This window comes from Salvia hispanica, chromosome 3, assembly GCF_029641045.1.
Source record: "Salvia hispanica isolate PSC_SH4W2 chromosome 3, Shi_PSC_v1, whole genome shotgun sequence".
Lineage (NCBI taxonomy): Eukaryota > Viridiplantae > Streptophyta > Magnoliopsida > Lamiales > Lamiaceae > Salvia > Salvia hispanica.
The window spans coordinates 41,920,247-42,178,348 of record NC_142694.1 but is presented as its reverse complement, the minus strand read 5'-3'; the positions used below and the strand labels follow the sequence as shown (position 1 = coordinate 42,178,348).

Here is a 258,102-nt window from a genome sequence, read left to right as displayed (position 1 = left end):
AGCAGAGCAAAAGAACTAGAGGGGGCAATCTAAAGAGGAGAGAAGCATTACTTACAAATCAGATAAATATGGTAAAAGTGGAGGTACTTAATTATACCCAATAGGGGTATTTACAGCTACATATGCCAATATATTTTTAACCATGACAGTTTAGGGATGTCAATCGGGCCGGCCCATCCGGTTTCGGGCCAACCCTACTCGGGTTGCGGGTTAATCGGGTGCGGGCTTGCCGGGTTGTGATTTCTTTCGGGTTGTAAAAGTTCGGCCCTAACCCTAAAAGCTCGGGTTTCGGGCTAGCCCGGCGGGTTAATCGGGTTGCTACCGATAAGGTTAAGGCTCGAACAATCCAATAAATCATGATGAAAATTAGTTATATTTATAAAATATAAAATATTTAATTATGATAAATTTAATATATATGCTTAAACTCGATCATAAAATACTAATATTTGTGATATTCCGTGAAATTTTAATGCATGTTAAAAATTTTAATATTCTTTTAGTGAGATTAATTTATATAACAATTATTATATTAATAAAAATTCAATATATAATTTATATATTTACCATAAAATTGAAAGTTATCTTTTTTTAGTTATCTATGTCATAAAATTAGTCAACGAAGTGTCGAATTAGGAGTACAAAAATAAAAAATATAAATTTTACTGGGTTATCGGGCTAGCCCATTGGGTTTTTGGGTCTGGCCCTAACGGGTTGCGGGTTAATCGGGTGCGGACTTATCGGGTTTTATTTTTATCGGGCTAGAAATTTCCGACCCTAACCCTATAAATTTAGCGGGCTATTCAGGCCAGCCCACGAGTTGCGGGCTACATTGACATCCCTGCATGACACATAAATGGAGAAAATAGAGGCATTTTTAACCATGCTCCGTTGGTGCAGACAAAATCCAAGAAGCTTCACAATATGGCGATGGCGAATTTGAGAGAGAACCTCTGCTTCATTCCTAAAAGAGGAGTCAAAGGTAGGATTATCTCCTTCAAATCTGTGGAGCTTTTTCACAGCAACAACTTTTCCAGTGGGCAGTAGAGCTCTGTAGACACTTCCATATGCTCCAGTTCCAATGCAGTATCTCAAGTCAAAGTCTTGTGTTGCTTCAATGATGTCTTGATATGCAATGTTGCCATCGAAGTTCCAAATCTTGAATATGTCTCCATGTTTGGGATCAGGTGTCACTGAGGAGGAGGCACCTTTCCTACCCCTTGTGAAGAAGATGAAATAGATCCCACATAGTATAAAAAACACAAAGATTAGATAATAAATCATTTCCACAGTAATCCTGGATTTTTCCGGAGGATGTAGATTGGTGTTTTCGTGGAACGATTCGATCCCAAACTTACGCCATACGTTGGCTGGAATCTCACCTTCTAAATTATTCTAGGACAAATCTATTCCCTCCAAACTTGAAATAGATGTAGGGACTTCACCAAAAAGATGGTTCCAAGAAAGATCGATATTGAGAAACTGTGCATTAGCAACATTTCCCAACAGAGAAGGTATCCTTCCTTCGATTGAACAGTATCTGAGGCCTATGGTTTTGATACAAGGAAGGCTGTGTATTCCTGCTTCAAAAACACATTCCAAGCTATTGCCATCCAAATTCAAGATTTCCAATCTTGTTAATTGGCTCATAGTTGCAGGCAGAGAGCCATTGATGTCATTGAAGTTCAAATCAAGAGCTATCAAATGGAGGAGGTACCCTATTCCAGAAGGAATGGAACCGGAAATGCTATTAGAAGAAATGAGAAGCACCTCTAAGTTAGTGAGATTTGATAGTGAAAGAGGCAGCTCACTTTTGAGAGAATTGTATGACAAGTCGAGATGAGTTAGCTTGGATAAATTTCCTATGTTATGTGGAATGACACCATGAATGTTGTTATAAGATATGTCAAGAACCTCTAAGTTAGTGAGATTTGGCAGTGAAAGAGGCAGATCACTCTGGAGTCGATTGTATGACAAGTCGAGATGAGTAAGTTTGGATAAGCTTCCTATGTTAGGTGGAATGACACCACTAATATCATAGTTATAAGAAATGTCAAGCACATGTAACTCACTCAGATTTGCTAATGAAAGAGGTAGCTCACTCTGAAGGTAGTTGTGTGGCAAATAGAGATGAGTAAGTTTGGATAAGCTACCTATTTCAGGTGGAATGACACCATTGATGTTATAGTTATCAGAAATGTCTAGAACGCGTAACTCACTCAGATTTGCTAATGAAAGAGGTAGCTCACTCATAAGGTAGTTGTGTGACAAATCGAGATGAGTAAGTTTGGATAAGCTACCTATTTCAGGTGGAATGACACCAATAATGAAACGGTTATGAGAAATGTCTAGAACGCGTAACTCACTCAGATTTACCACTGAAGGAGGCAGTTGGGAATTGAGTTGATTATTGGAGAAATTGAGATAAGATAGGTTGGAGAGGTATATCTCCATAGAGACCACACGAGCTCAGATGAATGCTAATGAGAGATGTGAAAACAAGGGGATCAAGATGGCGAAGATCGTGACACCAATTTTGATTATCACATCCTACTATAGATTGCAGGCTTATCTGTGCAACGCGGCCATGATCGTCACAGGTAATGCCTTCCCAGTGGCAGTGATGAGCTGAGGAGTTGATATAAGGCCATCCGAAATCCTTCAACGCCTTCAATTCTCTGCTCGAATTAGAAATATTCATTGCTACAATTTTACTCAACATAGTGTGGTGAGGAAGAGCATCCACAAAACACACATCTTTATATATAGTATGGTCTAGGAGTTGTAGCTCCAATATCATCACTCTATATATAATACTATAATTGTTGCCTGATTAACTTAACAAGTTTCAACATCATTATTCAGTCCCACGCGTTAATATATTTCTACGCTTTTATTCTATTCCTCATTTTACGCTAGAATGTGGAAAATATCCATGCAATCAAATTGTCACGATGTGATGGAAATATGATAATAAAAATATGTATAATTCTGAAGTACTTTTGTATACTACCTTCGTCCATAAAATTTATTCTTAGAGCATCTTCGAGGGCGCCCTTCCTACTAGGACTTCCAGTAGGACTTCCCGCAATAAAATTAAATTCACAATTATTCAATTTACGGAATTAAAATTTACGGAATTAAAATTTCGACACGAATACGAATGGGGAAATGCGAATATTTCATTAAAAAAACATACATTATTCGGAAAAAAAATTACATAGTCAATAAAAAAAATTAACCACATCAACGTCCATCCCTCCCTCCGCGTCCAAATCTCTTCGATGATATCCTCCTAAAGTCGAATATGGGCATCTCTTTGCCGCATGTCGGCAAAATGCGCGCAACCGCTCAACCTCTCCATGAGGTACCCCATGTTCACATTCGCGCTGACCACGCCGTGACTTGGACCGACACCCGTATCATCTTCGTTGGTCCACTGAGTCATTTCGTCACCTTCACTTTCGACAATCATGTTATGCAAAATGATACATGCGTACATGATGTCGCCGATGTTGGGAATATACCACATCCGTGAAGGACCCTTCACCATTGCCCATCGACTTTGGAGCACACCAAATGCCCGCTCAACATCCTTGCGCGCTACCTCCTAACGGCTCGCAAAGTAGGACTTCTTTTGTCCGACCGCATGCTTGATCGTCTTCACAAAGACGGGCCGGTTTGGGTATATCCCATCCGCCAAATAGTATCTCATATTGTGCTGGTTGCCGTTGGCGACGAAACTGATGGTGGGACCAACGCCATTGCACTGATCGTTGAACATGGGCGACGACTGGAGGACGTTGATGTCGTTGTTCGACCCGGCGACTCCAAAATAAGCATGCCATATCCACAGCCGGTAGTCAGCTACAACTTCAAGGATCATCGTGGGATGCTTGGCTTTGAAGCCGGAAGTGTGTATCCCCTTCCAGGCGGCGGGGCAGTTCTTCCACTCCCAATGCATACAATCTATGCTGCCCGACATCCCAGGGAACCCGTGCACCGACCCGTGCATATTTATCAGCTGCTGGCAGTCTTCGGGGCTCGGACTTCGAAGATAGCGATCCCCGAATATCTCTCTAACGCCCGCGCAAAAATTCTGCAGACACTCGACGGCTGACGACTCGCCAATGTGGAGGTATTCGTCGAACATGTCGGCCGGGCCTCCGTACGCCAGTTGCCTGATTGCGGCAGTGCACTTCTGTAAGGGCGTGTATTCGGGTTTGCCAGCCGCATCCTCCCTGATCCTGAAAAACTCGTATCTTCTCTCTAAAGCACCCACGATATGCATAAACAACGGACGATGCATCCTAAAACGTCGTCGGAATAAGGCATCCCCAAAACGCGGCTGCGGAGCGAAGTAGTCCTAATACAACCGAATATGTGCAGCAATGTGGTCTCGGGGTACATGACGTCACCGATGGATTGGCCGAGGTACCGCCGCCTGCTGCCGCCGCTGCTGCCTCTGCCGTAGCAATCGATCAATCGCCCCTTCCACAACGACATCCAATTCATTCTCACTATCATTATCACTAGCGCCCCCATCACTACCACCCGCACGACTACTAACCATTCTAGATATACTTGAAAATAGAGTTTAGAGAGAGAAACTTGTCAACACAAGTGATGTGAATGAAATGAAGTTCAACGAGCAGTATTTATAGAGTTTTTAAAAAAAAATCAATTTTAACTCGGACGTCTGACTGTGACATCCGACCCACGCCACAATGGCGGACGTCCGGTCGGACGTCGATCGGATATCCGAGCCCATCCGACGTCCTCACGGGACGGGCGTGTCCGAGTTTTTCCTTCACTACGGTGGACGTCCGGTCGGACTTCCGCGACGTCCGCCGTTGGAGATGCTCTTAGTAGTTGACATTATGAGTTTTAAAACAAAATTAATAATGTAAAAAAGATATAGAGAAAAAGTGATTGAAATACTTTTAGAAAAGTGTGGCTCATATGATAAAAAATTACTATAAATAAATAGAAAATAATTTTTGTGGACATACCAAAAGAGAAAATAAGGCTATAAAATTATACTCCCTTCGTTCGATAGTAATAGGGGCGTTTTTCCATTTCCGTCTGTTCCATAGTAATAGAGTCATTTTCTTTTTAGTAAAAGTCAACACATTTTTCCACACCTACTTTACTCTCTCTTACTTTTTTCTATCTTCATCTCTCTACCTTTTTTTATTTTTCACTTTATTCTCTCTTTACTTAACTCACCTAACACAATTTTTCTTAATCTCCGTACCGAAAAGTTTTGCTTCCATTACTATGAAACGGAGGGAGTATAAAATTTTGTGTTAAATAAAAAATGATACAAACAGATAGAGAGTGATACGGAGGTCAACCCAACTCCGATCAAAGAGACACCGGAGGGTGAAGCAGAAACAGAGGAAGGAGCTGGAGAGTTCATTACCTCGGAGGAAGAGGTGCGGGCGGTCGATATCCAGAAGTTCAACGACCGACCGAGGAGGCAACCGAAGCCGGTGGTCAGATACGGCGACTTCGTGTCACGCTGAGAAGACCATGCTGATTTAATTTTGTTTACTTTAATATTAGTGTTTTTGGATATTTGTTTTTGGCCTTTTGGACTGTTTTAATTAATTATTTGAGTCGAGCCCAATAAGCTCCTTTCCGGGTTTTCTTGGTGATTCTTTCCCGGATCGCAAAAGAGAGTCGAATCATCTAGGGTCCTTAGAATATAAAAGGGAGCTATGTTATGAATTGTCTATCAAGAAATAACATATTTTTCCAATTTTCTCGTCTTCTTTACTTTTATCGCAACCCTAATATTGGAGCTGATCTCGGGGAAAGCCCGGGACGTCCACCGTATCTTCTCGCCGTCGATCTCTCATCGACGTCGAAACGTTGTTAAGGGGGAAATCCCTTAACAATTGGTGCTTCCATTGTTGAATTCATGACAGGTACTCACTTAGGCATGGGCCGAACAGACCCCATGTGTTCCTTACCGGTGGTTACAGATCCGGTAATCTCACTGGCCACCGATCCACCACCCCTGGATCCCGTCAAGACTTTGCTCGAACATTTGGTGGCTAGCATGGCTAGGTTTGAAGCCAGGATGGATGACTACGATCGCAGACCACCCTCGACACGCCACCCGCTCGTCCTATGCAGCGGTCTCTCGAGGTCACCATGCCCAGTATTCCCCCTTTGTCGGCAGTAAGTGTCACTGTGCCATCTCTGCCGCTACCAGCGAGCGCGCCGTTCCTTGGGTTTCATGATGGTGTTCGTCACAACCCTAATGGGCCCTCCCTTTCGCATCGTCCTAATACTAGGCTGCGTCCTTTTCCGCTGGAACAACACACATCGTGGGATTTCCCTTCCTCGACGCGTCCATCACCAGCAGGTGACTCATGGGGGATCCGACCCCAGGAGCAGCAGTTTCGGAGCAGTGGATCAACCTGGGAATTGCCGGGTCAACGACAGTCGGTGAATACTCCGTTTCCCGACAGGTCGAAGGGGTTGGAGATGAAACCACCACGTTTTGACGGCTCAAATATGGTAAGTTGGATTTCACGAGTTCAATTTTATTTCGATCACCACGGACTACCTGATGATTATCGTTTGCATTATGCGGTAATGCTTTTTGAACCCGCGGTGGCGGAATGGGTTTTTAATTATCGCGACGGCAACCCGATGGCGAGGTGGAGTGATTTTTTGGAGGATGTTCGCCGCCGTTTTGATCCCAAATGCTTTGTGGATTATTTCGGGGTGTTGGCCAAGTTATGTCAGACCGGGGCGTTGGAGGATTATAACAACGAATTCGAGGGGATGTTGAATAGATTTCGAGGAGTTCCGGACAGCAGATTGGTGACCCTATATGTTGAAGGGCTACAACAGCCGGTCAGAAACCAGGTCAAATTCCAATATCCTCCATCAGTAGCGGCTGCGATTGCTCTAGCCTTGGAATTCGATGCGGCTATTGACAAGCAGCCAGCCCAACCAGTCGGGCAGCGCCGACCTTGGCAGCCTCGCGAGAGCAAAAATCAGGCGGGCCCCCAACCGACACAGCTGGCACTACCCGATCCTCATATAAACCGCACCGGACCAGCACCGTCGAAAGGGTCTGATTTCGCCGGCCTGCCAGTGCTGCGATTGACCGGGGCTCAGAAGGCGGAACGCACACGGCTGGGGCTGTGCTGGTATTGCCCGGACAAATGGGTGCCCGGCCACGTGTGTAAGAAAACATTTCTGGTCTATATGAGTATGGACGACGACGACTCGATAGTAGAGGAAGAAGCGCCGCGTACTGAAGATATAATCACAGCTGACTTATCACATATTTACGCTATGAAAGGGAGGCCACGTTCAAACTCTATGCTGCTCCAGGGACAGATCGGCTCCGAGACCGTGCAGATATTAATCGACAGATATTAATCGACACAGGTAGCTCTCATGATTTTCTTCACCCCAGGATAGCGGAGAAGTTGAAGCTGCCGCTGACTGTAGTGCGGCCGTTCCGCGTTTATGTGGGGAATGGTGAATCACTGGTATGTGCATTTGCAAGTGTGGCGACGGAAGTGAGGATTCAGGAGGAAACCTTTACAATCACACTGCACATTTTGCCAATACATGGCCCAGACGTGGTGTTAGGTTTGGCGTGGTTACGGTCCTTGCGAAGGGTCACGAATGATTTCGTCGCTGGCACTATTGAATTTGTCCGAGATGAAGTGCCTGTTTGCTTGAAGGTTATTCCTACAGAATTGCGTGAGGTCTCGCTTCGTTCAGCATCTCTGTTGCTACTACATTCGACCGACGCGCACGCCTTTGAGTTGGTGGAACTACCTCCTGACGCGGGTAATACCAACGTGGGTGCTGTTTTTCCCGCTGATCTACCGGCGGAGGTACTGGCGGTATTGGAAGAGAATAAATCAGTTTTCCAGGTGCCATCCGGGATGCCACCTATGCGCCCTTTTGATCACAAGATACACTTGTTGCCGAACTCGAAGCCGGTGAATGTCCGCCCATACAGATACCCTTATTTCCAGAAGACTGAGATCGAGCGTCAGGTTTAGGAGATGCTTGACACGGGCATTATTAGAAGAAGCCAAAGCCCCTTCTCATCACCGGTCCTCTTAATCCGAAAGAAAGATGGCTCGTTCCGATTTTGTATTGATTATAGAGCTTTGAACTCTGCTACAGTGCCGGACCACTTTCCCATCCCGACGACAGATGAGCTGTTTGATGAGCTGGGTGATGCACGCATCTTCACTAAATTGGACTTACGCGCCGGTTATCATCAGATTCGTATGCACTCTGCAGATGTGTTCAAGACTGCTTTCCGGACACACGATGGCCATTTCGAGTTTCTGGTGATGCCGTTTGGGCTGACAAACGCTCCTTCAACGTTCCAAGCTGCAATGAATGAGATATTCCGGCCCCTTCTCCGCCAATCAGTTATTGTATTCTTTGATGATATTCTGATCTACAAACTGCTTAATCGTGGAAGGAATGGGCCAAGCGACCATAGCCTCAATTTTTTTGTTATCTATCCTTGCTTCGCATAGTTTTTTTGTTAAATTGTCCAAATGTACTTTCTGTCATTCTACTGTGGATTATCTAGGGCATTTAATCGAAGACGGGCAGTTGAGGGCGGATCCAAAAAAAATTGAGGCTATGGTCGCTTGGCCCATTCCTTCCACGATTAAGCAGTTGCGAGGGTTTTTGGGCCTGGCGGGTTATTACAGGCGATTTGTCGCGGGTTATGCTTCTATTGCAGCCTCCTTGACAGAATTGCTCAAGAAGGACGCGTTTCAGTGGACGCCAGCGGCAGAGGAGAGTTTTAATGCTCTTAAGACAGCGATGACTTCAGCCCCGGTGTTACGATTACCAGATTTCTCTAAGACATTTTATTTGGAGACAGATGCCTCCGATTTCGGTGTGGGGGCTGTGTTGTTGCAGGAGGGTCATCCCTTAGCCTTTTTCAGTAAGAAGCTTGGCCCGAGGCGGCGTGTCACTTCGACGTATCACAAGGAGTTGTATGCTATCGTCGAGGCAGTGCAAAAGTGGAGACAATACTTATTGGGAAGGGAATTCGTGATTCGCAGTGACCAGAAGAGTTTAAAGGAGTTGCTGCAGCAGGTCATTCAGACACCGGATCAACAGTTGTATGTCCGGAAGTTAATGGGGTTTAAATTCCGGATTGAGTACAAGACGGACGCGTCGAACAAGGTGGCTGACGCTTTATCGCGCCGTGACATGGAGGTAGAGGAAGCTGGTGCAGATGCAAAGCTGCTGTCCGCAGTGAGCCACCCTATTCCAGATATCATGGAAATTTTGAAGGAGGAGAATAGGACATTGGGGGAGTTGTTGGCGCTGCACATTGCGATTAAAGTGGGTACTGCCAAACCCCAATTCTAGGCGGTGGATGGTTTGGTGTATTTTGGCCGGCGCATTATGGTGGCTAAAGCTTCATCGGCAAAGGAGGCCCTACTTTATGAACATCACAGTACCCCACTGGCGGGCCACCCGGAGATTGAACGTACATTCCGTCGTTTGGCCGCTTCGTTCTTTTGGGATCATATGCGCAGGGATGTTAAGCGATTTGTCGCGGCATGTTTCGAGTGTCAGACGACGAAATATTCAACCCAGAAGCCGGCAGGTCTTCTGCAGCCATTGCCGATTCCGTCTCAAGTCTGGGAGGACGTTTCTATGGATTTCATCACTAGCCTACCGCAGTCCCGGGGGTATACGACCATTTTAGTGGCGGTCGATCGGTTGTCGAAGTACGCGCACTTTGCGCCCCTTCCGGCGAGGTTTGATGCGTGGCGGGTGGCTAACCTTTTTATTGACACAGTGGTTAAGCACCACGGGTTTCCAAAGAGGCTGGTGTCGGACATAGACCCCTTATTTTTGAATGAGGTGTGGGAGCACATGTTGCAATTGAGTGGAACTAAGCAGCATTTTACTACCGCCTACCACCCCCAATCGGATGGCCAAACGGAGGTGAGGAACCGGGGTCTAGAGCAGTATTTGCGTACATTTGTGGCTGATCGTCCGTCGAAGTGGGCGAACTTTTTACCTTGGGCAGAGCTCGCCCTAAATTGTTTCTACCATGAGGGGTTGGGCACTTCTCCCTACCACGCTCTTTACGGTCGAGAACCGCCGGCATTGATTGCGGCACCTCCCTCGGCAGCGACACCGCCCGACGTAGCTCGGGACATTCGGCAGCGGGGTGAATTAATTGTGACATTAAGGAGAAACTTAGAGAAGGCCCAGAACCGTATGCGAACCACGGCTAATCGCCATAGGCGACACTTGGAGTTTAAGGTGGGGGATCACGTTCTCTTGAAGCTGCAACAATACCGTCAGCATTCAGTTGCTCGCCCTATCTCGGCTAAGTTAGCTCGCCGATTTTATGGTCCATTCGAGGTTCTTGAACGCATAGGCCCGGTTGCTTACCGGTTGAGATTACCAGAGGGTAGCAGGATCCACGACGTGTTTCATGTCAGCCTATTGCGACCGTTTGTGGAAGGGTCGCAGCATGCGACGCAGGATTTTCCAGTTGTGTTCGCAAGGGGACAGCCCATTTCTCGCCCAGTTAGACTGCTGCAGCGTCGCGTGGTGTGGAGCGACGGCTCACCGACAGAGGAAGGTCAGTTACAGTGGAGTGATGACGGGGGCGCAACTCTGACTTGGGAGCCGATGGAGTTGATTGAGAAGCAATTTCCAGACCTCCTTGTGGACAAGGATCTTCTTAACGAGGGGGGAGTTGATACGGAGGTCAACCCAACTCCGATCAAAGAGACACCGGAGGGTGAAGCAGAAACAGAGGAAGGAGCAGAAACAGAGGAAGGAGCTGGAGAGTTCATTACCTCGGAGGAAGAGGTGCGGGCAGTCGATATCCAGAAGTTCAACGACCGACCGAGGAGGCAACCGAAGCCGGTGGTCAGATACGGCGACTTCGTGTCACGCTGAGAAGACCATGCTGATTTAATTTTGTTTACTTTAATATTAGTGTTTTTGGATATTTGTTTTTGGCCTTTTGGACTGTTTTAATTAATTATTTGAGTTGAGCCCAATAAGCTCCTTTCCGGGTTTTCTTGGTGATTCTTTCCCGGATCGCAAAAGAGAGTCGAATCATCTAGGGTCCTTAGAATATAAAAGGGAGCTATGTTATGAATTGTCTATCAAGAAATAACATATTTTTCCAATTTTCTCGTCTTCTTTACTTTTATCGCAACCCTAATATTGGAGCTGATCTCGGGGAAAGCCCGGGACGTCCACCGTATCTTCTCGCCGTCGATCTCTCATCGACGTCGAAACGTTGTTAAGGGGGAAATCCCTTAACGGAGAGAGTATTAGAATTGAAGTAAACGGTCAATTGCCATTGACTAGGACTTAGAAGTCTATACTCGAGTCACTATTAACCATTATTAATCAACCTAACTTACAAGGGGCAAGTCTACAAGATATTCCACAAAATTATGTTTTAATCTGAAAACCTATTAGTATTTGATATTTTAAGATAGTACTATACTACACTTACTCTCAACAATGGAATAGTTAAGGAAAGACATATCATAGAAATGAAGTTATCAGAAATATCCAACGACTGCCTATAGTTTAGAGCATCTCCAACCATTCCACTAAACTCAAACTCATTTTAGTGTAAATCACACACTAAATATTGATTTTACTCCAACCATTTACACTAAACTCAAACTTAAAAGAATATTCTCTATATTATGCCTTTTTTACTCACAAAATTTGAAAAACTTTTAGGTATTGATTTAGTGTAAATCTAAAGATAGGTATTTTTTTCTCAAAAACCAAAAATAGGATAGGTTTTTTAGTACTATTGGAGCAAAATACATATCCCATTTTAGATTTTAGTGTACCCTTGGAGATGGTCTTAGTGAGATTTGAAAGGGAATGAGGCAACTATCCTAATACTCCTATTTCTTATTTTTATGGTAAAAATGAATTGTACTACCTCCGTCCCTGAAAGTTTGATACAGTTTACCATTTCAATCCGTCCCTGAAAGTTTGACACACTTCACTTTTTACCATTTTTGTAGTGGACCTCATATTCCACTAACTCATTCATATTCACATTCTATTATAAAACTAATACTTTAAAAGTATGACTCACATCCCACCAACTTTTTCAACTCAGTTTCTATTACATTTTTTAAAATTCGTGCCGGATCAAAGTGTGCCAATATTTAGGGGGCGGAGGTAGTAATTTTTTAGAAATATTAATCATCAAAGCGACAATGTTTTGATGTGTCATCTTGTCACTTGAACACTAATTTTGTAATGTCATCTCAATGTCAATTTAAATTTTCATGGCGGATACACTACATAGAACTTAGTTTTGCTAGAATATTTGATTTGTGGAAAATTGACTACACACTAAAATTTATGTATTTTTTACCATACTTAAAATTCATAGGAAATATTTGAATTAACTATATTTAGCGACAATTGATCATTTTTTTTAACGTTCAATCATATACTTCCTTTGTCTCATTAAAAATGAAATATTGTCCTTTTGAGGTTGTCCCATTAATGAAATATTTTCAGAAATGAAAACAACAATCATTTCTACTTTTTCATCTCTCTTATATTATTCTCTTCTCATTATCACAAAACAACGCTATATAAAAGCATATGCCTAAAAATAAATATTTCATTTATAATAGAATAGTTGGAGTATTTTATTCATATATTACTATCACTCAAAAAGTTGTCAAAAGTGATGATCCAATTTCGACGTGAGACTATTAGTCCATGTAAGTAAGTATATTTTGGGCCGGATCGATAGTGGAATTGCGGCCCAAAAGAATTAAGGACCAGCCCAACTCTTTTGAACTGAGATTGAGTGAGAATTTCAATAGCATATGGAGTAGATAGGTATACCGTATATGTGATTTACTGATTTACATCTTTAAACTTTCATATTTTAAACAAAGAATGCATATGAGAAAGCATAAAGAAATCTAGACATTACAAAATTTATTCTTTACAAAATTTTAATAACTCAGAACCCAACTCTAAATTAACAATTTTAAATAAATAAAAAAAACTCAGAACATTGATTCAGTTAGCTCACTCACTGATTAAACTAGCATAAACTTTGCACTTAAAAATGCTATCTCAACATGATAACTAGCATTCACCTTGTAAAAAGGAAAAGTTTTGTTCATATCGGCTGCAAATTGCAGGTGCCTTCCTTCCTTAGCAAACGTAGGACTTTTCGCAAGCGCCTTCACTGCTTAAATGAAACAATTAATTATACAATAAATCAACATAATTTAGTGATCAAGAACGGCATAGATGTTGGTATTGAGTCTAAATCAACCAAAATAAGTGATTATTTTTGGCAATTATGTTGGGACATCAGCTCAATGGGATGCTAATGCGAAGAAATTTCATCAACTACAGCAATGCCGATTTACAGTAATGGACATGGATGATCGTATAGAAACAGGAGTATATGAAATTACCTCTTCAAACATCCGAAATGAAATGCCATTACTGCAGATTTGTTGCAGAAATTTGTAGAAATTTCAGCGAATTTTGATGTTTGGGAATTTGGGAGTTATTAGTCAAAATTAGGGCATAGTCAACGACAATATAATACTAACATTCAATAACATTTTATAATCCTAATAAAATGACAAATCCTTTTATTAAATTAATTTGTTGTTTCTTTTGGACTTGTTCACTTTTTCTACTTTGCAAATTGCAACTAGAACATTTTAATATTTTATATAGTGTTTTATTGCAACGTTGCAACTAAATCATTTTAATATATATATTTCCTTTTATGTCGACGAATATATAACACGTTTGACAAATTCTGATTTTAAGAAATTAATTGATCAATATTGGTGGATATAAACTAGATAAAATATAATAGTACTATTACTGAGACCTCATGATTAAAAAAGTGTTTTTGTATAAATATGGAAAATGTATTTGTAATATATTGATATACTAGTATAAAATAATTCATGTTCTAAAAATAAAAAATAATATTGAGCACTTTTTATCATTCTATATTTTAGAAGTTTGAAATCTAAATAAAAATACGGGATTTTTTATTGCAAAAGTAGTGTGAATAATTGTACTAGTCTATAAAAGTATTTAACATCTTACTAAATCAAAAATGTACTAAATGCAATATAAATCCTCTTAGATTATTTTCTTTGATTATTTTTCCCAGATTCCAAACTTTTAATCTCTTTATAATTTCACCTCTTTACAATTTAACATATATAAAGAAAACATCACAGTGGCAAAATTAGAAAAATTCAATATAGCATGTGACAATATAAATCCGTGGACGGCCGCCTATCCACCTTCATTAATATAATTGCTCAATAGTAGTATATGATTATACTCTATATTCCAAGAAAATACTTGTTTATTACATCAAACTTTCCTCTTCAATCCCATCACAATCACACACGTTTTGTCCTATCCTCTTCCTTCATATTCAAGATTGCTTCTACTATATAAACAAGCTCCACCACACTAAATTTCATCGACAATTATACTTATACTATCACATTTTATTTCATATATACATCTAGCTACCTTGAAAAAAAAAATCAAGAATGTCTAATCAGATAACTTTAGTTGTATCAACTTTCTTTCGGGTTCAAATCTCTCCACTCCCACGTTCTATTTCGGCCTTTCCAAAAGGGCTTGGAAATGGACGGGGGAGAGCTTCAACTTCGATTCGTGCAATGGGAAACGATGGTAAGAGGCCGAATCGACGAGACTATAGACCCGTGGATGAAAATATGATTGTTTTGAAGATGAGAATTCAAGAAATGGAGACAAAGGAGAGAGAGAATCATTTGGAGAGAGGAAATGAATGGTATGAGAATTATGAAACCAATGTGTATGATTTTGTAGGGATTGTGCAAATGTTAATGATGAATAATAGGCCTAGTTTAGTTTTGGGAGTGATTGTTCTATTATTGATTACTTCATCAACATCTCTGGCTACTGTATTGTCCTATTTACATAGCATTTTAATGTAAATATTAGTATGATCTATTCAAACATTCAATTTAATATAGTGAAATGTTCAATTAAAGTTTTGAGACTATTTCGTACAAAATGGTTGATTAAAAATGGACATTTATTAGCTATTCCATTATTTTAATTTGAATAAATATTATTTTTATCAAGTACTAGTGATGGGTAGATTCTCCTTTCGCTCTCATGTTCCTACAATCTATCAACACATACCCTACCTTAAATCAATACTAGTAATATATTGGGATTTTTTAGTTATATTGAATGTCAACACAAAGAAACATTGCATGAAACAATTAATTGATAGCGTTCATTTAATTTGGTCCATTTACTGAATAATTGTCAACTTATTTTATTATGCATCTAGTAGGGTTGACATTACAAACAATTTTGTATAGCAAAAAGATGCAACTTGTCACCTAAAAATAGATTAGTATAATTATCTACTCACTAGTATTATTTTTAAGAGGATATTTTTTGTCAGCTTATATCTGAATATTATTACAAAAAGGAATAAAAAGAGGTGAGAAATTTTCAAAGATTCAGATAACGAGTCACCATCTCTTTTGTGACATGTGTAATAAAGCACATATTCCATTTTAATTTAATTGCACCTTCTAATTATTTACTAAAATACTTCATCCTATTTTTTATAAATTTATTGGATATATTCACAAAATATAATATAATCAATTATAGTATTAAATAATGTATGATTTGGTAGCAGTTGGAAGCTAGAATCTAGATGCAGGCAAGGTCCAAACAATTAAACAATTTGCCGACCAAAAAAACTAAGTCAAGTATTAAAATCCAATATCCAAACCGTCTCGAACTTCCACAAAACCGATTACATGCAAAAAACAAATTAATTAACAAATTAATATAGACTAGGTGGAAGCATCATGCATAATAAGCTGGCATCATGTATTAATAAATTAATATTGATTCTCTATTCATTATAAATTTGACGTGCACACAACACACTTACTAGTTTTAAAAAATATGATAGCAATTAGTAATATTAACATGAATATATAACAATATATTTTCGAAAGTCAATGGAAAAGTAAGAGTGTTAATGTGGATCTTACGCCTTACGGTATCATCATCCTCTTTATTTTTTTTCTATTGATGAGTTTATCGCAATTTTGTTTGGAACTGATATTCAGAATTTACTAAATTAATGTTTTTATAGAATAAATTGCTGGAGGTTAAAAAATTAATTAAGAAAGACAGAAGTTCCATGAAGAATGAGAAAATTAAATTAATAACTTTACCTTTAAGAGTGGGTATGAATAGAAGAAAGAAGAAAACATTAACAAATACTCCTACGTCCCACTTCCACTTTAGGAAGTCTTCTTCATATTATTTTCTTTTTAATTTTACTATTTCTTCACTTTAACTATTTATTAATAGAGGGAATATCTTTTTTGGTCCACGAACTTTGCCAAAGTATCATTTTAGGTCCGTAAACTTTAAAAATATCATTTCAGGTCCATCAACTATGGGTTAATATCATTTGAAGTACTTTTTAACTATTTCCAAGTTTTTTTGGATAAAAATACCCTTGATACCTTAAAGGGTATATATTTTTAATAAACTTATCCTATACTCATATTTTTTATAAATATTTTTACTATATATTTTTGATGAATTTTTAAAATATAATTTGACATTCAATATTATCACTTAATTTTGTAATTAAGTGACATGCAAGAAAAGATCCTTATTAAATTTTTTATTATTAAAGAAAAGTTCTTTATTCAATTTTAAAATTCTTTAATATAAAAATTGAAGATGCAATTTTACTTGTCAAATAATTAAGTGATAATATTGAAGGTCAAATTATATTTAGAAAATTCGTCAAAAATATATTGTAAAGATATTTATAAAAAATATGAGTATATGATAAGTTTATTAAAAATATATATCCTTTAAGGTATCGAGGGTATTTTCGTCCAGAAAAACTTAGAAATAGTAAAAAAGTACTTCAAATGATATTAACCCATAGTTGATGGACATGAAATGATATTTTCAAAGTTCACGGACCTAAAATGATACTTTGGCAAAGTTCGTGGACTAAAAAAGATGTTCCCTCTTATTAATATTATTTTTAGAGTGTCTCCGGCGGCGCCCCTCCCACTCGCCCCTCCCACTCGCCCTTCCCATGCCACGTCAGCACTAGCCCCTCCCATTCCACTGCCACATCACTAGCCCTTCCCACTGCACTAGCCCTTCCCACTCGCCCCTCCCACTCGCCCTTCCCACAATTAAATTAATTCACAATTAAAATTCACGGAATTAAAATTCGACACAAATACGAACGGAAAATACGAATATTTCAATAAAAAAAAAACATACATCATTCGAAAAAAAAAATTACATAGTAGATAGAAAAAAAAACAACCACATCAGTGTCCACCCCTCCGCGTCCAAACCTCTTCGATGATATCCTCCTGAAGTCGAATATGGGCATTTTTTTGCCGCATGTCGGCAAATGCGCGCAACCGCTCAACCTCTCCATGAGGTACCCCCATGTTCACATTCGCGGTGGCCACGCCGTGGCTTGGACCGGCACCCGTGTCATCTTCGCTGGTCCATTGAGTCAGTTCGTCCCCTTCACTCTCGACAATCATGTTGTGCAAAATGATACCCGCGTACATGATGTCGCCGATGTTGGGAATATACCACTGCCGTGCCGGACCCCTCACCATCGCCCATCGACTCTGGAGCGCACCAAATGCGCTCTCAACATCCTTGCGCGCTGCCTCCTGCCGGGTCGCAAAGTAGGACTTCTTCGGCCCGACCGCATGCTTGATCGTCTTCACAAAGACGGGCCAGTTTGGGTATATCCCATCCGCCAAATAGTACCCCATGTTGTGCTGGTTGCCGTTGGCGACGAAACTGATGGCGGGACCAACGCCATTGCACTGATCGTTGAACAGGGGCGACGACTGGAGGACGTTGATGTCGTTGTTCGACCCGGCCACTCCAAAATAAGCATGCCATATCCATAGCCGGTAGTCAGCTACAGCTTCAAGGATCAACGTGGGATGCTTGGCTTTGAAGCCGGAAGTGTGTATCCCCTTCCAGGCGGCGGGACAGTTCCTCCACTCCCAATGCATACAATCGATGCTGCCCAACATCCCAGGGAACCCGTGCACCGACCCGTGCATATTAATCAGCCGCTGGCAGTCTTCGGGGCTCGGACGCCGAAGATACTGATCCCCGAATATCGCTCTAACGCCCGCGCAAAACTCCAACAGACACTGGACGGCTGAAGACTCCCCAATGTGGAGGTACTCGTCGAACATGTCGGCCGGGCCTCCGTACGCCAGTTGCCTGATTGCGGCCGTACACTTCTGTATTGGTGTGTGTCCGGGTTTGCCAGCCGCATCCTCCCTGATTCTGAAAAACTCATACCTTCTCTCTAACGCACCAACGATATGCATAAACAGAGGACGGTGCATCCTAAAACGCGGGGGGAATAAGGCATCCCCAAAACGCGGCTCTGGAGCAAAGTAGTCCTCATACAACCGCTGATGTGCAGCAATGTGGTCCCGGGGTACATGCTGTCGGCGATGGATTGGCCGAGGCACGGCCGCCGCCGCCTGCTGCCGCCGCTGCTGCCTCTGCCGGATCCGTCGATCAATCGCCGCTTGCACAGCGAGATCCAATTCATCATCGCTAAAGCCATCACTATCACTAGCGCCTCCGCCACTACCACCCGCACGACTACTCGCCATTACAGATAATTGAAAAAAGAGGTTTAGAGAGAGAAACTTGTCAACACAAGTGGTGTGAATGAAATGACGTTGGAGGAGCCCTATTTATAGAGTTTAAAATATATATATATATATATATATATATATATATATATAAAATGTCGGACGTCCGAGTGGGACGGGCGACCTTCGCCACAGTGGCGCCCGTCCCACTCGCCCGTCGACGGGAGGGGCGAGCCCATCGCAGGGGCACTCGGGACGGGCGTGGGCGCCCTTCCCGCCCACTATGGCGCCCGTCGGGTCGCCCGTCCCCGACGGGCGCCGTAGGAGACACCCTTATAAAATGAGTGTAAAAAGGTTAAAGTAACTCCTAATATGAGACGGATAGAGTAATATTAATGTTAATTTAATGGATATATATGAATTGAAGTAAATAGGTTCATAAATAAACATTAGGAACTTCTATCAATATTTTTTCTGCATCTGAGTTAGCATTATATATGAACCATCGATCTAATTAGGAAATTAGATGGATTATGGTGCAGATTCATTGTACCAATTCGGTAAAATAATTTTAATATTGTTAATTATAATAATTATTTTCTCTATGTTTTTTTAAGTGGAAAATAATGACTATTTCAAGCAGCAATTTGACTTTTATTCCTCAAAATCAATAAATCTAACTAACAAAGGATAAATTATTGGATTTGTAGATTCTTTCCTGCATTTCACGAAAAAGCGCAGAATCACTCTTTGCAAAAACGCGTTTCGTTTCTGCCAGAGTCGGTTCGTTGTCAGAAACAGCAACACACGTTTTCACTTGAGATATTTATATTACTATTATAATTCTTGTCACATGCCCATCAAACGACTATTTCCTATTTTCCTTAATCATTATTCAAACTCAAACTATAAATACACTCACATTTTGTACAAATCATTCAATCAATCAATAAATTCCACCAAAATCAAATTCCACGCTACCAATTTAAACATGTCCTCCACTTCATTCCTCCAAACTTTCGATCCATTCTCCAAGGCTAGATCGAGCTCGAGATCGATTAAAAGACCTAGGGGGCTAATGGTCCGTGTAATGAGGAGGGAAGCCCGGGGCCGCGGGAGACGGGTGGACGAGGACATGATCGTGTTGCGAAAGAGGATCCACGAGATGAAGATGAACGAGGAGGATTGCGAGCTGCCGAGGGAATGGATGGAGTGGGAGAGGCGGGTGTACGTGAGCTATGATGCAATCGTCTGCGACGCGGTGGGCCGGCTGCAGGCTTGGTTGATGGACACGAGGCCCGGTGTTGCGCTTGGGGTGCTTGTACTTCTCGCTTTGAGTGTGCCAACTTCCACGGCTGTGGTGATGTACAATTTGGTGGCTGTTTTGTCTGGGATTCGTTTGGGTTAAATTTAGTCAGAATTTTGTGACAATTCGTTTTTTTTTTATGACTAATTATGGTATAGATGTGCAAAACAATGTTCTTAATTCTAAAAATAAATAAACAAAGATATTCTTATTAGAAATAGGCCACTCACCCCTTAAAAGACCTCATAAGGGGGAGGGTTATCCACACTTATATAGAGAAACTAGGATCATCACCAAGCCGATGTGGGACAAGATATTAGAATTTTAACACGCCCCCTCACGTGTGGGCCGGAATGACACATCGGACTTCCATCACGTGGGTAGGCAAGAGAAGAGATAAAGAGATAAACCATCATCGACTTGGGCCCTGCTCTGATACCATATTAGAAATGGGCCACTCACCCCTTAAAAGGCCTCATAAGGGGGAGGGTTATCCACACTTATATAGAGAAGCTAGGATCATCACCAAGCCGATGTGGGACAAGATATTAGAATTTTAACAATTCTTTAATTGATATTCTATATATTTCGTCTACATCGAACTATGGTAAGGATGCATGGAGAGTGTGTGAAAGGAGCTCTTGAGAAATGTTGAGAATAAGAGAAATGGAGAGTGTATTTGATGTTGAGATGCTTAGTTATAAAGGAAGGATTATTATTTTTAAAATTTAATTATTTGAGATTTTGATAGCAAGGGAAAGCTTGAAAGCAAGGTTATGACTAAGAACATTGCAAGTCATTTAAGTTACAAAGAGTACCACGTGGACAAGCAACATATGAAATAATTTTATTAATACTCAAAATTGAAAAGATCGGTCACTATTGAAAAGAATTTAAACTTGAAAATAGTGTTTTAGTATCTCAAAAAAAACTTTAGTACTCCCTCCGTCTCGAGGAAGATGACCTTTTTTTTGGGCGACATGAGAATTTATACAACTTTATTTTGTATGTGAAATTGAGAGAGTAAAGTAAGAGAGAATAGAGTAGAGAGAAAGGTGTTTTCGTTTTAAGTAATAGACCATCTTGATTGAAATAAACCAAAAAAGAAAATAAGTCATCTTTAATGGGACGAATGAAGTACTCCGCATAAAAATAGTTGTCAAATAGATTGGGTCGGCTTAGATTGCCAAGTCCACCTTGAGCCGGACAATTTTATACCCAAGCGGCCAAGCCCATGGCTAAAGCAGGTGGGCTTAGGATGAATTTCGTTCTACAAATTTGTAATTATTGGAACCCACACTCATTCGGTAAGTAGACTAGGTGGGCTTTAAAAGCGACCCAATTAATATCTACTTCAACTAAAAGATTGGAGTATTATAAAGCACCTATTTTACAACTTCTAAAGAATGAAAATGTTTACTCTCTTTCACACACATGGCTTTAATCTCTGTAGCCACAGCCATTACTTAATGATTAAAAGAATATATAAATTTCTATTTTACACTATAATTAGCCACAACCCTTATTCAAAAATCCTCTTTGAACGCTTTCTGAAACAAACAAAAAATATAAAAATATAAAATATATGGAAACAATAAATCAACTGATCTAATGGGCTGATTGGGTTGGATAGCATTTCAGGCCTTCAAACAATAAATCAGTATAATGTGCTTGAACTGAGCCCAAAGCATATGGCCTCTTTCATCTTTATTTAATTTTATATGTTGTGTTATAATTACGCTTAATCACATGAATTTGCTCTACTAACAACAAAACATGCAAAAATCGAGTCAATTATAAGGGAAGAGGACTCATTTCAACATCATAAGACTTAATCTTGCTACAAAAGATTCTCTGCGTAGCTTATCTTTTGTTAAACAAAATCTACACAAAAACTCCACCTTTTGCAATTATCAATTCTTTTTAGGGTTATCGAGTTCCTAATCAAGATTTAATCATCAAAATAAGTACCCTAAATTCAACCCAAATTTTTTTCACGATCCATTTTTCCACTGCCATGTCAATATTTTTTATTTCAACCAGAACACCTACAATAAGGTCAGCCCCATTTTTTTTTTTTACAACTTAAAAAACCAATTTTTTTCATATTGATTTTTGAATTCTAAATAAATAACATATAAATACAAATACGATTTTAAAAAACACAACAAAGAAAATAGCATTACTTAATCGAAGTTCATATGACAAACTTCAATTGTGACACATTCAAAATTCTACGATCAAATTCATCAATGATTGGGGGTTTCTATAGATAAAATACTCAATAATGTAGTATCAAAATTAAATTTAAAAAAATGGATATGGCTGAAAAATGTGGCGAACACATATGTTGCGACTGGAATTAGGGTGAGCTTGCAATAAGTTCGCAAAATGTGGTTGCTCCAGTGACCATAAAATGTGACTTTATTGCACATTCTTTCGAGAAAATTGCGTCTCAATCATTTTACAGCTTCAATGCCTCATGGCATGTTCTAAATAAATTTGCGACCTAACCAACAAATTATATTCTACGGCCAACATATGAATGTACTATGTTGAAAAATGAATTGTTTGGACTTCAAATTTGACATAATTATTTTATTTTGACGATTGATATTGAAAGTCCTTGTTATTAAAGATTAGGACCAAAGCAATTGGAATTAGATTTGGCACACGTGGGTTTAGCCTCGTTAGCATCTTGGTCAAAATCAGTAGTCAAATTGGCCATCTTTTTCATGTTCATGCATTAGGCTGAGGGAAAACGATCTTACACTAATAAAAATTCATAAAAGAATAAATAATTAAATATTTTATTCATCCACAGTTAAATGTTTTATCTATTCAGTTATTCACTTTCGTCTTTACTATTTTTAGTAAATAGACTTAACATTCCATGAGGAGTGAGCATTCGAATAAACATTTGCCAAATTCAATCCAAATTTCCTAAACTTTATGGGAGAAAATTGGATTCGAATTATTCGAAAATCCAAAATTTGTGGTACAATAAAAAACAAAATAAAATTAAAACAATGATCCCCATATTTTTCTTGGTCAATAAAGTAAATCACACGCGTACGCGTTTGTCGGTGAGACGAGGCGACATCCTTTGTCGATCAATTAATTAAAAATACGTGAAATTTTGTAATTAAATAATAGGTGTAACACATTTTTACTGACGAAAAATGTGTAGTGATTGGTTTTTTTGGGACCCCTTTTAACAAACACCCCACAAATTGCTGTCTTGACTAAGCATACGTTAGTATTAATACGAGGCATAAAACTAAGTTAGAACAAAGAAACACATGTGGCCCATCGAAGTATCAAATCTTGTTTTATGATGCTTATTGGATGGTTCTCATTCACCTACAAAATTCGGATGTCAATCCACTAATTAGTACTAGTATGTAAAATATAATTTAGTTTTGTAATATCATAAAACATTTTGCTAATTATTGGAATGCTCCACCTTCTTCACTACTTTCCCCATGAATGAAGTTTCAACCATTTGAAAAGTAGCATTTGTATCATCGTATGTGGAAGTGAAATTACATGATTTATCACATTTCAAACATGTTTTTAGATTATATCCTTAACTAGTCCTAACACGTACTCACTGCTATTTTAATTAAATGTCTCACATTTGACCGGATGAGTTTTAAGAAATTGTTTGGTTTTGTGAATGGAAATGTGTGGAAAAAGTTAGTGAATTAGTTTCATAATAATTGTAAGTAAAACGATTTAGTAGAATGTGAAGTCCATTTATTAAAATTAGTAAAAGTGAACTAAGACATTTATTGGGGCATGTCCAAATAATTAAATAGTTAACGCAATCATTTTATTTGCAATAACAATAATTTCTTTATATACAATAAATTACTCATATAACAATCTTGTTTAATATACCAAATGGGTTTGAATCGAGCTTAAATCAGGTTCGAGTCAGACTACGACCAATGTGCGTAGTGAGCGGGCGCATAAGATAATTTGTCTTTGCATATTATACACTTCAATATAAGCTTATCTTTTTCTTCAGCCATAAAAATATATATAATTTTCTTTTTGAAACTAGAGACATCATAATAAAATCTTATTCTTTATACTAGTAAAATATTTTAGGGATAATATAATTTAGTTTTTTGAAAGTAGAGATATCATAATAGTAATATTTAAAAAAGTAATAAAAAATAAATAGATTGTGCCAATAATTGTGATATCTAATAGATTCGAGATGTCCCCACCCCTATCCAAAATCACACCTCCACTTGTTTTCCCTCTCCTCCGCATTCCCCCAATCGCCGCCGCCCCTTACCCTCTATAAAATCCCACCCCCAACCCTAATCCCTCTCCTCACACAAACATTTCTACAAACACCATATCTTCTCCCTCCACCACACAAATCCAAAATTCCCCTCTCCTCAAAACCAATCCAAACTTCAATTTCTCAATCCCAATTTGCCGCCATGGCCATTGCTCAACGGATCGCCCGCGCCGCGGTGGAGCAGCCGAAGCTAGTCGCGCCCCAGGCCGTCGCCCTCACGCAGGACGATTTGAAGAAGATCGCCGCTTACAAGGCCGTGGAGCACGTGAAATCCGGCATGGTGGTGGGGCTCGGCACCGGCTCCACGGCCAAGCACGCCGTCGACCGAATCGCGCAGCTCCTCCGCCAGGGGAAGCTGAAGAACATCGTCGGCGTGCCGACGTCGACGCAGACGCACGAGCAGGCGGTCTCGCTCGGGATCCCGCTCTCGGATCTCGGCTCCCACCCCGTCGTCGATTTGGCGATCGACGGCGCGGATGAGGTCGATCCGTCGCTCAATTTGGTGAAGGGGCGCGGAGGGAGCCTGTTGAGAGAAAAAATGGTGGAATCGGTCGCGAAGAAATTCATCGTGATTGTTGACGAATCGAAATTGGTGAAACACATCGGCGGAAGCAGGCTCGCAATGCCGGTTGAGGTCGTGCAATTTTGCTGGAGCCATTCGCTGAAGCGGCTGGAATCGCTATTCGCGCACACCGGCTGTGTCGCGCAGCTGCGGAAGGCGGCGGCGGAGGGCGGCGGGAAAAAGCCCTATGTGACTGACAACAACAATTACATCATCGATTTGTATTTCGAGAAGGAAATTGGGGATTTGAATAGGGCGAGCGATGCGGTGTTGAGGCTTCCTGGAATCGTCGATCACGGGATGTTTATCGGATTAGCAACGTCTGTGATTATCGCCGGAGTCGACGGCGTCACGATCAAGACGAAGAAAGGGAATGAGATTGAGCGGGATTACTTCTGCTACAGTGATTTGAGGAAAGGGTTATAAAATTAGGGTTATTGATTTGGGGATTTTTGATTTACGCTCCTATTTCTATGGATGAAATTTTGGTAGGAAGATTAGGAAGCTTATTTATTTAACTTTTGTTGTTAAACTCTGAAAAAGGTGGGATTTTTCTGGTATTTATAACAAGGATTGATGCCAATTTACATGATCCAGATTATTTTATTTTATATTGATAAAGTTCTTGAATTTTTGTTGGAAAGTTTCGAATTTATTGAGGATTCTTGATTTACTCAGGTGCTCCTTTTTCGATCAATTTGTTGTTGGTTTCATTGTTTTACATGTAGACGAAAGATTCTAGCCAAATCTTTTGTCTTAAATATATTTACTTCCTCGGTCCATATTATTGTTTATTTTTTTATAATAAAAATATTGAAGTCACGCGTACCAAAAAGAAGTTTTACAGAAAACTGATGTTAAAGATATGGAAAAATTGTCATTTTAATTATAAAAGATAGCTAATTAAATCACAAAATTTCATATTTCTCAATTGTCTTAAACAATTACTTTCTCTGTCCCACTTTAGGAGTCCCGGTTGAGTTCGGCACGAGTATTAAGAAATGTAAACGAAAGTTGGTGGAAAAAAAAAATAGTGGAATGTGAGTCCTACTTTTTTATATTAGTTTTACGATAGAATGTGAGTGGAAAAAAAATTAGTGGAATGTGGGGTCTAATACCATTTATAGAATATTTCAACCGGATTCCTAAAGTGGGACACCCAAAAATGGTAAACCGGGACTCCTAAAGTGGGACGAAGGGAGTAAAATTTAATTAAATTTGTTTTTTAAATAATAATTTTGGTTTAACTTTTAACTGAATTTAGCATTGCTCTATATTATTTAATTAATAAAAGATATAATGACAAAAAAAATATAAAAATCACAATAAATATAATTAAAATTCGTACGGACTACACAGTTGATAAAATATTATTGGACTACACAGACACAAGCCCACTGCAATATCACCCATTTATTTTTTTCCAAGAAAATTTTCGGGTTGGTATTGGGCTTTAACAACCCTCCACCGCCAAACCCAAATAAAATCAAAGATTTGGGATTTTAATAGGAGTATGTTGTAAAAAAAAAATAAAAAAATCAAAGATAGTACTAAAAAAGGATTGACTTATTATGTGTGTTGACCTACGTTTAGATTACTTCATATTTGAGGTCAATAGTTTCGGATTCAATTCAATGTGACATGATCTTAAAAATTTAATGCCACTATACAATGACAAAAAAAAAATGGCTTGGTATGCTATCCACAACGTAAAGAAAATTTTGTAGGTAGACTATTATTTTGTATTCATGTTACTAATCAGTATCTTATATAGGAGACATAGGAGCGGAGTCAAAATTCTACTTGAAAAAGTAATTTTATTTCAATTATTACACTAAATTTAAATTTTACATTATTTTTAGTATGTCATACAAAATTCTTGCAGTAGATACAATATACATCCATATTAAGTATTGTTCCATAGAAAACAAAAAAAATGGGTTTGGATTTAGCAGTATAATTAGACTAGTTTTCTATACCAAAAATAAAATTAAGTGTATGATTAAAGATGATTTTACAACATAAACACCAACGCAACAATAAATATTCAACCACACGTTGGTCACATCATCTACCTATTTAATTCATAAGTACTCTTAGTCTACACTTTTATAGTATATTATTAAAATTGTGAAATTTATAAAATTAGTAACAAATTATTATAATTCAAAAATACACACTTCAAATAAAAATACAAAAGGTAAAGTTTAAATTAAAAATAACACTTTTATTATAATTATAAAAATACACAATTAAAAATAAAAATAATGTAACCATGTTATTGAACATTGTAAATTACTCAATATTGCAAAATTCATCCGTCAATTCTCTTCCAACCCTAAAGTTGACGCCTTTCACGAGCCCAAAATTTCCCTCAAACGTTCGCCAAATGAGTTAGACATATCTTCTTCACGGTTGAAGGAAAAAAGGAAAAGAATAAAGAAAAAAGGAAGATTAAAAGAAAGATAGCAAAAGAAATGGGAAAAGGATGCGGTTTTGTCATGCAACACCACTTTGTGCTACAATAAAACATAACTTGTTGATAAGATATTTTCTCTTCAAATTAATATTTCGGATATTTGAGTTACCACAAAATAAATAAGAAACTATTATTATTCTCATAAAAGAATAGTATATTAAAAAAATTCAATTAGTGAAGATACAAAAAAAAAAGCTCTTCTAAATGACTAAATCCGTGTAAGTTGAATAAAATGTAGCCGACCTAACTTTAATGCTAACAACTTAATTTGACAAAATTGAAGACGTAGAAGCAATCCAACTTATTAGGCATGTTCAATAAATGCTTGCGTAATCTATAGGGATCAATAATTATGAGTCAATATTTGTTTTCATCATCTAATCTAATGCCTTCATTTCCAACTTTAAAAAAAACTAAAACACTTATAAAAATGATGAAAATCTATCCAAACATTGGATTTTATCAAGAAAAAGGTGTGTGTTACTCAATCATATAAACATCTAATTTATGCCTTAGGTGATATAGAAGAAACGAATATTTTGTACTATATGCTTTTGATTTAATTATGTTTTGTTTTGCATGTTCGTCCAATTTGATCGTGTGATTGTGCAAGTGACTTATACTTTGCTTAATCATTAATAAACATGCATTTTCATTGGAAGCAAATATAAAAAGTGGAAAAATAAAGGCCGATATTAAAGGAAAAGTAAAGTGAAAAAAGTGTCCTAAATGAATGAATAAAGCATGTAATTGCGCTACATGACGCAACACAAGGCATTGAAAGCGGCTTCAATCCATATTTTTAATATATATATTTATTTATTATTTATTTTTATTATAGTCATTAGGGTATCTAAAATAGATCCCAAAACCAGCCAGCCGCGTGCGGCAATTTTTGGGCTCGATTGCAAGTGTAAAAGGGTGGAGCGCCGAGCAGAACGTCTGGCGGGCGATGGGATTTCCGGCGCTATTACGCACTGTTTCAGTCGGCCAAATTCTACATATTTCCATTCTTCTTCTATAGTTGTAGTAGTATTTTTTTTAAATCAGATTGGTATTTTAATCTATTTTATTTATTTTCTAAATTGAAAATTAAAATAGTAAGTAATTGTAAATTAAGTTGCGGCTAAATTTGAGACTGTCTTATTACTATATGTTGTAACTAATTTTGAGGCTGATTTTTTAGTCCTATTATAGATGTCTTTAGTCACTTGTACAGTTGTACATACTAATAATTTATAGGTTTAATTAATAAGAATTTTAAGAATTGTACAATTAACATGTACAACTACAATGATTTATAAATTTAATTAATAGAAATTTTAAGAATTGTGAAATTTAAGATACAGTACTAGAGTACCTTATTTCGTGAAAGTCATGAATCTTGATGGGAACTGTTGTACATACTACAATAAGATTTAATTAATAGAAATTTGAAAATTGTGAAATTTAAGATATAGTACTAATAACTTATTTTGTGGAAGTCATGAATCTTGATGGGAAATATAATGACTTTATTCAAGATTAATTGAGCAATTCAAGAAGGGATATTTTGGGAACAATAATATAGTATGATTTCATCATAAAATAGGACCCCCCCATAGATTTTGGCTTTTACTGTAATGTGATAAAGTCCTATTTATTTTTTTATTTTATATAATGATAAAGTCCAAATTAAGTGAATATAATGACACCATAAGATACGGTGATGATGACACCATAAACTAATATGACATCGACCATAACTTTTTCTTTTTTGTATTTTCTTTATTCGTCATTTCATTATCAACACTGATCTAAATTTCGTTTGATTGGTACATCTACACGAAAGTTGATTGAAAGTAAGAATATATATTCAATTAATTTACATTATTTTGTTTGATGAAAAAAAGGTCGACATTTACGGCTCTTATTTTGACAGCCCAAGAAAACAGTAGTCTTTAATTTAAATAATAACTAATTTAAAGTAGTATGGGTGATGATATTTGATTGGAAAAACTGATAAATTATGTGATAAAATATCTCAAAAGTACTGTAAATTAGTGAAAATTATGAATTTTAGTTCGTCATATAATTTAGTCGGAAAAATTACAAAATTTGGACTTATTTTCAATTATCATATGTAGATTTTTTTGGTAAAATTGGGTTTTTGATATGGAAGTCAAGAAATTAAGTAGCCGGCGACTTACACAATATGTCTATATTCATGAATTCGATTGAAAAATATCAACATATTTTATTATGGGATAATATCTATGTATAGAAATAGATTTTTTTTATTTAAAAATGGACTAATTTTTAAAGAGTAATGGAATAAAAAAATACTCTTTTTTTATATGTTTTTGTTTCTTCCTTTTTTTTCTTTTTGGTGATTAACAAGGTATCTATCGGCAGATCAAGTGACTATTCCCCGTGCTGATTTGTAGGCATCTCAATGGGTGGGATAGCTGGTCCAAGGCAAGGATCGATCCCTTAATCATTTGGTTAAATGGTTAAAGATGAACGAGTCTCCTGCCACTCCTCCAAACCCCTTAAGTTTTCCCTTTTTTTTTTTTTCTTTAGTAGTACTATACTTAAAATTGCAAATTCAACTAATAGTAAGAGGGCTTAACCTAACTTAGACTTATTAATCCAGCACGTTTTAGTTATACTTGCAGTTTCTTTGTGAAAAAAGTGCTTTCTTCGACATAATTATGCTATTTTAATAGTCATTCATTTCAGGAGTGGAGATCCTGTAGTACGCGGCGTACAGCATAGCCCTGTGTACCCCACCACGGTCGACACCCAACGCGATAAGTCAAGATTTGTCTGATTTTAGCTGATCAATAAACTCAATCCTCAAAACATTGAAACGCACTATGATTATCACTTGCGATTATTAAATTAAATATAGAAAAATATAGTACTAGAGAAAAAAAAATGGTATAATTTTTTAAAATAGTATACTTTTTTAATGCATAATTAGTAAAAAAATGAATCTCAATTTATTAAAGAAAAAAATAATAATAGAAATAGTTTATATTTTTAAAGAATATAAGTAACTGTATTCAATTGCTAGCTAATTACCAATCCTAAATTGAGACCAATTTTCAACCGTTAGATTAGAAGATCTTGTGGTTAATATGATGCCAAGTGTAATATATTTTAAATTTAAATAATTATTAATTAAATTAAAAGGGTATTAATGTCAAATCCTATATGTAGTAATTATAACTAACTACTTTCTCTCTCCTCAAAATCATCTCAAATCTTTAAATTTACGTAACTCTCTCAATTTATATTATTTTTTCGCAAAAAATATATCAAATTAAAGATAATTTAATAAGGATTACAACGAGATCTCAATTGCATATGTTCCGACGATGTTCAGGTGATGAAATTTGATAAATTATATTTCAATTTTCATACATGTTGATAAGCAGCTATTTTCAACAAATGCAACAAAAAATCTCAATATATTGTAGGCAAAATCTCAATATTATGCATGTCCAATCTCAATAAAAATGTGTTGATATTTTCTTGTTCTTGTGTTGATATTCTAATGTCATATTGTTGATATTTGTAATACACAATGTTGATATAAAAAAACACTCACGAAAATTATCATATGATAACATAATGACGATATTACCCTTTTGTTGATATTTTGTCTACTATTTATTGAGATTTTGTGAGCTTTAATCTCATCCACTCATTTTAAAATCCAAGTGTGAAGATTTAGTCTTGATTTTGAATTAGGGTGCTAAAAGCATTAGAATAGGATCCATAAGTAACTTATTAATTTAATATTATTCTTAAAATTAATTTGCTAGTTGCATCATGGGAAAGTATTAAGCTACTAATATTTTGGCTACTAACAGATACTAGTATAACAAATGGATTATGTCATACCATATAAAATTATGAATATTTTACTCCTCCATTCCATTATAGATAATGCGTTTTTTTTAGCATATTTAAATAAATAAATAAATTATTGGTAAAATAAATAAAGTGAAAAATTAAGTAAGAGAGATATAAATGAATAATGTAAAATAGATGAAAAAATTACAACTAGATTGTAATGAGACATACAGATTATACTACTATATCAAAATGCTGTCAATTATATATGATCCAGACTTTAACTTATTTCATTGTTACATCTCAATATTATTATATTCAAGAATCTTATACCACCTAAATACACTATATGTAGATTAAAAAAAAAAAACAAGATTGTTACCTAATCACATGTGGCAATGCATATGACACGATATGGTATATAACTATAGATGATAAATTGATGATTGGCATTATAATATTATATAATCCATGTTAGCTAAAATAGATGTGGCTCAATGAGAGGCGGCCACTACTCATAATTTCATATAATTGCCTTTCGATTGATGATCAAACAAATTTTTTTCTTCTACAAACATGGCACATGAATAACATGACAGCAACATATGGGTTAGGATTGTAACTATTTAGAAATTTAACATATTGATTCCTAGCAAATAAATGTAGAATAAAATTATTGAGCGTTGTATCTCACCATTTCATATTTTTTATATGTAGAGTTTAATTTTAATACACCATTAACAACTGTAATTAAGACTCATTAATTACGATCAGATCCCATCAAAACCGTTAAAAAATACTAACAAATCATCTTTGACCGTTATTGTGCACCTAATCTCACTCGATTCATTACTCTTGCTAATTAAATTAATGAAAACTTAAATAATGGAGTAATTATATAATTTAGCAAGTATGATACTCCTTTATAAGAACCACTAAAACATGCTTATCTTTCCCCCCAAAATTAATGTGATTAAAGAAAACTTCTTATCTCTTAGTGGGGGACCTTGAAAAAGTGTGAAATCGTAAAAGCAACCAATGGAATTTATTTATTATGCTATAAAGGTAACAACTATTTAATCATCAAAACTAGTTTATACTTGCTAGCATGGCTAGATAAGACCAAATAAATTCGATGTGCGAGTAAATAGGGCAGACAATTTTTGACACGATAAGATAACATGATATAAATCGGTACGAAATTAATGGATTTGGATCAGAGCTTATCGTGTTCGTGTCCTTATCGGGTCGATCCATTAAGGACACGAAAATTTCGTATCGTTCGTGTCGTATTCGTGTCGGGTTCGTGTTATTCGTTAACAATGCGTGTTCGTGTCGTGTTCGTGTTATCCGTTAACACATAATATTTTAATATTATTATTCTTATTAACACATAATATTTTAATATTATTATTCTTATTATTTTCATTTTTCAATACTTATTTTCGTGTCATTAATAGGTTCGTGTCGTGTTGACCCGAAATGGTTCGTGTCGTGTTCGTGTCTGAGGGTAGCGAGTCGTGTTCGTTTTCGTGTTTGAGGTTTTCTTAACGGGTCGTGTTCGTGTTTGTTGTTATCGTGTTCGTGTCGTTATCGTGTCAACACGATAACGACCCGACACGCACGATTTGCCACCCCTACTAGTAAAGAGTGAGATTTTAATATTCCCTCCGTTTCTTCATAGTTGAGGTGGAACTTTTCGGCACGGAGTTTTAGAAATGAATGTTGGATGTGTTAAATAAATAACTCAACTATGAAAAAACGGAGAGAGAATAAAGTATAAAGTGAAAAAAGTAGAGAGAGTAAAGTAAGAGAGAGGAAAAAGTTATCTATAAGAAAACGACTCAACTATGAAGAAACTTTTCGAAATAGTAAAATGACTCAACTATGAAAAAACGGAGGGAGTCCTAATATTGTGACATCGCAAAAAATATTCAAGAGTAGGTATTTATTCTTTTTACTAGGGGGATTGGGGCAATTGCACTATCATATACTTTCATTTAATTTATATCTACTCATATCATAAGGAAAATTAAATTAATACAACCGAATAATATTATCGAGATTAGCTGAACTGAAAAACTACTCGGTATTCTAGCAAAAGCAGCTATTCGAGATCGAATCGATTCATTGAATATTTGAATATATACATCCAGGGTTGTGTTAGTGTGCTAACTAATTTACAGTAATAACTAATAACTTTCAATATTGTGTGTTAAAATTATCAACACAAAAATATAATTATATCAATATAACATGTAAATTTAAAATGTCAACATAAAGACATAAGTTTATCAATATAAGAAGATTGATAAATTTATGTCTTTGTATTGATGTTTTTAACATACAAAATTGATATTAGTGATTAGTTATTCCTGTAACTTAGTTACTATTTGATCACACACCTATACATCCAACTCATATGCTCTCATTACCTCGTAAATATACAAATACTTATGTTTTATTACATCAATTATTTAATCTACACAGACATTTCAAGCTCTTACTTATCATTAATTTAGAGACAATTTATAATCATAAGAAATAAAAAAATTGAAAAAATCTACATATTTAAAATAAAAATTTAGTCCATGGAGTAGTAAAAGTTTGTATATTTAAATATAAAATTAAAACCTTTATTTTATACGTAACGTGTAATGAATGGTTTTGAGTGACCTAAAACAGTAATCACCACAGAATACCGATAGTTTCCTATTTCAATGGGAAAGTAAATAAAGATACCAAATTTTCGAGGAAATAACGCTTTAATAATTAATAAAAAAACTGAAGATGACATGAATCCAAAAGCAACTGTAGTGTGCAGTCTTTCATTTCATTTGTATATATATATATATATATATGAAGCTCTCTCAGAGAGAGAGTGGAAGAGAGATCTCAGATAATCAGACTAAGATTTCCTCATTTGCCATTAATCAAGAAACAGCTAAACAAGAGATAAAAAAAGAGAGAGAAGAAGAAAATCAGAGAAATTGGGCTCTTCATTTGTTTGTTATGAGAGAGAATAAGTGACTACACGAATGATATGATCTGCAGTGGCTTTATCTGCATTTCTTGCAGTGAGATTTGCTATGGGGAAGAGGGCTTCTCTCTGCTTTGCTGTTTCTCTCCTTGCTCTCTTGAACTCAAGCTTCGTGCTTTGCCACCCCAGAGATCCTTTCAAGTCCATCTTAGGTTGGTTTTTTATTCACCCCTTTGAGAATTTCACTGGGATTCTTGATTCTTTGCTTCATTTCTTGTTCTTGGTGATTTGATTAAATTGCCCGTTTTAGTTGAAAAAGATTGGATTTTGATAGGATTGTTTCTGTTATTCTTGCTGATTGTTCCCTTTTTGGGTAATCAGGTTTCTTGAAAAGGGGATGATGTAACAGATTTCTACTACTTGATTATGTAATTTAACTGTTGATTGTGATGCTACTGAATGAGCTTGTTGGTTTCTGGTTTTAGCCCTATTTAAAGATTTGATCTTTGTTTAGTATGAATCCAAGTTTTGGTTATGTGTGTAGGGGAAGAAAATATGGGGTCATGGAAGGATCAGATGTTGAGCTCTAATGGCGAAGCTCCGGGGCCGGCCAGTGATGTGAGCACGCTTGTGTTGGCAGCCAACAGGACGAAGAGGCCCGACATTCTTGCTAGGTTTCATAGATATAGAGGTGGATGGGATATTGCCAACAAACATTACTGGACTGTGAGTTCTTTCTCTGACTATTTGCTGAGTTTGTGTTGCTTGGATTTTATGTTGATGTTGATGTTGATGTCGATGATATGGTGAGATTCGTGTTATGACAATCTTTGCTTGAACTTGGTGTATGTTAATGAATTCCACATGATCTTGAAGTATGGTTAGATGTGATCTTGATAAACTTGAGACGATCATTGCTGCAAATGTCGAACCTAAAGTAACTGTCACTCTAAATAGTGTCGAACTGATATGCGTTTTGTGTCGAAATGTGAAGGTTTTTTGTTTGGTTTAACTTGTTTCTTGTCATCTAAATCTTTTATACGTTTTACGTTCGTTTGATGAGTATATTTGAGGATTTGAGTTTTAGTGTACCGTGTTTTTGATCATTGCTTCTTTAGTCCGTTGGATTTACAGGTGCTGCGGCCTTTAGTCTTGCTATTTTATGGTTCTTTTCTTTCGGTGTGGCTCTTCTGGTGCACTACTCGTGCGGATGGAAGATAAAAATCACAGGAAATGAAGCAAGCTGGTCACTCAGGATATGCCTTTTGCTTCTCATTCTCTTCACTTCTGCTGCAGCGTAATAGTCTCAACTCGCTCCTTCATTTGTTGATCAGCTTTCGATTTCCATTAGCTATCAATGTTTTTCTCTAACAACTTGGATAAAATGGTTGGTTCCTTGGCTCACTCGATCTACATTCTCTCTCACCAGCATTGGGTGCATTCTGCTTTCAGTGGGGCAAGTCGACTTTCATGGGGAAGCAATGGATACTCTGAATTACGTCGTGAATCAATCAGAGTTCACAGTAGACACGCTTAGAAACGTCACAGAATACTTATCACTAGCGAAAACCGTCAACGTGGCCCAGATTTTCCTTCCATCAGACATCGGGAATGACATTGATCAGTTAAATGTACAACTGAACTCTGCAGCAGACACATTGGAGCTGAAGACTAACGAAAACTCAAGCAAAATACGCATAGTCTTCAGCAAAGTGTATGTTTTCTCCTACAATAGTAACAAATTTTGCTGCATTTGCATACTTGAGTACTGATTCGCCTTTTGATTTCGTAGGAAGTCTGCACTGATCACCATTGCTGCAGTGATGCTCGTCGTATCACTTTTAGGCCTCGGTATGTATTGGTGGAACCGAACATTTTTGTGCGACTTCTTGCCTTCATAATCTTGCTAACCTCAAAATTCGTGTGTTGCAGCGTTGTCTATCTTCGGCCATCAGCATGTGATACATATGTGAGCCTCGTATCTTCTTCTTGTTCTTCGTCTTCTTCTTCATTCTGCAGTTGATGATCATTTTGTTACAACTATAATTGTGCAGATTCATTATCAGTGGATGGCTACTTGTTGCTGTTACATTCATCCTTTGCGGGGTTTTCATTATTCTCGATAAGTAAGAACGAACACTTATCTCGTTTTCCTCTCTTCGTTGCATAGCTACCATCGCCCTAAATCTGCTTCTATGCTCTTCAGCGCGATTGCTGACACGTGTTTGGCAATGGGAGAGTGGGTCGAGAATCCTCACGCAGAAACAGCCCTCAGCAACATCTTGCCTTGCGTCGACCAGAGGACTACGAATCAAACCCTTTACAAGAGCAAGCAAGTTATCAATGATATCTCAAATATGGTTAATGGCTTCGTGGGCTCGGTTGCCAACTCGAACCCTCCTCCCCAGGCTGGTTCGAGTTACTACAACCAATCCGGCCCGGTCATACCGCCTCTCTGCTACCCCTACGACGCCCAGCTGCAGGAACGGATATGTTCGGACGGGGAACTCTCCATGGAAAATGCTTCCACGGTAATTATTATCCCGAGTCACGATTTTCGGGAAATCTAAGATTTTTCGTCGGTTTTCAAAAGAGGATCAGTAATGGTTCCCCTACTACAGGTCATTTAATTACACTGCTTTTCTATGTTTGTAGGTGTGGCAGACTTATACGTGCAACGTATCCTCGTTCGGCCTCTGCACCAGCGTCGGGAGGCTGACTCCGGCCATGTACACGGAGCTATTGACCGCATTGAACGTGAGCTACGCCCTCGAGCATTATGCTCCGGTGCTGCTGAATCTCCAAAATTGCAACTTCGTGCGGGACACCTTCCGCAACATTACCTCGAGCTACTGCCCCCCTCTCGACCGCTACCTCCGCGTCGTGAACGCCGGGCTAGGGCTGATCTCGGTCGGCGTGATGCTCAGCCTCGCCCTGTGGATACTCTATGCGAACCGCCCCCAAAGGGTGGAGGTGTTTGCAAAGCTCTCTTCGCGGATACGCCGCGGCTGTGGAAGCGGGGATGGCGTACTTTCCGCCGGAGCGACGCCGCGGCATGGAGCTTAGGGTTGGGATCTGTAGAAACTAGTCTTGTTTTAGGCCGAATTTGGAATGGGGCGAAGCACCATTTCAGGTTACGTGCTGATAGATGTTGTATCACTCTCACTATCATATCATATCTTATTAGTTCAAGCAAATCATTATTCTCCATCCATTTCATAAAAATAAATTAATATACTCTATTCATTTCATAAAAATAGACACTTTTATAATAATATGAGTTTTAATAGTACTTCACAATTGGGAAAGGAGGAATGATACGAGAATGAGATCCAATTGAAAAAAATGTTTAAGTGGCATATTTCGTTTACAAATAATTGAATTATACCAAAGTTCGTGGTTTCAAGAATCATAAAACACATTTCATAAAAATAGACACTTTTATAATAATATGAGTTTTAATAGTACTTCACAATTGGGAAAGGAGGAATGATACGAGAATGAGATCCAATTGAAAAAAATGTTTAAGTGGCATATTTCGTTTACAAATAATTGAATTATACCAAAGTTCGTGGTTTCAAGAATCATAAAACACATTTCATAAAAATAGACACTTTTATAATAATATGAGTTTTAATAGTACTTCACAATTGGGAAAGGAGGAATGATACGAGAATGAGATCCAATTGAAAAAAATGTTTAAGTGGCATATTTCGTTTACAAATAATTGAATTATACCAAAGTTCGTGGTTTCAAGAATCATAAAACACATTTCATAAAAATAGACACTTTTATAATAATATGAGTTTTAATAGTACTTCACAATTGGGAAAGGAGTAATGATACGAGAATGAGATCCAATTGAAAAAAATGTTTAAGTGGCATATTTCGTTTACAAATAATTGAATTATACCAAAGTTCGTGGTTTCAAGAATCAAACGTGTTTTAAGACAAATATCAAAATTATGATATGATTAACTAATTTTAAAAGAGTAAAGGTCAATTTAGGTCCTAGACATATGAAAAAAATATGAATTTAGTCCAAAACATCAACTTTTTGAAAAATAGGTCCATAACATACGAAAATGTGATAAAATAGTCACTTTTTTCACGGTTCCGTTAAAAAACTAACAGTCAACTCTAATTGCACAGTGACATGACCGTTAGTTTTTTTACGGAACCGTAAAAAAATGATCACTTCGACAAAGATTTCATTTGTTATGGACCTATTTTCAAAAAGTAAATGTTTTGGATCAAATTCGTATTTTGATCATATATTTAGATCCAAAATTGACCTTTTCTCATTTTAAAAAGTAATCAAATTAACGAATTTGATTAAGCTTTATATATTCTTTTTTCAAAAATATTGGTCGCACGCGTACAGATCTTTAATTAAGACTATTAAATAAAAAAAGTTTGCTAAGTACTATCCCATTATTAATAACGTGAAATAATGATTTCAATTACATTAATTGGACGTACAACGATTAAAGCGCAGGGTGCCACAAAAAGCTTGATAAGGTGTACCAATGGACTGATGAAATGCCTCTCTGAAGTTTGAAGTCTCAAATTTTCAACTTTTCGCCGTCGCCGTGCCATCGCCAAAGCGGCGATCGAAACGGCACCGTAGCGCCTCCAATCGCGCGAATCTCTGCGAAATATCTAAACACATAGTGTTATTTTTTTGTATCTATAGACATCGGCGTTAATTCCATGTCTTCAGTAGCCATCATCACTCTGTTAATCCAAACGCTGTTTTTATATACCGACGGAGCTTTGCCGGCGGCGGTGGCGGTATCGGATTCAGCGCCGTTTGCAGCTGGATCTCGTTCCCTGCTGCGATCTATCAAAAGCGGTAAATCTGAAAAACCTGATTACGCTGTGGAATTGAATGCCACGAACTTCGATTCCGTGCTCAGTGAAACCCCCGCTACTCATGCTATTGTGGAATTTTTCGCTCACTGGTTCGTTTGCTCAATTCGTTTTATTTTCTACAAGTTTCGGTCTTCCTTTTCATCTATTTAAATTTCGCCGAAATATGATTTTTGAAGTGTGTCGATTTTCTGTTGGTTTATATTGGAGTTGACTGTTAAAGCGGATGATTGCGAGATGTGATTTGTGGAGGGAAATAAATTTATTTTTGAAGTGGCACTACACTGAACTGAAAGAGTTTTGAAGGTTTATGTGGAGATAAAAATGTTAGTTTTCCAGCTAAATAGTTCATGACAAGGTTGGATCACATGAATTAATGATTATAAATACAACTAAGAAACCAGGGAATGCCGGATTCATGGATATAGCTAGAAATTCTGCCATCATATGCTTAACATACCTGAAAAGATTCAATTTGCTTTCCTTGGATTTACATTATACTCCCTCCGTCCTCAACAATAGACAAACTTGTTAATGACAAGGGTTTTAATGTGCAATTAGTAAAGTAAGAAAAAGGAGAAAAGGTAGTGGAAATAGTGTTAGTCGATTGTGGGGTCCACATTATTAGTGGTGTGTAGTTGGTTAAAAACTTTCCATATTTAGACTTGGTCTAATTTTGGGGGACGGTCCAAAATGGTAAAGCTAGTCTATTGTTTGAGGACGAAGGTAGTAATAACTATGCATACGAAACTGTTTTAGGAATTTGGGTTTTGCTCAGTTATCAGTAGGAAGTAAGCTTAGTTCGCAGTTGATAGAATGCTATTTTTGTATGGATTACGGGGTCGTCTCATTTATAGTGCTTCCAGGTGATCTAATGCTTCCTGTGATAATTAAGTTCCAGTTATTCTGAAAACTCTATTTCCAAGCTGCTACTAAATTAAGAAAACAGTACTGGCAGTTTTTCAGAAAGTATTTTAGTATGGAAAGTGGAGTTTATGCCTCATTTAATGTAATATATTCTCCTAGTTTCTTGAAAAGCCTGTTTACAAGTTGCGAAAGAGGCATTTAAAAGTTTAGTATGGAAGTCTAGTTTTTGCTGTATTTGTCTGATGGAGCTTGTAATATTCATCAATGTGTTAAGTTTGTAAGAAAGAAAAACACATATGGCTGCCGTCCTTGTTCTTCTATTTGTGAAGCTCTGCTTTACAGAGAATAATGGTTGCCAAAATTTGAATTCATGAAATCAGAAATTCCTACGGTGAATAATAAAGAAGGATGGTGTGTTTATTTTGTTGCTTTGAACACATGTATCTGCTGATGGTGTGTACGATACAAGTTTATGTAGATGTTCATTTAAATCACAGACATTGGGAATAAGAGTTGCATAAGTTTACACTCATAATGTACTTACTACCTATCTATTTTGCAGGTGCCCAGCTTGTAGAAATTACAAGGTATGTTGGGTTTTGAATTTATTGTTCTTTCGAATGCCAATAGTGGTTGGTGACATTTAGAATTTGTGCAGCCCCAGTATGAGAAGGTTGCAAAGATTTTTAATGGAGCAGATGCTGCCCATCCAGGAATCATATTGATGACCAGAGTAGATTGTGCCCTAAAGGTTCTAATGCGATGCTTCTCTATGTTTTTGTGAAATTAAGGGCGCTAATGTTTTTGAAACAGATGAGGGATAAAGATAGGTTTAACTTGTGATTTTGTTTGGTTGATAACATTCATGTTGAGCAGATATTTGTCATTATATGTTCTTGATTGTTCTCCAACTTACTTGCTTGGCAGTACAGATAAACACTAATCTTTGTGATAAGTTCTCTGTTGGGCACTACCCTACACTTCTGTGGGGGCCACCTTCTAAGTTTGTGCATGGAAGTTTTGACCCAAACCAAGGAAAAGGTGAAATTCTCTCTATTGATGACGGGCGAACAGCTGAGCGCCTGCTAAATTGGATTAATAAGCAATTGAGCAGGTACAAAACCTATCTTCATGTTGGCAAGTAACTTCGTTGAATCAAGTTGTACCCATGAATTTTTTAATGCGAGTACTGGTGTCTGAACCTTTGGAGCCTAAATTGGTGGGGTAGTTAAACAATCCAGAATCTGATTCCTTTTCACTGCTATAAGACTTGTATGAACTTTCCTGTACTTGACAATAAGTGATTTTATTTGAGCCTAATATATGTTTGGATCTTTATTTTTACATTTACAGCTCATATCTCTTGGATGACCAGAAATTTGAGAATGATCAACTTCAGAAAAATTCTTCCGATATTGGACAGGTGCTTTTACAACCCCTCCTAAATGCTTAACTAAATTGATAAAAATTATTCTCCAACTTTTTGTTTGTTTTTGACTTACTCTTATGTTTCTTTGGAGAGATTGCACAAGCTATTTATGATATTGAGGAGGCAACATCCACTGCTTTTGACATCATATTAGACCATAAAGTGAGCGCATATGGCGTGCATTTATTATTTTATCATATTATTTTTGCTTTTTACTGCTAGTATTTAACAAAAATGATCTATTAGATGATCAAATCAGAGACTCAATTTGCGCTTGTGAAGTTCCTCCAACTTTTGGTGGTCCATCACCCATCTAGAAGGTCAGCATCTATTCGTTTGTTTTCGTATGCTTTTGTTGATGACGTGCTTCTGTTTTTAACATGGTTTTGGATATTCTTGTTAGATGTCGGAAGGGAACTGCAGAAATACTTGTTGATTTTGATAACATTTCAGTCGACAAGAAAGAAACAGAAAGTATTTTTGGGGTGGGAGAACCCAGGCATTATGACATTTGTGGAAAAGGTGTACCTCGTGGGTACTGGGTAGGTTTTGTTTAAACTTAATAATTTGTTTTTCATTAGCTATTATGGTAATTATCTGGCCTTAAAGCTGACCATAGATTTTCAACATTTTCACCCCTGCTTTAAAGTGATGATGGCATAATTTTTTTAAAGCTGACCATAGATTTTTAATATGCATATGAAGGATGGCATATTATGAGATATTAGTACAGAACTCTGTTTAGTTCTCTGTAAAACATAAAATTCCTTGTCATCTTTTCATGTGATATCCACATTTAGTAATTTTCTGAATATGGCAATTTTTTCTCTGTAGATGTTTTGTCGGGGAAGCACGAATGAGACCAGAGGTTTTAGGTATGCACATTTGTCATCTATTTCTATTGTGTATACAGCAAATTGTATATCCATGTATTTAAGATCCCAATAGTGGTACCGGTATTTCTACATTATTTGATGACTGGAGATGGTGACAAATCTATCGTTTCAACTGCTAAATATGACCGGAAGAGAGATTAATAAGCTGCAACACATCGAGCAACTGGATGTTAACTACATTCTTTAATTTATTGGGCCATATTTGGTCAAAAAAGTTAAAATCTTTAATCCACTTTTTATACAGCATCATACGTATGATAATATACAAATTCTTTGTTTTTTGTTGCAGTTGTGGTTTGTGGGTTCAGCATCGAACGTATGATAATATACAAATTCTTTGTTTTTTGTTGCAGTTGTGGTTTGTGGGTTCTGTTGCATTCACTCTCTGTAAGAGTTGATGATGGAGAAAGCGAGTTGGCATTCTCTACCATTTGTGATTTCATACATAATTTCTTCGTCTGTGAGGAGTGTAGGCAACATTTTTACAGCATGTGTTCAAGGTAATCTAATGTGCTTACCTTACAATCAATTTTCTTCTTTTAAAATGTCAGCTAAACGAAAGTATCAAATCTGTAGTGTTTCTAGCCCTTTCAAGAAGTCCCGTGATTTCGCCCTCTGGCTATGGAGCGCACACAACAAAGTTAACGAGCGACTCATGAAGGAAGAACCCTCTCTTGGAACCAATGATCCTGAATTTCCAAAAATCGTATGGCCTCCAAGACAGCTCTGCCCGTCTTGCTATGCGATTACAACTGGAAAAGACAGCAATGAAATCGAGTGGGATCACGACAAGGTGTACACGTTTTTGAAGGACTATTATGGGAAGGAACTTGTAACTTTGTACAAGAAAAAGGAACTTCTTGCACAGAGGCGGTCAGCTTGGTTGACAGCCGAGGATTTGACAGCTTTGACCTCAGCGAACGCCCTTGTTGTTCCTCTCGGAGCTGCACTGGCCATCGCTGTCGCCAGCTGTGCATTCGGAGCACTCGCCTGTTACTGGCGCCAACATCAGAAGAGCCGGAAGTATAAACACCCACGCTCTTTAAAGAATAGTACTACTACATAACTATGGGGAGTTTGTTGTTCTCACCTATTCTTTTACACAACTGTTTCAGGCCGCCAAGAAAAAGCTGGAACTGATACACCTAACTGAGTCTATACATCGATGAGAAAAAGCTGGAACTGATACACCGATGGGAAACAGATACAGTTTATACATGATTATCGAGGCGCCCCGATGAAGAGAGAGAGCTTGCCTTTCTTCCCAGGCTGTGGAGTGTACAGATTTTGCTTTTATGGATAAAGAGATTTGTAGGGAAAGATTACATACTGCCTTTATGTTTAAGCGTTATTGCAAAGAATGTTTCATTGTTTATGTAATAGTGTATACTATTGTGGTAGTTATTGATGTTTCAGACAATTTTTGTAACAATTTTCATTTGCGTGACATATATGTTTCGAAAATAGAAATCAATACTCCATTCGTGCTACTCAAATTTATTTAATTTTAAACATCAATTTATTAAATCTATGCCAAAAAATGCATCAACTAACATTATTCTTTTTTCATTTAATTTTAATCATCAATTTTATTAAATCTATGCCAAAAAATTGTATCAAATAGTATGGACAAATAACGTGTAAAATATTACTAATAAAATACTCCATCCGTTTGGTAGTAGATAATAACAAAGACAAAATAATATTTTTGTATGATAAGAAATGTGTAAATTCGATTGGAAAAGAGAAATTATATTTGATGACAATATTTTTTTAATAGCTATTAATATTAATTTATGTAATTTGACAAGCAAGATGACATAATAATATTTTTATACCAGCAACAATATTAATCCAACTACCAAAATAAACCAACCTCATCCAAAACCGAAACAACCTCATCCAAAACACTCAAAATTACAGACACATTTTTTTTCAAACACATTTCCATCGAATCAAATCGGGAATTCCGCATATTCCATCTTTGGATTCCTCCGCCAAGAGATATCGGTTGCATCTGCAAATTCACACCAGTTTCTCTTAAAGCAGCTAGTATATCTTCAATTTCTGGCGTTTTCGTCGAATCAGGTGTGCTTCTGCTTCCTTCTGTTTAATTTGTTGGATTCAGCTTAGCTGATATTTGATCTGTATATATTTGTAGATCTGCTTGAATTACAACTTATTTTAGGCGATTTTCCTTCAATCTCATTTGAGTCCGTTGAATTTGTCCGGTTAGGAGCTGTTTCATTTGCCTGTGTTACTTTTGGCTGAGAATTTGACTCGAGTTCTACATTTCCGCGCCGTAATATAGTTTAGGGGAAAATGAATTTGCTTCCTAACACGAGAAATGATAAGATTTGAGCTATTGGATAATCAATCAGACACATTGGTTGCTAAATTAGTTTGGTATTTGATGTTAATGAGAAGTTTAAATTGATACTGTAGCGATTCAAATGTCACTTTGCTTATATTTTAGGATAATCAACTGGTTTTTATGCTATATTATCTCTGTGCAGACATTGAGATTGTGATTGAAGCCTGGATTTTGATCGAAATACATCATGAAGTACATGGAATACACTCCTCTTGACAAGTATGCTTTTAATTTTGTATTGAAATATTTTTCCCATGTCTGTTTGTGACACACAAAGTTGGTTCCATCAGTGAATTTGTCAGCTAATCAGTTTGAATTTTTTGCTTCCAGAATTAATGATTTCTTGAGTCATGTAACTCTTGGACAACGAACAATTGAAGGATGCTTGGAAGCTTACTCATGTAAGTGTGATAAGTGATAACCAATATGAGAGTAAACACTAAGTTCTGTTGGTGGTAAAGATAATGTGAGATTTCTTGGATGTTTTATTTCTAGGCAAACATACCGGAACAGATAAGAAGCTCTCTCTCAGCTTGGAGAATGAGGCGAGTGCAATTTATGTAGTTGAATATAGTTTTAGTTGTTAAATTTTTCCTTCACGGATCTTTTCCTATTTTCTTCTCGGTAATGTCTGATTTATACTAGTTCTGACAAATTATCTTTTACTATCTGATACGTTTGTTCTCTGCAATGATGGCTTTGTGTCTCTATTTCATATCTTGCAAACTTTAGTCTTTACTCATTATTCAGTAGCCTATTCAACCTGAATCGTATGTCTTATCTCACAACATTCTGAAATCGACTGGTCTTAATAATAACACCTCGTTATTTTTCAAATCCAGATTCTTGATCATCTTGGAAAGTCTTTGGACACCGACTCTTCTTCACCTGATGAATATCTTCTTAGTAGATCTAGGTTGGCAAATCAATCTCAAAAGCCTGTTGGTTTTTATTTATTTTATGTAGTTGACTCACACCTTGTGAACCTGGCAGCCGGAAGACATTGATTTATCTTCTTCTTATTCTTCATCATATGTATCCTGACTTCGCTTTCAGGTAACTCTGTATCTTACGCTTGATAATATTTTTGTTATTGCTGTGTGATCAACAAGGAGGATTATGGGTAATGCCACTGTCAGCTTTCTTTGCGACGTGGCATCCCGCTATATAATCCTTCTTAACGGCTTTGGGAGTGTTGTCAGAAGGTTTGACAGACAGTTTAAATTACTGTTGCTCATAAGGAGCTGAGAGTTCAAGTCTCTCCATTTCCCAACACTAATTGTCAGTTATATGTTACCCGATCGCCTCTTAGTTTGCATCATCCAAATCTGATCTGTTCCGCTTCAAAATATGTGTTTTGGTATTTATTTTTTATGCTACAATCTGCAAAAATTTTGGTTCAACAGTGCAGCCAGAGTTCACGAATTTTTCACTGAAGAAAGCTGGGACAGTTTTAAGCAGATATTTGATGTTTACATGCTCGAAGCTTCAAAGGTATCTCCACAAAATCTGTGAATAATCACACATTGTAGTGATGTGTTCACAACCTCCAAAAAATGATTATCTCAAAACATACATGCATTTATAATGTTGTATGGTGTGCCTATAATTCTGTGCATCCAATATCACCCATCAAAAACTGAATTTTGGTCAAATCTACTGAGAGTATTATTTCGTCTGTGATAGCTAGCTCTTGGTTGTTACTTTATACATCTGGCACGAGAACCACCCCATTGTAACCTATAATAATATCGTGAGACTGAGAAGCACGTTCCTGAGATTGTTAGATAGTTTAAAACACCATCCAAAGTATATCAACTGCTGGATAAATCTTAGACTTGCTATGTTGAAATTGTAGTTTGATACTCTCAAGACCATCTCTCCGTCTTGATGATTTAGCTGGGCAATTTATGTGTTAGCAAATTCAGTTTGTCAATTTCGTTTGAAGGATTGTATTTCCACATGGAACTCTCGATTAAATGGTTAATTGATCGGTTTAACTGTGGACTCCTCCCTAGCAAGTCATGGATTCAAAGCTCCTCAATTTTTTGGGTTTTCTTTGCTTCTCTTGTAATACCACGTGTATGCTCAGTTTCGAGTCCACGATCTATGTAGGAGTGGTCTGAGGAGAACGAAGGAGATTCATTGCTTGCGACCTTACACAAGGCTTTAGATGAGGTATCCTCAACCGTACCAACGAAAAACCCAAATAATACAACTTGCCAAGGATAAGAGCTTCAAAATCGAGCAACTCATCTACGTTATTGTTGTTTCAGGTCGTAAAAGTGTCAGAATGTGAAATCTACAGCTACAACCCCGATTCTGATGCAGATCCATTCCTGGAGAAAGGAGCCATGTAAGCCTTACTACATCTAAAATAACAGCTCCTTTTTCTTCAGTCGATGTGTAACTTTTTTCCATCTTTCAACCTTGTACCTTCCAGATGGTCATACCATTTCTTCTTCTACAATAGAAAGCTCAAGCGTGTTGTAAGCTTTCGTTTCAGCTGTTTAAGGTAATTTATTCATCCATCCATCACTCAGCAGAACTATTATGTTATACAGCCCACCCAGCCTAATCAACCGGTATCCTTGGCAGCTCCTTGGTTAGTGAAGGCTTTCATCTTGATGAGCCGATTCTAGAGGAAGACGGAGAAATATTTGATGACATGGACATATGATGAAGCAATCTCTATAATCATGTTGACTGTATAAATCTTGGAAAAAATCTTGTATCAAAATCAAAACTGTTGATGTGTATGTAGGCTGGGCAGTATGTAGGGTGTGTATTCTTTTGTTTCTAGTAGTGCTTTACGCCGTTTCTCATATGTGAATACCGGTTGCACTGTAAGAGGATGCAGATGCCCCACTGCTTCCTGTATCTTGTTTGTAACTTGCAGATTGTTGCTTGTTGTCATATAAATCCCAATATATGCCCTTTTGTTGTTGCTTAATGTGCATTTTGCTAAATTTTGATACAATGTAGTACTTGTTAATTACCCATGATCAGAAACAAACAATTAAAGTATTTGGCAAATGCATACTGATTACAAAACATAACTACACACTCTTAAATGTTTAAAACAGGATATGTTGTTATGGAAACTTATTCAAAGCAAAGCTGTTGAAGAAAGGGTCCTTCAGCTATACTTTTGCATATTGTTCACTCACCAAGCAATGGATACTCGGGCGAAAACGGGGTGATGGAAGAGAAGCTGATAGACTCAGCAACCTCTAGAGAAAGAGAATGAAACTCTCTGCTGACACCATCTCTATCTTTAACATGTGAGCATTCTTCCACCTTTTTTAATCCTTCCAATTCCATTGAAACTTCCTTCATTGTTGGCCTTCTCTTCCCATTCAAATGCAGGCATCTTCTAGCAAGCTGAGCTACAGCCATGATTTCATCCTTCTTGCCTTCTCTGAGGACCCTTGCGTCAAGAATTTCGAACAATGTGTTTCCCTCCATTGAAAGCAAGAAATGTGTGGCTAAACTCCTTCCTGCTTCAGCTCTGATGGATGATATTGCTTTCTCACCAGTCAAAAGCTCAACCATAACCACGCCAAAACTGTAGACGTCACTCTTTTCTGTGAACTGATTTGTCTGGAAATACTCTGGATCCAAGTAGCCGAAGGTGCCTACAACCCGGGTGGTGAAGTGAGTCTGATCAGGAGCTACTGACCTTGATGTACCAAAATCCGCCACCTTAGCGCGGTATTTGTCGTCCAATAGTATGTTTGTTGACTTGATATCACGGTGATAGATAGGTGAATACGCTGAAGAGTGCAAGTAAGCAAGTGCACCCGCTACTTCTCTTGCGATTGTCGTTCTCATTTCCCATGTCAAAGGGAATTCCTCACTTGGCTCATGAATGTGTTGGAAAAGGGTCCCATTTGGGATGAACTCGTAGACGAGAAGAGGAACTTCTGTCTCCAGACAACATCCTAGTAGCTTAACCACATTCCTGTGGTTAATTTGTGACAGTATAACCATTTCATTAATGAAGACTTGAAGGTCTCCTTCCTCTACCTCCTGCGATTTCTTGACTGCCACAATCTTACCATCCTTCAACATTCCTTTGTAGACCGTGCCTTGTCCACCACGACCAAGTATGCGGTTCTCGTTGAAGTGATCAGTAGCCAGTGTCAACTCTTTGGAGCTATACAGCTTAACGTTGTTAAGGCCGTTATCAGTTGCAGAAAGCTGTTGTTCCAGCAGAAGCCCCCCATTTCGCTTGAAAAACTTGTGTCTCCGGTTGGCCTTGATTCTTTTCCTGATGGCTTTTGTCGACCTCCAGGCTACGAGGAGTAGAATCAGAGCGCCGAGACTACTGCCAATGCTGATGAACACTGTTCTCAGATGTGCTCTATATTTTGCCTTTTCATCAACACATTCAAAATACCCTCTTACATTGTTGCAAGACAATGTTTCACAGGGATTCTGTGTTGCATTATCGCATTCGTTTATATCAATGCATTGCTCTGGTAGATACGGGTTACCTTCATACCCGCGAGGGCAAGAGCAGTATTTGGTCGACGATGCATAATCATATCCATTAAAATATCCGTCATAATAAACGGAATGCAGTTCCTCGTAATAGTATGAAAAAAGATAATTATCAGACGATGATTTGCAGTATGAACGAGAAGGATACACGCGGCATTCATCATCAAGATGTCTGCGCCAACAAGCCTGAGTACCTGATTCCGCGTACCTACGGCCAACATCATCAGGAACTGTGAGGCAATAATCATCAGAATATGTGCAAATTCTGTCAGTATAGCCTTTGAGTTCACCAAATTCCCATTCAAGTACTAAAGGAGTAAATCCGAATCCTCGTTCCAACGCTTTGAACCTTTCGTAATCATTTGTTAACCATGTCTTCTCAACTGGCTGGACATATCCACAAGAGCTACCATTGTTGCTAGATTGACTTGTACTGTAATTGTACTTGAGCTCCTTGAGTCGAGGTGGAAGTGTTGTTTGGCAGCAGTTAATGCCATCGCAGCTAGTTTCTTCCGAATTGGCAGCACACAAGGATGTACATCCTCCTCTAACAGTCGTCCCGTTAACTTGCAACAAGATTGAATTATTGCAGCCTGACACCGCCAACGTGTTGTAGCTTGCTGAGATTGTGAAAGGACTTCCCTTGAGGGATACAAGGAGATGCCCGGTGCTCATATCAGTAGAGCAATTCATAGGTGGCGACAGCGGCTGCTTCACTACTACCGTACCTCTGATGGAAATGTTAAGAACTTCCATGTTGATGCTGCTCAAGAATGGTGTTGTGGAATTCCGGCAAATAACAGCGAAGGAGGAATTTGCACTGCAGTTGGAACCGATCCCGAATGGAAAGGGAACGATGACATTTCCACACTTTTCTTGACAATTAGGCATCGACAAAGATGTTGTCGATGACATTGTTAAAGTTATGCCACAACTTAGCAAAGATAGCACATGGACTATTATGAATGACTTCATTCTTCCTTCCTATTTCTTGTACAACAAAAATGTCAGTCGAGAATAGTTCATAAAAATGCAATCTTATGGAGTATGATTGGAGATGATCTACAAAAGGGACTAGAAATATATGAATATTGATCAATCTCTATTTAGATCAAATGCTTAGCAAGATGAAAATATATGGAAAATCAACCTCATATCCTCAAAAGGAAACAAACAAATTTAGTTCAGCAGTCCAAGTTGAAGTCAACTGTTGACATGTTAACAGTATCAAGTTTTTAAGAACATTAGATATCTTATTTTTCACCCCAAAAATGACATAAAAAATAGATCTGCACAAGCAGAGAGAGAGAGAGAGAGAGAGAGAGAGATTGAAGTAAATTATGGAATATGATCATATAATTGAAAACATCAAGTGCAAAGTCTTAATTATAAAAAAGAATGTTTTCACAAACCTGGTTAATTCTTGTGCAGTTGTGCCAATCTGGGTAAGCTCTAATTTGAAAATGATTGAGATATGTACATCCATCTACTAAGAGGGAATCAATTTTGTTTAGTAGCCAAGAATGCTAGTGCAGAACTACTAGTAATTTGTCTTGATATAATATTAGTACTATTCATTTTAGTTGTTTTTTGTTCTTTCCTAGTAATTGGTGATGGGGAGTTGTCGGCTGTCCTACTTTGACAAAAAAAGTATTCTCGATTTTTCTAGAAAAAGAAAATTCATAGACGCCGAAGACGATTTTTCATGCACCATATAACACCATACAAAAAAAAAAAAAAAAACTTTTATAACAATCTAAGATTACTTGATTAAATATGTATGGTTTTGAACAAGTAGATTTGTTTCCCTATAAATTTGTCATAATTGAATATTTTGTTTCTTGCTCATAAGCTTGGCTTTTAACTTTTAGAGTAATTAAGTAAAGTATGCTTGTAGGATAAACTCATCAAATACTTATTCTCTAAACATTTCACCAACAAACAATCAAAGCATGTAAAACATCCACACTGAATACATAACATAATATTTGGAACAATCTAAGGTTAATAGTACAAACTATTGAATAACAAAACAGAAAATGTTGTTAGAAAAAACTTATTCCAAGCAAAGTCCTATTCCTTATGGTTCACTCACCAAGCAATGGATACTCGGGTGAAAACGGAGTGATGGAAGAGAAGCTGATACACTCAGGAAGCTCAATAGAAAGACAATGGAACTCTCTGCTGCCACCCTCTCTTTCTTCAACATAAGAGCATTCTTCCACCTTTCTGATTGCTTCCAACTCTGCTGCAACTTCCTTCATTGTTGGCCTTCTCTTCCCATTCAAATTTAGACATCTTCTAGCAAGCTGAGCTACAGCCATGATTTCATCCCTCTTGCCTTCTTTGAGGACCCTTGCATCGAGTATCTCAAACAACACGTTTTCCTCCATCGAGTGCAAGAAATGTGAGGCTAAACCCCATCCTTCCACAGCTCTAGTTGCTGTCACGGCTTTCTCTCCAGTTAAAAGCTCAACCATAACCACGCCAAAGCTATAGACGTCGCTCTTTTCAGTGAACTGACTAGACTGAAAATATTCCGGATCTAAGTAGCCAAAGGTGCCTAGAACTCGGGTGGTGCAGTGAGTCTGATCAAGAGATACCGACCTTGATGTACCAAAATCTGAGACTTTGGCGCGATATTTCTCATCCAAGAGTATGTTTTTCGACTTGATATCACGGTGATAAATAGGCGCAGATGCAGCAGAGTGCAAGTAATCAAGTGAACCTGCTACTTCTCTTGCAATTCTCATTCTCATTTCCCATGTCAACGGGAATTCCTCACTCGGCTCATGAATGTGTTGGTACAGGGTTCCGTTCGGGATGAACTCATACACGAGAAGAGGAACTTCAGTCTCCAGACAACACCCTAGTAACTTAACCACATTCCTATGGTTCACTTGTGACAGTATAACCACTTCATTTATGAAGACTTCAAGGTCACCTTCCTCTAACTTCTGTGATTTCTTGACTGCCACAATCTTACCATCCTTCAACATTCCTTTGTAGACAGTGCCTTGCCCACCACGGCCAAGTATGCGGTTTGGATTATAGTGATCAGTAGCCAGTGTCAACTCTTTGGAACTATACAACCTTGTCTTGTCAAGGCCATTATCAGTTGCAGAAAGTTGCTGTTCCAGCAACAGCCCCCCGTTTCGTTTGAAAATCTTGCGTCTTCGGTTTGCCTTGATTCTTCTTTTGATGGATTTTGCTGTTCTCAATGCCACGAGGAGGAGAACCAGAGCTCCAAGACCACTACCAACGCTGATGAACGCTTTTTTCAGACGAGCTTTATACTTGGCATTTTGATCAATGCATTCATAATCCCCCCTTACATTGTTACATGAATATGGTTCTTCACAGTGATTGAGTGTTGCATTACTGCATTCGTCTATATCACTGCACTCCTCTGGTAGATACGGGTTACCTTCAAACCCGTGAGGACAAGAGCAATATTTGGTTGAAGATTCATAACCATCTTCATGATAATAGACTGAATAGAATTCCCCATAATCTCTGTTAAATGAATATAGATAAGAAATATCTGTTGATTTGCAGTCATAATCAGAAGGATAAAAGCTGCATTCATCGCGAAGATGTGTGAGCCAACAATCACGAGTATCACCTATTGCATATCTGCGGCCAAATTCATCAGGATGCGAGAGGCAATGATCATCAGAATATGTGCAAATTCTGTTAGTATAACCTTTGAGTTCACCAAATTCCCACTCAAGTACCAAAGGAGCAAATCCGATTCCTCGAGCTAATGCTTTGAAGCTTTTGTAATGATTTGTTATCCATGTTTTCTCAACTGGGAGAACAAATCCACAAGAGCTATTATCATTGCTAGCTTCATTTGTTTTGTACTTGTACTCGAGCTCCTTGAGTCGTGGTGGAAGTGTTGTTTGGCAGCAGTTAACGCCGTTGCAGCTAGTTTCTGTGGTGTTGGCATCACACATGGATGTGCATCCTCCTATAGTAGTCGTCTCGTTAGCTTGCAACCAGACCGAATTATTGCAGCCTGACACAGCCAACGTGTTGAAGCGTGCAGAGATTGTAAACGGACTTCCTTTGAGAGAAATTGGAAGACGAGCTGTTGTCAGTCTAGTAGAGCAATCCATAGGTGGTGGCATTGGCTGCTTTACTATGATTGTACCTCTGATGGAAATATTAAGAACTTCCATGTTGATGCTACTCAAGAATGGTGTTGTGGAATTCCGGCAGACGATAGTGAAGGAGGAATTCTCACTACACTTGGAACCAATCCCAAATGGAAAGGGAATGGGGACATCTCCACACGTAGGATCACAATTAATCCTCGACATAGATACTGGCGACGACATAGTTAAACTTAAGGCAAAGCTTAACAAGGATAACACAAGGACTGTTATGGATGACTTCATTCTTCCTTCCTTTTTCTGGTAGAACAAAAAATTCATTCAAAATAAATGCTATAAAAGTTCATAGAATATTAATGCTCAACATGCTAATGATTGGAGATAATCTACCAAACGGGGACTAAATATATGAAGTATATTGATCAAACTATAAAGAGAATACATCCAATGGCAAGCAAGATGAACACTTAAAAATCATGAAGGAAAAATGAAGCACCATGTAACAAGAATCTTGAAGTCAGGCTAATATTGACATATCTATCTATATCAAAAATATCCCCATATTCTCAAAAGGAAGCATGCAAATAAATATGTTTCAATAAACTCACATTTTGAGCTAATTTTGCTTGGGATTTAAGAACCCTAGAAATATAAAACTAGTTGATCTTCCATCATATCTATTTATCCTAAAAAGTAACAGAAAAAAATTGTACAGTTTATCCTGGAATGTATGCATATTCTTAATTACTAAGTAATTAACAAGAGGAATTGAAGGTTTTTAGTTACCTGGCTTATTCTTGTGCTGTAAGGATACTCTGGATAAGCTCTAAGTGAGAATGATTAGATACAAACATCCATTAACTAAGTTAATTCTGCTTGTGCAGGAACTACTTTCATTATATCTTGAGATAAGATTATTTATTTCTCTCAGTACTTTTTTTTGTGTTCTTTCCTGGTAATTGGTGATGGGCTGTCCTACTTTGACACAAAAATATTTATTTAGGGACATGCATTTCACAAGACCACCTTTTATCATTTTTTATGGACGGTGAGGACAATTTTTAATAATGAAAAACATGCAAAACTATTTTTTACTCAAAAAGAACTTTGATATTGATCTACATTGAAATGCGAAAACGCAATCATAACCGCGTTGAAGCCAAAGCTATAGACATTGCTCTTTTATGTGAACTAACACATCGAACGTGTGGTCAGGAGGTAGGTGAGTCTGGTTTTAACTAGCAGAATTGCTTAATTTTTTCTCCTAATGTGAATTTGTTAAATTTGTTTGAATTTGAAGCCATATATATTTGCAATGAACATGTAACACATACAAACCGAATACATAACACAATTTTTCAATAATCTAAGATCAATACAAACTCTTTCTTGAATGATAAAAAGAAAATTATGTTAGAAAAACAATTTTCCAAGCAAAGCTGATGAAGAAAGTAGTCCTTCATCTATACAGGGTTCACTAACCAAGCAATGGATACTCAGCTTCTGGCGAAAACGGGGTAATGGAAGAGAAGCTGATAGACTCAGCAACCTCTATAGAAAGAGGTTGAAACTCTCTGCTGCCACCCTCTCTTTCTTCAGCATACGAACATTCTTCCACCTTTTTGATTCCTTCCAACTCTGCTGCAACTTCCTTCATTGTTGGCCTTCTCTTCCCATTCAAATGCAAACATCTTCTAGCAAGTTGAGCTACAGCCATGATTTCATTCCTCTTGCCTTCTCTGAGGACCCTTGCATCAAGTATTTCGAACAACATGTTCTCCTCCATTGAGTGCAAGAAATGTGTGGCTAAACCCCTTCCTTCCCTAGCTCTAATTGCTGTCACGGCTTTCTCTCCGGTTAAAAGCTCAACCATAACCACACCAAAGCTATAGACGTCGCTCTTTTCTGTGAACTGGCTCGACTGGAAATACTCCGGATCCAAGTAGCCAAAGGTGCCTAGAACTTGGGTGGTGCAGTGAGTCTGATCAAGAGATACTGACCTTGACGTCCCAAAATCTGAGACCTTAGCGCGGTATTTGTCATCCAAGAGTATGTTTGTTGACTTGATATCGCGGTGATAGATAGGCGAAGATGCTGAAGAGTGCAAGTAAGCGAGTGCACCCGCTACTTCTCTTGCAATTCTCATTCTCATTTCCCATGTCAAGGGGAACTCTTCACTCGGCTCATGAATGTGTTGGTAAAGGGTTCCATTGGGGATGAACTCATAGACGAGAAGAGGAACTTCAGTCTCGAGACAACATCCTAGTAGCTTAACCACATTCCTGTGGTTCACTTGTGACAGTATAACCACTTCATTAATGAAAACTTGAAGGTCGCCTTCCTCTACCTTCTGCGATTTCTTGACAGCCACAATCTTGCCATCCTTCAACATTCCTTTGTAGACAGTTCCTTGGCCTCCACGGCCAAGTACGCGGTTCTGATTATAGTGATCAGTAGCCAGTGTCAATTCTTTGGAGCTATACAGCTTGGTGTTGTCAAGGCCATTATCAGTTGCCGAAAGCTGTTGTTCCAGCAACAACCCCCCATTTCTCTTGAAAAGCTTGTGTCTCCGGTTGGCCTCGATTCTTTTTCTGATTGCTTTGGTCGACCTCCAGACTACGAGGAGTAGAATCACAGCACCGAGACAACTGCCAAGAATGATGAACGCTTTTCTCAGCCGAGCTCTATATTTGGCCTTTTCATCAATACATTCATAATCCCCTCTTACATTGTTACAATAATATTTTCCACAGAGATTCTCTGTTGAATTCCTCATGCATTCGTCTATATCAATGCATTGATCCGGGAGATACGGGTTACCATCATACCCGCTAGGGCAAGAGCAGTATTTTGTTGAAGATGCATAACCATCAGAAGGATAATATATGGAAAATAATTCCACATAATATCTATTATATGAAAGTTGATGAATTTCAGATGATGATGATTGGCAGTAATATCGAAAACCATTAGGATACATCCTGCATTCATCATCAAGATGTCTGCGATAACAAGACCAAGAACTATCATTTTCATATCTGCGGCCAAAATCATCAGGACGTGAGAGACAGTGATCATTAGCATATGTGCAAACACTGTTAGTATAACCTTGCAGTTCACCAAATTCCCACTCGAGTACCACAGGAGCGAATCCCAATTCTCGTCCTAATGTTTTGAAGCTTTTGTAATGATTTGTTAACCATTCCTTCTCGACTAGGACAACATATCCACAAGAGCTACTATCATCATTGCTAGCTTGAGTAGTTTTGTACTTGTACTCGAGCTCCTTGAGTCGTGGTGGAACTGTTGTTTGGCAGCAGTTAACACCGTTGCAGCTAGTTTCAATGGCGTTGGCAGCACACAAGGATGTACATTCTCCTACAGTCGTCGTCTCATTAGCTTGCAACCAGATCGAATTCTTGCAGCCTGATACAGCCAATGTGTTATACCGTGCTGAGATTGTAAACGGACTTCCATTGAGCGATATTGGGAGACGACCTGTATTCAGATCAGTAGAGCAGTTCATAGGTGACGACACCGGATGGTTTACTATGAGTGTACCTTTGATGGAAATATTGAGTACTTCCATGTTGATGCTACTCAAGATTGGTGTTGTGGAATTCTGGCAGACAATAGTGAAGGAGGAATTCTCACTACACTTGTAACCAATCCCAAATGGAAAGGTAATGTTGACATTTCCACACTTCGGATCACAATTAGGCCTCGACATAGATACTGACGACATAGTCAAAGTCACGCCACAGCAAAGCAAGGACAACACATGGACTATTATGGATGACTTCATTCTTCCCTCCTATTTTTGGTAGAACAAATATTTTAATCAAAATAATTGCTATAAAGCTTTAATCTTTTATGAGTGAAGATGATCTAAAGTAAGTATATCAAGATGAACATATGAAAAATAAGGAAGGAAAAATGAAGCAACATGTAACGATATTCAAGAATCTTGACTCTATATAGGATAGGATAATAGTTACATATCTATCCATATCAAAATCCAAGTACATATATCAACTAAATAAGCAAAAATGCATCAAGTGTAGATTCTTGATTATCCACAGGAAGGTTTTTAGTTACCTGGCTTATTCTTGTGCTGTTAAGACAATCTGGATAAGTTCTAAGTGAGAATGATTGAGATACCTACACCCTTTAACTAAGTGGGAAATAATCTTGTTTAGTAGCTAATAATGCTTGTGTAGGAAATACTAAAAATATATCTTGAGATAAGATTATATATTTCTCTCTTTTTACTTTTTAGTGTGCTTTCCTGGTAATTGGTGATATTGGGCTGTCCTACTTTCACACAAATATATTTGTTTTGGGGACATGTGTATCATATGGCCAAGACAACTTTTCATGCTGTAAAACTGTATTTTACTCAGAAAGTACTTTAATTTAGATCTACATAGAAATGTGAAAATGCAACCATAACCACATGGAAACCAAAGCTATAGACGTCGCTCTTTTATTTGAACTAACATGCGTGTGGTCAGGAGGTAGGTGAGTCTGGTTTCTAAATAGCAGAATGGCTTAAATTTTTTTCTCATAATGTGAATATTTTGTTGGAATTTGAAGCAATATATTTTCTGCATTAGGCCATCCTAAGATATTACTTACTGATGCAATTAACTCAAATAATAGTTATTCTGTACTCATGTCACCAACGAACAATGGAAGCATGTAGCATATCCACACCTAATATATAACAATTTTTTTTCAACGAACATGTATCACATACAAACCGAATACATGACATAATTTTTGCAACGATCTAAGATCAATACAAACTCTTGAATGGCAAAACAAAAAAGGATGTTAGAAAAACAGTAGTCCAAGCAAAGCCGATGAAGAAAGTAGTCCTTCATCTATACAGGGTTCACTGACCAAGAAATGGATACTCAGCTTCTGGCGAAAACGGAGTGATGGAAGAGAAGCTGATAGACTCAGGAAGCTCAATAGAAAGAGAATGAAACTCTCTGCTCCCACCATCTCTATCTTCAACATAAGAGCATTCTTCCACCTTTCTGGTTGCTTCCAACTCTGCTGCAACTTCCTTCATTGTTGGCCTTTTCTTCCCATTCAAATTCAGACATCTTCTAGCAAGCGGAGCTACAGCCATGATTTCATCCCTCTTGCCTTCTTTGAGGACCCTTGCATCGAGTATCTGAAACAACACGTTTTCCTCCATCGAGTGCAAGAAATGTGAGGCTAAACCCCATCCTTCCACAGCTCTAGTTGCTGTCACGGCTTTCTCTCCCGTTAAAAGCTCAACCATAACCACGCCAAAGCTATAGACGTCGCTCTATTCTGTGAACTGACTCGACTGGAAATACTCCAGATCCAAGTAGTCAAAGGTGCCTAGAATTCGGGTGGTGCAGTGAGTCTGATCAAGAGCTACTGACCTTGAAGTCCCAAAATCTGAGACTTTGGCGCGATATTTGTCATCCAAGAGTATGGTTTTTGACTTGATATCGCGGTGATAAATAGGTGCAGATGCAGCAGAGTGCAAGTAAGCAAGTGAACAACGTGTTTCCCTCCATTGAAAGCAAGAAATGTGTGGCTAAACTCCTTCCCGCTTCAGCTCTGATGGATGATATTGCTTTCTCGCCGGTCAAAAGCTCAACCATAACAACACCCAAACTGTAGACATCGCTCTTGTCTGTGAATTTGATTTGTCTGGAAATACTCTGGATCCAAGTAGCCGAAGGTGCCTACAACGCAGGTGGTGAAGTGCGTCTGATCAGGAGCTACTGACCTTGATGTCCCAAAATCCACCACCTTAGCACGGTATTTGTCATCCAATAGTATGTTTGTTGACTTGATATCGCGGTGATAGATAGGCGAATATGCTGAAGAGTACAAGTAAGCAAGTGCACCCGCTACTTCTCTTGCAATTGTCATTCTCATTTCCCATGTCAACGGGAATTCCTCACTCGGCTCATGAATGTGTTGGAAAAGGGTTCCATTTGGGATGTACTCGTAGACAAGAAGAGGGACTTCAGTCTCGAGACAACATCCTAGTAGCTTAACCGCATTCCTGTGGTTCACTTGCGATAGTATAACCATTTCATTAATGAAGACTTGAAGGTCTCCTTCCTCTACCTCCTGCGATTTCTTGACTGCCACAATCTTACCATCCTTCAACATTCCTTTGTAGACCGTGCCTTGTCCACCACGGCCAAGTATGCGGTTCTCGTTAAAATGATCAGTAGCCAATGTCAACTCTTTTGAGCTATACAGCCGAACGTTGTTTAGGCCATTATCAGTTGCAGAAAGCTGTTGTGCAGTTGTGCCAATCTGGGTAAGCTCTAACAGAAAATGATTGAGATATGTACAATTGTACATCCATCTACTAAGAGGGAATCAATTTTAATTTGTTTAGTAGCCAAGAATGCTAGTGCAGAACAGAACAACTTGTAATTTGTTTTAGTTGTTTTTTGTTCTTTCCTGTTGTCGGCTGTCCTACTTTGACAGAAACGTTTTTTCTAGAAAAAGAAAATTCTCTCATAGGCGCCAAAGACGATTTTTCATGCACCATATAACACATCCATGCTGAATACCAAAAAAAAAAAAAAAAAGAAAAGAAAGAAGAACACTTTTAGAACAATCAAAGATTACTAGATTATATATGTCTGGTTTTGAACAAGTAGATTTGATTCCCTACAAAATATGTCATAATTGAATATTGTGTCGGAATTTTAAGGCTATGATGTTACTTGCTGATGCACTTGTCTTTTAACTCTTTTGAGTAATTAAGTAAAGTATGCTTGTAGGATAAACTCACCAAATACTTATTCTCACAAAATTTCACCAACAAATAACCAAAGCAAGTAACACATCCACACTGAATACATAACATAATGTCTGGAACAATCTAAGATCAATACAAACTATTGAATAACAAAACAGAAAATGATGTTAGAAAAACAACAGTCCAAGCAAAGCTGATGAAGAAAGAAGTAGTCCTTCATGTATACAGGGTTCACTAACCAAGAAATGGATACTCAGCTTCTGGCGATAACGGAGTGATGGAAGAGAAGCTGATAGACTCAGGAAGCTCTATAGAAAGAGGATGAAACTCTCTGCTGCCACCATCATCTCTATCTTCAGCATACGAGCATTCTTCCACCCCTTTGATTGCATACAACTCTGTGGCAACTTCCTTCATTGTTGGCCTACTCTTCCCATTCAAATTTAGACATCTTCTAGCAAGCTGAGCTACAGCCATGATTTCATCCCTCTTGCCTTCTTTGAGGACCCTTGCATCGAGTATCTCAAACAACACGTTTTCCTCCATCGAGTGCAAGAAATGTGAGGCTAAACCCCATCCTTCCACAGCTCTAGTTGCTGTCACGGCTTTCTCTCCAGTTAAAAGCTCAACCATAACCACGCCAAAGCTATAGACGTCGCTCTTTTCAGTGAACTGACTAGACTGAAAATATTCCGGATCTAAGTAGCCAAAGGTGCCTAGAACTCGGGTGGTGCAGTGAGTCTGATCAAGAGATACCGACCTTGATGTACCAAAATCTGAGACTTTGGCGCGATATTTCTCATCCAAGAGTATGTTTTTCGACTTGATATCACGGTGATAAATAGGCGCAGATGCAGCAGAGTGCAAGTAATCAAGTGAACCTGCTACTTCTCTTGCAATTCTCATTCTCATTTCCCATGTCAACGGGAATTCCTCACTTGGCTCATGAATGTGTTGGTAAAGGGTTCCGTTCGGGATGAACTCATACACGAGAAGAGGAACTTCAGTCTCCAGACAACACCCTAGTAACTTAACCACATTCCTATGGTTCACTTGTGACAGTATAACCACTTCATTTATGAAGACTTCAAGGTCACCTTCCTCTAACTTCTGCGATTTCTTGACTGCCACAATCTTACCATCCTTCAACATTCCTTTGTAGACAGTGCCTTGCCCACCACGGCCAAGTATGCGGTTCTCATTAAAGTTATCAGTAGCCAATGTCAACTCTTTGGAGCTATACAACCTTGTCTTGTCAAGGCCATTATCAGTTGCAGAAAGTTGTTGTTCCAGCAACAGCCCCCCGTTCCGTTTGAAAAACTTGCGTCTCCGGTTTGCCTTGATTCTTTTTTTGATGGCTTTTGCTGACCTCCATGCCACGAGGAGTAGAATCAGAGCTCCGAGACTACTTCCAACGCTGATGAACGCTTTTTTTACACGAGCTTTATACTTGGCATTTTGATCAATGCATTCATAACCCCCCATTATATTGTTACATACATATGGTTCACAGCGATCGTATGTTGCATCACTGCATTCGTTTATATCCCTGCACTCCTCTGGTAGATACGGGTTACCTTCAAACCCTCTCGGACAAGAGCAATATTTGGTTGAAGATGCATAACCATCATCATCATAATAAACTGAATAGTATTCCTTATTATCTCTTTCAAGTATATATAGATAAGAAACATCTGTTGAATTGCAGTAATAATTAGAAGGATAAAATCTGCATTCATCGTGAAGATGTCTGAGCCAACAAGAAGGATTATCACCTATTTCATGTCTGCGGCCAAACTCATCAGGACGTGAGAGGCAATAATCATCAGCATATGTGCACATACTGTTAGTATAACCTTTGAGTTCACCAAATTCCCACTCAAGTACCAAAGGAGCAAATCCGATTCCTCGAGCTAATGCTTTGAAGCTTTTGTAATGACTTGTTAACCATGTTTTCTCAACAGGGAGAACAAATCCACAAGAGCTATTACCATTGGTAGCTTCATTTGTTTTGTACGTGTACTCAAGCCCCTTGAGTCGTGGTGGAAGTGTTATTTGGCAGCAGTTAACGCCGTTGCAGCTAGTTTCTGTGGAATTGGCAGGACACATGGATGTACATCCTCCTATAGTAGTTGTCTCATTAGCTTGCAACCAGACCGAATTCTTGCAGCCTGACACAGCCAACGTGTTGAAGCGTGCAGAGATTGTAAACAGACTTTCATTGAGAGATATTGGGAGATGACCTGTAGCCAGAGTAGCAGAGCAATCCATAGGTGATGGCACTGGCTGCTTTACTATGACTGTACCTTTGATGGAAATATTAAGAACTTCCATGTTGATGCTGCTCAAGAATGGTGTTGTGGAATTCCGGCAGATAACAGTGAAGGAAGAATTTGCACTACACTTGGAACCAATCCCAAATGGAAAGGGAATGGGGACCTTTCCACACTTTGGATCACAATTAGTCCTCGACATAGATACCGACGACATAGTCAAAGTTACGCCACAGCAAAGCAAGGACAACACATGGACTATTATGGATGACTTCATTCTTCCTTCCTATTTCTTGTACAACAAAAATGTCAGTCAAAACAATTGCTATAAAGTTCAATACTTCCTTAGAATATACTCCCTCCGTCCCACAAAAGATGTCACACTTTCCTTTTTAGTTTGTCCCACAAAAGATGTCACATTTCCCTTTTTAGAAAAAGTTTTCTCTCACATGAATATAAAAAATATATTTTCTCTCTCCATTTAATACACAAAACAAAACCTCCTAAAATCTCGTGTCATCCCACAAGTGTGACATCTTTTGTGGGACGGAGGGAGTAAATAACTTAACATGCTACTATGATTGGAGATGAACTACAAAAGGCACTAAAGATATGAATATAAATCACATTATATGAAAAATGAAGAAGAGAGTAACAATATTCAAGAATCTTTAATTTACAGAGAAATAGGATAATAGCCATATATCTGTCTATATCAACATCATATTCTCAAAAGGAAGCATACAAAGTTAGTTCAACAAAGTGCAGTTTTGATGTACTATGATGAATTATCAGAGTGTATTTAATCAATTGCTTTGGTTTTCATCAATGGTTTGAACTCTGAGTGCCTTATTTTTCACCATAAAAATAACAGAAGAACGAATATTGTTTGATATATAGCTTGAGATATACACTACTAATGACAAATGAAGCATATATACATGTAGCAATAACTGTAAATGAGAAAAAATGTAGTTATTTCTAGTGTTTCTAAAAACATCAAGTGCATAATCTTAAACATACCTGGCTTATTAAATCTGGGTATGATTTAGATAGCTACATCCATCAACTAAGTGGGAAATAATTTTGTTTAGTAGGTAAGAATGCTTTGAGCAGGAACTACATATTGAGATAAGATAGTTTATTTGTGTATTCTTTCATGGTAATTGGTGATGGGCTGTCCTACTTTGACAAAAACCTGAGTATTTTTAATGGGACATGTCTGTCATATGACCACCTTTTTTAGTTAAAAAATTGGAAAAAGAATATTCTGACGTGGACGGTGAAGACACTTTTTCATGCTGAAAAACGTGTGAAACTATTTTTTTTATATTAAAAAACAATAATTTTTTATTTTTGATAAATCTAGTTTAGATCTAGTTATGAATAACAATGGTCAATGTTGGATATTGAACTGGATCTAGATCTGCAGTTGAGAGCATTTTGTAAGTAAAAAATTGTTTAGTGATTGAATATTGTTGAGTGTGGTATTTTGAGATGGAGGAGAAGTCATCAACCTCAACAACTTTGTGCTCTTTGCCTTCATCTTCTAGAATGTTCTGCTTCGGCAAGAATCTCTTCCCTTTGATCACCATTGAATCAACAATAAAGAACAAATGATCTTAAACAAACAATCAAGCATGTCCACACACACTGAATGCATAACACAACTTTTAACAACCTAAGATCAATACAAACACTTGAATGACAAAAAAAGAAAATGATGTTATACAAAACTTATTGCAAGCAAAGCATGTGAAAGAAAGTAGTCCTTCATCTATCTGGTTCACTAACCAAGCAATGGATACTCGGCTTCTGGAGAAAACAGCGTGGTAGAAGTGAAGCTGGTAGAATCATGAACCTCTATACAAAGATAATGAAACTCTCTGCTTCCACCATCTCTATCTTCGACATACGAGCATTCTTCCGCCTTTTTGATAGTGTCCAACTCCGCTGAAACTTCCTTCATTGTTGGCCTTCTTTTTCCGTTCAAATGTAGAAGTCTTCTAGCAAGGTGAGCTACAACAATGATCTCATCCCTCCTGCCTTCTCTGAGGACCCTTGCATCAAGAATTTCGAACAACGAGTGTTCCTCCATTGAGTGCAAGAAATGTGTGACTAAACCCCTTCCTTCGCTAGCTCTAGTTGCTGTCAAGGATTTCTGTCCAGTTATAAGCTCAACCATAACAACACCAACACTATATACATCGCTCTTCTCTGTGAATTGAGTCGTCTGTAATTATTCTGGATCCAAGTAGCCGATGGTGCCTACGACCAAGGTGGTGCAGTGAGTCTGATCAGGAGCTACTGACTTTGATGTCCCAAAATCCGCCACCTTAGCGCGTTATTTGTCATCCAATAGTAAGTTTGTTGACTTGATATCGCGGTGATAGATAGGTGAATATGCTGAAGAGTGTAAGTAAGCAAGTGCACCCGCTACTTCTCTTGCGATTCTCAATCTGATTTCCCATGTCAATGGGAATTCCTCACTCGGCTCATGAATGTGATGAAAGAGGGTTTCATTTGGGATGAACTCATAGACGAGAAGAGGAACTTCAGTCTCCAGAAAAAATCCTAGAAGCTTAACCACATTCCTGTGGTTGATTTGTGACAGTATAACCACTTCATTGATGAAGACGTCAACTTCCTCTACCTTTTGCGATTTCTTGACTGCCACAATCTTGCCATCCTTGAACATTCCTTTGTAGACCGTGCCTTGGCCACCACGTCCAAGTACGCGGTTTTCGTTAAAGTGATCAGTAGCCAGTGTCAACTCTTTGGAAGTATACAACCTATTGGTGTGGCTATTACCAGTTGCAGATAGCTGTTGTTCCATCAGAAGCCCCCCATTTCGCTTGTAAAACTTGTCTCTCCGGTTGGCCTTGATTCTTTTTCTGATGGCCTTTGTCGACCACCAGGCTACGAGGAGTAGAATCAGAGCGCCAAGACTACTGCCAATGATGATGAACGTTGTTCTCAGATGAGCGTTATATATTGCCTTTTCATCAATACATTCAGAATACCCTCTTACATTGTTGCAAGATAATGTTGCACAGGGATTGTGTGTTGCATTATCGCATTCGTTTATATCAATGCATTGCTCTGGTAGATACGGGTTACCTTCATACCCGCGAGGGCAAGAGCAGTATTTGGTTGACGATGCATAATCATACTCATCAAAATATCCGTCATAATAAACTGAATGCAGTTCCTCGTAATAATATGTAAACAGATAATTATCGAATGATGATTTGCAGTACGAATGAGAAGGATATACGGTGCATTCATCATCAAGATGTCTGCGCCAACACGCGTGAATACCAGATGCCACATATCTACGGCCAACATCATCAGGAACTGTGAGGCAATAATCATCAGAATATGTGCAAATTCTGTCTGTATAGCCTTTCAGCTCACCAATTTCCCACTCAAGTACCAGAGGAGTGAATCCCGATTCTCGATCCAATGCTTTGAACCTTTCGTAATCATTTGTTAACCATGTCTTCTCAACTGGCTGGACATATCAACAAGAGCTACCATTATTGCTAGCTTGAGTTGTTCTGTACTTGTACTCGAGCTCCTTGAACCGTGGTGGGAGTGTTGTTTGGCAGCTGTTAACTGTTGGATATTTGACACACAAAATATAGGAACACACAAAGATGAAATATGGAGGATAAATATTTATAGGCTTCTCACAAAAGGATTACAAAATACACACAAACAAAAGTAGCACTACAAAACTCTCTCCTCTTTTCTTAACTTAGAGCTACGGCTCTTTCCCTCAATTCACTTTTAACTCTCTCAATTCTCTTTTCTTATGATTGATTATACAATGACAACAAGCACTCCCTATTTATAGGTAAACAAAGCTAACAGGTTTACTACACATCTATACTACGTGGCCTAATTAAGACCACCACTAATCTTCAAATTGTAACCATATACTTCACCGCCATCTATGTAATGTAGTTGTGACTTCTTTTTAGCCATGGAGAATTCACAAGCTTACACTACTATGATAAGGTGGTGATGCAGCACCTTCATCACCACTCCTTAATTGTTAAGTAATTGAGCTTAACAATTTCAACATCCTCCCTTAAGCTCAATTCTTCACGGTTTTCATGTCGAGCATAAATTCCAATCTTCTGATTGTATCCTTTCGCCACCAACCTTGCCTTGTACCTTTGCACTTCACTATTGACATTTTTCTTTGTTTTGTATATACATTTCACACCAATTTCTTTTCGGCCTTCTGGTAGCGTTGTCAACGACCAGGTATCATTTTTCTCGATCGCATTGATTTCTTCATCCATTGCAGTCTTCCATTTCCTGTCTTGTGCAGCATCTGCATAAGTAATAGGATCGGCATTGATATGAAAACAAACAAGATTAACATTTTCTTCTCCAGTTCCATCAACTTCTTCAGTAGCTTCATATATATCATTCAGATTGCGAATTCTTCTTGGCCTTCCGACTGGACCTTGAGATGATGTTGGTGAATCTGGCTCTTCTACTTCACGTGCTTCTTCTTGCTGATCAGGTACAATATCCGACTAGCTTGCAACTTTCTTATCCTCCCAGCTCCATGTTTGATCTTCTTCAAACACCACATCGCGACTTATGATCACCTTCTTCGTGAGTGGGTTATACAATTTGTAACCCATTACTCGATCTCCATATCCCACGAAGATACACTTTTCACCTTTGTCATCAAGCTTGATTCTTCGAGCTTCAGGAATTTTGGCATAAGCAATGCAGCCAAAAACTCTCAAGTGCGCAATACTGGGCTTGAACGAACTCCATGCTTCTTCAGGCGTCATGTTGCGAACACTTTTGGTTGGACATCGATTCAAGAGATACACTGCTGTTGCGACAGCTTCAGCCCAGAATTCTCGAGGTAAGTCTTTCCCTTTCATCATACTTCTTGCAATATCAAGAATTGTTCGGTTCTTCCTTTCAGCAACACCATTCAGTTGAGGAGTATATGGAGGAGTAAGGTGGTGAATGATTCCATGCTCCTTGCAAAACTTTTCGAACAGATCGGATGTGAACTCGCCACCTTGGTCGGATCTGAGAACTTTAATATAGTGCCCACTCTGTCTTTCAACAAGAATTTTGAACTCTTTGAAAATATCAAACACCTCAGATTTTCTTTTCTAGAAATATACCCAAGTCTTTCTGGAATAATCATCAATGAAAGTCAAAAAATACTGATTACCTCCGGTAGAAATAGGCTTCAGAGGACCGCAGACGTCCGTATGAACGATCTCCAACGGGTGTGATGCTCTCCATCTCATTTCTTTAGAGAAGCTTGACCTATGATGTTTGCCAAGTATGCAACCTTCGCAAACTTCTTCAGGATGATCAATATGTGGCAAACCTTTCACCATATTCTTTGTAGACAGCAGCTTCAAACCACCAAAATTCAGATGTCCAAGACGCAGATGCCATAACCATGACTCATCTTTAACAATGGCATTCATGCACTTCAACGTATCATGTTTTATATTCAATGGAAATAATCTGTTTTTGGACATCTTCACACCGGCAACCAAATTACCAGTAGCATCATTGATAGCAAGATAAGAATTCTTGATACTAACATCAAATCCTTTCTCCAGCAATTGACCAAGACTCAAAATATTGTTTTTCATGGCAGGCACATAATAGACGTCATATATAAAACCATGATTTCCATTCTTCAGCTTAATCAAGATATTACCTTTTCCTTGCACCGCAACTTTTGAGGAATCTCCAAAGGTCACGTCCCCATAGGATGTCTCCTTTAGCTCCACGAAGAGTTCCTTGTTCCCGCACATGTGGTTACTCGCTCCAGTATCCAAGTACCACGTGCTACTCTGATCACCTTCAAGCCCTTTATGAGTAAAAAGAGAGGTTGAAATTACCTGCTCATCATCGTCCCTACCTTCGGCATAATTGACTTGTTGATTGGTATTTCCGGCTATTGGACACTCATACCTGTAATGCCCGAATTCGTGACAAGTATAACACTCGACATTTGCTTATCAAACCCTTGTTGATTGTAGGTTTGAGAATAATCGCCTCTATACAGACCTCTTTCTCGTCCTCGTGGTCCATAAGAATTTCGACCTCTGCCTCGATAGGTGAAATTCCGTCGTCCTCCCTCGTTTTGATAATTCTGGCCTCGTCCTCCTTGGTTATGGTAATTCTGTCCACGTCCTCCATCATACTGGTAATTCAGGCCGCGTCCTCCTCGACCACGATAGCCTCGACCTCGGCCTCGGTTGTATCCACCATGCGATGCCCCAGGCTCAGACTTCTTATCTTCTTCAATTGACATCTTCGCTTGTAGCATATGCTCAAGTGACGGAGTGGTCTTTTTCTTCATGCGTTGCTCGTGGACTTCCAAGCTGCTCTGCAGTTGGTCGATTGACATGGTGTTGAGATCTTTTGATTCTTCGATAGCCGCAACGACGTGCTCAAATTTCGATGTCAAGGATCGAAGAATTTTCTCAATGACACGAACATCTTCAATGTTCTCCCCTTGCCTTTTCATTTGATTCACAATAACTAATGTTCTAGTGAAATAGTCTGAAATGCTCTCCGTTTCAGACATGGCCAAACTTTCGAACTCGCCACGTAGAATCTGCAGTCGAACTCGTATCGCCTTATCAACGCCGGTGAAAGCATTCTTCAGAATCTCTCAGGCTTGTTTCGACGTGGTGGCTGCACTTACTTTCTCAAACGTGGTTTCATCAATACCTTGATAGATATTGAATAATGCCTTCTTGTCTCGTTTCCTTGCATCTCTGAGGGCGTTCTTCTGGTTGTTCGTCAGTGCATCTTCGGCTTCTTGGGAAGCAGGTTCGGTGTAGCCGTCTTGAACAATATCCCACAACTCTTGTGATTGCAACAAGACTCGCATCTGAATACTCCAATTTCCATAATTGTGTTTCTCCAATTTAGGAATCTGAGGTTGAACCATGTTCAACGTTGCCGCCATAGGTAGGATCGAGTGGCTCTAGATACCAGATTTGTTGGATATTTGACACACAAAATATAGGAACACTCAACAAAGATGAAATATGGAGGATAAATATTTATAGGCTTCTCACAAAAGGATTACAAAATACACACAAACAAAAGTGCTTCGGCACTACAAAACTCTCTCCTCTTTTCTTAACTTAGAGCTACGGCTCTTTCCCTCAATTCACTTTTAACTCTCTCAATTCTCTTTTCTTATGATTGATTATACAATGACAACAAGCACTCCCTATTTATAGGTAAACAAAGCTAACTGGTTTACTACACATCTATACTACGTGGCCTAATTAAGACCACCACTAATCTTCAAATTGTAACCATATACTTAACCGCCATCTATGTAATGTAGTTGTGGCTTCTTTTTAGCCATGGAGAATTCACAAGCTTACACTACTATGATAAGGTGGTGATGCAGCACCTTCATCACCACTCCTTAATTGTTAAGTAATTGAGCTTAACAATTTCAACATTAACCCCATCACAGCTAGTTTCCGCGGAGTTGGCAGCACAAAAGGATGTACATCCTCCTCTAATAATCGTCTCATTAATTTGCAACAAGAATGAATTATTGCAGCTTGACACCGCCAATGTAGCTTGCTGAGATTGTAAAAGGACTTCCTTTGAGGGATACGAGGAGATGAATGGGACTCAGATCAGTAGAGCAATTCATAGGTGACGACACCGGCTGCTTTACTACTACTGTACCTCTGATAGAGATATTTAGTAGTTCCATGTTGATGCTGCTCAAGAATGGTGTAGTGGAATTCCGACAAATAACAGGGAACGAGGAATTCACACTACAGTGCGAACCAATCCCAAATGGAAAGGGAATGGTGACATTTCCACACTTTTCTTGACAATTAGGCATCGACAGAGTTATCTCCAGACTCAAAGTTATGATATAGCTCAACAATATGATGACATGGCCTAATATGAATGATTTCATTCTTCCTTCAACAACAAAATCTCAGTCTTAACAATTGCTATAAACTTCAAGAGTTCATAAACACAAATATTTAACATGCTACTTTATAGAATTGGGCATGAAAATCAGTAAGAAAAAATATGAAGCAAAATATTACTATATTCAAGAATCTAGCTTAAACTAAAATCCATGCATGAACCTAATATTCTCAAGAAGGAAACGAATAAATTTAGTTCCCATCAATTATATGCGACGTACCTTTACTGAATAGTGTTGCATATATGATTTGATAAGCTTAGTTTTCTAAATGGGATGATGGAGTGATGAATGAAGTTGTTCTTTAACTGGCTTATCTTTATAAGTCTTACAAGTCTACTATCAACATGTTTAAGTCATCTTTAAGGCTGTCTAATTTTTCACCACAGAAAATAAGAAAGAAAAGTATCTATAAATCCAGTTAGGACAAAACGCTAGAAGAAAAATATCTATACATCTTAGGAAGTAAAATGTCAGTTTCACTTGCTATAAACAGTGGATATTGATCTAAAGTATGATAAGTGATCAAACTGTATTAAATATAGGACACTAACACAATAATTTGAATCAGAAATTTTGTTTGAATTCAAGAAAACATCTGCAACACTGTTTTCATTCTGACATGTTACAGGAATGGTAGTAAAGAAGCAGTCATGTATATAGTTATATTCATACAGATGAGTTTTCTTCACCTGCTTATAACTGCTGAGTGATTGTATCACCACCTCTGCTTCCTGAGGTGAAGGATAATTCATCAGACTCGTCAACTTTAACAATATTGCGTTCGTTGCCTTAGTCTTGTTGAAAGTTTCATTCTTTGAGCAAATGTATGCCTTCCATCAATCTCTCCGATAGAATCATCAATCTCAATAGAGTTTGTTTTCTTTTCTTGCTTACATTCAATTGTTCTTGTTTTTCTGATTCGAGTTCCGGTTGGCAACGGGAAGCATACAAATTTAGTGCAGCATAAAGGAATTTTGATGTATTATGATGAATTAACCGAACGAAATAAGAGAAAAAGAGACAAATTATCCTGTACAGACATGCACTAGAAGAAAGAATATATACACATATAGCTACAGAAATACACTAATAATTGCAAATGAAGCATATATACATGTTTTAGTTAACTGTAAATGAGCAAAAAGCGTGTTTCTAAAAAATCAAGTGCATATTATTTAACATACCTGGCTTATTCAATCTGGATAGCTACATCCATCAACTAAGTGGGAAATAATTTTGTTTAGTAGCTAAGAATGCATTGTGCAGAACAACTAAGTAAAAAATTGTTTAGTGATTAAAAATTATTGAGTGTGGTATGTTGAGATGGAGGAGAAGTCATCAACCTCAACAACTTGGTGCTCTGTCTTCATCTTCACAGTTTCATTCTTCGTTAATTGTTTGCCTTTGCCTTCATCTTCTAGCGATAGACGCTTGCATTGATAATATCAAACACATGTTTTTCCTCCATGGAATGCAACAACACTCTCTCTAGTTCAGATCTCAACCATAACCACACAGAAGCTATAACGATGAGATGTCGCTCTTTTCTGTGAACTAACTTGACTGAAAATAGCACTCTATTGCTTACTTCATAACATGTACAGATTTTATCATATGAATCCCAAAAGTTGTTATAATTATTTCTCACTTAATGTGAATATTTTGTGGAATATGAAGCAATGCACTTGTGGGATAAACATATCAAAAACTTATTATCTACACATGTCATCAACAAACAATCAAAGCATGTAGCATACATACTGAATACATAACATAGTGTTTAGCAGCAATCTAAGATCAATACAAAATCTTGAATGACAACAGAAAATGATGTTATAAGAAACTTATTGCAAGCAAATCAGATTAAGAAAGTAGTCCATCTATTCACTCACCAAGCAATGGATACCCAGGTTCTGGTGGAAACGGGGCGATGGAAGTGAAGCTGATAGAATCAGAAACCTCTATAGAAAGAGAATGAAACTCTCTGCTGCCACCATCTCTATCTTCGGCATACGAGCATTCTTCCACCTTTTTGATAGCTTCCAACTCCGCTGAAACTTCCTTCATTGTTGGCCTTCTCTTCCCTTTAAAATGCAGACATCTTCTAGCAAGTTGAGCTACAACCATGATTTCATCCCTCTTGCCTTCTCTGAGGACCCTTGCATCAAGTATTTCAAGCAACACGTTTTCCTCCATCGAGTGCAAGAAATGTGTGGCTAAACTCCTCCCTGCTTCAGCTCTGACGGATGAGATTGCTTTCTCACCAGTTAGAAGTTCAACCATAACCACACCAAAGCTGTAGACGTCGCTCTTCTCTGTGAATTGGTTTGACTGGAGGTACTCTGGATCCAAGTAGCCGAAGGTGCCTAGAACTCGGGTGGTGCAGTGGGTCTGATCAAGAGCTACTGACCTTGACGTCCCAAAATCTGAGACCTTAGCGCGGTATTTATCATCCAACAATATGTTTGTTGACTTGATATCACGGTGATAGATAGGCACAGACGCTGAAGAGTGCAAGTAAGCAAGTGAACCTGCTATTTCTCTTGCAATTCTCAACCTCATGTCCCATGTCAATGGGAATTCCTCACTTGGCTCATGAATATGTTGGAAAAGGGTTCCATTTGGGATGAACTCATAGATGAGAAGAGGAACTTCAGTCTCGAGACAACATCCTAGTAACTTAACCACATTCCTATGGTTCACTTGTGACAGTATAACCACTTCATTTATGAAGACTTCAAGGTCACCTTCCTCTAACTTCTGCGATTTCTTGACTGCCACAATGTTACCATCCTTCAACATTCCTTTATAGACAGTGCCTTGCCCACCACGGCCAAGTATGCGGTTCTCATTGTAATGATCAGTGGCCAGTGTCAACTCTGTAGATCTATACAATTTGGTCTTGTCAAGGCCATTATCAGTTGCTGAAAGCTGTTGTTCCAGTAACAGCCCCCCGTTTCGCTTGAAAAACTTGTGTCTCCGGTTCGCCTTGATTCTTTTTCTGATGGCTTTGGTCGACCTCCACGCTACAAGGAGTAGAATCAGAGCACCGAGACTACTGCCAACGCTGATTAATATTGTTTTCTGAGGGGCTTTATATTTAAAATTTTCATCATCAATACATTTATAATCCCCTATTACATTGGTACAAGACCTTGGTCCACAGTGATTATCTGTTGCATTCGCACATTCGTCTACATCAATGCATTTCTCTGGTAGATACGGGTTACCTTTATACCCGAGAGGGCAAGAGCAGTATTTGGTTGAAGATGCATAAGTAGTTCTATAATAGTAGTAATAATATGAATTTGATCTCTCATAATATGACTCAAATGAATATCGAGAACTAACTGATGATGAGTGGCAGTAATAATCGAAAGGATATATGCTACAATAATCGTCAAAATGGTTTTTTAAACAATCGGGAGAATTATTTTTTGCATATCTGCGGCCAAAATCATCAGGATATGAGAGGCAATAATCATTAGCATATGTGCAAGTACTGTTAGTATAACCTTTCAGTTCACCAAATTCCCACTCAAGTACCAGACGAGCGAATCCCAATCCTCGGTTTAATGCTTTGAAACTTTTGTAATGATTTGTTAACCATATCTTCTCAACAGGAAGAACAAATCCACAAGAGCTATTATCACTTATAGCTTCAGTTGTTCTGTACTTGTACTCGAGCTCCTTGAGTCGTGGTGGAAGTGTTGTTTGGCAGCAGTTAACGCCGTTGCAGCTAGTTTCTGTGGAGTTAGCAGCAATAATGATTTTATTAATTGATAACTATGAGAGACTCCACACATATTTATAATATCATGGATACAATATGGAAAGATATGCTAAATCCCTATAATATCTAAACAAGGAAGAGACTTAAAAGCAAAAGCTTTAGCGAGACGTCTCCTCCTGGATCGAACGCATGCCGAACAACTGAAATTCTCCCTTCCTCACCTCCATCAAAAATTAACAAAGGCGGACTTCTCCATTTGCACTCTTCTGCATCCAGAACGTGTAAATATAGTTGGAGAAGTCCCAAGTTTTTCTCGTAATCAAATTACCGATCCTTCACTCTACCGCTTGTGATATTCTTCGGTCTAAAGAAAGAATAGGCTCCCAACGTCCTCTTCGGTCTAAAGGAAGAATAGGTTCCCAACGTGCCACACACTTCTACCACATACACCAAATTTTTCCCTATATATTCTGTCACCAAAGGATTGCAAATTCTCAAGCAGACACCGCCGTCATCATATGCATTTTCTTGAAGCAAAAACCTGAAATCCCCTTCGATATGCAAGAACGCAACAGTAGGCAGTGGGTTGGTGATATGATGTTCGTCTCTTCAGAGCTGCACGAAAAATATATATCCTCCAAAGATGAAACTCGGGGGCCTTCGGGGCTCGCATCTCTATCCTCCTCTACTCCGTGATTATCACAAAGCAAGGAAATCGATGGATTCGATACACCAGCTACATCTAAATTAGATGCACCATGATCATCCACTTCTTCCACCTCTATTTCTAATCTAGAGTCCATTAAAAATGAACTTCCCAGATTGTCACTATGCTCCTCCACCATCCCATTCTCATAAGAATAATTGAAATCTTTAGCATTATGAAATGAATATTCCATATGAGCATCCGAACTCGGTAAATCAAACATTTCTTCTTCTTGTTCCCTCATTCCATTCGTACTCGAAGCGTACTTCGACAAATGTGTATGTGAGAACTCGTTAGCACTAACTAGTGAATTTGTCCCACTCCGGCTCCGAAGCGAACAAAGACCAAACAACCTCTTTTTTCTAAAATGGGCCTCGAGAATAACTTTCATCTCAGGAGCCGAACCCGTGATCGAGCACCTGTCGACCTTCCGCAGAGAACTATTATGAGAGAAAGATGACATCATCTCCCAATATAGATCTTCACTTTCATCCCTACCATATGATATCGATCCCGAAAGAAAAGCTTCATCTTTTCTCATTGAGCTTGGGACGGCTGTAGCAGAAGGCGGTGCTGCTGAATAGACATGATACGGCGGACACCGACGCGGTGGTGGTGGTGGCCAGCCGGTTGAGGGCTGCTGGTCGAGCCATGAGTAGTGTTCCATGGTGGAACATCGCCGCTGCACATAAGAATTCCGACTAAAATAGGACCGTGGAATTCTCGGGCGATCTGGCGGTAGCTCCACGCACAGTCTTGGCGCTTCGACTGATTATACCCATATGGGCTGTGTAACTGCAGGTAGGGTTCGGGACCATAAATTGGCGATGGTGCATAGCCATAAGGCGACCGTTCAAAGGGCTGGAAACCCCACGAATTGCGGCTACCAATAGGGTGCAACTGCTGTGGCGGTGGCTCCGGCAGCAGAGGAGGGCGAACTCTCCAGAATCGAAGTGCGCAGCTGTCCATACGCTGCTTTTGACGCCTGCAATCTTGTCACACGTCGATCAAGTTCCTCCCAACGTGATTCCAACCTTGAGGTGACGGCATCCAATTGATCGATCCATTGTTCGTAGCGCCCCATTCCGATGTTGTTCCGTGACATGATGAAGGAAGTTGGCTATGATGAGAAGACAGTGGAGCTGATAATGGAAAAAAAATGATGTTAATATCCTTCCACGTTGCAGATGAAAAAAGGCTAGCTATGGTGATGGGGTCGAAGAATGGACTGAATATTGTGGATTTTGGTTTGGTAGATGGAGTTGGTGGTGATGCGGAGGAAGAGTACGGGATGAAAGCACCAGTTGTTAAGAGCCTCCTACTCCTAACGTGAGATTTCAGTCCAAATTCACAATTGTAACACCACAATTCCGGTGCCCTCGTTTAAGGGTCGGCGGACAAACAATAGGGCTGGCGCGGAGGAGTCTCCGTTGGCAGCGTTAGGAGTTCAGATCTGTTGATTAATCCGGTGCCCAAGTCTTGGGTTGGCGGTGATCTTCGGAGATAGAGCTGGGCGCGGGAATGAATCTCGTCGACAACGGTAGATAATTAGGGAATCTTGATACTCCACAAGTGGGCAAACGATAATGATTTTATTAATAGATAACTATGAGAGACTCCACACATATTTATAATATATGTGGATACAATATGGAAAGATAGGGGTGCGTTAAAATGACAACACCTCTTAAAGTAACACCATACCACCATTCCTAGCCAATCATTTATACACGTAGACGAATAATCAGCTGCCATGTGGCAATCATAAAAAATGCTCAAGGGTAAATTTTTTCGGGCAGCAATATCCAATACACTATACAACAATTTTTCTTGGCCAGCAATATCCAATACGCTAGACAACAATCTAGATTGTCTAACGTTTATACTATTGCTGTGTAAAGTTTATAATATTGCTAGATACGTGGTGTGGTGTCACAGTGTCACTTTAAGAGGCGTTGTCATTTTAACACAAACCTGGAAAGATATGCTAAATCCCTATAATATCGAAACAAAATAATGCTCCCTCCGTCCACAAAAAATAGAGCAATTGGTGAATGACAAAAGTTTTAATGTAGAATTGGTAAAGTAAGAGAGAAGAAAAAAAAGTAAGAGAAAAGGAGAAAAGTAAATGGGAAGTAGTGTTAGTGCAATGATATGTAGGGTTATTATTTGTTGAAAATTTTTCATAAATGAATGTGCTCTATTTTTTTTGGACGGCCAAAAATAGTAAATGTGCTATGTTTTTTGTGAACAGAGGAGTATAATAGAAGAGGATCTAAACAAAATAATATAGTAAAAGAGGCTCGTATCAGGTGGCTTAGCCGATAACATCGACACTCAAACAACTTCGGGATTTCTGCTTTGACAAGGTATTTTACAGACGTTTTATAGCGCATTATGCACAAATTGCAGCCCCCATTGAAAGGATGCCTTCCAATGGTCTCCGACAGCAGACGTCAGTTTTGACAAATCTGAAGAAGGCCACGAAAAAGGCCCCAATTTTGAGACTTCCGGACTTCACGCGTACATTCTATGTGGAAACTGACGCATTTGACTTTGGAATCAGGGCAGTCCTTCTTCAAGACAGGTACCCTTTCACTTTTTCCAGTAAAAAATTATGCCCTTGTGGCCGGAGTGCTTTTACCTAGCTATCATAAGGAATTGTACGCCATTTTATAGGAAGTGCAGAAATGGAGGCAGTATTTTCTGTGAGGCGAGTTTGTGATTAGGAGTGATCAAAAAAGAGTTTGAAGGATTTGCTGCAGCAAGTGAACCAAGCATTTGAGCAACAATTGTGTGTTTGTAGCTCATGAGGTTTAAGTTCAGCATTGAGTACAAGACGGGGGCGTCGAATAAAGCCTCAGATGCACTATCGCAACTTGATGAGGGTGCAACGGCAGCGGCAGATGCAGCCCTCCTCGTGATAGTAGCACATCCGATTGCAGATGTTATTGCTCTACTCCGGCAGGAGACGGCAACAGCTGCGGATTTAGTAGAGCTCCATCAGAAGATTGATGATGGCAAGGCAGCCCCTAACTTATCCTTTCACGGCTGATTTTAAAACTGTGTTATTATACGAGTATCATGATACACCTCATGTCCGGATTCGAGCGAACACTCCGCCGTCTAGCATCGGATTTCTTTTGGCCAGGATGAACCGAGATGTTAAGAAATATGTGGCCGCTTGTGTGGAATGTCAAATCACCAAGTATTCAACACAAAAGCCTGCGGGTTTGCTGCAACCTTTGCCTATTCCATCCCAAGTATGGGACGATGTTTCCATTGATTTCGTGACTTGCTTGCCTTTATCGAGGGGTTTTACGACTATCATGGTGGTGGTGGATTGACTGTTGAAATATGCCCACTTTGCGCCGTTGCTAGCACGTTTTGATGCCTTGAGGGTGGTGCGTTTGTTCATTGACACGGTGGCAAAAAATCATGGGTTCCCTAAGACCCATTTTTCGACGGCTATCATCCGCAATCTGATGGCCAGACGAAGGTCCGAAACAGGGGTTTGGAGCAATACTTGTGGTCTTATACAATGATAGACCGTCATGGAGAAAATAGTTATGGTGGCATACCGCTTGAAGCTGCCGGAGGGGGCACGATTCACGACGTCTTTCATGTCAGTTTACTCAAACCATTTGTGGGAGATGCGTCGGGGGGTGGTGCCGTGAAGTTGCCATCCGAGTTTGTAGGGTCAGGCCCGATTATGAAGTCGGTGAGGATCTGAGAGCGTAGCATGGTCCTGTGTGGTGAAGAGCTTGTGGAGCAGGCGCTGCTGGTGCAGTGGCCGATTGAGGGGAAGAGATCGAGCACTTGGGAACCTTTTGAGGAGGTGATTCTCCATTTTCCTTATCTCCTTGAGGACAAGAAGCCGCTTATTGTGTGGTGGGGGGGGGGGGGGGGAGAGTTGATATGAGTATGGACCGGCATGGAGAGCCAAGACCAGAGTCACCAACAACAGATGAAAGGGACAGGATGCTAGACCGTGATTAGACCGAAGAGGCTAATTGACGGCCGATGCGCGAGAGGTCAGCGGAGAGGAAGCAATGGCCGCGACGGCAGGTGCGAACACCCGCGCGTTAGTCAAGTCAAGCGTATTATTTGATGTTTTGAAAACTCTGTTCTTCATTTGTCTGCTCGAATTGCTTCCAACTCACATGCAACTTCCTTCATTGTTTTACCATTCAAATGCAGACATTTCCTAGCAACCTCTACCATAGCCTCAATTTCTTCCCTTTCAGCATCTCCTAGCATCGTTGCATCAACGATATCGAATAACTGATCTTGCATCAATCCAAGTATATTGTTTTTTAAGTGACACATCTTTATTATGTTTCTTCAAAAGGTAGCTTAAATCAGTGGATCACACTACTTTGAACACAAAAACACAACCTTCTTTATATAAGTAAATGATAAGTCATACTTGTTAGGATGAAAATGAGCATAAGATACTTCCATCCATGAAATAATGTCCCATTTTGCCATTTAAGGGTGTCTGCGATTTAAAGTCTCACTTACTTTTTTTTTTTCCATTCTAAAAGTAAATAGACCCCACCATTCACCTAACTTTTTCTGATGACTTTTATTGCCCCCAAGGCTACAAGGAGTAGAATCAGAGTGCCGAGACTACTGCCAACACTGATGAACGCTGTTCTCAGACGAACTTAATATTTGGCATTTTAATCAATACATTCATAACCCCCTTTCAAATTCTTTCAAGAATATGGTTCAATAGTTCATGGAGTACTAAATATTATAAGCACTCAGCATGCTACCTTATATGATTGAATACTGATCAAATTATATGGGAAAATCTTGAATGGAAATAGCACACTATTGCTTACTTCATAACTAACATGTACAGTTTATCATAAACTTAACATATACTCCCTCTGTCCTAGATAATTCGACCCAAACTTAACATATACTCCCTCTGTCCTAGATAATTTGACCCAGTATTCTATTTCGGGCCGTCCTACAAAATTTGTCCCACTTCACTTTTACCATTTTTGGTAGTGGACCCCATATTCCACTAAATCATTCCTACTCACATTTTGTTATAAAACTAATACTTTCAAAGTATGACCCACATCCCACCAACTTTTTTAACTCACTTTCCATTAGATTTCTTAAAACCCGTACTGGGTCAAAGTGTCCCAAATTATCTGGGACGGAGGGAGTACTTATTATATACACATGTCATCAACAAACAATCAAATGTAACACACAAACTGAATACATAACATAATGTTTAGCAGCAATCTAAGATCAATACAAACTCTTGAATGACAACAGAATATGATGTTATAAGAAACTTATTGAAAGCAAAGCAGATGAAGAAAGTAGTCCATCTATTCACTCACCAAGCAATGGATACTCAGCTTCTGGCGAAAACGAGGCGATGGAAGTGAAGTTGATAGAATCAGCAACCTCTATAGAAAGAGAATGAAACTCTCTGCTTCCACCATCTCTATCTTCAACATACGAGCATTCTTCCACCTTGTTGATTGCTTCTAATTCTGCTGCAACTTCCTTCATTGTTGGCCTTCTCTTCCCATTCAAATGCAGACATCTTCTAGCAAGTTGAGCTACAGCCATGATTTCATCCCTCTTGCCTTCTCTGAGGACCCTTGCATCAAGTATTTCAAATAACACGTTTTCCTCCATCGAGTGCAAGAAATGTGTGGCTAAACTCCTCCCTGCTTCAGCTCTGATGGATGATATAGCTTTCTCACCGGTCAGAAGCTCAACCATAACCACACCAAAGCTGTAGACGTCGCTCTTCTCTGTGAATTGGTTTGACTGGAAGTACTCTGGATCCAAGTAGCCGAAGGTGCCTAGAACTCGGGTGGTGCAGTGGGTCTGATCAAGAGCTACAGATCTTGACGTCCCAAAATCCGAGACCTTAGCACGGTATTTTTCATCCACGAGTATGTTTGTTGACTTGATATCGCGGTGATAGATAGGCGTAGATGCTGAAGAGTGCAAGTAAGAAAGTGAACCTGCTACTTCTCTTGCAATTTTCAACCTCATGTCCCATGTCAATGGGAATTCCTCACTTGGCTCATGAATATGTTGGAAAAGGGTTCCATTTGGGATGAACTCGTAGACGAGAAGAGGAACTTCAGTCTCCAGACAGCATCCTAGTAGCTTAACCACATTCCTGTGGTTGACTTGTGACAGTATAACCACTTCATTTATGAAGACTTCAAGGTCACCTTCCTCTAACTTCTGCGATTTCTTGACTGCCACAATCTTACCATCCTTCAACATTCCTTTGTAGACAGTGCCTTGCCCACCACGGCCAAGTATGCGGTTCTCATTGTAGTGATCAGTTGCCAATGTCAACTCTTTAGAACTATACAACCTGGTCTTGTCAAGGCCATTATCAGTTGCTGAAAGCTGTTGTTCCAGCAACAGCCCCCCGTTTCGCTTGAAAAACTTGTGTCTCCGGTTTGCCTTGATTCTTTTTCTGATGGCTTTGGTCGACCTCCAAGCTACAAGGAGTAGTATCAAAGCGCCGAGACTACTTCCCACGCTGATAAACGCTGTTCTCAGATGAGATTTATATTTGGCAGTTTGATCAAAACATGTAAAATCCCCATTTACATTGGTACAAGACCATGGATTACAGGGATTATGCGTTGCATTCTCGCATTCATTTACATCAATGCATTCCTCTGGTAGATATGGGTTACCTTCATACCCATCAGGGCAAAGGCAGTATTTGGTTGAAGATGCATAACCAGCTCCATCATAGTAAATTGACGATAATTCCTCATAATATGAATCAAATATATACGTAGAACGATCAGAGTATGATTGGCAGCCAAAAAGAGAAGGATATATGCTACAAAGATCATTATAATGTTTGTTCCTACAATAGGAAGAAGCATTTTTTGTATGTCTGCGGCCGAACTCATCAGGATGTGAGAGGCAATGATCATCATAATATGTGCAAATTCGGTTAGTATAACCTTTCAGTTCACCAAATTCCCACTCAAGTACCAAAGGAGCAAATCCGATTCCTCGAGCTAATGCTTTGAAGCTTTTGTAATGATTTGCTAACCATATCTTCTCAACAGGAAGAACAAATCCACAAGAGCTATCATTACTGATAGCTTCAGTTGTTCTGTACTTGTACTCGAGCTCCTTGAGTCGTGGTGGAAGAGTTGTTTGGCAGCAGTTAACGCCGTTGCAGCTAGTTTCTGAGGAGTTAGCAGCACACATGGATGTACATCCTCCTATAGTAGTCGTTTCATTAGCTTGCAACCAGACCGAATTCTTGCAGCCTGACACAGCTAACGTGTTGTATCGTGCTGAGATTGTAAACGGACTTCCGTTGAGGGATGTCAAGAGATGGCCTGTGCTCAGATTCTCAGAGCAAGCCATAGGTGACAACACCGGCTTTACTATGACTGTACCTCTGATGGAAACCTTAACTACTTCCATGCTGATGCTGCTCAAGAATGGTGTTGTGGAATTCCGGCAGGTAACAATGAAGGAGGAATTTGCACTACACTTCGGACCAATCCCAAATGGAAAGGGAATGGTGTGATTTCCACACTTTTCTTGACAATTAGGCATCGACAGAGATATTGCCAGACTCAAAGTTATGGTATAGCTCAGCAAGATGATGACATGCCCTAATATGAATGACTTCATTCTTCCTTCAACAACAAAATCTCAATTTAAACAATTGCTATAAACTCTTGAAGTTTATAAATACAACATCAAAATTATAGTTAAAAACATTTGCTATAAAATTCAAGAGTTCATAGAATACAAATATTTAACATGCTACTTTATATAATTGGGCGTGAAGAGTCAGTAAGAAAAAGCATGAAGCAGAATATAACTATATTCAAGAATCTTCAGTTTATATGGAATCTAGATATATCTAATTAAAATTCATGCATCAACCTCATATTCTGAAAAGGAAGCATATAAATTTAGTTCCCATCACTAATACGCAACGTACCTTTACTGAATCTAAACCTTTCAAGAGCTATGTAAAATCGAATAGTGTTGTGTGTATGATTTGATCAACTTAGTTTCCAAGTGAATAACATGTTATCTTTAAAAGTCTTCCAAGTCAACTGTCAACTGTTTCAAGTCTTCTAAAACTTTGAATGTCTAATTTTCCAACACAGAAAAAGGAAAGAAATATCGTTTAAATTCGGTAGGGACCAGGCACTAGATAAAAAAGGTCTACAAAGCACTAGATAAAAAAAATGTCTACAAATTCTGAAGATAAGTAGTTCACACAAACCTTTGAGGTAGGAGTGAAGTGAGCAAATCATACTGAAAACACAAAAATCAAAACCATGCCAAACCAAACCAAACCAAACCAAACAAAAAACCAGTTTGGTTAACTCAATAATTTCGGTTAAACAGTTATTTTGGATTGAAAATCTGGGTTTAGACTTCAGAATGAAATTCCAACAACATAATGAGCTTCAGCTGTAGTAAGGCTTCGATGAATCTTGATCAATTTAAAATTTGATCAAGAGTGACATAAACATTCATATTGACATTGGCAAAGTAAACAATAACTCAATAATTTGAATCGGAAATTTAATTTGAATTCGAGAAAACTTCAGTAACACTTTAATTCTGACCTGTTACAGAAATAGTAGTAATGCAGCAATCATGGAGTACATAGTTATCTTCACAGAGATGAGTTTTCTTCATCTGCTTATAAATATTGAGTGCTTATATCACCACCTCTACTTTCTGAGGTGAAGGAGAATTCATCAGACTCATCAACTTCAACAATATAGCGTTCTTCACCTTCATCTTGTTGAAAGTTTCCTTCTTCGAGCAAACGTATGCCTTCCAACTCGACTGCAACTTCCTTCATCGTTGGCCTTCTCTTACCGTTCGGATGCAGACATCTTCGAGAAAGTTCGGCAATAGCAAGAATCTCTTCCTTTGTGCCCTCTTTGATCACCCTTGCATCGAGAATATTAAACAGCTGATTTTCCTCCATGGAATGCAAGAAGTGTGCAGCCAAACCCCTCCCCTCTGCAGCTCTGATTGCTGACACTGCTTTCTCACCGGTTAAAAGCTCAACCACAACCACGCCAAAACTATAAATACTCGGGATCCAAATAGCCAAAGGTTCCTTGCACACGCGTGGTCAGGTGAGTTTGATCAACAGAAATTGATCTTGATATCCCAAAATCCGAGACTTTGGCGCGGTATTTTTCATCCAAAAGTATGTTCGATGATTTGATATCACGGTGATAGATAGGCGCAGATGAAGAAGAGTGCAAGTAAGCAAGTGCTCCAGCTACTTCTCTTGCAATCCTCACTCTCAACTCCCATGATAATGGGAATTCCTCATTAGGATCATGGATGTGTTGGTGGAGAGTGCCGTTTTGGATGAACTCGTACACGAGGAGAGGAACTTCAGTCTCAATACAACACCCCAACAATTTAACCACATTCCTGTGATTGATCTGTGAGAGAATGACAACCTCGTTGATGAAGGCTTCAAGATCTACTTCTTCCACCTTCTTCGACTTCTTGACTGCTACTATCCTTCCACTAGTCAGCATTCCTTTGTAGACAGTGCCTTGTCCTCCACGGCCAAGTATCCAATTCTCGTTATAAAAATCAGTAGCTCTCGATAGCTCTTTCGAACTGAACAACCTAGTTTTCTCAAGGCCATTATCCACAGACGACAACTGCTGTTCCAACAATAAGGCTAAACACTTGAGTTTGTGTTTATCCTTCATTCTTTTCCTCATAGTTCTAGTGGCAAAAAACGCCCCGAGTAACAAAGCCAGCCCTCCAGCCGCGCTACCAATACTGATAATCATTATTTTGGCAGTTGGTCTTTTCCGACAAGTGAAGCCTCCGATTGTATTGATGCAAGTCCCATTACCACCACATATGTTCAATGTTGAGTTGCTGCATTCATTTATATCAACACATCCTTCACGGCCTAGATACGGGTTCCCTTCAAAACCGTCACGGCAAGAGCAGTACCTAGTCGATGATACATAGTTGTTTCCAGTAGTATCATAACGCGGTGTATAGTAATCATCAATGTATTGATCACTGCGACCTTGAGGCAGCACTTTGCAAATAGTATTGTCATGGAAGTCTTCAAAGCCGACGCGCTCCCAGTCAATCACCAGTTGTGCAAATCTGAACCCCGCGTCATATGGATTCAACGGATCTTGATTTAGGCCACTATGCAACATGTAAGCACTCGGTATCCATTTCTTGTCAGCAGGAAAAGCATAACCACAATATCTACTTTTGTTACTTGCTTCAATGCTTCGATAAGTATACTGAAACTCTTGTGGTCGTTCTGGCATTGTCGTCTGGCAGCAGTTAACGCCACTGCAGCTCGTGTCCGTGGAATACGCATCACAGATAGCTGTGCATCCTCCAACTGTCTGCATCGTATCAGAACGCAGCCAGACTGAATTCTTGCAGCCTAACACAACAAATGAATTGTAGTGTGCTGGGATTGTAAAAGGGCTGCCACGAAGTGAAATAGGCACAGGGACAGTTGTCTGCATATTCGAGCAATTCATAGGTGACACGGGCAGCTTTACAATCAATGTTCCATACAGCGAAATCTTCACCACTTCCATATTGATGATGCTCAAAAATGGAGTGGATGAATTTTGGCAGGTAATTGCATAGGGGGATTCTTTGTGGGATTTTTCGCAGTCGACAGAATCATTAAGGCATTTTGCACTGCAATTGGAACCAACCCCAAAAGGATAAGGGATGGTTACATTCCCACACTTTTCGGGGCAACCAGGCTTCGACAAAGATATGGCTGTTATGGTGAGGCTTAGCCAGGAAAAGACAGAGAGTGTAATAAAGGGAAACTTCATTCTTTGCCTTTAGCCTGCAGAGTTTCAACAAAAGTCCAGTTTCAACTACAGTTATTCATATTTTGGGAAATTACGCACATCATAAAACACAATAAAGAACACGAGTTCGTCTCTCTACAAAACTACGCGTGGAGGCGATGCCAAGGCAGAAATTTTCACCACATGATTTTCGAATACAAAACACAACCAAGCCCTAAATTCAACAGATTTTATGTGGATGTAGATATTCAAAATCCATCAATCAATGAGTTGTGAAAAGGAAGCATATAAATTCAGTTCCCATCAATAATATGCAATGTACCCTTAGCCGATGTTTTCTTCCAAGTCTTCTGAGAGGAATAATGGTGATTGGGCTCACAGATTTTGACTATATGATTGTTGAAATACAAGGAGAAACAACTATTTAAATAGGCAACAAGGAGAAACAACTATTCATGCTTAACATTTCAACAATAATTGAACTATAGTTAGATGATTCTGTAGAAAACAAACATACCTTTCAGTTGCTGTTTTTGTTACAATTGCACTCACTTCTGATAGGAGGAATGTTGAATTTTTGTGAATGTAGATACTCAACAAATCAAAGAATGACTGACTAGTTATTTTGATTTTCAAGTGCGCCAGCTATTCTGTCATTATTGAATGACATAGACTTAAGTAGCTCAAAGAATTGACTGTTGATAGAGGAAGAACGAGTAATGTGAAGTCATGTTGACTCATTTAATCTAAATTGGATACTAGGGAAAAAAATACCTACAAAAAAGGATAAAGAAGTTAAGGATAAGTATAAAAAGCTTTTGATCGGTAGATTTTATGTAGATGTGGATATTCAAAATCAATTATCAACCTAATGCTCTGAAAATGAAGCATATAAATTCAGTTCCAATCAATATTATGCAATTACCCTTTAGAGAATCAGATGTTTCAAGAGCGAAGTAGTCGAATCGTGTTGCATATGTGGATGAAGGCAAAAATGTTACTCCATTATTATGCAAGGCTCATAATGAAAATGTATTCTTTCCCAGTAGATAACAATAGCATGTTGGCTGGCCATCTTTAAAAGTGTTCCAAGTCAACTGTCAACCTTTTCAAGTCTACTTTGGCTGTCTAATTTTTCATCACTATATATGAATCCAATAGGGACAGCCACTAAATTAATGGAGTTTGGTTTCAGTCGCCATCTCTCCACTTGCGGAGACAATGTCAGGCCAGAGATTTTCACTATATGATTATCGAATGCAAAATACAAGGAGAAACAAGTAGTAACTAAATAGGCAACAATCAAGCCCCAATCATAAGCCCATTCAGGTTCAACACTTGAACAATAATTGCAATAATTAGATGCATATGTAGAAAACAAGTATGAAGAACATACCTTTTGCTTGCAGTTTTGGTTACAAGTGGACTCATTTCTGATGAGGTGAATGATGATTGAGCTTAGAGATTTGATGTGAATGTAGATATCAAAGCAGATGGTTTACTTTAATTAATCAGAGCATGATAGACTAGTTATTTTAGTTTCAAGAGTGACATGACCTAAACTTTTCAAAACGTGAACCTTGAAAATCAGCAATAATAGAGCTCCAGCTAATACTGCAAAATAGCTGACTTCATATGAATGTTTAGATTCGACTAACAAATAATTGGTGAAAAACAATTCGAATTAATGCTTTGAATTGGAAAAAGAGAGAGAACCACGACTTTGAAGCCTATTGAAAATAATTCTGCAAAAATAACCTATGTTTCTGCACGCCACAAGCTCGATAAAAGGCTTGAACGACCATTCTGTTCATCGTTCAGGTTGGAACTTCTATTAGTGCCACAAAAACTGAAAAAAAGTCTGCATTTTACCTTCCTCTAGTATATATACTCACTCTCACTGTAATTTAAAGCTTACAGGAGAAGGTGCGCTGCGAAAACAATGGATCCTTGAATAGTTTGATGTGATTACTAACTGCAAAAATAAGGTGCTTATTCTGTACTTGTATCATTTTCTGAGGGTTATTTCACACATTTTATACTATTACCAATTATACTATGCAAAACTAGACTTGGAAATCCTCGAAACACTAAGCACTTAAATAACACATTGAGGTTCAAGAATAGCCATGGATATAAAATTTTAAGAAAAGAAGGAATATGAAGATTTGTTATTTCGCATACTTTTTTGCTAGTTTTATGAAGTTGAGTTCAAGAACTTTATCTTCTAACTATTTAATTGGTTCATATATAAATAGATTTGTAGTAATTGTTTACCACATTATGATTGCTGTAGAAAAGACTAATAGTGACTCTGCTTTGGAAATCACTTCCTTTGAAATTTCTAGGCAATAGATTTATTGTCTTTAATGATAAACATTGCGCATATTATGTTACACATAAGATAAGTTGTGTATTAAACACACACATACACACAGAATCCGAATAGCTGAAAGTAGTATTCTTCAAGACTCATCAGATGACGAACATTCAATGATTTCTTAGATGGAAGAGAGGCCATCACTTAGTTCCCGTCAATAATATGCGACGTACCTTTAATGAATCAGAAAGTTTCAAGAGCTAAGTAATCGAATAGTGCTGTGTATATGATTTGTTCAGCTTAGTTTTCTAAATGGGATAATGGAGTGATGAAGGAAGTTGTGTTTTCCTAGTCAACTGTCAACTGTTTCAAGTCTACCAAGACATTGAATGTCTAATTTTAAACTGTGAACTGTTTCAAGTTTTCCAAGTCATCTTTCAACATGTTTAAGTCTTCTATAACTGGCTGTCTAATTTTCCACCACAGAAAAAGAGAAAGAAAAGTCACATTTCTTACAGAATCAGTTTGAACAAAATGTCAGTTTCACTTGCTATAAACAGTGGACAATGACATTTATGTCATTACAGCATGGAAAATACACTTCATCATTCTAATGGCTTATCTAGCAATGAATTTTCTTCATCTTCCTCTAAATATTGAGTGATGGTATCAAAACCACTGCTTCCTCTTCCTGAGATGGAGGAGAATATATCAGGCACATCAACTTCAACTACATTGCCTTCTTCGCCTTCATCTTCTTGAAAGTTTCCTTCTTCGAGCATAAGAAGGCCTTCCAACTCGACTGCAACTTCCTTCATTGTTGGCCTTCTCTTACCACTCGGATGCAGACATCTTCGAGAAAGTTCGGCCATAGCAAGAATCTCGTCCCGTCTGCCCTCTTTGATCACCCTTGCATCGAGAATATCAAACAACTGGTTTTTTTCTATGGAATGCAAGAAGTGTGCAGCCAAACCCCTCCCCTCTGCAGCTCTGATTGCTGACACTGCTTTCTCTCCGGTTAGAAGCTCAACCACAACTACGCCAAAGCTATAGACGTCGCTCTTCTCTGTGAACTGACTCGACTGGAAATACTCGGGATCCAAATATAGCCAAAGGTTCCTTGCACACGCGTGGTCAGGTGAGTTTGATCAACAGAAATTGATCTTGATATCCCAAAATCTGAGACTTTGGCGTGGTATTTTTCATCCAAAAGTATGTTCGATGATTTGATATCACGGTGATAGATAGGCGCAGATGAAGAAGAGTGCAAGTAAGCAAGTGCTCCAGCTATTTCTCTAGCAATCCTCACTCTCAACTCCCATGATAATGGGAATTCCTCATTCGGATCATGGATGTGTTGGTAGAGAGTGCCGTTTTGGATGAACTCGTAGATGAGGATAGGATCTTCAGTCTCAAGGCAACACCCCAACAATTTAACCACGTTCCTATGATTGATCTGTGAGAGAATGACAACCTCGTTGATGAAGGCTTCAAGATCGCCTTCTTCCACCTTCGACTTCTTGACTGCTACAATCCTTCCATTAGTCAGCATTCCTTTGTAGACAGTGCCTTGTGCTCCACGGCCAAGTATCCGATTCTCATTATAGTAATCAGTAGCTCTCGATAGCTCTTTTGAACTGAACAACCTAGTTTTCTCATGGCCATTATCAATGGAAGACAACTGCTGCTCCAACAATAAGGCTAAGCACTTGATTTTGTATTTATCCTTTATTCTTTTTCTCATCCTTCTGGTGGAAAACAACGCCCCGGGTAACAAAACCAGACCTCCAACTCCGCTGCCAACACTGATAATTACTATCTTGTCAGCAGATCTTTTCCGGCAAGTGAAGCCTCCTATAGTATTGATGCAAGTCCCACTACCACCACATATGTTCGATGTTGAGTTGTTGCATTCGTCTACATCAATGCATTTCTCTGGTAGATACGGGTTACCTTCATACCCCTCAGGGCAAGAGCAGTATTTGGTTGACGATACATAATCAGATCCATCGTAATAAACAGAAAAGATTTTCTCATAATCACTATTATGTGAAAATAGATAAGCATTAGATGCTGTTTTGCAGTAGTGACGAGAAGGATATATGCTACATCCATTCTCAAGATGTATGCGGGCACAAGCGAGAGTACTATTTTCTGCATATCTGCGGCCAAAATCATCAGGATGTGAGAGGCAATAATCATCAGAATAAGTGCAAACAGTGTCACTATAACCTTTCAGTTCACCAAATTCCCACTCAAGTACTAGAGGAGCGAATCCCAATCCTCGATCTAACGTTTTGAACCTTTTGTAATCATTTGTTAACCATGTCTTCTCAACTGGGAGAACATATCCACAAGAGCTGTCATTGTTGCTAGCTTCAGTTGTTTTGTATTTGTACTCGAGCTCCTTGAGTCGTGGTGGAAGTTTTGTTTGGCCGCAGTTGATGCCGTTGCAGCTACTTTCTGTGGAGTTGGCAGCACACATGGATGTACATCCTCCTATAACAGTCGTCTTATTAGTTTGCAACCAGATCGAATTCTTGCAGCCTGACACAGCCAACGTGTTGTACTGTGCTGAGACTGTAAACGGATTTCCTTTGAGGGATACTGGGAGACGACCTTTAATCAGATTAGCAGAACAGTTCATAGGTGAAGGCACCAGCTGCTTTACTACGACTGTACCTCTGATGAAAATCTTAACTACTTCCATGTTCATGCTGCTCAAGATTGGTGTTGTGGAATTCCGGCAGATAACAGTGAGTGAGGAATTTGCACTACACTTGGAACCGATCCCAAATGGAAAGGGAATCATGACACTTCCACACTTTTCTTGAAAACCAGGCATCGACAACGATATTGCCAGACTCAGAGTTATGCTATAGCTTAGCAGGGATAACATATGGACTAATATGGATGACTTCATTCTTCCTGCCAACAGTTTGCACAAAATGTCAGTCTAAACAATTGATATAATCTTCAAGAGTTCATAACATAAAAATATTTAACAGTGCTAACACAATCAAAACATTCGACATAACATGCTACATGTAATGATAGTCAAGAATCTTGAATTTATATAGCATTTGATAATGTTTACATGTGTCTAGCTATATCAAAAATCAATAAATATGCAACGTACCTTCACTGAATCAAATGGTTTCAAGAGCTTAGCAATTGAATCGTGTGGTGTATATGATTTGATCAGCTTAGCTTTCTAAATTGGATGATGAGAAATGAATGCAGAAGTTTTAAAGAACAGATGTGCTGTTTCCTAGTAAATAACATGTAATCTTCTAAAGTCTTCCTACAACGTTGGCTGTCTAATTTTCTAACACATATATATAAATCAGGTAGGGACACACTAGAAGAAATACAATTTGAACAAGACTTCATAAATGGGGTTTGGTTTCCGTCTCCATCTCTCCGAGAACTGATAATATATAGTACTCCCGAAACAGGTCCCGAGCATTTGCACAAAAGACCTATTTGGTCCTACACATTAAGTGTGTTAACTTCTGGTATGTTTTGGTCCATATTTAACTCCTTAACCATGTCAAAACTTGGATGACCGTTAATTTTTGAAGGAATCGTTAAATATGGACCAAAACATATTATGTAGGACCAAAAGCTACACTTAATATGTAGCACTAAAAAGTTTTTTAGAAAAATGTATGGGACCAGTTTTGGACTTTAGTCAATAAAAACTCTACTTTGAATCAAATATTTAGGTTTGAATTTAGAGATACTCTGGTATGAATAGTTACAAAAACACTAATGCACTAGTCTTATCTTATGTGTATATATTCCTAGAGACTGAATATTCTTAATGGCTTATCAAGTAATAGATTTGCTGCATCTGCTTCTAAATACCGATTGATGGAGGAGAAGTCATCAAACTCATCAACATCACCTTTGCCTTCGTCTTGAATGTTTTCTTCTTGGCGCATGCGTATGCCTTCCAACTCGACTGCAACTTCCTTCATTGTCGGCCTTCTCTTACCATTCGGATGCAAACATCTTCGAGAAAGTTCGGCAATAGCAAGAATCTCCTCCCTACTGCCCTCTCTGATCACCCTTGCATCAAGAATATCAAACAACTGATTCTCCTCCATGGAATGCAAGAAGTGTGCAGCCAAACCCCTCCCCTCCTCGGCTCTGATTGCTGACACTGCTTTCTCTCCAGTTAAAAGCTCAACCACAACCACGCCAAAGCTATAGACGTCGCTCTTTTCTGTGAACTGGCTCGACTGGAAATACTCGGGATCCAAATAGCCAAAGGTTCCTTGCACACGGGTGGTGAGGTGAGTTTGATCAACAGCTACTGATCTTGATATCCCAAAATCTGTGACTTTGGCGCTGTATTTTTCATCCAAAAGTATGTTCGTTGACTTGATATCGCGGTGATAGATGGGTGCAGATACATAAGAGTGCATGTAAGCAAGTGCTCCGGCTATTTCTCTTGCAATCCTCGCTCTCAACTCCCATGATAATGGTAATTCGTCATTAGGATCATGGATGTGTTGGTAAAGGGTACCGTTTTGGATGAACTCGTAGACGAGGAGAGGAACTTTAGTCTCAATACAACATCCCAACAATTTAACCACATTCCTATGATTGATTTGTGAGAGAATGACAACCTCGTTGATGAAGGCTTCAAGATCGCCTTCTTCCACCTTCTTTGACTTCTTGACTGCTACAATCCTTCCGTCCGTCAGCATTCCTTTGTAGACAGTGCCTTGCCCTCCACGACCAAGTATCCGATTCTCATTATAGTAATCAGTAGCTCTCGATAGCTCTTTTGAACTGAACAACCTAGTTTTCTCAAGGCCGTTATCAACGGAAGACAGCTGCTGTTCCAACAATAAGGCTAAACACTTGAGTTTATGTTTATCCTTTATTCTTTTTCTAATAGTTTTCGTGGCAAAAAATGCCCCGAGTAACAAAACCAGCCCTCCAGCGGCTCTGCCAACACAGATAATCACTATTTTGACAGCAGATCTTTTTCGACAAATGTAGCCTCCGTTAGTATTGAGGCAAGTCCCATCACTACCGCATATGTTAAATGTTGAGTTGCTACACTCATTAACATCAACACATCCTTCACGGCCTAGATATGGATTCCCTTCAAACCCATCACGACAAGAGCAGTACCTAGTCGATGATACATAGTTGTTTCCAGTAGGATCATAGCGCGGCGTATAGTAATCATCATAATATTCATCACTACGATAGCTAGGAAGCACTTTGCAAATAGTATTATCATGGAAGTCTTCAGAGCCAATGTGCTCCCAATCAATCACCAGTTGTGCAAATCTGAACCCCGCATCATATGGATTCAACGGATCTTGGCTTAGGCCACTATGCATTGTGTAAGCACTCTGTATCCATTTCTTGTCAGCAGGAAAAGCGTAGCCACAAAATCCGCTCTTATTACTTGCTTCAATGCTTCGATATGTATACTGCAGCTCTTGTCGTCGTTCTGGTATTGTCGTTTGGCAGCAGTTAACACCACTGCAGCTTGTGTCCGTGGAATTCCCATCACAGATAGCCGTACATCCTCCAACTGTCTCCATCGTCTCAGAACGTAGCCAGACTGAACTCTTGCAGCCCATCACAATAAATGAATTGTAGTGTGCTGAGATTGTAAAGGGGCTGCCATCAAGTGAAATTGGCACAGGGACCGTTGTCTGCTATCTGAGCAATTCATAGGAGACACTGGCAGCTTTACAATTAACGTTCCGTACAGAGAAATCTTCACCACTTCCATTTTGATGATGCTCAAGAATGGAGTGGATGAATTTTGGCAGATAATTGTGTAGGCGGATTCTTTGCATTCGGAAGAATCAGTAACACATTTTGCACTGCATTTGGAGCCAACCCCAAATGGATATGGAATGGTTACATTCCCACACTTTTCCGGGCAACCAGGCTTCGACAAAGATCCACCAGCTACGGTGAGGCATAGCCAGGAAAAAACAGTGAGAGTAATAAAGGGAAACCTCATTCTTTGTTTTTAACCTGCAGAGTTCCAATGAAAATCATTGGTGTTCAACCAAAACTCGAGTTTCTAGCAAAGTCCATATCTCAACTAGGATCTAGAGCATGTTTCAACTGCAGTTATTGTCGGGAAATAACACACATCACGAAAACAATAAAGAACACGAGTTCTTCTCTACAAATTAAAGACTATGTAAATAGACAACAACAAAGCTGTTGCGATCACAAATTGAAGAAGGAAAGGAAATGCTCAGCTAGGAACACGCGTTTATGGCTACTGTGTGAATGAGTGTAGACCTTTTTAGATCTAGTAATACCATTCCTTTGTTGTATAATCCATGGCTATCACCTTTACAAGCTTTCCATTCAAATTGATCCTAATTTAAGTTCAACAGTTATACCAAACGGTGTATCTCCGGAAAAGGTTGCAACTAAAGCACTAACCTAATAAGCCCATTCAGGTTCATTCTAACACAAAAAATAACTAATTTTGAATGGGTTATTCATTCTACTTTAAACATAAAACACAAAGATCAAATTACTAAGTTAGAATAAGGAAAGGAAACAACACAAATAAGAGTATATAATTGCAATTAGTTTTGAAAATAAAGCATCATCAATTGTTTGCATACCTTCTTCTACCAAGGCACCGAGTTGGGCTTAAGAACGTTGCACCACTGCTTGATAACATGTATACAAGCTTCCATCTGTAGAAGTCGATGTGGGATAAGAAATGAGCGTTTTTAAGCATCATGCATGTTTAGCTGGACTGGAATTTAAATTGGATTTCCATACATGAAACTCAGAGATAAAGAAGGAAATTCAACTTAGGTATACTCTTATACAGTGTAGAAATAGACCAATGAACTCTTTAAAAGGCCTCATAAATATTTGAAATCAACGCTCTTAATTACAGAAGGAAAAATGTGTACACGGGGTCCCTACATTTTGATATGAATGAAGACTTTGTAAAGAGAGAGAAGACGACTTTGAGGTGATCAATTGGACATAGAAACATACAAATGACATTGACAAAGTGAACGATAAAACAATAATTTGAACCGAAAATTTTGTTTGAATTCAAGAAAACATCAATAACACCAGACTCATCAACTTCAACAATATTAAGTTCTTTGCCTTCGTCTTGTCGAAAGTTTCCTAATTGAGCAATCGTATGCCTTCCAACTCGACTGCAACTTCCTTCATTGTTGGCCAGAATCACTTCCTTTGTGTTTATCCTTCATTCTTTTCCATATAGCTCTGGTGGCAAAAAACGCCCCGAGTAACAAAGCCAGCCCTCCAACCACGCTGCCAACACTGATGATCACTATTTTGACGACAGATCTTTTCCGACAAGTGAAGCCTCCTATAGTATTGATGCAAGTCCCCATTACCACCACATACATTCAATGTTGAGTTGCTGCATTCATCCACATCAACACATCCATCACGGCCTAGATATGGATTCCCTTCATAACCATCACGACAATAGCAGTACCTAGTCGATGATACATAGTTTATTCCGGTAGCATCATAACGCGGTGTATAGTAATCATCAATGTACTCATCACTGCGACCTTGAGGAAACACTTTGCAAATAGTATTGTCGTGGAAGTCTTCAAAGCCAACGCGCTCCCAATCAATCACCAGTTGTGCAAATCTGAACCCCGCGTCGTATGGATTCAACGGATCTTGATTTAGGCCACTATGCAACGTGTAAGCACTCGGTATCCATTTCTTGTCAGCAGGAAAAGCATAGCCACAATATCTACTTTTATTACTTGCTTCAATGCTTCGATAACTATAATGAAACTCTTGTGGTTGTTCTGGCATTGTCGTCTGGCAGCAGTTAATGCCACTGCAGCTCGTGTCCGTGGAATTCGCATCACAGATAGCAGTGCATCCTCCAACTGTCTGCATCGTATCAGAACGCAGCCGGACTGAATTCTTGCAGCCTAACACAACAAATTAATTGTAGTGTGCTGAGATTGTAAAAGGGCTGCCACGAAGTGAAATAGGAACAGTTGTCTGCGTATCCGAGCAATTCATAGGCGACACGGGAAGCTTTACAATCAATGTTCCGTACAGCGAAATCTTCACCACTTCCATATTGTGATGCTCAAGAATGGAGTGGATGAATTTTGGCAGATAATTGCATAGGGGGATTCTTTGTTGGATTCTTCGCAGTCAAGAGAATCAGTAACGCATTTTGCACTGCAATTGGAACCAACCCCAAAAGGATATGGGATGGTTACACTCCCACACTTTTCGGGGCAGCCAGGCTTCGACAAAGATATGGCAGTTATGGTGAGGCTTAGCCAGGAAAAGACAGAGTGTAATGAAGGGAAACCTCATTCTTTGCCCTTAGCCTGCAGAGTTTCAATAAAAGTCCAGTTTCAACTCTAGTTATCCTTATTATTCGGAAATTATGCACATCACAAAACACAAAAAAGAACACTGAGTTCGTCTCTACAAAACTACGCGCATAGGCGATGCCAAGGCAGAAATTTTCACTGTATGATTTTCGAATACAAAACACAATGAGAAACAACTATCTAAATAGACAACAACCAAGCCCTGATCCTAAGCCCATTCAGGCTCCCCAATTCAACAGATTTTATGTGGATGTAGATATTCAAAATCCATCCATCAACCTCATGTTCTGAAAAGGAAGCATATAAATTTAGTTCCCATCAATAATATGCAATGTGCCCTTAGGTTCCGTTTGGTACATGGAATTGGAGGTATAGACTTGGAGTTGGAGCCTTCAATTCCAAATCCAGTATCATAAAAATTCTTGGATTTGGAATTGAATTACAATTTCAAATCCTAATTCAATTCCAAATCCTCCACCAATTCCACAATTTGAATTCCATATCAAAAGTAGTGGGATTCCAAATATTTATTAAATTACACAGACACACAGCACACACAAACACACACACATTCACACACACACAACACACATTCTTACACACACACTGCACACATTCACACACACACCACACACATTCTCACACACACATACAACACACACTGCACACATTCACAAACACTGCACACATTCTCACACACACTGCACACATTCAAATTTTTAAATTCAATTCCATATCAATTATTTCATTTTGCGATACATAGGATTTGGAATTAAATTCTAATTCAATTCGAATTCAATTCCATAGATTTTCAATTCCAATTCCAATTTTGTGTACCAAACGGACCCTTAGTCTATGTAATTTGACCCGCTTAGTTCCCCGTAAATACATGTTTTCTTCCAAGTCAAATGTCAAGTCTTCTGAGAGGAATAATGGTGATTGAGCTCAGAGATTTTCACTGTATGATTGTTGAATACTAGTACAAAATGCAAGGAGAAACAACTATGTAAATAGGCAACAATCAAGCTCCAATCCTAAGCCCATTCATGCTCAACATTTCAATAATAATTTTACTATAATTAGATGATTGTGTAGAAAACAAACATACCTTTTAGCTGCAGTTTTTTGTTACAATTGGACTCACTTCTTATAGGAGGAATGATGAATTTTTGTGAATGTATATATTCAAAGCAGATGGTTTAAGTAATGAAAGAATTATTGACTAGTAGTAGCAGTAGTTATTTTGAATTTTCAAGTGCGCCAGCTATGCTATCATTATTGAATGCGATTCAAGTGGCTCAAATCAGGATAGAATTGAAGAGGAAAGAAGGGATGATAGTGAAAGAACGAGTAATGTGAAGTCATGTTGACTCATTAATCTAAATTCAATACTAGAGACAAAAAATACAAAAAGGATAAAGAAATAGAGTATAAAAGTATTTTTTCGATATTATATCAAAAAATTCAGTGACATGCAAAATTTTTAAAGTCTAAAGACTATATATTAAATGGAGTATATAATTTGCAAAATACTAAAACTAACTTTGCAATTCTCTGGTATTTGTAAATTTGGATTAAAAAAACATGAAGTCGATGTTTGCACTAGTTTTCGATAAACTTTGTTACAGACTGAAATTTCAAAAGTATTATTATTAACCTCAGTTTTTATTTTATTTTAAAACCTACATTTAAGTGATGTTTAAATTATAATAAAGACCATTTTTTTTATTATGAAGATTAAAGATATACTAGATATTTAATATATATAAAATGAAGGAAATAAAATAAGAGAGATGAAGAGTGAATATAACAAGAGAGATGATAAAGTATGACACAAAGTGTGTATTGCTTTTTGACAAACATAAAAATGAGTCTATTAAGCTGGAACGTCCAAAAAAAAAAAAGAATACTATACTATTAGCATGGAACGGATGAAGTAGTTTTAAAGTTGAATTAGTTGTTTACAATTTTGGCTTAAACTTTAAAAATTTACTACTACTACTTAATTTTACATCCGTCCAATAATATAAAAAATTACTATTACTACTACTTTAATTTTACAACCTCCGTCCAATGTCCAATGAGTCTACACTTGACTTGGTATGAATTTTAAGAAATACAAAAATATGAGTTAAAAAATTAGTGAGATATGAGTTCCACTTCTTAAGACCGAGGGAGTAAAATTCTTTATAATTACTTAACGATAAATGAGACTTACTCAAAATCTTCATAGATATGATGACAAAGCCATACAATTCTTTAAACTACTGAAGATTGGCCTCAAACAACGGTAGTTCCTGAGCTTTTGAAGGCTGATGAAACAAAGGGCAGTTCAGCTTTAAGGTCAATATGAATATGAAGCGGTTCTTATCCAAATCGATGGACTCTGAGATAATAATCTATGCCGGTGTACGCCACCTGCTCGACAAAAGGCTTGAACAGCCATTTTGTTCATCGTTCAGGTGCAAATTTCAGTTGACAAATTCAAATCTCACACTAATACTTATACTATCTCTCTCTCTCTCTGTAATTTAAGCTTACATGAGTCATCGCAGGTGAACGGGAGACAGTACGCTGCGAGAACAATGGATCCTTGAATAGTTTGATATGCTTACTAACTGCAATATAAGGTACTTAGCTTATTCTTTACTTCTCCTGGATAGAATGCGTATCATTTTTTTTGGATTCATTGCAATTTTGTCATTTTTTTTGTAGAAAAGACTAATAGTGACTCTGTAATCTACACAAGCTTTGGAAATCACTCACTTAGAAATTTCTAGGCAATAAAATTAATCGTCTCTAATGATAAACATTGCACATATTATGTTACACACATAAGTTAAATAGTGTATTAAACACACACATACACACAGAATCCGAAAATCATAGGTTGCTTGCTCAGGATGAAATTACTACTTCAAGTCTTCAACATTCAATAGTAGTATTCTTCAAGACTCATCAAACGACGAACATTCAATGATTTCTGAGATGGAAGAGAGGCCATCAGAGTGAACATCTTCAACATGATCACAGCCACTGCCTTGAATCTGGTTTTCAGGATTCTCTACTTTGATTCCTTCCAAGTGGTGCGAAACATCCTTCATTGTTGGTCTTCCCTTCCCATTCAAATACAGACATCTTTTAGCGATTTCAGCCATCGCCTCGATTTCCTCCTTTTTGCCCTCTTTGAGCACTCTTGCATCAACAATGTCGAATAACTGATCTTGCTCCATGGAATGCAGGAAATGCATGGCCAGACCCCTTCCTTCTTCAACTCTAACAGCCGATACAGCTTTCTCCCCCGTCAGAAGCTCAACCAGTACCACACCAAAGCTGTAAACATCGCTCTTTTCTGTGAAATGGCTAGATTGGAAATACTCTGGATCTAAGTACCCGAACGTTCCTACCACTCGTGTGGTAACGTGAGTTTGATCAAGAGAAATTGATCTTGACGTCCCAAAATCTGATAGTTTGGCACGATATTTTTCATCCAAGAGTATGTTGGTTGACTTGATGTCACGGTGATAGATAGGAACAGATGCAGCAGAGTGCAAGTAGGCGAGAGCTCCAGCCACTTGCTTGGCAATTCTCACCCTCATTTCCCAGAATAAGGGGAAATCTTCATGTGGATGATGGATGTGAGAGAATAGAGTGCCATTGGGGACGAACTCGTACACAAGACGAGGAACTTCGCTCTCCAGACAACACCCCAACAACTTGACCACATTCCTGTGATTGATCTGCGATACAATCACAACCTCGTTAATGAAGCCTTCCACATCGTCACCTTGGTTCACCCTCTCCGACTTCTTCACTGCCACGATTCTTCCATCTTCTAACATCCCTTTATACACAACCCCTTCACCACCACGGCCAAGTACTCGATTCTCATTATAATCATCAGTAGCTTTGGCCAACTCAACGGAAGTAAACAATCTGGTTTTCTCAATGTCATTCTCAACAGCAGCCAACTGTTGCTCCAACAAAATGCCTCCATTTCTCTTAAAAAACATGTGTTTTCGGCTAGCCTTGATAGTCTTAACTGTCTCTGTAACAGCTTTGCCAAACTTCCAAGCTGCAGCTAGCAAAATCAACCCACCAACGACACTGCCAATAACAATGAAAATTATTTTAATGATGGATAGAGATCTTTCACTCTTATGGTTAACAGGAAGAACATAAGGATGACGAGGACATCCATCACGTATATATGGATTTCCTTCATGTCCTCCACATGTGCAGTATTTTGCTGAAGATTGATATAAGTTGGATCCAGAATAATCCAAGTACGTTTCGTATTCATACGGATCAAGAGGACATCGATAATCAGAATTCGGAGATAAGCAATAACCATCTTTTCTATCAAATTCCCACTCAAGTGCCAAGGGCACAAATCTAAACTCGTGATCAAATGGATTCGACCGATCATCCAAAAGGCCTTTTTGCCTTCTGTAATCCTCAGCTACCCACCAATTAGTGTCAACAAGAAAAACATACCCACAGAAACTGCTGTTGCTGGTTTGAATAATTTGGTAAGTAAACTGAAACTCTTGGCCTCGTCTTGGAATTGGTGTTTGACAGCAATTTACGCCATCGCAACGGGTCACACCTGTAGAATTAGCATCATCACACCTACCCAAGCATCCTCCAACTTGTGTTCCATCATCATGAAACCACACAGCAGCCTTGCAGCCTAGTACAAAAAACGTGTTATAGCGTGCTGAGACTGTTAACGGACTTCCTTTGAGTGATATAGGTATAGACTCTCTTGTTTGCCTTCCTTCAGAGCAGTTTATAGGCGACACGGGCAGATTCACTATAACCACACCACACAGTGAAACTTTCACTACTTCCATATTTATACTGCTCAAGAATGGCACCATTCTTGAGGAGTTTCCAGCTGAACTTTTGCAAACAACTGTGAATGAGGAGTTTGCACTGCATTCGGAACCAATTCCAAAAGGGTAGGGAATGGTGATATCTCCACACATTTCTGGACAACCGGGCTTCGACATAGAAATCGCAAGAGTTGGGGTTATGGCTAAGCATAGGGTGGAAAAGACCAGAATTACCAAGGCTAGCTTCATTGCTTGCTGGAAAGAGTGATGAGTATATGATCATTATGTTAATGAAACTATCTAAAACAGAGTTTCAAGAAAGAAAAGCATTCTAATCCCATTTAGGAGTAATGTTTTGAATGGTCTTGTAATTATTTTCTCTTAATTTATATTTTCCATTTTAGTTTATTTACTTAATATCTGATTCCATAAATTATTAATGTTGTTCGATTAAATAAACATTTAGCTGTGAGGAATCGATCGCTAATATTGGTAGCAGTTTAAATAAAGTTGTATTCATAGTTAAGTCATTTTTTTTTAAATTTCGGAAACTTCTTTTATACTTGAGTCATTCCCATATATGATATATTCTCTACTACTATATTATTTTTACTTTATTTATTTTCCTATTTTATTCTCTCAATTATTTCTTCCTTTTAAACTCCATGCCCAAAAAAAAGTGCCTCAACTATAGAAGAATTGAGGGAGTACTAATTTTAGGGGGATAAATTGAACTTATTGTGTATAATTTGTGATTAAAGAAACCACTCTAAATTAGACATCTATAACTCAATTCCCAGATATAATTAATCTTCTTTAAACACAAAAAGTAGCTCAAACTGAATAAGTTCATTCCACCTTAGACTAGAACACAAAGGTCATAATTACAAAGTTAGAACAAGGAAGGGAAAAACAACATATAATTGCAATTAGTAATGAATTAAAGGATCAATTAATTATTCATATTTATGTACCTTCTTCAAGTTGGGCTTAAGATAGCTTTGTCCTTGCACCTCAGCTGGATACTAACTTGTAAAAGCTTCAATTACTAGGGAGAGAACGACTGAATTAGAGCGTGTTTTACGCTTACTTTGAAAAAATAAGGAGAAGACTAAAATAAATAGCACAAAAAAGACAATTTTATCATTCAATAAACTCCAAATTAGTAATTGAGGTCAACTAAAATAACCGCGTTGAATTTTGATGTGAAGTAGATTCTGGAAAGAGACAGAAGACGACTTTGAAGTGAATTGGAAAAGACTTTAGGTAATGTCCTGTTATCTGTTTCTGATTTGACGACGAATTCTTGATTGAAATTCGCTCTGTAATAAATAGGCTATGCTGCTGCTCGCCGCATGCTCGATAGAAGGCCTGGACGTCCATTCTGCCATAGAAACTGCATAAGGTCAGCTTTCAACTTGGCAAATTCAACCTCTCACTAGTATTTAAGTATTTTTACTCTCTCTATATGTATAATTTTATGCTTAAAACTTAAGCAACATGTACCAAATTTGCTTGAATATACATTTGTGTAATTTCCTGTTGTATTCATAATCATACCACTATTGTTCATACCAAAATAGAAAAACACACCAAATCAAGAACAAAAAAAAAAAAAAATAACCTTCTCTGTGAATCGGAAGTAGTTTGATCAAACGGCGGCAGCTCAGCTTTCGACGAAGATCTTGTCCAAATCAATGGATTCTGAGATGGAAGAGAAGTCATCACAACCGAAATCGCATACATCCTTCTCCCCCTGAATTCCATCCAAATGATGCGAAACTTCCTTCATCATTGGCCTGCTCTTCCCATTCAAATGCAGGCATCTTCGAGCAATCTCTGCCATCGTCTCGATTTCTTCCCTTCTCCCCTCTCTCAGCACCCTCGCGTCAATAATATCAAACAAATTATTCTCTTCCACCGAAAGAAGGAAGTGCATGGCCAGACCCCTTCCTTCCACAACTCTAACAGCAGACACAGCTTTCTCCCCTGTCAGAAGCTCTACCAGCACCACTCCAAAGCTGTAAACGTCGCTCTTTTCTGTGAACTGGCTCGACTGGAAGTACTCTGGGTCCAAGTACCCGAATGTCCCTACTACTCGCGTGGTCACGTGAGTTTGATCAATGGAAACTGATCTCGATGTCCCAAAATCTGAGATTTTAGCGCGGTTCTTCTCATCCAAGAGTATGTTTGTCGACTTGATGTCTCGGTGGTAAATGGGAATAGACGCAGCAGAGTGCAAGCACACGAGTGCTCCGGCTACTTCTTTGGCAATTCTCACCCTCATTTCCCAAAATAAGGGGAAATCTTCTTGTGGATGATGGATGTGAGAAAAAAGAGTGCCGTTTGGGACGAACTCGTAGACAAGACGAGGAACTTCGCTCTCCAGACAACACCCCAACAACTTGACCACATTCCTGTGATTGATCTGCGATACAATCACAACCACATTAATGAAGCCTTCCACGTCATCGCCTTGGTTCACCCTCTCTGACTTCTTCACTGCCACGATTCTTCCATCCTCCAATATCCCTTTATACACAACGCCTTCGCCACCACGGCCTAGTACTCGATTCTCATTATAATCGTCGGTAGCTTTTGCCAACTCAACAGCACTAAACAGTATGGTTTTCTCCATCCCATTCTCAATTGCAGCCCATTGTTGTTCCAACAAAACACCTCCATTTCTCTTGAAAAACATGTGTTTTCGGCTGGCCTTGAAAGCCTTGATTGCTTCTGTGATAGCTTCTCCAAACCTCCACGCTGCAGCGAGAAAGATCAGCATACTGAGGAAAATCCCAACGACGATAACAGGAAATGTTGTTTTGTGATTCTCTTCTCGGTTCCCAAATATGCAATCATAATTATTCAACGATGGATCAATACATTCATCAACAACTTCACACCCTTCAACTAAATATGGATTTCCTTCATATCCAGAGTTGCAGAAACAGAACCTACTAGAAGATGTAAGATTATATTCAGATTGATCTAACATTGCAATCACCATTGGAGATACTTTCTCCACTTCCGAATTCCCACTCAAGCACCAAAGGCACGGATCGAAATTCTTTATCAAATGGATTCTGCATATCACTCACAACTCCTTTATACGTCGTATAATCCTCATTGTCCAGCCAAACCTTGTCAGCGGGAAATACATACCCACAAAAGGTACTATTATTCGCTTGAATGCTTTCGTAAGTAAACTCAAGCTGTTGGGCTCGTCTTGGAATTGAGATTTGGCAGCAGTTCACGCCGTTGCAACTGAAATCAGTGGTATTAGCATCACACATAGGCATGCACCCTCCAGCCGTTGTTTCATTAGCGCGCTACCACACTGAATTCTTGCACCCTAGCACAGTCAGCGCGTTGTACTGTGCTGACACTGGGAACGGACTTTCGGTGAGCGATGTAGGTATAGCTTCCCGTCTTTGCCCTTCATAGCAGTTCATAGGCGACACGGGTAGATTCACTGTAACAACTCCATACATGGAAATATTTACTACTTCCAAGTTAATGTTGCTCAAGAAAGCCCTTAAGGGATTTCCTGTGCAATTAACTGTGAAGGACGAGTTTCCACTGCAATCAGAGCCTATCCCAAATGGGTACGGAATGGTGAGATTGCCACATTTCTCTTGGCAACCGGGCTTCGAGAGTGAAGCAGCTGTCGCCAGTGTTGAGCTCAGAAATACGAATGAAATGACTCGAGCTATTAAGGGAAACACCATCCCTTCTTGCAATATGCCTATTTCATCAAGTATACATCTAAATACATCTATAGATATTACACTTTTTATGGAAATGAAATACAGAAATTCAATAACATATTCAGATTAAGTAGTTAAGTAGTTAAGTAGTTAACATACCTCTTTTTGGCAGTGTTATGAAGTTGATTTCAAGAACTCTAACTGCTAACTAATTAATAATTTTGGTAGTTAAACAGATTATGAATGTTGTGCAAAAGACAAAGAGTGACTTTGGTCACTTCGTTGATCATTGATATTGTTTGCCGATCTCACTGTTTATAATTGTAGAATAGTAAAGTAAAGAGACATAGTGGAGGAAGTAGTAGTATCTTTTTTATCATTCAACATAGGTAACATATATATAGTACAAGAGACTAAGCTAGGCTATGTTACATAACTGATGTGGGACAGAATACATATGAGATATTAACACTCCCCCTCAAGCTGGATCATATATATTGATCATGTCCAGCTTGGTACAAAGTTTAGAAAAACGTTTCACATGCAACGGTTTTGTGAAGATATCAGCAATCTGGTTGGCCGATGAAGTGAAAGGAGTAGTAATTGTCTGATTCAAAACACTCTCGAATGAAATGACAATCGACTTCTATATGTTTAGTCCTCTCATGAAAAACTGGATTATTAGCAATGTAGATTGCAGCTTGATTATCACAATGCATAGGTAAAGGTTCTTTAAAAGTGAACCCCAGTTCTCCAAGTAGATTCTTGACTCCAATCATCTCAGTAGCAGTATGAGCCATAGCTCTATACTCGGCCTCAGCAGACGATCTCGCAACAGTATGTTGTTTCTTACTTCACCAAGTTATCAGGTTTCCTCCCAAATAGGTGCAATATCCAGAAGTAGACTTTCTATCATACTTAGAACCGGCGTAATCAGCATCAGAATATCCTTCGATGTTTAGATGACCATTCTTTTTAAATAACAATCCTTTACTGGGAGATTTCTTAATATATTGAAGAATTCGAATAGCTGCATCCCTGCATCCCAGTGAACTTGCTTAGGCTTATCTAGAAACCGACTACCAAGCCAACAGCAAAAGAAATATCTGGCCTTGTTACTGTCAAGTAGATAAGCTTTCCAACAAGACGTCTATACTTAGCTTTATCCTCCGAGAATTCTCCACTATCATCCCAAACACTTGGGTCAACTTCCATAGGAGTATCAACAGGCTTTGTTCCAAGTAATGCAGTTTCTTTCAGTAAATCTGTAGCATACTTTTGCTGAGATAGAGACACTCCGTGTGCAATTTCTATTCCCAGGAAATACTTAGGACGCCCCAAATCCTTGATAACAAAATGTTGCTGCAAATATTTCTTAGTTTCCTCAATTCCACGAACATCACTTCCAGACATGAGTATATCATCAACATACAACAATGAGAATGAAAATGCCCGATGCTTGATGTCGCACAAAGACCGAATGATCAGACTTACATTGCTTGAAACCAATAGTTCCAAGAACACAACTGAACTTATCAAACCACGCATTGAGACTTTGTTTAAGGCCATAAATTGCCTTTTTGAGACAACAAACCTTAGTAGCATCATCCCCCTGAGCAACATAACCCGGAGGTTGCTCCATAAAGACCGTCGGAGTCAAATCACCATACAAGAAAGCAATCTTTACATCAAGCTGATACATAGGTCACGAAAGATTAACAGCCAAAGAGAACATAATGCGGATTGAGTTCATACAAGCAGTGGGCGAGAACGTCTCAAAGTAGTCAATACCGTAAGTTCGTGTGTACCCTTTGGCCACAAGCCGAGCTTTGTATCGATCAATACTACCATCAGCAAGAAATTTTATGGTAAACACCCAACGACAAGATACAATATCAACCGAATTAGGGGCATGTACCAATATTCAAGTACCACGACTCAAGAGAGCTCGCATTTCCTCGTCCATAGCGGCTCGCCATAAAGGGTGTTTGAGTGCCTCTTGGTAAGAAGTTGGAATCACTGTAGACAAAAGGCAAAGAGCAAAGGCATGAAAAGGAGCACTCAAGCGAGTAAATGAAACATGATTAGACACAGGGTGTTTGGTGGTACAAGTACGTTTACCTTTGCGAATAGCTATGGGTAACTCATCAGGAGGAGTTGGATCTTCAGGAGCTGGAGGCGAAGATGACTGTGGCAGTGAACATGAGACCGTATTTGGTACTGTTTGCAGGTCGATGACGACGTGTATAGACCTGTAAAGAAGGAGCAGAAGACATAGGAGAAACAAAAGTTTGGGCAGACAAAGGAGTATGAATTAACTGGCTGGTTGGTTTAGTTTGAGGATGAGTAAAATAAGACTGAAACTCAAGGAAGGTGACATCTGAGATATAATGACGTTTGGTAAGAGGGTCAAAGCAGCGGTATCCCTTTTTGGTTCTAGAGTAACCAAGAAAAACACACTTAATAGAGCAATGGGACAGCTTATCCAACACCCAGGAGTAAGATCATGAACAAAACAAGTACACCCAAAAATGCGAGGAGGAATATGAAAAAGTGGTTTATCAGGATGAAGACACGAAAAAGGAATATCCCCATGCAACACACTAGATGGCATCCTGTTAATAAGGAAGCATGCAGTAAGAACAACATCAGATACTTAGGCACATGCATGTGAGACATAAGAGTACGCGCAACATCTAAAACATGACGATGTTTGCGCTCGGCTACCCCATTTTGTTGCGAAGTGTGAGAGCAAGAGGTTTGATGAATTATACCATGAGATTCACAAAAAGATGATATAGATTGTTGTGTGAACTCAAGAGCATTATCAGTACGGAGAATACGCAAATCAACAGAATATTGTGTCTTTATTTCATGATAAAAGGATTTGAGAACAGTAGGGACTTCACTTCTTTGTTTAAGCAAATACAACCATGTCATACGAGAATAATCATCAACAAGGATTAGAAAATACTTGAAACCCCCTCTAGACTCAATCCTACTTGGACCCCAAACATCACAATGAACTAGATCAAAAGCAGCAAAGCTACGAGTATCGACTCGAGAAGGAAAAGAAGTGCGATGGTGCTTGCCCAACTCACATGACTCACAATTAAAATCAGCAGACGCAACTGGAACTAAACTACGAAGACTGGAAGAAGACGGATGACCAAGACGACAATGCCACTGATATGGAGACACAGCAGCAGAGAGAGCACTAGGAGAGACAGGTGAAACAAGATCCAAATAGTACAGACCGCCACGCTCATGTCCTCCACCAATCGTCCTCTTCGTCTGCAGGTCATGAAAGATACAATCTGAAGGATAAAATGTGACCGAACAATTGTGTGTTTTTGTTAGCCGACCAATAGATATTAAGCTGACTGGAAAATTTGGGACAAACAAGGCATTATCAAGAGTGATATGAGTAGTGGGTTTGACAACACCAATGCCGCTTACTGGCGAATAGTTGTCATCAGCAAGACGAACAGATGGAAGAGAGGATGGAGAAAAAGATGTCAAAAGGGATTTTGTACCAGTAATATGGGTAGAGGCACCCGAATCCAACATCCAAGACTTAACAGGAGACACAGCAAACGCCGCTACAGAGGTAGAAGCATCAGTAGTAGATGAAGAACTTGGCGCAGTAAACTCAGTGCTGTTAGCCCAATCTGGTTTGCCAAACTTCTTCTAACATTTATCAGACTTGTGATTCGAACGACCACAATGATCACATAGTCGATCGTGAAACCCTCTTCCTCGACCTCGGCCACGTCCCTGTCCACGGCCACGTCCACCATACGAACCTCGACCACGAGCAGACATAGCTGAATTCTCAAAAGGGGTGGATTCCGTACGCCCAGTGGAGACACGAAGAACGCGAGACAACGCGTTAGACAACGTTGGAATGGTATCACTTGCCATCAAGCTATCTCGAAGTGGCTGGAGATCAGCATTAAGACCTGACAAAAATTTTGCTACCATAAATTCCTCCCATTGTTTTGCTCTTGTCGTGGCATCACAGGAAAGAGGATGATAAACCAAAATCTCATCAGCAAGGCCTTTCAGGGTAGAGAAGTAATCATTGACTGAGTATCCTGAGTATGAGAGAAAAGTTTCTCATACAATTCAAATACCCGAGAGATGTTTTTGTCATTGAAGAACATCTCCCGTAGAGCATCCCACATGGCTTTGGCAGTATCCAAGCACATGATATTCTGACTGATAGCTGGTTCTAGGCTATTGAGAATCCAAGTCATGACGGAGCAATCATCAGCACATCAAGTGTCGTAATTGGCATCTGTAGTAGCAGGCGGGGCAGTTTGAACATGGCTTTTCTTCTTCTGTGATCCCAAAAATAGGAGAAAAGCACGGGACCAAAGCATATAGTTGGAACCATTTAGCTTAATGGTGGTTCCGATAGGCGGTCTAAGATCAGACATGATGAAACGAGAGCAAATCTTATGCAGAGCAGCAGACAGATAATTGCAGAGATTGCAGAGCAGATAATTGAGTTGCATGCAGATAATTGCAGATGCAGATAGTAACAGTAGATAATAGCAGAGAATGCAGAGCAACAACAAAAAATTAGTTGTAGGCAGCGGAGCAGGAGCAGATAATAGCGCGGAGTAGAAAAGCAGAGCAGCAGCGGCCAGAGAAAAAAACCCTAATTTTCGAAACCCTAATTATCGTTTTTTTTTTTTTTTTTTTTTTTTTTTGCAGACTAACCTCCTGACGGATTCGAATCCGCTCTGGTACCATGTAGAATAGTAAAGTAAAGAGACATAGTGGAGGAAGTAGTAGTATCTTTTTTATCATTCAACATAGGTAACATATATATAGTACAAGTGACTAAGTTAGACTATGTTACATAACCGATGTGGCACAGAATATATATGAGATATTAACAATAATCAACACAAACTTTGAAAATCACTTCCTTAGAAATAATGCAACAAATAAAATTTATTCTTTAATGGATTAATAAACACTGCACATAATATTTTACACACATAAGTTAAAATTTATTGTTTTCTCCACATAAATGAATAACACAAAAACGTAAAACACACACACACAAAAATCCAAAAAGCTGCAAGATATAGAAAATCAGTATTTGCTAGCTCAACATGTCATAGCTAGTATTAATCCACAAGACTCATCAGACGACGAAGATTCAACAATTTCAGAGATGCAAGAGAAGCCATCAGAATCAATATCTTCAATAGGATCACAGATATTGCTTTGTATCTGGTTTTCTGGAATCTCTACTCTGATTCCGTCCAAGTGGTGCGAAACTTCCTTCATCGTTGGCCTGCCCTTCCCATTCAAATGCAGACATCTTTTAGCGATTTCAGCCATCGCCTCGATTTCCTCCTTTTTACCCTCTTTGAGCATCCTCACATCAACAATATCGAATAACTGATCTTGCTCCATTGAATGCAGGAAATGCATGGCCAGACCCCTCACTTCTTCAACTCTAACAACCGATACAGCTTTCTCCCCCGTCAGGAGCTCAACCAGCACCACTCCAAAGCTGTAAACGTCGATCTTTTCCGTGAAATGGCTCGACTGGAAGTACTCAGGATCCAAGTACCCAACGTGCCTACCACTCGTGTGGTAACGTGAGTTTGATCAAGTGAAATAGATCTTGACGTCCCAAAATCTGATATTTTGGCTTGATATTTCTCATCCAAGAGTATGTTGGTTGACTTGATATCACGGTGATAGATAGGAACAGATGCAGCAGAGTGCAAGTAGGCGAGTGCTCCGGCCACTTGCTTGGCGATTCTCACCCTCATTTCCCAGAATAAGGGGAAATACTCGTGTGGATGATGGATATGAGAGAAAAGAGTGTCGTTGGGGATGAACTCATAGACGAGATGAGGAACTTCACTTTCCAGACAACACCCCAATAACTTGACCACATTCTTATGGTTTATTTGTGATACAATCACAACCTCGTTAATGAAGTCTTCCACATTACCTTGGCCAACCCTCTCCGACTTCTTCACTGCCACGATTCTTCCATCCTCCAACATCCCTTTATACACAACGCCTTCACCACCACGGCCAAGTACCCGATTCTCATTGTAGTCATCAGTAGCCTTTGCCAACTCAACGGAAGTAAACAATCTGGTTTTCTCAGTGCCATTCTCAACAGCAGCCAACTGTTGTTCCAACAAAATGCCTCCATTTCTCTTAAAAAACATGTGTTTTCGGCTATCCTTGATAGCCTTAACTGTCTCAGTAATAGCTTTGCCAAACTTCCAAGCTGCAGTAATCAAGATCAGCCCACCAACCACACTGCCAATAACAATACATGCTGTTTTAATGATGGATAGAGATCTTTTACTATTATGTTTTGAATTTCCATTTAGGGATGGATTGGTATTTGGATATCTACATCCATCAACAATATATGGATTTCCTTCATGTCCTCCGCATGTGCAGTATTTTCTTGAAGAAACATACTCATATTCGCGATAATAAAATAAGGACCTAATCTCATTTTTATATTGATCTAAAACTAATTTACATTTAGATTGATCCCAAACATTGTAGAATGGATCATGACTGTAAGTATTCATTTCCATTCAACTTCTTCCATAGATAATATCTGAAGGAGATGAGCAAACACCATTCTTATTACCATATTCCCATTCAAGTACCAATGGCACAAATCCAAACTCGGGATCAAATGGATTCAACAGATCATCCACAAGGCCTTTATACCTTTTGTAATCCTCATTTTGCAACCATTTCTTGTCAACAGGAAAAACATACCCACAGAAACTGCTATTGCTGGCTTGAATACTTTGGTAAGTAAACTCAAACTCTTGGACTCGTCTTGGAATTGATGTTTGGCAGCAATTTACACAATTGCAACTGATCACATCTGTTGCATTAGCATCATAACACATAGCCAAGCATCCTCTAACTTGTGTTCCATTCTCACGAAACCACACTGCAGTATTGCAGCCTAGTACAACTAACGTGTTGTAGTGTGCTGAGATTGTGAATGAACTTCCTCTGAATGATATAGGTAGAGACTCTCTTCTTTTCCCATCAGAGCAATTAATAGGCGACACGGGCAGATTCACTATAACCACACCGTAGATAGAAATTTTCACTACTTCCATGTTTATGTTGCTCAAGAATGGCACCATTCTTGAGGAGTTTCCAGCTAAATTTTTGCAAATAACTGCGAATGAGGAGTTTGCACTGCATTTGGAACCAATTCCAAAAGGATAGGGAATGGTGACATTTCCACACTTGTTTGGACAACCGGGCTTCGACATGGAACTTGCAAGAGTTGAGGTTATGGCAATGCATAGGATGGAGAAGACCAGAATTACCAAGGCTATCTTCATTGACTGCTAGAAACAATGGTGAATATACAATCATAGTGTTAATACAATTATAGTAGAAATAAGTGTGTGATTGATATGTATATTCATGTTGTCTTTAATAATGTGAAGTTCACTTCGAAATCAAATTAAGAAGAGTGAAAAGCGTGTTTTTTGTGTCAACCCCAACATTGATTTCTTATGTGTTTTATTTAATGAAAAAGGTGCTATGTGCAGTGGCGGATCCGGAAATTTCATATTATGGGTGCGATAAATAATTATACTGATTTATAAATTTAAAATTCAATCTGTTGAGAGTATGGCCATGCACAGCTACGGACGACTGCATGGAGTGCTATGGTGGATCTACAGGGGTTCATGGAGTGTTGTGGTGGGGATGCGACGCATGAGATCATGATAGGAGCTATGTGGAATCTTGTTTGTTAAGATGGTTGTAACTAACTCGGTGCAGCCTCTTGCACTCGATCTTTTGAGTTAGTATAAAAGTTAGTTTTGTAGCTCTTGTATCTTAGATGATCAAGTCATATCCTTCTCTCAAGATATTGTATAGTTCTAGAGTTCATTGAATAAAAGAAGAGAGTTCTTCCCCTTATCTTCTCTTTCGCTCACTCACAAACTTAGTCATACTCTTTCATCTTCAACAATTGGCACCGTCCGGTGGGAATTCCGATCAACCTTCGTTTTGAAATAATGGCTGCGCGATTGGAAGCAGAGAAATTCACGGGCAAGAATGACTACGGTCTTTGGAAATTAAAGATGCGTGCGGTTCTTGTGCAGCAAGGTTTGGCTGCAGTCTTGAGCGCGGCTGATTCCGATGAGAAAGGGAAGGCCACGGCTCTGGATGAGAAAGCTCAGGCGACGAGATGCAGATGAAAGCTCATAGCGCGGTCATCCTATGTTTGGGAGATAAGGTGCTAAGAGAGATTCAATCGGAGACTACGGCTGCAGGTATATTGAAGAGATTAGATGAAGTTTATCTTGCAAAATCCTTGGCTAATCACCTCTACATGAAAAGGAGGTTTTATTCGTATAGTTTTTCTGAAGATAAATCTATTTCTGAGCAATTAGAGGATTTCACTAAATCTATAGACGATCTTGAAGCTGTAGATGTCAAAATTAGTGATGACAAGGCAATCTTGGTTCTTAATGCTCTCCCTAATTCCTACGATCAAATGAGAGATGCTATTTTGTATGGGAGGGATAAGGCGATTGTCTTGGCTGAAGTACATGCAACTTTAATGGCTAAGGAGTTACAAAAGGATGCAGCTAAGAAATCTGATCCTCTGCCTGAGTCTTTGAATGTAAAGCGGTTTAGCAAGAAAAAATTCAAGAAGAAGTATGTAGATTCCAAGCCTGAGGCATCTACATCCAAGGAGACACGTTCTTGTCACTATTGCAAGAAGCCTGGGCACTTGAAGAAGGAGTGCTATGCCTGGTAAAGAAAGCAAGCGGCAGAGGGTAATTCTCATACTAATGTGATCAGTGAAGAGGCAGATCAAATGCCTGAGGTCATGAATGTTGTGGATTAGTGTCAAGGGGCTTCTTGGATAATGGACTCTGGTTGTTCTTTTCATATGTTCCCAGTGAAAGAGTGGTTTCAAGATCTTAAGGAGATACAAGGATCTATGCTGCTTGGTAATAATCAGACTTGTGGCATCAGAGGAATTGGGAATATCATGTTAAGAGTCTTTGATGGATCATTCAAGATTTTATCTGAAGTTAGGTACATACCACAAGTGAAGAGAAACTTAATCTCATTAGGAACTCTGGAGAGAAAAGGATATACATTCATTTCAGAAAATGGTGAGATGAGGATTTCAAAGGATTCGCATGTAAAGATGGTTGCTCGAAGTAGTTCTTGGTGAATCCCATTTAGCGTCTAAACCAAGTCTGGTGCAATAGCACTCAAGATTAGGGCATCCTGCAGAAGGTACCCTCAAGGCTCTGGCCAAACTGCAATTAATTGATGTTGGCCATGATGAGAAGTTGCAGCCTTGTGAAGACTGCTTGCTAGGAAAATCTAAGAAGCTCAGCTTTCCTACCGGTAAACATACCTCATCCTTACCTCTAGATTATGTACATTAAGATCTTTGGGGGCCTGCTCCAGTCAAGAGTTTGGGTGGAGGCAAGTATTACATGTCTATAATAAATGATTGGTCCAGAAAGGCATGGGTGTACATATTGAAGGAGAAGTCTGATGCCTTCAAGACTTTCCAGATTTGGTGTAAGGAAGTAGAGAAAGAAAAGGGATGCTCTCCTAAGATCTTGAGAACTGACAATGGTTTGGAGTACCTATCAAAGGAGTTTGATCAATTTTGTCAAGAAAATGGGATAAAAAGACACAAAACTGTACCTGGGAATCCACAACAAAATGGTATGGCTGAGAGGCTAAATAGAACATTGCTTGAAAGAGTGAGGTGTCTGCTATCTTCATCAGGTGCTAAGAAGCATTTCTGGGCTGATGCAATTTGCACAGCAGCTTATTTGATAAACAAATGTCCAACCTCTGGAATTGGTGGTGCCATACCTGATGAGAGGTGGTATGGAAGTAAACCTGATTACTCTACTCTGAAACCTTTTGGGTGTAAGGCCTTTGCACACCAGAAGCAAGACAAGTTAAGTGCAAGGGCTCTGCAGTGTGTGATGATGGGGTATCAGAGAGGTGTGAAGGGGTATAGGCTCTGGTGTGTGGAGCCAAATAATCAGAGGATAGTGATCAGCAGAGATGTTGTTTTCATTGAAGATAAAATGCCTTTTCTGGAGAAGAGAGCAGATCCATCTCTGGTACTGGGATTAGGACAGATGATTATCACTTTGAGGTGGAGGAAAATGTATATGTTGGTGGTATAGATGGCACTAATGACTTTCATACTGAAGAGGTTCAAAGTGAAATCTCTGACTCAGTTGGAGCTGATGGTCTTCAAGGCACAGAAGCCCCAGATGATCTTGCAACATACCAACTAGCCAGAGACAGGGTAAGAAGGCAGAATGTTAAGGCCCCTGCCAGATATAGAGACACTGAGATGCTCTTTTATGCTCTTCACATTGCAGAGCAAATTGAGCTTGCTGAGCCCAACTCCTATGCAGAAACTGTTGTTGGTCCTGAATCTAAGCAATGGATTCAAGCCATGAAGGAGGAAATAGATTCTTTGATCAAGAACAAGACATGGATCCTAGTGGATAAGGATGAATCCAGAAAGGTGATTGGATGTAAATGGGTGTTTAAGAAGAAGGTTGAGTCAGTACAGGCAGAGAATGTGAGATTCAAGGCAAGACTTGTGGCAAAGGGATTCAATCAAGAGGAGGGAATTGACTTCAATGAAGTGTTTTCTCCAGTGGTTAAGCACAATTCGATCAGGGTTCTCTTGGCAATAGCAGCAAGAAAGAATTGGGAGTTGGAACAGCTTGATGTCAAAACAACTTTTCTAAATGGGGATTTGGAAGAGACAATCTATATGACTCAGCCACAGGGCTTTGAGGTGCCAGGATATGAAGATAAAGTGTGTATGCTCAATAAGAGAATTTATGGCCTTAAGCAAAGTAGTAGGCAATGGTATTTGAAGTTTGGTGAGAGCTTATCTAGGTTGGGCTTCTGCAGGTCTTTATATTATAGTTGTGTTTTCATCAAGAAGCAGAAGGGAAAGCAACCAGTTTATCTACTATTATATGTGGATGATATGCTCATATCTGGGCAAGACATTGCTGAGGTCAGAAAGGTGAAGTCTCAGCTTAAGGCAGAGTTTGATATGAAGGATCTTGGGATAGATAAGAGGATCCTAGGCATGAATATAATCAGAGATATAAAGAAAGGAAATTTGTGGCTACTTCAGACTGATTATATCTTGAAAACCTTGAAGAAGTTCAAGGCTGAAAACATGAGAGTCACTTCCACACCACTGGCTATGCACTTCAAGTTAACAAAGGAGCAGAAGGCTGAAACTGAGACTGAGAAAAGGGAAATGGAGTTGATCTCATACTCTAATATAGTTGGAAGCTCAATGTACATGATGATCTGCACAAGGCCTGACATTGCTCATGCCATAAGTACTACCAGCAGATATATGGTTGGTTTTGGAAGACATCACTGGAGTGCTTTAAAATGGACAATGAGATACCTTAAGGGAGCAGATAGCCTGGGGATACTACCAAAGAAGGTGGAGTTGAGAATGAGCCTTTGGTTGGTTTTTGTGATTCAGACTATGCAGCTAGCCTTAACACCAGGAGATCTCAGACAGGATATATATTTACCTTGTTTGGCTCAGCTGTGAGTTGGAAGTCAGGATTGCAGAGTGTAGTGGCTCTATCTACTACAGAGTCCGAGTATATGGCTCTTACTTCGGCTGTGAAGGAGTGCAAATGGTTGATGGGGTTAATCTCAGACTTTGGAATTCAGCAAGAAAGTGTGTCTGTACATTGTGACAATAATGGAGCCATTTGTCTATCTAGGCACCAAATGTTTCACGAACGAAGTAAACATATCGATGTAAGGCTTCACTTCATAAGAGATGAGGTGGAGAGTGGAAGAGTAAGAGTTGTGAAGATAGATACAGCTCACAATCCAGCTGATATGCTCACTAAGCCATTGAGCAAAGAAATATTTGACTATTACTGCAGGCTAGTGAATCTGCATGCTTTGCATACCAGAAGCTGTGATGGCCATGGTGGAGATTGTTGAGAGTATGGCCATGCACAGCTACGGACGACTGCATGGAGTGCTATGGTGGATCTACAGGGGTTCATGGAGTGTTGTGGTGGGGATGCGACGCATGAGATCATGATAGGAGCTATGTGGAATCTTGTTTGTTAAGATGGTTGTAACTAACTCGGTGCAGCCTCTTGCACTCGATCTTTTGAGTTAGTATAAAAGTTAGTTTTGTAGCTATTGTATCTTAGATGATCAGCTCATATCCTTCTCTCAAGATATTGTATAGTTCTAGAGTTCATTGAATAAAAGAAGAGAGTTCTTCCCCTTATCTTCTCTTTCGCTCACTCACAAACTTAGTCATACTCTTTCATCTTCAACTCAATCGATCTTTTTTCTTCGGTTATCTCAAATATTTTTTTTCCAATGAGTCCCCTTCATTGCGTATAAAAGAGATTATTTTTAGGCATTATTACTAGACAATTTTTAAAAAATGATGGTTCTTAAATATTTATAGTTTGGAGAAATTTTTAATATTTAAACTAAAATAAAACACATCATATTTTCTATATAATCTTAAATAGTACGATGAGTATAATTAAACACCATAAATAATAAAGATTATATTCAATCATACATGCTTTATTATCGTGGAATATAAAATAAATGTGAAAATAAAGTAAATATATATATTTACTCCAATATTAGTTAGATAATATCATGGAATATATAATACTCCAACACTTCAATGGAGTAAATAGCCAGAAACGCGCCATAATTTGTGATTAATGGAAGTACTCTGAATTCGACATTTTTAACTCAATTCCCAAAGAAAATTCTTTTTGAAACACAAAAAGTAGCTCAAAGTGAATGGTTCATTCAGTAAACTTAAAAACAAAGATCATACTTAGTTAATATTAAAAATGGGTCACTCCATTTAAAAGGGTTATCCATCGTCGACTTGGATCCGCTCTAAAACCATATTAGACCTCATAAGGGAGAGTTATCCAAACTTATTTATATGAGACAAGATCATCATCAAGTCAACGTGGGACAAAGTTAATGAGATTTTAACAATTACTCCTTTCGTCCTAAGATAATTGAGGTATTTCTTTTGGACACGGAATTTAAGAAATTGATGTATTAAAGGTTAAAGTTGAGAGAGTAAATAAATAGAGGAATAAAGCAAGAGAGATGAAGAGGGAGTAAAGTATAAGGAATGATAAAGTTTTTGCTAAAAAAGAAATTGCCCAACTACCTTAGAATAACTCAAAAAGGAATACAACTCAACTTCCTTTTGAGATTGGGTGGAGTACTAATTTAGTTAGAACAAGAAGGGAAACAGCACAAGTAGAAGTAGTAGTATTATTATAAAATTGCAACTAGTAATGAAATCAAAAGATCATTTGTTCATATTAATATACCTTCTTCTACCAAGGCACCAAGTAGGCTTAAGAACTTGCTCTGTCCTTGCACCTCTGCTAGATAACTTGTACAAGCTTCAATTTCCAGAGAGAGAGATTGATCGAGATATTAATTACTCCACACTGGATGATACGAATCTGGGTAGCGCTAAACCAAGGAAAGTGAAGAGAAGAGGTGAAAAAGAGCCAAGCCGCAACTGGGGTCAGATTCGAGCAAAGATTCGCCTATCCATATGATGTCCAAATGCTTTTCAAAGACCACCATTGTCTTCTCCATCGAAAGAGCTTCGCGTGAGTACCTTGCACGCCTCAATCGGAGCTCGGATGAGAAAGTTATGGTCGTTTTACAAAAACTGCGCAGTCCAACAAGCAAAATGCCCGACGACAGTGAAAACGCCCGGGAAAGGCCCCAAAACGCCCGGCCGAGCGTTTTATCTCCTAGAAGATTTCAAAAAGGCGGGATTTTGAATTATTTTGAGTGACTTTTCTTATTCCAACCCTAGTTTGAGTGACTTTTCATCTCCCAATCTCCCACATCTATAAATAGGGCCTTTTGTATCTTTTGTAATAGATTAGAGATTAGAGTCGAGTTTAGAAAAAGAGTGTCTCCTTTGTGAGAGTCCCTCCCCATGTTGGGTGAGATGAATGTTTGGAAAAATCCGTGGCCGGGCTATGGTTACTTTGTGGTTAGCCCGGGGTTAGCCACTTGGTAAATTCACAACTAGCACCATGTAGCTAGTGGCGGAGCTTGAGTGAGAGTATACCCTAGGGGCGGAGCTCGAAGCGTATACCTCTAGTGGCGGAGCTCGAACGAAAGTATACCCTAGTGTCGTGAAGCTAGCGAGTGAGTCAATTTAAATGGTTGCTTGGATGAAAGTTGCCAAGGGTTGCCATCATCTTTTTGGTGGTGGTCCTTCGGTCTCCAAGAGGTCATTTGTTCACTCCTCAATTTCTTCCATTTCGATCCCCCTCGCCCTTTCTATTTTTGTTCTATCTTTTTGTGGGATGGAACACCTATCCTTTTTAATGTACTTTTTATTTAAGTTTCAATGTAATGTGTTTTTGTGTTATTGTTGTAGTGTTTTTAGCTTGTGCTAGTTTTTAATTGTGTGTTGCTTTTACAAGAACAAGTCTTGGACTAATTTTGGAGATTCTCATCACTGGAACTACTGAATTGGAGCATATCTAGCGCTTACTTTGACAAAATAAAGAGAAGACTTGGAAAATACTACAGAAAAGACAAATAGTCTTTTAATAAACTCCAAATTGACAAGGACTCAGATCTTATTGCCCACAAAAGACAAATAGTCTTTCAATAAATTCCAGATTGAAAGGGCTCAAAAGTAATTGGGCAATGCTTCGAACTAAATTCAATTTTAATCCGATAATATCATACGATATCTCATTATAAAATTATATTTCAACTTTAAAAAAATTAGAGGAAAGTTGATAAAATAAAAGTTAATGCAATGTGTTCTTTGTTTATATTATACTAGATTTATAATAAAATGCTAGTGAATTGAGTTAGTGAAATATAAAGCCCATTAAAAAAAAATTTAAAAAAAGTGAAATAGGACAATCAATAAGGGATTTCCAAAAAAAAAATGAGATACATAATGAATAATGAGGGACGGGTGGAGTATTACATGCACATAATTAGTAACTAAACATGTTAGAATCAGTAAATGCTATGTAGGGTTGCGTTAATGTGCTAACTACTTTACAGTAATAACTAATAACTTTCAATTCTGTGTATTAAAATTATCAATACAGAGACATAATTATATCAATACAACATATAAATTTAAATATCAACACAAAGACATAAATTTATCAACACACGAATATTGATAACTTTATGTCTTTGTGTTGATATTTTTAACCTACAAAATTACAAAATTGATATTAGTTATTACTATAACTTAGTTAGTATTTGATCACACAATATAGGTGTGTGATCAAATACTAACTAATTTACAGTAATAACTAATAAATAATATCAATATTGTATGTTAACAATATCAACACAAAGACATAAATTTATCAATCTTCTTGTGTTGATAAACTTATGTCTTTGTGTTGGGAGTGTGATCAAATACTCCCTCCGTCCCAAGATAAGTGACTCATATTCCTTTTTGGGACGTCCCAAGATAAGTGACTCATTTCATTTTTAGTACTCTCTCTCTTACTTTTTCTCTCTACTTTATTAACTCTCATACTTCATTCACTTTCCACTTTATTAATAAAACCTCATTTCCTTAAATCCCGTTCTGAAAAGTTTGTGGTCACTTATCTTGGGACGGAGGGAGTACTAACTACTCCCTCGTCCCAGATAATTTGGGACAATTTGACCGGGCACGGGTTTTAAGAACTGTAATGGAAAGTGGGTTGAAAACGTTGGTGGGATGTGGGTCCCAGTTTTAAAGTATTAGTTTTATAATAAAATGTGAGTATGAATGAGTTAGTGGAATATGTGGTCCACTACTAAAAATGGTAAAAGTGAAATGGGTCAAATTATTTGGGACGGACCAAAATGGAATACTGGGTCAAATTATCTGGTACGGAGGGAGTAATTTATTGTAATAACTAATAACTAATATAAATGTTGTATGTTAAAAATATCAACACAAAGACATAAATTTATCAATCTTCTTGTGTTGATATTTAAATTTACATGTTGTATTGATTTAATTATGTCATTATGTTAATTTTAATACACAGAATTGAAAGTTATTTATTATTACTGTAAATTAGTTAGCACACTGTTAGAAAAAGGAAAAGATATTAGCTTGGAGATCAAGAAAGCTTGGAGGACAAGAAACAATTAGCTTAGAGGCTAAGAAATACATTAGCTTAGTGCCTAAGAATACTTGGAGCACAAGTTTTGTAATACCCTATATAAGGGTGTTATATTACTGAAGAAACCAACTAAAAGCCATATATTAAAATGTAGTCTTCAAAGTTCTTTCGGTCTTTTACTTTCTGCAATAGTATTTTATTTTTCACATTTTACTTTTCAACATGGTATCAGAGCAGGTTCGATCAAAGATATTAGCTTGGAGATCAAGAAAGCTTGGAGGACAAGAAACAATTAGCTTAGAGGCTAAGAAATACATTAGCTTGGTGCCCAAGAATACTTGGAGCACAAGTTTTGTAATACCCTATATAGGGTGTTATATTACTGAAGAAACCAACCAAAAGCCATCTATCAACATGTAGTCTTCAAAGTTCTTCCGGTCTTTTACTTTCTGCAATAGTATTTTATTTTCCGCATTTTACTTTTCAACATGGTATCAAGCAGGTTCGATCAAAGGGATCGTTCACTGTCTCTATATCAGTAAAAAAAAAAAAAAAAAAAAAAAACTTCCAACCATATCCATCCCATAACAACCGTGAGAGTTCTAAGTCAAAAAAACCTTCCAACCATATGCATCCCATAACAGCCGTGAGAATTCTAATTCAAATTACAAATCTGCCAAAACTCCTCGACCAAAACCGGAAAAAGGGCGAAGATAGGGAGAATTTTCTGCTAAATATTCATTGGTTTCTGAATTTTTCGGATTATTGTTAATTACTAGGAGTATATGTGTATGAAAATCTTTGAGGGTGGACCGTAGAATTGCAGAGATGAATTAATTACAACAATGTCCTACATGGATGTCATGAAATAATGATAAGAGAAGAGTACTGCCACTTTGTAGTTTGATGGCCGATTTGAATTATTAGGAGAAATATGTATTTGATAATCTTTTTGATCAAATTCAATCCACTAGAGAAGACCACAATCGAACCAACTTTTGGCGCCCCGAAATTCAAATCTCCGTTGAGAGACAGAATATCCGGAGACAGCTTGTGTCGGCTTCTAAAGCGGAATCCATCACAGGGGGAGAGACTGTCACCGAAAAGCTGACGCAGTGGAAACAGTCACTAAGAGCCTAGGGGGAGAGAAGACCAATTTGATATCCCCGGAATGGCCTGAGAGAAGTTCGCCATTTCCCGCAGCAGGCCCTCGGAAAAGGAGACAAAGAAGTTGATAAATTATCTGGCCTAGGGGGAGAGAAGGCCACAACCGATGAACGACTATCAGACCAAAGGAAAAGACGACGAGTTATCCGGCTGAGAGAGCAAGATATTGACCAACTGGATGACTCATCTTCAAAACAGAACCACAATCGGAGAAGCCAACGTCAGGCGAGAAAGCAATCTTGGAGTCATGGTGGCCAAGCTGAAGACTAAGGGCTGGCCGAAGTTTACACACACCTATGAGTCTCCACACGGACGGAGAAGAAGGATGCAGAGGATCAGTCATGGAAGAGATCGAGTCTCCAACCCCAAAAGAGAAGAAGATATAGAAGTAGTTACCCGGTAGAGGGGAAGAGGAAGTACCCTACCAGAAGAGAGATAACGAAAGGTCATCGACAAAGCCTACGAGGAAGAAGGCCAAAGGGGCCGTTGAGAAAGCCACCAAAGAGAAACTTGTCGTCGATGAATTGTTCGGAAAAAGTAGAGAAAATGACCGGCGATTTAATAGGCGAGAAGCCCGGTGGCAAATGGTCGCTGCAACAAAGGATGAGAAAAAGTAGTGGCTCAGTTGTGGATGAAGGATGGGTAGCCATCTATTGGTGACGCGCGATTCTCGGAGGGACGGCGCAAAACCGATCTACTAGCCGAGAAGATAGTGGCGAGAATATCGTGAAGAGGTGTTCGGAAATTAAAGCTCATTGTCAACTGGAGAAGATCTGGAGACGAGGGACGCACTATGGCTGCGAAGCTTCAGCTTATGAAGAATCAGAAACCGGAATGAAGGAGTGACGGGAAATGTGCAGACTTCTGATGGACGACCAGAAGTGTTGTCAGAGAAGAATGACATAAGGAGCAGAGGCTCCACAGTGTTTGGCGAATGGCAATCACCGAGAAGAGACCCATAAGGAGAAAGGAGACTGATGGTTTCACGTCTTCATTTTTAGAAAAGTAAATTTGGGCCGAGTGGTTATTAGGCTCAAGAAGAAAAAAAAATGGGCTCATAGTTTGAGCTGGAATGGACCGAGAATGGTCTTAAGATGGCTCCTTGATACGAGCAAAAACTGTCTAGATAAGCTCCTCGACATGAGTCAAAACTGTCTAATGGCTCCTAGATAAAACTATCTAAGATGGCTCCTTGATATGAGTTAAAACTGTTAAAGATGGCTCCTAGATACGAGCTAAAACTATCTAAGATAGCTCCTAAATATGAGTGAAAACTGTTTAGACAAGCTCCTTGACACGAGTTAAAACCGTCAACAGAAAATTGAAGAACTCCTTGAAACGAGTCTAAACTTTCAATGAAAAAATTGAAGAGCTCCTTGATAAGAGCCTAAACTTTCAATGAAGAAAAATGAAGCAGCACCTCAAACTTGAAAATTGAAGATCGTGCTTGTTAAGTATCGAAAGATTCGATACTCAACTTGAAGGGGAGTGTTGGAATGGAGAAATCAATTAATAGAAAATTAAGGAACCGAGATAGCCAACTCAAGAAGCTTTGAAGATGTTCTTTGCAAATTGAGTATCGGAGATCCCACTACTCAATTTGAGGGGGAGTGTTAGAAAAAGGAAAAGATATTAGATTGGAGACCAAGAAAGCTTGAAGGACAAGAAACAATTAGCTTAGAGGCTAAGAAATACATTAGCTTGGTGCCCAAGAATACTTGGAGCACAAGTTTTGTAATACCCATTATAAGGGTGTTATATTACTGAAGAAACCAACCAAAATCCATCTATCAAAATGTAGTCTTCAAAGTTCTTTCGGTCTTTTACTTTCTGCAATAGTATTTTATTTTCCGCATTTTACTTTTCAACACACACTAACGCAACCCAGGCTATGTATAGTTCAATTCCAATGAAAATGTCACACCTTCCAAGCCAGATGGTACTTGAAGGGCTTCTTTGTCTTACATAGGAAGATGTTCTAGCCTCAGGTATATATCTCCCGGCTCGACCCAATTCTCCATTCGGCCTCAAAATTATTTGTACATTGCATAGAACTTTCAAAGTTGGCTCATACCATACGACTAGTGCACTCATATGCGCAATCAACACGTACCTCATTGTATCGATCCACAACTTTTTGACAAAATGTGGAAGCCATATGGAAGCCTTTCGCGAGAGTTGGTAACAATCGGATTTTCATGCGCAACACTCGAAAATCCTTTAGGTATATCCATGATATGCTCGGATTTTGCACTATTTTAAGGCCATTATTTGGTCCATTTTAAGTGTCAAAGTTGCATTACATGTCTATCAATTACATATTTTTATCTATTTTGGTATTTTGACGTGTTTTGTGCGAAATGTGCATAATAGAGCCTAAAAAGATCGATGATGGAAATCTGGAGTATTCGACATGGAAATTGCAAGAGTTGGGGTTATGGCAAAGGATAGGGTGGAAAAGACCAGAACTACCAAGGCTAGCTTCATTGCTTGCTGAAAAGAGTGGTGAATATGCAATCACAGTGTTGGTATAATTATAGAAATAAGTGTGATTGATATATAATCATGGTGTTTAGAAGAACATTTGAAGTTCACTACATAATCAAATTAACAAGGAAACGAAGCAAAGGACCAAAAACAGAGTAGACCACTTATACGAGTGGTGAGTTCACATACCTTTTTTGGTAGTTTTATGAAGTTGAGTTCAAGAACTCTAGCATCTTGACATTGTTTGACAGATAATGAATGTTGTAGAAAAGACAACAAGAGACTTTGGTCATTTCGTCGCTCATTGATATTGTGTGCATATATATAATAAAAAATACTTTGGAAATAAATCACTTTCTTAGAAATAAGGTAAATGTTTTTATTGATAAACACTACACTTAAGTTGAACTGTGTATTAAACAGACAGAGAAAAGTAAAACATCATCTTTTTAGTGTCAAGACATCAAAAGACTAAAGTTGAACTATTTCGGAGTTGGAAGAGTAGCCGTCGAACCAAACATCATCAACAGAATTGGAACCACTGTCGCTTTCCGTTTGATATTGTGAAAACTCTGTTTTTTGTTTGTATGATTGAATTGCTTCCAAGTCACGTGCAACTTCCTTCATTGTTGGCCTGCTCTTACCATTCAAATGCTGACATTTCCTAGCAACCTCTGCCACAGCCTGAATTTCTTCCCTCTCGGCCTCTCCAAGCACCTTTGCATCAACGATATCGAATAGCTGATTTTGCTCCATCGAATACAAGAAGTGCATGGCTAGGCCCCTTCCTTCCTCGACTCTAGCTGCAGACACAGCTTTCTCCCCCGTTAAAAGCTTAACCAGCACGACTCCAAAGCTGTAAACATCGCTCTTTTCTGTGAACTGGTTGGACTGGAAGTACTCTGGATCCAAATACCCAAACGTGCCTACCACTCGTGTGGTCACATGAGTTTGATCAATGGATATCGATCTTGATGTCCCAAAATCTCATATTTTAGCGCGATACTTTTCATCCAAGAGTATGTTGGTTGACTTGATATCGCGGTGAAAAATGGGGACAGACGCGAAAGAGTGCAAGTAGGCAAGCGCCCCAGCCACTTGCTTGGCAATTCTCACCCTCATTTCCCATAACAAGGGGAAATCCTCGTGTGGATGATGGATGTGAGAGAAAAGAGTACCGTTGGGGACGAACTCATACACAAGACGAGGAACTTCGCTCTCTAGACAACACCCCAACAACTTGACCACATTCCTGTGATTTATCTGTGATACAATCACAATCTCGTGAATGAAGTCTACCACATCACCTTGGCTCATCCTCTCTGCCTTCTTCACTGCCACGATTCTTCCATCCTCCAATATCCCTTTATACACAACCCCTTCATCGCGACGGCCAACTACTCGGTTCTCATTACATCGGTAGCTTTTGCCAACTCAACAGAACTAAACAGTCTGATTTTCTCAATCCCATTCTCAATAGTAGCCAACTGTTGCTCCATCAAAATGCCTCCATTCCTCTTGAAAAACATGTGTTTTCGGCTTGCTTTGATAGCCTCGATTGCTTCTATAATAGCTTCTCCAAACTTCCAAGCTGCGACGACCAGAATCTGCAAGCCGATCATACTGCCAACAAAAATGAATGCTCCTCCGAAGATTTTTCTAAAAAACCCCTCAGGACTATGATCAACATCACCATACGCGTTTTCCTGATAGATGCAACCTTCAACTAGATACGGATTTCCATTGTATCCAAAGGCGCGCGCGCAATATCTGGTTGAAGATGCATAATCACAAGTACTATGGTTAGACAAATTCGCTCCAACACCTAGCTCCCATTCAAGTACCAGCGGCGCAGATCCAAATTCTGGATCGAACGGATTCGACAGATCGCTCACTACAGCTCATTTCTCAACCATTGCATGTCTGTAGGAAAAACATACCCACAGAAGCTACTGTTTCCGGCATGAACACTCTCATAAGTATACTGAAGCGCTTTCACAGTTCCCGGAATCGAAACCTGGAAGCAGTTAACGCCATTGCAAGTGGTGTCTGTGGAATTCGTGTCGCAGATTGGCATGCATCCTCCAACCGCTGTTGCGTTTGCACGCAGCCAAACCGAGTTGTTACAGCCCATCACAAGCATCTAGTGGATCACACTACTTTAAACTAAAAAACACAACCTTCTTACTATAAGTAAATGATGAGCCATATTATTGCGATAAGTGATGAAATTAAAGGATCAATTGTTTACTGATACGGTTATCCCTCATGAACGGTCAGATCAGGCCAGCATCGTCGGAGAGGAAGCCGAGCTAGAGGAGGTACAGGACCCGAAACTGAACTATGATACGGTGGAACGGGGAAGGTCGATGTCGAGGGAAAGGAAGAATCAGAGGAAGTCTGCCCGGAGAGCCAAACCGCCGGTGAGGTTTGGGGATTATGTTTCCAAGTAGGGTGTGAGGAAAGGCAGAATAGAATAGGATCTTTTTTATTATTTTTTTATCTTTGTTATTCGTTTTTATTATTATTTTTTGAATAATTGAGTCGGGCAATTTATAAGCTCCGATCCGGGTTTTCTTTGTTGGTTCTTTCCCGGGCCGTAAGTCGAACCAACCCTAGGGTCCTTAGATTATAAATAGGCGCTGAAATCAATAAAACGATCATCAGAAATTTCACCTACTTCTTATTGTCTTTTTTTCGTTCTTGCAAAACCCTAGTTGTCGACGGGATCTCGCCTCCCGGGACTTCTAATCGTTTCCACGGCATCACGTTAGGGAAATTGTCCTAACAAATTGGTGCTTTCACTGAACTCATGGATCTTGTCACGTCTGATGCCGTCCATTCCCCGCTCCACCAACCAGCGTGGGGTTTTCGTCGGGGCCGACCGTTCGAGGACCGGAACCAGTGGCCACGATGTTTGAGCATATCCTTGCTTCCTTATCACGATTTGAGACACGGATGGACGATTTTGATCGACGTTTGGTACCACCGCGATCGGAACCGGCACAAAGCTTCGGTCTTCCTTCCCATTGGTTTACCGATGCCATCGGGGAGCCACCGGGGACCAGCCTAGGGCTAGCTATGCCGACGTCTCGCCAACCTACCTCGTGGGATAATCCAGCGTGGCATAATAACGGTGGTCATCATGCGTGGGTCGAACCGCGGGACGTGAAGATGAAGCCCCCGCGATTCAATGGTTCAGATACGGTGAATTGGATTGCTAGAATTCAGTACTATTTTGATCACCTGATGATGCCAGAGGCGTATCGTCTACACTATGTGGTCATGCTTTTTGACAACCAAGCAGCGGAATGGGTATTTAATTATCGTGCTAGCAACCCGGTCGTTCTCTGGGGTGATTTTTTGGAGGATGTGCAGTGACAATTTGATCCGCAGTGTTTTGAGGATTACCTCGGTTTGATTGCCAAACTGGTTCAGACGGGTTCGTTGGCCAAGTACAATGCGACGTTCGAAACTATGCGGAACTGAATTCCTAATGTCCCTGAGTCCACCTTCTTGCCTATCTATGTAGCGGGTCTCCAACAACCTGTGCGTAGCCAGGTCAAACACCAGCATCCGAGATCGGTAGCAGCAGCGATGGCTCTCGCTATTGAGTTTGATAGCAGCGCTGAGAAGCCGGTATCACAATCAGGTTCTCAGCGCCGACCTTGGCCGCCCAGAGATCAGAGAGGAGCGGCGCCGACTGCCCCACACCAGCAGCAACAGTCCCAGCCGACGACGAAGCCTGTTTATGCCAGGGACCAGAATATTCGAAACTTCCAGTTATTCACTTGACGGCGGCTCAGCGGGCAGATCGCACACGCCGCGGCGTTTGTATTTATTGCGAGGAGAAATGGCTGCCATCCCACGCTTGCAAGCGGCCCTTCTTGGCTTATATGGGTGGCGAGGAGGAAGATGAGGAGGTGGAACGGGTTACGTCTGACGCTCAGCCGGATCCGGAGGTGATAACGGCAGATCTTTCTCACATTTATGCATTGGATGGCAAGCAGCGCCCAGAGGCGATGGAGTTGCGGGGTAATATCGGGGCTGATCCGGTGGTCATTCTAGTCGATACGGGTAGCTCCCATGATTTTTTGCATCCTAGAGTGGCGCAGAGGCTAGCACTTCCGCTTACAGCGGTTAAGCCATTCCGGGTGTATGTAGGTAATGGTGATTCGTTGGTCTGTTCGCACGCCAGCTTGCAGACCCGAGTGGTGATTCAATCGCACGTGTTCTTGATTGATTTGCATGTCCTTCCGATTCATGGACCAGATGTGATTCTCGGCTTGGCATGGCTGAAGTCTATGCGTCGTGTCACTAGTGATTTTGTGGATGGGACTTTGGAGTTTGTGCGCAATGGGGTTCCTATTTGTTTGAAAGTATCCACCCCAATGGCGCAGCAGGTCTCGCTCAAGACCGTCGCAAGCCTACTGTCATTGCAAGGAGAGGCCGAGTTGTTTGAGTTAGTGGCGGTTCCCGGAGAGGAGGACCAGGGGGCGACTTCCGATCAGCCACAATTCCCGCCGGACCTGGACCCCATGATCTTGTCGGTGTTGCGGTCTCATGAGGCGGTGTTTCACGCTCCGACGAGCATGCCGCCAGCCCGTCCCTTTGACCACCGCATTCACCTTCTCCCGAATTCGAAACCAGTTAATGTGCGTCCGTACCGCTACCCATATTTCCAGAAGAATGAAATCGAGCGCCAGGTGAAGGAGATGCTGGCCTCGGGCGTTATCCAGCCTAGTCAGAGTCCGTTCTCGTCTCCTGTTTTGCTTATTCGGAAGAAGGACGGAACGTTTCGGTTCTGCATTGACTACAGGGCCGTGAACACTGCTACGGTGCCTGATCACTTCCCTATACCCACCTCAGATGAGTTGTTTGATGAGTTGGGGTTTGCTCGTTTTTTCACTAAGCTGGATCTGCGTTCAGGGTACCATCAGATTCAAATGCACACGGATGACGTCTTTAAAACGGCTTTTCGGACTCACGATGGCCATTTTGAGTTCCTCGTCATGCCGTTCGGGTTGACTAATGCTCCGTCCACATTCCAGTCGGCCATGAATGCCATTTTTAGACCGCTGCTGCGCACCTTTGTCATCGTTTTCTTTGACGATATCTTGGTCTATAGTCCGACGCTGGAATCCCATGTGCGCCACCTACACGAGGTGCTTACCATTCTGAAGTCTAATCATTTTTTCGTCAAGCTGTCCAAGTGTGTTTTCTGCAGTACTACGGTGGATTATTTGGGGCATTTAATTGCGAGGGGCAACTTGAGGGCTGACCCGGAGAAAATTGCGGCCATGGTTGCGTGGCCAGTGCCAGCCTCTACTAAACAATTGCGGGGATTTTTGGGTCTTACAGGTTATTATCGAAGGTTTATCGCGCATTATGCTACTCTTGCGGGCCCTTTAACGGAATTACTAAAAAAGGACGCTTTCGCGTGGTCCCCTGCGGCAGAGAACAGCTTTCTAGGCCTCAAGGCGGCTATGACCTCCGCCCCGGTATTGCGTCTCCCTGACTTTTCCAAACTATTTTATATTGAGACGGACGCATCGGATTTCGGGGTGGGCGCTGTCCTCCTTCAAGAGGGACACCCTTTGGCCTACTTTAGCAAGAAATTGGGGCCGCGTCGCAGGGTGTCATCCACTTATCATAAGGAGTTATACGCCATCGTCGAAGCAGTTCAGAAATGGCGCCAGTACTTGTTGGGGCGCGAATTTGTGATCCGGAGTGATCAAAAGAGCTTAAGAGAATTATTGCAGCAGGTTATCCAGACTCCCGACCAGCAGTTCTATGCGCGAAAGCTAATGGGCTATAAATTTCGAATTGAATACAAGACGGGGGCCTCCAACAGGGTGGCGGACGCGCTATCGCGTCGCGATATGGAACCAGACGATGGCGAGACAGAGTGAGTGCAGGCTGAGACCGCTCTGCTGGCCCTGGCAGCCCATCCGGTCCCGGATATTTTTGAGGTGCTGTTGGCAGAGGTCGATTCCTTGGAGGAATTGATTGGGTTGAGGGAGTTAATCGCGAAGGGTGAAGCGGGAGATCACCTGTCGTTTGTGGGGGGCCTGATCTATCATGGGCGTCGTGTTTATGTTGCCGAGGGGTCAGCGGCGACGTTGCCTCTGCTAAGGGAGCACCATTCGACTCCGCAGGCGGGTCATCCGGGTGTCGACAAGACTTTTCCGCCGGCTGGCTGCCCAGTTTTATTGGAAGAACATGCGGAAAGATGTGAAGGAGTTCGTGGAGGCTTGTATGGAGTGCCAGATGACTAAGTATTCGACTTAAAAGCCTGCAGGGTTGCTGCAGCCATTACCTATTCCTTCGCAGGTTTGGGAAGATGTGTCTATGGACTTTGTGACTTGCCTCCCCCAGTCTCGTGGATTTACTACAATCATGGTGGTGGTCGATAGGTTGACCAAGTATGCGCATTTCGCGCCGCTACCGCCGCATTTCAATGCTCTACGAGTGGCGAATCTTTTCATTGAAACAGTGGTGAAGCATCATGGTTTTCCTAAAACCTTGGTGTCGGATAGGGATTCTGTGTTCCTAAATGATGTGTGGGAAGATATGCTGCGTCTAAGCGGTACTAAGTTGCATTTTACAACCGCGTATCACCCTCAATCTGACGGCCAAACGGAGGTGCGGAATCGGGGTCTGGAGCAGTATTTACGGGCATTCGTGGCGGATAAGCCGAACAAATGGGTCAATTTCTTGCCTTGGGCGGAGTTATCCTTGAATTGTTTTTTTCACGAGGGGCTGGGTACATCGTCGTTCAAAGCCTTGTATGGCCGGGATCCACCTCCATTGGTGGCGGCGGAGCCGTCGCGGTCCACTCCAGCCGATGTAGCATCTTTGATCAGACAGCGGGGCGAGTTGATTGTATCCCTGCGCGCGAATCTGGAACGGGCGCAACAGCGTATGCGCGCTTCGGCGAATAAGCATAGGCGACATGTGGAGTTTGAGGTCGGGGATAAGGTATTGTTGAAATTGCAGCAGTATAGGCAGTATTCGGTTGCCAAGCCTCTGTCCACCAAATTGGCGCGTCAGGTTCTTTGGTCCGTATGAAGTGGTGGAGCGGATTGGTCAGGTTGCCTACCGCCTTCGGTTGCCAAGGGGGAGTCGTGTGCATAATGTGTTCCATGTCAGCCTTCTTCGTCCATTTGTTCAGAGTGATTCCTTGGGGGCAGCGGAGCTACCACCTTTGTTCGCACGAGGACGCCCTGTTTCGAGACCTCTGAAATGGGTGGGCAGCCGTACGGTGTGGCGTGATGGGGCTGCGGTGGAGGAGGCGTTGATTCAGTGGGATGATGACAAGGGTGAGAATCCATCATGGGAACCGATGGTGATCATCCGCAGGCGTTTTCCGGACCTCATCCTTGAGGACAAGGATGCACTCATCAGGGGGGGAGTTGATACGGTTATCCCTCATGAACGGTCAGATCAGGCCAGCATCGTCGGAGAGGAAGCCGAGCTAGAGGAGGTACAGGACCCGGAACTGAACTATGATACGGTGGAACGGGGAAGGTCGATGTCGAGGGAAAGGAAGAATCAGAGGAAGTCTGCCCGGAGAGCCAAACCGCCGGTGAGGTTTGGGGATTATGTTTCCAAGTAGGGCGTGAGGAAAGGCAGAATAGAATAGGATCTTTTTTATTATTTTTTTATCTTTGTTATTCGTTTTTATTATTATTTTTTGAATAATTGAGTCGGGCAATTTATAAGTCCGATCCGGGTTTTCTTTGTTGGTTCTTTCCCGGGCCGTAAGTCGAACCAACCCTAGGGTCCTTAGATTATAAATAGGCGCTGAAATCAATAAAACGATCATCAGAAATTTCGCCTACTTCTTATTGTCTTTTTTTCGTTCTTGCAAAACCCTAGTTGTCGACGGGATCTCGCCTCCCGGGACTTCTAATCGTTTCCACGGCATCACGTTAGGGAAATTGTCCTAACATTTACATACCTTCTTTTTTCAAGCAGAGAGAGAGAGAGAGTGTGTGTAAATTTAGTAATGTATGGTTGAGTTATATAACACGTTTAATAGCACAATAGTTGAATAATAGTCGTTGAATAAACTCTATAGTCTAAACTATTTATGCCTCCAAATTTATTGAGCAATGACATTTGGAAAGGAGAGGAGATCCCACTATTTGACTATCTCTACACTAATGTACTTCCTCCTCCTCCACCATAATTAGGAGTCACCGTTCATCATTTTAGTTCGTCCATATTTACAAATCCTGAATAATCTATCAATATATAAAAGGGCAGTTTTTTGGGTTGACATGTGGCACAATTTTGGCCGGAAAAGAGAATTGATGGAGCAATAAAAAATCTGTCAATCTTGAAAAAATAGATTAACGACACACTAAAGTATTCTCTCTCTCCTTTTTGAGAGTGGAACTGTAGGAAAACGTGAGAAAAATACATTGAGATATGAATCGACTACATTTTGTGCAGAGAAAGTGGTCTTCACAAGAAAAATGATCTTCCCAAAGGTAATGAAGTTTATGTTTTTATTGATAAACACTATCACACATAAGTTAAACTGTGTATTAAACAAACAGAGAAAAGTGAAACACACACACACACACACACATAAGAATCCAAATAGCTGCAAGATATAGAAAATCATTGGTTGCTTGCTCAACATGTCATAGTATGATTCCTCAAGACTCATCAGACGATGAATATTCAACGGCTTCTGAGATGGAAGAGAGGCCATCAGAGTCAACATCTTCAATAGGATCACAGCCACTGCTTTGTATCTGATTTTCAGGAATCTCTACTTTGATTCCTTCCAAGTGGTGTGAAACTTCCTTCATCGTTGGCCTTCCCTTCCCATTCAAATGCAGACATCTTTTAGCGATTTCAGCCATCGCCTCGATTTCCACCTTTTTGCCCTCTTTGAGAACTCTTGCATCAACAATGTCAAATAACTGGTCTTGCTCCATGGAATGCAGGAAATGCATGGCCAGTCCCCTTCCTTCTTCAACTCTAACAGCCGATACAGCTTTCTCTCCCGTCAGGAGCTCAACCAGCACCACTCCAAAGCTGTAAACGTCGCTCTTTTCAGTGAAATGGCTTGACTGGAAGTACTCTGGATCCAAGTACCCGAACGTGCCTACCACTCGGGTAGTCACGTGAGTTTGATCAAGAGAAATTGATCTTGATGTCCCAAAATCTGATATTTTGGCTTGATATTTCTCATCCAAGAGAATGTTGGTTGACTTGATATCACGGTGATAGATAGGAACAGATGCAGCAGAGTGCAAGTAGGCAAGTGCTCCGGCCACTTGCTTGGCAATTCTCACCCTCATTTCCCAGAATAAGGGGAAATCCTCGTGTGGATGATGGATATGATCGAAAAGAGTGCCGTTGGGGATGAACTCATAGACAAGACGAGGAACTTCACTTTCCAGACAACACCCCAATAACTTGACCACATTCCTATGGTTTATCTGTGATACAATAACTACCTCATTAATGAAGTCTACCACGTCACCTTGGTTCACCTTCTCCGACTTCTTCACTGCCACGATTCTTCCATCTTCTAACATCCCTATATACACAATTCCTTCACCACCACGACCAAGTACTCGATTCTCATTGTAGTCATCAGTAGCCTTTGCCAACTCAACGGAAGTAAACAATCTAATTTTCTCAATGTCATTCTCAACAGCAGCCAACTGTTGCTCCAACAAAATGCCTCCATTTCTCTTAAAAAACATGTGTTTTCGGCTCGCCTTGATAGCCTTAACTGTCTCTGTAACAACTTTGCAAAACTTCCAAGCTGCAGTGAGTAAAATCAACCCACCAACGACACTGCCGATAATAATGGATGCTATTTTAATGATGGATAGAGATCTTGCACTAGCAGGGGAGGTGGGAATTAGATATTCACATCCATTAACTATATATGGATTTCCTTCATAACCGCCACATGTGCAGTATGTTTTTGAAGATACATACTCATATCTGCTATAATAATAATAATATCTGATCTGATAATCTGATAATGATCCACATTCAGATCCTAAATAAGCCTGGTATGAGTTGTATTCATAAGGATTTCTATTTGTTTCTCTGCAACTACTTATATCAAAGGAAGGATATCCATAATTAGAAAAAGATTCGCAAACACCATTTCGATTACCAAATTCCCACTCAAGTACCAAAGGCACAAATCCAAACTCGTGATCAAATGGGTTCGACAGGTCATCCATAAGGCCTTTATACCTTTTGTAATCCTCATTTTCCAACCATTTCTTGTCAACAGGAAAAACATACCCACAAAAACTACTATTGGTGGCTAGAATACTTTGGTAAGCAAACTTAAATTCTTGCACTCTTCTTGGAATTGATGTTTGGCAAGTGTTCACATCTGTAGAATTAGCATCATCACACATAGCCAAGCATCCTCCAACTTCCGTTCCATTATCACGAAGCCACACAGCAGTCTTGCAGCCTAGTACAACTACCGTGTTGTAGTGTGCCGAGACTGTGAATGAACTTCCTGTGAGTGATATAGGTACAGATTCTCTTATTTTCTGCCCTTCAGAACAGTTCACAGCCAACACGGGCAGATTCACTATAACCACACCGCGGATAAAAACATTCACTACTTCCATATTTATACTGCTCAAGAATGGCACCATTCTAGACGAGTTTCCAGCTGAACTTTTGCAAATAACTGTGAATGAGGAGTTTGCACTGCATTCGGAACCAATTCCAAAAGGATACGGAATGGTGATATTTCCACACATTTCTGGACAACCGGGCTTCGAGATAGAAATCGCAAGAGTTGGGGTTATGGCTAAGCATAGGGTGGAAAAGACCAGAATTACCAACGCTGGCTCCATTGCTTGCAGGAAAGAGTGATGAATTATGTTAATGAAACTACCAAAAACAGAGTTTCAAGAAATAAGAAAAGCATTCAAATCCCAACACTACGTACTAATGTAAATCACATAAGCCGATTTTCCTCCCTATGTTTAGTGAGATTTAATAGTACTATATTTTTAGTTTTAAAATAGATGTAGCTTCCCTTATATATAGGTTGCTATTTGAGGTAGAAATGAAGTTAAGACGAAGTCAGAGACAAGAAATTAGTCAAAAGAAAGTCGTGCTTCCGCACGTACGGTTGGTTAACAAATCGCACAGCCCATGCAAGGTGTTCTTGATAGTTGAGTCATTTTTTTCATTTCAGAAAGTTCTTTTATAGTTGAGTCACTTCTATATATATACGACACTTTTTTTCTACTATTTCATTCTCTTTTACTTTATTATTTCTACTTTATTTATTATTCTACTTTATTCTCTCTATTTTTCTTTCTATTAAACAACATGCCCAATGTGACACAACTATGAAAGAATGGATGGAGTAATAGTTTTAAGGGCTTAAATTGAAGTAAGTGTATAATTTGTGATTAAAGAAAGCACTCTAAATTAGACATATGTCTGTAACTCAATTCCCGGATATAATTAATCTTCTTTAAACACAAAAGTAGCTCAAATTTATTAAGTTCAGTCTCCCTTAAACTAGAACCCAAAGGTCATAATTACAAAGTTAGAACAAGGAAGGGAAACAACATATAATTGCAATTAGTAATGAAATCAAAGGATCGATTAATTGTTCATATATATATACCTTCTCCAAGTTGGGCTTTAAGATAGCTTTGTCCTTGCACCTCTGCTGGATAACTTGTAAAAGCTTCAATTGCTGGAGAGAGAGATTAATTACAATGAAACGACTGAATTAGAGCGTCTCTTGCGCTTACTTTGAAAAAATAAAGGAGAAGACTCCGAAAATTGCACAAAAAAGACAATTAGTCATTCAATAAACTCCAGATTAGTAGTTGAGGTCAAGTAAAATAACCACGTTGAATTTTGAAATGAATTAGCTTTTGGAAAGAGAGAGAAGACGACTTTGAAGGAAATCACTTCCTTATAAAATAAGGCTATAAAGATTATTATTGTCTTTATTGATAAACACTGCACATAATTAGTTAAACTATGTACTTAAACAAACTGACCACTCCAATGTTTTCAAAGTTACAGAAATGAAAAACACAAAATAGTAGAACACACACACACACACAAGAATCCAAATAGCTGCAAGATAAAGAAAATCATAGGTTGCTTGCTTCAACAAGTCATAGTAATATTCTTCAAGACTCATCAGACGACGAAGATTCAACGATTTCTGAGATGGAAGAGAAGCCATCAGAATCAACATCTTCAATAGGATCACTGACATTGCTTTCTATCTGGTATTCAGGAATCTCTACTTTGATTCCTTCCAAGTGGTGTGCAACTTCCTTCATCGTTGGCCTGCCTTTCCCGTTCAAATGCAGATATCTTTTAGCGATTTCCGCCATCGCCTCGATTTCCTCCTTTTTGCCCTCTTTGATCACTCTTGCATCAACAATGTCGAATAACTGATCTTGCTCCATCGAATGCAGGAAATGCATGGCCAGACCCCTTCCTTCCTCAACTCTAACAGATGATACAGCTTTCTCCCCCGTCAAAAGCTCAACTAGAACTACTCCAAAGCTATATACATCGCTCTTTTCAGTGAAATGGCTCGACTGAAAGTACTCCGGATCCAAGTACCCGAACGTGCCTACCACTCGGGTAGTCATGTGAGTTTGGTCAAGAGAAATTGATCTTGATGTCCCAAAATCTGATATTTTGGCTTGATATTTGTCATCCAAGAGTATGTTGGTTGACTTTATATCACGGTGATAGATAAGAACAGATGCAGCAGAGTGCAAGTAGGCGAGTGCTCCGGCCACTTGCATGGCAATTCTCACCCGCATTTCCCAGAATAAGGGGAAATCCTCATGCGGATGATGGATGTGAGAGAATAGATTACCGTTGGGGATGAACTCATAGACAAGACGAGGAACTTCACTTTCCAGACAACACCCTAACAGCTTGACCACATTCCTATGGTTTATTTGTGATAGAATCACAACCTCATTAATGAAGTCTACCATATCACCTTGCTTCACCCTCTCTGATTTCTTCACTGCCACGATTCTTCCATCCTCCAACATCCCTTTATACACAACGCCTTCACCACCACGGCCAAGTACCCGATGCTCATTATAATCATCTGTAGCTTTGACCAACTCAACAGAACTAAACAATATGGTTTTCTCAATACCTTTCTCAATAGCAGCCAGCTGTTGCTCCAACAAAATGCCTCCATTTCTCTTAAAAAACATATATTTTCGTCTAGCTTTACAGAACTTCAAGGCTGCAATGAGCAAAATCACCACACCAACCACACTGCCAAAAGCAATGAATGCTGCTTTAATGGCTTGAGTGTTACTATTATAGTTGTTATAGAGATTTGCATTCTTACTATCATAAGTTTCTCTCTTTCATCAACTATATATGGATTTCCTCCATATCCTCTATCGCATGTGCAGAACATTCTGGAAGATGCATACTGAAGTACGCGATAAAATTTTATATATCTGATCTGATCTTGATAATAATCTACCAGTGATCCGCATCCAGAATAATCCGAGTAAGTGTGGTCTTCATAAGGATCAATATTTTTTACCTTGCAATTACTTTCGCTAACGGAAGGATATATGGAAGGAGAGTTGCAATAACTGTTAGAGAAAGATGTTTCCATACTGAATTCCCACTCAAGTACCAACGGCACAAATCCAACCTCGCGATCAAATGGATTCGGTGGCTCATCCACAAGGCCTTTATACCTTTTGTAATCCTTATTGTGCAACCATTTCTTGTCAACAGGAAAAACATACCCACAGAAACTGCTATTGCTGGCTTGAATACTTTGGTAAGTAAACTCAAACTCTTGGACTCGTCTTGGTATTGATTTCTGGCAGCAATTTATGCCGTTGCAACTGGTCACGTTTGTAGCATTAGCATCAACACACATAGCCAAGCATCCTCCAACTTGTGTTCCGTTACTGTGAAACCACACTGCAGTCTTGCAGCCTAGTACAACAAATGTGTTGTAGTGAGCTGAGAGTGTGAACGGACTTCCTGTGAATGATACAGGTAGAGATTCTCTTGTTTGCCTTCCTTCAGAGCAGTTTATAGGCGACACGGGCAGATTCACTATAACCACACCGTAGATAGAAACATTCACCACTTCCAAGTTTATGCTGCTCAAGTATGGCAGCATTCTTGAGGAGTTCCCTGTCGAATTTTTGCAAATAACCACGAATGAAGAGTTTGCACTGCAATTGGAACCAATTCCAAAAGGATAGGGAATGGTGACATCTCCACACTTTTCTGGACAACCGGGCTTCGACATAGAACTTGCAAGAGTTGGGTTTATGGCAAAGCATAGGGTGTAGAAGACCAGAATAACCAATTCTAGCTCCATTGCTTGCTGGAAAAAGAGGTGAATGTTCAATCATAAAGTTAAACTGTCATTTATATGTAATCGTGGTGTTATGAATAATGTGAAGTTTATTTCATAATCAAATTAACAGGCAAATGACTAAAAACAGTATTTCAATAGAAAGAAAAGCATTAAACCCCAAAACTTGGCACACGCCATGCTAATGGAAATGAAACGAGTAAATTACTCCATTTATCCCAATAAACATCACCAGCTTTCATTTTTGCCCTTTCACAAGAAGTAACTGATGTAAATCAAGTAGTTCGTTCATGAATTCCCTTCATAGGTTGCGATTTGAGTTAGAGATGAAGTTGGAGACATGAAATGAGTTAAAAGAAGGTTGCAGATGCTGCATGGACCATGTGGTGGGTTGACAAAACATATGGCCCGTGTGCAGTATTCTATCATGATCCAGAGCAGACCACTCGATCGAATAGTGAGTTTCAGCAGCACACTCGGTTGTAACATCAACACGACCCATTTGACTGAGTAGCGTGTCACAGCAACACAGTCAGCCCATCAAAACCACTCGATCAAGTGGTATTTTGGATGATTTCCCCTACCCGCAACTCGGTTGTGTGACATGTGGTGACACACCAATTGATCGAGTGGTGCATCACTACAACTTGGGTGTTTTTGGTTTAATTTACAATTGAATGTGTGGCAAGTTCTTCATCGTTGCTCATAGCATGTCGTAGGATGAAGCGATAGATGATTTGTTGAAATTCTATGTTGAATCCGTTGTTTTGGTTCTCAACTTTGGTTTGGATTTGTTATACGCATCCTGTCCGGGTTTAGGAGTCCTGGTCGAGTTCGTGAAAAATAAAGGAAGTGGTGGAAATAGATAGTAGAATGCGAGTCCATTTTTATATATTCATTTGTTGTAAGATGATAAAAGAAAGTGGTGGAAATAGATAGTAGGATAGTGGGTTAGCCTTCCCCCTTAGCAGGCTGCTGCATTACCTAAGGGCCAGGATGTGGGGTCCTTGGGGTTGGGGTTTCAGCCTTTTACTAAAGGAGAACTAGGGTAGTAGGGTTAAACAAAAGACAGAACTAGTTTGAAGAGAATGGCAGAAAGATAGGATGCATGAGAAAGGTCAGTAGAAAGGACGATTTCAGATCTTAATTTTGTAAAATATTTTTTGTGGTTTTATATTTTTTTTTTCATTAAACTGACAAAAACAACTTGTCGGACGCAGTACTGGGAAAGAACATAACAGAAAGAAACTACACAGAATCAAAACAACGCCGTAATAAACAAGTCGAGTTGAGGATGGTCAGACCCAACCCAATGCATGTGAAGCTTGTTAGAGTCAATGTAGATTCAAACCGGCCATCATGGTTGGTGTAATAATTGGGAGTTATTGTCGTTTTCCATCATGGACGGGAGACGTGTGTCGATCAAGATGCATCTAGACAAGTATTAACGTCGTTGGCCGTTTCAAGAAACTCAGGGACGGAGCCAAGAATTCAATTCAAAAGGGCAAAAATTATATATACAAAGAAAATTTTAGAGTTTGAGCGAGGGCATTTATAATGGAAATTGAAAATTTTGCTAAAAATAAGAAGAAAAAAGTATACAAAAAAATATTTTTGATGGGGACAATTGCACCCTACCCTCCTCAATTGGCTCCGCCCCGCAAGGAAGTACTTGGATGACCCCATGTGCATGCATGAGCCCAACGTACCATATCCGGCTGGTTGTTGGACCATATTTGGTTGTTTGTTGGATTATTAAAATTAAGTCTTAGATGTTGGACCATATCCAACTTGATCTGTTACCATGGTTCAAATGATTAATCCGGACCCAAATTTAACCCAAGCCTCATGTAAAGAAAATAGCCCAAAGTTCGACCCCTTGGTATAAATAGTTGTTTAGTAAGTATTTTTGAGTACTCTCTCCGTCCCACAAAATTTGTCACTATTTGACCTGGCACAGGTTTTAAAAAATGTAATAGAAAATGGGTTGAAAAAGTTAGTGGCACGTAGATCCTACTTTTATATATTAGTTTTAAAATAAAATGTGAGTGAGAATGAGTTAGTGGAATGTGAGGTCCATTACCAAAAATGGTAAAAGTGAAAGGTGACAAATTTTCAGGGACGGAGGGAGTAGAATACTACCTATTTTAGGAGCATTAATTGAACTTATTGTGCATGATACTCCCTCCGTTCCATAGTAATAGAGTCATTTTTTCATTTTGGCACGTTCCATAATAATAGAGTCATTTCCCTTTTTAGTTAAAGTCAGCATATTTTTACATACCTACTATCTCCCTCTTACTTTTTTTCTCTCTTCATCTCTCTACCTTTTTTATTTTCCACTTTATTCTCCCTTTACTTGACTCACACCTAACATAATTTTTCTTAATCTCTGTAACGAAAAGAAACGCCTTCATTACTATATAACGGAGGGAATATGTTATTAATAAAGAAAGTATTCTAAATTAGACCTACGTAACTCAATAGAAATCTCCTTCTGCGTTGTAACACAAAAAAATAACTCATCTTGAACGAATATTCTACTTTAAACATAAAAGTGATAAAACACAAAGATCAAAATACTAAGTTTAGAACAAGGAAAGGAAACAACACAAAATAAGATTATATAATTGCAATTAGTAATGAAAATAAAGCATCATCAGTTGGTTGCTTACCTTCTTCTACCAAGGCACCGAGTTGGGCTTAAGAACGTTGCACCTCCTCTACTTGATAACTCGTACAAGCTTCAATTTTGAGAAGTCGATCTGGGATAAGAAATGAGCGTTTTTAAGCATCATGCATGTTTAGCTGGGCTGGAATTTAAATTGGATTTCCATACATGAAACTAAAAGATAAAAGAAAGATATTCAACTTAGGTATGCTATTATAAAATGCAGGAATAGATCAATCAACTCTTTAAAAGCCCTCATAATTATTTGACATCAACGGTTACACGGGTCCCTACATTTAGTTATGAATGAAGATTTCTAAAGAGAGAAGACAACTTTAGTACGTCAATTGGAAAAGACATGGTAATGTCTCGAGTTCCCATTTAGTACGTCACGACAAATTCCTTGATTATACTTAATTCGTTCATTTCAAGGTAAATTGAGTCGTATTCATTTTTAAAGAGTGTATTATATTGTTAACTCATCCTTAAATTACTAATTTCAAATTAAATTGAGTCGTATTCATTTTTAAAGAGTGTATTATATTGTTAACTCATCCTTAAATTACTAATTTCAAATTAAATTGAGTCGTATTCATTTTTAAAGAGTGTATTATATTGTTAACTCACCCTTAAATTACTAACTACAACTAAAGGATAGGCATTCAATTATTAAATCAAGACATAAGATCATTCAGCCACGACTATCAATGTAGTGTAAAAAAAATGTGGGATATTAATGTTAATTAACGAAAAATTAGTTATAACTACCTTTTGAAAAATATCTCTAAACTTTAAATGATTATAACTATATCAATTTAAATTATATTTTCACACAACATATAACAAATTAAAGATAATTTTATGAGGAATCTAACGAAATCTCAATTGTATATGTTTTGATGTCAAAATTTGAAAAAATAAATAAATTAATTTTCATATTTTTTGTCAAGCAGATAATGTCAATACATCAATCATAATCTCTGGAAATCCTATGTCTCAAATCAGTTATAGTTAGCAACTAGGGTGGTTAGCAGTTGATCATACTCCTCCTTTTTAATGTATTAACTAAGTTGAATCATATTTTTTAATAAAAAATAGAATATCAGATCATTCTTATTCTATTCTATTATTTACTTTACCCTCTCTTATTTCTTACTTTATTCATTTCGCCTGTTTTATTTTATTCTCATTTAGTTCATTTAATACAATTTCTTAATTTTTGAGTCTATAAGTTTTGCCCAAACTCAGTTGGGTCGGAGTAATAGGCTATCTGCATGCCATGTGTTCTAGTGTGATAAAGGCCTGAACGTCCAATCTATTAATCAGTCAGGTTAGGGTGTGGGCAGCCGCGGGGGGGGGGGGGGGGTTGGGCGTGCCACGATCGTGGCCTGGCCGCGGCGCTTGGGCGCGAGCCGCGGCTCCCCTATTTCCGATTTTTTTTTTTAATTTTCGAAATTTTTTCTATATATACCTAAAATTCATATCTTATTTTTACTCTACTCTCACACACAATTTACCCTATTCCCTTCAATTTGAATTTTTGTGAAATGCAAGGCGGAGACGATCCCGGTTATGGAGATTCGGGACAGGGGAGCTTTCCACCCCCCCAACGCTGGAGATCGAGTCCCACCCCTCCTCCATCCCAGATGTGGAGTCCGCCATCGCCGGCGCCGTGGCTACAAACACCCCAAAACCAGGGTCAGTCCTCGGCCTATCAGCAGAGATATGCGGGTCGTACCCTACCGGGGACGGGCGACTATCGACCCAACATGGACGCGATTAACTTCCCGTCCCAATTTCAATCCTCCCCATTTCAGAGCAGTCAATCTCCGCTTGATGAATCTGATAGATTCACATGGGAACAATTGATGGGGTCGCCTTATACCCCGACGCCGACGCCCGGTCGTGTAGAGACGGGGAGAGGAGGCGGTGGAAGAAGCGGCGGTGGCGGCGGGAACTGCGGGCGAAGGGGCGGCGGCGGCGGCGGGCGTGGCGGAGGATCCGCGCGAGGTGGCGGCGACGGCGGGCAGGGCGGCCGCCGCGGTGGTCGCGGACAAGGCGATGGCGGCGGCGGGCAGGAAGGCGGCGGCGGTGGTCGACGAGGGTTTCTGTACACAGACGCCGAGTCCATTGCTATTTCTAGGGCATGGGACGCGGTGACGACAGATGCCATATAGACCGACTTATGCTTCTGGCGGAAAGTCTTGGTGGTGTACAATGAATTCAAACCGCCGGGGAGCGTCGACCGTACACCCGATCAGATTCGGAAGAAGTTCAGCAGGATCACTACAGTTCTTTGGAAGTTCATTGGTATATACGAGAACCAACTGCGCACTGCTGAGAGTGGCTGCAACAAAGCCGACATAAAATCCCTGTCGATGCAGTTGTTCAATGTGCAAGTAGACAAGAAGTTTACCTACTGGGCAGAATTCCTCGTTCTGCGGGACTCCCCAAAATTCAGAGCCATCTACGAGAACGCGTCTGATTCTGGACCAAGCCGTACAAGACGGGGCGGGGGCGGCAACTGCAGCAGTAGTAGCGGTGGTTCAAGGACCTTCGACCTCAACAACGAGGTCATGGAGGAGCCCTCCCCCCCCCGTCACTATCCCGGCGTCCACGGCCCCTGGGTCAACAGTCCGCAATCCGAGCCGCTAGATCCACTTCCGCCGCTGCCTCCCAACACTCTGCTGCGGGCCCGTCTGCACCTGCCCCGGATCGGCCCGAGCGGCGTTGCAAAACACCCTAGCGGTGCAGATGATAAAGGAACTCAAGGACACTCTGGCCTTGTATGAGAAGTCGACCGACCCGACTACCAAGATGATGTACTACGACCTTATAGTGAGGTTGAGGTCATTGTTGGGGTGGGAGGACACGGCGGCGGTGGCGACGGGACCTCAGAGCGGTGGCTGTGGTGGTGACGGTGATGGCGTTGGCGGTGACGATGCAACGGGTGAAGATGAAGTGGCGGATTCTGATGATGAGACCGAGTAGTTGGCGATGGCGGTGTTTTTTTATGTTTTTGTTTGCGTGTTCCAAAACAATTTTCGTCGTATAATTTTACCCCGTTCTATAATACAACGAAGATTTGGTTTTCGATTTAGTTTTCATTAAATTATGCATTTTATTTAATTATTGTAGTCTAACAATTTTTATTGTAGTATAATTAAAATATAAACAAAATAGAAAAAATAATTTTTTTCGTGGCTTGGCCATGTCCACTATAGTGGGAAACATGGGCATTGGTGGCCCGACCACGATTTTGTGGCCTGGCCACACTTTGTAGCTTGGCCCGGCCAACTAGGACACCCTTAGTGCCACAAAACTACAAAACGCCAGCTTGCTACATTTCTGTCACATAAGCTTACACTTGATGATTGAATAGTTGGATATGATTTAACCAATTACCAGCAGTACTTTTTAAAACTTAGGCAACATGCACCAAATTTGCTTGATTCTTAGCACCAAATTTAGCATCACACATAGGCATGCACCCTCCAGCCTTTGTTTCATTAGCGCGCAACCACACTGAATTCTTGCAGCCTAGCACAGTCAGCGCGTTGTACTGTGCTGAGACTGTGAACGGACTTATGTAGGTATAGCTTCCCGTCTTTGCCCTTTGTAGCAGTCGATAGGAAACACGGGCAGATTCACTATAACCACGCCATAAATGGAAATATTTACCGCTTCCAAGTTTATGTTGCTCAAGAAAGCCATTGAGGGATTTCTTGTGCAATTAACCGTGAAGGACGAGTTTCCACTGCAATCAGAGCCTATCCCAAATGGGTACGGAATGGTGAGATTGCCACATTTCGCTTGCCAACCGGGCTTTGAGAGTGAAGCAGCTGCCGCCATTGTTGAGCTTAGAAATACGAATGTAATGGCTCGAGCTATCAAGGGAAACACCATCCCTTCTTGCACATACACCTATAGATATTGTACATTTATGGAAATGAAATACAAAAATTCAAAAACATATTCAGACTAGAGGATGAAAAAAGAGGGAATGTGAATATAATTAAGTAGTTAAACTTAAACATACCTCTTTTTGGCAGTGTTATGAAGTTGATTTCAAGAACTAATGTTTTGGTAGTTAAACAGATTATGTATGTTGTGGAAAAGACAAAGGGTGACTTTGGTCACTTCGTTGCTCATTGATATCGTTTGCCGATCTCACTGTTTATAATCAACACAAACTTTGGAAATCACTTCCTTAGAAATAAGGCAATAAAATTTATTGTCTTCTCCACAGAAATGAATAACACAAAAATATAAAACACACACACAAAAATCCAAATAGCTGCAAGATATAGAAAATCATTGGTTGCTAGCTCAACATGTCATAGTATTATTCCTGAAAGACTCATCAGACGACGAAGATTCAACGATTTCTGAGATGGAAGAGAAGCCTTCAGAATCAACATCTTCAGTAGGATCACAGACATAGCTTTGTATCTGGTTTTCAGGAATCTCTACTCAAGATTCCTTCCAAGTGGTGTGAAACTTCCTTCATCGTTGGAATTGATGTTTGGCAGCGATTGACGCCATTGCAACTGATCATGTCGGTAGAATTAGCATCATCACACATAGGCAAGAATCCTCCAACTTCCGTTCCATTATCATGAAGCCACACAGCAGTCTTGCAGCCTAGTATGACTAACGTGTTGTAGTGTGATGAGACTGTGAATGGACTTCCTGTGAGTGATGCAGGTAGATATTCTCTTCTTCGTCCTTAGAGCAGATTCACTATAACCACACCGTAGATAGAAGCATTCACTATTTCCAAGTTTATGCTGTTCAAGAATGGCACTTTTTTTGTGTTTCCTGCCGAATGTTTGCATATAACTGCCAATGAGGGGTTTGCACTGCACGGGTAACCAATTCCAAAAGGATAGGGGATGGTGACATTTCCACACTTTTCTGGACACCAGGGATACGACATGGAAATTTCAAGAGTTGGGTTTATGGCAAAGGATAGGGTGGAAAATACCAGAACTACCAAGGCTAGCTTCATTGCTTGCTTAAAAGAGTGGTGAATATGCGATCACAGTGTTGGTATAATTATAGAAATAAGTGTGATTGATATATAATCATAATGTTTAGAATCATTTGAAGTTCACTACATAATCAAATTAACAAGGAAAGGAAGCAAAGGACCAAAAACAAAGTAGACCACTTAAGCGAGAGGTGAGTTTCAACAGCACACCTGATCTAGTCGCCAACAAGAAAGTATTACAGAGACTTCTACTCAATCGAGAGGTGTGTCACAACTACACACCCGGCCAAGTGTGAAAAATAACAAACGTGAATGCGTGTTACCTTTACATACCTTTTTTGGTAGTTTTATGAAATTGGGTTCAAGAACTCTAGCAGCTTAATATTGTTTGACAGATTATGAATGTTGTAGAAAAGACAACTAGGGACTTTGGTCATTTCGTCACTCATTGATATTGTGTGCATATACATAATCAAAAAAAACTTTGGAAATCACTTCCTTAGAAATAAGGAAGTGAATGTTTTTATTGATAAACACTACACATAAAATGTTACACACAAGGTAAACTGTGTATTAAACAAACAGAGAAAAGTAAAACACACACACACACGCATAAGAATCTAAAGTTGGAGTTACTACTTCAAAACTCATCAGACGATGAAGATTCAATGATTTCTGAGATGGAAGAGAGGCCATCAGAGTCAACATCTTCAATAGGATCACAGCCACTGCTTTGTATCTGGTTTTCAGGAATCTCTACTTTGATTCCTTCCAAGTGGTGTGAAACTTCCTTCATCGTTGGCTTGCCTTTTCCATTCAAATGCAGACATCTTTTAGCGATTTCAGCCATCTCCTCTATTTCCTCCTTTTTTGCCCTCTTTGAGCACTCTTGCGTCAACAATGTCGAATAACTGATCTTGCTCCATGGAATGCAGGAAATGCATGACCAGACCCCTTCCTTCCTCAACTCTAACAGCCGATACAGCTTTCTCCCCCATCAGAAGCTCAACCAGTACCACACCAAAGCTGTAAACATCGCTCTTTTCTGTGAAATGGCTAGATTGGAAGTACCCGAACGTTCCTACCACTCGTGTAGTCACGTGAGTTTGATCAAGAGAAATTGATCTTGACGTCCCAAAGTCTGATATTTTGGCTCTGTATTTCTCATCCAAGAGTATGTTGGTTGACTTGATGTCACGGTGATAGATAGGAACCGATGCAGCAGAGTGCAAGTAGGCGAGTGCTCCGGCCACTTGCTTGGCAATTCCCACCCGCATTCTCCAGAATAAGGGGAAATCCTCATGCGGATGATGGATGTGAGAGAAAAGAGTGCCATTGGTGATGAACTCATAGACAAGACGAGGAACTTCACTTTCCAAACAACAACCCAACAGCTTGACCACATTCCTATGGTTTATCTGTGATACAATCACAACCTCGTTAATGAAGTCTACCACATCACCTTGGTTCACCCTCTCCGACTTCTTCACTGCTACAATTCTTCCATCCTCCAATATCCCTTTATACACAATGCCTTCACCACGACGGCCAAGTACTCGATTTTCATTGTAATAATCAGTAGCTTTTGCCAACTCAACGGAACTAAACAATCTGGTTTTCTCAATATCATTCTCAAGAGCAGCTAACTGTTGCTCCAACAAAATGCCTCCATTTCTCTTATAAAACATGTGGTTTCGGCTAACCTCGTTAGCCTTAACAGTCTCAGTAATAGCTTTGCCATATTTCCAAGCTGCAGTGAGCAAAACCAGCCCACCAACAACACTGCCAATAACTATGGATGTTATTTTAATGATGGGTTTAGATCTCTACTAGTTTGGTAAACATAAGTATCTCTACTTTGGTCAAAAACAGGTGAAGTATAAGCATCGCCACACCCATCACGTATATATGGATTTCCTTCATATCCTTCACATCTGCAGTATTTTGTTGAAGATTCATATGAATTGAATCCAGAATAATCCATGTATGTATTGTATTCAGAAAGATCACTAGGACATCCATAGTCAGAATTCGGAGATAAGCAAAAACCATCTTGATTACCAAATTCCCACTCAAGTACCAACGGCACATATCTAAACTCGTGACCAAATTGATTCGAAAGATCATCCACAAGGCCTTTTTGCCTTATGTAATAATCAGTTTCCCACCAATTAGTGTCAACAAGAAAAACATACCCACAGAAACTGCTATTGCTAGCTTGAATACTTTGGTAAGTAAACTCAAACTCTTGGCCTCGTCTTGGAATTGATGTTTGGCAGCATTTTACACCATTGCAACGGGTCACATCTGTAGAATTAGCATCATCACACATAGCCAGGCATCCTCCAACAAGAGTTCCATTTTCATGAAACCACACAGCAGCGTTGCAGCCTAGTACAGCAAACGTGTTGGATGGTGAGACTGCGAATGGACTGCCTGCAAGTGATATAGGTAGAGATCCTTTTCTTTTCCCTTCAGAGCAGTTCATAGGCGACACGGGAAGATTCACTATAACCACACCACAGAGTGAAACCATCACTACTTCCAAGTTTATGTTGCTCAAGAATGGCACCATTTTTGAGGAGTTTCCAGGTGAATTTTTGCAAATAACTGTGAATGAGGAGTTTGCACTGCATTTGGAACCAATTCCAAATGGATATGGAATGGTTACATCTCCACACATTTCTGGACAACCGGGCTTCGATATGGAACTTGCAAGAGTTGGGGTTATGGCAAAGCATAGGATGGAAATGACCAGAACTACCAAGGCTAGCTTCATTGCTTGCTGGAAAGAGTGATGAATATGGGATCAAAATGTTAATGAAACTACCAAAATCAGAGTTTCAAGAAAGAAGAAAAGCATTCAAATTCCAACTCTTTAGACACTCTGATACCATTATTGCATTATTTAGTTAGATATTTGGTGAATGCATATCTTTTTCATATCTTTTTGTCTTGTTCATTAAGTTAGCTATTGTTATTCTCATTATTCAATCAATGAAATAACAATATTTAACTTTACTGTCTTTTTACTTTTCTAAGCAAACCCAGGTTATCGGATTTGATCCCGGGGAAAGCCCGCGACATCCACTTTTATCTCTCCACTGCCGACCTCTCGTTGTCGTCCGAATCTTGTTAAGGGATTGCACCCTTAACACACTCCGTACTAATAATGTAAATCAAATAGGAAGATTTACCTCCCTATGTTTCATGAGATTTAATGTGTTTTTAGACTTATAATAGACGTACACTTCATAGGTTGTTATTTGAGGTAGAAATGAGTCAAAAGAAGACCGTGTGATTGGTTAACAAATCGCACAGCCAGTTCAAGGTGTTCTCATGAGTGATCCATAGCAGATCACTCGACCGAGTAGGAAGCTTCACCAATACACTTGGTCGAGTCATCAATACATCTCACGCGACCGAGTGGTGGGTAGGGAAAATTATCGGAACACACCATTTGATCTATTGGTGTCTCAACACATCTGACGCAGTCGAGTGGGGTTTAGAAGATGTGTGAAAACTTAATGCTCCCCCCGTCCCACTCTAAGTGGGGCATTTTCTATTCGGAGGGAGATTTGATGCAGTTTTGTTTTGTGAATTGAGCAGAGAGAATATAGCAGCGATAATGATGCTTTCATTTTAGAAAATGGGTCAATCAGTGTGTGATGGAATGAGTATAAAGAGAGGAGAAAATGGTTTTGAGAGAATCTCCACTTTGCAAAAAACAAGGAAAAACAAGAGGAGAAGGCCCTTGGCTGGAGAAAACATCAAGTTCAAGCAAGATGAAAAAGGAGAAGAGGATCAACCACCCAAACTTCATCATCCGGACATGAACTACTGCATGCCTGTAATGATTCCTATGATTTTGGGTATTTCTGCTGTATTTTCAATAGAAAGAGTAGCCATTTCTTCTCCGTTGCTCCTAAAATGTAGTACTATGATAAATTGATAGAATGCGTTGTAAAAACTATATATTTAATGGAGTATATTGTTTTGGTTTTTATCTATGGTTTTGTTTGGTTTTGTTATATACTCACTTCATCCATAAAAATTTGTCCCATTCTATTTTTAGTACTCCCTCCGTCCCATAAAAGTTGAGTCGTATTTCTTTTTAGTCCGTCCCAACAAAGTTGAGTCATTTTCTTTTTTAACAAAAAACAAAACATCTAATCACTCTTACTTTATTCCATTATTTACTTTACTCTCTCTTATCTTTCCTACTTTTTTCATCTCTCCTATTTATTTAATATAAATTCTTAATCTCCGTGCCCAAAAGTTTTGTCTCAACTTTTATGGGACGGAGGGAGTATGTTTTTCTATCTAATAAGAGCATCCTTAACGCTACTGAGCCAGGTCGTAACTCGCGAGTCCCGGCCCGATTTCAGTGTTGGAGGGGGGAGAGTCACGGCCCGGGACGGTCCCGGGGCCGCTCCCGGGGTCCGGCCCGGCTCAGGGTTATATGCATCGGGACGGGCCGCAAACCCCCAAAATTTTTATTTTCTTATCTTTTTTTGATTTTTTTGTCATTTTATCATATCCATTTCTTCAACAATCTTCCACCAATTTCTCCATTTCTTTCCTCTAAATTATTTTAATATTTTTTCTAGGATGTAATTTTTATTTTCTAGGTCTTAATAAAAAAAAATTCTAGGATTTGTAAAATTTTTTCCTCGGATTTTTAATTTTCTATTTTTCGACTGAACAATGAATTTTCCCGGTTTTAATTGTTCAACGTATTCTATTTTACGATTAAAATATGTTGTAGTTGTGAATAGTGCAAATGAATAGTTGTGGCCCGAGTTGTGGCCTGTAGGGTTAATGGAGTTGTGGCATGGAACCCCAAATTTGGGGGAATGATGACGTGGAGGAGACTTGCGGCCCAAATCCGGGATGGGGTTAAGGATGCCCTAAGGTGGAGCCATTCATTATCCACTAACAATACTAAAAACACTTTCTTCTCCATCTTTATTCTATTTTAAATAATTTTGCATTAAAACTCATGTCATCTACCACCAAGATTATTGGTAGTGTACGGAGAGGGTACTATTTTATGATGCATCTAAGATAGTCTACATATTAAATATTTTTACCTTGTTCTAATGTTTTTAAAATTTAAAATTGAATGAAACATAGATGAGAGAAACTTATGAGTTTACTTGTTTGGAGAGAAATTTATAGACTAAAATATTTTAGTCTTCTAGATTTGTCCAAAAGAGGTTTTGGTCCTAAATAGTGCGTTAGATTCTGGTCACAAACAATATATTCTAGTCCACAATTATCAGATCTGTAAAAAGTACACCATCCATCTGCAATTAGGAGTTCGACTTGAATTCGGCACGAGTTTTAAGAAATACAAGGAAAAGTGGATAGAAAAAAATTGGAAATATGAGACCCATTTTTATGTGTTAGTTTTATACTAATAAAATGTGAGGAGAATGATTTAGTAGAAAGTAGGGTCAACCTACCATTATGTAGTCATTCCATAAATCATTGTTGTTGTTCAATTAAACAAACAATTAATTTCATGTGGAATCAACCACTAAATATTTCTTTTTTGGGATATCCTATTCAAGGGGACACATTTCAAAAAAATGAAACTATCAATATCTCTTTACGTAACATACAAAACAAATAGACAATAGCACTACATAAAATCTCATACTAAAAAAGAAATGCTCCAATTCGAATTATGGGACACAAAGTATAAATGAAGTTGTAGTAGTAATAACTATATAAGGGCATACATTGAAGTTATTGTGCTTAATTTGGTACAAGTACTCTGAATTTGGAGGAAATATTCTCTAATCTAGACATAGCACGTGTCAGTTGGTGTGTACAACCATTAATATTTTGACAAATAGATCCACATGAAATTACTTGCAATAGAAATTGAAATATATATGGAATGTTTTTAAAAAATTGCCATCGTCAAATATATTTATACAAGTACAAATTCATATATATATGTTGCATAATTTAAAGACAAGTCATAATATGTCATTACATTTCAACCTTTAATTTTTCCTCTTTTATATTCATGCATACATAAATGAAAAACACTAGTTTAATAGGTTTTATTTTAAATTTTATCAGCATATTAATTAATTTTGATTAATTTCAGCAGTTCTTAACTCACGCTATCATTATTAATCAAATAAATCATGCTATCAATCTCGTAACTCTACTTTATTAAAAGATAAATTGTTTGTCTAGTAGTATTATGTTTACAGAATGTATGAATAATCCATTTTGATATTTTTTAAAAATATTTTATTGAATTTCTGATATGTTAAAAAAATTATATTAAAAATTAATATTAATTAATTAATATACAAATTAAATTTAAGATATAACCTACTTTATAATTATTAGTATATTTCGTGTATATATGCAACAAATATAAAAGAGGAAAAATTATAGCATGTCATGAAACTGCATATGACTTAATTATGCTAACTATATGTTTAAAATTTGTATTTGTATGAATATTAGTTACGATCACAATTTTAGGAAAAAATTCTATATTTACTTGAATTTCCATATGCAAGTGATCCCTTCAGGTTCCATTAGTCAAAATATTAGTGGTTGGACATTCCAACTCATCTTGACATGGAGTATATTTTCTCATGAATCAGACATTCATTTCCCAAACAGAAATATTCTTTAAACCCAAAAATTAACTCAAATTGAATGTGTCATTCTAATTTAAACTTTAATACACAAGGATCATGATCACCATAAGTGTGAACAATGAAGGGAAACAACACAATAATTGCAAATTGTAATGAAATTAAAGGATCAATTGTTTTTTTATACCTTCTACCAAGGCACCAAGTTGGGCTTAAGAAGTAAGAACTACTCCTAGCTTTGTCCTCGCACCTCTTTTACAAGCTTCGATTTGTAGAGAGAAAGAGAGTAGTTATTAAGGAAAGATTGAGTTAAAGCGTCTCCTCCGATTACTTAAATTTAGAAAAGAGAAGACACCGACAAGTCTCTTTAATTAAGAAAAGAGAGGACTCAAAATTTAGTGGGCAATTGACTTAAGAGTATACCATCTCTTTGGTCGAAGTTCGGATTTTTCTAAATTATTTCTTTATTTATGTTTTTTAAATTTTTATTACCAAGTAATATACGTAACACACGTTAGAATCGATCGGTAAAATCCAAGTACGATCCAATGTTACTCCTTCCGTGCCTATAAAAATATATGCATTTTTTATATTCGTTCGTTTCATAAAAATATGGACATTTTCCATTTATGAAAAGTTATCCTCAACTCATTATCCATATACATCAATTTATTTACAAACTATACTACTATGACTAATCATTACAATTCACTAAACATGTGTGTCTCACTGTCCACTAATAATGCTTTAACTACTCTTCCTCGTATTTTCTCTACTTTATTAGTCATGAGTAAAGATAAAAGGTACATAAATTATACATATACATAATATACTTACAATTTTTAAATTTAATTGAATTTAACAGGGTTAGATGACATTGACAACCAAATTTTAAATTTGTAGGAAAATATGTAATTTGACCATATTTTTTTATATGAATGACTATATTATTTAATTTTAGTATTTATGATTATTTTGGTTGTTGTTACATCAATTTTACACTCCTTTTTATTCGAATTTATACTTTGTCAAAATTTGAATATTCTAATAATTTCCAATTTTGCAAAATATTTATCCAATTTTAGAATGCACATAACAAACACTGAAAATAAGCAATAGTATTACAGTTTACTGTTTGGATTCCACCATTTGTAATAATGGAGGTCAACTGGTCAACTGAAATCAAATCAGCGCGTTGAATTGGAAAAAATATGTGAACGGGTCCCTCCATTTTGATATGAACGAACACTTTGGAAAGAGAGAGAAGATGACTCTGAAGTCTGAAGTGAATTGGAAGCACTTGGTAATGTCTTGCTTTCTCTTAATTTCTGTATGTCACGACGAATTCTTGATTGAAATTTTGTTCTGTAATAATAGGCTATGCTGCACACGAGCATGCTCGATATAAGGCCTGAAGGTACATACTGTTAATTGAAAAGGTTAGTGCCAAAAAATATTCTACTTGACAAATTCAACCTTTCACTAGTATTTATTAAGCTCTCTCTCTAATTCTGAGCTTAGAGTTGATCATTGAATAGTTGATACTCCATCAGTCCAACAAAAATAGTCTAGAAAAAACAACAATCAACTCAAAAAAAATAAAATCAACATAATTTGATTTCAACGCTTTGAAGTATGGTCGTGTCTTTGAAGTATGGTCGTATGATACAAGTCTTTGATAATGGTCGTATGGTACAAAGACAATGTCTCGGCATTTTGGGCTTGTTTTATTTTTCCTACATTTCTAGATGCTTAGTCGAAGATGTGGATGTCGCCTTGTTCTTTAGCTTACGCTTTGTTGCCTTCTGGCTTATTGGATGACTTCAATTAGTGCTTGGCTCACCTCCACGTCTTTGGTCGATTCTTTTGAAACGACATGCTCCCACGCTTCTCGCAGTGTCGCACCTTCTGCCAAGCCAGACTGTACTTAAAAGGTTTCCTTATCTCAGATCAGAAGATGTCATAGGCCTATATATCGCCCTGTCTCAACCCTCTTCTCCATTTGGCCTCAACATTTCTGTAGATTGCGCAGAACTTTGGGATTGTTGGACCTTTTTGGTAGTTTTATGAAGTTGAGATAAAGAACTCTAGCAGCTTAATATTGTTTGACAGATTATGAATGTTGTAGAAAAGACATAACTAGAGAATTTAGTCATTTCATTTTTGGTCAGTTTATTTGTTTAACAGATTATGAATGTTGTAGAAAAGACAACTAGAGAGACTTTGGTCATTTCGTTCCTCATTGATATTTGTCTGCATATAATCAACATGAACTTTGGAAATCACTTCCTTAGAAATAAGGTAATGAAGTTTAGAGTGTCCACAGTGGGAGGGCCGTGGCCCTTGGCCCGGGCTTGGGCAGCCCGCGGCCCCCCACTACTGAGCTGAGAGGAGGACGCGGCCGTGGGTGGTGGACGAGGGAGAGCCGAGCGCTCGGCCAGGCCGAGGCTCTTGGGCACACGGCTCGGCCCACTACTGCAAGGGCCGAGAGCCGCGGCCCTGCCCACCGATTTTATTTTTTATTTTTTATTTGTTTTCAAATTTTTTTATATATTCGTCCTTTCTCCTCCATTTTTTTTACCCCAAACCAAACTCTACTCTTTCCACTTGATTTCAATTTAGTTTCAAAACATGGATTTCGACGATGAAAATTTTCAGCGCTTGGTCGATGAGGAGTTCGAAGAACTCGTTGCAGCGGTGCAAGTTGAAGCCGACGAGGAGGAGGCGGCTTTGGCGGCGGCGGCGGCCATCCCTCGGCCGAGATATCGTCGCCGGTATATCAACCGTGACCATGTCGGAGCCGACCAGCGGTTGATGGAAGACTACTTCGGCGATAACCCCCGTTATACGCCGGAGATTTTTCGTCGGCGATTCAGAAAGTCGCAACGACTCTTTATCCACATTGCGGATTGTTTGTCTCAGCGATACAGGTGCTTCACCTTGCGGAGTGTTGCCATCGGTCGACCCGGATTGTCGACATATCAGAAGTGCACAGCCGCAATTAGGCAGCTTGCCTATGCCGGGCCTGCTGACATGTTCGACGAATATCTACAGATGGGCGAAACGACTGCCCTTAAGACGCTGAGACAGTTTTGCAAGGGTATCAAAGAACTCTTCAAAAGGGAGTACCTACGGAAGCCGACGGCCGAGGAATGCCAGAGACTGATAAATATGCACGGGACTGTGCATCATTTTTCGGGCATGATGGGCAGCATCGATTGCATGCACTGGGAGTGGAGGAACTGCCCGGTGGCTTGGAAGGGGCAGTTCACTTCTGGTTTCAAAGGGCGACATCCCACGATGATCCTTCAAGCCGTTGCTGACTACCGCTTGTGAATCTGACATGCGTATTTTGGTGTCGCTGGGTCGAACAACGGCATCAACGTTCTACAATCATCACATCTCTTCAATGATGAGTCCCGGGGTGAGGGTCCGCAAATCAGCTTCGTGGCCAATGGCACGCAGTACAACAGGGCATACTATTTGGCCGATGGAATATATCCTCGCTGGCCCGTGTTTGTCAAGACGATCCGACAACCAGTTGGGCCGAAACAGACCTATTTTGCAAAAAAACAAGAGGGTGCTAGGAAGGATGTTGAGCGGGCTTTTGGAGTCCTCCAATCGCGATGGGCCATTTTACGGTGTCCGGTTCGACAATGGCACGAAAATGATGTCGCATACATCATGACTGCGTGTATCATATTCCACAATATGATAATAGAGGATGAAGACTTTACTGCAGAGCGTTGGGTACCGGAAGATGGTGCTAGCACAAGTCACGGTATTGCAACCCCTCCTCTGCAGATGGGTGTACCACGCAGTAATGAATACTTGATTCAGCGCTTCACCAATATGCAGAGTGAAATATCACATTCAACACTGCTGGCTGATTTGGTTGAAGAGGTCTGGAACCGTAGAGGAGGGGGCGCAGCGTGATAGGGGTTCTCTTTGTTGTTCGCGTTGTATCGAAAATTTTCGTTGTATAATTTTCCCTTTTATAACAATACAACGAAATTTTGTTTATTTTAATTATTTCTATGTATTTTAATTATTATATGTAAATAATTTTTATTCTAGCTAAATTAAAATATATCAAAAAAATATAAGAAAATAATTTTAATTGGTGGCCCAGGGGGCTACCATTGTGGTGACCAAGTTTTCATGGGCAGGGCCAAGTTTGTTGGGCATGCCCAAGAAATGGTGGCTTGGGAATGCCCAAGAGGGCCACCATTGTGGACACCCTTAGAAGTTTTAAAAATATGCATAAATGACGAAACATGAAAAGGTAAACACACACAGATACAAGAATCCAAATAGCTGAAAGATAAAGAAAATGATTGGGTTGCTTGCTCAGACATGTCAAAGTAATATTCTTCAAGATTCGTCAGATGATGAACATTCAATGATTTCTGAGATGGGAGAGAAGCCATCAGAGTCCACATCTTCAGTCGGATCACAGCCACTGCTTTGTATCTGTTTTTCAGGAATCTCTACTTTAATTCCTTCCAAGTGGTGTGCAACTTCCTTCATCGTTGGCCTGCCCTTCCCGTTCAAATGGAGACATCTTTTTGCGATTTCAGCCATCGCCTCGATTTCCTCCTTTTTGCCCTCTTTGAGCACCCTCGCATCCACAATATTGAATAACTGATCTTGTTCCATGGAATGCAGGAAATGCGTGGCCAGACCCCTTCCTTCCTCAACTCTAACAGCCGATACAGCTTTCTCCCCTGTCAAAAGCTCAACCAGCACCACTCCGAAGCTGTAAACGTCACTCTTTTCAGTGAGATGGCTCGATTGGAAGTACTCCGGATCCACGTACCCGAACGTGCCTACCACTCGGGTAGTCACGTGAGTTTTATCAAGGGAAATTGATCTTAACGTCCCAAAATCTGATATTTTAGCACGATACTTTTCATCCAAGAGTATGTTGGTTGACTTGATGTCACGGTGATAGATAGGGACAGATGCAGCAGAGTGCAAGTAGGCGAGTGCTCCGGCCACTTGCTTGGCAATTCTCACCCGCAATTCCCAGAATAAGGGGAAATCCTCGTGCGGATGATGGATGTGAGAGAAGAGAGTCCCATTGGGGATGAACTCATAGACAAGACGAGGAACTGCACTTTCCAGACAAAAACCCAACAGCTTGACCACATTCCTATGGTTTATCTGTGATACAATAACTACCTCATTAATGAAGTCTACCACATCACCTTGGTTCAACCCCTCTGACTTCTTCACTGCTACAATTGTTCCATCCTCCAACATCCCTTTATACACAACACCTTCACCACCACGGCCAAGTACTCGATTCTCATTGTAATCATCAGTAGCCTTTGCCAACTCAACAGAAGTAAACAATCTGGTTTTCTCAATGTCATTCTCAAGAGCAGCCAACTGTTGCTCCAACAAAATGCTTCCATCTTTCTTCGAAGACATGTGTTTTCGGCTAGCCTCGTTAGCCTTGTTAACCTCTTTAGCCTTAAGAGTGCGAGTAATAGCTTTGTGGTATTTCCAAGCTGCAGCGAGCAGCACACCAACCACACTGCCGATAACAATGGATACTATTTTAATGACGGGTTGAGATCCTTCATTCGGAGATATCCCACATCCATCAACAATATATGGATTTCCTTCGTGTTTTCCACATGTGCAGTATTTTGTTGAAGATACATAAAACAAAGTATTTATGTCCTTGCAACTACTTCCAGAGATCACATCAGAAGGAGATGAGCAATAACCATTTTGTTTATCAAATTCCCACTCAAGTACCAATGGCACAAATCCAAACTCACGATCAAATGGATTCAACCGGTCATCCACAAGGCCTCTATACCTTTTGTAATCCTGATTTTGCAACCATTTCTTGTCAACAGGAAAAACATACCCACAGAAACTTCTATTGCTGGTTTGAATACTTTGGTAAGTACACTCAAACTCTTGGACTCGTCTTGGAATTGATGTTTGGCAGCAATTTATGCCATTGCAACTGATCACATCTGTAGAATTAGCATCATCACACATAGCCAGGCATCCTCCAACAAGAGTTCCATTATCATGAAACCATACAGCAGCGTTGCAGCCTAGTACAGCAAACGTGTTGTACTCTGCTGAGACTGTGAAAGGACTTCCTGTGAGTGATACGGGTAGAGATTCTCTTGTTTGCCGCCCTTCAGAGCAGTTTACAGGCAGCACGGGCAGATTCACTATAACCACACCGTAGATAGAAACATTCACTACTTCCAAGTTTATACTGCTCAAGAATGGCACCATTCTTGAGGAGTTTCCAGTTGATTTTTTGCAAATAACTGTGAATGGGGAGTTTGCACTGCAATTGGAACCAATTCCAAAAGGATAGGGAATGGTGACATCTCCACACTTTTCTGGACAACCGGGCTTCGACATAGAACTTGCAAGAGTTGGGGTTATGGCGAAGCATAGGGTGGAAAAGACCAGAATTACCAAGGATAGCTTCATTTCTTGCTGGAAAGATTGATGAATATGAAATCATAAACCATAATGTTAATGAAAACAGAGTTTAAAGAAAGAACAGAAGTATTAAACCCCAACACTTGAGTGAGTTTTAATGTGTTTTCAGATTTATAATAGATGTACCCTTAACCCTCCCATCATAGGTTTCTATTTGAAGTAGAAATGAAGCTGAGACGAAGTCAGAGACAAGAAATGTGTCAAAAAAGGCCTCGCGTGCTGCACATGGCACGGACCATGCGGTTGGTTAACAAAATGCAAGGCCTGTGCAAGGTGTTTTCTCATGAGTGATCCAGGGTAGATCACTCAGCCGAGTAGGTATCTTCATCAATACACTCGGCCGAGTCATCGGCGGAAAAGGTTCCAAAAACTTTTATTCGACTTGAGTGGTGTATCACAACACATTAAAGACAAACCACCCAAACTTCATCACTCAGACACGAACTACTTCATGCATGCAGTAGAGAACCACTATGGGACCTATGATTTAGAGTTTTCTCTTGTACTACCTTCGTCCACTATTAATTGACACAACTTTCCTTTTCATCTGTCCGTTAATTAACACTTGTTATTGGAGAATGAGTCACACTTCATATTTTAATACATTTTCATACTCCATCCGTCCCACAAAAAAATGGACATTTGGGACGGTACGAGAAATTAATGCACAATCGATAAAGTAAGAGAGAAATGAAAAGAAAAAGTAATTATAGTATTGTTAGTAAAGAATGAGGCACACCTTATTAAAGAGAAAGAAGTTATCAAAAATAGAAGGGGATATTTTTATGGAAAATCCCAAAATGGAAAATGTCCTTATTTTTATGTGAAGGATTAAGTAATTAGCAATTACGTTACAAAATTTTCCCTCCATCCCTAAAAAAGTATGGACATTTGGTTTTGTACAAGTTTTAATATAAAGTAAAAGTCAATTTTGGTATAAACATATGACCAAAATATGAATGTAATTAGTCCAAAATATTCACTTTTTGAAAAACGGGTCCATAACAAATGAAAATGTCGTCAAAGTAGTTCTTTTTTTTACGGTTCCATAAAAAACTAACGGTCAACGCTAATGCACACTGGCATGACCGTTAGTTTTTTTACGGAACCGTAAAAAAGGACCACTCCGGCAAGAATTTCATTTGTTACGAACCTGTTTTCCAAAAAGCTAATGGTTTGGACCAAATTCGTATTCTGATCATATGTTTAGGATCAAAATTGACCTTACTCTTTAATAGTATATAATTGGTAAAGTAAGATAAGAATAGATAAACGTGGTGTAAGTAGTCTATAGGGGTAATGTATTGTTTAATTATTCCAAATTTGAAAATTCATACTTTTCAAAGATACATAATAAGGAAATACTCCCTCCATCCGCGAATAAGAGTCTCGTTTTTTTTCATTTTAGTCTGTCCGCGAATAAGAGTGTCAGTTCACTTTTACCATTGATGGTAATAGGTTCCCACGTTCCACTAACTCATTCCACTCACATTTAAAATTTAAACTATTATATACAAATGAGACTCATATTCCACTAACTTTTTTCATCCATTTTTTTCTAACATTTCTTAAAACCCGTGCCGCCAAGAAATGAGACTCTTAATGGCGGATGGAGGGAATAGTTCATACTTTTTTAGAAGGAAGAGAGTATAAAATTAAAATGAATTATGAATTTATTTGAATATAATTTAATGTATAAAAATATTTAATGTTCGTATTTTTCCTAGAGCAGAGAGGTCCTGTGTCAAGCACTCCCAACAACAAATTTTAAATTTTTTTGTAAAGAACAAAAAACCTATTTCTGGTTTCGACCGATTTCATTGTTTCACGTCAGTTCAACATGATTGGTGTTCTAAATATAAAAAATGGATATCTTAAGTGGAACAAATTACAACTGATGACAAAAAGATTCAAACTTGGTACCTCGTACAATAATGTCTAAGTTCTTTGCCATTAAGACAAATGCTCTAAACATGCGAATATTTAGAGATTGGGTACCAAAATCATGCCAACGCCATTTTCTGAGTACCATTTTTATTACTCTTAATAAAATTAGATCAGATCTCATTTCTTAAATCATTATTGTTGTTCGATTAAACAAACATTTACTTCCTTGTGAAATGAATCGACAACTAAATATTACAAATAAAGTCGTTTTCTAGCACTAGTAATAATTTTAGGGGTACAAATTGAACTTATTGTGTATAAGCTTAATTATCTAAAAAGTGGTTTAAATTAAATGGGTCAATCTACTCTAAATATAAATCACAAAGAACAAGCGAAGGAAATGACACAAATAATTGCAGTTAGTAATGAAATCAAAGGATCAATGTGTCTATGTACCTTCTTCTACCAAGGCACCAATTTTAGCTTAAGAAGCGCCTTGCTTGATTACTTGTCAGCTTCAATTCAAATGTGAGAGACAGTGTAGTTACTGTGGAACGACTGAGGAATCTCAGCGTTTACTTTGATGAGAGAGAGAAGACTCGAAAATATCATATAGTAAAAGAGAAATAGTGTTTCAATAAACTCCAAGTTTACAAGGACTCAGAAATTACTGGGCAATGGTTAGTACTACTGAGTAGTGTATATTAGTACAAGTACAACTCAATACTTCAATTCCACAATTTATTGTTAGCATAATTGCTTTTCAAGGAATCGAAATTTTTAAAACAGAAAAAATCAACATTAGTATACAGAGTAGTACTACTATAATTTTATTTAAATAATATATTTATTCACTTAAAATTATATTTATTAAAATATTTCTAATCTAATATAAATGCAATTGATCGCTAGGAGTTATAATCAATGTCGAACCAATTTTAAAGACCGAACTTCTGAAACCCATCATGGTTAGCTTGTTTTAGGTCATATTATTAAGACATTGTTAGTTTGTTTTAGGTCATGCTTATAAAATTCGGATTTGAAAAATACGGATGTGATCATTTTATGTCATACTTACTATCATAACCTAAAACAGACTAAGAATGACCTACATGTTATCTAAATATGACCTTTGGGTATGGTTCTGTGGTTCGGCTATAAGATTGAGTTTTGCTGTAACACAACTCTGATAGCTAGTATCAAAGACGTTGGTCAAATTTTGAATTTCAACACAAACTTGATTTTTTATGTTACTATGTTCTTTTATGTTTGGTTTAAGTTATATGTAAACATAAATAGTAGCACTCCATAGTCCCTCCATCCAAAATTAAGATGACCCATTTATTTTTCGTACATATTTTAGATAAATGATAGTACTAATAAATAGTTAAATGAGAGACAAAATAAAGTAAGAAAGTGAATAATATAGAGGATATTCTCGCTTACTTTAATAATTTAAATATTTATTGTCATTTTTTAAAAGTAATACGGAAAAGAAAAAGGTCATTTTAACTAAAACAGAAGAGTAACTAAACATGTCAGATCGATAAATTTGTGGAATATTGCAAACTCAATCTATATTCAGTGTTATTTACAACCAAATTTTAAGTTCATAGAATAATTAGTAATTCAGTCACTAATAGCTCAATGCATAATTATGTAGATTAGATACGATATCACGATATGGATGTTTAGATTAAGGTCAAATAATAGGAACGCGTTCAATTGAAAAAGATACACGTCTACCAAAAAAAAAAACACGGTAACACGGGTCCCTCCATTTTGATTTGAACGAAGACCTTGGAAAGAGCAGACAAACAACGACTCTGAAGTCAAATGGTAACACATGGTAATGTCTTGCTTTCTCATTCTGTACGTTACCACGAATTGATTGAAAGGCTGAACGTCCATTCTGTTCATTGTAAAGGCTAGAGAGTACGTGTATGAGAGTTAGTCAAGCAATAGTACAGCCAGCGGCGAAGCTAGGAATTTTGCGGTGGGGGGCCCAAGAAGAAGAAAAATTTTAACGCTCACTGTTAATAGATGTAGGTATCTCTCGATGATTTTTTCATCGAAATTAGTCGTACGAAGACTATTTTATATTTTGCCTTTTTTTCATCATTTAGAATTAGAAGATCTTAAAAATTAAAAGAATGTTTTCAGATATTTAGTACACAAGAAATAAATGCATATCAAAAAAATTTAATCTAATCAAGAATAATTGATATAAGCACTTCGTGATGACCTTGAAAAGAATTTTACCTACCAATAAGATTAAGTTTTTCATAAATAAAGCAATTTTTTAAATGTACATATTATTTTATTTTTGATAAAACTATTAATTATATTACAATACTAATAAAAAAAATAGTTTAAAAATGTATATTACAGTATTTACAAGTTATTGAACAAATAATATAATATTTATGAATTAAACACATCTCTAAAAAAATAAATTGACAATAAAAGTTATTGAATAAATATAGCACATCTCTAAAATATCACAAAAAACAAATTAGAATATAGCATTGGATTAAATATATAAAAATAATCTTTCACATTCTAGGTAAATATAGCAAGAATGATTTGATAAGAAATGACTTTACTCTAAGGGCATAAAAAGAGGAAGGCGTGGGGGGTGAGAATCGAACTCAGCACCCATCCCCAGCTATGATCTATTGCCACCTTCACTTGCCAACTGCACTATCAAAATATAAATGAAACATGTCTGAATATATATATTATACTTAAAACCCAATGGCTGGGAGGCCCTTGGGCCCCCTGCCCCACCGTAACTCCGCCAGTGAGTGCAGCTAATGCTCAAGGTCAAAAGTCTCAGATTCAAGTCCTTTCGTGGCGCGACTATTATATTTAAAATTGTTTACCCACCTTGAGGCAAAAGGTCTCAGATATTAAATTTAAAATTGTTTACCCACCTTGAGGCAAAATGTTTCAAATTCGAGTCCTCTGTGGTGCAGTCTTTAAATTTAAAAATTCTTTAAATTTAAAACTATTTACCATCCAAAGAAAAAAGGAAAGAAAAAGGAAAAGGTTAAAGGATCTCTAAATTTAAAATTATTTCCCCATCCAAAAAAAAGAAAAAAGGGAAGAAAGAAAAAAGGTTAAACCGTTAAAGGGTCTTCAAATTTAAAACTATTTATCCATCCCAAGAAGAAAAGGTTAATCGGATTGCTGCGGCTGTCAAATACTCCATGTGTCTCACTAGAAATTGAACGTTTTCCATTTTGGATTGTCCCATTAAAAATGAAATATTTTTCTAAATAGAAATAATTTTATATCTACTTTTTCCTCTCTCTTACTTTACTCTCTCTTCTTTAACTCACAAAACAACACTACATAAAATCATATGCCGAAAAACAAATGTTTTATATTTATTGGGATGGAGGGAGTATATTTTTTTTATATTTTCTTAGTTTATTTTGTGATGAATTGGCGGATAATTTTTTTTAGCTATATTGACTCTTAGAGCAAGTTTTTATAGCTATGACGTTGTTCCGCCTCTGTTGAGAATATTCTTAATGTCAAACACAACTACAAATTCAAACTTTCATATTTTATTTATGCTCTTTCTTTTTATAATTTTAAAATTACACTTCATTAGTAGTTGAAAATGGTCGAGCTAATTACTCTCTTCGTTTATAAAAAATAGTCACATTTGTAGATGACATGGATTTTAACGAGAAATTTGGCAAAGTAAGAGATATAGAGATGACTCAACTTATTTTTAACACAAGTATACGAGGTTAATGTAGCAAATAGTAAGCAAAGAGTATTGTATCCACAGAGACAATGAGTGTCAACCTAATTACCACGAACCAACCTCAACTACTATTTAGATGAATCGGAAAGTTTTGGTTTTCTTAAATCTACTTAAAAGCAAAGTAAAAACAATTAAAAACAACTAGAGAACTAAAAGCAAATAAAATAGAACGGATGTAGATCAAGGATGAGAAGGGTAGAATTCTATGGGATCGATAACAACTGTAACACCCCAACTTTTCTTAGCCTTTTAGTTGTTCTCGAAAGGACGTAAATTTTCAAGCCGAATCAAATCTTTGTTTACTTTCAACACTTAAATGAGTATTGAACGTAGTATAGATGATCAAGAGGGGTTTAAGATTTTGTCTAAAATTTAGAATAACACCGTGTATTAAATATTAATGAAATTATCTTAAGTTATAAGCCTTGGGCCTAAAAATATAAAAGATATGTTGGGTTTAAGAAATTGCAAAATTTAATCACAGTATTTTAGTTTGAGCCCACTAAGAGCCCAATCTCATCAATTCTTCTATACTGCCACTTGTAAGTTTTCTCTTCCTAAATGTTACTTCAACCTCCTCCTTCCACCGCCTACTTGTACTTCGTGTATATTTTAATTCACCGATCAATATTCCATTAAATCTTCCAGCAAAAATGCACGATTCATACATGTCTCCTTTCCATTTCCTCTTTCAAATTCACAAATGGAATTCAAGCAAAGAAACAATGGAATGAGCAGATAATTTCCAAGATGATTTATAAAGCTTTCCCCTGAAGTTTCAATTTACAATAGGAAATCTTCCTCTAAACTTTTTATTTTATTTTCTATATCATTACATGAAGCATAACTTGGATAAATAATAAAGAATAAATCATCAATTGTCCTTATTAGAAATGGACCATCTAAACTTTTTATTTTATTTTCTATATCATTACATAAGCATAACTTGGATAAATCATAAAGAATAAATCTTGTCCTTATTAGAAATGAGTCACTCACCTTTAAAAGGCCTCACAAGGGAGAGTGTTATCCATCCTTATATAGAAGAGATAGGATCATCACCAAGCCGATGTGGGACAAGATATTAGAATTTTAACACGCCCCTTAAAAGGCCTCATAAGGAAGAGGGTTATCCATCCTTATATAGAAGAGATAGGATCATCACCAAGCCGATGTGGGACAAGATATTAGAATTTTAACACGCCCCCTCACGTGTGGGTCGGAATGACACATCAGACTTCCATCACGTGGGTAGGCAAGAGAAGAGATAAAGGAAATAAACTTCATCATCGACTTGGGCCCTGCTCTGATACCATATTAGAAATGGGTCACTCACCCCTTGACTCAACTTTATTTTACCCAATTAATACCCGCAAGTGTACGGGGTTATCGTAGCAAACAGCAAGCAAGAGTATATCGTATCCCACAGAGACAATTTAGTGTAAACCTAAGTATCACGAACAAATTTCAACTACTATCCAGACGATCAAAATTTTGGGTTTGAAACTTACACTACTAAAAGCATATAAATCAAAGATTAAAAGTAAGCACTTAAACGATCGAGCAAATAAGCAAGCTGCAGAAAATGACGGAGGAATATGCAGAATTCAAGGATCCGATGCACAACTCATATCCTAACCCAATTGAAATTAAATTACCATTTAAAGTCTCTAGAATTGTTGAATCAATCGCAAATATGAATTTAACCCTTTCCCAAGGTGAGAAATCCATAGATTAAGTGTAACAATCGAAGTCCCCTTCTAATTCTTAGACTTAACTCCCAAAAGATTGATTAGATTAAAGATCCCACTCAGAATCGCAACTCTCCCGAGTTTTATTGAATAAAGGTGTGGATTATTCCTCTTTCAAGATTAAATATTTCACCTCCCGATTACTCTAAGGAACCCTAACACTACCAATTGGTGATCAAGCAATTGACAGGAAAAAACACAGGAATAAACCAAACAATCATAAGAGCTAGATAAAACGAAATCAATTAGATTAAAACTATGAATCAATCCATCTTCACCAAGAATTCTACATAAAAGAAGTTTAGCCACTCATATTCATGGAAGAAAACAAATCTAAACTAAAGAAAACAATGGAAAACATGATACGGAGTACAATTGGCGGATGAATTGAAGCTTGAATCTTCAATCTTCTTCCAAGAGTGCTTGAGAGAGATAGTTTGTGTGTTTCACGGCGATCGAGAATGAGTAGAGTTGCCCTAGCTATACTTTCTTATTCCCCTCTTCCAAAAATCGCGTTTCAAAATAGAAAATCGCCGGAAATACGTACCCGGCCGGGTGGGACTCTTTCGGTACTCTCTGGAGTCGCGCAGGCCAAATTGCGCCACCCGGCCGGGTGGGACTTCTTCCGAGCTCTCTGGACTCTCCAAGGCTTTTAAACGCCACCCGGCCGGGTGGCTTTTCTGCACAAAACCTCACCCGGTCGGGTGAGACCCTGTTTCACCCCATTTTTTTTCCTATTTTGCCTAAAACACTCAACAAACACGTACATATAGTAATTGGCTGGAAATAACCATTTTGAGCACAAAAACTTAACAATTAAGCATATCAACACACTAATCATGAGTCATGACACTAAAATACGAGTTTGTCACCCCTTAAAAGGCCTCATAAGAGAGAGGGTTATCCATCCTTATATAGAAGATATAGGATCATCACCAAGCCGATGTGGAACAAGATATTAGAATTTTAACAGTCCTCAAACCACCAAAGCTACTGAACTTGACAGCAACAATAACATAACGATAAATTGGAATTTCAAGTCCTCAAACCACCAAAGCATCAAAGCTACTATACACAGCATCCCCTGCTGTGCATTTTGACACAGCAGGGGATCCAAGTCCGAGTACTACTGCAAGAAACAACTAATTTAAACTAATATTTGAGTCATTTTTTCATTTCAAGAAGTTCTTTTATAGTTGAGTCATTTCTATATATGACACTTTTTCTCTACTACTTCATTCTCTCTTACTCCTTCCGTTCCATAGTAGTAGAGTCATTTTGTCATTTTGATACGTTCCATAGCAGTTGAATCATTTCATTTTTTTAGTAAAAGTCAATACATTTATTCTCACTTACTTTTCTTTCTTCATCTCTCAATCTTTGTCCTTTCGTACTTTATTCTTTCTTTACTTAATTCACTTAACACAATTTTATAATTTTCGTACCGAAAAGAAATGTCTCAACTACTATAGAATGGATGGAGTACTTTATTATTTCTATTTTTCTATTGTATTCTCTCTATTTTTTCTTTCTATTAAACAACATGCCCAATGTGACACAACTATGAAAGAAGTGGATGGAGTAATAGTTTTAAGGGATAAAATTGAAGTTAGTGTATAATTTGTGATTAAAGAAAACACTCTAAATTAGACATCTGTCTGTAACTCAATTCCCGGATATAATTAATCTTCTTTAAACACAGAAGTAGCTGAAATTTATTAAGTTCAGTCTCCCTTAAACTAGAACACAAAGGTCATAATTACAAAGTTAGAAGAAGGAAGGGAAACAACATATAATTGCAATTAGTAATGAAATCAAAGGATCAATTAGTTGTTCATATTTATATACCTTCTCCAAGTTGGGCATAAGATAGCTTAGTCCTTGCAATTCTGCTGGATAACTTGTAAAAGCTTCAATTGCTAGAGAGAGATTAATTACAATGAAACGCCTGAATTAGAGGAGAAGACTCCGAAAATAACACAAAAAGACAATTAGTGATTCAATAAACTCCAAATTAGTAGTTGAGGTCAACTAAAATAACCGTGTTGAATTTTGATATGAAGGAGATTTGGAAAGAGAGAGAAGACGACTTTGAAGTGAATTGGAAAAGACTAGGTAATGTCTTGTTATGTTTCTGATTTGACGACGAATTCTTGATTGAAATTCACTCTGTAATAATAGGCTATGCTGCTGCTGCTCGTCATATGCTCGATAAAAGGCCTGAACGTCCATTCTGCCATAGAAACTGCATAAGGTCAGCTTTCTACTTGGCAAATTCAACATTTCACTAGTATTATACTCTCTCTATATGTAATTTTAAGCTTACACTTGATCATTCAATAGTTGGATATGATTTGACCAATTACCAACAGTACTTATTTAAACTTAGGCATCATGTACCATATTTGCTTGAATCTTATATATAAGTTTGTGTAATTTACTGTTGTATTCATAATCATACCACGATTGTTCATACCAAAATTGTTAAACACACCAAATCAAGAACAAAAAAAAAGGATTCTTTACCTTCTCTGTGAATCGGAAGTAGTTTGATCAGACAACGCCAATTTAGCTTTCGATGAAGATCTTGTCCAAATCAATGGATTCTGAGATGGAAGAGAAGCCATCACAATCCTTCTCCACCTGTATTCCATCCAAATGACGTGAAACTTCCTTCATCGTTGGCCTGCTCTTACCATTCAAATGCAGACATCTTCGAGCAATCTCTGCCATCGCCTCGATTTCTTCCCTTCTCCCCTCTCTCAGCACCCTCGCGTCAATAATATCAAACAAATTATTCTCTTCCATCGAAAGAAGGAAGTGCATGGCCAGACCCCTTCCTTCCTCGACTCTAACAGCAGACACAGCTTTCTCCCCTGTCAGAAGCTCTACCAGCACCACTCCAAAACTGTAAACATCGCTCTTTTCTGTGAACTGGCTCGACTGGAAATACTCTGGGTCCAAGTACCCGAATGTCCCTACTACTCGCGTGGTCACGTGAGTTTGATCAATGGAAACTGACCTTGACGTTCCAAAATCTGAGATTTTAGCCTGGTTTTTCTCATCCAAGAGAATGTTTGTCGACTTGATGTCTCGGTGATAAATGGGAATAGACGCAGCAGAGTGTAAGTAAGCGAGTGCTCCGGCTATTTCTTTGGCAATTCTCACCCTCATTTCCCAAAATAAAGGGAAATCTTCGAGTGGATGATGGATGTGAGAGAAAAGAGTGCCGTTTGGGACGAACTCGTATACGAGACGAGGAACTTCGCTCTCCAGACAACACCCCAACAGCTTGACCACATTCCTATGATTGATCTGCGATACAATCACAACCTCGTTAATGAAGCCTTCCACGTCGTCGCCTTGGCTCACACTCTCCGACTTCTTCACTGCCACGATTGTTCCATCCTCCAGTATCCCTTTATACACGACGCCTTCACCGCCACGGCCAACTACTCGATTCTCATTATAATCATCAGTAGCTTTTGCCAACTCAACAGAACTGAACAGTCTGGTTTTCTCAATCCCATTCTCAATTGCAGCCAATTGTTGTTCCAACAAAACACCTCCATTTCTCTTGAAAAACATATGTTTTCGGCTGGCCTTGATAGCCTTGATTGCTTCTATGATAGCTTCCCCGAACCTCCATGCTGCAGCGAGAAAGATCAGCACACCGAGGAAAATCCCAACAACGATAACAGGAAATGTTGTTTTGTGATTCTCTTTTTGGTTCCTATTTATGCAATCATAATTATTCAATGATGGATCACTGCATTCATCAACAACTTCACATCCTTCAACTAAGTATGGATTTCCTTCATATCCAGAGTTGCAGAAACAGAACCTACTAGAAGATGTAAGATTATATTCAGATCCATCTAATGTTGAAGGATATTCGCAATCACCATTGGAGATACTTTCTCCACTTCCGAATTCCCACTCAAGCACCAAAGGCACGGATCGAAATTCTTGATCAAATGGATTCTGCATATCACTCACAACGCCTTTATACATCGTATAATCCTCATTGTCCAGCCAAACCTTGTCAACGGGAAATACATACCCGCAAAAGGTACTGTTGTTAGCTTGAATGCTTTCGTACGTGAACTCTACCTGTTGGGCTCGTCTTGGAATTGAGATTTGGCAGCAGTTCAGGCCGTTGCAACTGAAATCAGTAGTATTAGCATCACACATAGGCATGCACCCTCCAGCCGTTGTTTCATTAGCGCGCAACCACACTGAATTCTTGCAGCCTAGCACAGTCAGCGCGTTGTACTGTGCTGAGACTGTGAAGGGACTTTCTGTGAGCGATGTGGGTATAGCTTCCTGTCTTTGCCCTTCATAGCAGTTCATAGGCGACACGGGTAGATTCACTATAACCACTCCATACATGGAAATATTTACTACTTCCAAGTTAATGTTGCTCAAGAAGGCCCTTGAGGGATTTCCTGTGCAATTAAGTGTGAAGGAGGAGTTTCCACTGCAATCAGAGCCTATCCCAAATGGATACGGAATGGTGAGATTGCCACATTTCTCTTGGCAACCGGGCTTCGAGAGTGAAGCAGCTGCCGCCATTGTTGAGCTCAGAAATACGAATGAAATGACTCGGGCTATGAAGGGAAACACCATCGCTTCTTGCAATATGCCTGTGTATTCAAGTATACCTATATATACACCTATAGATATTATACTTTTATGGAAATGAAATACAGAAATTCAAAAAACAGAATTTCAAAAACATATTCAGATTAGAGAATGAAAGAAGAGGGAATATGCATATAAGTAGTTAACATACCTTTTTCTGGTAGTGTTATGAAGTGTCTTTCAAGAATTCTAACTGCTAACTATTTAAATTTTTAGTGCATATACTGTTTAACAGATTATGAATGTTGTAGAAAACACGAAGAGAAACTTTGGAAATCACATCCTACTATTGGCTGCCGATCTTACTGTTTATAATTAACACAAACTTTGAAAATCACATCCTTAGAAATAAGGCAACAACATTATTGTCTTTAATGATAAATACTGCACATAATTTGTTACGCACGTAAGTTCAAATTTATTGTCTTCTCCTCAGAAATGAAAAACACAAAAAAGTAAAACACACACACCCAAAAATCCAAATAGCTGCAAGATATAGAAAATCATTGGTTGCTTGCTCAACATGTCATAGTATTATTCCACAAGACTCATCCGACGACGAAGATTCAACAATTTCTGAGATGCAAGAGAAGCCATCAGAATCAATATCTTCAATAGGATCACAGATATTGCTTTGTATCTGGTTTTCAGGAATCTCTACTCTGATTCCTTCCAAGTGGTGCGAAACTTCCTTCATCGTTGGCCTGCCTTTCCCATTCAAATGCAGACATCTTTTAGCGATTTCAGCCATCGCCTCGATTTCCTCCTTTTTACCCTCTTTGAGCACCCTCGCATCAACAATATCGAATAACTGATCTTGCTCCATTGAATGCAGGAAATGCATGGCCAGACCCCTTACTTCCTCAACTCTAACAACCGATACAGCTTTCTCCCCCGTCAGGAGCTCAACCAGCACCACTCCAAAGCTGTAAACGTCGCTCTTTTCAGTGAAATGGCTCGACTGGAAGTATTCCGGATCCAAGTACCCGAACGTGCCTACCACTCGTGTGGTAACATGAGTTTGATCGAGAGAAATTGATCTTGATGTCCCAAAATCTGATATTTTCGCATGATATTTCTCATCCAAGAGTATGTTGGTTGACTTGATATCGCGGTGAAAAATGGGGACAGACGCGAAAGAGTGCAAGTAGGCAAGCGCCCCGGCCACTTGCTTGGCAATTCTCACCCTCATTTCCCATAATAAGGGGAAATCCTCATGTGGATGATGGATGTGAGAGAAAAGAGTACCGTTAGGGACGAACTCGTACACAAGACGAGGAACTTCACTTTCGAGACAACACCCCAACAACTTGACCACATTCCTGTGATTGATCTGTGATACAATCACAACCTCGTTAATAAAGTTTACCACATCACCTTGGTTCACCCTCTCCGACTTCTTCACTGCCACGATTCTTCCATCTTCCAACATCCCTTTATACACAACGCCTTCACCACCACGGCCAAGTACCCGATTCTCATTGTAATCATCGGTAGCTTTGGCCAACTCAACAGAACTAAACAATCTGGTTTTTTCAATACCATTCTCAATAGCAGCCAACTGTTGCTCCAACAAAATGCCTCCATTTCTCTTATAAAACATGTATCTTCGGCTAGCCTTTACTGTCTCTGTAATAGCTTTGCCAAACTTGCAAGCTGCAGTGGCCAAAATCAACCCACCAACCACACAGCCAAGAACAATGGATGGCGTTATAATGCTATCTTGAGATCCATTGTTGTTATAAAGCCCATCTGAATATTCACATCCATCAATTAGATATGGATTTCCTTCAAATCCTTCGCCACATGCGCAGTATGCTGTTGAAGATACGTACTCATATTTGTTATAATAAGATAAATATCGCTTCTGATATTGATAATAATCAAACAATGACCCACATTCAGAATAATCCAAGTCTGTGTGGTATTCAAAAGGATCGGTATTTTTTATCTTGCAACTACTTTCATCAAAGGACTGATATCCATATTCAGAAGGAGATGAGCAATTTAAATGGTAGTAGAACGATCTTTCATTACCATATTCCCACTCAAGTACCAATGGCACCAATCCAAACTCGTGATCGGATGGATTCGACAGGTCATCCACAAGGCCGCTATACCTTTTGTAATCCTCATTTTGCAACCATTTCTTGTCAACAGGAAATACATACCCACAGAAACTGCTGTTGCTGGTTTGAATACTTTGGTAAGTAAACTCAAACTCTTGGACTCGTCTTGGTATTGATTTCTGGCAGCAATTTACGCCATTGATCACGTCTGTGGAATTAGCATCATCACACATAGGCAAGCATCCTCCAACTTCCCTTCCATTATCATGAAGCCACACAGCAGTCTTGCAGCCTAGTACGACTAACGTGTTGTAGTGTGCTGAGACTGTGAATGGACTTCCTGTGAGTGATACAGGTAGAGATTCTCTTCGCCCTTCAGAGCAATTTATTGGAAACACGGGCAGATTCACTATGACCACACCGTAGATAGAAACATTTACTATTTCCAGGTTTATGCTGTTCAAGAATGGCACCATTCTTGTGGAGTTTCCTGCTGAATATTTGCATATAACTGCGAATGAGGGGTTTGCACTGCATTCGGAACCAATTCCAAACGGATAGGGAATGGTGACATTTCCACACGTTTCTGGACACCCGGGTTTCGACATGGAAATTGCAAGAGTTGGGGTTATGGCAAAGGATAGGGTGGAAAAGACCAGAACTACCAAGGCTAGCTTCATTGCTTTGCTGAAAAGAGTGGTGAATATGCAATCACCATGTTGGTATAATCATGGTGTTTTGAATCGTTTGAAATTCACTACATAATCAAATTAACAAGGAAACGAAGCAAATGACCGAAAACAGAGTAGACCACTTAAACGAGTGGTGTGTTTCAACAGCACCCTTGATCTGGTCGCCAACAAGAAAGTATTACAGAGATTTCTACTCAACCGAGAGGTGTGTCACAACTACACACCCGGCCAAGTGTGAAAAAGAACAAACGTGAATGTGGGTTACATTCACATATCTTTTGTGGTAGTTTTATGAAGTTAAGAACTCTAGCAGCTTAATATTGTTTGACAGATTGTGATTGTTGTAGAAAAGACAACTAGAGACTTTGGTCGTTTCGTCGCTCATTCATATTGTGTGCATATATATAATCAACAAAAACTTTGGAAATCACTTCCTTAGAAATAAGGTAAATGTTTTTATTGATAAACACAACACATAATACCTTAACTTACATTTTCTCTCACCAATTCAACACTTTAACCAATAACTCCTAAAATCTCGTGCCGGCTAAGAAATGTGTCATCTTAACCGGGACGGAGGAGTACTTTCTATGCTTATGTAAAAATTGAATTATTGATGATTTTAAGCTTCCACTATTTACATCGACTTGGGCCCAATCATAAAAATCCTAGCTTCGGCGTTCTTAGTGACTAAGCACAATATCTCTACGTGCCACAAAAATTCATAAAGCTTCTCAACTGTATGCCTCTTTACAAAAGTAAACACACCAAATTAAGAATAAAAAGGAATTATTCACGTTCTCGGTGAATTGGACATGGATTGATCAAACAACGGCATTTTTAAAATTTGTTGTTTTACATTTGATAAATAAATGGGCCAGATCCGAAATATCGAAGCCCAAATCTCATAACCCAAATGAAAATTATAGCAATAAAGCGCCAAATTATACTCTTTTTGCAGACACCGAGGCGGGCGCGAATTCCAGTTCTCTATCTATGTTTAGGAATGTCGATTTCAATCAGCTATATGCTTAATTTCCATCTCGATTCGTGAATCGGACGAATATTTGTCTCTGAGTGTTTACTGTTACATCAGATTACGAAGAAAAGAGCGTCAATATCTGGAAAACAGAAGCGGAACCAAAATAGGAAGGTTAGTAGCTGATTATTAGAGCATCCTCATCCGTGTTCTTAACTAAGAACATGGAAGTGGGCCTGAACCCATTTTGACTTCTTGTCATTTGTCATTAGCTAAGAGCACAACACCCACATCCGTGCTCTTAGCTAAGGGTGTCTCCAATGGCGGACGTCACGGTAGGACGTCGCCGACGTCCGACCGGACGTCCGCCGTAGTGGGTGGGAAGGGCGCCCACGCCCGTTCCGAGTGCCCGTCGGATGGCATCGCCCCTCGCATCGACATCCGACCGGACGTCCGCCACAGTGGCGAAGGTCGGACGTCCGCAATTTTTAAATTTTTTTTTTTAAAAAACTCTATAAATAGGGCTCCCCCAACTATGTATTTTTTTTTTCCGAATGATGTATGTTTTTTTTTAATGAAATATTCGTATTTCCCGTTCGTATTCGTGTCGAATTTTAATTCCATAAATTTTAATTTTAATTGTGAATTAATTTAATTGTGGAAAGGGCTAGTGGAAGTCCTAGTGCAGTGGGAAGGGCTAGTGATGTGGCAGTGGAATGGGAAGGGTTAGTGCTGACGTGGCAGACAGTTTTTGTGGGAATGGCTAGTGGAGGTCCTAGTGGGAGGGGTGCCACCGGAGACACCCTAAGGACAAGCTCAAGGGTCCCACCATTCTATTATTCAATTTAAAAACTCCAATTATTAAAAACATTTCTACATTATAAAAATACATTAAAAAATAAAAATTACATAATTAAAATCCTAAAAAATAAAAATTACATAATTAAAATACTAAAAAATAAAAATACATAATTAAAATCCTAGAAAATAAAAAAATACATAATTAAAATCCTACAAATTAAAAATTACACACGTGGAAGACTAGTCCTCTAACCCCAATTGCCTCTTGAGACCCCGGATCATTTGCTCATGTGTTGCAAGTTGATCCGGAGTCATCTTAGACGTATCGTTCAAATAGAGTTGACCCAAGAAGGTCCACAACGAGTTGTTCGGGGGTGGAGGAGACACAAAGGGAGCGGGAGCGAGAGCGGGGGCGGCTGGAGTCGGGGCGCGACGACGGGTAGCCGTCGCCTTCTTCCTTCCTTGCGGCCGACAGGAACTGCTCGGGCCAGCGTCGGGGCTACCCAAGTTAGTTCCGGCAAGCTAGGTAGCCACATCATCGGAGGCGCCGTCGGATAGGACTACCGACCTCGACCGTTTGCTAGAGGAGCCGGAGGAGGATGCTACTATGCCGCCCCCATACTTCGGATGTCGGCGCCCCTCCTGCCAACAATCGAGGTACTTGAAGGTATCATCTCCAAGCTTTGGTAGGTCGCCAAGGCAGCACTGATGATGTCGAGCTCGCTCGTGCTGCTCCCCGCCTCCCGCTCTTCCTGTTGGAAGTACCCTTGGAACTTACCGATTGCTAAGTTGCATCTGTAGACGCAATTGCGCACCATACTCTTATTGTGAGGGATGGTTCCCCCGACCGGGTTTCATTGTAAAGGCGAGTGATGCGCCACCAATACGTATCCCCGGTTTGGTTCGTGCCAACGTCCGGATCTTCGGAGACTGCAAAGTAGGCTTTGAACATCGCCATCATCTCACCCGGAGTGTACGGGGTGCGGGTGCCGCGAACAGGAGGAGTAGGAGTAGCAATAGAAGTAGGAGTAGGCTCCCTCCCGATCCGGGTTCGGGTGCCCACCTGAACCTGGAGGCGTTTTGGTCGTGCATCGGGTAAGGACGGTAGCCATCCGAAAATTGCGAACCTTGGGTTTGGGGAGGGCCGTAAATTGCGTTCCCGGACTAAATCCGGCCTCAGAGTCGAACCAATCGTGGTTCCAACCGCGATTGCCGGAGGGGTGATCGCTGGAGCCGGACATTGTGTAGTGTGGTGGGAATTTAGATGAGAGAGTATGAGGAAAAAAGATGAGAGAATGTAGATGATAATAAAATAGATGAGAATGTTATTTTTTTTTGTTGAAGTGGAGGTATTTATAGACGAAAATGTGAATTTGGGGGAAAAAATTCAAAAAATAAATTAAAAGTGGGGAGAAAACCGATATATTAATTTGGGAAGTGGAAAAATATTTTTTTTATTTAAAAACATTTTTTTTAATTAATTTCGCATTTAAAAAAAAATTTAAATAAGCCAACGGCATAGCCGTTGGCGAATAAGGCGACGCCACGTGTGCTGCTTAGCGGCACGGACGTGCTCTTAGCTAAGAGCAGCGCCGTGCCACTGGCACGGACGAACGAGCTCCATCAGCGGACGGACGAGCCGGTGCTCAGCGGCACGGACGGACGAGCAGGCGCCTCTTCACCGCTGCGGATGCTCTTATGCATATTTGCGTAGTGATTTTACTTTAGAAAATGTCATGTTTGGTGTAAAATGTAAATGCCTATAATTTTTGAGGAAATGCTTGTGCATTTTCAGGAAAAATAGAATACGAGTGGCTATGGTGCTATTGATAATATGGAATTTCAGGAGAAACTGAATTTGAGTGGAAATGGTGGTTTTGATAATTTGAGTGATGATCTAAGATTCTGTCTCGCATTAGCATTAAGGAAGCTGCGAGAATGAGTGTCCTCGGGCATAGATGGAGATATTTGTGGAGGTTGGTCTATGGAACTCTGAGATTTCATCCCCGAGATACTGCCACTTGTGAAATAATGACAAGTGAAGAATTTTGTTCATGGGTGAATGCTGTGGTGGACCTTCATCAAGGTCCATCGATTGAGGGCATGGTCATTAGTTTATGCAAAGGAAAAGAAGAGCTTTACCGAATAGATTTTCACCGATTAGATCTTGCACTTAATAACTGGGTGTGGTTTGCTGTGAAAAAGGAAGTTCAAAGGTTCGAGTTGAAAATTGATTTTCGCCATATTTATATTTTCCCAAATCATTACGCGTTAGAGGCATGTTTACTAGGGTTCAGCTCTCCTTTTTACCACCTGAGATCCCTTAAATTGATGAATGTCCATATCAATGATATGTCGGTTCAGTACTTCCTAAGCTCGTGTCCCAGTCTTGAGGAGTTGCACATAATAAATCTTGGTACACAAATATTATTATGGTTGATTATCCACCAAGATTGAGAGTTTTGTACATAAGCAAATGCATCTATATGACTAAGTTGGTGATATATGCTACGAGTCTTGTCTCATTGACATTTAGGGGAGAGGAGGACATTGTTAGTTTGAGGAGTGTTCCGAATCTTCGTGAGTTAACTATTGGTGGTGCTATCTGTGCTTCCTTTGTTCTAGAACCCAAGCACCACTCAAGCTATTCATCTCAGCTGGAAAAGCTCGTATTGGATTTTCGCTCGCGGATTAGAGTAAAAATTCATATCCTTATTCTTGTTCATATATTCCAATTAAAGTTGTTCATATGTAAGGATTGCCATTTTTCTGGCTACGTAACTTTTTTTCCCTCTCAGGGATACCGGAGACCAATTGTTGCTTCTCCCGATTTGCCCCCATTATGCTCCCTCAAACAGTTGAAAGTACAACTTCATACTGGCGCTAAACGTTACCTTCTGTTCTTCACATCGTTGATCAAGGCATCTCCACAACTAAGCAAGTTCACAATTGAGGTAAATTAAATCTGTAGTTTCTTTCTTGAATTATTGATTTTGTGTATGATTTGCTTTGCTTATTCTGTAAAAATTAAAGTGTCTGATGTGGTTTTTGTTTCTTTATCATGACCCTGACTTGCTTTTGTCTATTTTTATGCTACATTATATTTTTCGTAATTTGTTACGCTGTGTCATCTTGGTAGTTTTCATTCTATCGTAGTCTTTTCTCATATTTCTCTAAATCACATTGGTCTCGTTGATGTTGTGGTGCAATAGACATCTTGATGGTCAATGACTGTTCTTCAGCATGCTGTAGGTATTATAACACAAAACTAGTTAAAGAATCAATAAGTCTTAAACTTGATTGAGAAACCCATAATCATCATCATTTGAATGATCTCTTTATGTTATATTCCCATCTTGAGTGTATAATTATTGATATGGATGATGTCTAATCTTTGTGTGTTGATTTCATTTTTGTCACAGGTGGAGTACGCTCCATTTATGGTATTCCATATCGATTTTATCTTTACAATATCACTATAGTCTAGTTTGTTATTTTCTTTTGAAAAAATAATTCTCCTTCTTCAAACCCAAGTGAGTAAATCTACTGCTCGTCATCATGACAGAGAGACATTAAGTTGCTGTTGCCTGTTATAAGTGCTGCCAATGCTGTGAAATTCGTGCATAGTAATCTCAAGGTGGTTGAAATGGACGGGTGATGCTGTTGGAACTGATCAAGATTGGTCCATCGATTATAAAGGTTGTCATTGCTACTAAGTCTGATCGCTACAATTTACAGTTAAGGAGATTGAGGAAACCACACAAAATGAAGCAAAAGAGATTGCCGGACATCTTGTGTCCAACTTTCCGGAACAAACTGATGCCATTGTGACATGATAATCTGCTATAATCGAAATTACCAAATGTTAGTTTCTAATTTACCATGGATTATGCAGCTCTTTCATACGTGGGTATTTACTATGGAATGTTTGGTTTTGGAGGAAAAAATGACTGATTTAGTATCGTGGGTATTTTTAATCTTTTTTTTCTGTGTGAATATACTTTTGATGCCGATTTTCTTTGTTCGGTTATTGCAACATTAGTATACAACATGTTTGTGTTATTTTGCCTTTGAAAATAAAGTCATGTTTGGTGTAATATCTAAATGCCTATATTTTTGTGGTATTGCATATGCGTTTTCATGAAAACAGGATTCGAGTTGTTACGATGGTGTGAATAATATGGATGATGCACTAATTAACATATTTGTGTTGTGATTAACTGGTTATGTATAGTTAAAAGTCATACTTGGTGTAACTGATTATTAGGGGTAGTATTTATGATTATGCACATTTGCCTAGGCAACCGGGCTTCGAGAGTGAAGCAGTTTTCGCCACCATTCATTCTTGCAATATGCCTATTTCTTCAAGTATACATTCACCTATATGAGCAATAGACATTGTAGAGAGATCTTTGATTACCAAGTTCCCACTCAAGTACCAACGGCACAAATCCAAATTCACGATCAAATGGACTCGACAGATCATCCACAAGGCCTTTATGCCTTTTGTAATCCTGCAACCATTTCTTGTCAACAGGAAAAACATACTCACAGAAACTGCAATTGCTGGCAAGAATACTTTGGTAAGTAAACTCAAACTCTTGGACTAGTCTTGGAACTGATTTTTGGCTGAAACACATACCTAAGCATCCTCCTCGGGTTTCATTATCATGTGCAGTCTTGCAGCCTAGTACAACTAATGTGTTGTAGTGTGCTGAGACTATGAATGAGTGATACAGACAAATTCACGTTAACCACACCGTAGAGAGAAACGTTCACTACTTCCAAGTTTAACCTGCTCAAAAATGGCACCATTCTTGAGGAGTTTGCTGTTAAATTTTTGCGAATAATATCGAATGAGGAGTTTGCACTGCATTCGGAACCATTTCCAAAAGGATAGGGAACAGTGACATTTCCACACTTTTCTGGACGACCGGGCTTCGACATGGAACTTGCACGAATTGGGGATATGGTAAAGCATAGGGTGGAAAAGACCAGAATTACCAAGACTAGCTCCATTTCTTGCTGGAAAAAGTGGTAAATATGCAATCACAGTGTTAATACAGTTATAGGAATAAGAGTGATTGATTGTGTTTTGAATCATTTCAAGTTCACTAACAAGCAAATGACCAAAAACAGAGTTTCAAGAAACAAGAAAAGTTAAATCCCCACACCTTGATTAGGGGTCATGGACTTTTATCCCAATACACGTTACTTGTTTGTTTTACTTTGGTCATTTCGTCGCTCATTGATACTGTGTGCATATATATAATCAACAAAAACTTAGGAAATCACTTTCTTAGAAATAAGGTAAATGTTTTTATTGATAAACACTACACGTAATTTGTTACACATAAGTTAAACTGTGTATTAAACAAACAGAGAAAAGTAAAACACACACACATGCAAGATAAAGAAAATCATTGGTTACTTGCTCAAAATGGATTACCACCTTAACTTGTCATGGGAATAGTCTTCAAGACTCATCAGACGACGAAGATTCAACGGCTTCTGCGATGGAAGAGAGGCCATCAGAGTCCACATCTTCAGTAGGATCACAGCCACTGCTTTGTATCTGGTTTTCAGGAATCTCTACTTTGATTCCTTCCAAGTGGTGCGAAACATCCTTCATCGTTGGCCTGCCTTTCCCATTCAAATGCAGACATCTTTTAGCGATTTCAGCCATCGCCTCGATTTCCTCCCTTTTACCCTCTTTGAGCACTCTTGCATCAACAATGTCGAATAACTGGTCTTGCTCCATGGAATGCAGGAAATGCATGGCCAGACCCCGTCCTTCTTCAACTCTAACAGCCGATATTGCCTTCTCTCCAGTTAGAAGCTCAACCAACACCACACCAAAATTGTAAACATCGCTCTTTTCTGTGAACTGGCTTGACTGGAAGTACTCAGGATCCAAGTACCCAAACGTGCCTACCACTCGTGTGGTCACATGAGTTTGATCGAGAGAAATTGATCTTGATGTCCCGAAATCTGATATTTTGGCTTGATATTTCTCATCCAAGAGTATGTTGGTTGACTTGATATCACGGTGATAGATAGGAACAGATGCTGCAGAGTGCAAGTAGGCGAGAGCTCCAGCCACTTGCTTGGCAATTCTCACCCTCATTTCCCAGAATAAAGGGAAATCTTCATGTGGATGATGGATGTGAGAGAAAAGGGTGCCATTGGGGATGAACTCGTAGACAAGACGAGGAACTTCACTTCCAGGCAACATCCCAACAACTTGACCACATTTCTATGGTTTATCTGTGATACAATCACAACCTCGTTAATGAAGTCTACCACATCACCTTGGTTCATCCTCTCCGATTTTTTCACTGCCACTATTCTTCCATCTTCCAACATCCCTTTATAAACATCCCCTTCACCACCACGGCCAAGTACTCGATTCTCATTGTAGTCATCAGTAGCCTTTGCCAACTCGATGGAAGTAAACAATCTGGTTTTCTCAATGTCATTCTCAAGAGCAACCAACTGTTGCTCCAACAAAATGCCTCCATTTCTCTTAAAAAACATGTGTTTTCGGCTAGCCTTGATAGCCATAACTGTCACTGTAATAGCTCTGCCAAACTTCCAAGCTGCAGTGAGAAAAATCAACCCACCAACAACACTGCCAATAACAATGAATATTATTTTTATGATGGACAGAGATCTTTTACTAGTATGGTAAAAAGGAGAACCATAAGGATCACGACGAGGACATCCATCACGTATATAAGGATTTCCTTCATATCCTCCACATGTGCAGTATTTTGTTGAAGATTGATATAAACTGTATCCAGAATAACCCAAGTATGTTTCGTATTCATAAGGATCACGAGAACATCGTCCATAATCAGAATACGGAGATGAGCAATAACCATCTTGATTACCAAATTCCCACTCAAGTACCAATGGCGCAAATCTTAACTCGCGATCAAATGGATTCTCATTTTCCCACCAATCAGTGTCAACAAGATAAACATACCCACAGAAACTGCCATTGCTGGGTTGAATACTTTGGTAAGTAAACTCAAACTCTTGGCCTCGTCTTGGAATTGGTGTTTGGCAGTGTTGGAAGGAAGATTCCCACAAATCAAGAATTGATCTACTGCAATCAAGGATTGATATTGTAATTAGTATTTTATTTTAATACCTTGTATAGAATATTAGGTTAGCATGATTAGAGCTTACCATATATGTCGGATGGTCTCCTAGCCTATAAAGAGGCGTGTAATTCTTCTCCAAAGATTAACCTAATATGATGAATATCATTCCAGAAACCAAATAGTCTTTTAACATGGCTTTAGAGCAGGCAAAAAATTAGGCTCAGAAACATCATCATCGCCCTACCAAAACCAAAAGAACCAAAATCAAGTGAGAAAACCGACCCAAAATGGATGACGAAAAACCAAGCACAGAATCATCATATAGCAAGATAAGATCGAGTAAGAATGTAACAGTTGCATTCAAACTCAACGGAAGGAATTACCCGATGTGGTCACGACTGATGAAGGTCGCAATCGGGAGTAGGGGAGGCTACTCCCACATCACCGGGAAACCAGAACCACCACTGCCGGGGAGCGAGAAGTACGAAGAATGGGAGAAGACAATCTGATTGTCTTCTCCTGGATCGTGGACAACATCGAAACGGACATTATCGCCGACTTTGCCCACCATCAATCATCGAAAGCCATATGGGACAGCCTTGCCATCACGTACGAAAGCGAGGCAGATCTCTACCTCTTGTATGAACTGGAGGAAAAAGTAGGGGCGATTAAACAAGGAGACATGGATCTGGAGACTTACTATCGGCAAATTCACGGACTATGGATTAATGTCGATCGGTGCCAAAAACAGCCAATTGACTGCTGTGATAAAGGGGTCAGCCAATATCGGACCCATTCCAATACCAAAAGGCTGCTCAAGTTCCTGTCGGGACTTAATGGAGAGTACGAGAGCATCAAACGGGACATCCTCAAGGAGGTTCCGATTCCCTCAGTGGAGACCGCCTACAGCTTGGTCAAGAAGGAGGCAGCAAGGAGGAAGATCATGCCACCAACACCCTTGAGCCCGGCCGTCGACGGTCACGGCAGTGCTGACTCTTCATCGGGAGGAATTGGGCATGGTTTCGCAGTGCTAGGGCAGCGGCAGCCTCAGCGAAGCGGAACCCCACGATCAACAGCCACACACCGCCCGGGAAACAAGCCGGCGGACAAGTCAAAATTGTGGTGTTCCCACTGTGGGATGCAGAAGCACACACGAGAGACGTGTTTTCAGCTTCTTGGATACCCGGAGTGGTGGGAGGAACGACAAACAGCCAAAGCCAAGATGGTGGTCGGAATCCCCACCGGAAATGAGGCTGCAAATTCCCGACAACCGGCCACTGGAGGGGGAAATCGGGAGATGGCGAATGGACGGGGAAGGCAGGGGAGTGCAGCGCCGGAAGTTTCCGGCGGAGGCGGGAGCGGCGGCGGAGTCGTCGGAGCGGGACACTTCGCGGAGAGGACAGATCTGAGGGGAGGCGGCGCTCAAATGAGTGGAGGTAAAGGGTTGGGAACTCACGTTCCTAATCCTAAATTTACTTTGGATTATTTGCAATCTGACCCCCCAGGAAACCTTTTATTACGCCAGAAACCCCACCCCTTGCATATGAGCCCTTTAATTTCACATAATTCAAATGATATATCCCATTTTGTTGATTATTATGAAAACCCCCCTGATACTTCCAAAATTGAGCAGAATAGTCCCATGATCCTTAAAAATCGTTTCGAGCCTTTAAATATTTCCGCTGCATATACTGTAAAGGGTTATGAAAATGACAAGAAAGGATGGATTTTTGACTGTGGAGCTACAGATACCATGACACCCAATAAAGATGATTTTGTTAGTTTTAGTGATATTACTAAGACCTATATTCAGACTGCAAGTGGGGAACTTATTACTGTCGCCGGGGCTGGAACTATTGAAATATCCCCAACATTGAGATTGTCTAATTGTCTTTATGTTCCAACGTTATCTCAGAGATTGATGTCTATAAGTCATGTGACGAAAGAATTGAATTGTACTCTGCTGATGCATCCCGACTTTTGTATTCTGCAGGATATTCGGACGAGGAGGATACTTGGGCGTGGCACTGAGAACCAAGGACTCTACTACGTGGATGAGATAGCTCAACAAGGCAGTGTGATGTTGGCTCACGGATCCACAAAACGGGAAATTTGGCTCTGGCACCAACGACTAGGACACCCTTCCCCTGGTTATTTCAATTTATTGTTTCCTAAACTTTCTATCCCGAATGATTTTTCTTGTGAGACTTGTGTTTTGGCCAAAAGCCACAGACAATCGTTTAAATCTACAAATACTCGTATGGATTCTATTTTTTCCCTTGTTCATGCTGATGTGTGGGGTCCTGCACCTGTTGTGGGTGGGAACGGCTTTAGATATTTTGTGATATTTGTAGATGATTGCTCTCGAATGACATGGGTATATTTTTTGAAACATAAATCAGAGGTATTTGATAAGTTTATCCTTTTCTTCACTCTAGTCCAAACCCAATACCAAACCACCATAAAAACCTTACGATCTGATAATGGAAGAGAATTTGTGAACCAAAAAATGATAGACTTTTTTACAGAAAAAGGCCTTCTTCATCAGACCACTTGCCCATATACACCTGAACAAAACGGGGTGGCCGAAAGAAAAAATAGGACCATCCTTGAAATGACCCGAGCCTTGATAATTGAATCCAAAGTTCCAAGCTCATTCTGGCAAGAAGCTATTGCCACCTCCATCTATCTTATAAACAGACTACCTACAAAAATCCTAAACAAAAAAACCCCTCTCGATACCTTATCCAAATTCACCAAAATCCCTAACCATCTCAACCTTCAACCCAAGGTCTTTGGATGTACTGTGTATGTTCATATCCCGAAACATGAACGATCTAAGTTTTCACCTTGTGCTACCAAATGTGTCTTTGTGGGGTATGGGCTAAACCAAAAGGGATATAGATGCTATGACCCGATCACCAGAAAAATAACAACCACAATGAACTGCAATTTTTTGGAAACTGAATTCTACTACCATACCCACGTTAGTAGTCAGGGGGAGAGTGAATCAGGCCAAACTGAGGACTATCTAAGTTGGTTTATGTCTCGGCCAAATTTCCCCAATGAGGACTCAACATAACCAATTAGCACTACCGCCGAGCATGTCACTTCCACAGCAGAGTCGCCTCAACCGCCCCTAAGTATTCCTCCTCAACCGGTATCCGAGGTAATTCCTGATGACCCTGCAGAAGTTATTATTCTTACTGATCATGTTGTCACAGAGACTACTGCAATAGATGAAAGTACGGGTCGGTATCTCCTTCCTTTTAGGAGCACTCGAGGAGTTCCACCGAAACGATACTCCCCAGAGAAGATCGGAAAGAAAAGTCAATATGGAGTAGCCAATTTCGTGAAGGGGAACTTGACCAAGATGGCAAAAGCTTTTGAGGCTGCCCTCTATGAGGAAGAGGAAATTCCTTACACTGCTGAGGAAGCTTGGAAAGTCAAACACTGGAGAGATGCAATGTTAGTCGAGATGGATGCCCTCTTGAAGAATAAAACTTGGGAAGTCAGCAAACTACCCAAAGGAGCTACAACAGTGGGATGTAGATGGGTGTTCACCATCAAAAGGAGACCCGATGGATCGATTGATCGTTACAAGGCCAGATTGGTAGCAAAAGGGTATACCCAAACTTATGGTGTCGACTATGCTGAAACTTTTTCACCTGTCGCCAAGATCAATACAGTAAGGGTACTATTCTCAATTGCAGCTAATAGGGACTGGCCATTACATCAGTTTGATGTAACCAATGCCTTCTTACATGGAGAATTGACTAAGCCCGTTTATATGGAGCCTCCACCGGGATTTACTGGAGACTTTCAGAATGGAGATGTATGTAAACTGAAGAAGACATTATATGGTCTGAAACAATCTCCCAGAGCTTGGTTTGGGAGATTCACTGAAGTGATGAAGAAATATGAGTATCGTCAGAGCAATTCAGATCACACTCTCTTTCTCAAGAAAAGGAATGGTAAGATAACATGTCTTATTATTTATGTAGATGATATGATCATTACTGGGGATGACGAGGAGGAGATCAGCCGTTTGAGACAGAATCTGTTCAAGGAATTTGAAATGAAAGATCTGGGGTCACTAAAGTACTTCTTGGGGATAGAGGTACTGAGATCAAAGCAGAGGATTTTTATTAACCAAAGGAAGTACGTACTTGACATACTTGCAGAAACTGGGATGATAGATTGCAAACCAGCAGACACTCCGATGGTTCAAAATCATGGATTGCAGATCCGTGAAGGAGCTAAACGTGCCGATCGAGGAAGATACCAACGATTAGTGGGAAAACTGATTTATCTATCTCATACTAGGCCAGACCTTGCCTATGTCGTGGGAGTAGTAAGTCAGTTCATGCATGCACCTCAAGAAGATCATTGGGAGGCAGTCTTGAGAATAGTGAGATACTTGAAGGGAACAGTAGGACATGGAGTCTTATTCAAGAAACATGGGCATTTGGAGATACATGGGTACACTGATGCAGATTGGGCAGGAAACCCGAATGACAGAAAGTCCACAGCAGGATACTTTACCTTTGTAGGAGGCAATCTAGTAACGTGGAGAAGTAAGAAGTAGAAAGTGGTAGCACTTTCAAGTGCTGAAGCAGAATTTCGAGGGATAAAGAGTGGACTGACAGAAATATTGTGGCTTAAGAGACTCATGACAGAGCTGGATCTCAAATCACCTCGGCCGTGTCGACTTTTGTGTGATAATAAAGCAGCTATCAGCATCTCGGAGAACCCAGTGCAACATGATCGAACCAAGCATGTGGAGGTCGATCGACATTTCATAAAGGATACACTTGAGGCAAAAATCGTGGAGTTACCCTATGTCAAGTCAGAAGATCAATTGGCAGACATCTTGACAAAGGCCGTGAATTCTCAATCTTTTCGACAAGTATTGGACAAGTTAAGCATCGGCAACCCCGTTACTTAACTTGAGGGAGAGTGTTGGAAGGAAGATTCCCACAAATCAAGAATTGATCTCCTGCAATCAAGGATTGATATTGTAATTAGTATTTTATTTTAATACCTTGTATAGAATATTAGGTTAGCATGATTAGAGCTTACCATATATGCCGGATGGTCTCCTAGCCTATAAAGAGGCGTGTAATTCTTCTCCAAAGATTAACCTAATATGATGAATATCATTCCAGAAACCAAATAGTCTTTTAACAGGCAGCAATTTACGCCATTGCAACTGGTCACATTTGTAGCATTAGCATCATCACACATAGCCAAGCATCCTCCAACAAGCGTTCCATTATCATGAAACCACACAGCAGTGTTGCAGCCTAGTACAACAAACTTGTTGGATGGTGAGACTGTGAACGGACTTCCTTTGAGTGATGTAGGCAGAGATTCTCTTCTTTGCCCTCCAGAGCAGTTCATAAGCGACACGGGCAGACTCACTATAACCACACCACAGAGTGAAACCATCCATACTTCCAAGTTTATGTTGCTCAAGAATGGCACCATGTTTCCTGTTGAATTTTTGCAAATAACTGTGAATGAGGAGTTTGCACTGCATTCGGAACCAATTCCAAAAGGATATGGAATGGTGATATTTCCACACTTTTCTGGACAACCCGGCCTTGACATGGAACTTGCAAGAGTTGGGGCTATGGCAAAGCACAGGGTGGAAAACACCAGAATTACAAAGGCTAGCTCCATTGCTTGCTGGAAAAAGTGGTGAACATGAAATCATCGTGTTAATACAATTATAAAAAGAAGTGTGATTGGTACATAATCACTTTTTTATGAATCATGTCAACTTCACTACATAAATCAAATTAACAACGAAAGGACCCAAAAACGGAGTTTCAAGAAACAATAAAAGCCTTCAATATGTTTTCTATTTTAGGCCATCCCACTAAGATTATCTTCTTTAAACACAAAAGGTGATTAAATCCAGTGGATCACACTTCTTTAAACACCAAAACACAACCTTCTTAATATAAGTAAATGATGAGCCATTTTTGTTGGGACAAAAGTAAGCATGAGATATATAGTTTTGGACCATAATTGCTAAGTTAGAACAATGAACAGAAACACACAAAGTTGTGATATCCAAGGATCAATTGTTTACATACCTTCTTCTACCAAGGCACCAAATAGCTTCAATTTTAATAGAGAGAGAGTAGAGATAGTAATGGTAGTAATGAAAGGTTTTAGTTATAGCTGCTCTATAATATTAGATGAATAGTAGACATGTCAAAAATAGCACAAAAAAGTTGAATAGTCTTTTAATAAACTCAATAGTCTCATTCCTCCAACTTTATTTGCCAATGACATTTGAAAAGTTGAGGGGAGACCACTATTTGACGACTCAACAATTACGTGTTCCCTTCAATTACGTTTGTCATTTCAATTCATATGCTATTAACAATTTCGTGCAATTTTTATTATAAATGATAAATAGACACATTTTGCATTGATATTTTTATTATATAATTAAAACTTTTAAACATAGTAATTTCTAGAAAAACACATATTTTAATATAAAATTTAATAAAATACAAGAGATAGAAGAAAAAAATGTGTTAATGAAAAATGGGTCATACCTCATATTGAGAAAAACTTTTCTAAAATAAAGTGTTTCTATAGTATAGGAAACAACCAAAAGGTAAAAGAGTTTCTACTTTTATAAACATAGGAAATATATAAAAATAAACCGAAATTCTATTAATTTTTTCCTGCCAATTTTTTTTATACCTCCTTCCGTTTCAAAGAAGATGACCCATTTCTTGGATAATAGTATGAGATTTTATGTAGTTTTATTTTATATCTTAAAATACAAAGAATAAAGTGAAAGGGGAATAAAATAGACATAATTGTGTTTTTCATTTTTAGTAATGCATTACCAGGGACAAACAAACTACAAAGAAAAGTGGTTTGGTGGGACGGAGAGAGTGTCAGAGTATGTACTACCCCTTTTAAAACATACCCCCTCCGTCCCATTGAAGATTATTCATTTTTTTTTTGTTTGTCCCAACTAAGATGACTCATTAAAAAATAAAACACTTTTATTCTCGACTTTATTCTCTCTCCATTTTATACTCAAAATAAAATTGCATAGATTCTCATGCCGCCCAAGAAAATGGTCATCTTACTTGGGAAGGAGGGAGTATGATATATCAAACTCAATCGGGGCTATTAATCACTGACGACGGAATAACATTTTTCGTGGTACCTTTGAATTAAAATGGATGTTAGCAAAAATGGTGTTTAATATTTTAAATATATAAAAATAAAGATAAAAATAAAAGTAAAAATAAATAAATAATAGATAAAGAGAATAGAAATTAAAAAAAGGGAAGTGAATAAAATGATTTAATGAAATTTATGGTATTCCTAAAAGAGTGTTACAAAAATTGTGTAGTTCACCCCCAATAAATTTTAAATTCAATTAAAAAATAAAATAAAAACAGTAAAATGAAAAACCACAGACAGTTTTTCCCTAATTTCTTCTTCATTGAAGAAGAGAACACTTCATCAACGATACAATCAATTCACTGTCTCTGAAATTATCCGAGTAATTAGTTGATTGAAGTTTCAATATGAGCAGTGACGCAAAGGAAACTGCAGAAGATCTTTTTGCGGAGGCGTCAAGGGCTGTTGATTTGCTCTACAACGTTCGAGACACCTATTTTCCGGAAAATCCAGATGAAAAAGCTTCGAAGCTCTCTACAGAGTCAACTCTTGCCCTCCAAGTGCTCGATAGAATTCCCCAAGGTTTTATTTTGGGCATAATGCAACAAGTTTAAATCTTACCTGAAATTTGATTCACTGATTTCTGTGATGCAGAGAAACGGAAGATGCCAGGGCAGAGAGCTACTTTTGAGTATTTGAGAGGGAAAGTGTTGGATGTTTTTCCCGAGTATAAGAAAGAAGCTGAGGATCATCTCTCCAAGGCTGTAAGTAGCATCTAAGGAATTACGTTTGCTCTTAATTTTCTGTTTTGGGCATCTTAAATTTGATTTTTTGGTGGGTAATTTAGTTTCTAGGTGGTGTTGTTTCAAAACTTCTTATGCAGCTGGATTTTTTGGAAATTGGTAAGAGAAGCTAGATTAAGATAATTCATTGGGTGTTTAGTTTTCATGGTTGATAATGTACATAATTAAGTATTTTTTTATCCTCATTATTACGATTTCTCGAATCTTACCCTTGGTATAATCAAGAAAAAGTTTCTCAAGTGATGGAGATTATCAATGGCGTTGGGATATCTCAGTAGTTCGTATGTATCTTAGTAAAGAAGGGGTTAGCCTATAGAGTAATGGCAATGAGTAGAAAAGGATGTTAACTTGGTTGAATATGTGGATATTCCTTCGACGGGTTGTTCGGTTTCCCTAGTCTATGTTGGAATTTGGCACCATTTAAGTGTTTTTACTGTTTGAGGATTTTGTTTCTTGATTGTGCTGATTTTTTTAGTCACAATTTTCCAATAGGTGAAGCTGAATCCTTCACTTGCAGATGCTTGGTTGAGCTTAGGTAACTGCATATGGAAGAAAGGTGATCTAGTTTCAGCAAAGAATTGTTTTACACTTGGCTTAAGCAAGGTCATTCTGTTTGATCCTGTAATTTTGACAGAGAAGAGTTAAGTTGTAAAGTTCTCTAAAATTTCTGTTAAAATGGGTAACTTTCAGGGTCCACATAAAGGGCTTCTTTGTCAAATATCGATGCTTGAAAGACGAATGGCTCAAGGTAAGATTGAGAGATGATTCTGTTTGTTACTTTTATTAAGATTTCGCTATAGCATTGCTGATAGTTAGGCATGTATGTATGGCTTACAGGATCTGAAGACCAGGTCAAAATTGTCGATGACAGCATAAAGCATGCAAAAGAAGCCATCTCTCTTGATGTCAAGGATGGGAACTCTTGGTGTAAGTGTAAACAGAGATCATAAAAGCAGCACAATTGTTGTGCTATATCATGTCCGTTTAACACGGACACTTTGTTTTCTCTTCTCTTTTTATTTTGGATCTCCATATTTTTTCTTCATTCACACAGATAATCTAGGGAATGCTTGTCTCACGTCATTTTTTGCCACCGGAGCTTGGGACCATGGAAAGCTTCTCCAATCTTTGAAGTCGTACCAACATGCTGTGAGTGTTGGGTTAGATAAAAAAGGCTTCTATTTTGCAAAATCTGTACTAGTCTTTTGAGGATTACCTTTTTATATTTGTCAGGAAAAAGATGAAAGAATGAAGTCAAATCCTGACCTATATTTCAACTGTGCCATTGTAAGGCTCTTTCTCTTGCTTTATTCCCTTCTTTTAGTGTTTTATGAGTAGATACATCAGAAAAGTCTTCTCTATTATGCATATTTTTCTCCACTTTTAGCACCATTGCTTTCGCTTTCTCTTTCTGCTTAAGTCTCTACTCTCAAGAAAGTTTATATTTACCGGTTCAAAACACTTCTCAGTTTTGTGCCTTTTCTGTTGTTTATATATTAGGCTTAGACCTCCTGATGCACTTAACTCCTGTGGAAACAGCCTACTAAGTATTTTCTTTCGATTCTGATAGGTTAACAAATATCTAGAGAACTACGAGAGAGCTCTGAGTGGATTTGAAGCTGCTGCATTGAGGGATCCTGGTCTAAATGCAACGGAGGAAGTTCAGAAGATTATTCGCCTTCTCGATAAAATAGATAGTTCGCTTCGAGTAAGTTGGCCCCTATTATTTTTTTTTGAAGTGAAAATTTAGATTGTCAAATTTGGTATTTTTTTTTTGGAGAAAAACAGATCTTTGGATTAGGTCATCCTTTTTTATGATTGCATGTTTCAGTTTCTTAACATATCATTGATATGCAGGGGCAGTCCAAGGTCAAACGACTAGCATCCTTGGCATCATCTCTCGCTAGTGTAAATTGTAAGCAATATGAACTACCTTGTATAAGTAGTCCGTGGTTTGAACGTTGGAATATTTTATTTATTTTCTTTTTTTGCTTTTCTCCTAGTGAACCCATCTTACAAAAAAGAGACCGTAGATTGTCTGTCAGAAGGTCTGAACAAAGCAGTTGGCATCGTAGGAAAAGTCATATTCTTCATTAAGCACGAAAATGTGGCACCATTGTAAGTTTGCTTCCTCTCTGCTCAGAACACCGTGTGTTTAAATGCTTTCATTTCCACATTAGTTACATTGTGAAAGACCTTGTAACCTGACTTTTCCATCATCTTGCTACAAAAATTACAGTTACTATTTGCTATGTGATCCAAGTCAGAAATGCTACGTTCTGTCTGTCTATGGAGTACATAACGAGGCGGTATGTTGCGATTCTGTCCTTTTTTAAGCAGAATTGACCCTTCGTATAGTTTGATGTTCCAAATTGCTTTGTTTAATTCAGAAAAACTGTGATAGATTGTGCTCAGTGAGAACAGTTTTCACCTTGTCACATATTGCTTGGTTCTTCTTTCAGATTAAAGAAGGAGATCAAGTCACTATTCTAGAACCTTCTTACCAATATATTGATTTTTCGTGGAAGGGAAAGGTATGCTGGAATTCTTTAGTACTCCCTCCGTCCCGGAGTATTAGACTCACTTCTTTTGGGCACATGATTTAAGGAATTGATATTTAAATAGTTAAAGTGGAGAGAGTAAAGTATGAGAGAGGGAAAAAGTAGGGGAGAGGAGAGAAAAAAAGTAGGTGGAGAATAAAATAAGATAGATGCTTTTTGCTAAAAAAGGAAATGAGTCTAATATGTTGGGACATCCCATAAAGGAAAGTTGGTCTAATACCTTGGGACGGAGGGAGTACTAATGCAATGTTGCATAGAATGCTGACACTATTCATATATCTGAAGGCACAAACAATGCCAGATTGCCTCTTTTCTATCTACGACTGATTATTCATTATCGTTTTTTTTAACCACCAGTCGTACCAGTTCAGATCAGTCCGTGTTGATTTTATGGAGCAAATACTCGTTAATGGAAAAGCCTTGCCTCCCCAGCACTCTGTTCAAACATCAATCTACGCCCAGAACAAGACGTGAAAAAGGTTCCAGGGTTTGCATCTGGATGCACATAACTCCTGTGAAGAATGGCAACGACGAGTACGATAAAGAGATATAGGTGATGTGTGTGAAACAGAAGTATGTTTGTATACAAAAGTGGAACTAAGCTCTAAATGAGATTTTGTTAATCCTTTTTTTTACGAAAATTGTTTGAATTGGTCTGTAATCTTTGCTTGAAGTGTGGGGTGACATGTATGTAAAAAATCTTTTGTTTTTGGCATGTACTATTTGACTTCAAGCTTTTACATGCATTCACATCATCGAAGTTTCACTTCATTTCTCACGACACTACATTAATTGCAATTATTTTAAAAGAACTTGTACATGAGCCATCCAATTTTTTAATTTTTGGATTTTCAGAGCAAATTCTCACATGTTTATCATCAGATTTTGTAGAAGATTCTTGTCTATTGCCTGTCTTCTACATCGTCGATTTGACCTTTAACTAAGGGTGGGTTTTCGGTTCGGTTTTTGTCCAAATCGAATTAAAAAACCAATTTTTTGTGAAAATGAAACTCTCACCGAACTGAACTATCTAACAGATCTAGACTGAAAAATCAAAATTGCATAAATATATCCAAAAAGTCCAAAAACGAAATTCAAACTAAAAAACTGAACCCGAAAAATTGAAATTGCATTATATATCCAAAAAATCTGAAAATGTAGTTCATTGTGGTTTATTTCGAGTCGTTTTCAAGAAATGGGTATAATGTTGTTCTAGCACACAACGTCGACAATGCCGAAAACGTCAACGATTACTTTGCAATGACATTGAATGAAATTTGTCCATCTTACATCGTTTAAGGGGTAAAATTGTAGCTTAATTACTCCCTCCGTCCACGAATAAGAGTCCTGTTTTTCCATTTTGGTCCGTCCATGAATAAGAGTCCCGGTTCATAATTACCATAAATGATAAAGAGACCCCACATTCCACTAACTCATTCCACTCACATATCATTTAAAACTAATATATACAAGTGGGACCCCTATTCCACTAACTTTCTTCCACCCACTTTTCTTAATATTTCTTAAAACCCGTGTCATTTAGAAATGAGACTCTTAATCGTGGACCGAGGGAGTAGTTTAGAGGGTTTTACCTCTGTGTAAGGGTAATCTTGTCTTTTCGTTATCATTTATAACTTATAAGGGTGGGCAATTAGGTAGGTTATTCCTAGGCTAAGGGTAGGTTATTCTTAGGGTTTTTCTAACTTTTAAGCACCACATTTTCGTTAGATGCCGTTATCAAGGGTGGCAATTAGATCATTCTTATTAGGCCCAAGGGAACAACAAATCCGATATTCCTCTCCTTTTCGTTAGATGCTGGCAAGTGGCAAAGACATTAACTATTCGCGACTATTAGAGGCATTAATTTATTTCCGGCATGGAGATTAAGAAAAAATGTGTTAAGTGAGTTAAGTAAAAGAAGAATAAAGTAGGAAATGAAAAAGGTAGAGAAATGAAGAAAGAATAAATTAAAATAAGAGAGAGTAAAGTAAGTGAGATGTAACGTGTTCTTTTACTAAAAGACAAATGACTCTATTACTATGGAACGAAGAGAATATATATAACTAAGGGAGTATAACTGAGATTCATATTCCACAACCTATTCAACCCATTTTTCTTTACATTTCTTAAAAACCTATGTCGAAACCAAATATGATTCATATTATGGAACGGATGGAGTATTTGTTATGCATATAGTACAGTTTTGATTATAACGCACCCCTCTGCTCATATGCTCGATGTACATGAATTAGCCACGTACGGCTGAGTTGTCAATTGTGATGAGTTGTCAATTATAACACTTGCATTAGTTAGTGGATAATAGTTTTCATTTCCAACTTAGTTAACACTCTCATATCCTCTATATATAACATATATGATTCACCTCTAGTCTACACAGTTTTTCTTCATGGATTCTTCCAAAGTTAGTGGACATTTATCCATGAATGGTGGCGATGGAGCTCACAGCTATGTCAAAAACTCATCCTACCAGGTTTAAATCTACACATCTTTTACCATCATAATTGTTAAACTCTTGCATTCATACTTTGATATGATCTATGGTAAGTCCACCACAAGAAAAAATAACAAATAAAAACGCCTTTTTATTTCATTAGGAACGTTTTTTTGTTATTATTAAATATATCAACAACGCTTCAAAAAAACATTCTTATTCTTGATGTACCAAATAAGAATAAGGACGCAAAGAGAAAGCGCTAGTGAATTACTCTCTTCTTGGAACGCCTTTTAAAAGCATCCCTAAATGCAGTTTAGAATTAGAGACACTATTAAAAAGTCTCCTACGTGAATTTATGTTTGCGTATTAACTAAGGAATTAGCATTTGTGAAACATTGATGTTTTCAAGAGAGGAGTATTGGAGGCTGCAACGGCAATCATCGAAGAAGAAATCGCCACAAAATTAGAGATACAAACTAATAACTTCTGCATTGCCGATTTCGGGTGCTCAACCGGAAACAACTCTTTTCCGGCCATGCACACGATCATCGAAGCTGTCAAACAGAAATACGAATCTTCAGACCTCAAAACCCCAGAATTCGTTGTGTGCTTCAGCGACTTAGTCTCCAACGACTTCAACACCCTCTTCAGTTCCCTCCCACCCGACAGGAGCTACAAGGCAGCTGCAGTAGCCGGAGACTTCCACGACTGCCTTCTCCTGCCGTCATCTGTCCACTTCACGTACTGTTCTTGGTCGCTCCACTGGCTGACGGAGGTGCCCAAGGCGGCCGAGGGCCTCAAGTCTGTTTGGCATGGTGGAGAGGAGAGAAAGGAGGTTTATAAAGCTTATTTGGGGCAATTTGAGAGGGATTTGGAATCATTCTTGAAGTGTAGGGCTGTGGAAATGGTGGAAGGTGGGCTTATGGCTCTTTTAATTCCTTCACTACCTACTTATTGGGACCCACAAAAGGAGTTTACTATTGGGTCGTTGGCCGACCTTCTCAGATCTTCCCTCCTCGACATGGCCAAAAAGGTCAAATCTACATTTTTCACTTACATTCTTTTTCTTTTATTCGTAACAACAATCGATATTAAAAACTTTGACCAAGTCAATGAAATTGACTACTATATTGACTTTTATAGGGAAAACTGAGTAAGGAAAAGTCAAAAACATTCAATATTCCATATAACGTTCCCACTCTAGGGGAAGTAAAGGCTATACTACAAAAGAGCAACAGTTTCAGCTTAGAAAGAATGGAAAGTTTGAAGAGTGGGACATTGCTCAATGTTGACGGCCACGTGGCATTTTGTAAGGCAGTTCATCAAAATTTACTTACATATGAATTTGGAGCGGAAATCATCGATGAAACATTCGACCTTTTCAAGAATAAACTCCAAGCTTCGCCAGTTTACGCAGATCTTTCTAATGATAGATCTATTGTGGTTGTTGCTATCCTCAAGCACAACAATGTTTAGTACTTTGGTCACCGATTTTATTGGTAGGATATTCGGAGGTATCAATAATTCTTTGTATCACAATAAAAATAATTTGGGGCTCTGGGATTTATGGTATCTACATAATGTAATATGAATTTTATCTTACAAAATAAAGTTTGTTGCTTTCGTGTCCGCCCACTACCAGGAGTCCAGGACTATTTTACTCCCTTCGTCCCATAAAAATTTGAGCAATTTGTATGACACGTGAATTAAGACAAAATTGGTAAAGTAAGAGAGAGGAGAAGATCTTCTAAATTAAAGACACTTTCAATAGCGTTTCTTCATATGGAAATCTGCTTCTATCCAAATAAGACTGGTAGATTAATTTCCGAGTTCTTGATACAAGACACTCAGAAAAAGCAATGGCTTGATCTAAGCAAACACATATGAGGAATAAGTCTCTAGAGACACACATACAAAAAAATATACACCGACAACACGAGGAGTTGAATATTTTTGCATCTACGCTTAGTTTGTAGCAAGCGGGGAACGTTATGTTATACCAAGATATTAAGTATTGAGAAACAAAATATCGATAAAAGCTTTGAATTCTTGGATTTTCAGAGCAAATTCTCACATGTTTATCATTCATATTTTCTAGAAGATTCTTGTCTGTTGCGTGTATTGTACATCGTCGTTAATTTGACCTTTTACTAGGGGTGAGTTTTAGGTTCGGTTTTTGTCCAAATCGAATTGAAAAACCAAAATTTTGTGAAATGAAAATCACACCAAACTGAACTATCCAAAAAAATAGAAATCCGAACTATACTAACCGATCTAAACTGAAAAATCGAAATTGTTGCCTTTTTAGTTTAAGGGGTAAAATTGTCGCCTTTTTAGTTTTGAGGGTTTTACCTCTGCGTAGGGATGTCAATGCAACCCGTGACCCGTGGGCTGGTCCGATTAGCCCGCAAAATTTATAGAGTTAGGGTTGGAAATTTATAATCCGATAAAATCACAACCCGATTAGCCTGCACTCGATTAACTCGCAACCCGTTAGGGCCAGAACCGAAAACCCGATAAAATTTTTATTGTTATATTTGTTGGACTCCTAATTGGACACATTCATTGATGATTTTTATAATATAGATAACTAAATAAAATAATTTTCAATTTTATATTAATTATACAAATTATATATTAAATTTTTATTAATATAATACTCCCTCCGTCCCCCAAATTTTGTCACCATTTGACTCGTCACAGGTTTTAAGAAATGTAATAGAAAGTTAGTTGAAAAATTTAGTAGCATGTGGGTCCTACTTTTATATATTAGTTTTAAAATTAAATGTAAGTAGGAATGAGTTAGTGGAATGTAGGGTCCACTACCAAAAATGGTTAAAGTGAAAAGTGAAATTTTTTTAGGGACGGACGAAAAAGGAAATAGGTGACAAATTTTTCAAGGACGGAGAGAGTAGTAAATGGATAAACTAGAAACTTCAAATTCATTAAAAAATATTTAAATTCTAAAACATGTTTTTAAATATTTAAATTTATGTTTTATTTTGCACAAATCTCAAATATTAGTATTTGATCATATTTATGTTTGAGTTTAAGTATATATTTCAAATTTATCATAATTAAATATTTTATATTTTATAAATGTAACTAATTTTTGCCATTATTTATTGGATTGATCGCATGTTAATTTAATCGATAGCAACCCGATTAACTCGTTGGATTAGCCCGAAACCCGTGCTTTTAGTTTTAGGGTTGAATTTTTATAACCCGAAAAAATCACAACCCGATAGCCCGCACCCGAATGACCCGCAATCCGAGCAGGGTTGGCCCGAAATCCGGTGGGCCGGCCCAATTGACATCCCTACCCATGTGTAAGGGTAATATTGTCTTTTCAATATCATTTATAAGGGTGGGCAATTAGGTAGGTTATTCCTAGGCTAAGGGTAGGTTATTCTAACTTTAAAGCACCGCATTTTCATTAGATGTTGGCTAGTGGCAGAGACAATTATTCGCACATTAGTCGTGTTTATGTTATTTTAGTTTTTCGAATTACAGTTCACGTACTCTGTTAGGGATCTCTTTTCCCTAACGAAGAACTACCTGCAATTACAAACGAAACACCACAATCCGACGCCCTCAACGACGGGGTCGGCGGCTGAAAAGTCACAAACTGGCGCGGAGAAATTTCTCCGTCGGCAGTGATAAGGATTTCACGAGTATTACGCAAGTATTTTGGGCAAATAATTCTTCATTAATTCTTGACGGCATTAATGAAAGCCCTATTTATAATCCTAAGGACCCTAGGGTTGGTTCGACTTATCCTAAACACCGGGAAAAGAACCAACAAAGAAAAACCCGATGGGGCTTATAATTCGCCCGACTCTCAAAACGTTTGCAAAAATAATTAAATAACAAAAGTCCAAAATAAACAAAATAAAAGAAGTAAATAACTAAGATATTACGCGCCTCACTTGGCGACGTAATTCTTGTAGAAGTTCGGAGGCTTGATGTTCTCATGCGGCCTCAACTTCCGGGTCGTCGTCTCCTCCTCTGGTACCGCCGCGGCCGGCGTCTCTTCCCTGGGTGATCTCTGTTCTTCCTCGTCGGTATTCGGTGGTGTTGACGCCGATCTCTGTTCCTCCTCCTCAAGAGTCGTTGGTGTTGCTGGCACATCACCAACATTGTTGTTGCCGGTCGACGTAGCTGGACCGTCCCTAACAACTCCCCCTTCCTTAGAAATTTCCTTGTCCTCAAGGGAAAGACTTGGGAATCGTTTTCTCATTTCCACCAATGTCTCCCATGATGGTGACTCTGAGCCGTCTGACCACTTCACTAACACGTGCTCCACAGCTGCTCCATTATGCCATAGTACCTGTGAATCCAGAATTGCCACCGGATAAGCAATGGGCCTGATACCGATGAACTTCGACGGTAAGGGCACCTGCGGATCGTCCTTGACAAACGCACGCAAGAGACTAACGTGAAACACATTGTGCACTCTACTGCCCTCCGGTAAACGCAGCCTATAAGCCACTGGACCAATCCGCTGCAAGATCTCGAATGGTCTGTAGAATCTCTTCGACAATTTAGCAGAGATCGGCTTCGCCACAGAGTGTTGGCGATACGGCTGCAGTTTCAGCCACACGAAGTCGCCTACTTCATATTCAACATTCCGCCTATGCCTATTTGCCGTTGCCGCCATGCGTTGCTGGGCACGGAGCAAATTTCGACGTAGTTCCACCAATAACTCTCCTCGCTGTCGAATAAGCTCTGCTACGCTGGGAGGGGTAATCGCCGATGGTGCGGTAGCCACCAATAGAGGCGGTTCTCGGCCATACAAGGCACGAAAGGAGGAGGTGCCCAGCCCTGCGTGGTGAAAGCAATTTAAGGATAGCTCTGCCCACGGCAAAAAATTCGACCAAGTGGATGGCCTATCGGCCGTGAAAGCGCGTAGGTATTGCTCTAATCCCTTGTTACGAATCTCCGTTTGGCCATCCGACTCAGGGTGGTACGCCGTTGTGAAATTTAATTTTGTACCACTGAGGCGCAAGATCTCTTCCCAGACTGCATTTAGAAATACCGAATCCCGATCTGACACCAAGGTCTTGGGAAATCCATGGTGCCTAACTACTGTATTGACAAACAAATGTGCCACACGTAAAGCATCGAAGCGAGTCGGAAGGGCTGCGAAGTGAGCGTACTTGGAGAGCCTGTCAACTACCACCATGATCGTTATATACCCGCGCGATTGTGGAAGTCCGGTGACGAAGTCCATCGACACATCATCCCACACTTGGGACGGTACCGGTAATGGTTGTAGGAGACCTGCTGGTTTTTGTGTTGAGTATTTAGTAGATTGACAAATCACACAAGCCTCGACAAAGTGTCTGACCTCCTTCCGCATCTTTGGCCAATAAAAACCTGCTGCCAATAATCGAAACGTCCGGTCGTGCCCCGGGTGACCGGCCAAAGGCGTACTATGGTGCTCTTCCAACAATAAACGTTTCATAGAAGATGATTGACTGACCAGAATTCTGCGATTAAAATATACCAATCCATCCGTGAATGACAAGTGGGCAGGGGCTGCTCCTGCCTTTATCTTCGCTGTCAATTCCACCAGCTCTGGTAACGTCGCCGTTTCCTTTCGCAACACCTTGAGGACTTTAGGAATCGGGTGCGCGAATGCAGAGAAAAGAGCTGCTTCTTCCTGCGGCGGCGATAGATCAGTCGCCGACGCTATTGCTGACTGTAGCAGTTCCTGCGGCGGGTCAGTTTCCTCCCGACGGGACAGTGCATCCGCTGCTCTATTGGACGTGCCTTTCTTGTATTCAATTCGAAATTTGTATCCCATTAATTTCCTAACGTACAATTGCTGATCCGGCGTTTGTACTACCTGTTGTAACAGCTCCTTCAAGCTTTTTTGGTCGCTGCGGATCACAAATTCTCGTCCCAATAGGTATTGCCTCCATTTTTGTATCGCCTCTACAATAGCATAGAGCTCTTTGTGGTATGTTGAAGCCACCCGCCGTCGCGGTCCCAGTTTTCGACTGAAGAAGGCAATAGGGTGTCCTTCCTGAATTAATACGGCTCCAATGCCAACGTCGGAGGCGTCTGTCTCAACATAGAAGGTTTTAGTGAAATCTGGGAGCCGCAATGGTGTCGAAGTCATTGCCGCCTTGAGTGCTGTGAAAGCGTCTGTTGCTGCCTCTGTCCAAACGAACGACTCCTTTTTCAACAAATCAGTCAGAGGCGCAGCAATCACCGCGTAGTTCGCGATGAAGCGGCGATAATACCCCGTCAGGCCCAGAAATCCTCGCAACTGTTTGACATTGCGGGGTAGTGGCCATGCCGTCATGGCGTCAAGTTTCCGTGGATCTGCCTTAAGTTCCCCATCTGCAATTAAATGGCCCAGATATTCAACCGTAGTACTGCAGAACGAGCATTTGGATAACTTAACATAGAATTGATTAACGCTTAGGAGCGATAGTACCTCGGATAGATGCTCGCAATGTAGCTCCATAGTAGGGCTGTAAATTAGAATATCATCGAAGAATACGATGACACAGCGTCTGAGAAGCGGCTGAAATATGATGTTCATGGCTGCTTGAAAAGTCGAAGGGGCGTTCGTCAAACCGAATGGCATCACCAGAAACTCGAAGTGACCATCGTGTGTTCTGAACGCCGTTTTAAATATATCTGCCTCGTGCATTCTGATTTGGTGGTATCCTGAGCGAAGATCTAACTTGGTGAAGAACTTCGCCTTCCCGAGCTCATCGAATAACTCATCAGCGGTGGGAATCGGGAAATGATCCGGTACCGTCGCCAAATTCAGCGCTCGATAATCAATGCAAAATCTGAAGGTTCCGTCTTTCTTCCGGATCAACAAAACCGGAGATGAAAACGGACTATGGCTCCTCTGAATAATACCTTGATCCAACATATCTTTCACCTGGCGTTCGATTTCGTTCTTTTGGAAATATGGGTATCGATATGGCCTCACATTGACGGGTCTGGTGTCTGGCAATAAATGAATCCTATGATCGAAAGCACGTGCCGGTGGCATTCCTTCGGGCAGAGCAAACACGCCACGATGCTCCTCAAGTACTCGGCCGAAATCAGCCGGCAAATCCGGTGGAAATACCACCTCAGCAGAGAGCAGCGTGGCTGCTGTTTCCTCGGGGTCAATGGCCACAACTTCGTAGAATTCGGGTGGCTCTAAAGAATGCAAAGAAATCTGCTGGGGGCCGGGCAGTTTACCTTGTAAAGTAATCGACTTGCCATCCTGTTGAAACTCCAAAGTCTTGCCGACGAAGTCGGCGGCAATCTTCCCCAATGACTCCAGCCATGTCATGCCCAGAATCACATCTGGACCATGAATTTCCAGTATGTGTAAATCAGTGAGGAACCTAGCACCTTGAATTGCCAATTTCGTACGACGAGATACATGGGAGCATGTCAGCGACGCCCCATTACCCACGTATACCCGAAAGGGACGAATTGGTGACAACGCTAACTGTAGACGCTCTGCGATGCGTGGGTGTAAAAAATTGTGAGTGCTTCCCGTGTCAATTAAAATCCGCACCTCTGTAGCCCCCAACTCGCCAACTACTTGGAAAGGGACTGAACGGCTGTTGCCATTTAAGGCGTGTAAATGGGAGATATCCTCCGTGATGATCTCCTCGTCATGTGGCTGTTCTCCAAAATCGTAGCCCTGACCTTCAGCTTCCTCTTCACCTACGTAACAAAGGAGCTTCACCGCGCAAACATGGCCCGATACATACTTTTCCGGGCAATGCCAACAAAGACCCTTTCGCGAGCATTCTGATTTCTCTGCATTAGAAACAAGGATCGGGGTGAATTTGGGTCGCTCCTGGCCTCTTGTCGGGTGTCCTCCGGATGGGATCGGCGACGCCGTGGCTGGCTGACCTGCCACTGATGTTTGTGGTTGGCGCGAGTCCCTGCTGGACCATTGGCGCTTCTGTGATGTTGACTGCTGGTATCGATGGTCCTGGTTAGCTGCCAAACGCAGAGCAAGCGCCATTGCTTCCGCTAATGATTGTGGCTGTTGCAGCTTCACCTTTTCTTGAATGGGCATCTTTAGACCTTCAATGAATATGGGAATTAAGGCATAATCCGGAAGGCCCTCTACCCGATTCAAATATTTCTCGAAGGTATCATGATATTCTGCTACTGAACCCGTCTGTACCAATTTTGCAAGAGGCCCAATGTAATTTCTGAAACTCTGCGGGTCGAACCGGTGACGGACATCCTCCAAAAAATCTGGCCAGGTAACGAATCGATTGTTGTTCCTGTAATTAAATATCCATTCTGCCGCGGGTGGTTCAAAGAGCATGACCGCGTAGTGGAGACGATCTTCCTCGGGCATCATAATGTGATCAAAGTAATACTCCACTCGAGATATCCAATTTGTCGCGTCCGAACCGTCGAAGTAAGGGGCTCGAACTTTAACCCCATGATGATTATCAGACCCGTATTGGGTATGAGGTCTGTCTCGCGAAGAAGGGGTGTCCCAGCATGACGAACGGCGGCGCTGGTCCCGCCAACCTTGGTGGCGAGTCGCTGGAGGGTCCCAGCTCGATGTGCGTCGTGGCCGGTAGGGCACCATTCGGGTATCGGGTGCGGTTTCCTGCTGCCAATCCGCTTCGAGATGCAGATCATCGCGGCGATAAGGGCTGCTCCGTCGACCACCCCTAGTCGATCTTCTATCGCGAAACCCTAGTTGTCGTTGTCGAGGGTTCGCGTCTCGCGGAGGGAAATCCAGCGCCCTATATTCCGCATACTCCCTATCGTCTGAATCGTAATCGTCATCGGGAGGGCCGGTATCCCGAATAGGCGGGTTCTCCAAACTATCCACCCGACGATCTGAATTGTCCATTCTGACCTCTAATTGATCGAACCGTGCCATTATCCGGTCGAAACCTTGAGTGAGGGGGTCCGACGCACCAGGGTCTGATCGCTGACGACCGGTGGGTGGATCACCCCGTGGCGGCGGTCGCGGAGGCAAACCCGAGTCGCGCCGATATCCCATCGGTTGCCGGCGTGAGGAGCCCACCAACAACTCCTGTGCGTTGCCTCCCGTCAGGGCAACCGGCGAACCATGAACTTCTTCTGCCAATTCCATTGAGTTCGATATGATAAGCACCAGATGTTAGGGATCTCTTTTCCCTAACGAAGAACTACCTGCAATTACAAACGAAACACCACAATCCGGCGCCCTCAACGACGGGGTCGGCGGCTGAAAAGTCACAAACTGGCGCGGAGAAATTTCTCCGTCGGCAGTGATAAGGATTTCACGAGTATTACGCAAGTATTTTGGGCAAATAATTATTCATTAATTCTTGACGGCATTAATGAAAGCCCTATTTATAATCCTAAGGACCCTAGGGTTGGTTCGACTTATCCTAAACACCGGGAAAAGAACCAACAAAGAAAAACCCGATGGGGCTTATAATTCGCCCGACTCTCAAAACGTTTGCAAAAATAATTAAATAACAAAAGTCCAAAATAAACAAAATAAAAGAAGTAAATAACTAAGATATTACGCGCCTCACTTGGCGACGTAATTCTTGTAGAAGTTCGGAGGCTTGATGTTCTCACGCGGCCTCAACTTCCGGGTCGTCGTCTCCTCCTCTGGTACCGCCGCGGCCGGCGTCTCTTCCCTGGGTGATCTCTGTTCTTCCTCGTTGGTATTCGGTAGTGTTGACGCCGATCTCTGTTCCTACTCCTCAAGAGTCGTTGGTGTTGCTGGCACATCACCAACATTGTTGTTGCCGGTCGACGTAGCTGGACCGTCCCTAACATACTCCCTCCGCTCCATAACCATAATAGTGGAGACATTTTTTTTTTCTGCACAAAGATTAAGTAAGAGAGAGTAAAGTAAGTGAGATGTAATGTGTTATTTTACTAAAAGGCGAAATGACTCCACTACTATGGACCATTAGGAGTATAAGTGAGATGAATATTCCATCCACTTATTCAATCCATTTTTTTTATATTTCTTAAAACTCGTGCCGAAACCAAATAGGATTCCTATTGTATTTGTCATGCATATAGTACTGTTTTGATTATAACGCACCCCTCTACTCATATGCTCTATATAGTTTTTCTTCATGGATTCTTCCAAAGACAGTCGACATTTTTCCATGAATGGTGGCCTTGGAGAGCACAGCTATGTCAAAAACTCATCTTACCAGGTTGAAATCTACACATCTTTTACCATCATAATTAAACTATTGCATTCATATTTTGATATGACCTGTAATTCTTAACGTTTTCGTATAAAAACATGTTTTCAAGAGAGGAATATTGAAAGCCACAAAGGCAATCCTCGAAGAAGAAATCGCCACAAAAATAGAGATTTCAACTAATAGCTTCTTCGCATCGCCGATTTCGGGTGCTCAACCGGAAACAACTCTTTTCCGGCCATGCACACGATCATCAAAGCTGTCAAACGGAAATACGAATCCTCAGAACTCAAAACCCCAGAATTCTACGTGGGCTTCAACGACGTCGTCTCCAACGACTTCAACACCCTCTTCCGTTCCCTCCCGTCTGACAGGAGCGACAAGGTTTTTGCAGTGCCTGGAGACTTCCACGGCCGCCTTCTCCCACCGTCGTCAGTCCACTTCGCGTACTCTTCTTGGGCGCTCCAGTGGCTGACGGAGGTGCCCAAGGCAGCCGAGGGCCTCAAGTCTCCGGCTTGGAGCGGAGAGGAGAGAGAGGAGGTTTATGATGCTTATTTGAGTCAGTTTGAGAGGGATATGGAATCATTCTTGAAGTGTAGGGATGTGGAAATGGTGGAAGGTGGGATTATGGCTCTTCTAATTCCAGGAGTGCCTGCCTTGTGGGACCCACAGAAGGAGTCTCTGTTGTTTCGCGGGTTGAACTTCTCAGATCTTCCCTTGTCGACATGGTCAAAAAGGTAATATCACATCCTATGCATGCGGAGATCAGTACTCCCTTTGTTCGCCATTAACAGTCACAAGTTGACTTTTGCAGGGAAGATTGAGTGAGTCAATGTCAAGGACGTTCAACCTTCCATACTACTTTCCCACCACGGAGGAACCGAGGGCCATACTGCAAAAGAGCAATAGTTTCATCGTAGAAAGAATGGAGATTTTGAATAGTGGGGCGTCGCTCAATGTCGATGGCCACGTGGCATGTCTCAGGGCGGTTCATCAGAATATGCTTACACATATGTTTGGAGCTGAAACCATCAATGAAACGTTCGACCTTTTGTTAAAGAAATTCCAAGCTTCATCGATATACGCAGATCCTTCTAGTGATAGAACTGTTATGATTGTTGCTATCCTTAAGCACAAGCACAAAAATATTTAGCACGTCTGAGATTGGTTGGAGACGTCAGGAAATCTGCTTACTAGTATATCACAATTTAAATAAGGTGTTTCTATTAAGAAGTTGGGGCAGTATGTTTATTTCTATAGTGTAATAAATATTTTACTTTACAAAGTTTCATTTGTTGCTTAGATGTTCCTACTCATGTGATACGAGGTTATAGGACCAAAATTGAAATCACGATTGCATTCGCTGATAGGAATCTATACTTTTATTTTATTTTATTTCGGAAGTGAGCCGATAATCTCTTATATTATTTGGTTGTGTTTTATTATTTGTTTCTATAACTCTTAGGATTTAATTTTGATATGTAACGGCCCATGCGCACTCAAAACAATGGGCCTCCACATTACATTCAAGTTTTAGTTTGGAACTCCAAGAAAATAATAATTCTATATTTCGTTTTAATTACAAGAGCTAATTTTACATAATGATTTACACTAGATATAAAAAAATTTGACAATGTTATCAAATGAAAATAGTACTTTTTGACTTAGAAAGGGCTTAATCCTCTTCTTTGCTCCTATTGTATCCACTAATACGAGCCACCACTAACGCATCATCGTCCGAGCCCAACAACCCTAAATGCTTGGCGGACTATGTTTGAGTCTCGAGCCATGTTCATTTTTTAATTTCTGTCGTTTAATTAATGTACCGAATCGAGCATAATTTTTTTCCAGATCACAAAAGAGAGTGAAGTTGCGCGCAAAGTTATTAGTAACTATGTAATCTTCTTTAGCTTAGCACCAAGAGTGAAATTGACCTGGCAGGGCTAGGTCTGAATTTATAAAAGAGACTCGGCCCAACCTACTTCATTTGTGGGCCTGTGCTGAATTGTGCTTCAAATTTTATATTCTTGCATTTCCACATAAATTCTCACATGTTCATCGTTCATTTTAACTAGAAGATTCCAAATAGGCATTAATGATGTGTGGATTGTAAATATATGGCTCATAGTTAAAGGTGAATATTAAGATAAGATATCCAAAACTGAACACAAATGCTTTATCTACTCTAATGTTGTACCTGAGCTCTTACATATTATTTATTTTGTGTGTATTGTGCGTCGTGGATTGCATTTTAATAAAATGTCCAATACTTTTTTCTATTTTTATTTATTTGACAAATAAACGTGCAATATTTTGAGTTTGATTGTAGCCACTTTGTTTAGATAACATAACATGCGGCACATACTTGTGGTTGTGGAAAATATATTATTGGTTGATTAGCATCTTGTAAACAACACTTAGTTATGGCAGCGTTTTCATTATATAAGACGATAGTGAAACAGAATTAGCCAAAATAAAATTTATGGAGAATTAAATTAAATTAGTTATAGGATCGGAGTGAGGTAATAAGATGATTAATCATGAGATGATGTAATTTTGGTATTGTGAAGATACACCAGCATACATGCACTGACACAGATAGAGTTTTTAGGAAAAAATCAACCAAACAAGAAATAAAATTAGACACATTTCACAAGTAAACATGACAATTGAACATTCCATTGACACGATAGAGTTTTTAGGAAAAAATCAACCAAACAAGAAATAAAATTAGACACGATCATTTCACAAGTAAACATGAATTATATACAGTTATTACGTAGAATATAAGTTCTCTTATGCTCTCCCTCTCTATATATGGGCATGCTAAAAACGAACCCATCACCCTAAATTCAAACTAGGAAGAAAGAGTATTTATTATTGGACCAAAACATCAATAACCTAATTAATCTTTACTCACGCATATCAATACTTGCTATTGGAATATCAAGAAAAGAGTAAATTTGAAACAAAAACAATTAGTTAAATTAACAATGATCTCTTTCTTAGAAAATATCAAAACTTTATTTTCTACATATGACCCAATTAAATTATTTCCCCAACGAAATTAATTTAATACTTTTTGCATGTTCATGAATTTAGTGATTCTAGAACCTTCTTACCAATATATCGATTTTTCGTGGAAGGGAAAGGTATGCTGGAATTATTTATTACTCATGCAATGTTGCATAGAATGCTGAGAGGCACAACACAACATTCATGGAAAAGCCTTGCCGCCTCAGCATTCTGTTCAAACATCAATCTACGCCCAGAACAAGACGTGATGAGGTTCCGGTGTTTGCATCCGGATGCACATAACTTGGGTGATGAATGGAAACAACGAGTACGACAAAGAGCTATAGGTGATTTGTGTGAAACATAAGTATGTTTGTATACAAAAGTGGAACTAATTAGCTCAAAATGAGATTTTGTTAATCGTGTTTTACGAAAATAGTTTGAATTTAACTGTAGTCTATGCTTTTTAGAGGTGTGGGGTGAAATGTATGTAAAAAAGGCTTTTGTTTTGGCATGTATTTAAATTTCAAGCTTTTGACATGCATTTACATCTTCGAAGTTTCACCTCATTTCTCATATTGACACTACATTAATTGCAACTATTTTAAAAGAGCTTGCCCATCAGCCATCCAATTTTTGAACTCTTAGATTTCCAGGGCAAATTCTCACATGTTAATCATTCATTCATATTTCCTAGAAGATTCTGCATGTTGCCTTTCTTGTACGTCGTCGATCTGCCCTTTAATTAGGGGTGGGTGTTCGATTTTCATTTCAGTTTTTTGCCCAAACTGAACCAAAAAAAAAGCCAAAATTTTATGAAAATGAAACCGAACTGCACTGAACTATCCAAAAAACAGAAATCTGAAATATACTAACCTATCCGAACTGAAAAATCGAAATTGAATAAATATAACCACAAAGATTGAAAAGGAAATTCAAACTAAAAAACTGAACCCAAAAAACTGAAACTGCACACTATATCCAAAAAAGCAATAAAAGACCATATATGCAGAGTTCATTGACGTTTATTTCGAATCGTTTTCAAGAAAGGTGTACAATGCCGTTCCAGCACACAAAGCCGCTGATGCTGAAAACGTCAACGGTGACTTTGCCATGACATACAATGGAATTTGTCCATCTTACATCATTTAAGGGGTGAAATTGCCAAAATTGGAAAGTGCTATTCTTGTGAGACGGACTAGAAATGAAAGAGTGTATATTCTTGTTGGACGGAGGGAGTAGTCTTTTAGGATGAGTTTTTATGTTTGGTCTGTAACATTGATGCTATTGAGAGCCCAAATAGTAGTGGCCTGCGGAGGACAACCGTGACCAACGAGTACGTTTGGGCCGACTTGGAGTGGTGGCCAGACAAAGAACTCACCGTGACTAACGTGGTCGAGACCAATGAGAACTCAGAATACTTGGCCTTGCAAAGAACCAACCATGACCAGCGTGGACGTTGACTCAAGGGGGTTGATTGTTATGGACTCGATGTCCCATATCAGTTGTAAGAGCAACTCGTGTGAGGTTTTATAAACAAACTTAGCTCTCTATCCTAACAGACTTGGTCATTTGAGATGCATTCTCCCATTTGATCTATAACAAAGCCCAAAACCAAGTATGCATTACTGTAATATGTGGATTGTGTGTGGCTGAAAATGTAAAGCTTCAAAGCAAGAAAAATATCTAAAACTGTTCACATATGCTTTGTGTGCTCTTACTTTATCACATAAAATAATGTGGTCCTATTACTAATTTTGTGGCTTCCTTATATTTTACGTCGTCGATCAACTGTTCAAAAAAAGCGAAATATTTCTTTCATTTCTTGGACAAACATACCTGCAATCTTTGTGGTCCTGTTACGGACTCAATTCCCACGTCAGTTGTGAGAGCAACTGGTGTGAGGTATATAGGCTAAATGAGCTCTCTCTCTAAGTATTTAGTAGCACTCCCTCCGTCTTCCTTGAAAATTTGTCACTTATTTTCATTTCTGTCAATCTCTAAAAATTTGCTACCTTTCTTTTTTTATCATTTTTTATAGTTGACCTTACATTCCACTAATCCATTTTCACTCATATTTTATTATAAAACTACTCCCTCCGTCCCACATAATTTTACACACTTTGACCCGGCACGGGTTTTAAGAAATGTAATGGAAAGTGAGTTGAAATAGTTGGTGGGATGTGGGTCCTACTTTTAAAGTATTAGTTTTATAATAAAATGTGAGTAGGAATGAGTTAGTGGAATATGGGGTCCACTACCAAAAATGGTAAAAGTGAAATGGATAAAATTATGTGGGATGACCCAAAATGGAATACTGGGTAAAATTATGTGGGACGGAGGGAATAATATATAAAAGTATGATCCACGTGCCATTAACTTTTTCAACTAATTTTCTATTACATTTCTTAAAACCCAGATCAAATAATGATAAATTATTAGGGACAAGGACTAGGGAGTATAGTTCACAACTTCTATCCTATATATACGATAATGCAGTGTAGGGTTGTAATCAAATGCTAACTAATTCTCAATCCAAAACCCATAACTTCAACATTATGTTGGAAATTTCTCAAAATATAGATATAACTTTATCAACATAACATGTAAATTTAAATCTCAACACAAAGATATAATTTTATCAACACAAATCTATTTAGAAAGTTTTGTCTTTGTATTGATAATTTTAATACATAATATTGAGATAGTTCTGGGTTCTGGATTAGAAGGTTGGTTCTATTTTAACGCGACCCATGCAGTGTATGTATATATAGATAGCTCGTAGTTGAACAAATCCTAGAATACATGGAGTAATATAGTAGAGTATTAAAAAACAATATTTTTATTACATAAGATTCGATGGACAAGAGTAATCACGTACGATTGAGTTATTACTTGTAACCGGCCCTGGGATTGTTAGTTTTAATTCTCACTTAGTTCTAATCTTGTCTATATATATATGCATATGTGATTCGCCTCTCTACATATTTTCGTGATGGATTCCAAATATAATGAATATGTTCAATTGGCCATGAATGGTGGCAATGGACCTCTCAGCTATGTCAAAAACTCATCCTACCAGGTACATATCTTTACATCAATTACTATCATAATTAACTAACATTCATATTTTTGATGATATATCATGTTTTCAAGGGAGGAATATTGGAACCTACGAAGGCAATCATCGAAGAAGAAATCGCCACAAAATTGGAGATTCCAACTTCAACCAAGCACTTCTGCACTGCCGATTTCGGGTGCTCAACCGGCAGCAACTCTTTTCCGGCCATGCATACGATCATCGAAGCCGTCAAACGCAAATACGAAACCTCAAACCTCAAAACCCCCGAATTCTACGTTTGCTTCAACGACGTTGTCTCCAACGACTTCAACACCCTCTTCCGTTCCCTCCCATCCGACAGGAGCTATGAGGTAGCTGCAATAGCCGGAGACTTCCATGGCCGCCTTCTCCCGCCATCTTCTGTCCACTTCGCGTACTCTTCTTGGGCGATCCACTGGCTGACGGAGGTGCCCAAGGCAGCCGAGGGCCTCAAGTCTCCGGCTTGGAGCGGAAGAGAGAGAGAGGAGGTTTATGAAGCTTATTTGAATCAATTTGAGAGGGATTTGGAGTCATTCTTGAAGTGTAGGGCTGCGGAAATGGTGAAAGGTGGGATTATGGCTCTTCTAGTTCCCGGAGTGCCCGACTTTTGGGACCCACAAAAGGAGTCTACCGTTGTATCGCGTGTTGAACTTCTCAGATCTTCCCTTGTCGACATGGTCGAAAAGGTATATGTCTTTTTAATGCTCCCTTTGTCTATCAATTAAAAATACGTTTTGACTAGGCAAGAGTTTTAAAAATTGTCCCAGACTTTATAAAGAAAATAAGTAAAAAATTTAGTAGAACGTGGATCCCATTTTAACGTATTAAATTATATTAGTGGAATGTGAATGTAACGAGTATGATGTCTGGTTATTAAAACCGAAAAAAGGTGAACAGGTAACTTTAAATGGCGGATGACCCGAAATAATAAAACATGTCAGGTTTTGCCGGATAGAGGAGTAAACACTTTTAAATTTTTAATCATAAGAGACATTACTTCAATGAAATTGACTTCTATATTGACTTTTTCAGGGAAGATTGAGTGAGGCAAAGTCAAGGACATTCAACCTTCCATACTACTTTCCCACTGCAGAGGAGTTGAGGGCTATACTGCAAAAGAGCAATAGTTTCAGCATAGAAAGAATGGAGATTATGAAGAGTGGGACATTCCTCAATGTTGATGGCCACGTGGCATGTCTTAGGGCGGTTCATCAAAATATGCTTACAAATAAGTTTGGAGCTGAAACCGTCGATGAAACGTTCAACCTTTTGAAGAAGAAATTCCATGCTTCACCAGTATACGCAGATCCTTCTAAAGATAGAACTATTATGGTTGTTGTTATCCTCAAGCATAACAATGTGCAGTAATTAATTGTCAATGGTATAAGACTTCAATAAATTCTACTCCTTTCATCCCACAATTTGACTTGTTTTAAATATTTTAAGAACTGTAATAAAAGGTAGATTGCAAAAGTTAGTGGAATGTAACTCATATATTTATACAGTATTAATTAGATTTATAATTAGATATGGTGAGAATAAGTTAGTAGAATGTGAGAACCACTATAAAAATTGTAAAAGTGAAATATGACGGACTTTGTGGGATTGACGAATATGAACACAAGTGATAAACAATTTGGGAAGGAGGGAGTAGTATATCATGTGATAAGATTTGACAAATTTGAAATAATGTTTATTTTGCTGACATATTAGTATTTTGTTTTCTTATACTCCCTCCGTCCTATTAAATATGCAACATTTGAAAATCAGCACGAGTTTTTATGTAGTGTTGTTTTGTGAGTTAATGAAGAGAGAGTAAAGTAAGAGAGATGAAAAAGTAGAGATAGAGATGTTTCCATTTTAGGAAACGTTTCATTTTTAATAGGACAAACTAAAAAGGAAAATGTTTCATTTCTAATGGGACAGAGGGAGTGTGTATTTGATAAACTCGTAGTTTAGCAAGTGTTTTGAATGCTTGAAAGTGCATAGTTGAGTGTTTTGTAGCACACTACTTGAGTTTTCATCTATGATCCCCTACTTTAGTATTTTGATAAGTTTGTCGAGTTTTTGTAGTCACAACGGTGAAAACGGCGAAAACGGCACCAAAAACCTTAGGCCGGGCGTTACACTACAACTGGTTGGGCGTTCCAATGCAGCAGACCGGGCATTTTCGCCTCCAGGCCGGGTGTATCCACGGTCCCTGGTCCCTGGGCGTTTTTCCATGAAAAGTCGCTCGGGTTGGGCCTTTTGACCTTCGACGGGATCCGAGACAAACGCCCGGGCCGGGCGTTTCCTCACTTAAAATTGTCCGGCCGGGCTCTTTGCTTGTGCGCTGCAATTGATCTATTTTTCAACCCGGGTATAAATAGGACCTAGGGTTCGACTTAAGCATACTTTCCACACGCCTAGAAGCTGTTTTGACGTTTAGAGAGCAGTTTGAAGCGACGAAGAGTCTGATTCATCAACAAGTTTGAAGACGAAAGCGATTTGCCCATTAAATCCACCTTTGGGAGTATCTTCATTAGTTTTCCTATGTTCAATTCACTCTCTATGGATTTCTCTTGTGAATTTGCGTTGAATATGAGTAGCTAAATCTTTTTGTAGAGTTTTGGTGAAGACTACAATGAACGCTTTTGATTAATTCAAGGACTTTTGATTATCTTTGCTCTTGTGATTCCTTTATTTCATTCTTGTGCCTTTTCAATCCAATTGCTTAGCTACCAATTGAGTTTGTTGATCTAGTTTTGAGTAATCGAGAGATACCTAATTAGGATTGATAAAAGAATGAACAACACCTAGATAATTTGCATTCGAGAGAAGGAATTCTAGAGTGAGGGCTTGAGTATTTTGTTTTAAGGAGCTAATTGTGAAGTATTAGAAGGAGACTTCAATAGTAATGGTTAATCAACGGGTTGAGTGCACTCGAGAGAGGGCTTAGCCTAGACTAGCGGCTTTCCTAGTAATCCTAGAGACTTCAATTGCGTAATTGAAGTTGTTGAATTGTTCGCATTGTGTTCGTTGTAGATGGATCCTGTTGGAAAGGAAATATGATAGTCTCAAGATTATGGGAAAGAGTATTTTAGGGACTCAAGGGAATATATCATTAATATGGTAGAGTTCCTAGTTCATAAGTTCCTAGGCATATTCAATGATCTTGTCCTATAAATAGGAGTGTAAAATGTATCTTTTAATAACACAATCAAATGGAAAATCAGTTCAATACAAACAACATGGTATCAAGAGCAGTTTTTTCGATCCAAAAACCTTCAATTTTCGTTTGAACTCAGATTCAAAATCATCATCGTTCTCTACCTTTCTCAAACCCCTCAACCAAAATCCGGCACACGTCTGATCTATCCATCCTCAGCCCTACAACCAAAATAGCCAAAAATCAAGTGAGCATCATAAAAAATGTCCAAAACCATTGAAACAGTAACAGTTGGAATCAAACTCGATGGGAAGAACATCCCAGTTTGGTCCCGGTTAATGAAGGCCGCAATAGGCAGTCGGGAAAAACTGGAACACCTTGAGGGGGAGTCCACACCACCATCACTCGACGACCCCAAGTTCAAGGAATGGCAGGCAGCCGATTACACAGTATACTCATGGCTCATCCAAAACATGGAGCCAAAGCTGGTAATGCAGTTTGCTCAACACCAAACGGCAAAAGGCGTCTGGAAAAGCCTCACAACAACCTTCGAAGTGAGAGCTGACCTACTCCAGGTCTACGATCTCGACACAAAGACAAGCTGGTCGCTACAGGGGAATCAAACCCTTGAGGAATATTGGAGCGAATTACAGAGTTTATGGGTAAGCATCGAAACCAGAAAACCTTGCCCATATACATGCTGTGATAAAGGAGCATTAATATACCAGAGAGAAAACAAAACAAAGAAATTATACCAATTTCTGTCCGGATTAGATGTAAAATATGATCGACTTCGACGGGATCTACTCAAAGAGACCCCGGAGCCAACTGCCGAAATGGCATTCGCCGCCATCAAACAAGAAGAAAATCGAACAAGCATCTGGAATCCAGCAACTCAAGAGCCGGGATTCTCAGAGATAGGGTCGGGTTTTGGAGCCCGGTACGGCGGACCACCACCGCCTACCCAATTCAATTGATCAAGCAGGGGACCACTGCCGCCGCCGCACAAGGGAGCACCACCACAGAATCGGAGCGCCTCGTCGCAATACCCAAAAATTGACAAATCCAAGCTAATCTGCTCCCACTGTGGCATGTCGAAACACACACGAGAGACATGCTTCCACCTTGTCGGTTTCCCGGAGTGGTGGGAAGATGGCCACAAGCGAAATCGCTCTACCACTGCAAAGGAAAGATGGTCATTGGAGGACAGGAATTGACACAAGGCGAAAATCCTCCGGTGGGCAACCGAGAGGTCGCCTACGCCGGAGGAGTTGGCAGACAACCGGAGACCGCTCCGGGATGGTGGGCTTCTCAAGCAGCGCCGACAGAGAACAAGGGAAATCAAGAAGAGAAGGCTAGGGCAAATTTTGGAGGGGCGGCGGAGATAACAGACGGTAAAGGGTTTGGGTTTAATAACCTAAACCCTTCTATTTTATTAAAATTGCAGCCTGACCCCCATTTTTCAAATTTTTCAAAAAAAACCCCCCATAGCTTTGATTCCTTGCAAAATACACCCAAGAAAAAGGAGCATGATAATATTATGTGCCAAAATCGTTTTTCCGTACTTAAAAATGACCCTGATATTGCCATCGTATGTGAAGTACGAGAAATAAGTCGGGAAAAAGATCGGAGATGGATTTTTGATTGTGGAGCTACGGACACTATGACATATGATAGGTCTGATTTTCAAATGCTACATAAATCTAGAAGGACCCATGTTGAAACAGCCAGTGGAGAAATTTCGAGGGTAGAAGGGGCTGGCACTGTTCAAATATCCCCAACCTTGAAAGTTTCAGATTGTTTATATGTCCCATCCTTGACACAAAAATTAATGTCCATCAGTCAAGTTACACAAGAACTAAACTGTACTCTTCTAATGCATCCTAAGTTTTGTTTTCTCTAGGATATTCGGACGGGGACGATTATTGGGCGTGGCACTGAACGTCACGGGTTGTATTATGTGGATGAGATAGCTCAAACTGGCAGGGTAATGTTGGCTCACGGAACTACAGAACGGGAGGCATGGTTGTGGCATAGGCGGTTAGTGTAACGACCCGCCCATTTAGGGTATAATAAATGCGGCGTTCGCTAACTAAGTAGACTTAAATGCATCAAAGAAACATAGGCTAGGGTTTCATTTGATAAGGGGTTTTTCATCAAAGCATTTAATGAATAATTAAATAAGTAAAGGATAATGCTTTAGCAAGGAAACCCAACAAAGGCTATCACCATAAATGCTCCAAAGTAGCAAAGGTACCAAAATATTTTCAAATGTTTCATACCCAAAATATACCCATGAAATAAAAGAATAGAAGTATTTATCCCAACAAAGATCACAGTTTTCATAATCAATAGCGGAAGCGACCAAGAAAGAAGTGAGGCTATGTATGAGGACACAACGACACCTTGAGTACCAACAGATCATTTTATTATTCTCTACTCAACGCCGCCGCCCGCTCGTCACCACTCAACCTGCACATAAGGAAAACACATGCAGGGCTGAGTACGAAAATCATACTCAATGGGCTCATTGCCGAAAACAGTTTTTATCACAATTATAGTTATCATGCCATTTTCAAGTGTCCATCGGGGTTTTAACTTTAGAAAGACCCGAGGCACCAAAATATCTTCTTTCTCAAATATCACGGTCGCGCAACCATTTTTCTCATAGACGTTTACCATATCCTCATTCTACATGACAAGGAATGCGGCCGCAATCCAGGTCACTAGACCGGCCAACCCGTACGCTGACTCTCGGTCTAACATTGGTGTACACTAACCCAAGTAGAGTTTGCGGCTCTACAAGGATCCGAATTCGATTATAACAATAGTGGCATAGCCACGAGGGATAGGCACGACAAAACAAATCAAGGCATGATAACACATCTTTCATTCTCATCAATATCATTTTAGGACAATGTCCTTATTTTAAAAGAAAGCCCATCTCGTAGGTTTAGCTCGATAGAATTCTCTTCTCCTCGTTTATCACGCTGAGAGCGCGAAGTATCACCTTTAAATTAGGCGTATCACAAATCAGATTCAATCATTGATTTCAAATCATGCATGTCTCCCATATTTCCCTTTTTCCCATCGATTATTTTCAAAATCATCAATCAAAATCAATGTATGATTAGCATATCATTTTTATTCAAATAATCATTCCAAAATCACCAATAATTCGTAACACGCATGAGTGTTCCACACACATAACACACGCACACGAACACAACAATTGTGCACGCCGATCGAGGCGTGCACACACACACACTCGGCCACACACACACACACACACATCCATGCATCGCAAAAATTCACCGATTAAACCCCTTTCACTCGTTCTAGATGCATGTGGATTCAAGAACACCGATTAATCGGTAGAAGAAGAGAAGATCAATAATTAAAGTACCTTTTCCAAAAGAACGAACGGTAGAAACAAGGAATTAGTCTTTATTCTTCAATAATCTCTTGAATCTCACTTGAATTCTTCTCAATTGATGAAGGAATCTTGAAGAAACTTGAAGAAAACTTGGAGAAATTGGGAGAGAAGATTTCGAAAATTGTAGAGGAGTGGGGCGCCGGTTTTGTGAGTGCTAGGGTTAGAATCTCTCATGTATTTATAGAGTCACCAATAATAATATCCAAATAATTAAATAAATAAAGATTTGGATGATTTGGTAGAGAATATGGGGGAGTGGCGTTAAGTTTGTTGAGAAGTGGGAGGATTTTCGAAAATTAGGCTTAAATAAATAGCCTATGATTTAATTTGAATATTTCACGGAGCAGAATAATATATCACGGAGCAAGAATAATTATTTAAACTCCCCAAATAAAAGGAAAAGTGGCGTGTATTTTTGACTTCTCCAAAGGGATTTAAAATCAAATCCTAATTTAATTAGGATATGGTAAGATCTTCTTAGATATGGCAAGATATGCTAGAATATTTTAGCACATTTATATTTATTCATGGAATAGAATAAATAAGAGATCAAATAAATAAATAATTCCCTCTTCTCCAAAAATATGAGATTTTCGAAAATCTCATGGAATAAATCATAGTGGAGTTCGAAAATTCCATGTAGGAATTATAGAGTATTTGGACTTTGGATTTTAATTTGGATAACTATCCCAAAAAAATAATTAAATCCAAGAATAATATTATTTCTTCTCCAATAAGGATAGTGGCCGAAAATTCCACATGATTTAAATAAATGCTCCTATTATTTTTCTCACTCCTCCCTTAGCAAAGTAAATAATAATTTCCCCACAATTATATTTCTCCGCATCAAAATATTCGCATATTCCAAATCAATCATCTCTTCACTTTCACTTCATTTTCTCATCATATTGACCTTTCAACGGCCACATCATTTTTCCACATCTTTGACTATTCAATAGCCACGTCAACATTTCAACAAGTTGACTATTCAACTCAAACTCCATTCTCATACGCAATTAGGTCACAAAGACACTATGCAATTTATTACTCATCAAATAATTCACATATCATAGCATTTAAGGCATTTAATGCAAAAATTTTATAACCCGAAAATTAGGGTTTGAAAAAGTGGGGCGTTACAGTTAGGGCATCCATCATTTGGTTATTTGCAAATTTTATTTCCCCATTTTGCTAAACTTCATTCTCTAAATTGTGAATCATGTGTTTTGGCAAAAAGTCATAGACATTCTTTTCAAGTCAGCAATACTAGAGTCAATTCAGTTTTTTCCTTAATTCACTCTGATGTGTGGGGTCCTTCTCCAGTTATTGGGGGCAACGGGATTAGATATTTTGTCTTGTTTGTTGATGATTGCACGAGGATGACATGGGTATATTTCCTTAAAAATAAATCTGATGTCTTTTCAAATTTTCAAAATTCACAGAATTTTACACCATGATCCAAACACAGTTTCAAACAAAAATTAAGATACTTAGATCTGACAATGGGAGGGAATTTGTCAATACTCAAATGAAAAAGTTTTTTTGTTGATAAAGGTCTTATCCACCAAACTTCGTGTGCTTATACCCTAGAGCAAAACAGTGTCGCCGAAAGGAAAAATAGAATTATCCTAGAGATGACTCGATCTATTATGTTCGATTCTAAAGTACCCAAATACTTTTGGCCCGAAGCTGTTGCCACATCGGTTTACCTCTTGAATAGGCTTCCCACAAAAATTTTGAAACTCAAAGCCCCCATATTTGAATTATCTACCTTAACCTCTATTCCTGCTGCCTTGTCTCTTCCACCTCGTGTCTTCGGAAGCTCTGTCTTTGTTCACATTCCCAAGCACGAACGTTCCAAGCTTTCCCCTTGTGCCGTAAAATGTGTCTTCATAGGTTATGGAGTAAATCAAAAGGGGTATAGGTGCTTTGATCCAAAAAATAGACAAGTTTTCACTACGATGAATTGTGATTTTTTGGAGTCTGAATTTTTTTACCATAGCCAACTTACCAGTCAGGGGGAGGAATCTGAATCCATAGGATCTAGTGACCCACTAAGTTGGTTTCCGATGTCACACAATAATAAACCCACTGAAGATCCACCCGAGCCAACCGCTCCTGCTGCCAAGCAGGTCTTACACACAACAACGCAACCCGTGGAGTTAAGTAACACGCCCATTACCCTTCCGATACCTGAGGTAATCATTACTAATCCTCAAGAAAGTTCATGTTCTTCTAACAATGATGATACACAGATAAATACTATAGATGGAGACACTGGAAGATATATCTTGCCAAATCGTATCAACAGGGGAATTCCCCCCAAACGGTACTCCCCTGAGAAGAATAGCTCTCGGGCAAGATACTCAATTGGAAATATTGCCAGGGCTAATCTCTCCAAAATGGCCCGGGCATTTGAAGAAGCCTTGTATGAAGAAGAGGAGATTCCTCAAACAGTTGAACAAGCATGGCAAAGCAAACACTGGAGAGAGGCAATGAAGGTGGAGATGAAGGCATTGGCACGGAATAATACATGGGAAAAGTGCCAACTTCCCGAAGGAAAGAAACTAGTGGGGTGTAGATGGGTATTTACCATTAAAAGAAGGCCTGATGGCACAATCGAATGATATAAAGCTCGTTTGGTGGCCAAGGGATACACACAGACCTACGGAGTAGACTACTCAGAGACATTCTCGCCAGTAGCCAAAATGAATACTGTTCGAGTACTGTTGTCAATTGCAGCAAATAAAGACTTGCCTCTACATCAGCTTGACGTGACCAATGCCTTCCTCCATGGGGAACTGACGAAGGAAGTGTATATGGAAGTTCCTCCAGGATTCTCGGATGAATTTGGAAATGGAGAAGTATGCAAACTGAAGAAAACTCTATATGGGTTAAAACAATCTCCGAAGGCCTGGTTTGGAAGATTCACAGAAGCAATGAAGAAATACGATTACAGCCAAAGCAATGCTGATCATACTCTATTCACGAAGAAGAAGGGAGAAAAAATCACTTGTTTGATAATTTATGTGGACGATATGATCATTACAGGGAATGACTTGGAGGAAATAGAGAAGTTGAAAAGGAACTTGGCTTCTGAATTTGAAATGAAGGACTTGGGGCATCTGAAGTATTTTTTGGGAGTTGAAGTGATGAGGTCACCCCATGGCATATTCATAAATAAAAAAAAGTACATATTAGACCTTTTGGCAGAGACAAGGATGATGGACTGCAAGCCTGCGGAAACCCCCATAGCTCTGAATCACGGCTTGCAAATAGTTGAAGGATCGGCATTGGCAGATCATGGAAGATATCAACGACTGGTAGGAAAATTAATCTATCTGTCACATACCAGACCCGATATAGCTTATGCAGTAAGTGTTGTCAGCCAGTTTATGCATCAGCCTCAAACTGATCACATGGAAGCAGCAGTTAGAATTGTGAGATATCTCAAGGGCACCTTTGATCATGGAATTATGTTCAAGAAGAATGATCACTTGGAAATTCATGGCTACACAGATGCAGATTGGGCAGGAAATCCAGTCGACAGAAGATCTACCGCGGGATACTTTACATTTGTTGGTGGAAATCTAGTGTCGTGGAAGAGCAAGAAACAAAAGGTCGTGGCATTATCTAGTGCAGAAGCTGAATTCAGGGGAATTAAAAGTGGACTGACTGAAGTGTTATGGTTGAGAAGGGACATGAACGAGTTAGGCCTGTTGTCTCCAAAAACTTGCCAACTCTTTTGTGACAACAAAGTTGCTATTAGTATCTCAGAGAATCCAGTCCAACATGACAGAACAAAACACGTGGAGGTTGATCGACATTTCATCAAAGAAAACATTGAGGCTGGGATAGTTGCATTTCCATTCATTTGATCTGGAGATTAGCTAGCGGATATCTTAACCAAGGCTGTGGGCACGAAGAACTTTGCAAATGTACTTGGCAAGTTAAGCATCGGGAATCCCATTACTTAACTTGAGGGGGAGTGTTGGAAAGGAAATATGATAGTCTCAAGATTATGGGAAAGAGTATTTTAGGGACTCAAGGGAATATATCATTAATATGGTAGAGTTCCTAGTTCATAAGTTCCTAGGCATATTCAATGATCTTGTCCTATAAATAGGAGTGTAAAATGTATCTTTTAATAACACAATCAAATGGAAAATCAGTTCAATACAAACAACAGATCCAAAGCTCTACCTTGTTCTCTTTTTTGAAACTTATCTTTTGTTGCATGCTTTTAGCTTGTTTATGCTTAATTGTTTTTCAAAAATCAAACCAAACTTTCCAGATTGTCTAGATAGTAGTTAAAGTCGGTTCGTGGTACTTAAGGGTCTACCTTTAGAGCCTATCGATCTTGAGATCGAAGCATCCAACAGAAGGAGAAATGCTTTTACGAGGCTAAATCAACGGATCCGAGCTTCTTCTCCGATCCAGGGACGATCACCTTCACCAGTTCAAGAACCATCATCACCTACTCCGTCACCAGTTCATTCTCTTATCCAGTTTGAGCCTCATTCTCCTATTTTGATGGAGGAAGGAAGCGAGAACGGAAACGGAAATAACAATCCAACACCACCTCCTCTAACGAATGCTCAACTTCAAGAGCAACTCGCAGCATTGCATAGGTGGTTAGATCAAGGGCAGAATGAGATACCAGTGCAGAATATGTTTGCCTATAATGGGGTGGCAAACCCACCAATTATTGGCAACAACATGAATGCCAACAACTTTGAGCTCGGGAGGGGACTCATTCAGATGGTTGAGAATAATGTTTTTAGAGGCCGAACCACGGAGAACCCTAACAAGAATATCACCAAGTTCATCCAGATCTGCAACAGGACGAATATAAATGGAGTCACCGATGAACATGTCAGATTGAGGGTGTTTCCTTTTTCTCTAGAGGATGACGCCCGATATTGGCTGGACAGAATGGAGCCCAACTCCATCCGCACGTGGGATGCAATGGTGGAGAAATTATTAGCAAAATACTACCCTCCGAGTGAAGCTTTAAAGAGGCAGTCAGCGTATCTAGCATTTGAAATGATTCCTCAGAGAGTATCCGAGGCGCATGGGAAAGATTCAAGAGCCTTTTGAAGCGGTCTCCTATCATGGTCTAAGCCTAACCCATCAAATCCTCTCATTCTATAAGGGGTGTTTGCCTAAAGCAAAGAGTGAGCTAAACTGGAGCGCGAGAGGAGCATTGCTAAAGATCGGTGAGACGGCAACAATGGAGGTGATCGAGAGAGTTACCTCGAATGATGAAGGTTGGACCAACGAGAGGAGCAAGGTGCACAGAATAGCTTCTGCCTAGGTCAGCCAATAGTATGACCAAACAATTGGAGCTCATCCACAAGAAGCTAGACCTTATGGGGGTGGGAACATCAGTGCAAGAGAATCAAGAAGGTGTAGAAAATGTCAATTACATACACCAAGGGGGCAACAGATATTACAACAACTCCCGACCCAATCAAGGAGGTTTCAACCATTTTGGGAATAAGCCACATCCCAACCTCTCATATGGGAACCCCAACAATGCCCTGCAACCACCTCCGGGGTTCAAAGTTTCTCTAGGAATGATCAACGAGCCGCAGAAAAAGAGTTCAGAGGACACACTGAACACATTCATGACACAGTCACATAAGAATATGGAGCATTGAAAAGGTAGAGAATGATATGCATAACATGGCAACACATATGAAGAATCTAGAGGTGCTAATGAGTCGGATTGCTCAAGCTGTGAGCGGCCAGCATAAGCCAGGGCAATTCCCAGGGCAGCCCATTGTAAATCCTAAGGATTGCAAGGCGATTCACTTGAGGAGTTGGACGAGTTATCAGGGTCCTTCTATGCCAGAGACCCCACTAAAGCCTGTAACTGGGCCAGTGAAAGAAGCAGAAGCCAAGGCAGAAAATGAGGAACTTGAGACATCATCTCCGGCAGTTCACCTGAGGTGAACACACTAGTCAAGCCAACAGAGATAAGAGTGCCATTCCCCCAAGTGCTGCTAAAGAAGAAGAAGAATGATTAGTTTGCCAAATTCTAAGAGATCTTCAAGAAGGTGCAGATTAACATTCCGCTGATTGAGGCACTATAGCAAATGCCCAGATATGTTAAATTTCTTAAGGAAGTTGTCGCCAAAAAGAAGAAGTGGGAGCATCATGAGACTGTCAATATGACGGAAAACTATAGTGCGATTTTGCAAAGGAAGCTTCCGGCCAAGATGCAGGATCCTGGGAGCTTTACTATTGAGTGCACTAGTGGAGATCACTTTGTAGAGAATGCCTTTTGCGACCTCGGAGCTAGCATTAACCTCATGCCGTTGTCCTTCTATTACAAGATGAAGATTGACCAGTTGAAACCCACATCCATCACGTTGCAGATGGCTGATTGTTAGGGCCAAACTCCCTAACTCCGGTAGAATTCCTCCGTGAAGTCGCGGAATCGTTTGCCCGACGATCAAACACGGCAAGAACGAGGGTTTTGAAGTAGTAGAAAGTAAATTGCATAAATATATTTTATTCCTTGAGAGGTGAAATAAAATACACGCATATTTATACTAGGACCCTAGGGTTGATTCGACCTACAATCCGGGAAAGAATCAACGAAGAAAACCCGAAAAGGAGCTTATAATCCGCTCGACGCAAAAATAATTAAAAATAAACAATAATAATCCCCAAATAACTAAAGACACGAAATAGAAATAAACTAACAAAAATAGATAAAAGTCAGCAGCTTCAATAATTGACAAAATCGCCAAAGTGATCTGGTTGACGTCTCTGACGGCGCGACCGGTCCTTGGCGATTGTTCTCGTCGTCTCTTTGCTGCCTTTGTTCACTGTATCCACGTCCATCTCCTCCACATGCTGCTCCGGGCTGGTCTCCCTTAGACGAGCTGACTGTTGCACCGTAACAACTCCCCTCTCCTTAGAAGCCTCCTTGTCCTCAAGGAGCAGATCCGGAAATCTACTATGTACCACCTCCCGGGGTTCCCAACTCGGCTGATCCCCGCCGTCATCACCCGATTCGAGCAGCAATTCTTCAACAGTCTCCCCATTTCGCCAAACCGTCCGGCGATCCCGCACGCGGCACGGTCGAACCACTGGTCTGCCACGAGCAAACTTCGCAGGCAAAGCCTCCGCCACCCGATTCTCACTAACAACAAAAGGCTTCAACAAACTCACATGAAACACATCGTGCACCCTACTCCCTTCCGGCAGCTTCAGACGATATGCCACCTGGCCTATTCGTTCCAGCACCTCGAAAGGGCCATAAAATCGTCGCGCTAGTTTAGTTGACAGCGGTCGTGCGACCGAATGCTGCCTATACATGTGCAGCTTTAACAACACCATCTCTCCAACCTCGAACTCCACATCTCGACGGTGCTTATTAGCGGCAACTCGCATCCGCTGTTGCGCGCGCTCCAAATTCTTCCTGAGCAACACGATCAACTCCCCTCGCTGCCGTATCATCAATGCCACGTCCGGGGGTGTCTCCGCCGAGGGCGCAGCCGCAATTAATGACGGCGGATCCCGACCATACAACGCCGTAAAAGGGGAAGTCCCCAGGCCTTCGTGATGAAAGCAATTCAATGCCAGTTCCGCCCATGGCAGAAAATTCACGCATTTCGACGGTCTATCCGCCACAAACGCCCTCAAATATTGCTCCAAACCCCGGTTCCTCACCTCCGTCTGCCCATCCGATTGCGGGTGATAGGCAGTTGAGAAATTGAGCTTAGTACCACTTAAGCGCAACATATCCTCCCATACCTCATTCAAGAAAACGGGATCTCTATCCGACACCAACGTCTTTGAAATCCCGTGATGTTTGACCACTGTATCAATGAACACTGTGGCCACCTTCAAAGCATTGTAGCTCTTCGGCAGCGGTGCAAAGTGAGCATACTTTGTCAAGCGGTCCACCGCCACCAAAATAGTCGTGAACCCCCTCGATTGTGGAAGGCAAGTAATAAAGTCTATCGAAACATCCTCACAAACTTGAGAAGGAATCGGTAGCGGCTGCAGCAACCCTGCAGGTTTCTGAGTAGAGTACTTAGTTGTCTGGCAATCGTAGCATGACTCTACAAATTTCTTCACATCCTTCCGCATTCCCTTCCAATAAAACACAGCCGCTAAGCGTTTGAAAGTGCGGTCAATCCCTGGATGGCCGGCTGTCGGTGCAGCGTGAAACTCCCGTAGTAGCACCTCCTTCACTGCCGATTCTTTACTAACATACAAGCGGCGTTTATAATAGCACAGTCCGTCCACGAATGATACATCCGGGTCGCCTCTACCTTGTTCCTGCGCTGAACGGAGCTCAATCACATCCGCTGCACTCTCCGCCTCGGTTTGCAGAATGCCGAGAACTTCAGGGACCGGCTGGGCCACTGTCGTTAATAGTTGTGCGTCTCGGGTTGGGTCGCCGGCTTGCTCAGGTTCGCCATCTGCAGCGAGCAACGGCTGGTCCACTTCCACATCCATCCTAGATAGAGCATCTGCGACCTTATTCGAGGCCCCAATTTTGTACTCGATCCTTAATTTATAACCCATTAATTTCCGAGCATAAAACTGTTGATCTGGCATTTGAATAATCTGTTGCAACAGATCTTTTAGGCTCTTCTGATCACTTCTAATCACGAACTCCCGACCAAGCAAATACTGTCGCCACTTCTGCACCGCCTCCACGATTGCATACAGTTCCTTGTGATATGTTGAGGAAATTCGCCGTTTCGGGCCTAGCTTTTTGCTGAAAAAGTCCAACGGATGGCCATCCTAAAGCAGCACCGCGCTGATTCCGAAATCTGACGCATCGGTCTCCAAGTGAAATGTCGTCGTAAAATCAGGTAATCGCAGGACTGGTGCCGTTGACATTGCTTCTTTCAGAGCGACGAAACTCGTGGCCACCGCGTTCGACCAAATAAACGAGTCCTTCTTTAGAAGCTCCGTGAGGGGGGCTGCAATACACGCATAGTGCTTCACAAAGCGCCTGTAATAACCCGTTAAACCCAGGAAACCCCGTAGCTGCCTGACCGACGTGGGTACGGGCCATACTAACATCGCCTCAATTTTGGAAGGATCTGCTTTGAGCTGCCCGCCTGTAATCAAATGGCCGAGGTACTCGACCGCCGAGCACGCAAAAGTGCACTTCGATAATTTAACAAAAAAATGATTTTTTGTAAGGATTGATAGTACCTCATTCAAATGGCGTATATGGGATTGTATAGTGGGGCTGTATATGAGGATGTCATCGAAGAAGACAATCACAAACTGTCGCAGGACCGACCGAAACAGGCTATTCATGGCTGCCTGGAAAGTAGATGGCGTGTTTGTCAATCCGAATGGCATTACTAGAAACTCAAAATGGTCGTCGTGAGTCCGAAATGCTAAATGCTGTCTTATACACATCATCCTCGCACATCCAGATCTGGTGATATCCAGAGCGCAAATCCAGTTTTGTGAAGAACCTAGCTGAGCCCAATTCATCAAACAGTTCATCCGTAGTGGGGATGGGGAAGTGATCAGGCACCGTTGCTGCGTTCAAGGCCCGGTAATCGATGCAAAACGGAATGATCCGTCTTTCTTCCGTATCAGTAAAACAGGTGACGAGAAAGGGCTATGACTGGGTCGAACGATGCCCGTCTCCAACATTTCCTTGACTTGTCGCTCGATTTCCGTCTTCTGAAAGTATGGATATCTGTACGGTCGCACGTTCACCGGCTTCGATTCCGGTAGCAGATGAATCTTGTGGTCAAACTGGCGCTTAGGCGGCATACCCGAAGGCAACCCAAACACCTTTCCGTGCGACTTCAACACTGCCAGAATTTCCTCCGGCAGATCCTTTGGAAAGCAAATCGACGCTGCTCCCTCGGTATCTGTGTCACGTTGGGGAAATTGGACAAGTTCGAACAACTCTGCCTCGCCCCGAAGTGCAAGCAGCGATGCAAATCGTCGCAACGAAACTGACCTGGTGGGTGGCGGCACCAGCTTTAGTCGGATGTGTTCGCCATTCCGCACAAACTCCAATGTACCTGCGTCAAAGTCGTTCGTCACTCGCCGTAGTGATTTCAGCCACACCCTTCCTAGAATCACCTCCGGACCATGTACTGGAAGAATGTGTAAATCCACCAGAAACACATGATTTTGCACAACGATCCGTGTCTGTCTCGATGCCCAAGAGCACAATAAGAATTCGCCGTTTCCCACATAGACCCTAAAGGGTCGCACCTTCTGTAGCGGAAGCGCCAACCGTTCAGCCACGCGGGGATGTAGAAAGTCGTGTGAACTCCCCGTATCCACCAGTATGCGCACCTCCGCCGTGCCAATCATACCTGCCAGCTCAATATTGTCCTCCTTCTGCCTCCTTCCATCGCAAAGATATGCGAGATGTCTGCCGTAACCAGCTGATTCCCCGGGTCATCCTCCGAATCTTCCTCCATACCCATATATACCAAAAACTTTCCCTTACAGTTGTGGCCTGGAACCCATTTCTCCGGGCACCACCAACAAAGGCCCAAGCGTGAACGCTCCGCTTTCTGCGCTGGCGACAGCTTGAGTACCGGTAAGTTAGAGTATTCAGAAAATTTATGTTGAGGAGGCCTCGGAACCTGCTGCGACGGGGCTGGTAAAGCCATAGGCAAGCCTGATTGGCGTTGCTCAAAGCGACCACCACTACGCCAAGGCGTGGTGGTTTCATCTGCTCATAGCGCGGTTTCTCTGAACGGTACTGATCGTAGCGTGAAGCCCCCAGCGTGTGGTCTACTCCAAGGGCTGTCCCAAGCCGTCGATCGCCTCTCGCCACGGATCTCCTGTCGATGACAAGGGTTATCCCACGCGGTCGTCTGTTTGCCCCTGTTCCAGTTGTTGTCGCTGCCCTGGTGCTCCCAGGCAGATGTCCCTTGACGATGTGTGTCACGCGATGAGGGTCCTCCGAACCCTAATTGTGGTTGTGAAGCGACCGACGTTGTTGTAGTAATTATCAGTGTCTGGAACGTCGAGTCTCATCTCCCACCGTGCCAGTTTGCATAAGGTGGATCAGGATCAGGCCTAGGTTGTGGCGGCGAGGTGTTGGATCGGCGTTCTGACGCGTCCAAACGGGCTTCTACTCGGGCAATTGACGCTAGTACATGTTCCCAAGCCAACGCCGACGCATTAAAGGGTGCGGTCGACGTCGGAAGCTGCTCTAGCCCGCGAATGACGCTGGTGGAAGATACCACCATCGGTTCTGTACGTGTAGCATTCAGATGTGCCATCGATAAATGAGTTCGACAATGAAGGCACCACTTGTTAGGGCCATTCTCCCTAACTCCGGTAGAATTCCTCCGTGAAGTCGCGGAATCGTTTGCCTGACGGTCAAACACGGCAAGAACGAGGGTTTTGAAGCAGTAGAAAGTAAATTGCGTAAATATATTTTATTCCTTGAGAGGTGAAATAAAATACACGCATATTTATACTAGGACCCTAGGGTTGATTCGACCTACGATCCGGGAAAGAATCAACGAAGAAAACCCGGAAAGGAGCTTATAATCCGCTCGACGCAAAAATAATTAAAAATAAACAATAATAATCCCCAAATAACTAAAGACACGAAATAGAAATAAACTAACAAAAATAGATAAAAGTCAGCAGCTTCAATGCTTGACAAAATCGCCAAAGTGATCTGGTTGACGTCTCTGACGGCGCGACCGGTCCTTGGCGATTGTTCTCGTCGTCTCTTTGCTGCCTTTGTCCACTATATCCATGTCCATCTCCTCCACATGTTGCTCCGGGCTGGTCTCCCTTAGACGAGCTGACTGTTGCACTGTAACACTGATAGATCGGTGTCTTATCCAGTGGGTGTTGTGGTGAGAGTGAATGAGTTCGTCTTCCCCGCTGATTTTGTGATATTGGACATAGAGGAGGATAGAAAGGTACCTCTCATTCTAGGAAAACCTTTTCTAGCCACAAGGAAGGCCTTGATCGATGTTGACAATGGAGAGCTCACTTATCACTTCAATGGTGAATGATGGGCCACTTTTGTGCAGCAACAACGGGATTTCATGGCCAGCTAGCGACCACCTCACCACCCGCCGAATCAGTAGAGGTCCACCACAATTCCACATTCTTTCAAAATTATCCTTGCCTTGGCTTGGAATAAGTTTGGGGGGGGTGTCTAGTGGAATTGGGTCTCTTTCTCCCCCCCCCCCCCCTAATTTGATATGATGGCATCTTATGTGGTGATAGCTAGTAGGATAGTTTCTTTTGTTTCATTTTCATTTTTATATTTTTTGTTGTTTTTCTTTTGTGTGATTTCGTTGTTTGAGTATTCCTTTGGGTGAAATTGAATTGGGACTTGGGAAATATGACAAGATGAACTAAACATGTTTGTAGGATGAATTGCCTATGATGATTTTTGGTTAAAAAAATGTTTGCGAAAACTAGTTGATTTAGCTAAGTGACTTGTGTTGGCTATTTGTGATTTGTCTAAAGTGAATTGCTCGTTGCCTTGTCTATTGCCAAAAATTACCTTGTGAGGATAGAGACCATCTCCTTTTCTAAAAAAAAATATGTGATTTTTCATCAACTATGTTATATGTTTCTAGAACTTGTTTGCGGTCTGTTTGAATCTTCAAAGTGGTTATAGTGATAGGAGAGGACGTTAGGTCATCCTTTGGAGCCTTATCTTAACCTTGGACCAAATCGCAAATCATAATCCTTTGATAGCGAATTTTGAATATGGGTTGAATCTTTGTTGGATCACAGGAAAAAAGAAATTTTTGGGAAAGGACGTTGTTGTAGAAAGAGTGTTTCAAAAAAAAAAAAGAAAAAAAGAATCAGTTTGAGAGGGATATGGAATCATTCTTGAAGTGTAGGGCTGTGGAAATGGTGGAAGGTGGGATTATGGCTCTTCTAATTCCTGGAGTGCCTGCCCTGTGGGACCCACAAAAGGAGTCTTATGTTGTTTCGCGGGTTGAACTTCTCAAATCTTCCCTCATCGACATGGTTAAAAAGGTAATATCACATCCTATGCATGCAGAGATCAGTACTCCATTCGTCCGCCATTAACAATCACAAGTTGACTTTTGCTGGGAAGATTGAGTGAGTCAATGTCAAGGACGTTCTACCTTCCATACTACTTTCCCACCACGGAGGAACTGAGGGCCATACTGCAAAAGAGCAATAGTTTCATCGTAGAAAGAATGGAGATTTTGAGTAGTGGGTCGTTGCTCAATGTCGATGGCCACGTGGCATGTCTCAGGGCGGTTCATCAAAATATGCTTACACATATGTTTTTAGCTAAAACCATCGATGAAACGTTCGACCTTTTGTTAAAGAAATACCAGGCTTCATCGGTTTACGCAGATCCTTCTAACGATAGAACTGTTAAGATGGTTGCTATCCTCAAGCACAAGCACAAGCACAAAAATATTTAGCACGTCTGAGATTAGTTGGTGACATCAGGAAATCTACTTACTAGTGTATCACAATTTAAAAATAAGGTGTTTCTATTAAGAAGTTGGGGCAGTATGATTATTTCTATAGCATAATAAGTATTTCACTTTACAAAGTTTCATTTGTTGCTTAGATGTCATGTGATACGAGGTTACAGGACCAAAATTGAAATCACGATTGCAGTCGCTGACAGGAATCTATACTTTTATTTAATTTTATTTCGGAAGTGAGCCGATAATCTCTTATATTATTTGGTTGTTGTTTTATGATTTATTTCTGTAACTCTTAGGATTTAATTTTGATACGGAAAGGCCCATGCACACTCAAAGCAATGGGCCTCCACATTATATTCAAGTTTTAGTTTGGAACTCCAAGAAAATGATAATTCTATATTTCATTTTAATTATAAGAGCTAATTTTACATAATGATTTACACTGGATATAAAATTTTTTGACAATGTTATGCAAATGAAAATAGTACTGTTTTCTTAGGACTATTCTGGATGTACAATTCTATTTCGGTAGGAATATTCCATTTCAGCTGGAAAATGCAGTAAGATGTTTTTCACTTAGAAAGGGCTTAATCCTCTTCTTTGCTCCTACTGTATCCACCAATACGAGCCACCACTAATGCATCATCATCCGAGCCCAACAACCCTAAATGCTTGGCGGACTATGTTTGAGTCTTGAGCCATGTTCATTTTTTAATTTCCGTCATTTAATTAATGTAACGAATCGAGCACATATATACGCTTATTTAAAAAAAAATTGTTAGTTCTTTTTCAGATCGCAAAAGAGAGTGAAATTATGCGCAAAGTTATTAGTAACTTTGTAATCTTCTTTAGCTTAGCACCAAGAGTGACATTGGCCTGGCAGGGCTGGGTTTGAATTTATAAAAGAGACTCGGCCCAACGTACTTCATTTTGTGGGCCTGGGCTGAATTGTGCCTCAAATTTCTGGCCCGACATGGATCAGTCTATTTGACAACTTTAGTTCAAGTTTTGCACTAAAATGGATAAGAGTATGTATATATTTATACTGGTATATACTTTTGGTAGGAGGGTAGATTCAGCACAAGCATGGGGATATATGTAAATATGCGTGATTTCATCATTTGTTGAATAAATTGGTTGCATTGATTTTAAATCTCAAAAGTTTGTATTCATGCATTTCCACATAAATTCTCACATGTTCATCATTCTTTTTAACTAGAAGATTCCAAATAGGAGGCATTGATCATGTGTGGATTGTAAATATATGGCTCATAGTCAAAAGGTGAATATTAAGATAAGATATCCAAAACTGAACACATATGCTTTATCTACTCTCACGTGGGCTCTTATTACGAATTTCGTGTGTATTGTATGTCGTGGATTGCAGTATAATAAAATGCGCAATACTTTTTCTCTATATTTATTTATTGACAAATAAACGTGCAATATTTTGAGTTTGATTGTAGACACTTTGTTTAGATAACATAACATGCAATACAATATATTATTGGTTGATTGGTATCTTGTAAACAAATCCTATATGTTATGGCAGCACTCAGTTATAAGATAATAGTCAGACAGAAAACCGAATAAGCCAAAATAAAATTTGTGGAGAATTAAATTAGTTATAGGAGTGAGGTAAGCTGATTAATCATGAGATAATTTAATATTTTTTGCATGTTCATGTATTTTGAAAGTCGTTAAAATATCATTATACACACGAAAACTATATTAGTTCATGAGTGCGTTTTTCAAAATCATTTTAGGATATATCACAGCCATCTAAACTTTATGTTGTCACTTGGCATGCTTTGTTTGATATTATTAGAACAATAAATTCAACGAATATTATTAATTTGTAGTAATTCCCATTTAGATCCTCATTCAGTGACAACTCTCTCTATATATACATACATATGAATCACATTTCTTTATAGTTTCGTACGTGATGGATTCCATTTCCAAAGATAATGGACATTTTTCCATGAATGGTGGCGATGGACCTCTCAGCTATGACAAAAACTCATCCTACCAGGTGTAATTCTATACATATATTACTATATATACTAGTATCATAAATTCATAATTAACTATTTATTGCATTCATGTTTTTATAAGGCGATCTATTACTAATTAATGTTTGCTCATACACAAATTAAGCGAGGAATATTGGAAGCTTCAAAGGCAATCATCGAAGAAGAAATCGCCACAAAATTAGAGTTCTCAACTAATAGCTTCTGCATTGTCGATTTCGGGTGCTCAACCGGAAACAACTCTTTTCCGGCCATGCACGCGATCATCGAAGCCATCAAACGCAAATACGAATCCACAGACCTCAAAACCCCAGAATTCCACGTCTACTTTAACGACGTCGTCTCTAACGACTTTAACACCCTCTTCCGTTCCCTCCCACCTGATAGGAGCTATGAGGTAGCCGCAGTTCCCGGGGACTTCCACGGCAGCCTTCTCCCTCCATCCTCCGTCCACTTTGCGTACTCTTCTTGGGCGGTCCACTGGCTGTCGGAGGTGCCCAAGGCTGCCGAGGGCCTCAAGTCTCCGCCTCGGAGTGGAGGAGAGATGGAGGAGGTTTATGAAGCTTATTTGGGGCAATTTGAGAAGGATTTGGAATCATTCTTGAAATGAAGGGCTGTGGAAATGGTGGAGGGTGCGATTATGGCTCTTTTAATTCCAGGAGTGCCTAGCTATTGGGACCCACAAAAGGAGTTCACCGTTATATCGAGGCTTGAACTTCTCACGTCTTCCCTTGTAGACATGGCAAAAAAGGTACTCTCTCTATCCCTGTATAGTTCGTTTGTATTTTTCTTTGGACTGTCTCATTATAGCTGAGTCATTTCCTTTTTTCGGCAATTTTCTTAACATAGTTTTCTTAAGTCTTGTGTCTAAAGGAAACGTCTTTGTTATAACGGGATGATTAATATCATACCTTATGCTATGCATGCACTGATAAATGTCTCCTTTTACTTTTATTATGGTGAACTTCACATTTCACTAATTCACTCTACTCACATGTTATTATAAAACCAACATATAAAAGTATGACCAAATTCCATTAACATTTTCTATCAATTACTTTTTTTATTCGTATAAAGTCAAACAATTTTTTAAATCTGAGCCGATAAAAATACTAGTCACTTTAATTCACAAGTAATGTTGCTTTTACGAAATTGAGTGAAGATTATATTGACTTTGCAGGGAAGATTGAGTGAGGAAAAATTAGAGAAATTCAACTTTCCGCACCATTTTCCCACCCCAGAGGAGGTGAGGGCAATACTGCATAAGAGCATCAGTTTCAGCATTGAAAGAATGGAGATTTTGAGTAGTGGGGCATTTCTCAATGTTGATGGCCACGTGGCATGTTTTAGGGCGGTTTTTCAAAATGTGCTTACACATGAGTTTGGAGTTGAAGCTATCGACGAGACGTTCGACCTTTTGAAGAAGAAACTTCAAACTTCAGCAGTTTATGCAAATCCTTCTAATGAAAGAACTGTTGTGATTGTTGTTATCCTCAAGCACAATAATGTTTAGTACGTTGTTGTTGGTTAGAGACTTCAAATATGTACGTGTGTTTTCTAATCTTGGTGGGGGTGGTTTTGAAATGCAATAATGCACTGACTTCTATTAAAATTTTAAATCATCCGATTGATAAATTAATTAAAAAATGTAAAAACCTGTTTTTATTACAATCAAGTTCAATAAATCATTAAAATTTATAGCGTACATCAAGATTTGAGTAGTAATTACAAGTCGATTACATAATGACCGAAAACTTATGGCTTTGAATATTACAGGCACGTCATTGTGATTTTTTATTTACTTCAATTTTTTCGGGAGATTCGAAATAGGCATTAATAAATAACGTGTGGATTGTGTACATGGCTGATTATTTAAAGTTGAATATCAAGATAAGATATCCAAAACCAAACACATATGCTTTATCTCCTATGTTGTTCATGACAAATTGACATTATTATTAATTTTGAACTATCTTTTATAGGGTGTATTGTACGTCGTCGATCGTAATTTATTAACATGTGCAATACTTTTTTTAGTATTTTTTTTTATTTCACAAATAAACGTGCAATATGATAATGAGTATACTAAATAAACGTGCTCAACCGGAAAAGACTCTTTTCCGGTCATGCATACAATCATCGAAGCCATCAAAAGGAAACACGAATCCTCAAACCTCAAACTCCCAGAATTCCACGTGTCCCTAAACGACGTCGTCATCAACGACTTTAACATGCTCTTCAGATCACTCCCGCCTCACAGGGACTTCCACGGCTGCCTTCTTCCGCAGTCGTCCATCGAATTCGGCTACTCTTCTAGAGATATTTATTGTAGGGAGAGAAGAAAGGTTTATGAAGCGTATTTGAAGCATTCTTGAAATCGAGGGCGGTAGAAATGGTGGAAGGTGGGATTATGGCTCTTCTGATTCCCGGAGTGCCGGAGTTTTGGGACCCACGAAAGGAGTTCACCGTTGTATCGACGGTCGAACTTCTGAGATCTTCTCTTGTCGACATGGCCAAAAAGGTATGGCCATATATTTGATGTTTCAACTTTCGTCGATATACGCCATGGATACCGAAACATTAAATATATTGTTGTACTAATATACTCCCTCCGTCCCGCAATAGGAGTCCTATTTAGTTATGCCACAAGTTTAAGAAAAGTGAGTTGAATAAGTAATTAGTGGAATATGAGTCTCACTTTTATATATTAGTTTTGTGATAAAATTTGAGTCGAATAGTGAAATGTACCATTCTTGGTAAAAGTGAAATAAGACTCTTATTGTAAAACGAATCGAAATAGCAATTAAAACTTTTATTTTGGGACAGAGGGAGTACATAAGAGAGACAGTGAGACTATGTATTGGAATTTGGTACGGTATACATGAAAATCTAGAAATGCATGAATGTAAATAATAATTCACATGGAAACTTTATTATACCAAATTTTTTGGTATAATAAATTTTCGGTCCATAATATCACAATTTCGATATATATATATTGATCAATTGTGAGAAATGTATAATTGGACCTTTTGAAGTATTTTACATTAAAAATTAATTCATGAACATAAATTAATTTAATATAAATTAAATTACTATACTCCCTTCAAACTTAAAGCTTTTGACATGAATTTACTATTGCATTGACAATTTGACATCTTATATTGCATTAATGATCGATATGACAATATATTAGAGATTTAGGATTTAAGGTTTACCTAAGATAAATATGTAAACATGTCCCCACCATATTCATGTACAGAATGTCATACAAATTCAATTGTTCATCTTGATTGTGTGCATAAAAAATAAAAAATGTCTAGTGCGAAGTAAAAGCATAACATGAATGTAAATATTTATGAGTAAATATCTCAAGATAATATTTCATATTTCTAAAACCATTCCACGAATATATATGAATTATAAATAAGAAAATAAAATTTTATAAATAGTTCAGTCTTTTTTTAAAAATTAAAATACTTTAAAAAATATATGACAAAATAATTTCTGCTCGGCCCAGCCCAACTCGACCTTGCCCACTTTGTCGATGGCCTGGCAGGGCTGGGTCTGAGTTTATAAAAGAGACTCAGCCCAACCTACTCCATTTGTGGGCCTGGTCTGGATTGGGCCTCAAATTTCTGGCCCGGCGGGGATCAGTCTATTTGACTACTTTGGTTGAAGTGTTGCACTAAAATGGTAAGGAGTATGTATATATTCATTATGGGCGATGAAATAAATACTGGTATATACTTTTGGTAGGAGGGAAGATTTAGCACTAACATAGGAGGGAAGATTAAGATAAAAAGACAATTGAACAAAGAAATAATATTAGACACGATCTTTTCACAACTAAACATGACAATCGAACATTCACTCTCCGGCTCTCTCTATACATATCACGTTGAATGAATATAACCTCTCTCCCCCCTAAATCTTAACTCGTGCATACCAATAATTTTCTACTCCATCCGTCCCCGATTAAGAGTCACATTTTTCCATTTTGGGTCATCCCCAATTAAGAATCATACTTCATTTTTACCATAAATAGTAAGTAGGTCTCACATTCCACTAACTCAATTCACTCACATTTTATTATAAAACCAATATAAAAAATAAGTCACACATTCCACTAACTTTTTCAACCAACTCTTCTTTACTTTTCTTAAAACTCGTGTCTGGTCAAAGTGTGACTCTTAATCGTAGACGGATGGAGTATTTGAATATCGTGCATACCAATACTTTTCTATTGGAATATCGTGCATACCAATACTTTTCTAATTGGAATATTAAGAAATGAGTAAATCTTAAAAAAATATTCAAAACTTTAAATTCTACATGTAGGTACATTAAATTAATTTCCCAACAATACTTTTTGCATGTTCATATATTTTGAAAATCATTAAAATATCATTATATTTGTCATTTTATATCAACATAATACCAATAAAAATATATCAATATTAGATAGTACCCCCTTCGTCCCCTATTAGGAGTCACTCTTTGATCGGGCACGGGTTTTAAGAAATGTAAAGAAAAGTTGGTTGAAAAAGTTAGTGGAATGTGAGACCCATTTTTTTATATTGGTTTTATAATAAAATGTGAGTGAATTGAGTTAGTGGAACGTGAGACCTATTTACTATTTATGGTAAAAATGAAGTGTGACTCTTAATTGGGAACGGACCGGAATGGAAAAGTGTGACTCTTAATGGGGGACGGAGGGAGTACTATATAAATTAGGTACTCCCTTCATCCACCATTAGGAGTTTCATTTCTTATTAGCACGGGTTTTAAGAAATGTTAAGAAAAGTGGGTGGATTAAAGTTAATAGAATAGAGGTTTCACTTGTATATATTAGTTTTAAATAAACTGTGAGTAGAATGAGTTAGTGGAAGGTAGATTCCTATTACCATTTATGGTAGAAATGAACCGGGACTTCTATTCACGGAGGACTAAAATGGAAAAACGGGACTCCTAATCGCGTACGGATGGAGTATATCACAAACAATATCAATATATGCATATATAAACGAAAACTATATTAGTTTGATATTGTCCATTTTAAGTCAAGTCCATACGGATTTGATTTTTGATCACCCCTAAAAAGATTGAGGTTGAACAGGATTATATACTCCTTCCAACTTCTCTCTCATCTAATCCGATGTGGGGTGAACTTGTAACCCAATACGTTTTAGTTCCTCATTTAGATTCAACTTACAACTCTCTATATATACATACATATGGTTTACATTACATACATATGGTTTACATTTCTTTATAATTTGGTGATGGATTCCAAAGATAATGGACATTTTTCCATGAATGGTGGCAATGGACCTCTCAGCTATATTAAAAACTCATCCTACCAGGTTTTAAATCAATATTTTGATATGATCTATATAGTTCTTAATTATTTAATTACGTCGCACAAATCAATTAAAGAATTATCGTTTGCGAAATTATTTCATGTTTCAAGGGAGGAATATTGGAAGCTGCAAAGGCAATCATCGAAGAAGAAATCGCCACAAAATTAGAGATTCCAACTTCAAGCAAGCACTTCTGCATTGCCGATTTCGGGTGCTCAACCGGCAGCAACTCTTTTCCGGCCATGCACACGATCATCGAAGCCATCAAACAAAAATACAAATCTTCATACCTCAAGACCCCAGAATTTTATGTTTGCTTCAACGACGTCGTCTCCAACGACTTCAACACCTTCTTCAGTTCTCTCCCACCCAATAGGAGCTATGAGGTAGCTGCAATAGCAGGAGACTTCCATGGCCGCCTTCTCCCGCGGTCATCCATAGACTTTGCGTACTCTTCTTGGGCGCTCCAGTGGCTGACAGAGGTGCCCAAGGCGGCCGAGGGCCTCAAGTCTCCGGCTTGGAGCGGAAGAGAGAGAGAGGAGGTTTATGATGCTTATTTAGGTCAATTTGAGAAGGATATGGAGTCATTCTTGAAGTGTAGGGCTGTGGAAATGGTGGATGGTGGGATTATGGCTCTTCTAATTCCCGGAGTGCCTGAATTTTGGGACCCACAAAAGGAGTCTACCGTTGTATCGCGGGTTGAACTTCTCAGATCTTCCCTTATCGACATGGCCAAAAAGGTATATTGTTATTTTTTATACTCCTGATATGGAATTTTATAACTATTTCAAATTCAAAATATCTAAATTTGATATGGAATTCAAATTGTGGAATTGCTGAGGAATTGAAATTGTAATTTAATTTCACTTTTAATATTTTGCGATTCCATACATTGGATTTAAGGCTTCAATTTCATTGACTCTATTCCGTGATGGCGAAAGGAGCTTCGATGAAATTGATGACTACATTGACTTTTGTAGGGAAGATTAAGTGAGGAAATATCAGAGATATTCAACCTTCCATACTACTTTCCCACCGCGGAGGAGCTGAGGCCCATACTGCAAAAAAATAATAGTTTTAGCATAGAAAGAATGGAGATTTTAAAAAGTGGGGCATTTCTCAATGTTGATGGCCACGTGGCATGTCTTAGGGCGGTTCATGAAAATATGCTTACAAACAAGTTTGGAGCTGAAACCATCGATGAAATATTTGACCTTTTGAAGAAGAAATTCCATGCTTCACCAGTATACGCAGATCCTTCTAAAGATAGAACTATTATGATTGTTGCTATCCTCAAGCACAACAATGTGTAGTAAGTTGTCAATGGTATAAGACTTCAATAAATTCTACTCCTTCCATCCCATAAAATATAACTTGTTTTGTTTTGTCACGGGTTTTAAGAAATGTAATGAATGGTGGATTGAAAAAGTTAGTGGAATGTGAGTCTTACTTTTGTGCAGTAGTATTAATTAGATTCATAGTGAGACGTGAGCGAAAATGATTTAGTAGAATGTGAAGACTAATACCAAATATGGTAAAAGTGAAATGTGGCAAACTTTATAGGACTGACGAAAATGGACATAAGTGATAAACTTTTTGGGAAGGATGGAGTAGTATATCATATGTGTGGGGGACGAGAACCAAATATACCCTGCCCCGGTCTCCATTAGAAGACTCGTATTTGACTGACGCGAGTTTTCAGAAAATTATTTGATTTTGTAAATAGAAGTGGAAGAAAAGTTTAGTGATACGTGGGTCTCACTTTCACATATTAATTTTAAAATAAAATGTGAATGAAATTTATCAGTAAAATGTAGGGACTAATTACCAAAAATAGTAAGGTGAAATTAGACTTTTTTTTTTCAAGATGAAATGAGACTTTTAATGAAGACCATACTAAAATTGCAACATAGGACTTTTAATGGGAACGGGAGGGAGTATCTATTTTTCTCTTTTATGTGTATTTTTTATAGTGGGGGCACTCTTTATAATACCTATATTTTGCAAAGTTGTTACTTAAAGTCTTTGTTTAACTAAATATGAAGAAAATGACAAGAAATTACACAAATATGTGAATGTCTAAGCTACCAATTACTACTTGGGCGCTCCTATCAGTATATGAGTGAAAGAATTAAAGTTTACAAATGCCGATGAAGATTTGATTTATCATGTGGTGCACATAACAAAAATGTCCAAGTATTCTAACGTGTTCTTCATTGTGTTGTGTGTAACATATATTGTCCGGAGTAATATATACTCTCTCCGTCCCATTGTAAATAAAACATTTGCTTTTTAACATAAGATTTTATGTAATGTTATTATGTGAAATAATGAAAAGAGAAAAAAGTAAGAAAGATAAGAAAAATAAAGATGATAATATTTTTATTTTAAAAAATATTTCACTTTTAATAGAATAATTCGAAAGATAAATACTTCATCCGTCCCTGAAAATTTGTCACATATTTCCTTTTTCGCTCGTCCCTAAAAATTTGTCACCTTTCACTTTTACTATTTTTAGTAGTAGATCACACATTCTACTAATCCATTCTCACTCATACTTTATTTTAAAACTAACATATAAAAATAAAACCCATATGCCACCAACTTTTTCAACTTACTTTCTATTACATTTCTTAAAGTCCGTGTCGAATCAAATGACGCCAAATTTTAAGGACATAGGGAGTATTTAATTTTAAACAGGACAAGGGGAGTAGGTTTTTCTTCCTTGCCCTTTTCCATAAAATGAATTACTCCCTCCGTCCAGCAATAGAAGTCCCGTTTTTTCGTTTTGGGACGTCCGGGAATAGGAGTCCCGGTTCTACTTACCATATTTGGACAATCTAATTACCCTACTCATTCACTTAAATTTCAAAAATGCCATCCAAAAACCCCCCAAATTGATTCCCTAATTTCCATTCTTTCTCTCTCATTCTCCCATTCTCTCTCGGAAAACCTAATCCTCCACCGCCTCCACCGCCGCCTCCACCGCCGCCTCCACCACGCTGCCTCCACCGCGCCGCCGCCATTGCCATCGCCATCGCCTCCTTATCGTCCGTCGCCTTCACCACGCTGCCTCTACCACGCCGTCGTACCACGCCGCCTCCACCGTCTCCTCATCGCCTACCGCCTCCACCGCGCCGCCTCCTCCACCCCATATCGAACCATAATCGGTCATCTCCTTCTCTCTGGAATACAGTCCAAAAATTGTCCCTTATCTCTCTCTCTCTCGGCGAACCCTAATCCCTTTCCTCTTCTTAAAATTAATTGTTGTGTTAAGTGTAATTAGGTTTTTTCGACTGGTTCTGTGCTTGATTTGGACAAAGATCCAAAACATTGTTGTATTGGAGTATTAATTTCAAAAAAAAATGTTCTTGAAAAATCTGTTCTTGTTGCCTCTATACGGTTTTTGATCTTTGATTTAAGTTTGGTGCTAGATTTGATTCATTAATCTCATCTTTTGAAATCGATTCAGATTGGGTTTGATTTAAAGTGTGGTTTTTGCTGCGTGTATTGCCTTGAGCTGGTTTGGTTTGGTTTGGCTCCGTTCTTGGTGTTTAAATCGGCTAAATTCTATAAATGGGGTCTTCTACAAAAATGGTTCCACCAATAGGCTAGTTTTTTTTTTTTGTTTCTGTAAATAGGTGAAACGCATTCTAAGAATGCGTATCTCAAATACGCATTCTTAGAATGCGTATTTAAGCTTGGTTTTGTTCGCGATTAAAAAGAAAAAACGGAGTGGAGAAACGCATTCTAAGAATGCGTATTTGAGATACGCATTCTAAGAATGCGTTTCTCCCCTTGATTAAAACTACGCCAGAACAGAATCGGGGGCAGAAGCATTCTGCCCTCTGCCTCCTTGCCCGCGAATCCCTTCCAAGAATGCCACATTTTCGTCCAATTATTGCATAAATCGCCCAAATTCATCTAATTGTTTCTCCCTCAAGGTAAGTTACGTGCTTTCTTCTTAATTTAGCATTATATCCATAGTTTATGGTGAAAATTGTGATTCTAGGGTTTGTGGCTAAAAAAAAAAATTTAAGGTTGTTGGTATAAATTGTATGTTCAATGTGTGTTATTATACTAAGATTTGGTAAGTAGTGTCTTTTGAATTGTTAATTTGTAAGATTTGGTATATAGTATATTTTTAATTATTTAAATTTTGAGATAGAGTTGTGTATGTATTGCAGGATTATGGACACAGAATCTATTTGTGTCCTTTTATATTGGGATGGAAGAATAGTACAAATTGGAGGAATTGGTTTGTCTTATGAGCCACCCGTGGCAAATGCATATCTTGTCTTAGATGAGTTTGTTCCATATAATGAGTTGGTTAGCAGAGTATGTGATTGCATTGGAATCAATGTGAGTGAGTATATGATTAGTTTGACATGGAAACGTGCAATTCAAGTGGGTAATGGATATCATTTTGTGGGCGTTCGACTTTGCGATGCATATATGAGGGATATGTTTGCAACAGCTATTCAATCAGGTCAAATTGAGTTATTTGTTGACTATCAAGCTAATTTAGCACAACAACGTATTCCACATACGGTCGTTGTCTATCAATCTAGAAGGGGACAACGACAAGTTCAAGATAGAGTACAATATGATGATGGGCCATCTGGACATAATGAAGTTAGTCACGATCCGGCTAATGTTGGGGATGATGGGCATGGTTTTGGAGATGATGGGCCTGGCTTTGGGGATGGTGGGTCTCGTTTTGGGGATGATGGGCCTGGCTTTGGGGATGGTGGGTCTCGTTTTGGGGATGGGGGACTATCTCCCCATAATGAAGTTAGTGACGATTCTGAATCTGAAGACCTTGTGTCAGAAAAATCAACAACCCCACCTGAATTGAGTGAAGAATCAGAAGCAAACCAAGATGCATCCGACAATGAGACATTGAATGTGCCTCGTAGGTACGTCCCAGTAGTCCCGCCAAGTGAGCAGGAGTATGAGCATCCAGGGTTATCTTATTTTCGTACTCTACCGACGACAGAAGGTAATTACTATGAAAGTAACCATGATGATTCCGAATCTAGCAGTTGGTTTTGGGATGAGAAGAATCCTACACGGATTGGGTTAGGAACCAAATTTGATACCAAGCTACAATTGAAGACTGCTGTTACTTTGTGGCATTTGGAGTCATCCACAAAAGAATACTACGTGGTGGAAAGTAAACCAACAAAGTGGAATGTGGAATGCAAAACTTTGAAGCCACCCAAAGAGTCGGAGAGCACGAGCTCAAATAGGAGACGACACAATCAAACAGGTTGTATTTGGAAACTTCGAGCAACATTGAGGAAGCACGACCGCAAATGGGAAATCAGACAATGGACTGATAGACACACTTGTGTAGGTAATCCCAACTCCAGGGACCACGCCAACGTCTCATCAGATATGGTGGCTTTGTGTGTTAAGCATCATATTCTAAAGGACCCCGGATATACGCCTAATTCCATTATTGAGGATGTGAAGCAAAAGTATCATGTTGAAATATCCTACAAGAAAGCATGGTATGCCCGGAGGATGGCTATAGAGCTTGCTTTTGGTGGATGCGAGTCATCATTCGAAGATTTGCCTAGTTATATGATTGAGTTGCAGAAGCGCACCTGTGGAACAATTGTTGAGTGGCATCATGATGAACGACATAGTACCGAGACACGAAAGTTTTTCAAGTATGTATTTTGGGCATTCGGGCCGTGTGTGGAGGCTTTTCAGCTTTGCAAGCCAGTGCTAGCAGTTGACGGAACTCATTTGCAGGGCATACTCAAAGGTAAACTTCTTTGCGCTGTTGGATTTGATGCAAACAAGAAGTGTTTACCTGTTGCTTATGCAATTGTTGATAATGAAACAAGTGATAGTTGGAATTGGTTTATGAAGTTAATCAAACTTCATGTTATGAAAGGCGATAGAGATGTTTGCATTATATCTGATAGACACCCAGGAATGTTGAATGCAATGGAGTCTGATATATGGGAACAACCACCCCGAGGAATACACCGATTTTGCTTAGTACATGTACGAAAAAATGTGTTGCAGCATCACAAGGGTGTGAGGGTGAAGGGTCTAGTGTGGAAAATGGGGATAGCCACAAAGGTGAGAAAATATTCCAGGAAAAGACGCCACCTAGGGAATGTTAGCCCAGAGGCAGTTGAGTACCTTGGGCGTATTGATGCAGAGAAATGGACAATGGCATACGACAAAGGTTGTAGATGGGGTGAAGCAACGACGAACATGGTAGAGGCATATAACAACGTCTTGAAAGGAGCCAGAGATCTACCTATTAGGGCTTGTATCGATTTAACATTTTGGAGAACAATTAAGTGGTTCCAGACAAGATCAACAGAAGCGGCACAATGCCAAACTGAGTTGACTCCGTGGGCACATGACAAATTGACTGAAAATGATGCAAGAGGCCGAAAACATGTGGTTAGACGAGTCAACACTCTGGAGGGCAGGTATGATGTCTTATCGGAAGCACGATCCAAAGGGAAGGGTGTAAACTCTTATGAGGTCAAGTATTTGAGAAGAAGGTGTAGTTGTGGGAAATGGCAGATGTGGAGGTTGCCTTGTTCTCACGCTGCGGCAGTTGCTAGAGATCGAGCAGATAACATTCTACGCCTTGTGAGTAAGAACTATTTGAAGTCAAATTGGGTGAAACAGTATTCTTTTGGTTTTCGTTCACTTAGGCACCAGGACTACTGGGAGATACCACCATGGACATTGGAGTGTTCAGTGGGGCAATTTGTTCCTCGTTCTCGCGGTCGGTATAGAAAAGCAAGAATACAGAACCAGATGGACGAAAATGAACCTGATCAACCCAGGCGACAGAGGAGTTGCAAGATCTGTAGACAAGTAGGGCATGACAGGCGTAACTGCACAACGGGGAGCACTGTGTGATTTAGTTGGACTTTATTTACTACTATTTTGATTTAGTTGGACTTTATTTACTACTATTTTGACTTGGTTTGTAACTAGACATTATTTACTACTATTTGATGTTGTTGGTTTTTAACTAGACATTATTTACTACTATTTTGATTTAGTTGGACTTTATTTACTACTGTTTAGATTTAGTTGGACTTTATTTACTACTATTTTGATTTAGTTGGACTTTATTTACTACTATTTTGATTTAGTTTTTAACTAGACATTATTTACTACTATTTTGATTTAGTTGGACTTTATTTACTACTATTTTGATTTAGTTTTTAACTAGACATTATTTACTACTATTTTGATTTAGTTGGACTTTATTTACTACTATTTTGATTTAGTTGGACTTTATTTACTACTATTTTGATTTAGTTTATAACTAGACATTATTTACTACTATTTTGATTTAGTTGGACTTTATTTACTACTCTTTTGATTTAGTTGGACTTTATTTACTACTATTTTGATTTAGTTGGACTTTATTTACCACTATTTTGATTTAGTTGGACTTTATTTACTACTATTTGATGTTGTTGGTTTTTAACTAGACTCTATTTACTATGGAAGAATGGATTAAAAATTACATAAAATGTAGTTAAGTTGAATATCACAAATGTTTGCATCTAACAAACAACCACAAACTACTTGTAAGTACTTGGTGTAAACTTGATGGCAGCTACCCCTTTGGATGTATGCGAGGATGTTCTCCTAGTAAAGAATCTTGTTATATTCCGTGTCAATCCTCGTGTGGAGAGTGAAGAACTAGAAGCTGGCCCAGAAGCCGCCCCAGACTCATGACGAGCCTTTGTGCGTGACTCGCGCCAAGCTGTCTCACGTGCCTCATTGTCCTCAGCATCATCATTCACTTCAGCTTCATCCTCCTCAGCATCATCATCCTCCTCAGCCTCAACCTCCTCCTGTGTTTGTAATCTTACTCCAAAATATTCATCAAGGTTAACTTCAGAATAATATTCGTCACCCATCATCTGTGAACTTGATCCAGCATGCCAAGAAACACGCGGTGGGTACTGCATCCTCCGCCCATCTGCGAGAAACCTACATCCCGCCTATACCCTGGACCGCCAATACGGACACCAGGCCGTCCTTCGCGCCTAGCGTTGTGAATGATTGGTCTTGTAGTGTCAATCGCTGATCGCTGGGTAGGCACAAAATCAAGACGTTCAGTCTCCCCACATACTGTCATACAAGTCGACACCATGTTTAGAGCACGTTGGATGTCCTGATGATATGCCGTCTCAGATCCGCTAAGGCAGTGATACACATTGACCAACGTCTCCAACTGCACAGAAAAAAGACATTATTCTACTGATAATGCACTATAAAAACGACAAAAAAAAAATAAATATTACCATCATCGTATGTGTAGAGGCAGTCTCATGGATGCCTGGCTGGCCATGGATGCCGGGTCTAGTAATGTAAGTCACAGTGATTTTCCGAAACCAATTCATGTAGTCAGTATTCGAGGCATGTGGATACACCTGTTGTTCTATTTCTCCCCGGTTCCTCCAATACTGAACGTAGTAAGCATGATGAGTTAGCCAGTTTACGGATGACTTACCTCGTCTTGTACTTTCCCATCTCTCATAATTGTGGAATTGAGTCTCATTAAGAAAAATATGTTGGGGGTTTCCAAACTGTCGTGCAACTCGATGACCCAAATACGGCTCCACAATATGATAGCAAATGAGGTAGTTAGTGCACGCCCAAACATCCATCCCACGCGTGCACTCCTCTGGTAGAGGACGACGATCCAAATACGGCTCCCAAATAAACTGAAAAAAAAGGTTAAAGGGTTAAAAAAAGAAAAATATTCAACAAAGAAGATTACGAAATATTTTAAAAGTGACACCTGATTGTCGTGCAAATGAGCCAATTGTTCCCTATAATAACTTTGAACATGTTGCGGGGCTCTACCCACATTCAATCGCCCCCTCCACCTAATAATTCCAAAAAATTTAAAAATATTATAAACACGTGATATAGATAGCTTAATGACATAGAATAAAGATGTAACCTACATTATTCCACATGGTGTCGTACCATCATACTCAACCCTATCAACTATCTCGGGTCGAATATTGGGTATCCTCTCCCAAGCCCACATCTGTAGAAGGGCCAATGGGCCACCGATATTTTTCTGCTTTTGACACGAAGCTTCACAAAGGTAGTGATATAAAGTGGCAAGCGCTGTTGCACCCCAACTAAGTTGTGAACACTGATTCTCGTCATCTAGTAATAGAATGTGGTGGAAGGGAATTTTTCTCCCCGAAGTGTCTGGGAGGATCAAACAACCTAGTAGGAGTAGCACAAATATACGTGCATGCTGCATGTAATAATACTCGGGTAGATCGTCGTCAAGACGGTGTCTAACAACATCCTTCAGTGTAGTGTTTTTAAATCCCCCCAACTTCAATTCAGCTTGACTAGGTTCTATACCTAAAAGCGACAAACACGTATCCACCCAGTACTCTCTCGTGTGGTTCACTTGTGTAAGGATAACTGGTTCACATCAACCCTTAAACCCCAAAGCATCTCGACATCTTGAAGGGTCACTGTAGCTTCACCAACTGGAAGGTGAAACGTGTGTGTCTCGGGACGCCACCTCTCAATTAATGCCCCAATAAGTGAAGCGTCCAACATTTTTGGCTTTCCACAACGGTACACGCCACCAAAACCCATCCGCTCTAGATGCCCCAACACTCGGTCATGCATTGGAGCTTGAAAAATGTTATTATCCAATTTGCGTGGTTGAAAGGTGTCGGTATCATTCCCAGAGATTATACTTTCAGTTATATGATACGGTTGCAAGTAAAGTACGCTCGGGTCTTCGGGACCACAATACAAAGGGGACGGTCCAGTTGATGATGATGCCATTGCTAAAAAAATTGAACATGCACAAATACATACTACTCAGTAACATATTTGTTTAGCTTAAAAAACCAACACAAAATTTTAATACCTACAATTTTATGAAATGGAATTTTTCCTCCTCAACTCACACAATGAAACCCAAAGATTGTTTTTTTTACTCTTTCCAATTCCACCATTAATTTCATGTATGAAGTGAGTTAGCTTGTTCTATTTGCCATTCAAATCTCAATTAAAGAATCAATTCAAATATACTAAAAACGAAGCTTCATCATCAACTAACAATGCACAATAAAGACAATTACAAACTTAATCTCACAATGCACACATTCTTGTTTCAATTCTTCCAAAAAAATAAACCAATTACAAACCAATTACAAAAGATTGCACAAACCCTAACCAAAGGGGAAACAAGGATAGAGGCTGAGGTAATACATACCGTGGGGGGGGAGAGCGGCGGCGGCGGCGGCAGGTCGACGGGAGGAGCGGCGGCGGCGGCGACGAGGCAGCAGAATCGAAGAATGCGTTATGGAATGCCTTCTGCCCAATTTAATTCAAGTTAGAAACGCATTCTTAGAATACGTATTTCAAATACGCATTCTAAGAATGCGTATTTCATAATTTTGACTTTTCTGGGTTGACTGCCGATTTAGCTTTGTTGCGCATTCTAAGAATGCGTATTTGAAATACGCATTCTAAGAATGCGTATTTCAAATACGCATTCTTAGAATGCGCAACACCTATTTACAGAAATTAAAAAAAAACTAGCCTATTGGTGGAACCATTTTTGTAGAATTGCCCATTTATAGAATTTAGCCGTTTAAATCTTCGTATTAATCTTCGTATTGTGACTGCAATTAGTGAGTTTTGTTTACTTTGATTGTGGGATAATTTGGAATAAAAACAGTGATAAAAAAAACTAAAATCAAAAAATTATTGCACCATAAAAGATGAATTTATAAATTAAATATTTTAAGTGGACCCAAAATTCTACTATCACACATCATTTAATACACACTTTAAAATTTTCTTAAAACCCGTGCCCTTTAGAAATGGGACTTCTATTGTTGGACGGAGGGAGTATTTATTTATTTGTACGACTGGGTTACATGTTCTGACAACCGACTGCATACTATGACGTGTTAAGGATTTATTGTTTTGAGCGACGGTAGATACTAGATATCATGTGATAGATTTGATTCTAATAATTTTTATTTTGCTAATATATTACTGGATTCTTATAGATTTGATTGTATAAATTTTATTTTGCTAATATATTACTCCTTCCGTCCACAAAAATTTGTTCCAGTTTTCCATTTCCGTCCGTCCCCCAAAATTTGTCTCATTTTACTTTTACCATTTTTGGTAGTGGACCTCATATTCCACTAACTCATTCCTACTCACATTTTATTATAAAACTAATACTTTAAAAGTAGGACCCACAATCCACTAACTTTTTCAACTCACTTTCCATTACATTTCTTAAAACCCGTGTCTGGTCAAACCGGGACGAATTTTCGTGGACGGAGGGAGTACTAGATTCTTCTTACATTGATATGCACTTTTTTTCGTTTTAGTCCGTTTTGTAAAAATATATAATTTTTAATTTTAGGAACTCTTTTTTTTTAAGCTGAGACTCATTTTTCACTAAAAATATTTTAATTACTTTTTAATTTATTTATCTTATATTAATAATTGTGCATTAAAATTTGTGTTCAATACAAAGTGCATGTTCTTATGAGACGGAGGGAGTGGTATTTTGTTTCCTTCTATTTGTTAAAAGATTAATCCATTATTTGATCAAAATTAAATGTACATTATGATTAATAATTAGGATTTGGATTCAATACATCATCCCAGATCTGAGATCTTAGAGCTCATATGCATCCCACAAATCAATGTGTTGAGTTTCATAAGAAAAACCAACGAGCCCAATTGTATAGATCGAATCAATATTATACTAGTAATAATTTTCTTTTGAGGTACGAATAATTATCCTAGTGAAATATATTCCTCCCCCCGTCTCAAGAAAGATAACGCCTTCCTTAGTGGCATGTGGTGTTATGCAGCTTTATTTTGTATATTAAGTAAAGAAAATAAAATAAAATAAAATGAATAAAATAGAGATAGAGATATTTCAAATTTTAATAATGAATCATTTTAGTTGAAACAAACTAAAAAGGAAATTGGATCATCATTAATGAGACAACGGGAATACTAATAAATACAATGCTGATCAACCTTTCAACTATTTCAAAAGTCCCCAATCCATATACATCTACATAATAAAGTATTTATGTTTTCTTTATGAAATTCGATACTTCCTCCGATTGCTATTAGGAGTTTCATTTTTATCCGATTATTAAAAATGTTAAGAAAAGTGATCGGAAGAAGTTAGAGGAATATATGTCTCACTTATATATATTAGTTCTAAATAAAATTTCAGTACCATGAGTTAAGTGGCATGTCAGGCCTTATTACTGTTTATAGTAAAAATGAATTTGGACTTTTATTGTGGACAAATTAAAATAGAAAAACGAGATTCTTGCTTGCAAACGAAAGGAGTACTTCATATTCCCCGCTCTATGAAAAATAGTCCATATATGGGTGAAACGACTTTTAATGAGAAATTGGTAAAGTAAGAGATTGAATTAGAAAAAATGAGTGAAATATGAGAAAATGGATAAAGTATGAAAGAAAATCTTTCTATTTTTAGAAATGTGATATTTTTCATGGATGCTTATTTTAGTATTTTCATTATTTTGAGAACAACTCGTGTTTGACAACTGATTTAATTTTAATAATGTTTCGTAAACATCAAGAACTATCATTGTACCGTATGGGCCGTAATTGCCACCAATTTTGATACGGAACAGCCCATACGTGGTCCAAGCAATGGGCCGCCACCAAAGCTATATAATCAATTTTTAGTTTGGAACTCCAAAAAATAATATTTCTATTTTTCGTTTTAAATAATATTTCTATATTTCTATAAAATGTTTTGACAATTTTATGCAAATGAAAAAAATTCAGTTATACCTTATCCAAAATATTTTGAACCTTCATAAATCATATACATACTCCCAATTGCATATTATATTGTATCTAATGGGAGTAATATATGCATGCAGTTATAATTAACTTTTAATACATGCTATGAAATAAAAAAAATTAAAATAATTTTTACATGCTATCAATGCATAAATAAAAACTGAAAATAATTAATAATATATCAACAAAATTTAAATTAATAGCCAAACTTTATTATTTATGTAAAATATAGGTTGGTGAGTGATCAATTGCTAACTACTCCCTCCATCCACCATTAGCAGTCTTATTTCTCAATAGCACAATTTTTAATAAATGTTAAGAAAAGTAGATGGAAAATAGTTAGTGGAATATGGGTCACACTTGTATATATTAGTTTTAAATGAAATGTGAGTGGAATGAGTTAGTGGAAGGTGGGACCTTATTACCATTTATGGTAAAAGTGAACCGAGACTCTTATTCACGGACGGACTAAAATGAATAAACGGGACTCCTAATCGCCGACGGAGGGAGAAATTAGCAATCTCATACTAAGACTAAATCTTAGCCATTAGATTAGAATATCTAGTGGTTGAAATAATGCCACATAGATTATTTTTTTAATTGAGAAAAATAATAAATAAAATTAGAGGGTATTAATATCAATTCCCTCTCATTAAAATCATCTTAAAACTGTAAATTCACGTAACTCTCCCGATTTAAATTATTTTTTCGCAAAAAATATATCAAATTAAAGATAATTTTATAAGTATTCCAACGAGATATCAATTGCATATGTTCTGACGACATTCAGATGATGAAATTTGATATTTTTTATTTTAGTTTTCGTAAATGTTGATAACCAGATTTTTATCAACAAATACATCAAAAAATCTCAATAAAACCATGTAAAAATCTCAATAAATATGTGTTGATATTTGTAATACACTATATTGATATAAAAAAACATTCACGAAAATTATCATATGATAATATAATGACGATATTACCCTTTTGTTGATATTTTGTCTACTATTTATTGAGATTATTAAGATTTAATCTCATCCACTCATTTTAAAATCTAAGGGTGGAGATTTGGTCTTGATTTTGGATTAGGGTTCTATAAGCACTAGAATATGACCCGATATAGGTTATATACTCCCTCCGTCTATGAAATGTGTCCGGTTTTGTCATTTAGGTCCGTCCGTGAAATGTTGTCCACTTGCTTTTTTTTTCCATTTTTATTAAATGGACCCCACTTTCGACTTACTCATTACACTCACATTCTATTATAAAAACAATATATAAATATGAGACATACATTCTTCTAACTTTTTCCACTCACTTTTCTTCACATTTCTTAAAACTCGTATCAAGTCAAATTTAGACAACATTTCGTAGACGGAGGGACTATATATGTACAAAAACTTCCTTCTATACCTTGTTCACGTCAATGCACAAAATTCATGTGTTGTCATTAATCTTTTTTACGGCACCATCCAAAACAGAAAAATTTCGGACCGTTCTCCATTGTGCGAGACGGAATAAATTAAAATATAATGTTCTAGTCCAAAAATCGTAAAATCACCATATGTTTAGGATAAAAAATAGTCTTTAGTCACATAATAAAATATGTATTCTTTATGAAATTTGATACTTCCTCTGTCCCACATTAGGAGTCACTTCGATTTTTCTGTACTTATTTTATAAAAATGATAGGAGTAATAAATAGTTAAAGTGGAGAATTAATAAAGTACGAGAGAAAATAATATAGAAAAGATTATTCTCTACCAGAGACTATAATGATGGGGACTTCCACGGCCGCCTTCTCCCACACTCATCCATCGAATTCGGCTACTCGTCCTGAGATATTTTATTCTAGGGAGAAAAGGGAGGTTTATGAAGCGTATTTGCATCAGGTTGAGAGGTATTTGAAGCATTCTTAAAATCGAGGGCAGTGGAAATCTGACTCCCAGAGTGCCGGAGTTTTTTGACCCACGAAAGGAGTTCACCGTTGTATCGACGGTCAAATTTCTGAGATGTTCTCTCGTCGACATGGCCAACAAGGTATGACCATATATTTGATGTTTCGGTATACGTTCGTGGATACCGAAACATCGTATATATTGTTGTACATTATACATGAGAGAGACATTGAGATGATATATTAGATTTTTGTACGGGTATACATGAAATTCTAGAAATGCTTCACATGGAAACATTATCATACGAAAATTTTGGTATAATAAATATTTGGTGCACAATACGACAATTTCTATATATAGATTGATCAAGGGGTGTGTTATATTGCTAACTATTTAAGTTGCTAACTCATCAATACAATGTATTAAAAATGTCAACCCATAATATCAACATATTATATTGAAGGTCAACAAAATTATGTGTTGACATTTTAATGTCATCGTGTTGACATTTTTAACTTATACACTAAATTGACGAGTTAGCAACTTAAGAAAGTTAGCAATTGATCAAACCCCTATTGATCAAGAGTGCGTTATATTGTTAACTATTTAAGTTGCTAACTCTGCTAACTCATCAATACAATGTATTAAAAATGTCAACACGGTGACATCAAAATGTCAACCCATAATATCAACACATTATATTGAAGTTCAACAAAATTATGTGTTGACATTTTAATGTCATCGTGTTGACATTTTTAATACACTGCATTGACGAGTTAGCAAATTAGCAACTTAAGAAAGTTAGCAATTGATCACACCCTTATTGATCAGGGGTGCGTTATATTGCTAACTATTTAAGTTGCTAACTCTGCTAACTCATCAATACAGTGTATTAACAATGTCAACACGGTGACATCAAAATGTCAACCCATAATATCAACACATTATATTGAAGTTCAACAAAATTATGTGTTGACATTTTAATGTCATCGTGTTGACATTTTTAATACATTGCATTGACGAGTTAGCAACTTAAGGAAGTTAGCAATTGATCACACCGCTATTGATCAGGGGTGCGTTATATTGCTAACTATTTAAGTTGCTAACTCTGCTAACTCATCAATACAGTGTTTTAAAAATGTCAACACGGCAAAATGTCAACCCATAATATCAACACATTATATTGAAGTTCAACAAAATTATGTGTTGACATTTTAATGTCATCGTGTTGACATTTTTAATACACTGCATTGATGAGTTAGCAAATTAGCAACTTAAGAAAGTTAGCAATTGATCACACCCTTATTGATCAGGGGTGCGTTATATTGCTAACTATTTAAGTTGCTAACTATGTTAACTCATCAATACAGTGTATTAACAATGTCAACACGGCGACATCAAAATGTCAATCCATAATATCAACACATTATATTAAAGTTCAACAAAATTATGTGTTGACATTTTAATTTCATCGTGTTGACATTTTTAATACACTGCATTGACGAGTTAGAAACTTAAGAAAGCTAGCAATTTATCACACCGCTATTGATCAGGGGTGCGTTATATTGTTAATTATTTAAGTTGCTAACTCATCAATACAGTGTTTTAAAAATGTCAACACGGTGACATCAAAATGTCAACCCATAATATCAACACATTATATTGAAATTCAACAAAATTACGTGTTAACATTTTTAATACACTGCATTGACGAGTTATCAAATTAGCAACTTAAGAAAGTTAGCAATTGATCACCCCATATTAATAGTGAGAAATGTATAATTCGACTTTTTGAGGTATTTTAGTTAAAAACTAATTCATGAACATCAATTAATTTAATATAAATTAATATACTCCCTTCAAACTTTAAGCTTTTGACATGAATTTACATCTTCGAAGCTTCACGAATTCATTTCTCTATGTTGTCACTAAATCAATTGCAGTTATATTAGTTCTACTGTAGCATCTTTGATTATAAAATTAAAGAAACTTATAGTCTACTATAGCATTTTCTATTGCATTTACAATTTGACATCTTATATTGCATTAATGATGGATGTGACAATATATTTGAGAGTTAAAGGATTTAAAGGTTTATTTAAGGTAAATATATAAACATGTCCCCAGTCTATTATTGCAGTCTATTATTGTCATACAAATTCAATTGTTCATCTTGATTGTGTGCATAAAAAATCAAGAATAAATATTTATGAGTAAAAATACCAATATAATATTTCATATATAAGAAAATAATATTTTATAAATAGTTTAGTTTTTTTAATTCAAAATATATAAAAAAAATAAAAGAAATATATGACAAAATAATTTTCTGCTCAGCCCAACCCAACCTGACCTTGTTCACTTTGTCGATGGCCTGGCAGGGCTGGGTCTGAATTTATAAAAGAGAGTCAGCCCAAACTACTTCATTTGTGGGCCTGGGCTGAATCGGGCATCAAATTGCTGGCCCAGATCAGTCTATTTGTCAAACTTTAGTTGAAGTGTTGCACTAAAATGGAAAGGAGTATGTATATACTCCCTCCGCGTTACTTGCACTAGTTTTCTTTTTGGGCGTCCCAAGTTATTTGCACTCTTTCCTTTTTTAACAAAAGACAAAACATCTAATCACTCTTTTTTTATTCTATCATTTACTTTACTCTCTCTTATCTTTCCTACTTTTTTCATCTCTCCTATTTATTTAATATAATTTCTTAACCTCCGTGCTCAATAGTAAACGTGCGACTAACCCGGGACGGAGGGAGTATTTATTATGGACGATTAATTAAACACTGGTATATACTTAGCACCAGCATGGGGAATATGTAATTCCTAAAGATATGAGTGATTTCATCATTTTTTGAATAAATTGGTTGCATTGAGTTAATTTAAATATCAAAATTTTGTGTTCATGCATTTCCACATAAATTGTCACATGTTCATCATTCATATTAACTAAAAAATTTTGTACTCTTGCATTTCCACATAAATTCTCACATGTTCATCATTCATATTAACTAGAAAGATTCTAAATAGGCATTC

At 39.1% G+C, this 258,102-nt stretch overlaps 16 protein-coding genes, 5 long non-coding RNA genes and 22 pseudogenes across 39 annotated transcripts; 19 read left to right on the top strand and 24 right to left on the bottom strand.

Annotated features, from left to right (window-relative positions):
• Positions 1 to 783: 783 nt before the first annotated feature.
• On the bottom strand, positions 784 to 2,751 carry LOC148930851 (uncharacterized; annotated as a pseudogene).
• A 10,272-nt stretch (positions 2,752 to 13,023) lies between these two features.
• LOC148930850 (uncharacterized) lies at positions 13,024 to 13,598 on the bottom strand. The gene is made up of 2 exons (XR_016136609.1): positions 13,482 to 13,598; positions 13,024 to 13,246 (listed from the first exon to the last, which is right to left on the bottom strand). It is a non-coding gene; the product is annotated as an uncharacterized LOC148930850 (long non-coding RNA).
• A 6,040-nt stretch (positions 13,599 to 19,638) lies between these two features.
• Positions 19,639 to 20,279, top strand: LOC125216936 (uncharacterized). Its single transcript, XM_048118727.2, has one exon. It carries the CDS (start codon positions 19,747 to 19,749, stop codon positions 20,161 to 20,163), a length of 417 nt encoding a protein of 138 aa, XP_047974684.1. The 5' UTR covers positions 19,639 to 19,746; the 3' UTR covers positions 20,164 to 20,279.
• Positions 20,280 to 24,335: 4,056 nt separating this feature from the next.
• Positions 24,336 to 25,533, top strand: LOC125216374 (putative ribose-5-phosphate isomerase 1). The gene has a single exon (XM_048118065.2). The coding sequence runs from the start codon at positions 24,522 to 24,524 to the stop codon at positions 25,365 to 25,367; it is 846 nt and encodes a 281-aa protein (XP_047974022.1). The 5' UTR covers positions 24,336 to 24,521; the 3' UTR covers positions 25,368 to 25,533.
• An 8,599-nt stretch (positions 25,534 to 34,132) lies between these two features.
• On the top strand, positions 34,133 to 37,440 carry LOC125210479 (uncharacterized). Its single transcript, XM_048110030.2, has 9 exons — positions 34,133 to 34,455; positions 34,788 to 34,969; positions 35,362 to 35,540; positions 35,673 to 35,957; positions 36,036 to 36,094; positions 36,176 to 36,212; positions 36,298 to 36,369; positions 36,450 to 36,774; positions 36,899 to 37,440. The coding sequence occupies exons 1-9, from the start codon at positions 34,353 to 34,355 to the stop codon at positions 37,307 to 37,309; spliced, it is 1,653 nt and encodes a 550-aa protein (XP_047965987.1). The 5' UTR covers positions 34,133 to 34,352; the 3' UTR covers positions 37,310 to 37,440.
• A 1,305-nt stretch (positions 37,441 to 38,745) lies between these two features.
• Positions 38,746 to 43,797, top strand: LOC125210069 (sulfhydryl oxidase 2-like). 2 transcript variants are annotated; one of them, XM_048109650.2, is made up of 12 exons: positions 38,752 to 39,207; positions 40,545 to 40,569; positions 40,641 to 40,733; positions 40,915 to 41,096; positions 41,336 to 41,405; positions 41,505 to 41,573; positions 41,658 to 41,731; positions 41,815 to 41,953; positions 42,246 to 42,286; positions 42,661 to 42,807; positions 42,884 to 43,330; positions 43,423 to 43,797. In XM_048109650.2, exons 1-12 carry the CDS (start codon positions 38,957 to 38,959, stop codon positions 43,445 to 43,447), a joined length of 1,563 nt encoding a protein of 520 aa, XP_047965607.2. In that variant the 5' UTR covers positions 38,752 to 38,956; the 3' UTR covers positions 43,448 to 43,797. The 2 variants fall into 2 exon arrangements, with proteins under 2 accessions (XP_088924060.1, XP_047965607.2); XM_089067934.1 differs by lacking the exon at positions 41,815 to 41,953 and having other exon boundaries at positions 38,746 to 39,207; positions 42,597 to 42,807.
• A 380-nt stretch (positions 43,798 to 44,177) lies between these two features.
• LOC125212619 (transcription regulator) lies at positions 44,178 to 47,634 on the top strand. The gene is made up of 11 exons (XM_048112830.2): positions 44,178 to 44,395; positions 44,824 to 44,900; positions 45,012 to 45,082; positions 45,177 to 45,226; positions 45,524 to 45,597; positions 45,675 to 45,737; positions 46,088 to 46,175; positions 46,797 to 46,859; positions 46,958 to 47,037; positions 47,125 to 47,196; positions 47,280 to 47,634. The coding sequence occupies exons 2-11, from the start codon at positions 44,869 to 44,871 to the stop codon at positions 47,359 to 47,361; spliced, it is 675 nt and encodes a 224-aa protein (XP_047968787.1). The 5' UTR covers positions 44,178 to 44,395; positions 44,824 to 44,868; the 3' UTR covers positions 47,362 to 47,634.
• Positions 47,635 to 47,843: 209 nt separating this feature from the next.
• On the bottom strand, positions 47,844 to 48,149 carry LOC148930849 (wall-associated receptor kinase-like 8). Its single transcript, XM_089066624.1, has one exon. The coding sequence runs from the start codon at positions 48,147 to 48,149 to the stop codon at positions 47,844 to 47,846; it is 306 nt and encodes a 101-aa protein (XP_088922750.1).
• Positions 48,083 to 50,756, bottom strand: LOC148930848 (wall-associated receptor kinase-like 8 pseudogene; annotated as a pseudogene). Its single transcript, XR_016137016.1, has 2 exons — positions 50,600 to 50,756; positions 48,083 to 50,177 (listed from the first exon to the last, which is right to left on the bottom strand). The product of XR_016137016.1 is annotated as a wall-associated receptor kinase-like 8 pseudogene (transcript).
• Positions 50,757 to 51,163: 407 nt separating this feature from the next.
• LOC125210068 (wall-associated receptor kinase-like 8 pseudogene) lies at positions 51,164 to 54,182 on the bottom strand (annotated as a pseudogene). The gene is made up of 2 exons (XR_016136731.1): positions 54,092 to 54,182; positions 51,164 to 53,605 (listed from the first exon to the last, which is right to left on the bottom strand). The product of XR_016136731.1 is annotated as a wall-associated receptor kinase-like 8 pseudogene (transcript).
• A 449-nt stretch (positions 54,183 to 54,631) lies between these two features.
• LOC125210067 (wall-associated receptor kinase-like 8) lies at positions 54,632 to 57,522 on the bottom strand. Of its 2 annotated transcripts, XM_089067489.1 has the most exons (3): positions 57,404 to 57,522; positions 56,867 to 57,119; positions 54,632 to 56,731 (listed from the first exon to the last, which is right to left on the bottom strand). In XM_089067489.1, the coding sequence occupies exons 2-3, from the start codon at positions 57,108 to 57,110 to the stop codon at positions 54,783 to 54,785; spliced, it is 2,193 nt and encodes a 730-aa protein (XP_088923615.1). In that variant the 5' UTR covers positions 57,111 to 57,119; positions 57,404 to 57,522; the 3' UTR covers positions 54,632 to 54,782. The 2 variants fall into 2 exon arrangements, with proteins under 2 accessions (XP_088923615.1, XP_088923614.1); XM_089067488.1 differs by having other exon boundaries at positions 54,632 to 57,119.
• Positions 57,523 to 58,202: 680 nt separating this feature from the next.
• Positions 58,203 to 63,481, bottom strand: LOC125214387 (wall-associated receptor kinase-like 2). Of its 3 annotated transcripts, XM_089067541.1 has the most exons (3): positions 60,681 to 62,636; positions 58,881 to 58,929; positions 58,203 to 58,528 (listed from the first exon to the last, which is right to left on the bottom strand). In XM_089067541.1, the coding sequence occupies exons 1-3, from the start codon at positions 62,625 to 62,627 to the stop codon at positions 58,203 to 58,205; spliced, it is 2,322 nt and encodes a 773-aa protein (XP_088923667.1). In that variant the 5' UTR covers positions 62,628 to 62,636. The 3 variants fall into 3 exon arrangements, with proteins under 3 accessions (XP_088923667.1, XP_088923664.1, XP_088923665.1); XM_089067538.1 differs by lacking the exons at positions 58,203 to 58,528; positions 58,881 to 58,929 and adding an exon at positions 63,374 to 63,481 and having other exon boundaries at positions 60,145 to 62,642; XM_089067539.1 differs by lacking the exons at positions 58,203 to 58,528; positions 58,881 to 58,929 and adding an exon at positions 63,374 to 63,458 and having other exon boundaries at positions 60,145 to 62,636.
• An 8,657-nt stretch (positions 63,482 to 72,138) lies between these two features.
• LOC125210066 (wall-associated receptor kinase-like 8 pseudogene) lies at positions 72,139 to 75,320 on the bottom strand (annotated as a pseudogene).
• Positions 75,321 to 80,003: 4,683 nt separating this feature from the next.
• Positions 80,004 to 83,543, bottom strand: LOC148930847 (wall-associated receptor kinase-like 8). Of its 3 annotated transcripts, none has more exons than XM_089068030.1 (2): positions 83,407 to 83,543; positions 80,004 to 82,455 (listed from the first exon to the last, which is right to left on the bottom strand). In XM_089068030.1, exons 1-2 carry the CDS (start codon positions 83,477 to 83,479, stop codon positions 80,141 to 80,143), a joined length of 2,388 nt encoding a protein of 795 aa, XP_088924156.1. In that variant the 5' UTR covers positions 83,480 to 83,543; the 3' UTR covers positions 80,004 to 80,140. The 3 variants fall into 3 exon arrangements, with proteins under 3 accessions (XP_088924156.1, XP_088924157.1, XP_088924158.1); XM_089068031.1 differs by lacking the exon at positions 83,407 to 83,543 and adding an exon at positions 82,767 to 82,998; XM_089068032.1 differs by lacking the exon at positions 83,407 to 83,543 and adding an exon at positions 82,767 to 82,998 and having other exon boundaries at positions 80,004 to 82,451.
• On the bottom strand, positions 83,484 to 86,986 carry LOC125212082 (wall-associated receptor kinase-like 8 pseudogene; annotated as a pseudogene). Its single transcript, XR_016136941.1, has 2 exons — positions 86,144 to 86,986; positions 83,484 to 85,661 (listed from the first exon to the last, which is right to left on the bottom strand). The product of XR_016136941.1 is annotated as a wall-associated receptor kinase-like 8 pseudogene (transcript).
• Positions 86,987 to 88,434: 1,448 nt separating this feature from the next.
• On the bottom strand, positions 88,435 to 95,148 carry LOC125210062 (wall-associated receptor kinase-like 8 pseudogene; annotated as a pseudogene). Its single transcript, XR_016136940.1, has 2 exons — positions 94,576 to 95,148; positions 88,435 to 90,874 (listed from the first exon to the last, which is right to left on the bottom strand). The product of XR_016136940.1 is annotated as a wall-associated receptor kinase-like 8 pseudogene (transcript).
• Positions 91,645 to 96,298, bottom strand: LOC148930846 (wall-associated receptor kinase-like 8 pseudogene; annotated as a pseudogene).
• Positions 96,299 to 98,442: 2,144 nt separating this feature from the next.
• On the top strand, positions 98,443 to 102,710 carry LOC125212088 (uncharacterized). Its single transcript, XR_007174608.2, has 4 exons — positions 98,443 to 98,780; positions 98,874 to 98,948; positions 102,371 to 102,422; positions 102,492 to 102,710. It is a non-coding gene; the product is annotated as an uncharacterized LOC125212088 (long non-coding RNA).
• On the bottom strand, positions 99,060 to 102,271 carry LOC125212085 (wall-associated receptor kinase-like 2 pseudogene; annotated as a pseudogene). Its single transcript, XR_016137441.1, has 2 exons — positions 102,131 to 102,271; positions 99,060 to 101,411 (listed from the first exon to the last, which is right to left on the bottom strand). The product of XR_016137441.1 is annotated as a wall-associated receptor kinase-like 2 pseudogene (transcript).
• Positions 102,711 to 102,822: 112 nt separating the features above from the next.
• On the bottom strand, positions 102,823 to 104,887 carry LOC125212086 (wall-associated receptor kinase-like 2 pseudogene; annotated as a pseudogene).
• A 1,047-nt stretch (positions 104,888 to 105,934) lies between these two features.
• Positions 105,935 to 109,308, bottom strand: LOC148930845 (uncharacterized; annotated as a pseudogene).
• A 682-nt stretch (positions 109,309 to 109,990) lies between these two features.
• Positions 109,991 to 112,239, bottom strand: LOC125210061 (putative wall-associated receptor kinase-like 16 pseudogene; annotated as a pseudogene).
• An 11,227-nt stretch (positions 112,240 to 123,466) lies between these two features.
• Positions 123,467 to 125,105, top strand: LOC148930844 (uncharacterized). Its single transcript, XR_016136367.1, has 2 exons — positions 123,467 to 124,492; positions 124,642 to 125,105. It is a non-coding gene; the product is annotated as an uncharacterized LOC148930844 (long non-coding RNA).
• Positions 125,106 to 125,226: 121 nt separating this feature from the next.
• LOC125210060 (wall-associated receptor kinase-like 1 pseudogene) lies at positions 125,227 to 126,898 on the bottom strand (annotated as a pseudogene).
• Positions 126,899 to 127,929: 1,031 nt separating this feature from the next.
• LOC148930843 (uncharacterized) lies at positions 127,930 to 129,132 on the top strand (annotated as a pseudogene).
• Positions 129,133 to 133,190: 4,058 nt separating this feature from the next.
• LOC125212084 (wall-associated receptor kinase-like 6 pseudogene) lies at positions 133,191 to 136,524 on the bottom strand (annotated as a pseudogene). Its single transcript, XR_016136732.1, has 2 exons — positions 136,406 to 136,524; positions 133,191 to 135,619 (listed from the first exon to the last, which is right to left on the bottom strand). The product of XR_016136732.1 is annotated as a wall-associated receptor kinase-like 6 pseudogene (transcript).
• Positions 136,525 to 136,629: 105 nt separating this feature from the next.
• Positions 136,630 to 142,042, bottom strand: LOC125212081 (wall-associated receptor kinase-like 6 pseudogene; annotated as a pseudogene). Its single transcript, XR_016136673.1, has 2 exons — positions 141,805 to 142,042; positions 136,630 to 139,138 (listed from the first exon to the last, which is right to left on the bottom strand). The product of XR_016136673.1 is annotated as a wall-associated receptor kinase-like 6 pseudogene (transcript).
• Positions 142,043 to 147,296: 5,254 nt separating this feature from the next.
• Positions 147,297 to 149,572, bottom strand: LOC125210056 (wall-associated receptor kinase-like 2 pseudogene; annotated as a pseudogene).
• Positions 149,573 to 154,640: 5,068 nt separating this feature from the next.
• Positions 154,641 to 157,457, top strand: LOC148930842 (uncharacterized). Its single transcript, XR_016137402.1, has 2 exons — positions 154,641 to 154,728; positions 154,803 to 157,457. It is a non-coding gene; the product is annotated as an uncharacterized LOC148930842 (long non-coding RNA).
• A 60-nt stretch (positions 157,458 to 157,517) lies between these two features.
• On the bottom strand, positions 157,518 to 162,468 carry LOC125212087 (wall-associated receptor kinase-like 1 pseudogene; annotated as a pseudogene). The gene is made up of 2 exons (XR_016137401.1): positions 162,255 to 162,468; positions 157,518 to 159,905 (listed from the first exon to the last, which is right to left on the bottom strand). The product of XR_016137401.1 is annotated as a wall-associated receptor kinase-like 1 pseudogene (transcript).
• A 6,555-nt stretch (positions 162,469 to 169,023) lies between these two features.
• LOC125208880 (uncharacterized) lies at positions 169,024 to 169,788 on the top strand. Its single transcript, XR_007174257.2, has 2 exons — positions 169,024 to 169,445; positions 169,512 to 169,788. It is a non-coding gene; the product is annotated as an uncharacterized LOC125208880 (long non-coding RNA).
• A 72-nt stretch (positions 169,789 to 169,860) lies between these two features.
• LOC125210054 (wall-associated receptor kinase-like 2 pseudogene) lies at positions 169,861 to 171,971 on the bottom strand (annotated as a pseudogene).
• Positions 171,972 to 172,500: 529 nt separating this feature from the next.
• On the bottom strand, positions 172,501 to 181,522 carry LOC125210053 (wall-associated receptor kinase-like 1 pseudogene; annotated as a pseudogene).
• A 265-nt stretch (positions 181,523 to 181,787) lies between these two features.
• Positions 181,788 to 189,857, bottom strand: LOC125215133 (wall-associated receptor kinase-like 2; annotated as a pseudogene). Its single transcript, XR_016136191.1, has 3 exons — positions 189,729 to 189,857; positions 188,819 to 189,315; positions 181,788 to 183,587 (listed from the first exon to the last, which is right to left on the bottom strand). The product of XR_016136191.1 is annotated as a wall-associated receptor kinase-like 2 (transcript).
• Positions 189,858 to 191,071: 1,214 nt separating this feature from the next.
• On the top strand, positions 191,072 to 194,888 carry LOC125215132 (uncharacterized). Of its 2 annotated transcripts, XM_089067355.1 has the most exons (14): positions 191,072 to 191,370; positions 191,443 to 191,552; positions 191,636 to 191,690; positions 192,109 to 192,194; positions 192,282 to 192,339; positions 192,429 to 192,518; positions 192,646 to 192,740; positions 192,825 to 192,878; positions 193,162 to 193,299; positions 193,449 to 193,506; positions 193,595 to 193,709; positions 193,831 to 193,900; positions 194,054 to 194,125; positions 194,510 to 194,888. In XM_089067355.1, exons 1-14 carry the CDS (start codon positions 191,196 to 191,198, stop codon positions 194,624 to 194,626), a joined length of 1,293 nt encoding a protein of 430 aa, XP_088923481.1. In that variant the 5' UTR covers positions 191,072 to 191,195; the 3' UTR covers positions 194,627 to 194,888. The 2 variants fall into 2 exon arrangements, with proteins under 2 accessions (XP_088923481.1, XP_047972414.1); XM_048116457.2 differs by lacking the exon at positions 191,636 to 191,690 and having other exon boundaries at positions 191,073 to 191,370; positions 192,084 to 192,194.
• A 1,670-nt stretch (positions 194,889 to 196,558) lies between these two features.
• LOC125211403 (loganic acid O-methyltransferase-like) lies at positions 196,559 to 198,228 on the top strand. Its single transcript, XM_048111173.2, has 3 exons — positions 196,559 to 196,643; positions 197,017 to 197,640; positions 197,751 to 198,228. The coding sequence occupies exons 1-3, from the start codon at positions 196,560 to 196,562 to the stop codon at positions 198,081 to 198,083; spliced, it is 1,041 nt and encodes a 346-aa protein (XP_047967130.2). The 5' UTR covers position 196,559; the 3' UTR covers positions 198,084 to 198,228.
• An 8,496-nt stretch (positions 198,229 to 206,724) lies between these two features.
• On the top strand, positions 206,725 to 208,017 carry LOC125210051 (loganic acid O-methyltransferase-like). Its single transcript, XM_089067084.1, has 2 exons — positions 206,725 to 207,507; positions 207,585 to 208,017. The coding sequence occupies exons 1-2, from the start codon at positions 207,011 to 207,013 to the stop codon at positions 207,592 to 207,594; spliced, it is 507 nt and encodes a 168-aa protein (XP_088923210.1). The 5' UTR covers positions 206,725 to 207,010; the 3' UTR covers positions 207,595 to 208,017.
• A 4,594-nt stretch (positions 208,018 to 212,611) lies between these two features.
• LOC125217059 (loganic acid O-methyltransferase-like) lies at positions 212,612 to 214,396 on the top strand. Its single transcript, XM_048118884.2, has 3 exons — positions 212,612 to 212,867; positions 212,942 to 213,571; positions 213,918 to 214,396. Exons 1-3 carry the CDS (start codon positions 212,781 to 212,783, stop codon positions 214,251 to 214,253), a joined length of 1,053 nt encoding a protein of 350 aa, XP_047974841.2. The 5' UTR covers positions 212,612 to 212,780; the 3' UTR covers positions 214,254 to 214,396.
• Positions 214,397 to 216,296: 1,900 nt separating this feature from the next.
• Positions 216,297 to 217,010, top strand: LOC148930841 (uncharacterized). Its single transcript, XM_089066622.1, has one exon. The coding sequence runs from the start codon at positions 216,297 to 216,299 to the stop codon at positions 217,008 to 217,010; it is 714 nt and encodes a 237-aa protein (XP_088922748.1).
• A 6,797-nt stretch (positions 217,011 to 223,807) lies between these two features.
• On the top strand, positions 223,808 to 225,867 carry LOC148930840 (uncharacterized; annotated as a pseudogene).
• An 8,571-nt stretch (positions 225,868 to 234,438) lies between these two features.
• LOC125212576 (loganic acid O-methyltransferase pseudogene) lies at positions 234,439 to 236,466 on the top strand (annotated as a pseudogene). Its single transcript, XR_016136696.1, has 3 exons — positions 234,439 to 234,925; positions 235,051 to 235,674; positions 236,104 to 236,466. The product of XR_016136696.1 is annotated as a loganic acid O-methyltransferase pseudogene (transcript).
• Positions 236,467 to 240,208: 3,742 nt separating this feature from the next.
• Positions 240,209 to 241,599, top strand: LOC125210049 (loganic acid O-methyltransferase-like). 2 transcript variants are annotated; one of them, XM_089067712.1, is made up of 3 exons: positions 240,209 to 240,289; positions 240,397 to 241,026; positions 241,267 to 241,599. In XM_089067712.1, the coding sequence occupies exons 1-3, from the start codon at positions 240,209 to 240,211 to the stop codon at positions 241,597 to 241,599; spliced, it is 1,044 nt and encodes a 347-aa protein (XP_088923838.1). The 2 variants fall into 2 exon arrangements, with proteins under 2 accessions (XP_088923838.1, XP_088923839.1); XM_089067713.1 differs by having other exon boundaries at positions 240,243 to 240,295; positions 240,393 to 241,026.
• Positions 241,600 to 244,477: 2,878 nt separating this feature from the next.
• On the top strand, positions 244,478 to 247,189 carry LOC148930839 (uncharacterized). The gene has a single exon (XM_089066620.1). The coding sequence runs from the start codon at positions 244,478 to 244,480 to the stop codon at positions 247,187 to 247,189; it is 2,712 nt and encodes a 903-aa protein (XP_088922746.1).
• Positions 247,190 to 258,102: the final 10,913 nt, after the last annotated feature.

Coding starts and splice junctions, on each gene's coding strand:
- LOC125217059 (XM_048118884.2), top strand. CDS start 212,781: ATGGATTCCAAATATAATGAATATGTTCAATTGGCCATGAATGGTGGC. Junction 212,868..212,941: donor TCAAAAACTCATCCTACCAG/GTACATATCTTT, acceptor CATGTTTTCAAG/GGAGGAATATTGGAACCTAC. Junction 213,572..213,917: donor TTGTCGACATGGTCGAAAAG/GTATATGTCTTT, acceptor TGACTTTTTCAG/GGAAGATTGAGTGAGGCAAA.
- LOC125215132 (XM_089067355.1), top strand. CDS start 191,196: ATGAGCAGTGACGCAAAGGAAACTGCAGAAGATCTTTTTGCGGAGGCG. Junction 191,691..192,108: donor GCTGGATTTTTTGGAAATTG/GTAAGAGAAGCT, acceptor CTTCACTTGCAG/ATGCTTGGTTGAGCTTAGGT. Junction 192,519..192,645: donor CAAGGATGGGAACTCTTGGT/GTAAGTGTAAAC, acceptor TCATTCACACAG/ATAATCTAGGGAATGCTTGT.
- LOC125211403 (XM_048111173.2), top strand. CDS start 196,560: ATGGATTCTTCCAAAGTTAGTGGACATTTATCCATGAATGGTGGCGAT. Junction 196,644..197,016: donor TCAAAAACTCATCCTACCAG/GTTTAAATCTAC, acceptor GATGTTTTCAAG/AGAGGAGTATTGGAGGCTGC. Junction 197,641..197,750: donor TCCTCGACATGGCCAAAAAG/GTCAAATCTACA, acceptor TGACTTTTATAG/GGAAAACTGAGTAAGGAAAA.
- LOC125210067 (XM_089067488.1), bottom strand. CDS start 57,110: ATGAAGTCATCCATAATAGTCCATGTGTTGTCCTTGCTTTGCTGTGGC.
- LOC148930839 (XM_089066620.1), top strand. CDS start 244,478: ATGGACACAGAATCTATTTGTGTCCTTTTATATTGGGATGGAAGAATA.
- LOC148930849 (XM_089066624.1), bottom strand. CDS start 48,149: ATGGAGGGAAACACATTGTTCGAAATTCTTGACGCAAGGGTCCTCAGA.
- LOC125216374 (XM_048118065.2), top strand. CDS start 24,522: ATGGCCATTGCTCAACGGATCGCCCGCGCCGCGGTGGAGCAGCCGAAG.
- LOC125210051 (XM_089067084.1), top strand. CDS start 207,011: ATGCACACGATCATCAAAGCTGTCAAACGGAAATACGAATCCTCAGAA.
- LOC148930841 (XM_089066622.1), top strand. CDS start 216,297: ATGTCCAAAACCATTGAAACAGTAACAGTTGGAATCAAACTCGATGGG.
- LOC148930847 (XM_089068030.1), bottom strand. CDS start 83,479: ATGAAGAAAACTCATCTCTGTGAAGATAACTATGTACTCCATGATTGC. Junction 82,456..83,406: donor TACTACTATTTCTGTAACAG/GTCAGAATTAAA, acceptor TTGTTGTTGAAG/GAAGAATGAAGTCATTCATA.
- LOC125210069 (XM_048109650.2), top strand. CDS start 38,957: ATGTCTTCAGTAGCCATCATCACTCTGTTAATCCAAACGCTGTTTTTA. Junction 42,287..42,660: donor AATGAGACCAGAGGTTTTAG/GTATGCACATTT, acceptor TTTTTGTTGCAG/TTGTGGTTTGTGGGTTCTGT. Junction 43,331..43,422: donor CAACATCAGAAGAGCCGGAA/GTATAAACACCC, acceptor CAACTGTTTCAG/GCCGCCAAGAAAAAGCTGGA.
- LOC125212619 (XM_048112830.2), top strand. CDS start 44,869: ATGAAGTACATGGAATACACTCCTCTTGACAA. Junction 46,176..46,796: donor ACATGCTCGAAGCTTCAAAG/GTATCTCCACAA, acceptor CGATCTATGTAG/GAGTGGTCTGAGGAGAACGA. Junction 47,197..47,279: donor TTTCGTTTCAGCTGTTTAAG/GTAATTTATTCA, acceptor TATCCTTGGCAG/CTCCTTGGTTAGTGAAGGCT.
- LOC125210049 (XM_089067712.1), top strand. CDS start 240,209: ATGGATTCCAAAGATAATGGACATTTTTCCATGAATGGTGGCAATGGA. Junction 240,290..240,396: donor TTAAAAACTCATCCTACCAG/GTTTTAAATCAA, acceptor TCATGTTTCAAG/GGAGGAATATTGGAAGCTGC. Junction 241,027..241,266: donor TTATCGACATGGCCAAAAAG/GTATATTGTTAT, acceptor TGACTTTTGTAG/GGAAGATTAAGTGAGGAAAT.
- LOC125214387 (XM_089067541.1), bottom strand. CDS start 62,627: ATGAAGTCATCCATAATAGTCCATGTGTTGTCCTTGCTTTGCTGTGGC. Junction 58,930..60,680: donor TTTTAACTGGAGAGAAAGCC/GTGACAGCAACT, acceptor TTGACCGGCGAG/AAAGCAATATCATCCATCAG. Junction 58,529..58,880: donor GGGAAGGAGTTTAGCCACAC/ATTTCTTGCTTT, acceptor GTTTAGCCTCAC/ATTTCTTGCACTCGATGGAG.
- LOC125210479 (XM_048110030.2), top strand. CDS start 34,353: ATGGGGAAGAGGGCTTCTCTCTGCTTTGCTGTTTCTCTCCTTGCTCTC. Junction 34,456..34,787: donor TCCTTTCAAGTCCATCTTAG/GTTGGTTTTTTA, acceptor TTATGTGTGTAG/GGGAAGAAAATATGGGGTCA. Junction 36,370..36,449: donor GTTTTCATTATTCTCGATAA/GTAAGAACGAAC, acceptor TATGCTCTTCAG/CGCGATTGCTGACACGTGTT.
- LOC125216936 (XM_048118727.2), top strand. CDS start 19,747: ATGTCCTCCACTTCATTCCTCCAAACTTTCGATCCATTCTCCAAGGCT.